The sequence below is a fragment of the Ochlerotatus camptorhynchus genome, unplaced genomic scaffold, assembly GCF_037179485.1.
Source record: "Ochlerotatus camptorhynchus isolate MF236.1 unplaced genomic scaffold, CSIRO-AGI_Acam_v1.1 ptg000429l, whole genome shotgun sequence".
Lineage (NCBI taxonomy): Eukaryota > Metazoa > Arthropoda > Insecta > Diptera > Culicidae > Ochlerotatus > Ochlerotatus camptorhynchus.
Window position 1 is genome coordinate 968,652 of NW_027040915.1, and position 288,358 is coordinate 1,257,009.

A 288,358-nucleotide genomic window follows, 5' to 3' on the forward strand; every position below is an offset into this window, starting at 1 on the left:
TTTAATGGGGGTGAGCTTCAGGGTTGTAGCTGGCTGGATGCTTTATTTAAGTATGCATATTTTGCAGATGTCTCCAGAAACGTCGTGCTCGGTAGAAACGAACCTTAAAAATATGTTGCAATGATAGACTGAATCAATTCATGGATAACAAGTTGAATTCTTGGGGACGGCCCCGGTATAGTAGATAGTAGCCATACCTCTTACGCCAAAGACACGAGTTCAACCGACATCTTAAAATTCCGGGGATTCTGGAAACTTTTTGGAGCGGTTGAAAAGAACCTACAAAACCGTAATGCATCGAATACCAGACGGTTCGTTAATCTGGACATTTGATTAATCCTTAAATATGACGTCTACTTTGCAACATCATAAATATGTGTGATGATTCAGATCGATACTTAAAGACTTTTCAAAAATTTACGTGCTATTTTGAGCACATTAGGCAGAATTATTCAACTTTTAAAAATGTTCGGATTTGTGGACTAAGTGTCTGGATTTGGATTCATTATGGTAATCTACCAGAGACAGTCTATAGATACTTCCGGGACAAGCCAGTAGGACTTCTGAGCGAGCTCGGAAGTTGCTTTCCGGGGCAAATCATAAGAATTGTTCAGTGTCAGTCAAAAGAAACTTCCAGAACAAGTCTGGAAAAACCTGATGTCTACAGGAGGGAGCCTAAAGCACTTCTGGGGAAAACCGGAATAAGCTTCCAGAAGAAGTTGCAGGAAACTTCCGGTGGATGTAAATAGAAAATTAAAGGGTCAGGTGAACCTTCCAGAGGAAGTCAAAACAAAAATCCTAATAAAACTGAAATAGGCTTCCGCGGAACGATGGAGCAAAGTTGCGGAGGAAATCACAAAAAAAGTCAAATCAAAATTCCGGATGTATACTTAAGACACGTTCAAGGGAATACAGAGAAAAAAAAATAAAAGGTTGTATCCAAGACACGACCGTAGATTTGGCGTAAGAATACGTACTCGATATCAATATTCGCTGACTGTGTTAGGGAAAGCGCTTTTTGCAGGCAATCGGTGATAAATTTGATCACCAAAGCAAACACCAATGTAAATTTCAATAGTGACCTATTGAAAAATAAGTGTTCATTTAAACAGATTTGTAGAAACATTTCGAATCGATTGGCTCGTTTAGAATTACAATCCATCCGCTATTGACAGAGTTATAAGTCGTAAAAACCTGACCACTTTTCGTAACGTGGTCGATTTTGGTTTCTTGAAATTGCATCCCCAATACGTTGCCGAAAGACGGAATCCTACGTAAAAAAAAAACATTCAATCTAAGTTGAAATCATTTTCCAGAGGATTTTTAAAAACTTCCGGGGGCTGTTTGAAGATTTTTTTAAAGGAAATCAGAAGATGCTTTTCCTTTGCAATGCTTCCTATCTGCAATGATATATTTTTTTATCGACTTTCTCTTTTTAGAACCACTACTATGCAAACATATTTTCTGCTACTTTTGGCACATAATAAGATAAAAGGGATTCATATCTAGTGCCCATACTGTTAATCAGAGCATGGAGTATTTTGCAGCTGAGTTATTAACAAATTACTCGATGAAGAGAATCGATCAATGAAGCTAGGACCTTTTTAAATATTCAGCGATGAATGTTTATGGCTACTTTATCGAATTTGCGTCATTTTTTTTTTTCGTGTTGGGAGCCATTTTGATGCGTCTTTAACCCTCTATTTTCCCGTATATGAGGCCATTTTTAAGCTTTTAAGGTAATTTTGACGTTCTTAAGGTAAAAGTAGACGTTATAATTTTCCAAAAACTCAAAAGTAGTGTTTCGTTCAAAACCAAAGACGTTCATGAAAATGTGTTTCTTGCATTCTACTTGTCTACGGTACACAGTGACAGTGTTTTGGTTTTGAACACAAAAACTGCTTCTGAATTTCCAAAAACTAATGACGTCCTATTTCCCCTTAAAGCCATTTTGTCGATTCTGGGTATTTCTGGGTATTTTTGTGTGTTTTGTCTGTCTGTCTGTCTGTCTGTCTGTCTGTCTGTCTGTCTGTCTGTCTGTCTGTCTGTCTGTCTGTCTGTCTGTCTGTCTGTCTGTCTGTCTGTCTGTCTGTCTGTCTGTCTGTCTGTCTGTCTGTCTGTCTGTCTGTCTGTCTGTCTGTCTGTCTGTCTGTCTGTCTGTCTGTCTGTCTGTCTGTCTGTCTGTCTGTCTGTCTGTCTGTCTGTCTGTCTGTCTGTCTGTCTGTCTGTCTGTCTGTCTGTCTGTCTGTCTGTCTGTCTGTCTGTCTGTCTGTCTGTCTGTCTGTCTGTCTGTCTGTCTGTCTGTCTGTCTGTCTGTCTGTCTGTCTGTCTGTCTGTCTGTCTGTCTGTCTGTCTGTCTGTCTGTCTGTCTGTCTGTCTGTCTGTCTGTCTGTCTGTCTGTCTGTCTGTCTGTCTGTCTGTCTGTCTGTCTGTCTGTCTGTCTGTCTGTCTGTCTGTCTGTCTGTCTGTCTGTCTGTCTGTCTGTCTGTCTGTCTGTCTGTCTGTCTGTCTGTCTGTCTGTCTGTCTGTCTGTCTGTCTGTCTGTCTGTCTGTCTGTCTGTCTGTCTGTCTGTCTGTCTGTCTGTCTGTCTGTCTGTCTGTCTGTCTGTCTGTCTGTCTGTCTGTCTGTCTGTCTGTCTGTCTGTCTGTCTGTCTGTCTGTCTGTCTGTCTGTCTGTCTGTCTGTCTGTCTGTCTGTCTGTCTGTCTGTCTGTCTGTCTGTCTGTCTGTCTGTCTGTCTGTCTGTCTGTCTGTCTGTCTGTCTGTCTGTCTGTCTGGAAAATCATATGATCTTAAAAATCATATGAGTATTTTGAAAGAGATTCAATTCAGTTTGCCAATATTATAGAATGGAGATTTTATGACAAACACACTGATATTCAATTATTTAATGTATTTAATACAACACGCGCCGACTAGGAGGGCCGTTGATTCGTCCTGGGTCCATAACATTGTACACAGATAGCACAAAACAGAATAATAGGGTAGGAGCTGGAATAACATGTCCAGAGCTGGTAAATATCACGGCCGTCATGTGACGATGAGAAAACAGGTCCTCTCACTATCACGAGACGAAACTACCTATCATTAGCTTTCTTGTCACTTTTCATTTCTAACTGATTTAAATGAATTTAAGCAAACAACAGTATGTAATCGGTAGAGTGAATATATTATTAAGATTTCCTTGGTACAAGTAACTTTAATAGCATTAAATGAGCTAGTAATTACAATGATCACAACACTGTCACGTTATGCGATGACAGAAAATTCGATGAGATTTTGAAGAAAATCTCTATCATCGTTTTCTCATCCAATGATAGTGACAGAAGTATCTCTGTAAATATCGCGTGAGATCTTTCATTGAAAATGACATTTGTGAGCCCTGAACAGGTCCTGGAATCAACTGTTTTGTAGCAATAGTGAATGGCCAACAGTATTCCAAGCAGAGTTATTTGCGATTCTAGAATGATAGAAATTTACTTAAAAAGGAATAATAGGAATTCAAATATATGCATTTTTTCGGATAGTCAAGCAGCATTGAATGCCCTTAAATCGATGATCTACACTTCAAAGTTAGTGTGGGAATGCTATAATCAGCTTCAGAAATTATCCTGTCGTAACAAGGTAAATCTATATTGGGTTCCTGGTCATTGCGGCATCGAAGGAAATGAAAAAAAAAAAACTGACCACTTAGCAAAGCTTGGCTCATCCCAGCAGTGTATTCATCCAGAACCATTAATTGGTCTATCGCTTTCTAATCTGAAAATGGAATTTAAGAACTGGGTAAAAATCAAGGTAAAATCCAGTTAGGTTAACAACTCAGCAGCCCGGCAATCTAAACGATTCATTGAGTCCAACGCTTTGCATACGCAAAGGTTACTTAATCTTTACAAAAAAGATTTAAGCACCTACACTGGGTTAATAACAGGACATTGTCCTGGTAAACACCATTTAAAAAAATATTGGAATGGTTAGTGATGATAGATGTCGCTTGTGTAATTTGGAGAGTGAAAGCTCTGAACATTTAGGGTGTGATTGCGTTGCACTATTCAATAAACGATGCAGATATCTCGATATAGGACTCACTGTACCAGGAGAAATCTGGACTAGTATGCCCAATAAAGTAGTAAACATCATTCGAAGTGCAATTCCGTGTTGGGATGAAGCCGATAATCAATGGTGAAGATCACTCTACTAATAGGCAAACAGCAAATAGAGGATACACCACAATAGATCAAAGCCTTGGTTACAGTGGTAAATGTCCATGACACAGAAAAATTCCTAAATAACCCATAAAATATTGTCTACTCTCAACAGCTTGCAATTACCATGGGAGCAATATCGATCATTTATGGAATATAGCTTTGATCCAAACATTCCTTTGCAAACCAAAGATGATGTTAATTATGCTCTTGATTATCTGACTACTTCTATAGTTGAAGCAAGAGCTGCCTCAGTACCGAAATGCGAGGTTAAATTCGATTCAATTATAACAGACGATGATCTTCAGCTCTTGATCCGTCTGAAAAATGTCCGTAGGAGGCAACATCAAAGAACATGCAATCCTTCCATGAAAATTATCTGGCGGGATTTGCAAAAACAAATTAAAAAAGTAGAAGGGTTTGTGCCTAGGGGCACGAACGGAAGCTTGACGTAGGACCGCTAGTGGACGGAATTAATGTGAAGAGCATTTAGTTCTTTTAGTTACCAAATTTGTAGTAATTTTTTTCAAAGAAAAAGTTGATTAAGAGAATCATTAAAAATCACTTGCACCCCTGCTTCCAAGTTTGGTTACAAGATTACAACTCTGGAGAGCATTTTGTGTGGTCGTTGGGGGCTTGTGGTTCTGAATATGGACAAACAAGCACAGATAAATTCTATTCCAACTCTTTACTGATGTAAGCTTGATGGCCCTGAAAAGGGCCGTTTTATTGAAGAGGACATCCATGGCCACTTACGCTTGGCGTGTTTAGTGTAGGTGACAGCATCACGGACCTCATTTTCCAGGAAGACCTTCAGCACACCTCGTAGATCAGACTGGAGATACGTTTGACACCACCACGGCGAGCCAGACGACCGATGGCGGTTATCTCGAAGAACTTTGCGAAGCGAAAATGAGCTAATGCCATAGAGCAGCGCTCTTTTATATCTTTTCAGGTTAAAGCAGAATGATGTGCAACCAAGTGGTATAAAAACTACAAAGACTCCTCCCATTATGAGTAGTTTTCTATCAAGTAGCGACACTGGCTCTTTTCCTTTTGCGTACACGGCGAATGAGAACGACCCAAATTTGAGTTTAGTTCACTCATAATCGCCAAAAGCGCAGGAACTCAGTGATGAGTAAATTTGTCTCATGGTTTCCTGTGGAAAACCTAAAAAATCTGCCAGAAAATGAGGAAATTGATGAAAATTTTATTCAGTCTCGGAGTAGTACCAATAGACTGTGTGAATCCAATCTTTATTTTTCTCAAATTCGGCAATTTTTCGTTTGAAAATCCTGGAAAAAACCTGGGAAAACATGAGGCAAATTTACTCATCGCTGAGTTCCTGCACTTTATTTCTAATTTCTGAGATAGCTAAACTCAAATTTGGGTCGATCTCATTCGCCGTGATATCACCTTGAAAGATATCGGCGCCGGTGGTTAGCGTGATTACCTATCGCCCCAGCAGGCCTGGGTCCAATATCGGTTGGCGCCACCGGCATGTTCTAAGGCATAACATCTCTGATCACGCCTTCCTTCGGGAATTAAAGCCGTTGGTCCCGGTAGAGTTGATGGGTCTATTGGTAGGGTCCAGGTGCGGGAGCTGCCTCCCTGGCATCGGTAGCATTGGAGCTCAGTACGGAAAACAAATCTCGCGTCACTTTTCAATAGGTCCTATCTACATTGATCGATTCTCTTCATCGACACTCTCTTTCGTAAATAACTCGGCTTCACAAATGTTTCCTGCCGTCTTCGTCGAATTAGATGCTAGATTGTTGCTTCTTCCATCGAAAATATCTGGCCGTGGCGATTCAAAGTTGATCAAGGTTGATCAAAATAATTCGTACCCCTGCTTCCAGTTTGATTACATGAGCATTTTGTGTTATCGTTGGTTCTGAATATAGACAAACAGGCAGATGAATTCTATTCCTACTCTTTACTGTAATAAGCTTGGTGGCCCTGAAAAGAGCCGTTTTGTTGCCAAAGTTGGTGATGATTTAACCTCCGAAACCAAACAGAGTGCGTCTCTGTCACTTCAAAACGTAAATGACATCCATGGCCGCTTACGCTTGGCGTGTTTAGTGTAGGTGACTCATTTTTCAGGAACACCTTCAGCACACCTCGTAAATCAGACCGGAGATACGTCAGACACCGCCACGGCGAGCCAGACGACGGATGGTGGTTATCTCGAAGAATTTGTGTTTGGTTCTGAATATGGCGATGAGTGTGCAAAATATTACGCAATTCCATCCTCCCTATTCGCACGCGCCCGAGGATCGGAGGCGAATGCCACTTCGACTTGTTTCTTCTACTTACTACTCTCTGACGACTGTGCTGGGGAAGCAGCATATGCATGTTGGTAATTGGTGGATTTGTTAGTTAATTCGACGCTTTTGGACAATGCTGGACATTTGCCAGTTTTTCAATAGTTTCTCGTTGAAAATCAATGCTTCCGAATATTGTTATCGATGCGTAGCCATATTTTTGATCAATTGGTGATAAAATTATTGAAATCGAACCCTGGGCAGCTGAGTTATAAACCTTCAAAATCTTTCTTAATTTGTTACAGTTTCCATTTTCGGTTTTCACAAAGTGTACCCCCATATAGAAATCAAAGACGTAGTCCTACGTCAAAAGCGATCCTCTGCTCTAAGCAGGGGTTGAAACTGTTGACGTTTTAACTACACTCGCTTCGTTGTCGTGCGTGACAGTCTGTTTGTATTCGTAATCTCATGCTCTACCGTCTTCTCTCTTACACAACACAAACGGTAGAACAACATTCGAGCAAAAAGAAAATAATCAATAGTTATAGTCATAGTTATTCATATGACATGTGTGATTTCGTTCTAATTCCTCAATTTGGTGTAAGCGAAACCATTTCTTATCAGAAATGCTATTACTAGGACATCGTTGCTTGCTATTTTCAGAATTCACACAAGCACAACATCAGCAGCTCTTATTATGAGAAAAACTAAAATACATACATTCGGGACGGTCTTCGGCGAAAATGTCGTATGACAGAGACTGTCATATGACATTTTAGTTTGTTACTGTTATTTGATATCTTGTTTTGCAAGTGTCGGAAGCTAAGGCAGTCGATTATCACAGAAAATGTGTCGACTACGGTGATCGTTTACAAGACTGGCTCTGAGGAACGAAACTTTTGAAAATAATGTTTCTAAATTAAACCCAAATTCCAAACCCTTTTGGAAACTCACAAATTTTTTGAAAACCCCTAAATAGCCTATTCCAGCGCTTAAATCAGGTGGTCAAATTTTGATCACAAATTCGGAAAAATCTCAGAACCTTGCTAAGCAATTCGAGAGTTTTCTTAATTTCAGTTTGGGTCTTACTAGTCCTATTGAGAATCAGGTTGCTAGAGATTATCATAATATTTTCTCTTGGGGACTGATTTTGACGAAGTAAAATCTATAACTAAAGGGTTTAAAAATATGAAAGCTCCAGTTGATGACGGAATTTTCTAAATCCTCATCAAAAAACTCCCAGAGGTAAAATTTTTTAACAGATGTTTCCATTTTAAATGGAAAAATGCAAAAGTTGTTCCAATTTTGAAGCCGGATAAAAATCCGGCTGAAACTTCTAGCTACCGTCCGATAAGTTTGCTTGCTTCAATAAGTAGACTTTTTGAAAAGATACTTTTGAAAAAAAAAATGATGCTTCACATCAATACGAACTCAATTTTTGCAGATGAGCAGTTTGGATTTCACCATGGGAATTCAACTACTCATCACCTTTAAAGAGCTACAAATTTAGTTCGTTCAAAGAAATCTGAAAGCTGTTTAACTAGAATAGCTCTTCTAGACATAGAAAAAGCATTCGACAGTGTTTGTCATGAAGGTTTGATTGCCAAATTGATATAGTTTAATTAACCACTTCACACCACCAACTATGAAATTATTCCAAATTATTTAATTGACAGAACTCTGCAGGCAAATTATCGAAATTCCAAATCTGAACGACTATCTGTTTGAGCAGAAGTTCCTCATGGTAGTATTCTTGGGCCTATATTGTGTAACATTTTCACTTCGGACCTCCCTCATTCATTTGCCTCAGGGTTGCCACAAATCTTTGTTCGCTGATGACACAGGCATTTCCGCTAAAGGAAGAAATCTTCGTGTTATTTGAAGAAGACTGCAGAAAAGTTTAGATATTTTCTCTTCTTGTTTACAAAAATGGAAGATTTCTCCCAACGCTTCCAAAACTCAACTTATATTATTTCCAAATAAGCCTATAGCTTCCTTTTAGAAGCCTAGTAGTAGTCATATAGTCATTAATGAACGGAGTTCCTATTTTCTGATCAAACCAAATTAAAAATCTTGGATTAATTTTTAAAGATCACATAAAGGGCATTCAAGCCAAATGTAACAAATATTTAAAATGATTGTATCCTCTTGTAAACAGGTAATCCAATCTTTGCCTGCCGAATAAACTTCTAATATTTAAACAAGTTTATAGACCGGTCATGCTTTACGCTGTGCCAATATGGTCTAGTTGTTGCACTACCAGGAAAAAAGCACTTCAAAAGATTCAGAACAAAATTCATAACATGATTTTAAAGTTGCCTCCCTAGTACGGTACTACCGAGGTACATAGAATTTAAAACAAATGTGCAACAAAATAAATAATAATCTCTGGCAAAAATCGTTGCAATCCTCAATTATTTACGTGAATTCCTTAATTTACATTGAAATTTAGGTAAATTTAAAATGTTGTACCCAGTAAGTCAGTGATTATAACTAATACTTCACCCCTGTTGCAGTAACCCCTGTGACACCGTAACCTCCACTGCCGTGACCAAGTTCTCCACTACGAATCCGAATCTCTGCCAACTTTTTTGCATACCAGATAGAAATAAAAACAGAGAGCAACAACATCCAACCATTGCGGACATGGATTCTGAAGACCTACTTCGTCGCAGATGAACGATATCGGCACGGTGAGTAAAACAATCGATGGTGGAAAGGGACAAAAAAAACGTAACAAACACTATTATGTGAATCTATTCGTTCAGCTACTGAAGCAACACATCAGCAACCTTGACAAGTGCCATGTAGCAGCAGCAGCAACATTCACGCTCACGATCGGGTTTGAATTTACCTAGCAGGTGAGTTTACTAAAACACTTCATTGGTTAACTGAATACGACGTTCGGACTTACTAATGTCCGCCTGCAGCTCTATGCAGATCACCAGAGCATGTAGAGACAAAGATTACTATGCGCCATCAAGCATGGCTAGGGCTCAACTACCTGTATGGTCTATGATCATTTTAACTGCAACTGCACGTGAGAAACAAACCTGAAGCGACAGCTCTGGAATGCGTGGTCAACAGGTGTAATGCGATCCAATGGCTGGCTAATAGATGTTGATGTCTCCGAGATGATCATATGGGTATTGGATTTCACTTCCCAGTTACGGCCAAAACACCCTCGATATTTGATCGGAATGCATTTGATTACTGGATATGATCAAACAACGTATTTCCCTGTGATCATTCATATAACCCGTAAGGTTTAAAAATACCACAAGAACAACCCAACACCCGACTGGTGTTGGTCACATACTTGACACGGTCGTGCTGCAGCCTTCTTCCTCATTGCGTTCGACGGCAACTACGTCGCACACCAAGAAGGCGGCAGTGAACATCGACTAGATGATCGCAGAATCATCACAGATCGAACGAAGGTGAAGGCGGTGAAGCATTCGAGCAGCCGTATCACCTGCCATGAACGCGGTGCACCTATTCTGCAAAAGCAACCAAACCACATATCTTCAATGCAGTGCAGCAGCCAGCAGCGCCACACAATGTTGGCCGTTTGGAGATCCACATTGGGACCAGTTGCTGTGGCTGCGCGGGATGACGTAAAAACCGTGTATCGACAGAAAAGGAGATCGGTCATATGCATGATATTTTTTGCTCGGCTCTCTCGCAGTTACTTTCGATTTCATTTGGCGGCGTCGGAGACGCTTATTTGTTGAGGTGAGTAACAGAAAAAAATGGATATATGTAATTCAGATAAAGAAAAAAATGAAACGGAATGTATGCCAACCATTTTGGCTGATGATATGAATGGAATCTGAGGGGTGTGTGTGTGGAACGTAAATTGATGGTTTACTGACCAACATTATGCGTCTCTAATGAGTACATTTCATACGCGATGAAAAATTGCTTGGCACTGTGCGCTCCTGTTAAGTATGATGGATCATTTTGGGGGTAGTGAATATTTGAATGCCCTAAATGGAAGGGATAAAAAGGTTTGTGATATCATAAGTTCTTTTTTTGTGAAGGGTCCAATGCTAAAATAGCATAGCGGACGCACCTTCCCCACAAATGACGAAGGTTGAATTGAGGAATTTCACGTCGAACAGTGGATGGTCACGCTGTAAGAGGGAGAGGGGGGTAAGCAAATGTGTTACAAGCAATACAGCCGGGGTTGCAATCCGTTTGAAATAATATATTGCTCATGCCAAGAATTTTTAGACTACTGTGGCAGTGTTGGTTAAAATCAAGATCAGAAAATCAAAATCAGCAATCTTTCAAGATCAATATCACCAAAAATCACAAGCACCAATATCACAAGCCATCATCAACAGGAAAATCACACGTGATCTTTGACCAATATCAGCCGTGATTTTCGATTCCCAAAATCAACCAGTATCAAAATCAACCAAGATCAAAATCATCGAAAATCATAAGATTAGAAAATATGTGAAATTCTAAAGTTTGGGCAGTTCCGAAATTAAAGTCAACATTCCGGATGAAATTAAAATGGTGGATTTCAACCCTAGATGGCTCCCACAAATCCAAAATGGCTAACCAAAATCCAATATGGCGGCCCCTGAACAGGGAATATGCATCTAAACCCATGCAATATGGGTATCTACGGAATGGGCTCGATGAAAGGAAGTGGAAAAATGGCATACGCCACCATTTTTCAATTCAAGATGGCGGACCAAATTCCAATATGGTATCTGCGGAATGACCTTGATGATGGGAAGTGGAAAATTGACATCCGCCGCCATTTTGGAATCCACGAATGCGAACCAAAATCCAATATGGTAGCCCCCGGACAGGGAATATGCATCTAAATCCATGCAATATGAGTATCTGCGAAATGGGCTCGATGAGTTGTAGTGGAAAATTGACATCTGCCGCCATTTTGAATTTTAAGATGGCAGACCAAAATCCAATAGTGCGGCATCTGGATAGGGAATATGCATCTAAACCCATGCAATATGGGTATCTACGGAATGGGCTCGATGAGTGGAAGTGGAAAATTGGCATCCGTCGCCATTTTGGAATCCAAGATGGCAGACCAAAATCCAATATGGTGGCTCTCGGACAGGGAATATGCATCTAAATCCATGCAATATGGGTATCTGCGAAAAGGGCTCGATGGGTGGAAGTGGAAAATCGACATCCGCTGCCATTTTGGAATTCAAGATGGCGGACCCAAATGCAATATGGCGGCCCCCGGACAGGGAATATTCTTCTAAACCTATGCAATATGCGTATCTATGGAATGGGCTCGATGAATGGAAGTGGAAAGTTGACATCCGCCGCCTTTTTGGAATCCAAGATGGCAGACCAAAATCCAATATGGCGGCCTCTGGATAGAGAATATGCATCTAAACCCATGCAATATGGGTACCTACGGAATGGGCTCGATGAGTGGAAGTGGAAAATTGGCATCCGCCACCATCTTGGAATCCAAGATGGCAGACCAAAATCCAATATGGTGGCTCTCGGACAGGGAATATGCATCTAAATCCATGCAATATGGGTATCTGCGAAAAGGGCTCGATGGGTGGAAGTGGAAAATCGACATCCGCTGCCATTTTGGAATTCAAGATGGCGGACCCAAATGCAATATGGCGGCCCCCGGACAGGGAATATTCTTCTAAACCTATGCAATATGCGTATCTATGGAATGGGCTCGATGAATGGAAGTGGAAAATTGGCATCCGCCACCATCTTGGAATCCAAGATGGCAGACCAAAATCCAATATGGTGGCCCCCGGACAGGGAATATGCATCTAAATCCATGCAATATGGGTATCTGCGGAATGAGCTCGATGAGGGGAAGTGGAAAATTGACATTCGCTGCCATTTTGGAATCCAAGATGGCAGACCAAAATCCAATATGCCGGCCTCTGGATAGGGAATATGCATCTAAACCCATACAATATGGGTATCTAGGGAATGGGCTCGATGAGTGGAAGTGGAAAACTTACAGCCTTCGGCATTTTTGACTGATGGATTTTATGAGGACACGTGAGGAATTTTACTTTCATGTTTTATTTAGTTGTTATGTTGCGTTATGGTTGCGATTAAAAAGAGATAAAAGATTCAATATTTAAGTGCAGGGTTGGATTACAGTTCAAAGTATGCATTTAAAATTTATATGTTTGACTCAGCATCAACGCTACCTCAGGGATCAGGTCAGGATTTAATTTAAGGGCCATTAGGTCTTGAATTCGCTTGTCACCTAAACGTTGGTGGTGGTCAATTAGAACAAGCTTTAATGCACTGAACGCCCCTTCTACCGTGACTTGAGTTCATGGAGCTGACAGCACTATCATCGCCAGACGGTACATTTCTGGCCTCCGGAGTTTTTCACCTGCCCAATATTTTATGACATCAAATCGCTCGGATAGGTTTACTTGATATCGGTGTCGACGACGTCAATGGCACACAATTGAAGCTTGGATGCTTGAACGTTGCTGGAGTGATGATCGGGGTTTTTTGGCGGAATCCAAGCTCTTTGATTAGCTGATAAAATTTTGTCGTTTTCTGATCTCAGTTGGGGAAGTTCGACATTGGATGAGTCCTTTTGAAAAAAAAAACATTAAAATATGCCTCCAGAAAATCGTTTTCACAGTTTGAGTTTTCTGTGAGTATTTAAACATCCTTTGATACATTTTTCATGAGGTTTTCAAGTCTTTCCCAGACTTTAAGCAGGTACCGCCGAAATATATATAAAGAGGATACTTAATGAAATGAAGCATATTAAAAAAATATATTGCGTACTTGCACTTTCACTTTGTCTCTTGCTGGAATGCGATTCGATCCCAGATCCATATAAAGATACGCTTCAAACTGCAGTGTGCTCGTCAGCTTGTTAAGGCAGGTGTTCATATTTTGCAGTAATTTTAATGCAAGAGTGTTGTTCTTCATGACACTCAGGTAGGCCTGGCACATAATTTATTCGGTGAAAAACTCTGATAATGGAACATGTTCCTGTTGAAGACTGATAGTTAAATAAAAACTTGGTGCCCTGGATCGCAGAACTTTTCAACAAAGGCCCAATGGCCCGGATGTCAATTTTCCACTTCCCCTCATCGAGCTCATTCCGTAGATACTCATATTGCATGGGTTAAATGCATATTCCTAGTCCGAGGGCCGCCATATTGGATTTTTATCCACCATATTGGATTCCAAAATGGCGGTGGATGTCAATTTTTCGCTTCTCCTCATCGAGCTCATTCCGTAGATACCCATATTGCATGGGTTAAATGCATATTCCCTGTCCGTGGGCCACCATATTGGATTTTGGTCCTCCATCATGGATTCCAAAATGGCGGTGGATGCCAATTTTCCACTTCCACTCATTGAGCCCATTCCGTAGATACCCATATTGCATGGGTTTAGATGCATATTCCCTACCCAGAGGCCGCCATATTGGATTATGGTCTGCCATCTTGGATTCCAAAATGGCGGCGGATATCAATTTTCCACTTCCCCTCATCGAGCTCATACCGTAGATACCCATATTGATGAATATTCCCTGTCCGGGGCGGCCATATTGGATTTTGGTTCGCCATCTTGAATTCCAAAATGGCGGTGGATGTCGGATATTTACTTTGACTGTAATTCCAATCTATTGATTTTCCGTTTGGTTTCTGTGACCGCAAAATCAGCTAAGGTTAAAATCAGCCTTGATTTTCTGCTGTGTGATTTTGCTACTCTCAAGATCAGCTAAGATAAAATCCGCCGTGATTTTCTGTTTTTGATTTTGCTGATCTCAAGATCAGCAGTGATTTTCGACCGTTCCTGATTTTGGAGTTTCTTGATTTTTTCCATCACTGATGTAGGATTACCCTGAACTTGGAATCTTGGAATTGAAGTTGTCATTTCAGTAGTAGAATAATTATAATTATACAATGATATTGTGTTTACGAATATGTTCAAAATTTCAATACTTCCAATTTTTCTAATTTGCAATGCTTGCTGGTATTGGTGCATTTCAAATTTGGGTGTGGTTTGAACGGGTTTGGATTCAGTATCAACGGAAAATCATTAACTTTTACCTAAACAATTTAACTTTTTTAGTATGAATTTATTCCTTTAAAACATACATACATAAGTCAAATCTCAAAATTGAGAAATATTTTCAAAAACCACTACCGTGATGATTATGTTTTACGATTTTAGTCTACTTGGAAGTGTCTGTAGCGTCAGTTCTGGATTCTTTTTTTTTATCATGCGTTTATTTATTCATGCTCATTTGCCGTAGCGTTGCGGATATTTATTGTTTGGATCTCAAAGTAACTTAAAACTAACGTTAGTGAAGCGGGGGCCGATTACTTGCGGCTATCTCGAGGTTATGAGTAACAAATTGTAACAAATGGATGGCAAGGTTTGGAGAGCAATGTGCTCTTGATCTCGATTAAGCGACATACTGATGAAAAAGACAGACATGGAGGTATACCGATAAGGAGCTAACAACTTGGGAGAACATTTCAGAAAAGTTAGCATTTTTTAAAGCTTTCATATGAACAGTAGTTAAAAAGTCTCGAAAATGTACTTATTCAAGTTTCTATCCGTTTTTTTTTTCATTGTTTTACAATTATTTGTGATTTTTTTCAGTGTGTATTTTTCCTAAAAAGGCTAACTCATTTTCTAAAATTTGTTTCATAACTCATTTTGATTGGATGAACCGTTTTCGTGCTATGATTTATTGAAAAATATCGAGCCAAAAAATAGGCGAGAGTCAAAAGGGCCGAATTCCATCACAAACTTGTATTGTCCCTAGTGACCAATATGCCAAGTTTCATGGAATTCGGAGAGAGAAAAAAATAAAATGGACTCGTAAGTTGGCGTGGAGCTGTATATAAGTACATATATAAGAAACAACCATTTTCCATGTTCATATCAGGGAGCTGTGACGTGTTTGAAGCGATTTTTGCGATACAAGAACAATGTATCACAATTTTTCTTATATAACGAAAACCACTACAAACACGTAACAACCCCCTAGACTTAACATGAAATGGAGATTGGTGGCAGGTTTGATGAATTTAGGAATTGATGTAATAAATTGTCTTGGATCTGATTATTATTCCTGTGAGCTATAGTTCGATTATCATCGGTTCATAAGTTTTTTTATTGCTCCTTATGAGATTTATGGGATCACGACGATTCATGGATAAATATAAACAAATAAATAAACGCCATCAGTTCTAGTTCACGGACATCGAACCATACGCGAATTGATAATTGGCAAACTAAGTGTACGGTCAAATTTTTGCTGTAGATCAAAATCATTTCCTGACTTTATTCTCTGTGTCTTATTAATTTGAGAATCAAATCCAACCTTATCCATATTAATCATTTGGCATAACAAATTGTTCAGTATATTGAAAGAAAAAATCTTATTTTGCTAATTAAATCCCCAAACGTTTCTGCACAAAAACTGATTTGCCACGGTGCGATCCAAGCTGCAGGATACCTACCTCATGCAGCAAAATGATCAGAGAATTCTTATAATCATACTCGTCCTAGCAGCAGTGGATTGCCGAGCAACGACAAAAAAATAAGACATTCCATTAGGGGATGGATTAATCAATGCTTCTTTCTTGAACCAGTTCTAAATGTCATCGAAGACTGTTGAACCCCATCCGGGCAATGTCCAACCATGCGGTGGTGTTGTTGTTATATCTTGTTATTTTCGTCTTCAGAAAGAACCCCAAGTTGATATGTGATCGTTAAGCAGATCATTGAGCGCTTCCTTTGTGTCTGATACTTTGGAGCGGAAATCGACCGCTTGGTTGGGATCATTTTGACTAATAGTATGGGAAACAGTCGGGAATTCGAAAATTAATCGGTCAGTGCCTGTGTTACTGATATCAGCAAATTATAGACACAAAGAATGTTTTCCTTTAACGAACTGGGTACGTTGCCCTTTAAAAATAATTCAAAACTAAACAGCGATACCAAAATTTTAATTATCCTGGCGATCAAGTTACTGTGAACCGGGGTGATTTTGACCAATGGTCCCTCTCAAAACTATATGTTTCTCTAAGCCCTCCTTCAATAACCTACTTTTCGACTATTATCAATATCACTGTGCAGGGCTGGTAAAATGTAGAAAATAGAGACCAAATAGTGACTATAAAGCAATTAAAAAGTTAGCAATAGTGACCATTTTTGATCGGTTAAACTCACATCGTAAGCATTTTTCAAGCTTATTTAAAATAAATGGTTGAAGGATGCCAAAAATGTGTTATCGAAAAGCCGCTATTAATTGAAAATGAATAGCAAGAGCACTGTCCAATTCTTACCTCCCTTTCCTCACCGTATATATTGCAGTTTCAGCGAGAATAGGTCAACGCAAATGACAGCCACAGCATGCTATAGCCATAGGCGTAGCCAGAGGGGGTAGGGGGCAACTTCCCTCCCTTAAACTCAGCAACACAAAGGCTTTCGGTGAAATGGCATTCGGCCAAATTTTCCAAAGTAAATTTTATTTCGCCCCTCCATAGCTCGAAGCCTGGCTACACCCTTGGCTATAGCTGATAATCTGACGGCCAATGTTAATTTTCCTCTGAATTGGCAATATAAACTTCTGTAATCCAAGAAAAAAAGCATAGCTACTTAGATGGTAACACAAAGGGTGCATACGTGCCCAGTGCTTGATTAGAGCCGAAAGCAGTGCCTAAGCTGTGCCGAATGAGCCAAAATCTGCCAATCAAGGCATCTATATCCCATGAGTTGGCAACCCTGATTTTATTATTACTTTTGTGATTGTTTATGTTTACATCGGTTTTTAGGTGGAAAAATGCTCAGGAAATGCTTATCAGAATTCATAATTCGCATCGTGAAGACGACCCAAGTGACATGACGACAGTCTCTCGAACCTTGGAGATTTGCTGAAAGATTGCGAAGGCAATGCGTCAACCGAAAATAGTTGCACAGGGAACATCATGGCAAACGCCCCGAGGAAGTCCGCAAAGCAGCTGAAAAGGGGTGGAAGAAGGTGTTACGAAGTTTACCCAATCAAACCAGTGGATATGTTCCATGCCTAAATATACGGGCAATTGGTCTTCGAGCACTAGCATAAGAAGCACTTTAAGGAGTATTTGGATTCGTCGAACACCGAGAAGCATTTCGATTTTGCTGGTTTTAAATATATAATTTATTTTGATAAGGTAACCTAAAGCCCTGCCAATTATCGGTACGCTTTCAATCAGAAGCCTATCTCAGACTTTGTTTGATTTAGAATGAAAATTGGAAATTTGGGCGTATCAAGCCATTGTTATTGTTGATTGTGATGAAAATCAGAGTCTTCTTCAGATTTCCTGCCAAATCATCAGCTTACTAAAAAACTTGTCCGCAAAAACAAATTTACATTTCGTGGGAACATCTCCTCATAGCCTCATAGCCTAGTCAGTAAAGGCACGGTATAACCAAGCCGGAGGCGGCGGGTTAGATTCCCGGTCCGGTCGAGGGAATCTTTCGGGTTGGAAATTTTATCGTCTTCCCTGGGCATAGAGTATCATTGTGCTTGCCACACAATATACAAATTCATGCATTGGTATTGGCATCGAAAGCTCTCAATTAATAACTGTAGAAGTGCATTTAGAACACTAAGTTGAGAGCACGCAATAAGCTAATATGCGCTAAGCAATAAGCTTGAAATCCCGGAAGTTGTTTAAAGTCCAATTTGGTCATACAGCTTTCGGGCCCGCGTAATGTTTTGCTTTACGGTCCGGTTCGGTTGCTTAATAGCCCGATATTTGAAGAAACCTTCCCGTATGCGTACATTCCGAATTGTACTGTCCGAAAGTCATCTTTGAAAGCCTTCATAACGTTCTGACGAAGTTTCCGGTCCACAAAACCGCTTCGACGCCTTGATTGCACCTTCCGGGAAACATAAAAACGTTCCTTGAAACGTTTCTGCACTGCACAGACGGTGGTTTTGGGCATTTTCAACTCCTTTGTGATTAGTAACCGAGCATGTCGGGTTTTCATATCTTGTATGCAGAATTCAAGAAAATATAAACATTATTTAACATGTTTGCACAGGATTTCAAGAGCAAGACCTTGTAAACATATGTATGTCAAAACAGCGGTGCCGGTGGTGTAGTGGTAAGCGTGATTACCTCTCACCCCAGCTGGCCTGGGTTCAATCAAAGTCGGCACCGCCGGGATGTTCTGAGGCATAACATCTCTGATCACACCTTCCTTCGGAAGGGAAGTAAAGCCGTTGGTCCCCGGTTCATGAGTTGATGGGTCGATAGGTAGGGTCCAGGTGTGGGAGCTGCCTTCCTGGCGTCGGTAGCATTGGTGCTCAGCACGGAAAACAAGATCGACGGAAAACAAATCAAGGAAAAAAAATGTATGCCAAAATAATGCAGAACCAACCACTAGCAGCCCTGTACCGGACAAAAATAAGCGTAAAGATTCTAAATTGGCAAAGCTTTAGCACAAAAAAGTAAGAGGTTGAATCCACAACCGTTGATATTACGTAGGAATACGTGATCCGTACCAACATTTGGTGACTGTGTTAGGGAAACCATTTTTTTCCATCACGGAAACGCCTCGTTTCCTGATGAAAATCGCATTTTTGTGGTTTATTCAATAGAAAATTGATTGGAGGAATATCTTGCAAAAATTTTACAATCGCGAGATATTCGCGATCAATCATGTAAATTAGAGATTTTTGTACATTTGTGTAATTTTCAAAAGTGACCTATTGAAAATTGATAAAATGCTCATATTAAAAGAATTAAAGAAAAATTTCAAACCGATTGGCTTGTTTAGAATTAACATCCATCCGCTATTGACAGAGTTATAAGTAGTCAAAACTTGAACACTTTTCGTAACGCGGTCGATTTTAATTTTATTTATATTGCCCCCCAATACGTTGCCGAAAGACGTAATCCTATGTCAAAAAAGCAGGAATAAAGTCCTTCCGTAACCTTAATGAGCAGATATTTTTTAAATTTATCTATACTACAGAAAATAATTATTTCTTATTAAATTTGCTATATAACGAATCTGTCCTGGCATTTCAAACGCTACCCCCTGGAATGATAGTTTGGGGGTTAAAAACGTCCTGCCAAGATTTTAAATAATTTGGTTCACGGGAACACCTTCCTCAAAAGGCTTGAAGATTGTATGGGAAAAATCGACAAAATGTATGGGGAAACGAGCCAACAATTGCGGCCCTAGATGTTGACGCATTTTTGTGGTTTATTCAATAGATAATTGATTGGAGGAATATCTTGCAAAAATTTTCCAATCACGAGATATTCGCGATCAATCATATAAATTAGAGATTTTTCGCTTTTCTCTGGCGTCCTGGAGAAAACCTCAAAGTGTTTCTGATTAATTGACAAGATCATGTGGTATTCGGTCAGAGCGAGAATTTGTATGTACCATTTCAATACTGTTACGCATGTGACCAAAAACATTTGATTGCTGGGTACATTATCAAAGAGCTATAGGGGTGATGCGGCTGGCAGCAAGTTCAATGAAAATAGACTCTTAAACAACAATAATTAATGGTGGTCCTGAAAAGAACCGTTTTTTCGTGATGGTTGAGTAATGCTGAGCTATTAGGGTGTTCAACACGGATGAGGCTGCCGAGCTGTACGTAGTTTGGAAGAGAGTGACGCGCTTGGCATAGACTGCCTACAGCGACTCACGAAGAGCTACTGAATCCGATCAGTAGCGGCGCGGCTTCTTCCTCATTCTTCGGTGAATTGACGCTCATGCGGGTTGCTGCTCGCTGCTGCCTATGACGACCGACCGGAAACCACCACACATCGTGATTGAATAAGCACCGTTCGGTGAGACCGGATGGAATTCGATTTTGAAATCTGTGTTATGGAAAGCACTTTTTGCAGGCAATCGGGTATAATTTTGATCACTATTGCAACAGTTAGACATTTGTATTATTTTTAAAAGTGACCTATTGAAAATTGATAAAATGTTCATTTTAGCAGATTTATAGAAAAATTTCCAACCGATTGTTTAGAATTAACATCCATCTGCTATTGACAGAGTTATAAGTAGTTAAAACCTGACCACTTTTCGTAACGCGGTCGATTTTTTTATATTGCACCCCCAATATGTTGCCGAAAGATGTAATCCTTTTTGACGTAGGATTACGTCTTTCGGCAACATAAAGTCCTCCCGTAACCTTAAATGAGCAGTTATTTTTAAATTGTATCTATTCTACAGAAAATAATTATTTCTTATTAAATTTGCTATATACCGAATCTGTTCATCTTTATCCCTTCATAAATCTTCTTAATAACAGAATATTCTTACCAGTTATCTACTAGGGTGCCCATTACGGTGTTTGAAAATAGGTCAATCCTGGCATTTCAAATGCTACCCCCTGGAATGGTAGTTTGGTGGGTTAAAAACATCCTGCAAGATTTTAAGTAATCTGGTTCACGGGAACACCTTCCTCAAAAGGCTTGAAGATTGTGTGGAAAAAATCGGCAAAATGTATGGGGAAACGACCCACTTACACATTTGCGGCCGAAGTTGTGTTGTAGATGTACAAAATGTTGAACCTTTGGAGTATTGAGGATAACTTTGCTCACGACCGGATATCAATCCGACTAAACCTCGAAAAGTTATTAGCGTTTGAAATGAACACCACCTGCCTTACTTGAGGGTGAGGACCACCATCATACGCTTTTTACAATAATTTGTGATTTTTTTTCAATGTGTTCAAAGTGTTTTTATGTTACTTCATATGCGAAGTTTGCGATTTTCAGAGTTGATTGGAAATGCTTTCTAACATGAAGCTTTAAGGGTGATACGATACGCCACGCTTTTTTTGCTTTTTTTTTCTCTCGTTTCTATGTGTCAGTGAAATGATTATCATTGATGCTGTAGGGGTGTGGGTGTACATCATGCACTGTTGCAACTACCGTAAACATAGCTGCTAGAGTTCGTTATTAATAGGTCGAATGTCTATTTATCGTCCATTATTGACACCATTACTATATTTCTATTCAATTATATTCAATCTGCCAAAATTAACGATCTACCACCTCCCAAGGACATCCCTTTTTATACAGAAAAATATCATACGCCTAGCCACTAAGGCCAACCAAGTCAAGTAATCATAGTAGTTGATTAATTCAAAGCCACACTTTGTACACTTTGGTTACACACGACCGGTCCAAAAATGATTCCAGTACTCAAACCTCCAGGTACATGGTAAGAAAAAAGTACCCAAAAGTAAGTTATTTACACATTTCGCCACTTTATTACAGGAAGCCAAAAGTAGGTAAAGTGAGTCAAAGTAGCTTTCATTCACTTGTGTTCAAATCTTATGGAATTGAAAATTCGCTTTCTACCCAAAAGTAAGTCAGTTGTACCCAAGAGTAGGTGAGTATGATCGTGATTATACTCAAAGTAAAAAGTAGGTAAATGTGAACTGGCCGCTAGGTACGTTTTTTCTTATCGTATATGTTTATGTTTTTGCATCATTCTTTTCCCGCCTTTTTAATATCAGCTGATGGCTTCAACCAGTGCAACCAGAATGACGAATAGGTACGCTATAGAAGATTTGTAGGTTTATTTACTTCCATTTCTTTTCTGGAAAAAACAAAATAAGGTATTGTTTTAATATTTATTAGTGATGGTTTCTAAATTGAACACAGCTGAAGAACCTTCAAAAGCAATAAAAACATTGTTTTTAAACACTTTGTTTCAATTTAATTGACAACACTGGTTACGATGATAGATGATTTGTACACACACTTTCTTAATGTGGTGTGTAGAAAAAAGGTAAACAAAACAATTTCAGCTTACAAAATTATTCGCGGTTCGTGTTATTAACGATGCAAATGATATTATTGAAGTAAATATCATCTTTAAAAGTGAATTAAATTGAAAGTGCTTGTAGAAGCACGTGTCGTAATTGTTTTAAGTATGGTTCTGAAAAGTGGAAGCTAGTGAAAACAGTTATTTAAATTACATGCCCAGAATAGAACAAAATCGACTGATCGTACTTTTTCCTGCAAATATTGCGAATGCGTGAATGAACTGGTAATATTTTGGTGAGAAAGTGTACAAACATGTATCCAGATCTTATTCATACAATTTTGGCCCATTTTTTAAGGTATGTAATTAGTAATTTACTATTTTGTAGGAAGATGTCTTTCGTACGCATATCAAAACACGTTTAATTCATGATTGTGGGGACAGCCATTGTTACATAACGTGCCGTATCACCTTAGTATGATAATTTATTAGCTAGAGAATGCTCTTAGAAGAGGGTGGGTAGATAGTTCCGTTAGAGTACGGCAGTATGAAAATTGCATAGAAGTTGAAATGAGTGAAGGGCCATTAAAACGACAGTGCAAGTCAAACGCACACTCTTTGCCTAACCCGTAAGATGTACGCAGAGATTTGAAGTATGTCTTCAAATCTATAGGCAAAGAAGTGTGCGTCTCAAATACTGCGTGCGGATGTGGAATAGTTCTAGCGACATGTTCATCACTACCTAATGGAGTGCTTACACTTATGCTATTTCACTAGCGCTAATGAGCGAGCTGCTAGTAAAAAGCTCACTAGCATAATGTGAACAGAGCATCAGCGTCTACCAGCATGAAATTTCAGGAGAAACTGAAATTCGTGCTAGTTGGGCGTACACTAGCGCGAGTAAATCCGCACAGATGTAAATACCCCATAAAGCCCCAGTGTGCGTTTGACTTGCACTGTCGCGTTACTCATTTTCAACCTCTATTCAATTTTTATACTGCCGCACTTTAACAGAACTATCTACCAACCCTCTTCTAAGATCATTCTCTAGCTAATAAGTTATCACACTAAAAGCTTCTTGTTAGATAGCATTTCCAATTAACTCTGTCCGGCATAGGAAATGCAGAGTGATGAATGTGGCATTGGGAGTAGGTCTTGTGGAAATCACCGTTTCCACTGAGGTTGTTGGAAAGGCGAGTGTGGCCAGATTTTGGCCAGGAGAGGACAATTTGGGAGCGATGGTCTGCTGGACCCCCCATTTGCCCGAGTCTCCTTTGATTTTCCTGATGAAGAGGTCGCGAAAGTAAATCCACTTGTTGAGGTCTGGGCCAGGAACTTTACGCGTGTATAGTCACATATGTCTACCGGAGACTATCGTTACAAGAGAGTTATGCACAGCTCATGCAATTTGCTTTGTTTACCAACCGAGGGGAGACTACGATGTGTTTTCGCCAGACCTAGGCTCGAACCATTCGTACGAAAACAGTCTTCGAATGCTTGAATGATTTGGTCTAATGAAAACTGGTCAATTGAAATCGCTTATGGCCTGTTTACATATACGCTGGTTCACAAGCGCAACCAACGCAACCAAGCTCAAGGGTTGCATCTGTGCTGGTGTCCTAGCGCTGGTGTACTAGAACTGTACTAAAAAGTAGCCAGCATACTGTAAACAGGGCGTCAGCATCTACCAGAGATTTCAGGAGCAACTTAAATTCATGCTAGTTGGTTGCGCTGGTTGTGCTAGTGAACCAGCGTATATGTAAACAGGCCATTATGGGGTGTTTATATCTATGCTGGTGTGCTAGAACTAGTGTACTAAAACTGTGCTAAAAAGTGGGCAGCATAATGTAAACAGGTTTATATAAGAATGAAATTTCAGGAGTAACAGTAATTCGTGCTAATTGGTTCAGCTTATATGTAAACACCCCATTATGGGGTGAAATTTTGGATTTCACTACGGAAAGGGACTACGTTCATTCAAGGTTGAGAAAGCACCAAACCGCTATAAACGGCAGAATAGGACAGCTAGAACGCGGGCCCGTAAGCTGTACACACAAATGTTGACAAAATCACACTGCTGTATCATGGACGATGAAACATACGTAAAAGTGGACTTCAAACAAATTCCGGAGAACCAGTATGTGATTGTCAAAGACAAGTTCGATGTTTCAGAGTCCCTCAGGAAACAGCAAGTGTCGAAGTTTCCCAAGAAATTCATGCTTTGGCACACAGAAAAAAAAATCTGAATTTTAACTATCGCGTCAAATCTCCCTTCGTTTAATTTTGAGCTATGCTTGGCATAAACAGCGAAATCTTTGATAAGCTTGCATACAATATTGCTAATTTATGCGATATTTTGCTTAAATTTACACGAAATATCGCGTTAATTTTATGTGCGCTTTGTCTCGCAGAAATTTACAATAATTTTTCGAACGGTGCAGGCGATTTGTTCCTGCGGATAACGGAACAAGCCTTTCGTAACAACAAAGGGAAACAGTCCTATTGTTGCGGTACGTTAGCAGCGTAACAGGCATGTTGTTGTGTATGGAGATCTCCATACACAACAATAGGCTTCTAACGCTGCTAACGTAGCTTAACAATAGGGCTGTTTCTCCTACAACAACTACAGTCTACATGAATGAGTGCCTGAAGAAACGACTGCCTGCGTTTCTCAAATCACACAAAGTTCCTACAATTTTTTGACCGGTTCTAGCCTCTTGTCAAGGACGTTCTGGAGATATACAAGACGAATGGGAATAATTTCGTACCAAAGGATCTCAATCCCCCAAACACACCGGAAATGCTGCCGATCGAAAACTGGGCTATAATAAAGCACGAGCTCCGTAAGCATCCGAAAGTTGTCACTGCTCCGTAGAAATGTTGAAATCATGGTTGAAAGCAGATAAAACTGTCGTTCAACCGTTGTACAAACCCTAATGGGGGGAATTAAGATGAAAGTTCGGGCATTTGGATTTGGTGAAGAAATAGAGTCAGATAAAGATACGCAAACCAAGCTTATATATGTATAGAATATCAATCCCTGAACATTTCATGACAATCGGTTGAGACACTTATTTTTGGCGAGTACTTATAAGTGATGCATTTTAACTGTGGACTCCCTTTACTTGATCGAATTACCCCAAGTTTGGTTAGTCAGCATTATCAACCCGCACATATGTAAACAGGCCATTAACAACAGTTGTTCAGTTACTGATGGCTAGAGAAAGAAGTAGGGAACTAGATCAAAGAATATTATGCCAGATATAAGGATCCAAGGAACAGAACTTATCAAGGAGGTGAATGAGACGGGAAAAGAAACTCAAGAGCTCCCTATTAAATAATTTAATTATTAATATGAGTATTCACCAGAATATTATCTATATACAATAATTTACAGCAAAAATGCATTAGTTTTGTTAGCACCAATAATCAGTTACAATCCAAACTCAATTGTTAAAGTTAGTATTGTTAGTCAAACATGAACTGCACTTATCCAAATTTTTAACACAACAAGAAAACACAGTACTTACCCTCCTTCGGAACGATACAAACCAATCAGTGGCAGAAGGCAAGACTTTCTCAGCAAAAGATCATCTACACTGAATAATTAAATTGTCTTTTTATTCGTACAAAAATAAACGTCCTACAAAAAAAGGTGTAATAATACAATACATCTCTACACTAACATCGGTAACGACGAATAAGTTTCAGCTGTAGTTGTATGTTAGCATCCATCGTGTCGAGTATTCTCTTGGTTTCATAGGTTAAAGTACTCTCTTTCCCTCGTGTCGTTGTATGTGTTAGCACGCGTCTACTTGTTTTGACTAATGTTGAAATTGGCAGCTTCGCGAACTTAGTAATATCCTAATTGATTCTAATTCTGAAAAAGAGGAAAACGACACAGGTGGTGAGATGTTAGGGTTAAGAATTGAGGTTGTAGCTATTGGGTACCCTAAAAATGACTCTGGCTAGACCTGAACGGCTATAACCATCGCGCTGGCGACAGCTAGCCGTATGCGCTATTACGTGTTAAGAATGGTTGTGAATGACACGCTGAATTCACCCGGATGCTGCCCGGAGATGTAGACCTTCGATATGGACGCGCTGGATGGAGGTATCGACGTTGGAGGTGGCGTTGAAACAATTGGCAGAACTGGTTCGGCAGCTGCAGCTGAGAGCAGTTGGTTTCGCCGTTCACGTTCTTCTAGAAGCGGCAACAGAAGGCTCAGTTTGCTCTGGAAGTCATCCGTAGACGGCTGAATGCGAATCGTGGAGGTTGTAGGAATCGTAAGGGTCTCGGTGAGGAACGACGTTATGACTGTGGGGGTTACGTCAGTTTCGTACACGGTGGTGAGGATTTCACGACCTTGGAATGTTATAGGAAGGACAATGGATTTCGTTGCGGTGACTGTGGTGACAATTTCCTTCACGTGAGTTTTGTACTCAGTAACTGTGGTTACTACGAGCTGATATCGGTTCGGATCTGGAATGAACTCCGTAGGTCGAGGTGCCAAATTGGGTTCTCCCACTCCGAGATTCCCAAGCAGAAGCTGCGACAGAAGGATATTGGCCAGGGGAGCATTTGAAAGGATAGCACTGTTCTGGTTGTTGCTGTTGCCTTTAGTCTGAATGAAAGGGTTCGCTTCGTAGATGGTAGTCGAAATAGTGGCAGTGTAAGCTGTCTGACGACCTCGGAATGTGTTGGAAGAAACTGATATGGTAGTGGTCGGAGTGGAACTTAGAATAAACTTGGTGATTTCAAACTGTCCATCTCGATTGAAGGAGGTAATTTCTTTGTTGAGCACATGAACGGGCAATCCGTTGGGTCCTTGAGTTAACGAGAAGCACGAAGTACAGATCTCTTCAATGCTAGTGGTAGTAGTTTTAATCAAGCTGATCTCCGTCTTGGAGTTCGTAACCAGCGACACAGTGGTATCAGTTGGTAAATAGAAAGTGACGGTCAACGCTGGGGTACTCGGCTGTAGGCTAGTGCTCCCCAAGCTAACAGTTTTCTTCCGCCAATCGGAGGCAGTCGTGTGACCAAAGCGATTACCACGGAAGTCTTCGTCCTTGTAGGTACGGCTGCTTACTCCACGTCTGGCAGTGCCACGAGATGGCGCTTTGTTATTTCCTCCGTATGCGGATAGGGTAAATGTCGGTCTTCTCGTGTTAGCATTGTAGTTTGGTTTGTATGCCAGCGATTTTAAGGTGTTTCGATTCCTTGAACGCGCCGCCGTATTTCTCGTCAACGTACTTTGGCTACCAACGGTTCTCGGACGACTTGGTTTGATTTCATTTATCGAGCTCTTGCTTTTAGATTGCTGTCGATATTCAGCATAATTATCTCTCAAATTTTTCGCCTGCCTCGGTGGAGTAGTGGTAGTAGTATAATCGTAATAATCATCCGAGTAGTAATATCTTGAATCGATCCGATTCGTAATTGACGGCTCACGTTGAGTGGTTCTCCTCCGGTTGGTTCGACTATTAATTGCCTGTCGCTTCTGTCTAGTTTTGGTGGGTCGTATTTCACCGGCCAGGGAGTTTTCGTCGCCCTTTTTGTTGGCTTCAGCCAGCAGCCGTAGCTCGTTAGTAATCTCACTAATAACGCTCACCTCCGGATCATCGGAATCATTATCGAGAGCCGACTTGCCAAGCAATGATCCGTAGTCCGCTAGAAGAGAGAAAGAGACAACGGATAGAGAAAAAGAATAGAATTAGGCTAGAGGCGACCACCAGAGAGGGGAAAATGGGGAAAAGACTAATGGGTACAGTGTGTTAAGGCAAAACTGGGTCAGTGGGTGATGTTGGATAGTTTTAGTTACAGTACTCTGATACTGCGAAAGTGCTATCAGGGAAATAAATCATGCAAATCTGTACAAGGGTCAGTGTTACTGGTTTGTTCCGTGTAGTAGTGTGTTAAGTGTACAGCCTAAAATATACAAATTTGTCTATATATACAAAATATACACTATGGTACAAAATGGAGATGTCCTTCTCCACAGGCAGGCAGAATCATATGATATCATCGCTTCTACTTCAAGTCTGCAGGGGTCGCACTATGATTAATGAACCCGACATCACTGTCAGGGATTGGAATTATGGTCATTTTTCTCCCATACCTGCTATGCGTTCGTTGATTCATCACGACGACGTCTTCACTTGTGAAAAGGTTAAAATCATAAACTCAAATTAATTATACCAGATCGTAAATTGTACAGCCGTTCGTAACTGGAGCTGAGAGCGAGCAACATACACGGGTTCTTCGATGGGAAAATTTATGAGCATGGGGTTGAAACGGAAACCGATTTCGAGGGTGAATTTGAAATCACAAAGATGTTGATCTGATATCGATGGGGAAGGATTTCATGGAAGCGATGGTTGAAATATACAGTTACGGATTGAGCATGAATTGAAACAATGATCTACTAGTGTTCCTTATTTAAAACCGGGTGATTGTAAAATAGGTCATCCATATACTACGTAGACAGTTGGTGAGTGCTAACGATATAAACATATGCTGGGGGGATCTGATATATCTGAACTTAGTTTACGTCCGAGGGGGGCGTCATATTTAAATCGCAATTCTGGATGCTCGAAAAATCCCACACTAGCGAATTAATCTACGAAAAAATCGGCATTTCTCGTATCTACTTGCATCGTGGATCTTCTTTTTGCATGAAATCATCAGAATCGTCATCAATTTGCTAAACACAGCAAAACAAAATCTTTCCTGCATCGTAGATAGAGTCACTCCCCGTCGTTTACGTCTAGTTTTCGGACAGCCCCAAAGTTGAAGTGAGTGATAGAGTTACAAATTTGTCATAAGCAAGGGGCATCGTTGCGTGGTTAGTTTCAGGGAAATCTGATCATGTTGAAATATAAAATCGGAAAAAAATCTGGAATACTCAGAAATATGTATGGTATGTGAGGGTATGTGAGAACGGTGGATGTAACTCTTTTCAACACAAATTTCTAGAATTTCTTGCTATAAAAAAATTGTTTTTCGGAATTATGAAATCATGAGATGTTATAAAGGTTATTTGTACTTGAAGGTTAGAAGAAGTTTTCGTGAAGTATGTATTTGACACATAAAACCTGTCAATGTTGCTTTCAGCGCTGTCACAATCAGCAATTTTTCGATTCGTGAGCGCTCACTCTGAGTGAACCCTCAGGAATCATAAGATCGCTGATTATGACGCTCTGAAAGAAATATTGACAGGTTTTATGAATCAAACACACATTTTTCAACCTCTTACTTGCAAGTACAACATATCATTATATTTATCTAATGATTTCATTATTCCGAAAAACCATTTTTTTTATAGCAAGAGAGTGGAAGCAACCCTGATTTCTAGTGTCAAATTTACCTGAAGATGAATGATACATTGCTACTGCTTGCATTGTATACATTAAAATGATTATTGTTTTCATCAGCGGCTCTAGGAAACTCTTTTAACTAAGCTGTCACTTTTAACTACACGCTATACTAAAACTACCCAAATTTGGGTAGAATCCTCCCAGATCGGTCAAAACTGAACCTACTCAAAAATGGGTAAACTATGTTGGCCGTGAAAAGTTGACAAATGGACAACATTGACATGAATCCGATCGACTTTGTTCATTTGTCAACTTGTCACTCCCAACATAGTTTACCCATTTTTGGGTAGGTTTAGTTTTGACCAATCTGGGTTGATTCTACCCAAATTAGGGTAGTTTTGGAATAGCGTGTAGAGAGTAAAGTTACACGCCCTCAGAGATGCCAGCTTTTTTCAGAAGTTTGCGAAAAATGTCTGTGAATTTCAGATATGTGTGTAATTAATCATTTTGTTCGACCATTTTCCACAGAGATGGCGCTGTTCCGCTGGTAGGAAGTCATAAAAATCCCCGTATATAAATTGAGAGAAGTGGGAATAATTCGCTTTTGGTGCATATTCGGGTCAAAAAAAGTGAACGACAACCTAAAGAATTAAGTCATGGGCTTTGTCGTTCAGTTTTTTCCCAGAAATTAATGCTAAACAAGCTACAATTTCTCCATACAATTTTATCTGCTTTACTACCAGTCCCCAGAGACAGGCTTGGCTTTTACTCGCACGTGTACCTAGGAAGTGTATGTGTTGACCCACACTTCGAGAAGAAAACACGATGCACGCGGAGAAAAATTTCGTTGCTCGCCGTGCACGAACGCTCTAACGGAGAGCAGGAGCATTCCCTATCGTGCACGAACGTAAAACGAAGAGAGAGAGTGTAACCGTTCACGAATTTTCGTTGAGGTTTTCGTAAAACTCAGTGGCTTAAGCGCCACTCTCAATTAGGAGAGACCACTGGTCATGTTCGAATTTTGCCCGATTTATGAGACCTTATCTCAGAGAACCTCTTGAACGGTTTCCGATTACTAATGGCACAACTAGCTTTTTTTTTCCTGTAGAACCGCAGATATTATCGGAACGAAAGAATTACTCTGACTTACCCAGAACATGAACGAAACGGAAAGAGAAAGAAGGAATTCTTACTCAACTGAGCGGTAATCGAAGGAAAAACTGAACGTAAGATAGCGAGTGTCTTTTATTCCAGGGGGAAAAAAACATTCTAAAGCATAAAAAACTAATCTTCAATTTTCATTAAACACTATTATTGAGTTCGTTTATTCGGGTTGGACTTCTGGATGAGTGTACGGAAAAAGAGCAAATCATGGCCAGGGTTGCTTCCACTCACTTGCTATAAAAAAAATATTTTTCGGAATTATGCAATCATTAGATGTTATAATGATATGTTGTATTTGTAAGTAACAAGAAGAGGGTGTAAAGTATGTGTTTGATTTATAAAACCTGCCAATTTCGCTTTCGGAGCGTCACAATCAGCGATCTTGTGATTCGTGAGCGTTCACTCAGAGTGAGCGCTCACGAGTCGTAAAATCGCTGATTGTGACGCACTGAAAGCAATATTGACAGATTTTATGTGTCAAATATATACTTCATGACCTTTTCTTGTAACTTACAAGTACTAATTAGCATTATACTATTTCATGATTTCATAATTCCGAAAAACATTTTTTTATAGCAAGTGAGTGGAAGTAACCCTGATCATGGCCATGAATAAAAACGTGCTCTAACATACCTGTGCAGGTTTTTCGACGCGAAGAACGACGGCTCGATGATGGCTGACGGTGGGGACTCGACGACTCGATGATGGCGACGGAAGGCGACCTTCCAGTTAGCGTGGCGATGGCGGCGAGGCGTGATGGCGCCGCACATGAGCTGCAGTATGGCGAGCAGCGATGTAGGTGACCCGTGCGCAGTATGGCCGAACTAGAGTTGCGGAGAGAGTGGCGGCTGCCTTCCGATTTAATACGTCGAGAGCTGAGCATCGACCGTAGTCGTGCTTTCCCGGGAGATTCGCCCCTCAGAGAAAAGAGGGCCAACTTACCGCCGCACGGCTTCGCGTACTAAGCTTCCGCTATGACCGCCCGGGATGGAATGAAACCCACCCTTCTCCTTGGATTGAATCCGGACCGTAGTACGCTCTTGGCTACGCACTCAAACGGTCCGCGCTCTCAGAAAGAATGGTCCACAAGGGGTTGTAGCGGAAAAGCGACCTCGTCGACGGTTGATTTGCGACCGTCGGAAAAGTTTCGCTCCGTGGAATAGCGAACTTCACTCTTCTCCGTTTGGCTACCTTTGAACAGGCGGGCCTTCGCTTGGCGCACGAGTCTGATGGTGCGTTTCACACGGACGACGGAATAGATGCCACTTAACAGGACCCCTTGTCCGGCCTTGCGATAGCCGAACTGAAGATAAAAATCCAGCGCGTACAAAATTCACTGAAACAAAACGAACAGACTACGCGGAATTTAAAACTACCTTAGCTACACTTTTAAGGCAATTCTAAATGCACAAACGACTTTTAACGAGAACTTAATTGGCGCACTTCTGTTCACCAGCCGATTCGAAAGCGAAATGGCCGAGTCAGAGTACCTTTCGCGGGGAAGAAAGTTCCTAACGACATTCTTCTTTATAAATTAAGGTTGTCTTTTAAAAAACGATTCTTTTATTCAAAAATTGCGCCAAACTAATCGAATGGCAAAGTATTTCATCGCGCCTTCCGAAAGCATGTGCAATAAAAGCTACTATCTATAAAGATGAGCTTTTTATAGCAAAAGGTTTATCCAGGACACCTAACCATAAATAACGCGTAACTTCGATATGAAACGCACGAAATATTTCGCTACTGAATGATATCTAAATGAAAATTTAAATAATGAAATGAATTTTATTTTAAATTTAGTTGAACTTAATCGATAAAATATTTACAGAAAGAAAAAAAAACAAAAAACCGCACAGCGTTACAAGAGAGAGACACGGAGGAGAACAGTGTACGATCCTGGCAGTACGATTAGGGGTCTTGGATTTCCGAAATCATTTGTCGTAGTCAGTTCATATCGAATAGCGTATCCGTAAGCTGTGGTTAAAACCATCATTGCCCCTGGACGAAGATGTGGTTGCATGGTGGAACAAGAACCGAAAAATTGATCCTGAAATGGCTATGCTTGCAGAGACAGTGTTGCAGATACCTCGCACGCAAGTGTCTGTCGAACGCGCTTTTAACAGCCTTGGTCAAATAATGACCAAACATCGAACTAAATTGGGATCGGCCACGTTTGAAAAGATACTATTTGTTAGAGCAAATGGTAATTTTATTGATAATATTTACTTTAACTATAAGGTTTAAGGTATGTTACTTCATTAACGAAATTTTCAGTCGGAAACAGATTTGTCTCTTACAACTGGTTCTTAATGTTTTGTATTTTCAGACAGTAGAAGCGATACAAAACACTTTAAAAAATCAAGATTGTAGGATTTCAAGATTTTTAAAATACTCAAATTCTTTAGAAAGCAAACTTTAGTCATTTATCATGATTCTAAACATTGAACAAACTCCTTCTAAACTATGAATTTGCTCAATGGAGGTTTACGTAAATCCGCACTGAGACCATAATACAGAAATTATACAGATTTTTGGTCAGTCAGATAGAGATTAAAAAGATTTTTTACGATGAAAATACAGATTTAAATCTGAAAAGATGAGGCAACTGGACAGTGCACAAAGCACAGGGAATGCGCCAGCTGTTATGAGGTAAAGAAAATGCGCAACGCAATCACTTCAGCGAGCGTGCTCTTGCTCTGGTAAAAAAAGCCGAGTGTAGCCAAGTGTAAAACTTCGGGATTTCTCATTTGCCGAAGTGTATGCGATGTACAATCGGTGCGCTTGAACGTCTGGTGTAGAGTAAGCCGACCTACGGTGCGCGCACCATTTTGTTGGATGCGATGCACGTAGCAGATACACTTTTCTCTTTACTCACACCGAGGAGAGAACCAAGCCTGCCCAGAGAGCCAAAAAAATTCAAATTTGAGAGAGAAATTTTCTCTCACGAGCTCAATCTCTCAACATGCCAGGTATTTTGTGACACTCAATTTGTCATTTCCCTTTCACAGATTACAAAATAGAGTGCCTGCTTTAACATTTGAAGTCCCTTACTTTATGCCTCGCCCCATACATAAAATTTGGCGGGAAATTCTGTGAGGGGTGAGCTGTTTTGTGTGCAGAATGTGTAAAAAAGGAGGGACTTCGAATAATAATCTAAATGTATATATAGAGGTACCAGACATGTTTTGCACTGCAGTGTCCTCTGTGAACAATTATAGGAAAACAGATTGTGTCTAGTTTCCTATAGATGTCACCGCAAACAACAGCTGTGACATCTGATGGAACATGAATGCAGAAGCTTGACAAAATGATCAATTGGGCCTGCGTAAAGTTAGCAGAAGATTTGCATGTGACGGGAGGGGGGGGGGGTCATGTTCGCGCAAAAAAAAGACATGTTTTAAACGAATGGAACCTAATTGGAGTTAGAAATGTATCCATTTACGCCGTATACGTTAAAAGCAATTAATAAAAAGATAAATTACGATTACACGACAAATGAGGTTGACTCAAAGTTGCGATTAGTCCACTCATATACTCGAAAACGTAGACTGAGTAAAACTTTCCTAGCTTCTACAGTAATTTGTTTTCTAATATGAGCAACATCTCGATGTACACATCAAATTAATATAGGGTAAATGGCTCTAATGTTGGCCTATGGATCTAAGATTGGGCCCATCGCTAAAAATCTGCTATTTATCAATTTTATCTAGATGATTGCGTCATTGGGACGGTCCTTGTGAATATTTTTGGTCGCTATTGAAAATTTAGTCGATTGCTGAATTTATATATGGGCCCAAATTAGGGGCATTTAGGCTGACATTACTTTTTCCCCTACTTTAAATTTTTCGTCGATTTTTGTCATATTCGAAAACATTTATGAGGCTCGGGAAAATTTTACTCAGTCTATAAGTAAACTACGTTTTCTAGAGTTTGAGTAATTTAAACTTAAATTTGAGTCGATATTTTATGCCATGTAGTGTGGAAATCCGTTAGTTACTTAGTACTGGTTCTTTTGCACGCCAGCAGCGGGAGAACGAACACATCTGAGAGATTCAACTTTGCACCACCTAAATATGGATAAATCGACAATCAAAACAGCAATTCATAAACTTATTAATACGATTTTAAACAATTTGTGCTCCAAAATTGTTGCTAAATCAGGGTTACTGGAACGATTCAGATAGGAAGGAATATCAAAATAAAGATCATCGAGAAATGGAGAGTACTATACAACGAAGCCAAGTACGATGAATTACTGTTGTAACGATTTTACAAAAACAGTTTTAAAATAAGATGTAGGGGAAGTGGATGTTATGTCGGCCTAATTGCCCCTTATTTGAGCCCATACATAAATTCAGCAATCGAGTAAATTTTCAATAGCGACAAAAATATCCATTAATACCATCCCAATGACGTGTTCATCTAGATAAAATTGATAAATAGCAGATTTTTAGCGATGGGCCCAATCTTAGATCCATAGGCCAACATTAGAGCCATTTCCCATATCAAGCAACACATTCATTACATTTTGCAAAATAATTACACACCTGGGGAGAAAAACTTGGCTAAATAAATTTGCTGATACCAACCTTTTTGCCTTTGTCGTACCCAAGGTGTACCGAAAGGCTATGATATCACTTGAAAAACACACATCTCACCGGGATCGGAAAATGTTTCTGTATGTGTGTATATATGTATGTATGTATATAAGTTCGTATGAGTGTAACTCACTCAATTTTCGCAGAGCTGGCTGAACCAATTTGATTGAAACAAGTTCCAGAAGATGTGTTTCAAATCCTCGTAGATCACTATTGATTTTTCTCCCGATCGGAATTATGGTTCCGAGGATATAAACAAAAATGTGAATTCCAGATTCCACTGAGGAATTCGCAAAAGATTGATATAGGGAAATTTACGTATTCTCGGCAACCTAAGCAGCGACCTTCTTTCTATAGCCTTTTTCTCTGTGGAACGCACACATATGCAGTATTGGGTTGTTTACAATCTTTTGCTGCCAGCTGCTCTAACAATTTCAGACGAAAGAATTGTCAAAAACTGTTTTGAAACGCTTTTACAAAGCTCCAATCTTCTCTAGTGAGAGCGAGTATTGTCGGCAACCAGTTTTTCTTCGGCAACCGTTCCATTTGAACTGCATGTAAATCTGCTGTTCTATTATCGGCAACTCGAAATCAGCTACAATTTGTAGTGCGTGTGTTTCATTTCAAGAAAACCCTGCTAGATTGCTTTTTCTCAGTGGTAAAAATATAGCCAAATTGAAGCTGAAATCATAAAGAATAGTTTGCATGCATTCAGCGATGTGTTTTCGTAAGAAAATCCAGTGAAAATAGTGTTTCAATTTGGGTTGCCGAAAATAGTCTGTCATGCTGAAGCCGTCATTTCCCCTACCAAAATCTCATCATGCGACACTTCAAATCACATTAGAATTTTACTAAAAGATCAATGGTGGACATATTCAGACCTAATGATCACCTGATTCTTTGAAAAAGTTCGTTATGGGGTCTCTTCTCGGGTTCTCTTTGATTTTTTTCGACTTTTTCCACATTTTTACGACTCTTATTCCTGAACAAAACGGCGAAAATGGCTGCATTGTTCAGCACTAAAACCATCTAAAACTGCATCCGGGGGTGGGGGGTGGGGAGAGGTAGCTCATCGATTCTTCCGGTTCGCCTCCTAGCATCGTGCTATAAGGTACCAGGCGATAACCAGGGTTGTTGATCGATAGCTCGATGACGTCTTTTCGTTGGCGTCTGCAATGGGAAATTATCATAGCAGGCGTTGACGATGGGACGTTGTCGAGTTGTTCAATAGCAACTATCATGGTAACTCACCGATTACCTGTCGATCTGCCAAATTTGGAAAGACGTCTGCATTGAATTGTCTCATATAATAATATTCCGCCCACTATATCACAAGAAATTGCGAGTAGCTGAGTGGAATGGAGATAAGTTAAGCATTGGGTACAGGACCAAGTCTCCCCTGGGTGCTGTCAAAAGATGAGCGCAATAGAATCATCAAGTTGCCATAAGGCACGGAATGAGACTATTGCATGGCTGGGTAGTCAAAGTCTTCCATTCGTTAGTCATTTCAGGTGGATTAGAACAGGTTTAGGTTTAGGGTGGGCGTTGGACAGATTTGGATTTTTCAGATGTAATCCTGGATAGGACCCTGTCATTGAACGTCGCGTGAAAGTGGAACTTAATGAAGGCCTAAGTACTTTTTCGTAGTTTTTAGTTTTCGGATTTGAAAGATCGTCGGCTACAGTGGCCTGCTTACTGAGCAGAAAAACGCGGTCCCAGGTCCTTACATATCAAAGAGATTTATGGTAAAATCGCTTGTGTATCGTGTATTTTGCGAAACTCGTTGTTGTCGTTGGTTCCGGGTTTGAATGGATACACAAATTTGAGCAACGGTATTATGTGATATGAGGGGCTCGATGGCCTTAGAGCAACCGTTTTTGCTTACTGAGCAGAACATCATGAGTCTAATCTCAGGCCCATCCACATTCAAGATTCGTCAATCGTTTTACATGGTAATAACAGCAACTCGGTGATTAAAAAGGTGCTCGTCTGCCTAGTGGCAAACGTTTTTGCTTACTGAGCAGAAGACCGTCGGTTTAGTCCCAAGTTCCTTTGCGTTATATGATCGTTAGGACATCAATTCAGCTTATCGTTTACCAAAACGAACCCTGCTGCAAACCCAACCCTCTTATCCAACATCCCAGTGATTCCTCGTGGAAGTGCAGAGGTGTTCTCGGCTTCCATCAAAGCGAGTGTCATGTCAACACAATCCTTCCCATTCCTTTCTTGACCTGTGCTCGGGCGCGGCCGGCGCTGGTATTGCCTAATTTAAGATCACCAGTTTTTACACATTGAGGATGATTGCTAGTCCCAAGCATCGTCTATTGGTTCTCTGTGTAATTACAGCTGATCTGGCAGTAACAGAGTAGCAACCGTGGGCGGTCAATCAAGCTCAAGCTCAAGCTCAAGCTCAAGCTAAAACTGCATCCGGGGGCGGGTGTTCTCGAATGAAAAGATGTAATAGTCTGTCCGTTTCATTCACTCTTTGAGTGACAGTGACTATAGATAGTCAAGTTATAGACCAGTAAACGTGAGTTGACATATCCAAACAAACCGTCAAATCGTATGGAAAATGTTCCAGATCACTAATAGAACATCCATTCTGACCGCATTTCTCCTTCCGTTCGATGCTCAGAGTTTCGTAGTAACATTTAATCACACGAATCACCGTTGACTGTACGATTCCGAGTTGATTTCCGATGTCCCGATGAGAGAGTTGAGGATTTTCCAAGCGCTTGCGCAAAATCAATTTGCGAAGCTGCTTTTCGGGTGACGCCATTTTTTCCAACTTTCGAAAAACCAACAGCGATAAAAATACAGTTTAAACAATACACTCTAAACTACTTTTACCCAAATTTTCAAGACAAAATACCCAATGGGTAATTTTCTACAGCGCATTTTCCGTGATGCAATTTGCCATTACGCGAAATCAACGGTTGCGATAATGTAACATTCGTTCCAAAGGACATGAATCCTGCTAATTGGTGTTTTAAAGGTATTTAGGCAAATGCATATTCGTAATCTGCATTACACCAAAACTCAAAATTTCATCAATTTTGGTACACTGAAACTGAAATTTTAAATAAGTACGATGACATTTGCAAACAACAGCAACAATCAATACGAAACTACCGATTTTAAATTGGCTCACTACTTGACTAGCCTATTGGTCCCAAGCAAACGTTTAACGTACCCCAGTCTAGTCGAAATTCTACTACTGTACAATGTTTGTTTTGATTCGCTATGAAAATTTGACAGACAAAATGAGGGGTTAGTGGATTTTCCTATGTTTCGAGGGGAGAATCGATTAGCTTGGGATCGAAGATAGTATCAGAGCTGAGCCAAAAAGTTGAGCACGTTATTCGGGACCTTGTAGTCTTAGAGTTACCTCTATGTTATTAGCGCCCCTCGGTGTCACTTTGTATGGGAGTGAGCTGTCAGTTTGTCAGTTTAGTGTCAAACAGTGAAGTTATTATTTTGCTTAAAATCTTGATTTAAAAATCGAGATTAAAGTGTGTGGGTTCGAAAAAAATATCGCTGTGCTCAGAAAACGAAGCTTTTTCAGATGATACATAAAAACTGCAGGAAACATGTCTCCGCAGTAGAAACCATTCAACAGTTTGAAAAGGATTGGGAGAAAGCGTCCCAACTTGTCGCCAAGAAGTCTGTGCTGAATCTTATGAAGAAAGTTCGCAAAATGGTGCGCAAGCTAGCATACAATCGATAGATAGCAAATATCGAGAACCCTGATCTTTTGTGCTAATCTAATCTTAAGATTCAATTTACTTTGATGCTTTTTGGAAAATTTCAAAAGCAGTTTTTTCCGACGCATTATTTCAGATTGCAAAAAGCTCGCACTATTCGATTCCTTTTGATATTTTACACAAAGCGCGAGCTTTTTGCAATCTAAAATAATGCGTCGAAAAAAACTGCCTTTGAATTTTTGAAAAAAAGCATCACAGTAAATTGAACCTTAATATGTAAAAACAAATAAAATTTCCAACACTTGTGAATTATTTTCACTGAAAACTGGGTGCGTTCATACTTTCTGGAGCAGTCTTTATTTTCTTTAAAAATCTAATAGGGTAGAGAACTACTTCGGCCTAATCGCCCATTTTGGGCCTATCGAGGAGAAAACTTCAAATAAATCCATGATTTCAGAGTTAACAAGTCAATTATGCGTTTGGTACGATACTTTAGTTAATGAGCTACCGAACGAAGTCAATGAGAACGCGTTGTATGAAAGTTTGCACCCATTATTCCCAAAAACAAAAGAAGCGCTCTGACCGAATCAATTTTTATCTTCATCCGATAGGCCGAAGTGATTTAATGGGCTTTTCAATTGCGTTTCAATGCGTTAGGCTGAGTTTAAAATCCGTAGGCCGAGTATGGCGTCAAGAAGCAGTGTTGGACTTTTGACAATATCTCAACGATTGGTTTCTCGTTTTCAAATCTTATGGTACGTACGCAAAGGTAAATAAATTTGGAAGCCATCAGTAGAAATAACATTCCGATCCAGATTAAGAAAGACAAAGTGCGGGTTATGCTTAATAGGCCGGAAATGGGGTATTTAACCCTACCAACCGAAGTAACACAACTCAGTGTCTTTTCAAATGTTGCCGATACAACAAGCAGCAGCAGCTGTTCTCTCGGTGTGGATCACGAGTTCGAAATAAAAAGCTTACTAGTATAGTCGAAACCGTAGATAGAACACGAAAAAAAAAAAAGACAAAAAACCATTACATCGACTGCAAGGTCGACTTCTAACATTCGCTGCAATGTTAATGAACAGAGGATGATAGGAAATGGAACTAACATCCATTGTAATAAATTTTTGGTTTGCATGTATAAATACAGTGAAGGTACATATGTCACCAGTGGGAGGCAACATTCATGATAATGGGGAAATACGGAAATCCTGAGCTGGGCCTTGACATGCACACTGGTGTGCGCGGTGTGTATATAGATGTGAAGAAGAAGATTCCCTCATCGCACCATTTCCTCAATCGGAAATGTAACATAGTTTATGAGGAAATCAAAACATGTGCTTTTTAAGCAAGATGGAAGGGTATTGGATGAATTCCTCCCCCAAGGTTAAGGTCCGGAAGCAAGAAAAGAAACAACCGAAAGAAGGACAAAAACAAGACGTAGAACAATAACAACAAGACGAAGAAAAGAGTGGTAGTAGTACCTAAGCGGGTGTGGTGGCAGCGAGTACTTCGATGGACGACAATGACAAAGAACCAGAGGGAGATGTCGAAATGCTTGAGAAATTGGAAGGCCGATGAAAGCAAGCAATGTCCAAACACAACAGCTTCCGTTTTCAAACATCGGAATCACGAGTATTATTTATACAAACTTGAAATTGTATACTGTACGGAGAAGCAACAAAAAGCGTGCGAAGATGGGGCCAAGCGGCTGATGCTCTGGAAGAAAAAAACGTTTGAAAGAGGCAGGGAGTTGCATCGGCGGCCTACCAGGAAAAATAATAAGATCTCATAAATATTGTTTCTCATGAATATTATATTTAATATGAAATTATTCACTGTTTCTCGGCTCCATAGAGTCCTTTTTGACATTTGAGTCTTCGTAAATAAATTATTTGAAAAAAAAGTAACATAGCTTGATCATAGCATTATTTGAATAGCTTTAATGGCAGCAGTCTATAGCACTGGAAGCATACATTGATCCAGTTATTACTAATCAAATGATTATTTGCCATTTCAAGTTCTATGGAAGTTAATTAGCACTGACTAACGACTCCATACCCATTGCGTAACGACATTTATTTTTTTATGGCTGAATATTTTATATGCGATTCCATTCAGATACGGCACTTACACACCTCTACAGATAGATCGAGGCAAGCCCAATCCAGCAACAGGATGATCTCGAGTCCCATTCATCAGGATAATTTGTGATACAAAATTAACTTCATGCTGTTTCATTATTTAAATGGAAATACGAAATTGGTTCACACTCACCGCCATGTCCACCTGCCACCTCCCTAGCCGTCACCGGCCGGATGTTTGCCTGTTGTCGATATTCATGGCATACAATTTTAATGCCCACCCTTGCGTATCCTTTCAATTTAATCAAACGAATTTAATTCATTTGCTGACAAACAAAAAGGGAACCGATGCAACATTATCGCGACCCGGCAAACTATCCACTGCCAGCCACCGCACAGGTAATCTAATCCAATCGAACTAAGGATCAATATGCGACGGTAGTAGCGGTTTCAATCGACTGAAGGGCAGTGTTTACCCTATAGGGTAGGTGAGCCAGTAGTGGAAAAACTAAGACAATTTATTAATTATAAAATAAATAAACGATTTACATATTATTTTTATGCGTCAATCTATAGCTTTCAATCTTTATTTTGCTAGAAAAATATTACATTGTAAATAAATTGTATTCCTTTTTCGAAAACTCGCCCTCCACTAATAGGAACACGTTTCCACACCCCATAGGACTAATTCAACACAAACAATTAGCTCCAAGGGATGTATGAAGGTACACAGTTGGTGTCAATTTTGCCATCCGAAAGCTGATTCAATTTTAAACCGTTATTGTCTTTATTGACACCTACCCGAACATGGTGGTACACACCCGACTGGACCGAGAGAGTGAGGTCAATGAGGTGTCCATTCTGTGCATAAATTGTTCTCGGTGCTAGCAATGCGTGACATTTTCGAAAGTGTCGATATTCTCATTAAATAAATAGGTCGAGACCGTTTTTGATTGTCCGTCCGTAAGCAAACCGTTGGAGCCGTAATTGAGTACGGTCCCGGCCGGTGTGAGCGGGAACGAACACTGCGACGAGACGGTGATAATAAAGTGATAAAAACGTTGACATTTTATGCATCATCTACGCCTGCTTCCGCTTTGGCTAAATTATTTGATGTAGAACACTTCATTCCAAACCCAGGCTGGGAGTGGGTCCTGTCCTGGCTACCAACGACCAACGACCGGTAGCAGTCGGTAGCGGAGTTCGTTGCCGGTGGAGATGGGCGACGATCCGGATATGAACGAGCCTGCAGGCGACAGAGACAAATTGTTTGATTTCTCCTCTGCCGTGTTTGCGCTTTGCGAGAGCAAGCACTTATTGGCAGGGGGAGCCAAATCGCGAGAAAAATTGTGAAACATTACAGGGGTTAATTTGGAGGGATTTTAAATGGGTTTTCGAAATCGAGAAATGAAGGAATGACATGCTAAATCTGTGATAAATCATTGCATATACAAATTTTACAGCCGGCGCCGGTGGTATAGTGGTAAACGTGACTGCTTTTTCACCCCAATGGGTCTGAGTTCAATCCCAGCCGAGGTCGGTGGGATTTTTTTGAGGCATAAAAATCTCTGGTCACGTCTTCCTTCGGAGGGGAAGTAAAGCCGTTGGTCCAATGTGTGTTGAATGGGTGCGATATCCTACGCAGGTGTGGAAGCTGCCTTCCTGCACATTCGATTGCCGTCAATGGAAGGCAATCGATGTCCGTCGGTGATTGGCACTAGATTGCGGAACAGAGACCGACGTTAAATATAGAAAAGAAACAAATTTTACAATGTACACATTCTAAACAATTCTGCAAAATTAGCGTAAACGCCATCAGTAAAGTAATGCATTGAAACCGGACACTAAGTGCACAAATCCGAACAATTTAAATAGTTGATCAACATCTTCTTCTTCTTCTTCTTCTTCTTCTTTGCATTTCAAACTTACTGCTTATCGAATATTAGCTCATTGCGTGCTCTCAACTTAGTGTTCTAGATGCACTTCCACAGTTATTAATTGAGAGCTTTCGATGCCTGTACCATTTTTGCATTAGTATAATTGTGTGGCAAGTACAATCACAACTCTGTGCCCAGGGAAGTCGAGAAATTTTCAAACCCACCCGAAAAATTCCTAGACCGGACCGGGGATCGAACCCAGCCATTTCCAACGTGGCCTTGCTTTGTAGCTGCGCCTTTACCGACTGAGCTAAAGGAGGATGCTTACCAAAATATCACGTACGTTTTATTATGGCCTTTTTTATTGTTGGGGGGAGTTGAAGCACTGCGTCTATTATTTGAACTTTTGTGATACATCTGTTTACTGTTTATATCATGCAAGCTGACCACCATTTAATAGGCACGTCAACTCTCAGTCAGGTATGATATTGTTTATGAAACCAACTACCTTTCCAGGATTAGCAGACCAAATTCCACTAGGTGGTAAGATAACACTACCAAAAATTTAGATCTACACCTTTGTAATGCACCACAATTGCAGAGCAGATGTTCTGAGATTTTACGTTCTATGCGGCAGATATCGCTCTGAGCCCGATCAATGTTCTTCAAATGATATCTTTTCGGATCAGACAGTGCCCAGTTCCTAGGCCAGTGTACATACTAAAAGCTCGTTTATTAAGCTCCAAGAGCTTTCTGGTATGTGTTACATTTAGAGTTTTAAATTTTTTCGACTGGTTACACTTCGTGACGGCCATCCAGTTGGCTATTACCCTTTGTTCTTCCCAGCGTTTGAGTTCCATTTTAACCTTACAGTTTGATATTCTACAGTATGGTTCTGGGCCAATAAACTGTGAATTGGAACCTAATTTTGGCGAGATCCTCTGCCCTTTCATTCCCTTCAATGCCACAGTGTCCAGGAACCCAATACAAGTCTACTGAGTTCTGTTGGCACAGCTGCCACAACAAGCGAATACAGCTATCCCCCGAAGAACGCGTTACTCACTGAGTTGCACTAACCGGTTTTTCTCGGCGGGGTTTCAACCAGTCGTTATGATTTTTTACATGTGAGTAGACGCCAATGGAGAACTAGTCACTCGCAGAAAATCAGAGCACTTGGTTGAAAACCCACCGAGACAAAGCGGTGGGTAGAACTCAGTGGGTAACGCGTTCTTCGGGGGAAAGCTGTACATTCCGAGGGGGGCGACTCTGTGTTTTGCTGTGGTTAGCTGCACGCACGCTAAGTAGATAGAAAGAAGATTGATGGCAATTCTGAAGATTTCCTGCCCAAATATGATGCGCGATGCAAGTAGATGCGAGAAATGAAAAACAGATTGTTCAAAGATTTATTCGCTAGTGTGAGATTTGTTGAAGATCTAGAATTGAGATTTTGATGTGTCGCCCCCCTCGGTACATTTCCAGCCAATCTTTGATGTACATTTCTGGATCAACAATATAAAAGGGCCCATCAGCATTTGTAAACAAACCGTTCCAAAGCCCTTTACTCACAAAGCGAAGGACACCCACGCAAACCAACACCATCATCGGATAGGGGAAACTTCTACCTACACGATGATGGTGTTGGTTTATGTGGGCGGCCTTCGATTTGTGAGGAATGGGTTTTGGAACGGTTTGTTTACAAATGCTGATGGGCCCTTTTCTATTGTTGATCCAGATTTGTAAGCAGGCAGCGTTTTTAGTGCTGCTTGACTGGCAGACAAATACAAGTCCATCTATATTTTCTCCTTAAGCACACACTTACACATTCAAGTATGGCCATGATTTCCGAAACAAACACTGTTGGACAATGTCCCATCGCCACTGAAAATCGCCATCTGTGCAAAATATGATTGAGCCTTGATGAACGCTAGGACCACCAAGTTCCCAATCCGAACTAAACGTTTCACATACGTTGAAGGGAGTGTCATAGTTGTCCTCTGGTTTCATCCAGTCTCCATTAATACTCATCACTTCTTGGAAGTATTGTAAAATGTTTAGGTGATCAACCAGATCACCTGGCATGTCTTTTTTTTAAACTTGTTAAGCCTAAGAGCACTTCTTCTCGCTTCTAGTTGCACGTATTCAAGCAAGGGCAGAAGATTGAGGATTGCATCTAACGCTTTTGATGGGGTGCTCCGCATCGCACCCGTTATAACTGGGTAAAGCAGGTGCATAAGAACACTTGTTAATGGTTGTCGGGCTCAGCCAGACGATCGGCGCCTTGTGATATCTGTGCATCTAAACTCCGATTGTTACCTCCACGCGGTGCTCGCTGGGGTTGATGGCTATGATGCATTGTAGCCAGAAACGCGAACAAGAACGGGGAGTCTAAAGGTTTTGAGTGTGTGCAGGATGGGACCTAGTCACGTCTTAGACCCATCTGATTACCGTGCTCAGCCTTTCTGGCGGCAGTCATTTGTCTACCGGACTTTAAATAATTGTAGATAGTAGATTTCGTGTGGCTTGGGTTTGTTCAGGATGAATGTATTCTATCGGTAAAGTGCATGGACCTACTTCTAGCGTTCACGTTTAAAGCTACGGAGCGATTCGGAGTGGCACATGGAACCCCCCGTCTCAAGTTTTACGTTCAGTGTGACAGGGGTGAGGCACTGTCCTATTTTTTTCCCCAAGGGTTTATTTAGGGATACGACTCCAGCGGATTCGGCCCGAGAGGGTCTATCCCGTACGAAATAATTGATATATGAATAAAAATACAAACTATAGTGAGGGTCGAACCCTGACGAAAAATAAACGTATCCGGACGACTGTTCTCCTTATGGAGGAGGTCGATGGAGGAGAGAAGGTAACGTGGAACCATCTCGATGTAGCTTCAACGGTTCAGCGTTCTGCGGGGCAAACTGTTGAGGCCTACACAGATCGGGGCGGTTCGCGTTAATTTTTGGAAGTCAGTAATCCTGCAGATGCAGAAGCAGATCACTGCACTATGTAGTGGCTTCAAGGTTCGGGTGGATGCACACCCGACATTGAATATAGTTCGTTGTGTGGTATCTAGTGTGGATATGATCAACGAATCGGAGCAGGACCTGAAAGAACATTTCGCTACACAAGGTGTAGTGGATGTTCACAGAATCTGTAAGGGTAGCGGTGAGGGTAAAGTCAACACCTCATCTGTGGTGTTGACTTGCGAAGGGACCAGCTTTCCTGGAACGGTTAAGTTTGGTCTATTACGTATTAGAACCCGAGCGTACCATGCCTTGCCTTTGCAGTGTTACAACTGCTATGGGTATGGGCATGGTCGTGCAGGGGGCAAGCACAAAATCAGGTGCAGGGTTTGTTCTGGGATCCACTCGGTTGCTGAGAAATTTAAAGCAAAAGCCTTCTGCTTTAATTGTCGAGGCAATCATCAGCCAACTAACCGTAGGTGCTCTATCTACGTGAAGGAAGCTGATATACTGCCTATTAAGACCAACCTTGGTTTCTCCTTTGGGGATGCTAAGAAGGTCTATAACGAGGAGAAAAGTGGGAAGTCCTATGCTGATGTTGTATCCGGAAAGGATCTTCAGGTGTTAGATTTACCAAAAAAAAGGAAGAATAAGAAGAAGGCTAAGCAGGGAGCCAAGAAATCTGCTCCTTACACGGTAAGAAAAAAGTACCCAAAAGTAAGTTCTTTTCACTCATCTCGGCACTATAGTGCAGGAACCCAACAGTAGGTAAAGCGGGCCAAAGTAGTTTTCATTTACTTGTGTGCAATTCGTATGGAATTTTCCACTCGCTTTCTATCCAATAGTAAGTTAGTTGTACCCAAAAGTAGGTAAATATGATTATACTCAACGTTGGGTTCCCACACTTTACTATCCCTGTTGGGTGGTTTTGCTCCTCCGTTTTTGACAACATAAGAAGGAGAAAAGGAGACAAACTAGTCAAAAGTAGGTAAAAGTGAACTGGCCGTTGGGTACTTTTTTCTTACCGTGTAGGGCAAAGGGACGGATGGAGCCTCGTCTGCTAAGAGCACCCGCACCAACGCGTTGCTAAAGCTATTTTAGCAACCTCCACCATAACGCAGCAAAAGTACCGGGGGTTGCTATTCAAGTGCGGGAAATAACAATCTGCCCCTCGGTGAAAAGCGGGTTGACAACTATAGCAGTGCGATAGCAACCGACCCAAACGTTGCTATCTGTGAAATGTCAGTTTTGTTTTTCATTTGAAAATTGTTAAAAATTATATATGAGTGAATTTGGATCTGGGACAAAAACTGTGGACCCAAGGGAGAGCAAAGCGGTCCTCTGGAAGACTCGGAACATGCGTAAATATGGGAAATTAGTAAAAATTAATCTAGATTGTTTTAATCAACTTGTTCTGATGTTGCACGAATAAATTTTAATTTGAAACCAGTGTTTGAACTCTGCTGGCCACGGACCGATCTTTCGGGAGATCCAGAACATGCGTAAAAGTGATAAATTTGTAAAATAATATCCAAGAGCTCCACGTTTATTTTTTTTTTAAATCACGTATTCTGCAGCTACATGTATGAATTAGGATCTAGGACTACCACATGCAATCAGGTAACGGAGTGGTTCTCTGGAAGATCTTGACCATCCACAAAAGTAGTCAATTCGCATAAAAGATCCTAGAGCTCCATGATTTTTATTTAAATCTATAGAAAAACAGATCTAATTGACAAAGATAACTCTCACATCACTTTAAACTACATATGTATGTTAAAGGCTTTTAATATTAAATTTTAAAATACGAACAATACGAACAGTAACAAAATTACCGGATGAAACCCCTAATTGGAACTGCCCGTACACTTAATTTTTTTCGCCGAGATTCCAACAGCCGAGTAGTTCTGCAAATTATTTTGCCGAGATTCAGTAAATCAATTGCCGAGACTCAGCTAACAAATAACATTTGCTGAGATATATCAGCTAACAAACAGATATTTTGCAGAGATATCAGCAAAATTAAATGCCGAGGTAATCGGCTGTTGGACATTTTACCGAGCTAGATTAAGTGTGTAAGATCTCTGAGCTTCCATTAAGTTCTGCAGACTTTCTTTAAGTTTCTTAGTATCTTTTTTTTTAATTTCCCGCAATTTTAGTGATGTTAATTGAATTACTGTTTCTTTATCTTCCTTGAGGTTCCCACAATTTTCCTGAAGTTTTGAAAACTTCATTGAAGCTCATGGTGCTTCGTCAAAAATCTCTCATTCTCCCTGAACTTTTTTGGACTTCCCTGAGATTTTGAATCTTTCCTGATGTTCACTAATTTTCAATTGTACCGGAAATTTTAATCATATTCATAAAATTCCATGAAGACCTCACATTGTTTCTGAAGTATTGCAAAATTCGTGGAATTCTTAGAATATCCCATAATTCCTTTGAATTTCTTGAATGATCCTGCTATTTTCCTTAAGTGATTGAAAATCATCTGCGAAGTTCCGAGATCTTCCCAAAAATATATTCAAACTACCAAAAAATCTATGTACTTCTCCGAAGGTCTCTAGACGTCCTTGAATATTTCTGAACATTTTAAAAGATCTCGTGATTTTCATGAACATAATCTGATTGTCGCTGAGGTTCCTGCAATTTTTGCAGTTCTTTAAACTGCAATGAAAACAATGGAAATGGAACTCATTTAAAATCATCTCACATTTTCCTGATGTTCATATAACATCTCTTATGTTTCTGAAATTAAAAAAAATATCTTGGTACTTGGATGAAGTTTCGGAAATTCCCCGAGTTTTTCGGTACGTCTGAAACATTGCCTCAACTTCCTTGAAATTAATTTAACTGCCCTTAGTTTCTCTGATCTGTTATTCTGTTCTCGAAGCATTCCTGAAGTTCTCTCAATTCTATTGAAGTTCTTGGTACTACCCTGAACTAAATAGAACTGTCCTGAAAACCTTTAAAGTTAATTGAAGTTCCCGAAGTAATTCAGTTTATTTATTAAGTTTTCTGAACTTCAATTTTCGAATGTTCTTAAAAAAAATTATCGAAGTTTATGGAATAGACCGGAATTCATCGGAACTTACCCTTACAAATTTTTAAACTTCCCTCAATGTCTGAACATTCCTGAATTTCTATAAGTACCGTTAATATCTCTGAAATTCCCTAAAGCTCTATGGCCTCAACTTGGAATGTCAATTTTCCTCAAGTTATCTTCACATTTCCACATCTCGAAAATTATTTTGACTTTTCTAAAGTTCTCTGGGTATACCTGAATTTGTTGGATTTTCTTAAAAGTTCCTGCAGTTTCCTGAAGCTGAAATTCTCAGTATTTCTTTTCATTCCTCAGACGCTCCCGTAGATCTCTAATGTTTCCTTCCGGAACTTCCCTAATGTTCTCACTATTCTCCTGATGATGTTCCTGCAATTATCCAGGAATAAGTGGAACTGCCCAGAAGATCTTTAAATTTCGAGCTTCTGCGTAGCTTTCTTATTTTTTTAAGTTCATTCCCTGAAGTTTTTTGGACTATCCTTAAATTGTCGGAACTTTTTGGTGGTTCCCTCTATGTTACTAAAATAAATGGAACTGCCATAAAGTTCTCGAAATAGCCTGAAGTTCAAGGAACGTCCCTGAAGCTCTCACAGTTTCGATATACATGGAACTGCCCTACAATTTTCAGAACTTACCCGGAGTTCACGTAACTTACCCATAGGTCTTTAAGTTTAACTGATGTTTTGGCCACTACAGTAAATTTATTGTAACTATCCTGAAGCTCTTGATCTTCACTGAAGTAAATTTTCCTGAAATCTATTAGATTGCCCTGGATGTTTCAGATCTTCCGAAGGACCGTTTCTTGAGTGCCTGAATCTGTAGTTGGATCTTAACCTTCAATCTTCAGTCTTCATGGTTAGGTATATCAATATTTTCGAAAAAAGAAACAATCACGAAGCTCTGTGATCAATTTTAGCTCGAAGCTCGACGAAGCTACCGGTGCGAAAGTCGAAAATTTACAATCGTGATAACAACGACCGGTGCGTAAACTAGTTGCTAACTAAAATAGCAACGGCTAAAGTTCTCAAACTAGTAGCCCGAAAAACAACGCACCGGTGCGGGTGCTCAAAGGAGTCCAAGACCGGCAACAAGAGGGCTACCCAGTACAAAAATACTGGGGTTGGTGCTAGCCCACCTGCCGGTCTTGTTAATAAGGCCACGAGTACAAGAACTACTGCTAGGGAGGGTGACGTGCTAACCCAAGAGGTTGGCACTGATCCTTTGCCTGAGCCGAAACACCTTCCGTTAAGGATAAACAGCTCCTGCAAAATTTGGTGCAAATTCTCCGCAAAGAGGTCGCCCAAGGCTAGGGTAAAATCAAACTACTCAAGGAGTCGAAAAAACGACTTAAGTTAGAATGTGCTTCCCTTGTGGGGCAACTCGAGAGAGTAGGCGATAGCCTCGATTCCGAGGAAAGCGAGGTGTCTGCTCCTATGACCAGGAGAGAAAACAACCCGCTGGCCTCGAGGATACTCGTGGTCTTAAGAGCCGGAAAAAAGGAGAAAACGTAGCACCTTCTCCCTCTGACGACTCGGTATCGGAGCGCGAAAGCGATGCTGTTACTGATACTTAATAATCACCATGTCTGATGAAAGTGATGCTGCAATGGAATGTCCATGGGTTGCGATCAAAGTTATCTGAGATCCAACTCTTGACAAGGAAACTGAACCCTTGTGTCATTGCTCTCCAAGAGACGATGACCAAGGTTACAGATCTATCCCCAAACTCTCTCGGTGATAGATATAAGTGGTATATTAAGCCTCTCATTAATGCTGGATATGGATTGGCTATCAGCGAAGATAATATATCAAGAAGACTGGCAACTCTTTCATTTTCTCGTACGACCACTATGAGGCAGGTACAATCGCGTCATCTGCCGTTTAAATGTAAATGCTTCGAACGAATTTGATAGCAAAGATTACATCCTCAGCAGAAAGGTTTGTGTATTTGCTCATTTGTCTATGCGTTGCTTCCACCTTTGCTCAAGTGCAGCGCTACTGTATCTGTCGTTTGGATTCTGGCAAAGTTGCCAGTCTTTTTGATATGATGTCTTCGCTATCAGAGAAGATATACTCCATAAGGTAGTGCAGTTGGACTGTGAACTGGAGGCCACCGCGGTCACCATTCAGTGTCCCTATAAGTTGACTATTGTCAGCTTATACATGGCTCCGAAGGACAGGCAATGAGGTTAACGTCATCGGCAAACTGCAAGAGCTCATCTCGCAGCTGCCTGTTCCTTATGTGATTGTGGGCGATTTAAATGCGCATCACCCTCTCATAGGGATCGCATAAGGAAGACTTTCGTGGCGTACGGTTGTATCATCAGCTACTGGACACGTTAGGTTGTTCAGTGCTGAACGATGGCAGACCGACTTGGTTTAATCCCACTACTGGGGTTGAGTCCGTGATCGGTCTGACCATAGCCTCTTGGGATACAGCCAGCCAGTTTATAAGGCACTTTGACGATGACTTACACGGAAGTGATCATTTTCCTATTTCGCTATCACAGGCTGTACACCTCCCGTCTACTGTCTGCTGGTGGTAAGAATAGACCGGAAAGGATTATCAAGTTAAATGGAGATTACACGAATGATCCAGGATTGATCGCTGAGACCTTTGCAGATCAATTTGCCAAGGTGTCGGCAAACAGCAATCACAGCGATGAATTCATGCGGGTTAAGTCATTGGATGAGGAGGAGTACCGCTATTCCCACGACAGGCAACATAGTCTTGACAAATACTATAACAGGGCGCTCGACATCAAAGAGCTCTACTGGGCCCTACGCCGCGGGATTGGTAAGGCTGTGGGCCCGGACGATATTGGTTATCTCTTACTCAGGAGATTACCTCTTATGGACCGATTAGCTCTTCTAGACACGATGAATTAGGTATGGAAATCTGGCCAGATACCTGATGAGTGGAAAGAAGAGTTGGTTATACCGATTCACAAACCTGGGAAGGATAGAACCCTAACAGATGGTTATCGCCCGATAACCCTGCTGACCTGCATGGGAAAGACACTCAAGCGGATGGTTAATCGTCGTCTGTCAACAAAGCTTAAGAGACATGGACGGATCCATCCACAGCAACACGCATTCCGATGCGGATATGGATAGGAGACGTTCTTCTCTGCGCTCGATCATTTATTGGACAAGGCCTCGTTCGAAGATATGCATGTAGATGTTGTCTCCCTCGATTTGTCCAAGGTATATGATATGACATGGAAGCTTCCTATCTTGGCTTTCCTCAAGCAATGGAACTTCCAAGGATGAATGCTTAACTATGTAGAGAATTTTCTACAGAATCGTTGGTTCCGAGTTTTGAATGCTGGCCCAACCTCAAGTCCGAGGTTGCTGGAGAATGGCATCCCGCAAGGGTCTGTCATATCGGTTACACTGTTTCTCATTGCGATGAACTCAGTGTTTGAATGCATTCCCGGAGAAGTACGCATCATTGTGTACGCTATTACCCTTATCGTATTTGGTAAAAACTGTAGGGGGGTTAGGCGTTAAATGCAGTATGCAGTGCAGTCTGTCGTTGACTAGGCAGAAGTCCAAACTGAATCACGTCTGCTTTGGTCATCATCACAGCCCGAGTCTGCCATTCGTTAGCATCGGCGAGCATGCGGTCAAGGCTGTGCGCGAGTTGAAACTGTTTGGTGTGACTATCGGTAACAAACTCCGATTTGTTAAGCATGCCAAGCAGGGTGCCTTCCATTCAATTTGACTAAAAAAATGTTTTATGAAATTATGGAATAATAAGATATTATGATGATATTTTGTATGTGTAAGTAATAAGAAATAATGGTATAGTTTGTGTTTCACACATCAAAACTGCAAATTTAGCTTTGACAGAGTCACAATGAGCGTTTTTCTGATCGCCTCTTCGCGAAGAGTGAAGAGCGAAGAGTGGGTGAGATAAATTACAAAATCGCTTATTGCGACTTTCATGTAGCAAAATTGGCAGGTATTATGTGTCAAACACAAACTTAACAATATTTTCTTGTTGTTTACATAATCAAAATATTTACATAATATCTTATTATTCCATAATTTCTTAAAACATTTTTTAGTCAAAATGAATGGAAGGCACCCTGATGCCAAGTTAGTGAAGGATAATGTCAACAGTAAGTTGAATATTCTTCGGACCTTGAATGGTCGCTTCTCTGAAGCTTCTCGTTGTACATTGACCAAGGTTGCCAATACCCTACTTTACATCCTTTATGGAGCGGAGTTGTGGAGGGCGGTGTTTTCTTGCTCAGGATTCTAGAACCTCCGTACAATGAGGTTTTCGCCAATAGCTTCTCTATTGGTGGGGAATGGTAAGGTACCTTTGATTAACATTGTTACCGAGGATCTGGCCATTAAGGCGATGAGATCGATTGAAAGGGATCCCATCCTCATGGTTGTGAGGGCGAGAGGATGGTTGAACGACTTGACGGGAGTAGATTCTCCCTCTTTGTGTCAGTGTGTTAGGCTGTGGCAACGGGCTTGTAATGCTACTACCTCGAAAGTTGACTGGAGGGTTAAAGCTATGTGTGGGACAGGGGCTAGCTCTGCTGTGGCGAAAGCTGCATACAGGGAGGTTGCTGCTTCATACGAGGGAAGGCCTTTGCTTTTTACGGATGGTTCATTAATCGAAGAGGAAGTTGGTTATGGGGTATCTGGGGAGGTTAGTAGCCGCTGCTGCCGGTTATCTGGTCTCTGTGGTATCTTCTCAGCTGAGGCCTATGCTCTCTTACAGGCTTGTAGGTTGACAAATGGTTCTCGGACTGTTGTATTTTCTGATTCAGCGAGTTGTCTGTCTGCCCTTGAGCATGGGTAGGTTGAGCACCCATGGTTGTTGGAGGTACAGTAGTATGCTAACATAACCTTTGTATGGGTACCTGGACACGCAGGTATACCAGGGAATGAGGTTGCTAACCAGGGTTGTCTTGCTCAGCTAGAGGTCACTTCGGTGCCCTATAGGGACGCTATCGCTGGGTGAAGCAGATCTCACGATCTGCATGGGATGTATCCTGGCATGACAACCGTGATGCATTCCTTCACAAGATCAAAAATACACACAAGAGTGGAAAGATGTACCCGACCCTCGAGATCAGAAAGTTCTGACTCGGCTTAGGATTGGTCGTACACGGCTCACTCATGAACCCCGATTTAGCGGCAGTGTGGCCTACTACCAGGGATGCGGACCGGTTTTAGATGTTAATCATCTATTAGTAGAGTGCCGGGCACGTGCACAACAGAGGGAAGATCTGGGTGTTGTAGGATCAATACGTGAAGTATTGTACAACGACCGAAGTACAGAACTTACTGTACTGAACTTTGTACGAGCGGTGGACTTAAAGGGTGATACGGTCAAAATTTGGTCAAGGGAAAACGCGTGTAAATCGGTGAAATCGTTTATTTAAAAAATCAAATTAAATTTCTTTTTCAAGTTCAATTAGTATAAAATTCAGGAAAAATATTCAGTTAGGCTTCCGCTTTTCCAAATCCGAATTGCCGGGCCTTACGCTTGACCCCTGCCATCAGATTTTGTACAGTCACCTTGTCCACCTTCTTCGCCGCAGAAAGCCAGTTTGCCTTGAACTGCTGCTCGCCCTTAGCAGTTTTTTTGGTTTTCTTTAGGTTCCGCTTGACAATAGCCCAGTATTTCTCAATTGGGCGGAGCTCTGGCGTGTTGGGAGGGTTCTTGTCCTGACGTTGTTGGCGGCGTACCACTCCATGGCCTTTTTACCGTAATGGCAAGATGCCAAATCCGGCCAAAACAGTACGGAACAACCGTGTTTCTTCAGGAAAGGCAGCAGACGTTTATTCAAACACTCTTTCACGTAAATTTCTTGGTTGACAGTCCCGGAAGCTATAAAAATGCTGCTTTTCAAGCCACAGGTACAGATGGCTTGCCAAACCAGATATTTCTTTGCGAACTTTGACAGTTTCATGTGCTTGAAAACATCTGCTACCTTTCCCCTTCCTTTTGCCGTATAAAACTCCTGTCCCGGAAGCTGCTTGTAGTCGGCTTTGACGTAGGTTTCGTCGTCCATTACCACGCAGTCAAACTTCGTCAGCATCGTCGTGTACAGCCTCCGGGATCGCGCTTTGGCCGTCGTATTTTGTTTATCATCGCGATTTGGAGTCACTACCTTCTTGTAAGTCGATAGTCCGGCTCGTTTTTTGGCTCGATGCACGGTTGTAGACGATACACCCAGCTTATTTGCGGCATCTCGGAGAGAGAGGTTAGGGTTTCGCTTGAAACTACCGGCAACTCTCTTTGTCGTCTCAGCGGCTTCCGGTTTTCGATTTCCCCTCGATCCAGACTTCCTGGCTGTCGACAAACGTTCCCCAAACACTTTAATTACATTTGTAACGGTTGATTTGGCAACTTTTAGCGATTTTGCCAACTTTGCGTGCGAGTAGCTCGGATTTTCGCGATGCGCGAGCAAAATTTTGATACGCTGCTCTTCTTGCTTGGACGGCATTTTGACAACTGAAGAGTGAATTCCAAAATCAAAATAGGAGCAACATTCTACACACACACACCTTCAAAATGAGGGGTGTTCAGGTTTTTTAAATGCAAAATTGAAAGAAATACGTCAAGTTGATATTGACCAAATTTTGACCGTATCACCCTTTACTCAAATAACCAACGGCCCTCGCGTAGTGGTTAACATCCATACCTCTCACTCCAAAGCCACTAGTTCTAATCTTGTCCTCGAAAAAAGCAAGTATTAAAGTAATTATACAAATAATAATTTAAAAAAAATAAAATGGTCCCTCAGAAATTCATTACAATTTTCAGTAGTTAATAATTACATTTGATTGAAACTATTTTATACTGCATAGCACTGCATGCTGCTCACGTTTTTGAAAGATTGTGGAGTTTGAAAATCATCCGTTTTCCGAGGGTGGACTTATTTTTTCCGATGTTTTCAAGTACATTTCACATAAGATTTAATATGGCATCTACAATACGCCATTTTAAGAGAACAATTTTAATAATTTTGAATATTGAATAGGATTTTTATATGATCTCATCATCATGATAACATCTCTGATCACGCCTTCCTTCGGATGGGAAGTAAAGCCGTTGGTCCCCGGTTCATTAGTTGATGGGTCGATAGGTAGGGTCCAGGTGTGGGAGCTGCCTTCCTGGCACGTCGGTAGCATTGGTGCTCAGCGCGGAAATAAAGATCGACGGAAAAAAACAAAACCAAAGGAAAAATCATGATATTGCTTTCTTTGTAACGTAGGAAAACGTTTTGGAAATTTTTGAGTTCGGATGTAGAATTTCATGGAAAATAATTTAAAATAATTGATGTGGACAAAACAGAATGTTTAATCTAGATTATCAGCGGCAAATTGTTTAACAAAATCAACTTGCTCTGATGGTTTCAGCAAATCAAATCAACGTTTTCTCGGATTTTCCAAGCGGTTGGTCACTCAGCACAGTGTGCCAAAAACAGAGCTAGTAAATATCACGGCTGTCATGTGACGATGAGAAAACAGGTCCTCTCACTATCACGAGACGAAACTACCTATCATTAGCTTTATTGCATTTTCAATGATCAAGCACTCATTCGAATAATTCTTATATGGTTTTGACATCAACATTGCTAACTGATTTATATGAATTTCAGCAAACAACCGTATGTAATCGGTAGAGTGAATATATTATTAAGATTTCTTCGGTACAAGTAAGTTTAATAGCATTAAATGAGCTAGGAATTACGATAATCACAACGATTTTGGCAAAATTCAACTGTGACGAATTGATTTCCTGTGTCATCCATTCCGTATCCAGTAGTTTCTAGATGGTGATTCAAGTTTTGAGATACTAGTCCAACAGCGGAAGCAACACGTACTCCAATTCTTCACTGATTTCGTGCGGAATGATCAGTTTGGACTGCAGGATTTCCTCAACGTCCACGAATGGGTTCTCGAAGAACATCAACACGTATAGTGTCACGCCAAGAGCCCGCATTTTCAGTTCTGGGCCGGAGTAGCGGTTGCCTGTGTTATGCGTACTGCAGAACTCCATAGAAGGTAGAAAAATTATGGAAATTGTGATCGATGATAACGTTCTCGTCTTTGATGTCCCGGTGCAGAATGTTCAAAGAGTGCAGGAAAGCAAACGCATTAGCAATCTGTCGAAGGATCCAACAGCTTCTCCGTCATCACGGGTCTTCGATCGATAAACTCGAACAGATCCATCCCGGAGCCGTGGATTTCCATCACAACCTGGAAGAACTTGACGTTCTCGAACCAATCGAACATGTTGATAATGTTCGGATGCTTCATGTTCGTCAACAGATACACTTCCATCGGAATGTCCCACTTCTCATAGGTCTTAATCATAAACTACGGCACGAGCTTCTCCATCAGTATGAACTTCGATATCACCAGCAACCTATCCAAGATCCGGTAGTTCAGCTTCACATACCCGTACGCGCCCTTCCCGATGTGCGATTTGCTGTATTCTCTCTCCGTGGATCAAACATTCATAGCACTGTGACATACCGGAGATGGAACTAGGCCGATCCGAGTCCTGCGCAGTCAAGCTGTTCAACGTCAAAATCAGATTATGATGCTTATCTTCTGTCTGCAGGGAAATGTTTGATTCGAAATGGTGTACAGTATGTCGATCACGTTGCCATCGTAGTGAATGGGTTCCTCGCGGTATTTCCCATCCGAATAGCCCGACCTGCGTGGTCCACACGGAATCGGAAGCGTTCCAACGGTCGAATTTCGTTTTTGTTGATCTGGCGTTGATGTGACCATTGTCTTCGACAGCTCATACGGTTTGACATACCGGGGAGTTGTGACCGTCGGAGAAGCACGCAGTGGAGCCGAATAGCCCTCACTGGAGGAGTTCTTCATAAAGGCTGAATTGATGTCCTCCGATGAGTAGAGTTTTTCCTTAGAACGAGTTTCAGAATAATTGTTTTTGATACTAAACAGATTAAAGTATTCGTTAACAGGTGTTAGAAGGTCACAATTGACAATTTTCAGGTAATCTTCCAATGCGGGAAGTTTGGTTCTACCGTAACCGGGGCACCTGCCGAGGCGACAGATTTCAACTGGCCGAATTGTAAAGGTTGACGTAATTTCGGTTGTTCTCGCTGTTGCTTCCCCGGTAGCGCATATTCTCCGGTACGGAACCGACGATGATCGAACTGTATAGGCCACTGGATTCATTTGGTTCAGGGACCAGGTTGATCGATTTTTCAGCGACGGTGGAAATCACCTGCTCAATTACTCCATTGCCCTCGGCTGGTTGGTTAAAACCACTTTTAGATGCTGTTGGATTCTCACGTTGGATTCCCCAATAAAAGAATTAACAGTATTCTCTACCGGCGTCGGTCACAATCGGCATGAAAATTGTTTCCAGTTCCATGTTTTAGTTTCGATCGCTGTACTTCCGATATTCCTATACGCTCGCTTTCGGTTTGAAACATTACAGCAAGCAAAACAAAACATTTAATCATATCGTCCGGCCATTTTCAACAGAGATGGCGCTTTTCCGCTGGTAGGAAGTGGGAATAATTCGCTTTCGGTGCATATTCAGGTCAAAAAATGAGTAACAACCTAAAGAAATTAGTAAGGGACTTTGTCGTTCAGTTTTTTTTTTTTTTGGGAAATTATTGTTAAACAAGCTACAATTAAATAAAAATGATTTTTCCCCTTACAGTTTTACCTGGTTTACTACCAGTCTCCAGAGAGCCAAAAAATTCAAATTTGAGAGAGGAAATTTGCTCCCACGACCTCAATCTCTCAACATGCCTTGTATTTTTATGACACTCGATTTGTGATTTCCCTTGCACAGATTACAAAATAGAGTACCTGACACTGCAAAACATGGCTAGTACCTCTATATATGCAGTTAGATTAACATTCTGAGTCCCTCCTTTTTACATATTCTGCACAAAAGATAATTTCTGCCCCGCCCCATTCGTAGAAATCGTCGGGAAATTCTGTGAGGGGTGATCAGTTACAGTTCTGCTGTTTGGATCACCATATTTTTCGCTTCATAGTAACTAATTTCAAACTAAAAAAATTGTCAAATAATTTACTATGATGTTTCAACTATTTACATGGGAATTGCACTTCGTAACTTCAACTGCCATTTTCCCAATGCCTAGTTTTCCCATATGGTACTGATATGGTATTATAGACAGTATAGGCCTTACATAGCTAAGCTTAAGACATCGAATTTTTTAGACAAATCCTCCAAGAGTTATTAACTATGACCAGCTAAATTGCGGATCTGACCCACTGTACTATGGTTACATGGCTACGATAGACAGGACCCATCAAGTGAAAGCAATCGCACGCATCGTCAAGCGCAGCGGCATCACCCCTCATCCATAGCGTCGCCGACGACGACGATGAGAATTCTAGCTCACCCTGCTCGTTGCCACCGGCATAGCATATTAAATTGAAAATTTTATTAATCATTAAAAATAGTTAATCAAATAAAAACGTCCTTGACATTTTAGGTGCTCATCAACGGTACATCACAACACCGGCTCGTCGTCATCGTCCGGCGTCCGGCGTCGACTACGTCGCGTCGCAGCCATCTTGGGCATCATCATTTCGATGTTATCGTATTAGAGCAATCTGGAAGGGACGGAGGCCGGGATGATGGGATGAGACATCGTTCTGCCAGAGCTCCATGAAAAGTTGCCCCCCGAAGAGCAGATGCATCCTTCTGCCGGAGCAGGATCCGAGTTTATTAAGATATTCTGATAATATTCATTATGATTGCTTTCAATTATAATTCTTCCTTCAATCAAACCTTAATGAGAGGCAGTAAAGCAGGTATTTACCCAGTCAGACAAATTCAGAAATCATCTATGACGACCTCACACGTGCTGTAACAACTGCTGGTGCTTTGCGTAGTATCAATACCAAGCACCAGGAACTAGTTTGGGTCTATTTATGTTACTCTACACTGAAACGAGTGCAAATTGATGGAAATTTACGGACAGACGTCTGTTGAGATAACCTGCTTGCTAGAGCAACATAGATTCCACGCGAACGCGATTGCGACAGATTAAGGAGGGAAGGGTGCCGGCTACATATTAATGAACGGTGACATTCCAGGGAAGTCAGTTGAATGGCACGTCGTCCGTACTCTCTTAGGTTATGGTGATCTGGTTGATGGGCTAGTTGTTCGAACTGTTTGTTGGGCGTGAGAATGGCGAGATCCCAGTGTAGGTATGGCTTGTCATGTTCAAATAGAGAAGATCGAACAGGAAGACAAACTAGTAGGTAGATGATAATGGTCACGGTGAGCGTGCGTTGAAGTTCAAGGTCGCTGGAAAACAGTTTATTACTGAAACTGGACCGGTTGTTGGCTAGTGGATGGTCGATTCGGTTTCCATTGAATAAGTCAACGTACCTTCATGGGAGACTACTGGTGAAGATGAATGAACAAGTGCGGAAATGCTCACTTTTACGTCCCTTTGTTTTTAGCGTAGAAGTATAAACGCCCAATTAGGCCAATTAAGCACTTAACAGGTGGTTTTTTCATGCCTGTCTTGCGTTGAAGACGGAGTTAACTAGTTTTATAAGCGCCTTTTAATTTGTCGTAATTGTAACGAAATTATTCTTCCTATCATTTTGGCTTTCGAACGCTTTTTATGCGAGCGTTTTTCCGGCTCTCGACTCAATGTTTTTGAAAAAATTCCTCAGTTTTTAATAGTAATACCATGCCTTAACTGACAAGGCTATCTGAGGCCTCTGATCAGTGCTGATACAAATCATTTGTTCTACACTCAACTAAGCTGAAAATAAAGACAACCTTCACAGATAGACCAACTAAGGCTGTGTTCCATTTGGTGAATTTTCATTTAAATTTGACAGATGGAAAATTTTCAAATAAATCTGCTATTTTACCAGACTTATTTATGACAGACCAGGAATCAATTATGACAAACACCTTCTCGAAAATCTGACGGTTAACAACAAAGGGAAACAACATTATAATTTATTTTCGAAGTGTCAAATGTGAGTGAACATTCACCAAATGGAACACAGCCTAACTGGATGAATTTTAATTTTGACATGTCAATATTATTTTGATTAAGGCAACCTTTTAGTATCAAAGTCAACATTTGTGTTTGTACTTTCATGGCTGGATCTTCATTATCGCCTGTGATGTTGTAAATATTAATATTCGTCTTCATATTGGTGGGGATGGTTTTGAGGATCAATTGCAAAAAAAAATATTTTCATTTACGCAAATATAGCGCAGTAGAACGTGTTGTGCTAGCTGGATAGAAAATAATTGCCTTCTGCTGAATAGATAATTATAGGGTTAACTACCCCATTTCCGGCCTTTTAAGCACTACTTGCACTTAATCTTTCTTAATCTTGCGTAGTTTAGCACCAAACGGAATGCTATTATTATTGATGGCTTTCAAATGTATTTACCTTTCCGTACGTACCGTAATATTTTATATATAGAATCAAATTGTTGAGATATTGTTTAAAGTCTAACACTGCTTCTTGACGCCAAACTCGGCCTATGGATTCTAAACTCGGCCTTACGTATTGAAACGCAATTGAAACGCCAATGAATTAACTTCGGCCTATCGGATGAAGATAAAGATTGATTCGGTCAGGCTGCTTCATTTGCTTTTATAATTTACCTGTTAACGCCGAAATCATGGATTTATTTGATGTTTTCTGCTAGATAGGCCCAAAATGGGCGCTTAGGCTGAAGTAGTTCTCTACCATATCGAGGTTTTAGACTCTGGAGTCGACAATATTCAAATTGATCATTTTAAAAACAATCGCAATTCATCTACACTGGATTGAAGCGCTACTCCGTCTTGCATGCGATGGTAAATTATAAAAACAGACACTGCCCCTGGTAGTTATAATCCCGCTTATGGATTCATGACATCTGTGGATTTACCTCTAGTCATGAATCTAATAGGGTGTCCCAAAAAGTAAACAGTTTATCATTGGAAAACAACGTTATTTTAATGAAAAATTTTATTTCATGCTCTCTATAGTATTCTCATTCAATTGGATGAAATAATCCGCAGTTCCCCTAATCGTATGGCAAAACAGTTTCGATTGACCGGGCCTCCGGACAATTCATCTCTTTTGGCACGTACTGCACTTGGTTTGCTTTGTACCAAGCTACCATGTCTTTCGGATAGTGCATTGACACCAAATCGGACCAAAATAGTACTGGGCCATCATGTTGACGGATTATGGGCCGCAGACGCTGATTCAAATACCCTCCAACGTAAATGTCAGTGTTCACTGTCTCCTTCGGCACAAATAGCTTTGACAACATGCCACATTCACATACCGCGGCCTTCTTACCAAATTTTTCGGTAAAAATTTACTTATCGGCATTGTTAACTTCCTGACCGTCACGGTATCCCGGAATTGACCTGTAGTCAAATTTGACGTAGGTTTCATTGTCCATGATAACACACGCCAATTTTCCACACAGCAGACTATGATATATTTAGCGGCGCCGGTGGTGTAGTGGTAAGCGTGATTGCCTCTCACCCCAGCAGGCCTGGGTTCAATCCCAGTCGGCACCGCCGGGATGTTCTGAGGCATAACCTCTCTGATCACGCCTTCCTTCGGTTCATGAGTTGATGGGTCGATAGGTAGGGTCCAGGTGTGGGAGCTGCCTCCCTGGCGTCGGTAGCATTGGTGCTCAGCACGGAAAACAAATCAAGGAAAAAAAAGACTATCATATAGCTTCCGAGCCCTCGGTTTGACGGATGCGGCTTGTTTCTGGCTCCGTTTTGTCTTCTACTGCGTTTTCAGCCCTTTTCTTGCCTTGGCAAGTTGGACGTTACTCTTCGATGTTCTCAGTTTTTTGGCCAAATCTCGAATAGAGGCACTTATCTTATTGACGAAAGCTTGGTTGATATTCCGGTCCACTTTTCGGTCCAACGATTCTGGTTTACGGCTGAACTTTTCAAGTGACACAGTAGGATGTGTCTAATAAAAAAATAACCATACACGAACGATAACCCAAATGATTTAACTATTCCACAAATTGTTTGGATGATACCCCGAACACGTCGTTAAGCAAATTCCCCACAACATTTTTATTAGGGCAGTCATGTACTCCACGGAATCACGTTTGAAACCGTTCGAACACCCGCAAAATTTAAAGTCATTGTAAGAAAACCAATTATGGGTTAGTGATCGCATGCTAGATATCAAGAGTAACCCAATAATTTCACAACCAATTTTTGATTTTTAAACGGATTTGGAAAGCAAAACGTCATAATGTTTTTTTTTTAATATATTCATATTTATGAAGATTTTACTGATTTTTTTCTAATTAAATATGATACAAACAAAAAGCACTTATTCATTTCATTCCTTTATTAAACGTCAGTCTCTGTTCAGCAATCTAGTGCCAATCACCAACGGACATCGATTGCCATCCATTGACGGCAATCGAATGTGCAGGAAGGCAGCTTCCTGCGTAGGATATCGCACTCATTCAACACACATGGGCCGGGACCAACGGCTTTACTTCCCTTCCGAAGGAAGACGTGACCAGAGATGTTTATGCCTCAGAAAAATCCTATCGACCTCGGCTGGGATTGAACCCAGACCCATTGGGGTGTTAGAAAGCAGTCACGCTTACCACTACACCACCGGCGCCGGCTAAATAGCACTTATCAATTTTTAGAAACCATAAGGGCGACCAAAGCATGACCCTTCACCCTCGTTTTCTATGCATTCCTGAGGCTTTTTCCAAATTTGAGTGAAATCAGTCTATATTTGCCTATTTCAGGGTATTTTTTCCCAGTTGATGTTCAAAATTTATTTAAAAAATACCATTTCCAAAGCTTTGCGACTAGGTGGCGTTACAAATGTCCCAAACATCACTAAACCCAATACAATAAAGGCAGACTAAAAGTAAATTGGTACGCCCCTCGCGAGCCGCTAGAACGCCTCTAGCGTTGGGAATCGAAAATCTTTGACAGTGGTTTGTTTACACTTCCATTGAGAACAACTGGTGTATGTTTGATCAAAGTAGTCGATCGCGTTAAGAAATAACGTCAAATCGATCTCTAAAGAAGAAAATATATTGTGCACAATCACCTGGAACCAGAGTGATCCATTTCCTGGCTAAAGTGCTGAAGATGCCGAAAACAACAGTTTGACGAGTGCTCAAAATCTGCAAGAAAAACCCTGAATGTGGAAAGGAATCGGCGGTCCTACGAAAAAACTGGAACCAGGGATCGCTAGCTGCGCAGCAACGTGTTGAGGTGCGTTAAAGCCAACCCTGGTCTTTCGATCCGAGATGTGGCCAGAAGGAACAACGCCAACTTTAAAACGGTGCGGAACATCCTTGCCAGGGAGGGATACAAGTCGTACAAAGCCAGTAAACATCCGAACCGGTACATGAAGTAGAATTCCGTGGCCAAAAAGCGTGCAAGGCTCTTGTACGACCATGTTTTGACGAAACACAAGTGCTGCCCTTTGATCGATCAAGAAACATACGTCACACTCGATTTTAAGCAGCTAAAAAGGTCAAAAGTTTTACATCGCTACTAAACGTGGGGATGTGCCGGGAAGATTCAAGTTCGTGTTTGCCGACAAGTTCGTGAAAAAGGCCATGATTTGGCAAGCGATTTGCAGTTGTGGCCTAAAAACGGAACCATTTGTCGCATCCTCGACGATTACATCCCAAGTTTACATAGAACAATGCCGGAAAAAGCGTGTATTGCCGTTCATCCGCAAGCATAGGTGAAAAGTCATCTTTTGGCCCGATTTGGCCAGCTGCCACTACTCCAAGGTGGTTCTGGAGTGGTATGCTGCCAACAAGATCGATTTTGTCCCCAAGCTAATGAATCCTCCGAATTTCCCGGAGTTTCGACCAATCGAAAAATACAGGGCAATTTCAAAGCAGCGACTTCGAAGAAGCGGCGGGGCAGTCAAGGACATCCAGCAAACATGGGCAAAAAGGAAGAAATACGCTGATTTCGTGTCCGTTTCTACTGTACGTGCGCTGATGGGCTCCATCAAGAGGAAGGGTCGAGATTTCGTTCGAACTAGAGAAATGTAACCATCTAATGCTGTTACTTTGAAATTTAAATAAAAGTACTGTAAAGTAACTTTTAATGGACTATTTAAACTTATTTAATCGCGGTCTTTTTGTGCGTACCAATTTACTTTTAGTCAGCCTTTAACACTCAGAATACGGTGTGTAAATACTTTACGCCGACTACAAAGCCTCCGAAAAACGTGTAACAGCAAGTTTGTCATGACATAACTTAGCCATTTATTGATGAATTTCAAAAATTGTGGTACCTCTAGAGTTCCTAGGCTCTGCAAATTATTTTATTTGCAGAAAGATTGAAAATAGGGTCGTCTACTTTTTTCAAAAGTGAAAAGAGTCGTTACACGTTTTTTGAGGTGTGTTTATGGGTTTTGCAAATGGCTTAAGATCCATAATTTAGATTAATAGGCACAAATGCTCAAATGCACACCCCTCACTATCCCTCTCCAAAGGAGGATTTTGGTAAAGAGAGATGATAAAACCGATTTGTATGTTCCTAAAGTTGTCCTAGCTCGCTAGGACTCTATATGAAATTTTCACTCTAAACGAAACTATCAATTCTACTTTTTAGTCTATTATTTGAAATTGGCATCTTCTAGAGTTCTACGGTTTTTTCGAAAGCATTTGAAACTGTGATATAATAAAGAATTTGGGGTGATGACATAAACATGGATCCGGATGCCAGAGGACCAACGGCTTGGCTTCACTTTCTTTTACCGAAGGACGGCGTCGTGATCAGAGATTTTATGCTTCAGAAAATCCCGATGGCGCCGACTGGTATTGAACCCAGGCCAATAGGAGTGAGATGCTGTCACGCTTACCGTTGCCGTTAACACGATCCGAGTTGAAAGATATAAGCATTTTATTGAATCGATGTTTGACTGATTTTTATTTTTTTTTCTTTATTTTCTTTTTAATCAGAGACTTTTAGTCAGACATTGCTTCAATAGAATGCTAATAACTTTTCAAGATCAAGTCCGATCATCTTCCGGTCTTATACAAAGTTGTTGAGCATATAATTTCCTATGAATGATGCTTGGATCGTAACGTTTGCAACGCCACCCAGCAACAAAACTTTGAAAATTGAAAAACACATTTATACAATCCATTAAATTTGTCGAACCTCTTAACGGAATCCCTTTTATGAAGAGCTTTGAGTTGGTTGGTTTATTTCCTTTAAATTCCGTTATAATTGCTTAGCTTTTGACCGATACGCGTATTTCGACAGCTACTTGCAGACTTCATCAGTGCCAAGTACTCAACACCACTGAAGAATCCATTTTTTATCTACGAGTTATATACTAATCAATAGGTACTAAAAATCAGCAGGTATCCACAGCTATGTCAAAATTTACCTAACTAGGTACCTAAATTCAGTCTCCAACAGGTAGAGGCATGCTACGATGTGTTGTTTTTGGTAGTATGCTAAAGAGTCTCGAGTATCCGTTTCCTTGATCTTTATTAAGCAATGTTGATGCATTATGTTTAAATATTTCTAAACTTTCAGCTACGTCTAGTTTCCAAGGCGAAGATACAGTCCGCAGGATATTAATGTTATCTTTTGTCAAATTGTGCCCCTTTGTAACGATATGTTCTGCAACCTTGGATTTAAATTCATAATGAAGTCCTTTATTCATCTCTTTGTTAGCCTTTTTACCTCTGCGATGTGTTCCTTAAACCTTGTTTCCAAAGTCCTTTTCGTCTGACTGATGTAGATTTTATTGCAATCTGAACTAGAGATTTTGTAGACTCCTGCTTTCCCTATGACATTTATTGAATCTTCTGTTGATCCTAACAGTGACTTCAGCTGATTTGTCCTGCTGCTGAATACTAAATCGAGGCCAAAACTTCTAAACTTCGAAATCAATTGTTTGGTAACGTTTTTGTCGGAATTCACCGCTACCCGTTTTAAACCCTCAGTTACTGGTGTAGGAGTTGTCGAAATACACCTTAAATGATCCCTTGTTATTTTATCGATTACTGCTTGAATTGTTTTTTCTTGATACCGATTAAGTTTAGCGATTTCAAAAATGTGAGCTATTTCCTTTGATTTGCCTGTATCGCTAAGAGGAAGAGTTTGCATCCTGTGAACCATGTGGTGAAAAGCGACCATTTTGTGTTGATGGGAATGGTTTGAAGTGCTTGGTATTACTCTCTTTGTGTTTGTTGGTTTCCTATAGATTTCAAAATTGAACGAAGACGTTTCCCTGATGATGAGAAGATCTAAGAAGGGGAGTTTGTCGTCTCTCTCTTCTTCGTGAGTAAATTTGATGTCCTTGTGAACGTTGCTTATGGTCTACAAAGTTTTTGATAAATCTTCTTTTTTGACAATGCTAAAGATGTCATCCACGTGCCTATACCAGCATTTGGGCAACAAATTCCTATCCTCCAGAGTATTTTCTAGGTTAGCCATGAACAATTCACATAAAAATGGAGAAAGCGGATTGCCCATAGGAGTGCCTTTAGTTTGTTTATAAAAATTTCCTCTGAAAATGAAATAATTTTCCTCCATACAAAGACGAGTAAGCTTGAGATATGACCGAACTTTGATTTTCCAAGTAGAATCCTCACGTTTTACACCAACCCACTCAAAGCTCTTCATAAAGGGATTCCGTTAAGAGGTTTGACAAATTTAAAGGATTGATCGTGGCTTCCAAGCTTTCAGAACCTAATAGGTACATATCACCAAAGAAATCCATCGTAGGTTTTAGGAAAGACATATCATTTCTTAAGAAATGCCGAAAATTAAATCTAACACCTATCAGTCATAAGATTAAGGTTAAGACACCAACTCCCTTAAAAGTAGTTCGTAAGATGGAGTCAGAATTTATAAAAGCAAGCATTCAGAGTCTCTACTCAAAGTTGAAAACATAGTCATTGGAATGTTATTCCCTGCATTTGAAATTGGCCAAAGAATTCACAACTGAATTTCCACTGTTTTTGACTAAAGTAAAAGTATTGAACGACTGCGAGGAAAAAAGGAAAAGAAAGTTACATAGCAACAAACTGAGGTCACTACAATACTATTTGAGGTACACAACACAACAGAGAGACCAGAAATCACACAGCTTGTGGTTCAATCCGTCGAAGGTTTTGTGGTAAATCGCTCGACGCAGCAGTTCTCAGAAGAACAATTGACACTTCTCAACAAGGGATTAGGATATGCGATCTCCTCAAAACTTGACGTGGAAGAGACCATCGTTGACATGGATACTGCAATCACTCACACACTTCCTATTCAATTACGCGAGACTGCCAGGAATATTATTTCAGAGACAATACAAAACGGAAAGGGACATTCACTTAGTAAAACCGAAAAAGAGGAAATTCGAATTCTCAAAGAACTAAAAACAAAGCTGGTATTCTATACAAAAGCGGACAAAGGTAATGCAGTAGTGATTTTGGACAAAGAGGACTATGACAATCGGATGACGGAAAAATTACTAATGGCCCATACAGACAGTTCTCGCGTCACTTTTCAAATAGACCAATGTAACATATCCACCATTTTGAGAAAATCGAAGTTGAAGTTCGACAGATTATTATTTTAACTGTTTAAAAACAATACATTTTGCAATACTATTTTTAATGTAGTCAGTGTATAATAACGTTGAAAATTCAGAAGAAACGATAAAATCACAATTTTACTTTGAATGTCATGCTACAACATAGAAAAGACCACATAGGACGTTTTGACAAGTCGAGTTGTACATCGGACATGTTACATTGGACGATTTTTCTCAATGACATAATCAATGAGTGTTACATTGGACGTTTTGTTTACATGATACTAGATTCCCTTTCACAGATTTCAGAGTATAGTATCTAACTTTAGATTGGCCCCGCCTTTGGAAAATGAGCACCAATCATGTTAGGCAGTCCGAATGACCGAAGTAACAATCAAGTAACCATCATTTCAAACTGTACATTGGACAATTTTTGATCAATAATTTTCTTAAATCAATGAAAGTAAATTTGGATGGGTGTTTTTGTATCACATACAATGATAGAAGAGCAATAGCTTGTATCGCTTAACTCGATTTGTTTACATTTGTTACATTGGTCTATTTGAAAAGTGAAGCGAGAGTTGAGGATTGACTCCCTCCCATCTATGTTTAAACATGTGGATAAAACGTTGAAAGAGTGCAAGGCGTTTATTGGCAACACTACGAATCAATTGAAAGTTTCAAACCCTGTTCTACCTAGGATCAAAGGTTTACAACCAGGAAACGAAATGAGGGATTATCTCGGCTGAAGGATCCCCCACTCATAAGCTTGCCAAATGGCTATTAAAGGAATTTCAAAATATGCCTAAACCATTTTCCACTCGCTCAGTTAACAGCACACAGGAATTCACAAGTCAGCTCCAGGCATCAGGAGAGATTTGGAAAGATTAAGTCATGGTTTCATTTGATGTCACAGCACTTTTTCCGAGTGTACCAGTAAAGGAAGCCATCAGCCTTTAAGAGGACTGGCTTCTGAAGCAACGTGGGGATTCTACTTGGAAAAGCAAAGTTCGGTCATATCTCAAGCTTACTCGTCTTTGTATGGAGGAAACCGATTTAAGAATGTTAGTGCACAAACAAACATTTGGTGACGAAAAATCGGAGGTACATGAAAGTTGATTAATCTGCAACTTCAGATACGGCGTGCACCGTATTAATTAAATCATCATCATTTATCTCATAAGAGCATCAGAATATTTATAATGGTTTTCCTTGAATAGTGTTGGCTGATATACAAAAAAAACTAAATGATAATCCATTGACAGCGCTTAACCTACATGAATTGCATCCTGGAAACCATCGATTTCAAAACACTTCCATTTACTCTACCATAATTGACGGCTATCAGTTTTACGAAATCACTTAACCAATGCGTAACCCAGCCCTTCATTTTTACAACGCTGCACCAAAGGTTACCCATTTGCCTCTAGCGCCAATTAAGCTCGAGTTCCGCCTCTTTTCATCGGTGGTGCCATTGCAAAATTTACTCACCATTCATGCTCACCTAGTTGCAGGGATATACGGTTGGAAGTCAAGCAAATCATGCAAGGGTTCAGAAATGATTGCAGTGCACACGCGTGTAGAATTATGCTAATTTAGCGTGAAACTAAGGTGGAAACCAGACAATAACAACAACAACAACTACTACTACTACAATGACGACGACGGTGACCGCAACAAAACGCCACCCAGCGTAGACCGGTAAGAAATGTCCGAAGGAAAAGATGCTCGAATTAATATCTCGATATAAACGTCCACTGCATCGACGGACACCCGCTGCGGTCGATGCATATTATTGGCATTGTTCGTTCAGGGTAGGTAAAAAGCGAACCACGCACTTGCAGGGTAATTCACTATGTGCGAGTACGACTTGATTGGTGGATGAACTTTCGTAATGAAAAAAGTGGTCTGTGCGCGGGGCATTGAAGTTGAGTTGTTGGTAAGAAATAATGGTCGTGAATTGTACCTGCCCAGCTGCCTAAAGGTCAGGTGTAATGTTTATGGATGATTCGATCGAAGCGGTGATGGGGAAGAAGCGATCAAATTTGGGTGGCATTACTGAGACTGGAATGTCCTTGAGCTGCATTCCATGCACGATGCATCCAACTATATAACTCAATTGCATTCAAGTGATTTGCGCTTATTTGGTTACCTGAAAGCTGTAAACTCATAAAAATGGAACCTGTTCATTAGTAGTAATTTCTAATTCAAACAAAAGTTACAAAATGCACACATATCGTCGCCAATCGGCCGTCAAATTGCGCTTTTCATGTCCAAAAATAACAAATTTCACGCACGGAAAATCGTCAACCAACCATGAAATTCCCACGCCTCTAACGAATTCCCACTTTAGTCATCGCCGTCGTCGGTAGCCATGACTAATTGCAATCACCAAACCTAATAACCACCAACGAATGAACGATCGAACGAACGAACGAACGAAGCGTGGTTGTGCAATCGACAGATTTATGTTTTTCTGCGCAAATCGATGCGAGCATAATCCGCGTGGTGCTTATTACTGGGGGGATCAATCTACATATTTAGATCTGTTGGCAATGCTGTGCACGGAAAATGACTCTCTTTGAAATATCATTAGAAAAAAAAACACGCTCGCATTTAAATATATGCAATGAACCGTAAAAGGTTCCGTGAGTCAGCTACCGGTGTTGTGCAGGGGAAAGTGTTTCTGAAGGGTGGTGTGGGGGGAGAACAGATAAGTACATGATGGGGCCAAGGTACATCAGTCCGAGACACTAGGCCGTACACTCTTGAAGGCAATATTTTTGATCTTGATGCATCAAGGAAAATAAAAGACGGCCAAAGTGATGTTCTCTTAGGTCGGTGTAAATTATTCATTGGTACGTACCTGAGAGCTGCGATGCTGTGGAAGAAAAGGAAGAGATGATGAAATTTTAGAATTGGGCTTAATTAGATTTGTTGCTTCAGGATATTGCCAAGTGGCGGAACGTAAATCGGAATGAACCATCTCAAGCATTTTTAAGACCATGGTAAGCAAAATTTTAGATGATTTATACGTTGCAACCAAACCAAAGCGTGGATTATGCAAGATTAGTGCTCCCATTACAAAGTTTAAGCAGCTGGTTTTAAGAAACGGCTGACCCTATGGATGGAGGAAAATGATACCCTTGCACGGCAGTTGAGAAATTGATAGCATCATAATTGATTAGCGCTGCCAACCAGGAAGACGTTTGTCGGCATATTTATGTTGCTTCAATTACATTAATTTAATAAACTCAAAAGTGTCTACCCGGCACGCCATCGGTTCGCTTGTTGGTCAATGGTTCAAGCAGCAGAGGTCGAACGAGTTCCCCATTAAAGCGTCCCATCGCATCGATCGGTTGCTGGCAGCTGCCAGACCTCCAACCGCTGTTCGAACGATGCCAATCACAACAATCGACCGGAGAAATGCTACATAATATCCACTAGCATCGAGGGATTACATCTCTTCCTGAATCGAGGTGCCCAAGAAGGAGGAAAAATGTCTCAATAGATTTTTCTAAACCACCACCGACCGACATCGTCGTTAGCTTCGCCTGTGTGTGTCGGAGCTTTCATCAATCAATCAACTTGATCGAAGAAGAAAACAGTGATAGGTTTACTGAAATGGAAATGCTTTATCCACTAAAATGATCACACACGGTTATTGAATTTCCTATGCAATTGAAGTGGATTACGTTCGGTTGGGTTTTATGTTCAACCCGTAATAGAGGCAACAATTATTCTATCATTATTTATCTCAATTATCGAGGGAAATATTACCGGTTCTTAGTTCATACAATACTGCATCCAATTCCAAACTGCGCTGTTTCACATGGAAAAATATAGAGCTACTAATTTTTTTTGTGCATCAAAACATTCTCTGTCAGGATTTGACTTCTTAGTAATGACTTAGCAAAGTAATGTATGGAAAACCATTGACTCCCGAATTTTCCAAACCGACCATCAGGTTTGCAATTTCTCATTAGAGCTAAAAATATTGATAATTATGAGATGTTATAACGATATCTTTTATTTGTAGATGCAGGAAGAAGAGGTACAGGACAGGTAGACCCTGCTAATGTAAGTAATACTAACCCTCCAAAAATCTCTTCACTTCCTCAACAGAATGCGACTGAAATTTTGGTGTATTGCCAAAATTGCAACCGCATGAAAAGCGCAGCTAAATTGAAAGAAATTCTCCAGAACATTCTATCTTCTTCTTTTCAAATAATTCTTGGAACTGAAACAAGCTGGGACAAAAGCGTCAGTAGCGATGAAATTTTTGAATAATTTTAATATATTCCGGCACGACACGAATTTTCAACTCAGTAATAAAAAGTCGGATGGTGGAGTGCTCATTGCCATCGATGCTGACTTTACTTCTGAAGAAATCATAACAAATAAGCACAAGGAATTCGAAAATGTCTGGGTCAAAGCACTTATTGCCGGTGAAAAACACATTTTTTCTGGTGTATTTTCCACCTAAACATGCCCAAAAGCAGTCTTTTGAACTATTTTTTTTTTCAAATTGTTGAAATTATAATGTCAAATATGGAACCAGAAGTAAAACTGCATATGTCTGACGACTTTAATCAACAAAACACAGACTTTATTACAGACATTCTAAATGAATCATTTTTACTCCCAGTCGTAGACGTAGACGTAGACGAAACATTACAATTATTATTCGACAAAATATCGAAATAAAAATATGGTCTTAATCAAATTAACCATGTAAAAAATCAACAAAACTCATATTTAGACCTTTTATTTACAAATTGCACTGAAGACTTCTGTGTGTATACATCATTAGAACCTTTATGGAAAAATGAAGTGTTTCACACAGCAATTGTATACTCTGGGAATACGAGGAAGTGCCGGAATACCATAAAGCAAATTACGAAGAAGCCAAACGTAGACTATTTACAATAAATTGGCAAAATTTAATAAGTATTGAAGGAAATGTCGATACTGAAGTAGAAAAATTTCACTCAATTCTGCAAAGCCTAATTTTAGAAACTGTACCAACCAGTGTTGGAAAAGTTCGTGATATTTCACGAAGTTCACCAAGAGAAAAGTTCGCGAGTCATAGTGAGTTTTCGCGAACTTTTCCATCACTGGTACCAACAACAAAAAAAAGAATACGAACGCAAAACAATAAACTACCCGCATGGTTCAATCCTCAACTGAAAAATTTGAAGAATAAAAAACAGAAAGCTCATAAACTATACAAAAAATAAAAAAATAAACTGAAACCAATTTGCGAAACTATCACAACTTATGCAAACAATTAAATACAGCCATCAACTCTGCATATGAGGACTATAATCGCAAAGTCGAAAATGAAGTCAAGTCATGTCCTAAGAACTTTTTTAATTATGTAAACACGAAATTAAAAAGTAGCAATTTTCCTTTGCGAATGAATTTGGATGCAAATGTAGGTGAGAATTCTTCTGAATTTTGCAATCTCTTTTCAAATTTCTTCCAAGAAGTATACACCACATTTTTCGAAGAAGATCGTGACCATGATTTCTTTGCATTCATTCCTGAAATTTCTAAAAATATCTCTATCAACCAACTTTCTCAACATGAAGTCCTCAATGCACTAAAAAACTTAAACGCGTCGAAAGGGTCTGGACCTGACGGCATCGCACCGATATTTTTGAAAAACCTTTCTGAAGATCTCGCATTTCCTCTAGAGTGTATTTCCAACATGTCTCTGAATAATGGAAAATTCCCTGAAATTTAGAAATCATCTTAGGTTAAATAGGTACCAATTTTCAAATCAGGTTCAAAATCAGGCATTCGAAATTATCGTGGAATTGCTATTATTTCTTGCATTTCAAAACTTTTTGAATCAATAGTAAACAGCAATGTTTTTCAGCAGGTGAAAAATCTAATTACAAGTAAACAGCACGGCTTTTTTAAAGGTCGCTCAACTACCTCTAATCTTCTAGAATATGTATCTTTCATTCTTAAAGCGTTGGACAATGGCAAGCACGGTGAAGTGCTATAAACCAACTTCAGTAAAGAATTTGACCGCATCGACATACCATTATTAATCCTCAAATTGCAGAAAATAGGAATGAAGCCTGGACTTTTAAATTGGCTTCAATCATACCTAACACATCGTAAGCAAATAGTCCGCTTTCAAAATAAACTTTCAGAACCAATTTCAGTCACCTCTGGGGTACCACAGGGTTCTCATTTAGGCCCACTTCAGTTTTTATAAATAAAACTGCTTGTATATGCAGACGAAATGAAGCTTTTTAGGGAAATAAGTAATTCTAGCGATGCAGAAGAATTCCAGAATGAAATCAATATATTCCATACCTGGTGTAGTAAAAGTCTACTTAAACTGAACGTAAAAAAATGTACCGCAATAGCATTTAGCAGAAAAATTTAAACACCGCATATTGAAATATCATTAGGCAACCAAATAGTAGAAAAATGCAATATTGTAAGAGATATAGGTGTAATCCAAGACTCCAAACTAACTTTTATAGAACAGTATAATACTATCATTAGTAAAGCAAACAGAATGCTAGGCTTCATTAAAAGGTTCAGTCATAATTTCGAAGACCCATACACTATTAAGCTATTATATAAGGCCAATTCTGGAATACTGCAACCTAGTGTGGAATCCATACATTTCCATACACGAAGAATGCATAGAATCTGTCCAAAAACAATTCCTTTTATATACTTCACGTAAATTGAATTGGACTGCATTTCCATTACCATCTTATGAAGCGTGATGCATGCTCATCAACATACAAACACTTGCAATGCTTTTCTTCATCAACGACATTATTTCAATGCGCATAGATTCGGCAGAAATTCTCGGAAAATTAAACTTTTACACACCTTGTCGATATCTTAGAACACGGAATTTATTTTCTGAATAATGGTACAGAACAAACTATGCAGAAAATAGCCTAATCAATGGAATGATGCGCTTGTATAATTTGCATTGCGGAACTATTGACATCACTATATCCAAGCAGCAAATAAAAACTAAGCTAAAACAGAATAGAATCAATGCATAGTATTGTAAGTAAACATTGTAATAATCATTGTAAGTAGCCTAAACAAAATAAATATTTATTCCGCTTAAAGTTAAGTTCTTTAGTGGAGATGACACTGATGAAGTTGTAGTCGGAATACGTATCTGTTATGGTCATTAAGTGGAACTTAATGGAAATAATCTTTTTAGCTGTTTCATTTATAAAATTGACAGGTTTTATGTGTTAAACACTAAATTAACCTTCTCTTCATGCATCTTACATATGAAAATTATTAGTGGCACCGGTGGTGTAGGGGTAAGCGTGACTTCCTCTCACTTCGAAGGCCTAGGTTCAATCCCACCCAAGTAACAATTTAACAGCCTTTTAGCTTTCACTCTGATAAGTAATCTTTTTAGTTTAAATACAGCATTTAGCAGTGCAAAACATTATTGATCACTAGTTCAGCTGAATGCGGTTTAAAAAAAACTTTTAAAGTCTGACGAGAAAATGAAAGGGTCTGGTTTTAACAATGAATTTAATGCAGCACTTTATCTCTTTATAAAACTATTCGGTAAATCAATTCGTATTTGTTTAATTGATGTCATGACAAAATTCTCCATAAAGGTGTTTTATCACTATAAAAGCAATTATAAAACCGTTCGGTTTCAAACGGGATCAAAAAGCATACATTGATGCGTTTTGGTGTCAATGAACTGTTTACAAATAAAACTAAAGAGATTGAGACAGAAAAAAATATAATCGAGTGGTGCTTTCAAACACAGAGTCACAAGGAAATGCCAAATGATAATCGAGTAATAATTCTAGCAATACTGTCGACGGAAGAGAAAAGGAATCCAATTCCAGAGCTTTCTGCGGTTTACGAAGCACTGGAAACCGTCAAATTAGACGCTTAAAATTCATGGGAATACACAGCATATTTGCAATGGCAGCCTTCTCCAGAAGTAACGTTGCGATGATGATCCGAATAGCATCAGTGCCAAACTGGGACTGCAGAAAACTGCTGACAGGAAACTTATCCGGAAGAAGGAAAAATTTTCGGGAACGATTGAGCTTCCACCTGTTTCAAGTTACGTAGACTCACTTCCTGAGTAACTGTTTCCAATAAATGAATTGCCCTTATCAAGGATGTCACGCAACTTGTTGATCCAACGCTGGAGTAGAACATCGTTGCAATGATCGTACAAATAAACCATCGAAAAATAAACAAAGATTTGACGTTTAACTTTTTCCAGGCAACTTTGCCACCATTAATGCCGTCATAAAACTAAACGGAATAGGATCAAGCAAAATGGCTTCAGTTAAAAACAATTCAATCTGCAAATTATCTTCATAATAGCCGCATTAAAATGTTTTGCAGTTAGTTTTTTGTTAGCGATTTCATGAAACCAAAACAGCTTTTTCACAAATGGCTTATGGAAAATTAATGTTCATGCCATCGCCATATTGTTATTATTCCATTCGTTTTTTTACAATCTTCGTTTTTCAAGATGTTTTTCCTTTAAAATAACTTTATTCTCATCATTTCATCAATGAGCAGTAATAGAAATTACGAAAATCATCAAATATTCCTAAGGGGCGACCCCGGCGTAGTGGTTAACATCCAAACCTCTCACGCCAAAGTCACGAATTCAAATCTCATCCCCGGACAAGTCACGACTGACCCAAGAGTGTTAAAGTGACTATAATAAAAAAAAACATCAAATTGTCTCGGCTGTGAGCAATGATTAACGTAACATACAACTATATTTTGTTTCCTAAATTAAAAAATAATTAGTCAAATCAACGTTTTCCGAGAGCGGACTTACTTTTTTTAGATTTTCCGAAGCACATTGCACGTTAGATTTAATCTTTCACCTAAAAATAGACCACAATATGAGTTTCGATCATTTTAGTAATTCTTTCACTTTAATGATGAGGAAATTTATGAGGATTTTTGACAGATTCAATTTTGAGCAATGAATTTGGCAGATCGGACGATATTTATGTATCCCTTTTTATCTTGATTGATGCTTTATTTTTAGTGCGCTTAGCAAGCGTCAAATGCAAATGGCACAAGTATTGGTGCTAAATGGCTTTTATTGTACTTTTAATAAGGATTTAAAATGGTTCTCAATGCATTCGTCATAAACCTTTTTGCAGCAAGTCATTCTTGAAATGTATCGATAATGCACTCTTTAGAACCTTCTCCAGGGTGGGCCAACTAGACAGATTCTAGTCGTAATGAGGTTTTGGTGAATGTAATAAAAGCAAAGCTTTCTTGACCAGGGTTTTATGAATGTTGTTTTATAGAAACCTTGTAGTACTTCATAAAACGTTAAATGTTACTTGGGCCAGTAGGCACCGTCGGGATTTTTCCGAGGCATAACATCTCTGATCATGACTTCCTTCGGAAGGGAAGTAAAGCCTTTGGTCCCCGGTCCATGAGTTGATGGATCCATAGGTATGGTTCAGGTTTGGGAGCTGCCTCCCTGGTGTCAGTAACATTGTACACAGAACGGAAAACAAGATCGACGGAAAACAAATGTAGGAAAAAATATATTATTTTAATATCTCATACCTTCATAGTTTCGAGAAGTAGCATTTACAAGCATGCCGACCATAACAATATGTTTGTAACCTCGAAAAAAGACCTTTTGTAAAATTTGAGTTCAATTAGACATGATTTAAGGGTCATACCACTGCGTCCTAGCAAGAAGTAAGGTCGACTTGTTTCGCGCTCCGTTGTTTTGGAAGTTTTCTCGGTATTCGCTTGATATAAATTATCAGTTTTTTCTCACTACGTGACTCCTGGCATAGTTCCCGGTAAATTGATCGAAAAGTGAGTTTTTTTTAAGTAGAAAGTGTCATTTTCGGAACGATTAATCCGTGCTATTGGTAATTCGCAAACCAATTTGGGCATCATCGTTGCGTGGTCACGCATACGCGCTCACGCATACCCGCTTACGTATCATCATCATCGAGTGTGAGCACCCGTTTCTACATCTACATCGTTCATCAATCATCGTGCGCCTGTGTGCGCTGAGTACCGAGCCTCGATCAAGTGCACCACAACGAAGGTCATCCACGCAGCGCGTCTCTTCCAGCCATCTGTGTAAACGCCTACACATATAACGCTCGGTGGTAGTAGTATAGGATTATCAGATAAGTTTTTGTTTTTTTCTTGTTTCTTTTCCTCCCCCATTAGTTAAATTTTCATTTTGTATTTCTGTGTTTGTAGTGTTTTCTGTGTATTGTGTCTCGGCGTTCAGTGGGAGAGCGTTTCGCGCTCCCACTAGTTGAACAAAATGGATGTTTTGTCAGAAGACGACATGGATGACCATTCATCTAAGAAAAATGATGATGTCATCCATGGTTCGTCGTCTCAGTCTGACAATGGGCAGGCTGAGAAAAGCTCCAGATTGCGGGCCTACCCGAATGACTCGACTGGCCCATGGGTTGTCTATTTTCAGCCCAAAAACAAACCCTTGAATGTTGTTCAGATATCTGATGATCTGACAAAGCGATTCTCTGCCGTGACCGAAATAACGAAGGTTAGGCACAACAAACTTCGTGTGACCGTCACTAACCTGAAACAGGCCAATGAAATTGCTGTTTCCCAGTTTTTCACACTGGAATATAGGGTGTACATTCCAGCCTCTGATGTGGAGATCGAAGGCGTGGTCACTGAGGCGAGCCTGAACCCCGAGATACTGGAGAAGCAAGCGGTTGGCCGATTCAAGAACCCCTTGCTTCCTCCGGTAAAGATACTGGCCGTTCATAGAATGAAGTCAGTATCGCTCAGCGAGGGTAAAAAGAGTTTTACCCCCACAGACTCGTTTCGGGTGACCTTTTCTGGATCTGCCCTTCCTCAATACATCGAGCTGGGAAAACTTCGTCTTCCTGTGCGGTTGTTTGTACCTCGGGTCATGAACTGCCAGAATTGTAAGCGGTTGGGACATACGGCCTCCCACTGCGGCAACAAGGCACGCTGCTCCACATGCGGGGAGAAGCATGAGGATGGCGCCTGCGCAGCTACTGCACCAAAATGCGTGTACTGCAATGGAACTCCTCCTCATGCTCTCTCGTCGTGCCCGGCGTACAAACAGCTCGGGGACAAAATGAAACGCTCCCTTAAGGAACGTTCCAGGCGGTCTTTTGCAGAAATGCTTAAGACAGCCAAGCCATCGACCAACGAAACAAATCCCTTCGCTCTTTTGTCAGACGACGAGTCTGGCTCTGACTTGGCTGAGGAGGGAGTTTCTTTCAGTTTTCCGGAAGGTTCTGCCCGGAAACGAAAACGCATCCGTTCGCGGAAAGATCAAGAACCCCAAATCAGCTTGCCCAAATCAAGGAGTGGTGGAAAAAAGGAGACTTCTACTCCTCCTGGATTCCGCAGAACTGATTATACCCAGGATTTTCCACCTCTTCCGGGGACATCCAAAACCCCTGATGCCCCAATTTTCAGAACACAAGCCCCTTCTTCATCTGGGTTGTTCTCATTTGATAAAATTGTGGACAGTATCCTCAATTACCTCGATATTTCTGATCCTCTGAAAAGCATTGTCCTCACATTGCTTCCCACTGTGAAATCCTTCTTGAAGCAATTGACTTCAAAATGGCCCCTTCTTGCAGCTATCATCTCCTTCGATGGATAATTTTCCAAACGAGGTCGGGGATTTGATCACTGTTCTACAGTGGAATTGTCGAAGTCTTATTCCGAAATTAGATTCGTTCAAGTATTTAGTCCATAACAATAATTGCGATGCATTTGCCCTCTGTGAAACATGGCTCTCTTCAGAAATTGATCTCCCTTTTTTTGATTTTAACATTATTCGATTGGATCGTGAGGATTCACGTGGAGGAGGGGTACTTTTGGGGATCAAAAAGTGCCATTCCTTCTATAGAGTGAATCTTCCCGAATTCCCCGGTATTGAAGTTGTCGCATGTCAGGCTACCATTAAAGGTAAGAGCCTTTGTATTGCTTCTGTATATATTGCTCCTAGAGTCTCTGTTAATCGCAAACAACTTTTCGACATATGTGCGGTACTTCCCGCTCCATGGTTGATCATGGGAGATTTTAACTCCCACGGTACAGGCTGGGGGGAGCTGTACGATGATAACCGTTCTACTTTGATTTATGATCTCTGCGACAACTTCAACATGACAATACTTAACAATGGAGAAGTAACACGTTTGGCTGGTCCATCCTCGAATGGTAGCAGATTAGACCTCACCTTTTGCTCTAATTCACTATCGTTGGATTGCACTTGGCATGTAATCCAGGATCCGCACGGTAGTGATCATCTGCCGATCCAAATTTCGATTGCCAGTGGGTTCAACTCGTCAGAATCCGTTAACGTCGCGTATGATCTAACCCGTAACATTGATTGGACTAAGTTCCAATCCGCGATAGACGATACAGTATCGTCAGTGGAAGAGCTTCCGCCGTTGGAGGAATATAATTTCCTCTCTAATCTCATCGTCGACAGCGCACTTCAAGCTCAAACACGACCGGTGCCGCGATCGTCTATTCGTAAGAAAACACCATCGCTCTGGTGAGATCAACAATGCACGGAGGTTTACCGTAAAAAGTCCGACGCGTTTAAACTTTTTCGGAAACGCGGAACACGCGAGCATTTCGACGCATACACATCTCTTGAACGCGAACTCAAGGCCAAAAAACGGGGTTACTGGCGGCAGTTTGTAGACGGATTGTCGCGCGAAACGTCTATGAATACGCTTTGGAGTACGGCGCGAAGAATGCGTAACCGGTCTACTAACAACGAAAGCGAGGAATGCTCGGATCAATGGATTCTTAAATTCGCGCGAAAAGTGTGTCCGGATTCCGTGCCGTCGCAGTTGATTCCTCGCGAAACCGCGAATTCGGTGACGAAATCAGTCACCCTTTTTCAATGGTCGAACTTTCACTCGCTCTCCTTTCGTGTGGCAATTCTGCCCCGGGATCTGATAGAATCAAGTTCAACTTGCTGAAAAACCTCCCAGACGTCGCTAAGAGGCGCATGTTGAACTTGTACAATCAGTTCTTGGAGCTCAATATTGTTCCCGACGATTGGAGACGAGTAAGGGTGATAGCCATTAAAAAGCCTGATAAACCCGCGTCGGATCACAATTCGTATCGGCCCATCGCGATGCTGTCGTGTATTCGGAAATTGATGGAGAAAATGATCCTTTTTCGCCTCGACAAATGGGTTGAGACGAACCACCTTCTTTCAGATACTCAATTTGGTTTCCGTAGGGGTAAGGGAACGAACGACTGTCTCGCGTTGCTTTCCTCGGAAATTCAGTTAGCTTTTGCTAAGAAAGAGCAAATGGCTTCTGTGTTCTTAGATATCAAGGGGGCTTTTGATTCAGTATCCGTTGAAGTTCTTTCAGAGAAACTCCACGCTTGTGGATTGTCTCCATTAATGAATAATTTTTTGTACAATTTGCTGTCAGAAAAACATATGAGCTTTTCTCATGGAAACTCTACAGCTTTTCGATTTAGCTACATGAGTCTCCCCCAAGGCTCATGTTTAAGCCCCCTTTTGTACAATTTCTACGTTAGAGAAATTGACAATTGTCTTAGTGACAATTGCACGTTGAGACAACTTGCAGATGATGGCGTAGTGTCTATCACAGGGCCAAAAGAGGTTGACCTGCAAGGACCCTTACAGGATACCTTGGACAATTTGTCTACTTGGGCTATTCAGCTAGGTATCGAATTCTCCACGAAGAAAACTGAGTTGGTCGTTTTTTCTAGGAAGCATAGCCAGCACAACCGAAGCTTCAACTTTTGGGTAAACCGATCACTCATTCCATGTCTTTTAAATATCTCGGGGTCTGGTTCGATTCCAAATGCACCTGGAGATCCCACATTGAGTATCTGAGACGAAAATGCCAACTAAGGATCAATTTCCTTCGATCAATTACCGGAACGTGGTGGGGAGCCCATCCATAAGATCTTCTGACGTTGTACCGGACAACGATTTTATCGGTCTTAGAGTACGGTAGTTTTTGCTTCCAGTCGGCAGCTAAAACGCACATCATCAAGCTGGAACGGATCCAGTATCGTTGTCTTCGTATCGCGTTAGGATGCATGCACTCGACTCATACTATGAGTCTCGAAGTGCTGGCGGGCATGTTGCCACTATCCGTCCGTTTTTCAGAGTTATCTCTGAGGCTCCTCACCCGTTGCGAAGTAATGAACCCACTGGTGATCGAAAATTTTGAGAAGCTTCTGGAGCTAAATCCTCAAACATGTTTTATGACTTTGTACTACCTATATTTAACACAGGATGTCAGCCCTTCAAGAAATATTCCCAATCGTGTAGTCTTCTCCGATTTCGGCAATTCAGTTAATTTTGATTTATCTATGACGCAGGAAATCCGTGGAATTCCAGAGCATCATCGTACTATGATTTCTCCGTCATTATACGCTGCAAAGTTTGGCCATATTGATTCTGCAAGAACGTTTTTCACAGATGGATCTCTAATAGAGGAGTCCGCTGGTTTTGGTGTATTTAGTGAATTTCATAGCGCCTCTCGAAAACTTGAAGCTCCTTGTTCTGTGTATGTGGCTGAACTGGCAGCAATTCACTACACTTTGGAAACTATTGCTTCACGTCTTCCAGCCCACTACTTTATTTTTACGGATAGTCTCAGTTCTGTCGAGGCTATCCGTTCCATTAGGCCGGTAAAGCACTTCTCGTATTTTCTCTTGAAAATACGAGAACTGCTTAGTACTTTATCCGTGCGCTCTTTCATCATCACCTTCGCGTGGGTCCCTTCGCATTGCTCAATTTTGGGCAATGAGAAGGCGGATTCACTTGCGAGGGTGGGCGCTATGGAAGGCGACATTTATGATCGACAGATCGCCTATAGTGAATTTTTCTCTATTTATCGTCAGCAGTCGCTCGTTAGCTGGCAACATCAATGGAGTGAAGGGAGCTTGGGACGATGGCTACATTCAATTATCCCTAAGGTGTCGAAGTTTGCATGGTTCAAAGGGTTGGACTTGAGTCGAGACTTCATACGCGTGATGTCTCGTCTCATGTCCAATCACTATTGTCTAAACGCTCACTTGTTCCGTGTGGGGTTGGGAGACAGCAATCTCTGTGAATGTGGACAAGGTTACCAGGACGCTGATCACATCCTTTGGTCTTGTGCGGAGTATCGTGGAGTCAGATCACATTTTTATGATTCCCTTCGGGCTCGAGGTAGACAACCTAATGTTCCAGTTCGGGATATTTTGGCTAGACGCGATCTGGAGTTTATGAAACTCATATATGTTTACTTTAAGGATATTAACCTTAGATTGTAAGTTTGATTAACCTTGTGTTTAGTTTGTATTTTGTACGTGTGGGGGTTTTTTTTTTTTCAATGTTTGTTTTCAAGATGAATCGAAATAATTTCATGCTTTAGGATTAATTAAATAGTTGTATCGTAAACCACATTTCAAACCTCCTTCTTCCCTTTTCCCATCCAAAAAATTGTAAATCTCCACTAACCTCGAGACAACCGCGAGTACTCGGTCCAGTTCCTTTAACTTTAAATTTAAGACAGTAATAATGTATAACGCAAAGGATAAATCGGCTCTGTAAAGTTTATTCGATTGAGCCTGTACAAATAAAGTAATTATAAAAAAAAAAATGATTTAAGGGTGACTCAAAATAGACAAAGTTTGAGTTTTTTTATTCAAACCAAAAATTCACCCAATTTTGGTTTTTGAAAAACAAAGTTTAATGCAAAATGATTTGAAAATGCTTGAAACATTGAGATTGGTGCTATCAAGAAAAAAAAATATAAATAAATTTTTTAGTGAATAAATGCAGGTATATAATTCCTTTAACTGTACGGTTGTGCGCACATATTGAAAAATGAACGTCTCATATTACAACACATGGCTTCCGATTCCGGAACTATTAAGCAACCTTGACCGGACAGACCCGTTTACTGCATTTGCAGTTTATTTTTTTCATTTCACACTTCAGGAGAAAGACACTCCATTGCAGTGAACACTAGACTCAATCCACACTGGAAATCTCGTTTTGCACAGAAGTTACAGTTACAGGAACCGGCAATTTTTTTCTATTCATCATGCGATGAGGCATCGATTTTTCAACACCTTCCCCCAGCGGTCGTTATATTGCATGAACGTGCCCAATGCTCTGTAAAGTGAGGTGTGGGCGCGTCGTGTGTGGGTTTTCCTCGACAAGAGGAGAAGAGGTGACTAAGGTTCAACCATTTCATATGGTTTAGTTAAAAAGCCCGAAGACATGCACCGCACGGGTGTTGTAATTCGAAAAGTGAAAGTAATCATCTCGTGTTGTAGGCTAGAAACGGTACATGTACCAAGTTCAGCGGACATTGATTACCTCTGTTGCTGGCACAGGGAGGAGGATGTTAGATAATAGTCATGAATGTTTGGATTATACACAGGAATTGCATGCTGGTGATGTAGGGCAATTGATTACCCCTTCATCACTTGTCGATCGAGGTTGAACTGGTAATTAGCACAATTAAAATAGACATACCGTCCGTGGAATGTGCGAATAAAGTTGGAGCTACCTTTAAGCATTTGGATTAGCATTTATCAAGTAGTGCCTACAGGTGGTGAAAGTCCTAGCCTGGTGTAACAGCAATGTTAACTTTACAGTATGATTAATCACTCTCTTTGCTTAGATATAATTAACACAACGTCAAACAATCTTTGAGAAATTATGCGTGATTATTTGCTTATGCATGTTGGATTGTTAGTTGAACACTCACATACAAATCATAAAGCAAGCTCTACTTAAAAGTGTCACGGGAAGGACGAGGGGTTTTTTCATAGGATAAATTTGATAATTGCCAAATTCCAGATATTTTTTGGTTTCAGTTCATGTAGACGAAACTGGAATTAAAACCACGAATATTTGCTCGCTACACACCGATCCCGTCAGGATAACTGTTAGTGGTGCGCTTTACAGATTCGCCAATTAGTTGTGGTGTGGAGCTGAGTAACCGAAATATTCAATTATGCTCTAGATCATCCAAATTCAACCAATAATGACCTTAAATGGATGCTATACACAGGTAAGCAATGACCCCACAAATTATATTTTTTGCAACTTAGGGCTGACATATGGCTGATTTTTATATTAGTCGTAAATCAGTCATATATAGCAAACAAATGTAGCAAGCTTTTCCAATACTTGAGTTCCCTTCAAATGCGTATAAATGGAACATAACAGTTCATAACAGTAACCTAACTCTTCATGATCAACAACTAAACGATTGCTACGGTCGGTAACGACAAGAATCACTTAAGCTTCATTTGATGATTCAGAATCTCATTTTTCGCAGCATAGTACATCACATCTTAGTGCACCTATTAGACAGATTAAACTCTAAGAACTGTTGAGTTTTTTTGCAAAATTCTATATTTTTTTCACTTAATCATTTATTTCAATCTACCTTCCGATTAACCATTAAAATATCCTCAAAATTCGGTACAGATTCTGCTGAGAATAACCTGAATAATTTGCCTAGAATTATCTTGGAAATCTCTTTATTCTCTTATACTACAATATTCTATTATACTACATTAGATTAAATTAATGGTTGCAGCGAAAGGTACCCAACAAAACAAAAATTATCTTGAAATGTCCAAGAAATCTATAATTCCCATTAATATTCCTTTAATTCTTAATATGTAAATTCCTTCAAATTCTCTTTTCAAAATTGCCGTGATATTGTCCTCAACATTCTTTCTTAAAATTCCTTCAACTGATTCGATCCCACGGGGTCATGTATGACCTTTACACAAAATCAACTGTCAACAATTACCGTTTAAAAATTAGCATATGGGTCATTCCACGCCAAATGTCCGTAGCAAGTGATATTGACTTCATCCGATTTGGACTAAATTTAAAGGAGACACTTATTTCACTTATTTTACGTATTCTCGTCAATCTAAGCAGTGTCCGGACTTCTATTAGCAATTTCTCAGCGTCACACACATATATGACGGGTTTGTTTATTGGCATTTATCTGCTGCTTGCTGTTCTATCAATTCGATTGGGTTCGATTCCCGGTCCGGTCTAGGAATTTTTCGGGTTGGAAAATTTCTCGACTTCCCTGGGCATAGAAGTATGATTGGACTTGCCACACAATCATATCAATGCAAAAATGGTACAGGCATCGAAAGCTCTCAATTAATAACTGTGGAAGTGCATCTAGAACATTAAGTTGAGAGCACGCAATAAGCTAATATGCGATATGCAATAAGCTTGAAATGCGAAGAAGAAGAAGAAGAAGAAGAAGAAGAAGAGATTCAAGAGCATAATTAACTCATCTTTGGTTTGGTGATGCATGGTATTTATATCCTGGTTTAAGCCTGGTACGCAGCTGAAATATAGGTAGCCGCTTCTAGTTATCCTATCATTTTAGGCACCGAAACAAGGTGGGATGCCAGCTTAAATAGTAGAGAAGTTTTCGGAGATCGCTTTAATGTGTTTAGGGATGATCGTAACAAAATTTTATCTGATGGAGGTGTATTAATCGCAGTGTGTACCGACTATGAATCGGAAAAGATTGAATCAAGCAAATGTAAGGAGTTTGATCATGTTTGGGTCAAATGTTTGATTGGAAATCAAATTCATATCTTTGCGACAGTGTATTTTCCTCCTGAAAGTGCCAAAAAAGAATCATATGATTTGTTTTTTAGTATTGCTGATACTATTATTTCTTAATGTGAGCCTGAAGCAAATGTTCATATTTACGGTGACTTTAATCAACGAGCAGCAAATTTTATTGTTGACGACGAAAATGATTTTGATACCGATTGTTGGAGACAACGAAACGCTCCATTCTTTATTTGACAAAAGCGCAGAGTTTGGACTTTATCAAGTCAATCATGTCAGAAATCATAACAATTGTTATTTAGATTTATTATTTACGAATATGACCGATGATTTCTGCGTGATTGAGGCTCCTGCACCTCTATGGAAAAATGAAATATTTCATGCTGCAATCGAATTCTCCGTATTTATACACGATAACACCACAATGTTGGATGGCGATTTTTTGGAAACCTATTTTGACTTTAGACATGCAAACTATGAGCTTATCAAAAACAATTTAAATTCTATTGACTGGCAAAGTTTTATTAGAAATTCGAGCCCAGAGTAGGCTGTAGATATGTTCTATGAAATTGTATACGATATATTAGAAACGACAGTACCGAAAAAATCAAAGAAATCTAAAACTCCAGCATGGTACAATAGGCAAATAAATAATCTCAAAAATAGAAAACAAAAGGCTCATAAAGCCTATAAAAAAAGAACAAAATAATAGTAACCTCGCAATTTACTTGAACACATGCGATCATTTGAACTGTGAAATAAAAAACGCATACGAACGGTATAACACTCAGGTTGAAGACAACATTAAATCAGACCCAAGATCATTTTTTAACTTTGTTAGAGACAAACAGAAGTCAAATAATTATCCTTCGAAAATTTACCTAGACAGCAAAACAGGAAAAACGACTAGCGAGATCAGTAACTTATTCGCTTAGTTTTTTCAGGATATTTACACAAGTCATGATGACCAAGACCGGGATTACCAGTATTTCTCATACTGAGCTAATGAGAGATATTGTAGTTAATAATGATACCCTCAACGAAATCTTACATTCTCTAAATACATTGGATGCATCAAAGGGTGCAGGCCCAGATGGATTGCCACCAGTATTCTTGAAATCAGTATCGCAGGAGATAGTAAAGCCATTGTTCTGGCTGTTCATCTCTTCTCTCGAATCCAGTTTTCTACCGTCAATTTGGAAGGAATCATATTTGATTCCAATTTTCAAAAGTGGAAAAAAAAAATCAGACGCAAAAAATTACCGTGGAGTTGCTATATTGTCCTGCATTCCTAAACTCTTTGAATCTATAATAAATCAAAGTGTTTTTGCACAAGTTAATCATTTAATTACAGGAAAACAGCATGGTTTTGTTAAAGGACGTTCAACGACTACTAATCTGTTGAATTTTGTAACATTTTCTATTAATGCAATGGATAAGGGACATTATGTTGAGGCACTATATACTGACTTCAGTAAGGCGTTTGATAGAGTTGATATCCCTCTTTTGCTATTCAAATTATCTAAGTTAGGTTTTAGTCAACATTTATTAAATTGGATTCAGTCATACTGGACCGGTAGGACACAAAGAGTTAGATTTGAAGGAGATTTGTCGGCAGTAGTCAATGTAACATCTGGTGTGCCACAAGGTTCCCATCTTGGACCATTACTGTTTATTCTATTTGTTAATGATGTAGAGCACATATTGAATATTCTGAATGTATCAATGTATGCAGACGACATGTAGCTTTTCCTGGAAATTCGTCAAACGTCTGATCTGTAGTATTTCAACAAGAAATTGATAACTTTTATACTTGGTGCTCAAAAAGTTTATTAAAGCTTAATGTGAAGAAATGTAATTCCATTTCATTTACAAAAAATAAAATTACAATAAGACAAAACAGAGTTGAAAGGTGCAATCAAGTTAGAGATTTAGGTGTTATACTAAATTCAAAATTAAACTTTGTTGAACATTATAATAACATTATCTACAAGGCAAGCAACATGCTAGGGTTTATTAAAAGGTTTAGCTTTCATTTCAATGATCCATACACAATCAAAACATTATATGTTGCACATGTTAGGCACCTCCTTGAGTACTGTAGTATAGTCTGGGCTCCATATCAAGATACTCATATAAACCGCATTGAATCAGTTCAAAAACAGTTTCTATTATTTGTTCTAATAAAGTTAGGCTGGACGAGTTTACCCTAACCATCTTATGAGTCTCGATGTATGTTGATCAATTTGGATGCCCTTGAAAATCGAAGGCAGTTTGCAATGATAGCTTTTATAAACGATGTTGTGGCACAAAGAGTGAAGGCCACAGAGATTTTAGAAAATCTAAATGTTTATGCTCCCACTCGTTTCTTAAGAAACAGAAATATGTTTTATATTCACCATCAAAGAACAAACTATGCCAGGAACGCGCCTTTAAATAGAATGATGTCTTGTTATAATAAACATTATGAAACAATTGATTTGACAATGAACAAAAATGCTCTTAAAAAACGTTTCTTTTCGAGGTAAGTCAGAGATTGAAAATTAAAAGAGATGTTAAGTGTTTTTGTAAATTAAGCTGGTCTACATTTGATTGACGACGAATAAATAAAAGTATCGTCTAATTTTAAAATTAACAATTATCAGTTTTTAAATTGTTAAATTGCATCCAACACATCATTTTTACAACAAACGTCAAAATTACTTAACGGAATAATTGATCAGACCATTATTCCGCAAGGAAAGTAAAATTGCATTCAGAATGCGCTTCCTTCATGTCGATCACGATACTAATGTAATCGATCTTTCCTTTACCGATTTCTTTTGAACTGCGTACAGGGTCAAGAAATGCTAAGGAATAGTAATTTCTTTAGTATTCCATGTCCTATCTCGTAGCACGTAAAAACGTCATTACTTTTCAGCTGCGTACCAGTCTTTACGTCGGATTGATTTACTGCACAATTAATTACGCTAAAGGCTGACTAAAAGTAAATTGTAAATTGGTACGCCCCTCGCACGTCGCTAGTGTTGGGAATCTCTTTGACAGTGGTTTGTTTGCACTTCTATTGATAACAACCTGGTGCAAGTTTGATCAAAGTAGTCGATCGCGTTCAGAAATAACGTCAAATGGAACTCGAAATAAGAAAAAATATTGTGCACAAACACCTGCAAAATCCAGAGTGATCCGGTTCTAAGCTAGCTAAAGTGCTGAAGATGCCAAAAACAACAGTTTGTCAAGTGCTCAAAACCTACAAGAAAACCCTGAGTGTGGAAAGGAATCAGCGGACCTACGAAAAAACTGGAACCAGGGATCTTCAGCTGCGCAGAAAGGTGTGGAGGTGCGTTAAAGCCAACCCCAACTTTCAAACAGTGCTGAACATCCTTGACAGGGAAGGATACAAAACGTACAAAGCCAGTAAACATTCGAACCGGCACATAAAGCAGAATTCCGTGGCCAAAAAGCGTGCAAGGTTCGATTTTAAGCAGCTTAAAGGTCAAAAGTGCTACATCCCGACTGGACGTGGAGATGTGCCGGGAAGCTTCAAGTTCGTATTTGCCGACAAGTTCGCGATGACGACCATGATTTGGCAAGCGATTTGCAGTTGTGGCCATCATCAAAGAGAACCTGAAAAAGCGTGCATTGCCGTTCATCCCCAAGCATAGGGGCAAAGTCATATTTTGTCCCAATTTGGTGGTTCTGTAGTGGTATGCTGCCAACAAGATCGATTGTGTCTCCAAGCTAATAAATTTTAAACTAATGAATGAATTTTGCCCGCAACCAATCGAAAAATACTGAGCAATTTCAAAGCAGCGACTTCGAAGAAGCGGCGGGGCAGTTAAGGACATCCAGCAAATGCGGGCAAAATGGAAGAAGTGCGCTGATTCCGTGTCCGTTTCCACTGTGCGGGCGCTGATGGGTTCCATCAAGAGGAAGGTTCGAGATTTCGTTCGAACTGGAGAAATGCAACCATCTAATGCTGTAACTTTGAAGTTATAATAAAAGTACTGTAAAGCAACCATTAATGGACTTTTTAAACTTATTGAATCACCAATTACAGGACTTTTTGTGCGTACCACTTTACTTTTAGTCAGCCTTTAAAAGCATGCAATCAAGCTTTAGGAATAAATGTATTAAAACTTCTACGAATTAACACTGTCTAGATTTGCATACAGAGTGTCTTCTCATTTTGCTGAATAAAATTCAATGCGTTTTCCTGAACCTTAACGCAGGTTTATAATAATAAAGCTATCTTTAAATACGTTAAAAATTTAATATTTTTTGAAAAATAAACAACAACGGCAAATAACGTAATCGTTTTAAAGGCATGACAATCATTTTTAAAGAAACAACTTTTCAATCAAACCCATAAAATGTTGAAGATTAACATTTATTTAATTTTAGTAAGTCGAAGATCACAAAATATGCAATGTCCTGAAGCTTCAAGACATTAAAAATTATCAAAGTGCCATAATTATGGAAATAAAAATTATTTATTTCAAGTTTGCATTTAACTTTATGGAAGATAAGAGAGATTCAGTGACGTTCTATCAGCTTCACATCAATTGTAGGAACTTTACAGAAGATCTGAGGAATGAAAGGGATAGCTAAAAAATTGTTTAGCACCAAACGGAATGCTATTATAACTGATAGCTTCCAAATTTATTTACCTATCCGTACGTACTGTAATATTTGATAAAAATAAACCAATCGTTGAGGTATTGTAAAAAGTCTAACATTGCTTCTTGACGTAAAACTCGGCATACAGATTCTAAACTCGGCCTAACGCATTGAAACTCCATTGAAACGCCAATGAATTCACTTCGGCCTATCGGATGAAGATAAAAATTGTTTCGGTCGGAGCGCTTCTTTTGTTTTTCGGGAATTATGGGTGCAAACTTTCATATCACGCGTTTTTATTGACTTCGTTCAGTAGCTTATTAACTAAAGTATCATACCAAAAGCATAATTGACTTGTTAACTCTGATATCATGGATTTATTTGAAGTTTTCTGCTCGGTAGGCCCAAAATGGGTGATTAGGCCGAAGTAGTTCTCTACCCTATAACGATCTTTGGTGATTTTTAGAGATCTTAAGGGCTATTTTCGTAACTGCAAGAGGAAAGCTCAGACTTTTGTAGGGATTTAAACATCTTAAAGCGTGAGGTAAGATAAATTCAGGACAGCTCTATTTTCTTCAGAAAAAAAAATACGAACCCTGTTCCTGTTCTGACAATTTGAGACAAGTATAGAGATTTTCATAGACCTGATGAATACTTCAGAGAAGTTATGAAAACGTGTAACGTTGTGCGTTTTTTCTTGTAATATTTTATCGATTAAGTTCAATTTAATTTAAATAAAAATATTTTTTCATTTACATTCCGTTCAGTAGTGAAATATTTCAAGCGTGTCATAAAATGCTATGTCGAGGCTACGCGTTATTTTAAGATAAGGTGTCTTGGATAGAACTTTTGCTATATTTTGCTATAAAAAGCTCATCGTTATAGATAGTTACTTTTATTGAGCATGCTTTCTGGGAGGCACCCTGAAATACTTCACCATTCGATTAGTTTGGCGCAGTGTTTGAATAAAGGAATCGTTTTTGAAAGACGACCTTAATTTCCAAAGAAAAATTACGTAAGCAACATCCTTCCTCGCGAAAGGTACTCTGATTTGTTTCATTTCACCTTTGAATCGGCTGGTGAACAGAAGTGCACGAGTTTACAGTTGTTATCAACTTACGTTTCATTTAAAGTTGTTTAAGCTTTACGATAGAAGTGAACGGAAGTCCGTAAAATTCGCATACGCGTAGTCTGTTCAGTTATGTTTTAATTAGTGAATTTGTACAAAAAGCTTGACCAAATCCAGGCTGGGCAGGGGCACGTAGCAAATAAACAGAAGGACTGGGACACACTGGCTGGAAATTGTTTGGAAAGGAGGGGATGGTCACATCAAACTCTAACATCAGACAAACAAAGGAATTCGTAGATCGCTTGCATGTAGGGAAGATCACGGGTTCCCAAAACATATCTTACTTCACGGAAGCATTGTCTACCTCGGGCCACAAGGGTATCCAACAGTCGTGCTCTGGAGGCGTCATTACCCGGGCAATACCAAACTGCGTGATCGATGTCATCATAACCGGTTCTGCACCTAAATATATTGCTGTCAACGAGGTTTATTCTGTAGAGATGTGCGTCTAGCGAGTAGTGGTTGGATATAAGTCTTGACATCACGCGAATAAAGCCCCGACTTACAGCCAGACCTTTGAACCACGCTCTCGAAGAAACATTTGAAATACTGGAATGTAACCACCGCCCAAGAGAATTACTTGTCCAATCGTTTTGTCAACTTAAAAGAGAACTCTGACGTACTAATGGGAAAAATTCATCATGTTTTTTTTTTTTTTTTCCTTTGGTTTGTTTTTTCCGTCGATCTTGTTTTCCGTGCTGAGCACCAATGCTACCGACGTGCCAGGAAGGCAGCTCCCACACCTGGACCCTACCTATCGACCCATCAACTCATGAACCGGGGACCAACAGCTTTACTTCCCATCCGAAGGAAGGCGTGATCAGAGATGTTATGCCTCAGAACATCCCGGCGGCGCCGACTGGGATTGAACCCAGGCCTGCTGGGGTGAGAGGTAATCACGCTTACCACTACACCACCAGCGCCGTTAAAAATTCATCATGTGAAATTCTTCAATCATAAATCTCCCCTTGTTGTGCGCCCACCTTTGCGAGAGAGTCTGCCTTCTCATTGCCTGGGATTGAGCAATGTGAGGGGACCCATACAATATGATCTTTCGACCAGCAAACTCATCTGCTCCCTTACCTTTGAAAGGAAATAAGATGAGTGCCTACCTTGTTTCATCGACCGAATAGCCTCAATCGAACTGAAACTATTCGAGAAGATGAAGTAATGGTCTATGGGCATATCGGAAATCATTCCCAATGCGAAGTTGATTGCTGCTAGCTCAGCAACATAAACGGAACATGGTTCCTGAAGTTTCCGAAAGGCGGTTGAGTATTCATTGAAGACGCCAGAGCCAGTGGATACATCAATGCGTGATTCATCAATGAAAAATCTTCTATTGTAATTGACTTGTTGGTGCTTTTCACCAAAAATACGGGGAATTGAGATAGGTCAAAGTTGATCTGGAACTCCTTGAACAGCCTGTTTCATGGAGAGATCATAGTCAATGGGGGAGCTGTAGTTAGTAAAGCATACACGAGGGGGGTTATAGCATGGAAGCAAATATATTATATTAACAATATGATCCACTCTTTCGCTTAGCTGGCGAACCGATTTTTTAGCGATGAAAGCACCTCTGTGGCCAAAAAGGCTACCAATGTATTTGTCTATCGTCACGAGAGGTAAACCAAATGAAAATTTGCTTAATATTTCAAATGAATGTATTTCAGCATTTTATTTTATTCGATGACAACAGTGACATGTTAGACAAATTTTAAAGTACATAATACACAATGTAATTAATGAAAATAATTTGACTCTTACTTTTGTAATAAGTGCTATATTCACACCCCTCGATTGTAATTGAATGATTATTGCTGACCTTTTTCAACGCTAGATGGTGCGTGAAGCAATATTTTGCGGGTCGCCATTGCAACATTTGAAAAGGGGAGGAATGGATCATATTGTTTTTTTTTTTTTTTTTTTGTTAATTACTTTATTTGTACAGGCTCATTCGAATAAACTTTACAGAGCCAAGTTATCATTTTCTTTATACATTATAAATGTCTTAAATCTAAAATTAAAGGATTGGAACCGATTACTCGCGGTCTTCTCGAGGTTAGTGGATGACAATTGTTTGGATCGGGAGAGGGAAAAGGAGATTTGGAATATGATTTATGATTCAAAAATTTCACTATTTCTAAAACAAATACTTAATCCTATCGACGTTATATCAATTCTGTAATTATACAATTATTACAGAAACAAATCTACAAAAAAAAATACACACACACATACAAAACACAAACTAAACACAAGGTTAATCAAACCTACAATCTATGGTTAATATTCTTCAAGAAAACATATATGAGTTGGAACATTAGGTTGTCTACCTCGAGCCCGAAGGGAATCGTACAACTCGGATCTGACTCCACGGTGCTCAGCACATGACCAAATAATGTGATCTGCGTCCTGGTAACCTTGTCCACATTCACAGAGATTACTGTCCCCCAGCCCAACACGGAACAAGTGAGCGTTTAAAGAGTAGTGATTGGACATGAGGCGAGACATCATACGAATGAAGTCTCGACCCACATCCAACCCCTTGAACCAAGGACACTTCGACACCTTAGGGATGATTGAATATAACCATCGTCCCGAACTCCCTTCACTCCATTTATTTTGCCAGCTGGCGAGGGACTGTTGACGATAAATGAAGAAAAATTCGTCGTAGGCGATTTGTCGATCGTAAATATCGCCTTCCATAGCGCCCACCTTTGCAAGCGAGTCCGCCTTCTCATTGCCCGGAATCGAGCAATGAGATGGGACCCATGCAAAGGTGATGACAAAAGATCTTAAAGATAAAGCACTTAGAAGCTCTCGTATTTTCATGAGAAAATACGAGGAGTGCTTTACCGGCCTCATGGAGCGAATAGCCTCGACAGAACTGAGACTATCCGTAAAAATAAAATAATGATCTGGTGCAAGTGAGGCGATCGTTTCTAGCGTACAATGTATTGCCGCCAGCTCAGCAACATATACGGAACAAGGAGCTTGAAGCATTCGAGAGGCGCTATGAAATTCGTTATAAATACCAAAACCAGCGGACGCCTCTATTAGTGATCCATCTGTGAAGAACGATCTTGCGGAATCAACTTGGCCAAACTTTGCAGCGAAAATTGACGGAGCAATCATGGAACGATGATGCTCTGGGATTCCGCGAATCTCTTGCGTCATTGATAAATCAAAATGAACAGAACTGTCGAAGTCGGAGAAGCAAACACGATAGGGATTATGCTGCGAAGGGCTGACATCCTGTGTTATGTACACGTAGTACAATGACATAAAACGAGTTTGAGGGTTTAGCTCAAGAAGCTTCTCAAAGTTTGCAATCACCAGTGGGTTCATAATTTCACAACGGGTGAGGAGCCTGAGGGATAATTCCGAAAACCGATCAGAGAGTGGCAACATGTCCGCTAACACTTCGAGACTCATCGTATGAGTCGAGTGCATGCATCCTAACGCGATACGAAGACAGCGATACTGGATCCGTTCCAGTTTGATGATGTGCGTTTTAGCCGCCGACTGGAAGCAAAAACTACCGTACTCTAAAACCGATAAAATCGTTGTCCGGTACAACGTTAGAAGATCTTGCGGATGGGCTCCCCACCACGTTCCGGTAATTGTTCGGAGAAAATTGATCCTTAGTTGGCATTTCCGCTTCAGATACTCAATGTGGGATCTCCAGGTGCATTTTGAATCGAACCAGACCCCAAGATATTTGAAGGACATAGAATGAGTGATCGGTTTACCCAAAAGTTGAAGCTTTGGTTGTGCTGGGCTATGCTTCCTAGAAAAAACGACCAACTCAGTTTTCTCCGTGGAGAATTCGATACCTAGCTGGATAGCCCAAGTAGACAAATTGTCTAAGGTATCCTGTAAGGGTCCTTGCAGGTCGGCCTCTCTGGGTCCTGTCATAGACACTACTCCGTCATCTGCAAGTTGTCTCAACGTGCAGTTGTCCCTTAGACAATTGTCAATTTCCCTGACGTAGAAATTATACAGAAGGGGGCTTAAACATGAGCCCTGGGGGAGACCCATGTAGCTAAATCGTGAAGCTGTAGAGTTTCCATGAGAAAAGCTCATATGTTTCTCTGACAGCAAATTGTACAAAAAGTTATTAATTAATGGAGAAAGGCCACAAGCGTGGAGTTTGTCTGAAAGGACTTCAACCGATACTGAATCAAAAGCCCCCTTAATATCCAAGAAGACAGAAGCCATTTGCTCTTTATTAGCAAAAGCCAACTGAATTTCAGTGGAAAGCAACGCGAGACAGTCGTTCGTTCCCTTGCCCCTACGGAAACCAAATTGAGTATCTGAGAGTAGGTGGTTCAACTCAACCCATTTGTCCAGGCGAAAAAGGATCATTTTCTCCAACAATTTTCGAATACACGATAACATCGCAATGGGACGATACGAATTGTGATCTGACGCGGGTTTTCCAGGCTTTTTAATGGCTATAACTCTCACCCGCCTCCAATCATCCGGAACAATATTAAGCTCCAGGAACTGACCAAACAAGTTCAACATGCGCCTCTTAGCGACGTCTGGGAGGTTCTTCAACAAGTTGAACTTGATTCTATCAGCCCCCGGAGCCGAATTGCCACACGAAAGGAGCGCGAGTGAGAGCTCCAGCATTGAAAAAGGCTGGCTGATCTCGTCTACCGAATTCGTCGTTTCGCGAGGAATCATCTGTGCCGGCACAGAATCAGGACATACTTTTCGCGCGAACTTGAGAATCCAACTATCGGAGTACTCCTCGCTCTCGTTGTTTGAAGACCGGTTACGCATCCTTCGCGCCGCATTCCAAAGCGTATTCATCGACGTTTCGCGCGATAATCCGTCCACGAATTGCCGCCAGAATCCGCGTTTCTTGGCTTTGATGAGGCTCTTGAGTTCGCGTTCAAGAGCCGAGTACGCTTCGAAATGTACGGGTGTTCCACGTTTCCGGAAAAGCTTAAACGCGTCGGACTTTTTACGATAAACCTCAGTGCATTGCTGGTCCCACCAAGGGGAAGGAGGTTTCCTACGGAAAGACGTTCCTGGAACCGGCCGAGTTTGAGCTTGGAGCGCGCTGTCCAAGATCAGATTGGAGAGGAAGTTATATTCCTCCAACGGTGGAAGCCCTTCTACCGACGTTAGGGCATCTTCTATCACATTCTTGAACTTTGTCCAATCGATATTACGGGTAAGATCGTACGCGACGTTAACGGGTTCCGACGGATTGAACCCACTGGCAACTGAAACTTTGATCGGCAAGTGATCACTACCGTGGGGATCTTGGATCACATTCCACGTGCAATCCAACGATAATGAGTTAGAGCAAAGTGTGAGGTCTAATCTACTTCCATTCGAGGATGGGTCTGCCAAACGTGTTACTTCTCCATTGTTAAGAATTGTCATATTAAAGCTGTCGCAGAGGTCATATATCAAAGTAGAACGGTTGTCATCATACAGTTCCCCCCAGCCTGTACCGTGGGAATTCAAATCTCCCATAATCAACCGTGGAGCAGGAAGTACCGAACAGATATCTGAAAGTTGTTTGCGATTAACAACGGCTCTAGGAGGAATATAAACAGAAGCAATACAAAGGCTCTTACCTTTAATAATAGCCTGACATGCGACAACTTCAATACCTGTAAATTGTGGAAGATTCACTCTATAGAAGGAATGGCACTTTTTGATCCCCAAAAGTACCCCTCCTCCACGCGAATCCTCACGATCCAGTCGAATAATGTTAAAATCATAAAAAGGAAGATCGATATCTGAAGAGAGCCAAGTTTCACAAACAGCAAATGCATCACAATCATTATTGTGAATTAAAAACTTAAAAGAATCTAATTTAGGAATGAGACTTCGACAATTCCACTGTAGAACAGTGATCAAATCCCCGACCTCGTTTGGAAAATTATCCATCGAAGGAAATGATTGCTGCAATGAGGGGCCACTTCAATGTCAATTGCTTCAAGAGGGTCTTCACAGAAGGAAGCATTGCCAGAACAATGCTTTTGAGAGGATCAGAAATATTGAGGTACTTGAGAATATCGTCCACAATTTTATCAAATGAGAACAACCCGGATGAAGTAGGGGCTTCTGTTCTTAAAAATGGGCCATCAGGGGTTTTTGATGTCCCCGGGAGAGATGGAAAGTTCTGGTTATAGTCAGTTCTGCGGAAACCAGGAGGAGTTGAAACTTCCTTTTTTCCATCACTCCTTGATTTGGGCAAGCTGATTTGGGGTTCCTTATCTGCAACTTTCCGCGAACGGATGCGTTTTCGTTTCCGTGCAGAACCTTCCGGAAAACTGAAAGAAACTCCCTCCTCAGCCAAGTCAGAGTCAGACTCGTCATCAGACAAAACAGCAAAGGGATTTTTGTCGTTGGTTGATGGTGTGGCTGTTTTTAGCATTGCTGCAAAAGACTGCCTGGAACGCTCCTTAAGAGAGCGTTCTAGTTTCTCCCCGCGTTGTTTGTACGCCGGGCACGATGAGAGACCATGAGGAGTTCCCTTACAGTACACGCATTTTGGTGCAGTGACTGTGCAGGCGCCATCCTCGTGCTTCTCCCCGCATTTGGAACAGCGTGCCTTGCTGCCACAGTGAGAGGCCGTATGTCCCAACTGTTTGCAATTTTGGCAGTTCATGACCCGAGGAACAAACAAACGCACAGGTAGCCGAAGTTTTCCCAACTCGATGTAGTGAGGAAGGGCTGAACCAGAAAAGGTCACCCGAAACGAGTCTGTGGGGGTAAAGCTCTTTTTACCCTCGCTGAAAGATACTGAGTTCAGCTTCTGGACTTCCAGTATCTCAACCGTGGGAAGCAAGGGGTTCTTGAAACGGCCAACCGCTTGCTTCGCCAAGATCTCGGGGGTCAGACTCGCTTCGGTCACCACACCTTCGATCTCCACATTACGAGCTGGGATGTACACTCTATACTCGAGTGTAAAGAGCTGGGAGGCAGCAATCTCGTTAGCTTGTTTCAGGTTAGAGACGACAACGCGAAGTTTATTGTACCTCACCTTCGAGATTTCGGTCACGGCCGAGAACCGCTTCGTCAGATCATTAGTAATTTGCATTACATTCAAAGGTTTCTTTTTGGGCTGAAAGTAAACAACCCATGGGCCAGTCGAGTCTTCTGGGTAGGCTCGCGATCGGGGGCTTATCTGTCCCTGTCCATTACCAGACTGAGATGACGAAGCAGGGATGGCATCATCTGATTTCTGGGATGACAGACGTTTTCGACCCTTCTTGCTATCGCGTGGCAAAGTGGTGTCATCTTCCGACAAAACGTCCATTTCGTCTTCTGACAAAATGTCCATTTTGCCGTACTAGTGGGAGCGAAAAACGCTCTACCACTGCAACGATAATCAAAATTACTCGGACACAATACACGAGAAAAAAAAAATACAAACACAGAAACACAAACTTAAAATTTAACTGATGGGAGAAAGAAAGAAAGAAGAAAATAAACTTATCTGATAATCCTATACTACTACCACCGAGCGTTTACACAGCAGCAGCGGAGCGACGCGCAGCTTTGATGATCTTCGATCCGCGTGTGCGGGCGGTCTTCGTTGGTGTGTGCTTGTATGAAGCTCGGCACTCAGCTGAACACACGATGATGGATGAGCGGTTTAAATGCGGAGGCAGATGCTGACACTCGATGACGATGATCCGTGTGCACAGGTATGCGTGACCACGCACGGATGGTGCGCAAAATGGTTGGCGAATTGGCAATCGCAAAAACAATTTTCCTTCCGATGATGCCGAAAACACACTTTCTTCTCAGAAAAAAAACTCACTTTTTGATAAATTTATCGGGAATTATGCCAGGAATCACTAAGCGAGAAAAAACTGATTATTTACGTCAGATAATAGCGAGAAAACTTCCAAATTAACGGAGCGCGAAACAAGTCGACCGTACTTCTTGCTAGGACGCAGTGGATCATATTGTTAATATGATATGTTTGATGAAAGGCTAACATCCGATGGCATATAACTAAGATAGATTCGCACGAATCTAGACTGGATGCTCAATTCGAGCATTTCTTCGAAGTTTTCAATCACAAGGTTGTTACTGACACTACATTTAATCAATATTCTTAATGAGAGCTCCCAGAAACGGTTCTGCAGAGGTTTTACGCCCGCTAGGACCTCTAGGCTCATATTGTGTGTTGAATGCATACAGTCAAGGGCAATACGTAAACAATGATATTGAATACGTTCCAATTTGATTAGATGGCTTTTTCTTGCCGAGAGGAAGCAAAAAGAGCCATTTTCAAGAACTGAAAGAATAGTCGTTTTATATAGTTTAATGAGATCTTCCGGGTGAGCACCCCACCATGTCCCGGAAATGGATCGTAGAAAGTTGATCCTTTGTTGACACTTTTGTTTCAAATACGTAATGTGGGTACCCCAAGTGCATTTTGAATCAAACCAGACTCCAAGGTATTTGAAGGTTAAATATTGGGTAATGTCTCTGCCCAAAAGATTTAGACGCAGTTGGGCTGGAAACCGCTTCCTTGTAAACACTACCAATTCAGTTTTTTGCGGTGAAAACTTGATCCCTAAATTTCTTGCCCAAAAAGACAGATTATTTAGGATATTTTGCAATGGTCATTGCAAGATTTTCGCTCGTGGACCTCTCAGGGAAACCACGCCATTTTCTGCAAGCTGTCTAAGCATGCATCGATTATCTAAGCAGTTATCAATATCTTTGACATAAATAAGATATATAGAAATTATAAAGTAAGGGACTTAAACATGAACCTTGGGGTAAGCCCATGTAGCTAATTCTAGAAGTTGTCAGTTGACCTAGATTTAAGGTTATTTGTTTTTCTGACAGCAAATTATTCGATAAATTGTTTAAAATACCGGGTAATCCACTACTGTGCAAATTGTCAAAACGCTATATCATTCAACAAAGTATTCTAAAAAATAAGATTTGTCAACATCTATAAAATATTTGGTCATTTCTTATGTCACTCTGAATTAGGTATTACCAGATGCGGACCGCAATGCTACTGAATACTTTTTAATCGACACTAATCAATCAATTTAAATGTCATTTCCTGCCAATAATAAGGTACTCAAAGCACCAAAATAAACAATACATATAAAACACCACAAATCGGATCTTAATTTGGCCTCGATCTCGTTCCAACTGGCAGTGACCTCCTGTGTCATGCTATGAGCATGAGAATAAAGCAATTTACGTGAGAACGTTTGTCGACGTCATCTGAGACAATACATCTTAGGTTTCATATGCTACTATTGCTGACATGCAGCTACCCTGACGGGTGCTAGCCAAGAAAACAATTTTTCCATGTCCAGCAGCGACAGTCAAATTGAGTTAAATTACACGGTAGGTACCGGATCGTGCCATCTACGCTGAAGTCCAATAATTTCGTTAGGCATGCATGTAAAGTATAAACAAAACAACTACATGCCATATAGGTAAAGGAATGCCCATCAAGCGAGGCGATCTTTCAAGGTGCTCAAAACCACAGACCGTAGGCTAGTTCAATAATGCAATCGATCGGCGATCAAGCGCGATTGGTCGTGAGTATTCCGACGATTGCAAGGTGATCGTTGACCTTGGCCGCCGCTGTGAAATCGATTGGCAGGAATGCGAAAGTAGTTGATTTGTGTGGGAGGATATTGGTCAGCTTTATTGAAATTAGGTATTGAAGGTTTGTCCATTATTCTAAAATCGGAAGAACCACATGCCCATTGCATAAACAGTAAGTCGTCATTTATAGTATGTTTATTATTCCACTCTAAAATCAATGCCACACCAAACATTACAGTCTCCCATAATATATACATTAGTAGCAACTAAACCGAACCAAGCACCAACTAATTCAATACCCACACCACAAACCACCACCGAGTCAACCGACCTCCAAGTGACTTGAAATTCTAATGTAGATCAATCGTTTCTCTGATGGCCAAACATATGCAATCAACAACTCTGTAACTCAACAAAATAATTACCTCTCTGCCGGTAGGATTTGTCCCGATAGAACGAATCGACGTGTTCCGATTCGCCCGATTGCAGCGATTCAATGTCAATGTGATCATTATCCAACGGGCCCCCCAGGTCGCCATACTGATCCAAATCCCCCTCGCCATCAGCATATTCCTCGTCGTCCTGCTGGTGTCGCTGCTGACCGGATTCCTCATCTCCGTCGTTGTATTCACTGAGCAAACTATACCGACTGCCGGCGGTACCTTTGAGCAATGAACTTCCCGTGCCACTCATAGTGGCATTCTGCTGGCGAACGTCCCGCACCGAACCGGGCGGGAGCGATTTCGGGAGGATCTCGTCCACCGATGGCACGTGAATCTGAGGCTTACGCTCGGGATGCAACCGTCGCTCGAGGTAGCGCTGCAGGATTTTCTGAGTTATCAGATTCTGGCGCTGAATTTCGAGCACTTGGGGATCCACATCTAAAAACGGTATGATTCCGTGTGAATGAATAGAATTATGGAATCCGGAAATGGGGGGAGAGAGAGAAAGAAGAAAATTTATGTAGCTTAATTTTGTATTTCAGTCACTTGAGGTGGATCGAACAGTAGTTAATAAGCGAAATTGTAAGCTCATGTCGGTTCTAACAAAGCGTTTTTGAGTATAAAGCGAATTACGGTAAGTGCTAGTGACATTCCAATTTGAACAATACAGCTTTATATTCAATCAAATTAACATTTAAGATTCCTTAGTCAAAGTTAATGATCAGGATCGCAAGATAAGTTTCTTAAGAGCATCGAACTTACTTCTAGTAAATTTGAACGGAAACAAATCCTTAAAACTCCCGAAGTAAATTGGCTATAATTCCATATCAGTCCCATATAGAAAAATGTATGCTTTGAGAAAATTGCAGCTGAAGACCCGAAGTGCAATACCCATGTAAATATTTAAAAAAGCATAGTTAATTTTTATTTATTTTTTTCAATTTAAAATCAATCGCTTTTATGTTTTATGATATCAGCAAAAAATATGGCAAATTAAAAAAGCAGAACTGTAACTTCACATCTGGACGATTTAATTTAAGAATGAGACTGATATGGGACTATTTACTTTGCTTGATAGGACAACCTAAATTGATGTTGTTTTCACGTTTTTCATGATCAACGACCGTAGTTTTATTACGTAATATGAAAGTAGATGCCAATTGATAGATGATAACGTTGTTATCTTAAAATTGGCGAAAATCCATATAAGACAGATATGCATTTATAGGCAATTATAATTCATGACACCTCTAGACTGACTCTAGGGCTTCTAAAATTGACCCGTGTAGTTTGTATATTCCGTATGATTTCCGAAGTGAACTCAATCTCAGCAGTATCGGTTGCCTCAAGAGAAATTCGTAGCCCAGACAAATAGAAGTCGTATAACAATGCACAGATAGAATCATAAAATACTACAGATTTAGTCCAAATTGCACATAAGAATGAATTAAATCACATAATGTTTAAGTTTCGTCATATATGGTGCAAACCTTTTATCTACATCCGATGTGTCATTTTTGCATCGTATAAGAGTATAAAATAAATCGGATAAACCCGTAAGACATGTCAAACATTATTTGTTATTACAGATTAAGTAGTATATTAGATCACATTGAATAGTTCTAGGAATAGCCTTTCGAGATCGCTGAAATAGAAAAAAAAGCAGGCAAAATCATCAAGATTCAGGGAATTCTTAAAATTTTGGATTTTTTTATTTGCTTCGTAAAAAAACCTCGATATTTGGGATTTTCTTCGTGAAACAAGGTTTTTGAAAATATTGTCAAATACCCCCACAATATTGGTATTTTTATAATCGGAGTGACATGTAGGAGCCTGAAATCTATGTCTGACGCCATTTTTAAATCCAAGATGGCGGCATCCGGTTACAGAACAACTGGGAAATACTGTCATTATGGCCCCACACGGGCTGGAAATTGATGTCTGGCGCCATTTTGAAATTCAAAATGGCACCTTCCAGTTTAAAAAAAAATAAGAAAAATACTGCTAAATACCTGAATGGGTTTTTTTAAGGTGAGTGACGTGTAGGGACCGGATATCGATGTCTGAAATACTGTCAAATATCCCACAATACGGGTATTTTTGGAATCGGGGTAACTTTTAGGGACCGGAAATCGATGTCTGATGTCATTTTTAAATTCAATATGGCGGTTTACGGTAGCATAAAAACTGAAAAATACTGTTTAATAACTCCAATATGGGTATTTTTGGAATCGTTTGTAGTGTAGGAACCGGAAATTGATATCTGGTGCCAATTTTTAATCTAAGATGGCGGCATCCGGTTACAGAAATGGGAAAACAGTAAAATACCCCACTATATGGGAATTTTGAAATCGGGGAAACGTATAAGAACTGAAAACCTATGTATGAACCCATTTTGAAATTCAAGATGGTGACTTCCGGTTACATAAAAACCAAAAAATACTGTTAAATAACTCACAATATGGGTACTTTTGGAATCGACGTAATGTTTTAGAACCGAATATCAATGTTTGACGCCATTTTGAAATCATTGATAGCGACTTCCGGTTACAGAAAAACAGAAAAATACTGTCACATACTCAACAAAATGGATTTTTTGAAATCAGGGTGACGTATAAGAGCTGGAATTCCATGTCTGATGCCATTTTTAAATCCAATATGGCTGCTTCCGCCTAGAGAAAAACTGGGAAATACTGTCAAATAACCCACAATACGGGTATTTTTATAATCTGTCATCCAGCCACCATCTTGGATCAAAATGGTGTCAGACATCGATTTCCGGTCCCTATACGTTACCTTGATTCCAAAAATAATTATATTGTGGGGTATTTGACAGAATTTCCAAGGTTTCTCTAACCGGAAGCGGCCATCTTGGATTTCAAAATGACTTCAGGCATTGATTTCGGATCCCTACACGTCACGTCGATTCCAAAAATACGCGTAATGTGGGGTATTTGACAGAATTTCCAAGGTTTTCCGTAGCCAGAAGCCGCCATCTTGGATTTAAAAATGGTGACAGACATAAAGTTCCGGTCCCAACACGTTAATCCGATTTCAGATACAACCATATTGTGGGGTATTTGACATAATTTCTAAGTTTTTATGTAACCGTAAGCCGCCATCTTGGATTTCAAAATGGCGTCAGATATCAATTTTCGGTTCCTACACGTGACTCCGATTTCAATAATACCCATATTGTGGGGTATTTCAGAGTATTTCCCAGATTTCCAAAATCGCAAAAAAAAACTCGTTAAATGGAATTTACTTCATAAAAAAAACCTCGTTATTTGGGATTTACTTCGTAAAAAGAAGGACGTAAATTAAATATTGCGTTAAAAAAGACTTCGTAAACGGAGGTTTCAGTGTAGAAGACCCGAGACTTTGGAATATTTTGAAAGTTTTTAGAATTTTAATTGTTTTCAAAAGTATTCACCTTCGAAGAATTTTCAAGAGAAGCATAATTCCAACGGAATTTCGAAAATAATCCCATAAGAATTGGAAAACCAGCAAATGTGTATACGTAAGAGTTACACTACCATAATACTGTTGTTAATTAAAATCACAAGAATGGAAAAAAAAAACCTAAGGAAATCTAAAACATTATTCCAAAGCATTCTGTTCAGATTTTTATAGAAATTCGAAGAAGAATTCCAAGGGAACAGAATTCTAATGATGGTTAAACAAATAAGAATGACTGGATGAGAATCTAATAACATGGAATTTTTCAAAGCAATTATGAATAACAATTTAAGAAAATCTTTAGGAGTATTCCTAGGGATTTTTTATTTTGAAAACAATTCAAATAGTGTTCTAAAAAAAAGCATCGAAATTCTGAAGGAAAATTCAAGGAATTTGAGAGAGAATTACAAAAAATATCTGAGATCATGTCCAAGGTAAATTCTGAGAAGAATTTCAAAGAAATTTGGAACAATACATAATATAGACAGAGGAGAATTCTACGGACATTTTGTGGAAAATTCTGAAGAAAGTTCAGAAGTTCAGGGTAAACACAGTTATGAAGAGAATTTCAGGAGAATTTTTAAAGAGTGAAAAATGAAATTCTAGGGAATATACCATGATAATATTATAAATGGATATTATTTGATTTTGTGTGGGAATGAACAAACATTTATTTGCAGAGAATCATTTTTTTCTATGGTAGTGGAACAGACTTGGTTAGTGGAGTGCTTTGTGCTGTAACAAGCCCCTAATAGTTTTTGTGGTGCTATTCTGAAATGTTATGATAAGCCATCGCAGTCTTCACGAAACATAGACGGCGTTGAGCTTGAGTTTCAATTTCTTCAGTGCACTTGTCATTTAACGCGCGTGTTATCTTTCGAAATCAGGCGTACTCTGCACATCAAACGTGATACTTCGTACCTACACGCAAGTGTGAACATTGAGGCTTGCTATGTTGCAACAGAAAGGGCAGACGAAATCGATGAACGCTTCTCATACGCCTTTAGCCTACACACGGGAACAAATCAAAAATCCGAAATGAGATAAATGACTCATGATTTCATGAACATAGCGTATTTTCATGTTATGAAAATACACCATGAATAATATTCATGATATCATGAGCTATGTTTGCGTAACGCACCCATGATTCCGGAAATCATGAATCATCCGAGTTAAAATCATGAACTAAATTCATGACTTTAACTTTTAGTTTTTAAACCAAAACATGTAAAAAAATAAAATAAATCATCAAACTGGATTCGAACCAAGAACCTTACGATCACTAAACCCAAACTTTGACCACTAGACTTTCAATACTTGTATCAGAAGGAAGGCAAAAGGCGTATAAGAGATACCTATGTAGTGCAGTGAACACGGTTTTTCAGGTAACGCTTGAAGCGGTCATGATTCCGCTGCATTATGAAATCATGAATTTCCATAACGAAATCATGAATCATTGTTATGATTTCAAGGGTTGGCAAGTTTTTTGATTTCATGATTTTTTGTTCATGATAATGGAATCGGATTTTTTCCCGTGCACATCTTTCAGAGTAATAACAGACGAGAGGTGAACATGCCAGTCTGATACACTTAAAGTTCATGGTTCGAGTTTATTCCGTTTTATAATTCTTTTTAATATCATTCATTCTTTCCAACGCCAAAGCCAGTGTTCTGCACTTGAATACGAAAAAATGCTTTTTAAACGCTGAAGCAAACGATGTACGGACATAAACGTTGATGAGGTGTGTGTACAAACTTAGATTTTTTGCCGAGATGGATACCACCGAGCAGCTCGGCAATCCATTTTGCGGGATCTCAGTTAAAAAATTGCCGAGATTCAGTTAACAAACGGGAATTTTGCAGAGGTCTCGGCTAGCAAACATTAATTTTACTGAGATCTCAGTAAAAAATAAGTGCCGAGCCTGCTCGGTGGTGCTAATCTCGGAAAAAAATCTAAGTGCGTGTGGGTGAATGCTTATGTAATGCACATCAGTGACGTTGGTGAAGTGGTTGAGACTAAGGTACTGATGCATGGTCAATATCGGTGTCATTTTTTGATTTTGTTACTAAGGAATCCGATTTTGACTGACGAACGGGCGTGCCTTTAGAAGGTGCTCTAACTCTTCGAATGGACATTTAAATTAAAATCGGTTCCTTGCTATGAAAACAAGAATGACCGTATCAAAACCGAATGCTTCATCATTTCTCAATAGTAATGGAGTAAAATATGCAGAGCGAACAAAAAGTACGGAGGGGCCTTAAATGATAAGTATGGAAAGATGTGTGATATAAGAGGGGCGTTAACAATTTAAAAATATTGTGCACGACATGTTTGAAACGTCCTCTATACCTCCACTTCTTTTTTTCAAGGTTTAGTAGAAAATTATTTATTGAATTATTTAATGAACCAAATTACCAAATTCATATAACTGTGAAACACAACATCAAATAACCAGTAGGATAATTATTTATGGGATTTATTGAAATTTACTTACGGCAGCGGATAGCACATGATAGCTTCACAAAACAGCCGCTTCCGAGGTTCTTACCAGCAATAACTTCAATAGCACCTTGAAGACGGTTCAATCGTGAAAATGGTTCTATTTCTAGAGCTCACTGAATTTGTGAGTTTTTTTGCGATTCCCAGCTTGAGTTACAACTTAAAGCCAAATTTATTGTTTTCTTTGGACCTCAAACAAATGTTGAGTGTCATAGTCTGCTTAGTTTGAAATCTAGCAATTTTTCGTAGACTCTTATCTCAATAAACTTAACCACTTAACGTGGACAGGGTTAAATATTTCACGAACCGCTGAAACGTTTCACTTATACGAAAGCTGAAGCTCTCCACTTTATTTCGTTGTACAGAACGTTTACAACCTCTCATACCTCTCACACCAGCAGGCCTGGGTTCAATACCAGTCGGCGCCGCCGGGATGTTCTGAGGCATAACATCTCTGATCACGCCTTCCTTCGGATGGGAAGTAAAGCCGTTGGTCCCCGGTTCATGAGTTGATGGGTCGATAGGTAGGGTCCAGGTGTGGGAGCTGCCTTCCTGGCACGTCGGTAGCATTGGTGCTCAGCACGGAAAACAAGATCGACGGAAAAAACAAACCAAAGGAAAAAAAAAATAATATTTACATTCTTGTTCAGTTTGTTAAAATGACGTCGAATCAAGTGGAAGTTCGCAATCGCATTTTGTACGAACGGCAGCAAAATTCAACGTTGTTGGTACGCGATCTCGCCAAATAGCTAAAACTGCCTAAGAGTACCGTGTTCAGTGTGTCAGCAAATTATTTGACCAGCGCTTAACTGTGGATCGGAAGGTTGGAAGCGGGACAAATCGAAAAGTATGGTCTCCCAGGGTGCCTTCCATTCATTTTGACTAAAAAAATGTTTTAAGAATATATGGAATAATAAGACATTATGAAAATATTTTGATTATGTAAACAACAAGAAAAGATTGTTAAGTTTGTGTTTGACACATAAAACCTGCCAATTTTGCTACATGAGAGTCGCAATAAGCGATTTTGTAATTTATCTCACCCACTCTTCGCTCTTCACTCTTCGCGAAGAGGCGATCAGAAAAACGCTCATTGTGACTCTGTCAAAGCTAAATTTGCAGGTTTGATGTGTGAAACACAAACTTTACAATCTTTTCTTATTAGTTACATACACAAAATATCATCATATCATCCTATTATTCTATAATTTCATAAAACATTTTTTTTAGTCAAAATGAATGGAAGGCACCCTGCCTCGACAAATGGACCAGAAGGTGGTAACCATTATTGAGAAACATCCAAACCTTTCAGTTTGTATGTGGCTCACAAAGTTGGAAAATTAAAATCATATTAGGGGCTGTCCATAAACTACGTAGACAGTTTAGGGGGGGGTTGACAATTATCCACGGTCCATACAAATTTTAATTTTTTTGTTTGGGCGATTGTCTACGCAGGGGAAGGGGGGGTCAAGAATCCCAAAAAACTGTCTACGTAGTTTATGAACAGGCCCTTAACAAAAAGTGAGGCAGAGGCATGGGCGTACAAAGTGGAAAAGGTGCCCAATTGTAATGATAAGCTAAATTTCACTACATAAAGTCGTACTAAGGAGTTTTTCTCATAATGAACGACCAAAATACGTGCTCAAAGATTTTCAACAGCTCCCGGGTTTGGAATTTTATACTGCAATGCAAAGGAATGCCGTTGCCAAGTGTTTTCGGACAAAGAAGCTTTCGAAGTTCCCCTAAAAGTATTTGGTTTGGCAGGCCATATGTAGTTGTGGCCGGAAATCCAAAAGTTTCATCTCTACCGGCACTTTTAACAAAGATGTGTACGAGAAATAATGTTTGCAGATGCGTTTGCGACCATTCATCAGAAGCCACGACACTCCAGCTCTGTTTTGGCCTGATTTAGCCTCTTGTCTCTATGCAAAATCCGTCCTGGAATGGTATAATGCACAAGAGGTCAAATACGTGCCAAAAACAGCCAATCCGCCGTACTCTGCAGAATTTCGCCCAATAGAAAGGTACTGGGCTCTGACTAAGTGGTCTACAATTGATTGACGAAATGTAATAAATAAATTCGAAACAAAGAGGATCAAAGGTACCCCGTTTTACGGTACCAAAATAAAGAATTTCCAAATATTTGAAATCAGAGAAATTTTTAAATTTTCCATAGTCATGAGTTTCTATTCCAAGTAGGAATTCTGCAATCATTTAGCATCCACTCTGATTTATGATGGTTTTATAATGGCAATGAATAATCCATTTAGTTTAAATACAGCATTTCTCAGTGTAAAACGTTCCTGCTTAGTAGTTCACCTTTTCGCTGTGCTAAAAACCTTTTACAGTCTGGCGAGAAGTCAAAAACTGTCTTATTTTAAAATTAAATTTAAAGAAGTTCTCAATCCCACCACAAAACTGTTTTATAAATCAATCATAAACAGAAATAGCTATTTTTTATTAATGTCTTGATAAAATACTCTATAAACCTGTTCTATCATTACAAAAGCAATCATAAAACCATTCGGTTTTAAATGAGAGTAAAATGCATATATTGTTGCCTTTAAGGCTTTTAAAAGTGTATCATAAAATCTCCTCTGTTTACAAATTGAAATTTAAGGGTGGATCCTCATTGTGAATAAAAACCAAATTTATGACAAGGATATCTCGAAGGATAAACGAAGTTGAAGGAAAAAATCAAGCGATGCTAACGACCGAAGGGAAGTCGATTTCAGTAAAATTTAATTCTTTAGAAGAACCAGTACGTCCGGCGGAACTGGTACCATCAACGACTGAGCATCTGGTGGAGAAGAGTGAAGTGAGCGTGTTCCTCAAATTCATAAAATATTGCCAAAACAGTCTGAAAACAGACCAGCCTTCTCCAGACCATGCGAATAGATGAAGATCGGACTAACTTGTGTCAGTACCGATAGCAAACCACTGAAACTGTCAGTTAGCGGACACTAGTTGGTTTCCGATCCATAGCTGCGATTTTATTCGGCAAAAGGGTCATCACTTGGAAAAAATTCATTCAACCGTACATTCCTGCATCATTTGATAGTGCACTTCCAGAACCATCCGGAAGAAGGGGATCTTTTCGGAAATGATCGAGGTTACAGCTGTGCAAAATGTTATGAACACTTTCTGAGTAACTGCTTCCAAGCTATCGGGAGAGAATCGCCTTTGAGAACGCTGAATTGCACAGCGCAACTATCGAAAGATAAACAAACTTTGACGTTTAACATTTTGTAGGAAACATTGCCGCCATAAATGCTGCCATAAATCTGAACGGGTTAGGATCATGCAAAATGGCTTAAGATAAATACAATTCAGTCTAGATGTTTTCTTCATGAAAGCTATTTCAAAACCTTATGAATTTGTTAAGGATTTCTTGAAAGCAAAATAACTTTTTCACAAATGGCCCATGAAAATCAACTTTTATGCCTCCGCCATATTATAATTATGTTGTTTGTTTTTTTACAATCTTCTATTTTCAATCTATATTTCCTTGGCTTTAATTTTATTTCAGTTAATTTAGCAATGAGAAAATATTTAGAATGGAAAATCTTTAGAAACAAAAATCTCGGCTTAGCTTAATGATCTATGTAGCATTTTCAACCAACTCTGAAAGTCGTGAATTTCGATCACGTACAAAATAACAACACACTTTGATTGAATGTTATTTCTAATCCCCATAGCTCTACTTTCAATTGCCATAGAGCTGATTGGGAGCAATATCGAACATTTATCGAATATAACTTGGATGCAAACATTCCTTTGCAAACTTTGATCTTAATAATGCTCTTGCATCTCTGACTACTTCTACAGTTGAAGCAAGAGCTGCCTCAGTACCAAAATGCGAGGTTAAATTTGATTCAATTATAATGGACGACAATTGTCAGCTCTTAATCCGTCTGAAAAATGTCCGTAGGTGGTAGAGGAGGACAAAACAGCTCACCTGGCTGAGCGGATCAGACCCGTTCAGTTCTCTAAGGGGAGTCGATTCTTTCGAACAACTCTTCAGGTCACATTTAAATTATAGAAATGTTGACACAAATGCAAAAACGTAAAGAACTACACCTTTATCACAAGAGATGATACACCTTTTCTCATGCTATGCAATCCAGTCTACATCTAGAGTTTATAGCTAATGTTAATTCTCCAGCAAAATTTATCTCACTATTCTTGGCTTCAGCTCCAGATCATCAGCTCAGATCCGGATCCGGCTGAATCGTGAAGAATCAAGAGCGAAAAAGATTCAAAGAGCTGGACGGGTCTCAGAGCAGGACGGATCCGACAGGTGGACGAGTCCGAGAGCTGGCATCATAAACAGCTCCCAGTGAATCTTTGGAAATTGCAGCTATTGTTGCCTCTACTATTGTATGTGCTCCTGACATCGTCGACTTCACGATCTCAAAGAGACACGGGTCTGAGAGGTGCTGCTACTGTACCTTTCGACCAATGGCAGTAGATTGATGGTAAGCTCCCATCTAGAGTTATGTACTTTAACTCCCAGATAACTATACAATTTTCACACCGCCGTACTCTAACGGAACTATCAAGCCTATACTTTCATTCCCTCATCAATCGTATAAAATGGCCACTTTAAGTCTGTTATCTGACGCTTAGCATCTTCAACTATTGAGAAACTTGCTTAGCATTTCGAGAATTCCGATAATTTCAGTTTGGGTCTTACTAGTCCTATTGAGAATCAAGTTGCTCGGAACTATCTGAATATTTTCTCTCGGAAGATATTTTTGATGATTCCTGGGGGACTGATTTGGACGAAGTAAGATCTATAACTAAAAATCATAATATGGAAGCTCCAGGTGATGATGGAATTTTCTACATCCTCATCAAAAAGCATCCAGAGAGTACCTATTCTTTCTTGTTAAAATTAGTTAACAGATGTTGCCATTTCCTGATAAATGGAAAATGCAAAAGTTGTTCCAATTTTGAAGCCGGATAAAAATGCAGCTGAAGCTTCTAGCTACCGTCCAATAAGTTTGCTTTCATCGAAAAGCAATCTTTTCGAAAGGATAATTTTTGAATAAAATGATGCTTCACATCAATACGAACAAAATGTGTGCAGATTAGCAGTTTGGATTTCGCCATGGGCATTCAACTCCTAAGAGCTACCAATTTAATTCGTTCAAACAAATCTGAAGGCCACTCAACTGGAGTTGCTCTTCTAGACATAGAAAAAGCATTCGACAGTGTTTGGCATGAAGGTTTGATTGCTAAATTGAAAAAGTTTAATTTTCCACTTTATATTATGAAATTAGTTCAAAATTATTTAACTGACAGAACTTTGCAGGTAAATTATCAAAATTCCAAATCTGAACGACCTCCTGTTAGAACTGGACTTCCTCAGGGTAGCATGCTTGGGCCTATATTGAATAATATTTTCACTTCTGACCTCCCTGATTTGCCTCAGGGTTGCCACAAATCTTTGTTCGCTGATGACACAGGCATTTCCGCTAAAGGAAGAAATCTTCGTGTTATTTGAAGCAGACTGCAGAAAAGTTAAGATATGTCCTCTTCTTATTTACAAAAAATGGAAGATTTCTCCCAAGGCTTCCAAAACTCAACGTATTGTGAATTTGGTCAAACCAAGTGAAATATCTTGGATTCGCACTTGACCAAAAATTAACTTTTGTATCCTCTTATAAACAGGAAATCCAAACTATGCCTAAAGTATATAATTCTAATATTTAAACTTGTTTTTAGACCAGCCATGCTTTAGGCACAGCTTTTCCGTAATATCTCACATTTTTGCAGTTCGTGTACATTGAAAAGAACATAAGACTGGAAGCGATTGGCTCCAAGGTCAATGTCCAAGTCCAACGGAAATGGATTCTCCATTCTGTGTAGATTCGGCATTTTCGTCCGTTTAGTATCAAATAAGCAGGTAAGCAATGGTAAATGTTATTGGAAAAATTAAAGCGCTCATCAATCCTAGCTGTGTAACAAAAATTATGGGAAAAAAATCACGTCGTAAAACAAATGTTAACGACTTAATTCCATCGTGGGGTGGCCTAATAAAGTCGACTGCTTGTTTTTTGACAGATTCAATATTTCATAACATATAGATTGATTCAAACGGCTATTGCATTGATTCACCCACCAACTGGCTGGTGTGAATGTGCCATCACATCACCATGACTGATGGAGGGAATCCATAAAAACATACTAAATTGGCTTATGATTTATGATCCATGTTTGATGATGTGTGGAAGCTTTCGTGCAGTAATCAAATGCTAAAAAGACTCGTAAATGTAGATTGTGCTCTAGACAGCAGTTTAATCAGAATATCGAACAAAGAACACTGAATTTAAAGTTGTTGAGGTGTTCTTACCGCTGAATTTTCGTCTATCAACTAGCATTTTGAAATCACAAATCAAAATGTCACATCAATTAAAACGGAAAACTAGCTTACTGACTTAATTAACATAAACTTGAATTAAAATATCATGGAGCTTAGATTGTTTGAATGTTAAAAAGCAATTGATTAAGTGGATCGCTTTAATTTATATTCATCATAGGAAATTTCTTATTTCACTAACCCCTTGAGATAATAAACTGAAATACTCACCCGAATTTGCCCATGTGGACCAACACTCTAACAAACAGAAATAAAGCGTTTCGATAATTAACCAAACATGGATGAGAAAATGTATAATCTGTATCTCTTTCCAATGGCTGTCTGGGCGGTATGGTGTGTGGAATAATACGTAACCGATCCAACCTTGCAAACGTCGCCAAACTATGGGCCAGCTATTAAAATTTCACGTCAAAATCGAAAAAGTTTTCCAAACCAATTGGCATTCTTCATAGTTTTGGACTACGTTTCCGAAATTTTAAACATGGTGATATAATGTAAGATGTTTGCCAAACATAATGAAAAACATTTCATAATTTTGTCACCAATTTTGTTGTCTTTGTTCTCCAAATAACTCGGAAACAGCAGGCTGTGGAACTTTCTCGTTTTCAGAAAAGTTGCTTATTTTATTAAGATAAACAATGTCAGAGTAAAAATTTGGATTTTATCGCCATCTAAGCGGATGAGTTGCGAACTACCTGTTTGAGCTAATAGATAGTTTCCGTTATAGCGAGAAACTTCTTCAAAAGTACCAATCCTCGAAAATGTTTCGTTTAAGAGGTATTGCGTTCGTCGCCTAAATTGAATTTCTGGCCCACTGTGCATCGTCAAGACACCAACAACAGGTGGAGGCCTGGCTTGGTTTCGATTCGTTCGTGAGACGTTACGGAAACGCGCCGCATCAATCGATCTCGATAGGTTATCGTTGGTATTAAACCTGCTAATGAATAGGCACGCCTCTTGGGAGGGTGGATCTGCTGTAGAAAGTTTCTCTTTCAATCACGATCGATATGCAGATGACAATTGGAAAACGGTATGGAATCTGCATAGCCATATCAAACCTATAGGCGATCCCAAGACTTTAAAAAACGATTTGGGAATCAATCGATTATTTCGGAGCATTCAAATGGTAAATTATGAGGAATTTTCCGCTGCTAATGCGGTTGTTTATGACGAACTGGAATGGATGGATGCCTGCCTAGCTGGGTCATCAGGTTCAATCAACAAATAATTGCGTCACTTGATATTAGGTAAATCTCACGAGCTCCATTGATGAGTTTGTTCGCAACAAAATTGTACCCCCAGAATCAGTATCATAAACATTAATAAGGATCCAGATTTGTTGTTAGTAAGCACTACACAAGCGTATCGAGAAGCTATTGATCAATTTGGAAGTGAGTGGAAGCCAAACTGCTTAGTAGCACAACAAACCATTCGAAACAAAGGCAATCGACCGTTTTGCTACTCACCGTAGTTATGATTGCTCTTGAAACCTGTAACGAAAATGAACAACTTAATAATAGATAAACAATCTCTTGAAATGGGAATCATCACTTCACATGGTGCCAAAGTATTACATTTGGAGAGTCGTTGTTGGTGGTTGCGAAAAGTGTGTAGTGCCGGTCGTCGTGTGATGGTTGCTTTTTGTGTCGTACTGCTTGATATAATTGATCTGAACAGGTATGTAGTTGATGCATTGTTGAGAGTTCTCGTTTTGTTTACACTAATCCCTCCGTCTATGTGATGGGTGGTGGGTGGTATCGTCCATCCACAGCCATTTTTCAGCTGTCCTTCAAACAATTGAGCTGATTTGCTGTAGATGACTAGTTTATGGTTGACACTAATCACATACAAACTTACAACTCTTAGAATGTTCGTAAATATTTTAATACGCAAATTATTGACATTCCTGTTTTATACACACTAAGATTTTGTTTTCGTGTTCGGTAAAACTTTGACCTTCATTTTAAAGTCAATAGCCTTTGAAAATAATTTCAAAACATGTTCAACCTTGTTGAAATGATCAAATCTTGTCATTTTAGTGGAGATTTAGTTTCAAAGTAGCTGAAAAGCAATTGAATTGAATTGCATAAATTTTACCGAACAGTTAAGCTGTTCAGATTTCGGTAAAAATTACCGAAGTCGGCGATAATTTCTAAGTGTGTAGATTACTGTAAAGCTCTACAGTTTTTGATGGTAAAACATCCTAGAATTTCTGGTAACAAATAGCATCTGGTCAGTAAAGCATGGCCCACTTAGTAATGGAACAAACTATTTTGCTTATTAGCGCGCTCCTAGTGGACGTTTTTGGAAGCTTTTGACGTCTGTTTGTTGACAACAACAATAACAATAACAGTGTATTTTTTCAGTTCATAAAACGCTCGCACTGGAAGCTGCACATTCGATTGCCGTAAATGTTGATTTTTAAAGTAGTTAATGGTTTGCTGCCTCGATATTTGTGTGATCGAATTGAAAGAGGAAGTGACTTTCATAGGTATAATACCAGAAACTCGGTTGAAATAAGAACACCACATTTCTTGACTTGTGCTTCACAAAACTCATTATATTTAAGGGAATAAATGTTTTCAATTCGATGCCTAGACATATCAAACGTTCAGCAACACCTACAGAATTTAAAAGACACTACATTTCACACGTTAAAACTGTCTTTTGAATAGTTATCCAGTGATTTTTTATGAATTGACAAATTATGCATCTTGACGAAGTTATCTATAACGGGTTATTGCCCATGGATGGATGGATAGCTGTCATAATGACTTTTTAATAATTATTGTAGCACTGTAAAAACTATTTTTGTTCACCACGATAGTGATGATGGATTTTTAATATTTGATTTAATAGTAGTAGATTAATTAAAAAAAGTTGTCGACAAAGGTTTGAGCCTCGTGCGCGTATTGCGATTATAGAGGACTGAATTTAACATTTGATAAAAAAAATGCAATTTTGAAGCTTATTTGGAAGATACCTTGAGTAAGTAGTAAGTTTTCTGGCTAATGTTGGAGGTTCGTGAGCATTCCTGACATTGCTGAAAATTATGATAGCATCAGACTGCTGGGTTGCTAGTGTAATAGGATACTTTGTTGATTGTTCATTAACTCTTGATTGCTGGTAATACTTATGAATATTTTAGGTGGTCAAAAAGGCGAACTAAGAGGTAGACGCCTGAGCTTTTCCACATTTATATCGCTGTGAGGCAACTGTAAACTCTGGAGGGAATTTATATCTGTAACTGTATCCAGATTTTGTGACAAGCAATGCATTAGGTATAGGAAAAACGTCACGAGGGGGGGGGGTGGTAATTTTTTGTTCGATTTAGCGTGACATAATGAATGCATGGGCCCTAATCTGACGACGAATTCAACCATATGAAAATCATTCGAAATTCGATTGAATATTGTTGAAGAGCTCGAGCAATGCAATAATTACTCGAAGTATTGCGGATGTTTTGGTTCAAAGACCGACGTTGAATAAAGGAAAGAAAAAGAAGAAAAATAATAAGAAGAAGAAGTACTAAAATTATAAGAAGAAGAAGTAGAAGTAGAAGTAGAAGTAGAAGTAGAAGTAGAAGTAGAAGTAGAAGTAGAAGTAGAAGTGGAAGTAGAAGTAGAAGTAGAAGTAGAAGTAGAAGTAGAAGTAGAAGTAGAAGTAGAAGTAGAAGTAGAAGTAGAGGTAGAAGTAGAAGTAGAAGTAGAAGTAGAGGTAGAAGTAGAAGTTGAAGTAGAAGTAGAAGTAGAAGTAGAAGTAGAAGTAGAAGTAGAAGTAGAAGTAGAAGTAGAAGTAGAAGTAGAAGTAGAAGTAGAAGTAGAAGTAGAAGTAGAAGTAGAAGTAGAAGTAAAAGTAGAAGTAAGTAGTAGTAGTAGTAGTAGTTCTGGGGTAAGGTCAACGCCCTCAGTGGCAAGCGCCGTACGGCCACACTGCATATACAGGTAAACGGCGCTGCAGTCTCCGACTATTTCGCTGACCTCTCTGCGATTTCCAAGTACGAGGCGACCTTTCAACGGCTAGCAAACCCATCGACTTCGTCCGTAAGCAGTTTTCGAGTTTCTCCGGACACGAACAACCTGAGGATCAACCACGATTTCACCTGGCAGGAGCTTCAGTTCGCGCTTAGTAGAAGCAACGGGAAATCAGCCGGCCCAAACGAGATCAGCTACCCGCTGCTCAAGAACCTGCCTATCCCGGTTAAAGTAAAAATGCTGGAACTCTTCAATCAGCTTTGGCAGACAGACTCGTATCCATAGCATTGGAGGGAGAGCTTGGTTGTCCCCATCCCCAAAGCAAACAAGCCGACACGGAATGTGGTGAAGTTCCGACCCATTGCGCTCACCTGCTGCATGGCAAAGGTTTTCGAGCGGATGGTCAACGACTGAAGCAGTTTCTCGAGTCTGGCGGCTTTCTAGACCATCGCCAACACGCATTCTTGCAAGGCTACGGTACATCTACGTATTTTGCGACGCTAGGAGAGCTCCTCAAGGATGCCAAGGATAATGGTCTCCATACAGAGTTGGTTTCCCTGGACATTGCGAAAGCCTTCAACCGTACATGGAACGCCCGCGGTACTGAAGCAACTCGTCAGCTGGGGACTTAGCGGCCATATCATCCATTTCGTCCAAAATTTCCTGACTGGCAGATCCTTCCGAGTCTCGGTAGGTAATACCAAATCCCGCACTTCAGCGAGGAAACCTGCGTTCCCCAAGGTTCAGTGATCGCTGTCACTTTGTTCCTGGTAGCCATGAACAGTGTCTTCGAGCGGTTACCAGCGAACATCTACATTTGCGTGTACGCAGACGACGTGCTAATCGTAGCCACAGGTCAAACTCCGGGACGAACGAGGATTAGAGCCCAAGCAGAGGTTTCCGCCGTAGCTAGATGGGCCGCTTCGAAAGGTTTTCAGCTGTCTGCTGGAAAGAACGCTAGGTGCCACGTTTGCCAGTACCGACATCGGGTCTGCGGACCTTCCATAAAGATCAAGCTATCCCATTGAAGAAAACTGTGAAACTGCTGGGGGTTGTCATTGACCGGTCGCTGAGTTTTGAACAGCACCTCCAAGGGGTTAAGGCCAGCTGTCGCAGCAGGATCAACCTCATCCGGACAATATCCCGTTCCCACCGGTCCAAGAACAGAGAAGTACGTTTCCGTGTTGCCCGGACCATCGTAGACAGCCGGCTGATGTATGGACTGAAGCTGACATGCATCGCTACCGAAAAGGCAATACAAATACTCGCTCCGGTGTACAATAGCTTCATCTCCGGTCTCCTACCCTCGACGCCAGCCGATGCCAGATGTGTCGAAGCCGGCACTCTCCCTTTCCGGTACCGCATCTACGCAGCTATTGCCAACAAAGCCACTCCATTTTCAGCAAATACCGCCGGAAACGACAGAATCTGCCGCCTCAGCGAGGGGGACAGAGTTCTCCGTACAATCGCCAACGCAGAGCTCCCCCCAGTAGCCAAGATTCACTGGTACGGAGAGTTGACAATCTCCCGCACCAAACATCGACAGCCCGATAAAGGAGAAGTTCAGAGCCGGGGACAATTCCGTAGCCCTTAGGAGATCGGTACCTAAACTACATGCATCGTTACACGGACGGGTCAAGATCTAGAGCTGGAGTCGGAATGGGAATCGCTGGTGACATTCCCCCAACGAGTAGAAGCCCCCCAAAACAATGTTCGGTGTTCTCGGCAGAAGCAGCGGCTATTCTTCTTGCCGCCACGGTTCCTGCGGATCGCCCAATCCTGATCCTGTCGGACTCCCACAGTGTTATTCAGGCCCTTTCGTCGGAGGTCCCGGTCCACCCCTAGATCCAGGGCATCTTGAAGGTTGCACCACCAAACACTACATACGCATGGATTCCCGGACACTGCGGGATCCCAGGGAACATCGAAGCGGACAACATAGCCGGGTCAGGTCCTCGGTACTCGCACAAGGTACCGTTGCAAGACGTGAAGAGATGGATCACTTGCACAGTGCGGACAGCGTGGGCAACGGAATGGTCCAGTGCCAGACTTCCGTTTATTAGAAAAATTAAAGGTGACACGGAAAGTGGACGGACCTTGCAAACCTGCGAGAGGATTTTTTTTTCCAGACTCCGGACAGGACACTCCCTAATCTCACGGGATTTCAGGAAGACCTGTGAATTCTGCCAAATTCCTTCGACGGTGGAGCACGTGTTATGCGTATGTCCACAATTCGAGTACCTTCGTTGCCTCCACGGTCTGCCTGCCAGCGGGACACGCTAGCAGACGTTCCCTCAACTCAAGCAGCTGTACTGCACTTTTTGAAGGCGGCGAAGCTCTACTTCAGGATTTAGCACCATCGATTCTTTCGGCCGTTCGGACATCCCCACTGGACGGGGCCCCCAAGGACCTCCTAAAGTGGACCTATGTTTTGTTATTGGTTTTTTTTTTTTTGTTCATTTTATAATTTGTTCTTCTTTTTTTGTATCCTTTATTCTGTCTTTTTCGTATGCTGTTTACTGTGTTATTGTACTAGCTGTTTATATGTTTTAGCTAAGTAGATTATCAAAGGTTGAAGTAGCATGATACTCGAGCAATGTGGCTGGGGGACCTCTTTCTAAGGCTTGCCACCCTTTACGAAGATGAACTAGCCTACGGCTAAAAATCTCCTAAATAAAGGAAGAAGAAGAAAACCGTTGCTAGAACCCTTGCTTGAAAGCTGTATGACAACCTGCTGACCAAGTCCAGTGGGTGTATACTTATGGATAATGAAACCTGTGTAAAGGCTGACTTCTAACAACCTCCAGGACCAAAATGTTACAAGGCGAAGGCTCGAGAAGGTGTCCTTGGCCGATTCAGGCAGAGAATTTGTAGCTGCGGCCAGAAGAATTCTGCCCTTCATCCAGTCACATGATGGTCCAGTGACATTTTGGCCAGATACTGCGAGTTGTCACTACAGCCGGGAAGTAGAACAATGGTAAAATGACAACGGAGTTCATTTTGTTCCGATTACCCTCAATCCACCCAATTGTTCCCAGTTCAGGGTAATTATGAAGAGGAAACTGAAAGTAAAAGGTACTGTCATCAAAACGGCAGCTCAGATGAAAAATTGGTGGGATACAATCCCCAAAACAGTAGACGAGACCCTTCTGCGCCGCTTAATGTGTCGTATTGAGGGACAAGTTCGAATATTCATTTGAAACCGCGATGAATAATTCGCTTCGTATTTTTTTTTTCTTAAATATAAGGAATAGGTAGTTGAGCGAAACCCGTTTTCAAATCCGAAATAGACCCAAATGGTGTTGTTCCTTTACTAAGTGGGCCATGCTTTAGATAGAAGTTGGCTTCAGTATAATTTCAAATTCATTTCTAAAGAAATCAGAACCAATGCCTCAGTTGCACAAATCTTCTAGGTAGCTGGGAATCCCAAGGATGCATCTAATATATCTTTTTAAATAAATATATCCTATAGCAATTGATCATAATCTGAGCAGCCTCTTCGATTTTACGCAATGCCCGTCCAAGCAGAGCTTCTCCCCTAGCAACATTCCACTAATTTACGTTAGCATTTAATTCTGATGGAAATCAACTTCATATTAATTCCTCACGAGTTAAGAATGTTGCAAAAGTTCACTAGTTCACGCGGCTGCCAAACTGATGCTGCACATGCCTACCCACCTACCCGCACCCATCTCATAATAGGCCCCTCACGCTGATTGAGCGACTATCGTGCTGCGAAAACAACATGTTGCTAGAATTACTGTTGCAGTAAGTAAGTACCTACTGTTAAACCGGTAAAAACTATTAGCAAGGGGCTAATTTGAGCGGAGGTTACAGTCAACGCGATCCTATAGGCAACTTTATTTGAAAAGGCCGGTGGCTGCGGCGTCGCTGCTGCTGTCTACCATCAGGCACCATCACATTACTCATGGTTTCCAGTGGTAGGTAATTTGGTGAAGAGGTGTCCGATGCGATGGTTGGAAGACGAAACACAAAGGCAGCAGCAACTAAAATTGATGCGGCTAGTTAGGTAAATAATGTTTTTCACACGTGAATTTATTAACCGTACGTAAGTACTTTACCCAAGCATATGAACAGTTCCCATCTGTTTTGAGCAGTGCGAGGGAGGCGTGTTGAAGTCGGTCAAATGGATAATTGACTTTGATGGGGGGTTTGTATGAAATGAATTGAGGTAGATGTGGGTCTTTTTACCATTGTGGCAACAAAAACTGGCAAATGTAAAGGAACTGGGGGTACAGTGAACATAGGTTGTAAATGGCTTTTAATAAACGGCTAAAAAATCATCAAAATTCTATACGATAGATACAGTATAGATAAAAGCTGGAACATCGATTGGATGATTTGTGTGTTAAATAGATTGATACTTTGTAGAAAAAGGTCTTTGAAAGGTCAGCTATTTATTAAATCCCAAAATGCGTTTGAAACGAAATATTTCGTAGATTGCAAACTGGCAACTGTCATCTACTTCAACGTTCTTATTCTGATTGCTTAAGTAAAACTATTTGGAAGAAATTGAGGGACATGACATGACTTTTGAGTGAAAGTCTTTGGATGGTGGAAATGGTAGAAATAAGCAGAAAGTTGGGACTGATCTTACAGACGACGACCATGATGACCTCCCTTCCGAAAATTTGAATCCTATAGGATAAGTGTAATATGCGACCAATCGAATAGTGTGCCAAGGCACGCAAAGTGGACCATGCACTAAGCTCAGCAGCTTGCATTTCTTAGCGACGTCCAACATATCGGTGTAAGGCGAAGCCTCGCACAGTGGGACGAAATCAAAATAGGGGGACATGGTTATTTGCGATGAAACTATTGAGTGAGAAATGGCTTCTAAAATGTTTCTTCAATTTTAAAATACTTTATTGCACTGGTGAAATTTTTTTGCTAAAGGGGGCTATACACTAAGATAAAAAAATAACTTTTTTATGTCTTGTTAAAATTGATGATCGTCTATGGTATTTGTAGATGAAGTCATTCTAACAAACTTTGTCCAAGACGTCAATTTTTCATCTCTCAAGACGAAGCTATAGGGTGAAAATGAAGTACAAATGGTAGTACCTCCTTAAAACCCGTTTTTTACAATAACTTTTTAGTTTGAATTTTCCAATTTTTTTATATTCTCAAAAGTTGTAAGTGCTCTAAAACTGCACACTGCTGCAAAAAAAACAAAAACAAACCAAACAGATGTTTAAGGATTTATGTCCCTATTATTTTTTTTTAATTTTCTAAAAAGTACCTCAATGTCTTGTTACGTGTTGCTGTTTTATGACCATTTTTAAAAATGTTTGCATTGAAGTGGGTTTACCACTGCTCTTTTTTATTTTTAGGCTTTTTCTGGTCCCAACAGCTCTCCAAAATTTGAACGAATTTGGTTATAATCTCGATTTGTGGGAGAATTTCAAATTTGGTATGGGAAAACGGAACGATCCTATTCATTTGCTTACCAAAATTCCAAATATTGATTTTTCACTAAAACTCGGACTTAGATTGAGAATACTATACCAAACAACTTTGTCGAAGCTGTAACCCACTATAATGTACATACTTGGTCATGAAATCAGCAAAACGTACCAAAACATTGTGGTACTTTACTAGAAAATTCATTAGGCATCTTCTTGGATCCCCCTATGAATTGTATATGTAGCAGTTGGGTATAAGTTGCTAAAAGAAATTACGTTGAGTTTAGCTGCTAATACCTGCTAACCTGCAATATACACCCCTTTAAAGTTAGTGTTGGAAAAAGTGCATTTCTAGATCACTTGCAGCTTTGTAGAACATTGAAAATTAAAAAAAATCAAACTAAAAAGTTATGGTTAAAAACGGTTTTAAGGGGGTACTACCGTTTGTATTCCATTTTCACCCTATACCTTCGTTCACTTGAGAGATAGCAAATAGGCGTCTTGAACAAAGTTTCTTAAAATGACTTCATCTACAATGTTTCCATAGATGTTCATCAATTTCAATAAGACATAAAAAAGTTAATTTATTTTTCTAAGTATATACCCCCCTTAATCAAGAATGTTCACTACTCAATTAAAGTACTCAGAAAACACTCAATATTTTCGTCGCAAATAGCCATGTCCCACTATTTTTGATTTCGTCCCACTGGCACTGTGCCTCGACGACACGAGAAATGGTTTCCTTACCAAATAGACTGGTGGGACCGTGAGTCCTGGACTCCTTCCTTGATGGTTTTGCGATTGAGCCATACGGCAAGGATGTTTTGAACAACATTCATCTGACAAATTATCACCATAAACTACGACTACAATTAAAGAAAAGCGAGAACTTTTCAATCGAGTTACAAAGCGGGATATGATTCTCCAAGCTCGTGCAATTCTTCAACAGTCGTAAAAGTGTGAACCATAGGTGCCTGAACTCAAAGGTCTGCAGCAGTCGGGATAAGGAGGAAGATTTCACAAGTCACAAGTCGTCTTAGCCACCCTTGGAGCCCCTGGTCTATTTTTTATTGTGGGGCCCCCTAAATCTCTTAAAAAGTGTGAATGATCCTTAAAAAATATCAATATGATCCATAATTTATGTAAAATTTAGCAACACAATTGTAAAAATGTACCGCTAAATTTCGAAAGAATGAGCATTGAAATTGCACGAATAACTCATACACATATTGCAAATGATCCATAAAACATTCAGCTATGAACCATAGAATCCATAGAAAATCAAGCTTGCGCACTTAAAAATATAGGCACGATCCATAAATTAGACATAAGCGAAATGTATGTAATGTCGGCTTAAGTGTCCCTAATTTGGACCCATATATAAATTCAGCAATCGACTAAATTTTCAATAGCAACCAAAAATATCCATTGGTACTGTCCCAATGACGCGTACATCTAGACAAAATTGATAAATAGCAGATTTTTAGCGATGGGCCCAATCTTAGATCCATAGGCCAACATTAGAGCCATTTCTCCTGTATTGTTCACGTTTTGGACACCATTTTTTTTTTAAATTTGAACCATTATCCTTGGAAAATTGCCCATTACGGCGTAGCTACTCTGGTTTTCTGTTTTCCCCTTGTTTTTTTTTTGTCAGAAGAACGGAGCGATAGGCGAGCATCTAGAATAAGCATCGGAAAATTGGTAATGTTTGAAAAATCATTACTCAGCAATTTATCAATAGATTTTTTTTTTTTTTTGGTTTGTTTTTTCCGTCGATCTTGTTTTCCGTGCTGAGCACCAATGCTACCGACGTGCCAGGAAGGTAGCTCCCACACCTGGACCCTACCTATCGACCCATCAACTCATGAACCGGGGACCAACGGCTTTACTTCCCATCCGAAGGAAGGCGTGATCAGAGATGTTATGCCTCAGAACATCCCGGCGGCGCCGACTGGGATTGAACCCAGGCCTGCTGGGATGAGAGGTAATCACGCTTACCACTACACCACCGGTGCCGTTATTTATCAATAGATTTTGAACCTATTAATACTCAATAAATCTTTAAAGTCTTAAGTTTGAAGTAGCGCCCATAGATTTGAAATTCGTCAATAAATAGCTGAGCTATGATTTTTCAAACATTCCAAGTTTTCCGTTACACATTTGACCAGAGGCATCGTGTTCAGAGTGTTAAGAAGATTAATATGGAAACTTTTTATGGAAGCTAATTCTAGACGCTAACCCGTCGCTTCGCACTTCTAACTAAAAAAAAACAGTTATGTCAATAAATCTAAGTAGCTAGGTAGTAATGGAACATCTTTTCAAGGTTTATGGAAAAAAAATCAAAAAGTTAGTGTCCAAAACATGAACAGTATACGTCTAATTTATGGATCATGCCTATATTTTTAAGAGCGCAAACTTGATTTTCTACACGCAGAAAAATTGATTTTTGTTTCAGGGCCTAATGTATTTTGTTATTGATTCAAGGATATTGTATCACTATTTCAACAAAACATATTTTTGAATCAACAAAATGGTTTTTAGAATCAACAAACAGATTATTGACTCTACAACCGGTTTGTTGATTCAAAAATATTTTTCTTTGAATTAACCGAATAATATATTTGAAACAACATCAAAAATATATTAGGCCCTGAGTCAAAATATATCCATTTGAATTTAAAAATAATTTCTCTACGTGTATGGATCACTTTCATTAGTTTAAGGTTCATTGCTGAATGTTTTATGGATCATTTGCAATATGTGTATGGGTACTTCTTACAATTTCAATGCGACGCCAGTGAGACAGCTCCCGCACCTGGACCCTACCTATTGACCCATCGAAACATGAACCGGGGACCAAATGCGTGATCAGAGATGATATGCCTCATAACATCCTGGCGGCGCCGACTGGGATAGAACCCAGGCCTGCTGGGTGAGAGGCAATCATACGCTTACCACTACACCACCGGAGCCGCCTTTCAATGATAACTAAATCAGTTATTTTTGTGATATCCAAGGAGTATTTTTTCCTTATATTTTTTGTTATGTTGGCTGTTTATTCAACTACAATCAGGGCTGTCATCTGATCACTCAATGCGCGCAATGTACTGATTTTCGGAAATAAACAAAGTGAGAATCAAGCAAATACAAAGTTGGCTTGTTTTTCACCCTGCACAAGTGTAAAGCAGCGGAGAAGAGAACACAGACGACGCATTTCGCGCCAAATCGAATCGAAGCTGGCAACACCCTCTCAGATTTCAATGAAAATTTCTGGATGTGTAGACTTTGACTAAATAAGCACTTGTGCATACTCAGTTTATATATTATGGAAAAATTACAACTCCTAAAAAAATGTGTTGTATGGATGACTTTTAGGAAATTTTCCAAGTTTTATTAAATTGAGACTTACACTGAAAAAAAAAGATTTTTTAAATTTAAAGTGGATAAAAAAAATGGCCATGTTTGATTTGGATCAAACTCTGCTTTAATAAAGGTAATTATGTTTACTACCATCCGTCCATACATCGCGAGATGGGCACTTTTAAGGAAAAAAAGTTTTTCTTACAAAAAGTTTTTCATGTCTGAACTGTTTTTTTTTAACGTACCATTTCCACACAAAACTAAACCAGTGAAGCTCAAAATCATCTCAGAACCCAATGAAGCTCAATTTGTGATTCAATTTTGTCTAATCAGCAACTAATCACTTGGATTAATCGAGAATTTCATTTGAAAAGGGCTTATATCATTAGAAAATAATAAAATTGTTTATATTGTCTACTATTGAGGCAAAATCCGATACTTCTATAGCAACTTAGCATTTTTAGCTAAAATTATCCATAAAGAAATAGATATGAATAAAATTTAAATTGAGATCTTCTTCCGTATCATCAACGATTTGGGAGGTCAACTTATCGCGTCATAATTCTATATGCCCTTCTGTTATTTATACCTAAACCATTAACATTATATACCTACCACTTCATTCTACATATGAGGACTATAAAACTAAGGTTGATTTCATACAAGCAGCACTCAATCTGATATCGAAAGTTGTGAAGACAAATTGTAGTAAAATTATTATCATGGACCAAAGTAGTAAATTAAGGCTCAATTGAAATGTTGTGCAAATATAAAAAAATCCAAGATGCAACCGAAATAAGTTACGGGCCAACGACCACCGTCAACGATGGTAGAAAAAATACATTCTATGGGATATGACCACAAAATTGATGAAACGATGAGCATTACTGAGTCATGCCATAGCGTGGTATCTCATAATAGAAGTCCAATTATGAAAAAAAAAGCCGATTGGTTGGAAATGAAGTAAATATCCAACCGGAAAAAAGGTATGCTTATTAAGAAGATGAACCAACATTTTTTGACTTGATGGGAAAAAAACGAAAAAATAGCATGTTAAAAAATAGGTTTCAAACATTGAAAATATATAAATAAATGATATATGAAAAATCTTGCCTTTTTTCTCTCACATATTATCAGGTTTTGCCTCAGTAGTAGACAACAGAATAAGGGAATGATATTTGTTGACAAGGTCTACATGTCCAGAAAGTTTTATTGAACTCTGAGAGGGTGCTGCCAATCACGAATATGATTTGACGAGAAATGCATCACGAGCATTTCATTTTCATATGAAATTCTCGATTAATAAAAGTGAACTTAAGTGCTGATTGAGCTTCACTGGTTTAGTTTTGCCAGTTAGTTAGTTTTGCCAGTTTTGTGTAAAAATAGCAAATTAAAAAAAAATCAGTTCAGACATCAAAAAGTTTTTGATAAAAAAAAAATCCTTAAAAGTGCCCATTTCGTAATGTATGGACGGCTGGTAGTAAACATAATTACCTATCTTAAGACAAAGTTTCATCCAAATCAATCATGGTCATTTTTTTAAATCGACTTCAAATTTTTAAAATCGATTTTTTTTCCAATGTAGGTCTCTAATGGAATTTTTTCAGTATTTTTTTTTTCGATAATTCGGACAATTTCCTAAAAGTCATCCATAAAACACATTTTTGAAGGATTTGTCATTTTTCAATAGTATTTTTTTGAAAAAAAAATCGGTAGAAAAATTTTGGTCCTTCTCAAAGGTTAGTCTAGATCAATTTTGGAAAAACTGAGTATGCAAAAGTGCTTATTTAGTCATAGTCTAAACATCCAGAAAGTTTCATTGAAATATGAGAGGGGTTGCCAGCTCCGAATAAGATTTGGCGCGAAATGCGTCAGACACACCCCCAGAAATAACGAAAGCTCAATGTGTAGCCATCGATCCCACGGCTCCGACGCAAAGAGCGCCACTCAGTGTAGGGATGTAAAATGGAAACACAGCAAAAAGACAAAGTTCTTCTTTGTTATGCCCTTCTTCATCTCATAAGCATGCAGTCGTGGTAAGCAAAGTCTGCAAAGAATTCAAAGAAGTCATTAGCGCTACCCTTCACTATGCCCTGGCTCACAATCCACGGGCTGGCACTTTTCGGGGGAACTCCACTATCACACACCCGACGATGCTGGGGATGATACGTCCAGCTGACGCACGCCAAAAAAGAACCGCAATCTCCCAAATTTCTCCGGAAAATCAACGGACGGGGCAAAAACGCGTCGTACTCCTTTCGTGGATTGTAGGGTAATTGATTCTGGTTGGACCTATCCAAAAACTGATGATGGTTGGACCTATTTTGTCAATCGCTAGTTTAGTCAATCTTCGCTAATTTTTTTATTTTCAAAGATACTTTACTATCATAAAAAACTCTTTTTCCTCAAAACAATTGTGTTTTCAAAACAGTTCACTTTTCACGCATTAGCTCGTCATCATGCCTTACTTTCAAACATACAAAAAAGGAATATTTTTACATTTATTTTTATTTTCATGCAGTAAAATACTGCTTTAAGGTGTAAACAACACGTTAGTATGCCATTTATCCATTGGTTTCACTAAAATGTTTGAATAATTGACGAAATTCGAAAAGCTAAATATGATTATGGTTGGACCTACGCATGATGATGGTTGGACATATGTGTTTCCTAAGACGGCCGCTAGGTGCGCTTCGGTTTGTCTACAACCTTCATGCGCAGCTGATTTGAAATTCGATTTCGTTTTGGCCGAGTGATCAGTTTCTTCGATTGAAAAAAATGGCGAAAGAAAAGAGTTAAACGGTCGAAAATCTTCAAGAGACTGTTCTTTTAGTAAGAAATAAATCACTTACCGCGTATCAGGCACAGAAAAGGTACAATATTCCGAAAACAACACTTCACGCAAAAATTAAGCGAAGCCACGGCAAGAAATATGGAAGGTAAATAGTGTTGACTGTTGATTTGGAGAACCAGCTAGGGGATTGGGTTTGTATGTGCGCTGCTTCTGGCAGTCTCAAGACGACCAAAAAGATCTTGGAAGCTGCTAAAGACCTTGCGTCACTAGTTGGGCGTAAATTTAAAGGAGGAATTCCATCGTCCGATTGGCTGAAAGGGTAACCACCGATTTCCGAACTACCATGAAAGCGCCGAAAGAATCTGTTAATATGAATTTACATTAAGCACTTCTCATACACCTTCTCATTAACTTCAAATAAAATGTTGACAAACTAAACATTGCTAACTGAAACTTATTTCCGAAAAAAAAAACTATAAAACCTTAATTCCGGTTATCCAGCTGATATTCTGTCATTTTAAGTCCCTAGATTCTCCGGGGGCACCCAGAACATGCCCGAAAGTGGCCAATGTGGTCCAAGGCACTCAATTTTGTTATTGATCTTGTTATCGAATTTCGAAGTAATGTGAAGTGTCGCATGATATGTTTTATTCCTTCCATGTCAAAATTAGGTCCATGTTCCATACACCCTGGAACTTGTGACGGCCATATCTCCGGAACCAGTTGACCGATTCCAAAAATATTCGATAGCTTTCAATGGGACCACAATACCCATAGTTTGACGTTAAAAAATTTCCAAATCGGGTCAATGATTTCCGAGAAAATGATCCATGATGAATAGCTAATGCGTGGAAAGTGAACTTTTTTAAAAACGAAATTAAACTCAAATTTCTTGATTTTTTTAAATAGCAAATTCATAAAAACTGTATAAAAAGTGTTTTTTTTTATGATACCAATAAGCTCTAAGCAAAGTTTTTGAACAAATATGAGCTAAACTAGCATTTGCAAAAACAGGTCCAAACATCATCATTTTTTAGGTCCAACCAACATCATAATTCTTTGCTGAATTAAAACGTTTTATAAAATCATTTGTTCCTAATATTTAACGTTTTATGTTATTATTAGAAACAAGAAAGGTAGATCTTTCTCCTAATCACGCATTTTTTATAATTATATGTTGAATTCATAAAAAAAATACGACATGAAGGTTGACGTCGTGTGAAACCGGCCTAAATAGGTCCAACCATCATCAGTTACCCTAACTTCCCTCTCTACTGACAATCACAGACAATAACAAAATCGCAATCGTTCTCCTGCAACCGCGCTCGACTGATATGCTGATTTATGCTTTCACCTTATTTTGCAGCGGAAAGAGAAACGGGACCTAACTTCATTACAAACGCGAAACAATTTAAAACGATTTTTTTTCCTACATTCTAGAAAACCTAAAGTGGGCAATACATTCAATATTGACATCAATACATTCAATATTGACGTCAATACATCTGTATTGACAATATTTCTGTATTCACATCATTAATATTAATGTCAATCATTCCCCTTCGCGTCAATAAATTGATACGTGTGGGGTTCGCTTTACATAACTATTTGTATAAAATTAAAGACAAAAACTACTATTAAAAGTATATATTAAAACAACAGTGGTATGTTTCATGAGCGTGCGACCAAAATAAAATTAAATCTCTATTACTTTTTCGAAGGAACGTATCAGCTTTTGTAAACAATGCATTTAATCGTCGATTTGTAACTGGTAGCTTGCAGACGCTTTCTAACATCACTACAGTTAGGGGAAAATTTCCCCTATCTGATGGTAGGTTAGCATGCGTGGGCGAGTTACCAGTTACGAGAAATCGACGATCTAATGCATTGTTTACAAAAGCTGATACGTCCCTTCGAAAAAGTAATCGAGCAATCATGACATACAAGGCACACACTCATGGCAAACACGTTAAAAAGGGTGGTTAATAATTGTCACCCTTGACGAGGGTTATAAGTTCCCACCATAAAACATTCAACACTATTCTGATTTTTGTTGTGCGAATGTTGAACCATCGAAACCGCTGAATTAAAATACTGAAGAAAAAAAAAATCCCCTCTAAAGGGTTAACGATAATGATCTTACATGGTAAGTCGAATGGTAATTCAGAAATATTTAATTAAATTTATACCATGATTGGCTCTTTCATTCTAAATTACCCTACCGAAGATACTTTCCTCTTTATTAATTCAGGAGCAATCACATTTAGCTGTAAATTCAACCCTGTCTTAATTTAATTAAATCAATATAAGCGCAACCACGGCTGCGTTGAATCACCAGTTAATCGACCTTGCGAATACACACTTTTCAAAATTGCCGCCGTTCAAAAGCCGAAAGAAAAAGGGGAGATCCGTGAAAGTAACCCACCATTAAAAGCTATTTATCCCCGATCGGCTTTATTTTTTTTTTTCGTTGAACAAAGAGGCAAAAACGACGGACGCTGCGGAAATTCCTGAACTGCCATAACTCAATCACGACTCGTCACCGTTGGCGATTCACCACTTGACCTTTTCCGGAACGCATCTCACCCGCCATCACTAGCAGCACAAGAGACTGAGTGCGTCACATCTAATCGACGAATTAACTTTCGGCTCTATTTGAATTAGGTATCGTGTACCGGCTGCTTGATCGCACTACGTCTGTTGAGACTGAAACGACAAAAATATCCGAATATCCAAAACTCGATCGCTGAAGGTCGTCCAGGTTGGAGAATGTTGACTCGCTGCATGCAACGTGTTTCTGGACATAACAAAGAGATGAGAAAAAACTACCCCTACAAAGTCACTGAGCTGGGATGGGATCACATTTTGCGATGATTAGTGGTGGTGGTAGTGGACTCATTCGAAGCGAAAACAAAAAAAAAACTGGTCCAGTATCAAGAATCAACTTTCACCGTAGGTGTCAAGAAAAAAACAACTGTAGGTACGTGAGGAATGGTTCGGCTTCTGTTCGAAACGAGATCGTAGTCGCATCGTTTTTTTTTTTCACTGGAACCTGTCTCACTCAACTTTTAAGCAACCGGGTTTCTATATTGCTGGTTGCCAAAGTCATGTGTACCTTCGTCACAACCCGGAATTGCGAATATATAAGAAACTAGTTGCAAGGAACGACAGCCTTTCCGACAGCCTTCCCGGAGAAGAAGTACCGACCAACCAGCATAGCTTTCATGCTTTCGGCAAAGATTTCTTTTAAATTGATTTTTGTATACCACCACACTCCTTGCTACATTTATCCAGCTAACCAGCACCACCGATGCGGAAGTGCAACAATAGTTTTATGAATTTGCAATAATCTTTTTTCAAGACCTTCACTATGCGGCTCATAAAGGTCTTGCTAGAGAGAAAAGACCGCCACCATCAAAGCCACCGTGTACTTCTGATCGGCCCTGTCTGCGACGGCCAGCTGTGCCCGTGCGGTGGAGGCAGTTGACTTCCAGTCAATTGGAGCAGTATTATTAATAGTGCACTCTCGTTACTTTCCCGGGTCCCATGTACTGAGGTTCAGTGAAAGGAATAAATACCAGTGAAAAAAAAAACTTTCGGTGCTGACTTGCTTTTGTTTTCCGAACCGGTGAAGGGTTAATTTTCCATTACTTTAATTGGGATTGAAACGGGCCTTGATCGCTACTAAGCTATCTACCCTAAGGCTATTGCCTTTGACTAGTTGACTTTATTCATGAATGGAGTTTGGTGGAACTAAGTAAAACAATGGTGATTTTAAAAGACCTGTCAAGGATGCAACCGGTTTCCATTCAGCTAGTGATCTAGCAGTATATTCTAAAATCAACCAAATTTAAATTAACTCTCACGTAGCATGTGAGGCGGTCAGATAGCCGATTCGATTCAAGGATTTTTCGGGTAAGACAATTTCACGAATGCTCTTATGAAGAAGGATGATGAGGTTAATGGGGTGTTTACATCTGTGTGGATTTACTCGTGCTAGTGTACTCGACAACTAGCATGAATTTCAGTTGCTCCTGAAATTTCATGCTGGTAGACGCTGATGCTCTTATGCTAGTGAGCTTTTTTGCTAGCAGCTAGCTCATTAGCGCTAGTGAAATAGCATAAGTGTAAACACCCCATAAGGAAGACGTCATTACTCCTCTCTCAGTTCATGGCCATCAAGAGAGGCCGAACGTCATGAATGTTCCTGACAGTACTGCAAATGTAATGGTAATTGGGTTATTCATTCCAGCACAAATTAAATGTCACCGATTTCAACCATGTTTTGCCAAAATTCTCATTTTGGTATTCTGAGAAATCACCTTTTTCGATTTTCCTTTAAAGTACTGGCTGCCTAAGATCGAGAGTGCAGTTTAGAACCCCTTCGTAAACGGCACTCTGCCTCCCGGACGATTATACGTATGTAATTGGCGGTTTTCTCGCTTTCCGGGAAGTTTTAGAATCGAGAAAGAAAACGTGTTTCATCATGTTTGCAACATCAGAAGAGATGTCGCTGTTGGCTGTCCCAGCGGACAGCACGCGCCCTTTTAAAATACACAGCCCTGCCCCCACCGTGCCGGCGGCACTGATGCAAGGTGACAGCGGAGCTGTCCGTCAACGATCGTACATAGCGTATGTAGGAAGAAGATTAAAACAACAAGATCCAAATGGTTGCACACGCGATTATAACCGTTCTTAAAGTTAGTGATCAAATCTATCCTTAATTCTTTACCTAAATCTAAACTATCTACTATTGAATTCAGGTAATTTAAATTGAATAATTATTTACAAAAGAACTAAATGATATATCCTGAATAGTGCTAAAATCTGCTAACATATGTAACATAAGTCCTGGGAATACTTTCAGGTGTTTATTTGACGGCATGAACAAACACACATATGTCAACCAATGCACTTGTCACGCTTATCTATACTACTACTGAACTGTCAAACTAAAATTGCGCAGTAGTTTCCATTTAAAATGTCGTATAAGTTGGATTTATGTGCACAAGTCGCCAACCTTTTTGGCCGGCTCAGTACAAGTGATTAGAATATCGTGTTCATTCAAGTTCGAATCAAGCAAAATTTAAAAGAAATCGTCAAAGACACCGTCCAAACCCTGATTCAACAATTTCGCTGCACACTGCGAAAAATCGAAGATAATGGTCCATTGAGTGTACTGTAAATGCATTTTTCAACAGTTTGTAAATAGAATAAAATACCCTGAAGAAGATTTTAAAATTAAATTGTTTGATTTCAAATGGCATGCTTTTGATTTTTTTCCCAGGACTTATGTTACATGTGTTATTAACCATTTCTACGAGCTACACCTAACCTACATTCCTAAAACTAAAACGAACTCGGTAAGAACAAGTGAATTATGTACAAGCTTCGAAATCCTAAAGGAACTTATTACAGCATATTCCATCTCTACCTCCTATGACCCATCCGGAACTACACTAGGGGAATTAAACGTAAGTCACACAGAACTTATTATAAACCACTACTACATGCACACTCGTATTTACGCTACCAATTATGTTATTCACTATGCTAACAATCTTGTACTTCTATATATACATCCAACCAAACAGGATTTTAAAAATCTCCCAATAAAGAGCCGTGTAACACATATTGCTCTGGAGGTTATTAAACCGGAAGAATCACCCCTGCAGTCAGTCGGAACTAATTTCGACAGTCGCTATCTACGTTGTTTGATTTTTTTTTCTCCCGGACCAGAAATTTGTGACATCACGAGTGATAATTTTTAAATTCAGTTTATTTACGCGCTGTAAGGTGCGTGAAAGAGCTGGGCACGGTCTATTTTTGCAAACAATTAAGTGTTTTCGACCGAAAATGATATCGATTGTAGTCGCTGTCGTAATCGCCGTCAAAGTCGCCGTAAGCAGTACCGTTAGTATATTTAAAATTAAACATCAGCCGCTGAAACTATATGAGTTATCGCGTATTTCTGTTGTCCATTACATACCAAGTGAAATTCGAGAACGTAATTTCATTTGAATAGCTTGTTTGACCAGGGCATGAACAATGCGTAAAGAGCTAATCGAAACATTGAACGTCGCGTGAAAGTGAAAGTGGAACTTAATCAATGCCTAAGTATTCTTTCGTAGCTTTTAGTTTTCGAATTGGAAAGATCGTCGGTTGCAGTGGCTTGCTTACTGTGCAGAAAAACGCGGTCCCAGGATTTTTCATATTAAAAATGTATGGTAAGATCGCTTGCTTATCGTGTATTTTGTAAAACTTTTCGTCGTCGTCGGTGCTGGGTTTGAATAGTTATAACAACTTGAGTAACGGTATAATGTGATATTAGGGGCTCGGTGGCTTTAGAGCAACCGTTTTTGCTTACTAAGCATAACATAATTAGTCTAATCTCAAGCCCATCCAAATTCAAGATTATACGATCGTTTTATTTGTTAACATGACTGCATGGTAATAACAGCAACTCGATGATTAAAAAGTAACCGTCTGCCTAATGGCAAACGTTTATGCTTAAGGGCCACCCACAATAGTCCGTCACCGTCACTGTCAGCGTCAACGCATCCGTCATGTACTAAAATTCTGACGGACGCATTGACACAGCGCTTGCGCACAATCATGCGTCACGCGTTGCGTTTTGACAGCAGCATAATCTCGTTTTAATCATTTGTTTTGGTAGAAGATTTAGTATTTAAAAAAAAGTCCGAATATTCTGAATTTGGGAGGCGATTGGTGAATGGCGAGTTGGATTTGCCAGCACCAGGCAAGTTGCCAGGCTCAAATGAAGTGATGCCGTATTTCATTGTTGGGGATGCAGCATTTCCTCTTAAGAATAACTTGCTCTGGCCATATCCAGGTGTTGACCTACCTCCAATTCAAGGCAACTTCAGTGGCAAGGTGGAGGATTTTGAAGAACACGTTAGTAATGCTTTCAGGCTCGGTTGACAAAATTGTGAAAGCTTGTGTCATTTTGCACAACTCTGTAAAGAGGAATTCAGCGAATGATACCTGCCCGCCATGCTTCGTAGATTGTATTGATGGTGATGGGAACGTCAGTGAATCTGGTGAATGGCGTACATTATAGTAGTTGATCCTCTGAGATGTATTAACTCAGCGGCCCTTCAGAGAGGCAACAATGCGACACGATCTGCATACGCTAACCGAAATGTGTTGGCCAAACATGTATTCACACAATATTGTTAAAGGATGTATAAAACATTGCAATAGTTTAAATTTTCTACAAAGCTATTTCACTAGTTGTAATTTATTGAAAAATTTTACTGAAATTTGTTTGGGAATCGGGGTTGGCCCTTCTTACACACTTCTATTATACACAAAATACACCTCTGATTACGCTGATGTGAAGAAAAAGCAACATGACGCTGCGTCAATTTTGAAAATTTTCACAGCGTCAGCGTTTTAGTACTGGCGCGCAGTAAGCGCAACGCATCTTTTTGGGTTGCTAAACTGACAGGCCTATTCTGCGCGGCGTGTGAGGTGAGGTGACACGCTCTCACTTGTGAAGTGACAATTGTCACCTCGGGTGAGGTGACTCTCCGTGCAAATCAAATGGAGAGTCACCTCACCCGAGGTGACAACTGTCACTTCACCATCACTTCACTGTCACTTCACCTCACACGCCGCGCAGAATAGCCCTGAAATGGAGAGTCACCTCACCCGAGGTGACAATTGTCACTTCACCATCACTTCACTGTCACTTCACCTCACACGCCGCGCAGAATAGCCCTGATTGCCAAATTTGAGATCACCAGTTTTTACACATTGAGGATGATTGCTAGTCCCAAGCATCGTCTATTGGTTCTCTGTGTAATTACAGCTGGTCTGGTGATAACAGAGTAGCAATCGTGGGCGGTCAATCATGTTCATGCTGCAAAAAGTACTGGCTGCCTAAGATCCTTCTGCTTGGGGCAGGAAATCATCCTCCTTCTTACAAAAGAAACACACAGGGCTATTCTGCGCGGCGTGTGAGGTGAAGTGACAGTGAAGTGATGGTGAAGTGACAATTATCACCTCGGGTGAGGTGACTCTCCATTTAATTTGCACGGAGAGTCACCTCACCCGAGGTGACAATTGTCACTTCACAAGTGAGAGCGAGTCACCTCACCTCACACGCCGCGCAGAATAGGCCTGACAAATTGTTGTTCCCTTGATAGAATATGTTCCCCTTTCGATTGAGGAAATGTAGGGAGTTGAGAATCTCTTTTTTAACATCCATATATAGGGAGTTATTCCGAGAGTCGAAGTGACTTTTTTCACTAGTGAAGTGAGAAAAGTCATGTCGTGGTGACGTGACTCTCCATTTGATTTGCACAGAGAGTCACGTCACCACAACGTGACTTTTCTCACTTCACTAGTGACAAAAGTCACTTCGACTCTCGGAATAACCCCTATAGACCCCGCACGCTGGTCAGCATATCAAGACCCAAGGCAGCTGGTAATTTTTCTTAAACTACACGTCTCACTTCACCGTGATGGTTATTCTGAGAGTCGAAGTGACTTTTGTCACTAGTGAAGTGAGAAAAGTCACGTCGTGGTGACGTGACTCTCCATTTGATTTGCACAGAGAGTCACGTCACCACGACGTGACTTTTCTCACTTCACTAGTGACAAATGTCACTTCGACTCTCGGAATAACCCCCCGTATTTCCCTAGCACCAATGCTAGATCGCTATCCAAGACTTATGGTGGGAGGTCGTACACTCTCACGTACTGAACGGTGCGTACCTCGGCTGACTTCCCATCGGCATAATGTAAAATTAATTGTTCACAGTTGTGTAGCAAACAAATCTTTTTATTTGAAGCTAATGAACATAGATTTTTCCTCCGTTTCCGATATGTAGCGATCATCTGATTGGTATCCACGTCCAACGATTTCACAAAATTCCCAATTTCTTCCATAGGTGGTTTCCACGAGCTATGTGGGAAGATAAATCTGATCGTCAGTTTTATTTCCACTGGCATCTCCAGTTGTTTGCTTCGAGCGGCAACGGCAACGGGTAACGGCAAAAGCGAACGAACTTCAAACAATGACCAAGCACTGCAACAATGAATTGCAATCAACAAACAAACTATCGCCTGACTCGCACCGAAAAAAAAACACACTACTGCTGTCTCGACAGCGACACAAGCGAACTCCACTAGAACTTCTTAAAAGCTACACCTGTCTTGAAGTTCTTCCGAAGCTTTAAAACAAAACTCTGATGCTCACGGTTCGTCCCTTGAAATCATTAAATTTTTATGAACTTCTGTGGACTTCCTAAAGTTCCCTAAATTTCCTTAACAATCATGTGTCATCTTTTAAGTTTCCGATTTTTTCTGGAATTCAAGGAATGTCCTGTATTCCAAACAATTTCCATGAAGTTCTAAAAACTTATTTAATCTTAAATTCCCAGAAATTAATGGAACTTCACCAAAGCTCTTGAAATTCCAATTCTCCTGAGTTCTCTGAACTTCTATGAAGTTCCCAAAAAAAAATCTGAAGTTTTTTAAACATTTCTGAAGTTTTTTTAAGCTTCTTGAAAATCTGGGAACTTCTTGAAATTTCCCACTATTTTTCTGAAATTGCAAATCTAAATGATCTTCCGTAACGTTCCGTCAATTTTCAAACAGCCCTGAAGCTTACGGTACTTCGTTTAAAATGTTTTAGCATGTTTATAAAGTTCTCAGAATTTCTCTAAAGTATTCTGATCTTTCATGAAAGAGCATCAAAAATGAAAAAAAAATCATCATTTTAAATTTTCCCCAACAGTTTTCGATATGCGTAGAAAGAAACATCGGGCTGGTCCGAAAAAATGTTTAACGGAAGCCAGAAGATAATCCAAGCAGAATACAAATGCTTTTGTTGGAAAAAATCGGGATTTTTTTTAAGAAACTTGCAAGGAAAGTCTGGAGGAAAAGACAATTAAAAAAAAGCCAGAAAGAGTTTTTGGGGGATTTAGAGTCATAGAAGAAGTTGTGATAATCTTCCAAGGAAAGCGAAAAGAGACTTCCAAGAAAAGCCAGCTAAAACTTCCCTGGAACTCGGAAGACAATCACAGAGGAAGCCAGAAGTGCCTTGGATAAAGCATCCAGTTTAAGTTGAGATAAACCTTCGGGCATGTCTGGGGAAAGTTTCAGAGGAAGTGTCTCATCGACCTTATTCGCCGCAGAACGCCAGTTAGATTTAAACTGCTGCTCGTTTTCCATGGATTTATTAGTTTTTTTTTAGATGCCGTTTGACCAAGGCCCAATACCGTTCAATAGGGCGGAGTTCTGGGCTGTTGGGAGGGTTGTGGTCTTTGGGTACCACAACCACGTTATTTGCATCGTTCCACCCAATTGCATTTTTCCCATAGTGGCAGCTCGCCAATTCCGGCCAGAACAGCACTGGTCTAATATGTTGCTTTAGGAATGGTAGCAGCCGCTTTTCCAGGCACTCCTTGACGTAGATCTCTTGATTGATGGTTCCCGAAGTAATGGAAATGCCGCTTTTTAGACCACACGTGCATAAGGCCTACCAGATGAAATATTTTTTCGGGAACTTCGATAGTTTGATGATTTTGTAAATTTCAGCAACCTTCCATTTTCCGGGACCGCTGCTTTGCCGGCGTGTTTTGTTTGTAATCTCCGTTCGCCACCTTCAGCTTCTTAAACGTCGAAAACCCGGTTCGTTTCTTGGCCAGCTGCACAGTAGTATGGGAGACATTGAGAGGTTAGGATTTCGCTTATATTCGCCGCCACCTTCTTCGTCGCCACTGCCACGTCCGGATTACGATTTCCGACGCTTCCTGGCAGTCGACAGACGCTCCCCGAACACTTTTAAAACGTTTGTCACGGTCGATTTGGCCACATCCAGCAATTTTGCCAACGTGGCGTGTGAGAACGTCGGATTCTCTTGCTGTGTGAGCAAAATTTTGACACGCTGCTTGCATGGACGTCATTTTGAAAACTGGAGAGAAAACGGTGAAAACTCATCATAGCAACCATTGTTTATACAGTCAACTTCCAAATGCAGCATTTCATGTTTTTTATGCAGTTTAAACAGAAATACACCAATTTGAAGTTGACCAATTTTTGCATTCCAGACTTTACTTAGGCGTTAATAGGGGAAATGGATGTAATGTCGGCCTAAATGCCCCTAATTTGGGCCCATACATAAATTCAGCAATCGACTAAATTTTCAATAGCGACCAAAAATATCCATTAGTACCGTCTCAATGACGCGTTCATCTAGATAAAATCGATAAACAGCATATTTTTAGCAATGGGATCCATAGGCCAACATTAGAGCCATTTTCCCTACGTCAAGCTTTTTAGCAATAGCCCTCTTTATTAATTAGGATATTATTCACGATTGGCCTTGCTTTGGTTCTGTAAGTCAGCATAGTTTAAAATTTTAGAAACTTTGATAACCTTAAGAGTCAAGTTTCAAAAACATGTAAAATTTTCAAAATCTTGAAAATTTATTATATGCAGACATTATTGCTTCGATCTTGTTGCAGAGTTCATTTTTCAAAGCTAATTTCAGCTTAAGCTTGAACGTTTTAACGCTACGCGTCAAATTCACTAATATACTTATTAACCACTGATTAGCCCCGTAACGTGGGTAGATCACCTTTTCGTGGTACGTTACGGGATGTAAGATCTACCACCGAATCTTAGTCTTGACTACTTCAAACTAGGGGCACAGGATTTTTCAGTAATCAAAGGAACACATCTTAGTCCTTGTTACTTTTTATGCCTTGTTGATAGTGATAAGTCCTCGGGTTGCCTGTACCGAGGATGATCTTGAAACAAGGAAAAAATGAGTTAGTTAATCTTCATCTATGTGATTCCTAATCTTCTATTCATTGTTCTCTAGTTTGAAGTGGTTAAGACTAGGGTTCTGATGCATGGTCATTATCGGTGTCATTGCTTATTTTTATTGCTAAGGAATCCCATTTCGACTGACAAAGGGGCGCGCCTTTGGAGGGTGTTTCAACACTCCGAAGGGTATAAATAGCGGAACCTTTCAGTTAGAATCGATTCCATGCGATGAAGGCAAGAATGACAACTGTATCAACACCGAATACTTCATCATTTCTCAATAGTGATGGAGTAATACGACATGCACTAAACTAAGGACACGGGCTATACTACAATAGATCAAATTACTGGTCGCAGTAGTGTTATGTCCCGAACAAAGGAAAAAAAAAAAACACTGATTAAAACCTAGTAAAAAATTACCGACCCCAGTAAAATAATCTCTCAGCGTGTAGGTGCTCCAGCTTCTACAGTAATAGCAACCGGTGGAAACTAACGATTTTAAATTGGCTCACTACTTGACTAGCCTATTGGTCCCAAGCAAATCGATTAAAATACCCTATTCTAGTATAAATTCTAGTACTACACTATGTTTGTTTTGATTCGCCATGAAAGTTTGACAGATAAAATAAGGGGTTCGTGGAATTTCTTATGTTTCGAGGGGTGCATCAATTAGCTTGGGACCTAAGAGAGTACCAGAGCACTGTGGAGAGAAGGGTGGCCATTAATTAAAAAAAAATACCATTTTTAATTTCACATATTGATATGCCAATTGAGAGTACATACTCTAGTTAAGAAAAGCTGAAAATATTTCAACTTAATATATTGACTAACGGAAGATACATGCTACCAAAGTTGAAACAAGCGGAAAATCATAGAAATCTAGCGTATTTTTAATCTTATGATTCCCATATGTTATACAGTAGTGTAAAATTATTTAAACATAAAATTTTAAAGCTTGAACTCTAAGCTTTCCATTGGGGTTATCTACATTACAAATCGAACAAATTTTTGGATAGTCACATGAAAAAAATACTAAAAAATTACGATTTTTCAAAACTAAATCATGTCGCAATAAAAAAGTCCACCTCGGTTCGCTCAACTGTTCATAAGAGAATAAAGTACAATCCTAGTGCTAACTTTCAGCGAAGGTTATATCTGCACTTACTTGCTCTATCTCGAGAACGCACCAATTGAAAATTTTGTGTTTTCATTCATCAAACACCGGATGGATTACAAATAAGTCGATTATGCACTCTAGCGCTCATTTTTGATATGAGGTAACATCATGATAATCATCAGTTCAACGTTTCAACTTTTGGCTAGGGTATACGTCCCTAACCTCGGTCTAATATGCAGCCATCGATTACGTTTTTAATCATAACTCATCAATGAATTTACCTGCAAACGATATTCTACTGCTAAATGGTATGCTTAGATATGCTTATCATGTCGTTTGCTATCAGAAACCACGAAAAGTTGAAAAACTTACTTTTTTTAAGACAATAACTCACGAGGGAAATGTATGTAATATGGGTCTATTGTCCCCAAATTGGGTCTATTTATGGATGCAACTTCGTCCTATCTTGTTTGATCCTCAAAAAAACGCTCTTGGTAACGTTTTCTGATGTATTTTTTTTTATCACTATCACTGTTAACTTAATGCTCTTCATTCCTCAAAACATTTCTTAGAGAAAATTTTACGAAAACTACATTAAATCACTCAATTTAAAAATTAAAAATTAAAAATTTCGCTTATCGTCTTTTGACCGCAGAATATCTAAATCAGAACATTGTGATGTTCATTATACAGGTTTGGCAGAAAAAATCTCCCTTCCTGTTCGTTCCTTATCATCCAAATGCAAAACAACATTGTTGACGTTACTCTTATTGCTATATGCTGTCAAATGAATTTCATGGGCCATAGTTAGGAACATAGAAAAGAAATGTGTCCCTAAAGTTGGGTCCATGTTTTACTTGTGAAAACGTTGTTAAACAATTAAAATAAACATAAAATATTCAAACAGCAACTGTAAGTTTTACGTCTAGTGTGTATTATCAGGTAATTCCAATCAATAAATGCCATAATCAGGCCATTTGATGATCGTCAGTCAACCTTCCCATCTTAACCTTATAAGTCATGGCGGCTAAAAACTCCGAACATTGTGATATTCTCAACCAGTTTTATTACTTACGAGAGCTGAAAATGTATTGAAATGTTGTGATATAAATTGATTTGTGTGTGGTACACATTTATCAACCATCAGTGATCAATATTTTCCTTATTTTTTGTGTAATATTCCTTAATTAATTATTTATTTGCGTGATAGGCCGAATGAAAGGACTAGACCCACATTACATACCGTAACCCTATATAAAATGCTATCGCACACATCAAGGGGAACAAAAAAATAGTTTTAAAGACCGACATATTTTTGGCCACCTATTTGTATGGGACCTTCCCATAGTGCAGAGCTAAGCCAAAAAGTTAAGCACGTTTCTTCGGGACCTTCTGGTCTTAGAGTTACCTTTATAGTTATAACATGCTATAATAATTATCGACAAGAAAAATGTCATCAAGATAGGCTTATGGCATGTTATAACTGCTAAGTATGGCCACCGCTTCTCTTACCAACCTTATTTGTTATGATATATATCTAAGTGTAGTTACAGTGTTGTTGCCTTAGTAGTTCAGTATTTTAAAAGAATTTTCTATACCTCAGTGTCAGTACAAAATTTTTAAGAAAGCTACAAAAATCTACAATACAAAACTGTGATGTGTTGTGCTACGACATATTTGGTTGAATATACAGATTCAGTGACCCAAACAATACTTACTAAGACACTTGCTTTAAGACACCACTAAAGGTAATAACTGTTCATTTTTTTTTGTAATCATGCCACGATGTATTGGCAATGCAGACTTACCATGCAGACTTGCTACAGTCACAAAACATTTAGCCATCCGGTGCTCTCAAACAAATGTTTACACAACTGTTGCAGATTTGTTCGAAACTTGTTTAACTACCCAAAGGATTACAAACCATTAAGGATAATTGGAATCAAAAAATGGCCATTGTCTTGGCTGATTTTTCAGTGCACGGCCATTTGTGGATTCTATAAATTTTGTCAACAACAACAACAATCTTGTCCAAAGTCGCAACTCTGTCACACTTTGTTGCAATATTTTGACATACAACTACTGCCGTGACAAATGTGTACATTATTAGTAACTTAAATTTAGCAATTAGTGCTTGTTATTTTTTCATCTATCTCAATCAAAAAAATCATTGGCAAAAACTTATTTTGCAACTGATCTTTCCTTAATTGCCTTATTGTATAACAAATCTCCGTGCAGTAGGAGTTCAACGTTACCTAGCATATCATGGGTCACCAAACACGCGTGTTCGATTCTGTCAACTGTAAAAAGAAAACAATGTCCCACCACCATATGCGTGTTCGACTTGATATCTTGATCGGCAATTTGCATGATCTTCGGATCACCTCGCTGATCACCCAATTTCGTTGGCCCGTCTGTCAGTTGAATCGAACATGCATGCACACACACACCCATAGCTGATTACGGTGCGTGAAGATCATTGTGTCGATTGTTCCTTCAAATGTTACTTGCCTCAAACGCAAACCTCTACACTTTCCGTCATCCATTGCATAGGACCTCGGATCCCATCTGCAAGTGATAAACACAAAACTTGTTTCTCGACGCCATTCAAGATTGAATTTCAATAGATCTAATTTCAGCTTCGGATGTACCCTACCATTGTTGAAGATGTTGTTTTGCCTGTCGGTTGGCTGATATTTCACAATTGCCCTCGGCGATCTGCTCGTTTTGCCACGGTGGAATACGGACATCGAATTGCCGACGACGACGCGACAACGACGACGGTGGCAGAGTGGCATGTTGTTTGTGATCATTAAGTTGGTTGGTAGTCCGATTGTTTCGAAACCAGTAGGTTCAAGTGTTGAAGGTCTTGTTGTACCAATTAAACGGCAAAGGTGACAATGCTGCTCAAGTGGTAGAAATTAAATTGAATATTAGAAAAGCTACCAGACTGCATAAAATGGTATTTTCATTTGTGAAATGCATTCAAAATTCTTCTGAATATCGTTTTCCCATCTAAACTAACATCTTAAGATGCATGAAATCAAATATGCAGAACGACTGGTTCTTTGATCGCGTTGCATAAACTGTAGACAAGAAGGAGTAATACGATCGTTATTGCGCCCCATTTCCGTATTGGGTTCAGTACAAACCCCCTATAATTAGCATTTCAGCAATACATTACAATGTTTTGACGTTCGTTTAGTGCGCACCACTTTAATGATCTCCTTGTAAAACTAACCAAAGGCAAGCAATGCTGTCGATGTCGATACTGGCTGCCAGTGCCCATTAATATCGGTTCTTGCCAACCGTAGACGACACCGTTGTTGGTGGTTTTACATCATCGGTTATCCAGTTTTGGAGATGTGTCTTACTTTCTTTTCTCGAAGGTTTACAACGTCCCGATTGGTCGTCCTGTTTGACTACATATCTCCCTTCTTGCCGTCGAAACTGAGATGGCGCTAATCCACAAGCATGGCGTCCTCGTAGCAGGTATGAAAGCTTACGTTTGGCATGCTCAGTATGAAATGATCTACAAGGCTGCTTATCGAATGAGAGTGAAAAATATGATCACGACACGACACCAGCGATCGCTATCGGTAGCAGGATTGCACATTGAAATCAGCAGCCAGGTCTGTGTGGTGGTGGTGTTTCGATTGGAGCTAAAAAAAAATCAAACTTGTTTATTTTCACCTTAGACGCGTGGTGAATTCACTGCACAAGGCGATGAATATCATACACATTTGCATTTGAGCATTTCCAGGCCAAATAGCAAAAAATAAAATTCAGACTCGACCTTCTCCGATTGGTATGAAACTTTACATAATTGTTTGCTATGGTTGATGATTCGCATTTGAGCTAAAATTCGCAGATAACTTCAAAATGACCTATTCTAGATTTTTACACAAATTCGAAAACGTAACTTCCAATCGAAAATATGACTCGTTGGAAACAATAAAGGCAGTTCAGGAAAAATGAAGTCGGTAAAAAAATTCAAGATATTGGAAAGAAATCCCAAAAATTGTTTAAAGCTTGAATAATAAAACACGATTCATCGACATTTTTTTTAGTATTTTTCAGTAAAAAGCTTATACCTTCTGAGAAAATAGCATGAAAGACACTTAAAAATTAACAAAAATCTTAGAAATTCTTTTGATTATTTTTTTTTGTTTGAACATTTTTGTGTGAATTTTTTCACAAAAATCGATTTTAAAAGCTTAAAAATGGATTGCTGGGCTAAATTTGAACATTTAACCAAGGTTGTTTTTGTTTATTTTTAAGTGTCCAACTTATACATTTTTCAGGAGATAGTATTGGACATTTGCTTTTTAATGAACATTATTCAAAAAACATTGATGGTCATTTTTTGTTACTTTAGTTTAATAAACTTTTTGGGATCTTTTAAGAAAGATACTTGACATTTTTTACCGTGTATATTTTCCTGAGAAACAAATATTTTTTCTACAACATTGAAGTCATTTTGCGTGGAACTGCTCATTTGCATTATTTTTTTTTTTGTTCAAAAATGAAAGTTTTTAAATGTTTCTCTTTCACTGAAGTTCCATCCATTTTTTCTATGTTAAATTCCACAAGAATTATGCAAGTTGCTTTATTATAAAGGTACAAAAATCAACAACTTCTACAGCCAAATGTTTCTTATGCTGAAAACTTAAATTAGACAACGGACAAGTCACAACACCTAAAACAGTTAAAATTACACAATAAAAAAATAAAAATAAACGACTCCCAGTAGATCAGTAGTTTACGAAACATAACGCGACGGTTCGTAGAGTTCTCTGTATGAGTACAACTAAAAATCCTTGACTCCAACCAGAAAGTCAGCACAGGCAAAACACTGAAGAAGTCTGCACATTGTAGACTAAATACGCGTATCTGGCAAGGATAAGTAATTAAGCAAAAAGACAACATATCAAGCAGACTTGAATGTGCGGCGCCGATGGTGTAGTGGTAAACGTGTGAAGTGCAGCGCTAATTGTAGCTGTCGCTTGGATTCTTGCAAAATTGCCAGTCTTCTTAATATGATGTCATCGAAATAAGGTAGTGAAATAAAATGAAAATTCCCAATCCTTCTCTCTTTTATTATATTCCAAGTCATACTTCTTAAACCATTTTTTGCACCCAATCTTATCTAAATCCCAGAATCTTAAGTAGTTTTCCAAGCCGGCGGTCTTAAATAATTTTTTTAACGTAGGACTACGTCTTTAATTTCTATACTGAGCGTCACATTAAAAAAAAAATCAAAATTCAGACATGTAATTAAAAATCCCAAACACGGACGAAACGATAGAGCGCAAATCGAACACACGACACATCACATGAGCGAACTCACCGCTCGGTTGACCACTCACCATTTCAGCAATGAATGGAAGAGAGGAGAAACGTAGCGGTAATAAAAACGCTTGCCAAATCGTTTTCTTCGTCAGACTCTCTGCTTGACCATCAAGCTGTACAGTCCGATTTTCTTTTCGCTCGCTCTCTCCAGTCGTTCGGTGTTTTGGTCGTGGTACCCGTCGCGAGTTTTCGCTTTGGCTAGCAACGTGTCGTCAGTTCTCAGTCGCTAAATCGGCGGTAGTGGAGCAACAATTGAATGCCTCCACTCACCCGTTGAAGAAACAAAAGGTGATGGGTCGCCAAAGTTTGGATGCAACCGCATCCGTTAAAGATGCCCCGAAAAGGCCTCACAAGAAAGCTGGTGCCAGCAACCACACGGAAAGGTTGCTTCAGAGTAATCCGTTCTCGGCACTCCCCGAAGAAGCAGATTTAGATCCAGTTGAGAAACGGGAAAAAGTGCCCCCACTGTTCACCTCGACGAAGGAACTCGCGTTGCTCAGGAATGAGCTGACTAAAATCAAATCCATCCGCTGTTCAAGCTGTGCAGCACGGGGATCAAAATCTTGTGCTCGACGCTAGTGGATTACAACGATGTTGGCAGGTCGATGAAACAAGGTAGGCACTCATCTTATTTCCTTTCAAAGGTAAGGGAGCAGATGTGTGTGCTGGTCGAAAGATCATATATGATTACCTTTGTATGGGTCCCCTCACATTGCTCAATCCCAGGCAATGAGAAGGCGGACTCTCTCGCAAAGGTGGGCGCACAGGAAGGCGAATTGTATGACAGGCAAATTTCACACGATGAATTTTACCATTTAGTGCGTCAGAGTACCTTTTCGAGTTGGCAAACCGATTGGGACACTGGAAATCTTGGACGGTGGTTACATTCAATTATTCCTAATGTTTCTTCGAGAGCGTGGTTTAAAGGCTTGGGCTTAAGTCGTGACTTCATTCGCGTGATGAGTAGACTTATGTCCAACCACTACTCGCTAGATGCTCATCTCAATAGAATAAACCTCGTGGACAGCAACATCTGTCGGTGTGGAAACGGTTACGATGACATCGAACACGCAGTTTGGCAATGTACGGATAATGACACCGCCAGAGAGCGACTTTTGAATACCCTCGAGGCCCAAGGAAGACAACCCTATGTTCCTATCAGAGACGTGTTGGCAACCCGTGATCTCTGCTATATGCAGTCCGTTTATGTTTTTCTTCAAATGTCTAGTATAAGAATTTAATTCCTTTTGTCTTTTGTCTCTCTTTATTAGTTTTTGTTTGTCTTGTCCCCCCGTCTCGATGAGTCTCATCGTCGTCCACTGGTCACCCACCATAGCCGGTCGAACTCCGGACGAAGCTAGAACAGCACTACCGTTCATACTGGCGACAACGCTCTGATTGAGACAACGAAACCCTACCCCAAGCTCCTCCCCTGATCCTATCCTTCGAAAATGTACCCTTCTAACCTCGAGTAAGCCACGAGTAATCGGCCCAACTCCTACTAGACATAGAATTAAGTGAATTTTGTTACACACAGTGAACAATGAATTATCGGCTCCGTAAAGCTAACGCGATTGAGCCTTCCAAATAAACGAACTAGATAAAAAAAAAAAAACGATGTTGGCACTTTTCTTCAGCTGAACCGGTTTGAGTTCTACACTCACGACGTCCCTGGAAGAAAACCTTTGAAATTTGTGATCCGTGGTGTTCCAAATCTCCCTGTTGCGGAGATTAAAGCGGAATTGGAGAACCTTCATTTGGAACCAACCGATATTTTTCCCATTGCGAGACGTGATGAAACCAGTGCATTCCGGGACCAGTTGTACCCGGTGCACTTCGATAAGGACTCCACCAGTGTGGCTGCTCTGCGGCAGATTCACGCGCTGTTCAACATCGTGATTCAGTGGGAGCAGTATCGCTCTCGGCACCGTGACATGACACAGTGCACTAATTGTCTGGCATTTGGGCACGGTACGAAGAATTGTCACAAGAAGGCTCGTTGTGGCAAATGTGCTGGGGCTCACAATACTACCGCCTGTAAGAAGGTAGAAGAAGCTGAACCTAAGTGCGTGAACTGTGATTCCAACCATCTGGGCAGCGATAGGAGATGTCCCAAGCAAGCGGCCTTCATCCAGATCCGACAACAGGCTTCCACGAGGAACCAACCTGGTCGACACCGCAATAATTGTGCTCCTATTGTCAACATGGACACGTTTCCAGTACTTCAGGCTCGTCGTATGGTCCCGAACCTAGCACCGCTTCCATTAAACCAGCGCCCCCCGTTGCGGATCCAACATCAGATCAAGCGGGTCCCAGCCACCGTTCAGTTCAGCATCGCCTCACTGCCGCTGCGGCCCAGCCGAGAAATGGCTCTACTGCCGCTGGATTATCGTACGCCCGTGCTGTGTCAGGTGAGTCAGAAGACAATTCTCCACTCACAAGTGACGAACTAGTGATCCTCGTAACTGAAGTGATCACAATCTTGCGCACAACCAATACACTACCTGACCAGCTACGTGCAGTTATGTCCCTCGTGCAAAAGTATGGACCGTGAAGCCATCAAAATAGTTAACTGGATCGCTTGCTCGCTCAAGAGCAAAATCATTGAATTCGTTGATTTCCTCTATGAACATAGCATTGACATCGCCGTCTTCACCGAAACATACCTGAAGCCCGAGATAAATGTTCACCTCTCCGATTTTCGGCTCGTAAGGCTAGCCCGGACCGTCGCATTAAGGAGAAATATTGGCAGTCGACTGCTACCGAGTTTCCAGCTTAAGATGATCGAAGCGGTGGGTGTGGAAGTCTCCACTACTGTCGGCCCCATTACCATCATTGTGGCCTACCCTAGTAGCACGCTTGTCACAAATTGGTTGTAAAAACTTCTTAGCCGTTAACAAGTTGCTGCAACTTTTTGTGACGGAAATGTGCTACTCGGAAACTGTCCCAAACAAGTCACAATCAGGGACGGGTCGGAAGCAGACCTGCGGAGAGACATCATCAGACTAAAACGCTGGCCAGACTGAGCAGTTATAACATGTTATAACGGTTGTCAAATAATTGCAACACAGAAACCACCATCAAGATAGCGCTATAACATTTTATAACTCTGTAGTCTGAACGTACTATAACTCGACGCCGTAATAAGTACATCATCGCTGGCGACCTGAACGCTAAACACCAGGCTTGAGGCAACAGTCAACGCAACCAAAACGGCACAATCCTGAATGACGACCTGCAAGAGGCTCACTACACCATAATAGCGCCGGATTCTCCCACCCGCTGTCGTACACTCCACCATCGACAATCGACATCTTCATCAGCAACATGGGAGACAACATCTCGCTACCTGTGACCCATCAGGATCTGAGTTCGGACCGATGGTGGCCGATGTGGGCTCATCCGTCAACCGATTCCAAGCTTCCTGACGCAACTACCATCGCATCATCTGGGATCAGTTCCAACACTGTGTCGACTCCACTGTCGACTACGGTGTCCTTCCGGAGACACCCGAAGACGTTGGCCGGTGTCTGCGTTCCATCGAGGAGGCGATATCCCGGGCCAGGGAACAACGCATGCCAGTATCCAGACAGGTGAGGAATACTTTGAACCTTGATAGGATTACAAAAAATCTCATTAGAGTTGAAACTCTTATGGCCCCGGAACCACTTAGTCCCAGAAGGGAACCAGCCTAAGCCCCGAGCTGATGGTCTTAAGGCAGCTCCTGGGGTGGGCACTCAAGGCCTCTTTTGGTTCCGGGTCCCAGGGCGTTTTTGCGTGGCGAAGCTTTTGGATTGTGGGGAATTCCTAACCAACTATAAAAGTAGAATTTACCTTACATTTATTTGCTATGCAAACCAATATGATGAGCTTGGCATTGTCTAGATGGTGGCGGCCAGTTAGTGACAGCCGGATGTTGACGGCCAGATGGCGGCGGCCCAATACCGTATGGTAGCAGCCGAAGGGAAGCACCCCTATGGTGGTAGCCCGATGGCGACGGCTCGATGGCGGTGGCTCGATGGTGGCGGCTTGATGGCGGCAGCAGGATAGAAGCAGTCTGAAGGCAGTGGCCTGATTGCGATAGCCAGCTGGATCACTGATGGCGATGGCCAGATAGTGGTTGTCTGATGGCGGTGGCCGGTTAGCGGTGGCTGGTTAGCGGTGGCCTGATAACGGTGGCCTGATGGTGGTGGCCTGCGGACAATGATTTGATTGATTTCTCGTCGTTCCGTTATGAGACCAACGATGATCATCTTTCTGCACTGCCGCGAACCTCGTGCTTCGCATTTCACTTCTACTACCGTCTCTACCATTTTTCCACCAAACGTCTGCCCAGAGGCATCGCTACACACCGACTCCTCCAAACTCTCTATCCTCCTCACCATCCACCCATAGTCGCACTCTCACCACTCAGCTCTTACCACATTTCCGTTCCAATTACTGCAGCTGACTTCACTCGTCACCCACAATGATTATCGATGCTACCGTTCGCAATTTAAATTGGAAGTTTGCTAAACAAATGGTGCCCTACGTTCCCACACAAAATAAAAATACAAAATGTTACCATTTAGGATGGTAACAGAGTACGTAACTCCATTCGAAGGCAATGCCCTTCTTGAAATAACGTCAAGATCAGAGTTGGGCCCGGATCAGCTCAAATTTCATATGCTGGGGCATATACGTGTATAGGCCTAATAGAGTGGGCCTCTCGTGGCCATCTTTAAAATCATCATTATTATGCAGATTTCAAACTATTCCACGGCTACCGTATGCGTGATAATGTTTGCACCATTGAGTAATGTCAAAATTAAAAAAATTCTCAAAAATTTCGTTTTCGAGTTTTTTTTTAATTATTCAAAGGGGGGATGTTTCTCAGAGTCTTAAACTATGTTAATCATCGAACGAGTTTCCACTTGCTGCAATTACGGCCTCCACACGCTTTCGGAATGCACGGCAGGTTCTAATAATGTAGTCTGGATCCATTTCTCTCCAGGTACGGGTCAATGTTTGTCTGAGGCTTGCTGTACTCGGGTGGCGTTTAGAACAGGCCTTGGCCTTCATGGCGCGCCATATTGAGTAATCCAGCGGATTAAGATCGGGGCTGGATGGCGGCCACATATTCTTCGGCCAGAACGGAAGATGTTCCTGCAACCACTTCTGAGTGCGGTTCGAGGTGTGGCACGGAGCCCCATCTTGTTGAAATACAACAGTTGGCTTCGGACCGTACTGTTCTTTGATCCATGGAAGAACATACTTACTTAAAATCCCGATGTAGACCTCCGTGTTGACCTTGTCGCCTTCTGGAATGAACACCGGGTCAATTTTTTTGCCATCGGAGCCAATAATCCAAACACCATAACGCTAGCAGGATGCTTGATCAGATACACGTTCTTGTGCTCGTCGGCCACGTCTTTTACCAGAAAAGAACTAATATACCGGTCGGTTCTGGAATTTGATACGGGATCGACGGTGAACATGCTCTCGTCAATGAACAGGAATTCCGGATTTTTTCGCTTAAGGAAGTTCAAGATTTTCTTGGATCGTTCGAATTTTGTTGCACCCAATCTTATCTAAATCCCAGAATCTTAAGTAGTTTTCCAAGACGGCGATCTTAAATATTTTTTTGACGTAGGACTACGTCTTTAATTTCTATACTGGGCGTCACATTCAGACATGTAATGAAAAATCCCAAACACGGACGTAACGATAGAGCGCAAATCGAACACACGACACATTGCGCATACTCACATGAGCGAGCTCGGTTGACCACTCACCATTTCACCAATGAATGGAAGAGAGGAGAAAAGCAGCGGTAATAAAAATGCTTGCCAAATCGTTTTCTTCGTCCGTAATAGAATACGGGATGCCAATCTGGGAGAGTTGCGCCAAATGTCATCACCTTAAGCTCCAAAGAATCCAGAACAAGATCCTTATGATGGTCCTAAACAGTCCCCCGTGGACTAGAAATTCTGAGATCCACTTCCTGGCTGGAATTCAGACATTAGAAGAACGGAGAGTATTCATCCTGGACAGGTTCAGAGACACCTGCACAGATAAAAATTCTGAATTTTAATAGTGGTGTAAACATTCATTCACGTAAACTTGTATTTCATTTCACGCAACCGAGCAACTTGTAAACAATTTTGTTTCCAACAATGGGCTTTTGTATACAATATTTGCTACATTACATGAAATGTCTCAGAACTTTACATGATATATAATGTAAACTTTTATGAGATGTGACGCTCCATTTATGTGCATCATACTCAACAGAAATTTACACTACTTTTTCGATCTGTGTGTATGAGATCAAATCATCAGATCATACGTGATCTAGTACGTTAGGTTAAGTTATGCTCGTAGTTAAGTAGGTTTTATCTTTTATAATTCAAACAAAACACTCCCCCAAAGGGGTATTCTGTAAACTAGTTGAAAAACGCAAATATTAAATTAGCACAGATAAAAATTCTGAATTTTAATTGTGATGTAAACATTCATTCACGTAAACTTGTATTTCATCTCACGCAACCGAGCAACTTGTAAACAATGTTGTTTACAACAATGGGCTTTTGTATACAATATTTGCTACATTGCATGAAATGTGTCAGAACTTTACATGATATATAATGTAAACATATGTGATATGTGACGCTCCATTTATGTGCATTATATTGAACAGAAATTCACACTACTTTTTCGAACTGTGTAGAATATCAAATTAAACAAAGATGAAGAGTCAGGTCAATTAAAATGTTAAATCAATAATGTACTATCACAATCAACAGAAATAAACATAATTTTACTACTTTACGTTTTCTTCGTCATTTGTCATTTACTTTCGAGCAACGGACGGATAAGCCGTATGAGTGGAACAGCACGCATCGAACCAATACGAAGACGACGACGATTGTACCGACCGGAGGAAAGGCTTCCCGCAATAGGCAGCATGATTGGGCCGCCGTCATCCGGTCGGCATCTACTTACACTGGTATGAAAGAGCCAAGTAGCGCTAGTTGTTCTTTCACAACAATCCATTTCAATGAGCACGTCTTGTTCTGGTGTGAATGCTGCCATATACTTGCAACTAGGAACGCTCTAACAAAAAATACTCCAAAAGCCTGTAATTCAGTGAACGTGATCAGTTGTAATTCCATTAGCTGTGGGGACAGTCGTCACAACTAATTTGAAAGACCTAGAAAATGGACGCGGACATCGGAGAGAAGCATTACCAATGGCAATGACATCCTTCGAACGTTACACAGCTGAGTTTGACTACAATGATCACCTGCGTAATGCTACTGCCAGGAAAGCCAACTGAACACGCTGTCTCTGGAGATACACAAGTCCACCAGTTTGTTCGCTTCGATCCAAAATGGCAGTTTCATTTGTGACGGAGATGGTCACCACAAATTTGGTAGAACCCTGAAGGACGTGGCTCTCTGAGCTTCACCATCTTACGGACGTTCCATTGCAGTCGTACCGTTAGGCTCACTACAACATCGATCACCTGCAATATTTCAACCGCTGAGCAATGGTGTAAGCACGCCATCCCGAAAGTACCAGCATGTAAATCTCATGGATCCCAAATGGCCTTTTGCAGGGCCAATATATTTCTACGCCATAGAATTTATTTAAGATCTCTAGATGGTGGGTAAAACAGGTTCACAAAATTGAAATATTTTTTACTCATGGAAAGAAATAATAACAAAGAATCATCAATCAGTGCCAATAGCAGTGTTCGGAAATTCACTATCAGCTTTGGGTCATTGAGTCTCCGTGAGAGAATAAACTTGCGTAAAGCATCCAGAGCTAAACCTTCCCGCAGACGTCAATTGGTAGCACGTTTATGCATTTCGTGTTAGTTCTCCATCCACTGAAGCAAATTCAACAGCAATATCAACAAATACAAAATGTTGAGTTGACAACCTGATCCTAGTGCCAGCGGGGGACTCTGAACAGAGCTGTGCACGATGGTCCCCCGGCGAGACAGGGGGTTGGGGCAGGCTCAACAAGCTGCCCTGGAAAAAAAAACATAAAGTTGCAAATACTGAAGAAAGAAATACGGATCGGAACAATCGGCACAGACCTACGCGACGAAATAAGGACTACGATTGGAAACTCGGAACATGGAACTGCAAATCGCTCGGCTTCCCGAGCTGCGATAGGTTAATCTATGACGAACTTCAACCACGCAACTTCGAAGTCGTAGCACTGCACGAAGTTTGAAGTAGTAGTTTGAAGTAGTCAAGACTATACTGAGGCAAATAGACCTAAGAATTTCATAAGGCTCGACTTATGAACAACATATATGACTTTCATAAGCGTGACTTATGAATGATTTTCGGGTAACATGAGCAGGGCGTCACAATATCAGCTTCAATCGGCCAAATCGATGCGACGAAGAGACTGCTGGCTTTCTTTTTCTGGTAACGTCGAACAGCTTCGCAGCATTCTAGAACCTCAGTAAGCGTGCACAAACAAATGTTCAATCGCTTGTCTCTCTTTCTCCCGTCGCTCCATTGGTCTTCCTTTCAAGCTTCGGTGAAACGGATGAGCGAAAGAGCGCTCGACTTTGATAGTTTTCTCTTTCATGAAACACATCAACAGAGGTTTCATGACGTATATGACGGAAAATGAAATAACACATTTAAAGCATTTCTCACGTGAAAACACTTGAAGATTACACGTAATATTTTTAATTTATCTTCCATCCATATATTTATCTAAAAAATATGATCGAAAACGGAACATAACGCATTTTAAACAAATTAAAAGAGCGGTGATAGAGTGTTCGTGAAAGGGATTGAAGGCCATAATGAGGTTTCGTTTAACTAGAAAATCGACGTTAGTTACATTGAAAGCGATGAGCAAAGCAACGACGAGAAGTTCCACAGCCAGCCTTTCCTTCTAAGGCCGACAACATAGTAGAAGCGATTCGAAGCGATTCGATTCGTTGGCAATAAGCGGAGCGCTTGCGTGAAAGCACCCTCTATGAGCGTTCTATGGGAATCGCCCAAACCAGCCATAGTGAAAGCGATGCGAAGAGGTGTAAAGCGTTCAGCAAAGCGACAGAGCTGTTCGTGTTGTGTTTTGACGCCTTCGAACGCAAGTGGACTGATTCTAGTGAGGAAAAATGGACACCGAAATCGATTCGGAAAATCTGATTGCTCTCGTTTTTACGAGAAAAGCGCTGTGGGACAAAACATTGAAACAGTACCGGAACCGGTTGATGGTCGATAAGCTTTGGCGACAAGTTTCCTGTGAGCTGGGAGGAGAGGCAACAAGTAAGTGTAAATAGTGATTTATTTCATAATTAATATAATGTTTTTATTTACTTTACAGCGGATGCAGTGAAGAAAAGATGGAAAAAATCTCCGGTCCTCGTTTGCGAAAGAGATGAAGAAGATTCCGGAAGGAAGATCTGGTGACGCAGGATCATCGAACTATGGAACATATACATCCTGCTTGAGGAAGCGAAATATTCCTCATCGGATGAATCCATGCTGAATAACAAATTTGAACAAATATTTTGCACTGCGCGCGCGACTGTAATGTTTTCAAAAACGCTTTCACTATGTCATAGGTTGCTTCGCTTGCCGCTGCATTTCGCTTTGCCAATTGCTATCGCATCGAATCGCTTCGAATCGCTTCTACTATGTTGTCGGCCTAAGCGTCCTGCTTTTTTATTTTTGTTTCTTGCTGATAGTCTAGCTAGGCGTTATAGAAATGAAGCGTCGAACACGTATGTATGAGAGAAACAAAACACGAGTTCATTTTAGAGCTTCGAAATTGTAGAGCCCTGAACATGAGGTAGCTCTTATACGCCTTAAACCATTTCATTTTCACAATCGTTGAAAGATGAGTGGTCAACCCACAGGCCCCCTAATCTCAACGTCTATTTTCCGGTTCCAGTCTACTCCGATTTAGTATTTTTTTGTCAACATTATTTTTCATACGGCAAATCAATTTTTCACACTCATTTCTTATGGCTAAAATTCATAAGTGTTTCTTTTGGAATTCTTACGTACTTTTGCCTGCGTGTAGGAATCCACGAAAAGGTAATCTACCCACGTTACGGGGCATCATATCAGATAAACAACTTATAGATTAAATATTGCATATGTTTTGATTATAAGTAGCATATTACATTTACGAAAAAAATGCCCATTACCGGTATTAAATTCTCCATTACCGAAAACCGGTTTTCAAACAAACACCCGGTAAATGACAACCCTACACCTACCTGATTGTAAGGACGTGGCCAGTGCCGTTCCTTTATTATTTGGAATAACTGACAATTTTACAGAGAGAATGCACGAACACACCCAGTCAGTCATTCAATTGATTAATTGTGCAATTTCACTAGTTCGGATCAATCACGGAGTAGCATAACTTTTTTTTAGTTAGCACTTTAGCACTTTTGGGTCATTCGTGACTTGTCCGGTTGTGAGATTTGAACTCGTTACTTTGGCGTGACAGGTATGGATGCTAACCAATACGCCGGGGTCGCCCCTGTAGCAAACAATGACGTGTGCAGTCAATCTAAACTAAGTTAAGCTAAGCTTCTCTCATTCAATTTAAGTGTAATTAAATTATTACGAAATAACAAAAAAAATGCTTTTATGCTAAATAAGCTTTTGCAACCTTGCTCTGAAACTTTCATACATCCTCTATGCTGGCAATGCTTTCTTCACGATTCAAAATTTCTAATTTAGACTAATATAAACATTTTATTACCTTTCCTACATACAATTTGCAAAACTATCTGACAACATCTGTTGCCAACACTGCCCACTTAAGATTAATTTTATTGCAAAAATACACAGTGTTAAAAGATGTCTCCACTCATGATAATAAACATGTATTACCATCAGAGTGAAAGTAAGCCACACCTCCCAGCAACTGCAGTGGTCGAGCTGGGAGACTGCATTACCGCTCTTCTTCTTTTTTTTTAAATTTACATTGCAATTATTTGGGAAGCGTTACTCCTCCTTTCCATTCCAATTTAAAGGTTATGCATAAAATGAGGTCGAATGAAAGTAACATTACGTAACATTCTAGCATGAATCCCAACCGATGCATTCGGTCAACTTTCCCCCCAAATACGTAACCTCTAACCACAGAATAGAAAGCTACATCCTAAATCAAGAAGAATCGTTCATGCACCCCACTAGCTGCCGGCTCTTGCAACCTTCTACATTCGGAAACGAAAGATTCAAACGCACCGACGGCGGCGAAGACGACAACGACGCCGCCACCTGATGCAGTGGTGGCGCCGGCGTCACATTGAAATTACGCTTTCATGGTGCACGCAAATGATCGAAACCGCGGCCCGGCCAAGGTTAGCGCCCGTGGAAAATTGCCGCTCTCGGGTCAATCCATCGAACGGAAGAAAGTTTGCTTTCCTGCTTTGCGGAGCCAAACCGAATCGTGCTTCTCATAGAAGCTAGTTCAGTGGATTAAATCTTCGACGTGACGTCACAGACGTGACGTCGCTCTCGATTGATTGGTTCGCTGTCGCGTGGACCAGCACCAGACACCTAAAAGAGATAAACCCGTATGGAACGCAGTCAACACAAGATTATGTAAACACATAATCGGCTTGACCTGGAATTCGAATACTAGGTATAGGTTGCAGTTGATCGGTTGGTCGCCTGTATGCATCTGTGGTGTGTCGCGAATATGCATCGATATGCATGCAGTGGTCGTGGTGCACGAGGTCCTTACAAATACAGTCAGCTGCTGTCTTGTCCAGAGTGGGGTCCAGTTGAAATATCACTAGCTCTTCTGACTACTTTTATTTCTCAGAACCCGAAGGACAACTGGGTCAATGTTGGGAAATTCCTGTTGTGTTAGTCAACTATGTGTCGTCCGGCGCAAGGATCGTGTGTTATGGTTTACTACCGCACCGTCAATGTCTATTTTGGTATTGGTGCTTGTGCTTAGCTAAATACTAGTTGCAAGTTGTTACATAACATGTGACACCAACTGTTCAGACTTAAATAGTTTTCTGTAACGAATAATAGGGTTGTTGCTTACTCACCTTTCTCTTTGAAGCTGAGGCTGCCTGGCTTCTGGGTTGTTGTTATGGAAATGCACAGCAGTAGAACTAGTAGACGTACCATTTTGTCGCAGTGTATGTGCGTGTGGCTAAATATGTTAACGGTGACTTTTTTTGATTTTTGCGTAACTTTTCTTCTTCGAATACAACTTGATGCTGTTGGCAAAGTTGTCACCCAACCATATGCATCTATTCACTTTTTTAACACAGCACTTTTCACACTTGATTTACGATCAATTTGAACCTTTCGCTTTTAAGCAAGAAGAAAATAAATCAATAATCACTGCGTTGGCCAAGTCTCAGAGTTTCCTTCCACTCGACGTTGGTCTCACTTGGCACAGGAAATACACGCGAATATCGATCGTAATCAAATTAACACGCTAAAAGTTAGATCATCCAATGAAAACCACATAGAAAGGTAACATATACACTTGAAGACCAGTAAACATGCGCTACAGGTCCAAGAGGCCTCGTGTCCGGTTTTCAATGTCGACTGGGAATCCTGCCAGGATTGCAACGTATTCACGGATGTTACACGCTCTTCAGTACGACGCGAACTCTGCAGTCAAATTGAATGTCGTTGCAAAAATTACGCGCGCGCATCCAACTTCTTCTCGCCTAAACCCAGACTACGGGGATCAGAAGAAATCCGACCTGATCAAGCGCCCGAACGAGATGGAGGGACCCACAGAGAGAGAGACAGAGAGCAATCGAAAGAGCACATGCGGGCCACTACTCAGATCTCGAGGCTGGGCGACGCGCGACGCGGGCTGAATGGACGCCTATACGACCACTACTATGATAATTAATATTTTTAGCTCTTGTTTTCTTGTCTTTTTTTTCTGTCTTGGAAGCAGCAGCATTTGGTATTCACAAAGCCACTGTGGGTGCTGATCTTAGTTGACCAGCCGGTACGGTGACGGTTGAAAGTTTAAGAACACGTGTTAAGTGATATTTACGTTAGTTTAACCGGGATGGGGCATCAGCATTTGGGTGGTTCAATTTGAAAAAAAAAATCATTAGAGATACCTCCAAGATTGAAGGTCTAAATTTTAAATTATGATGGGATAATCTTGATATAAAATTATATTGGTCTATATTTTATCTAGTGGAAACGGCTTGAATTTCAAATTATTATTAAGATACGTAAGTAAAGGTGACAATGGACCAAAAAATAAAAAAAAATCGTTCCCTACATTCACATTTTAGCAAGGAAAACAATTTTGACCATGCAACTTTATTCATCAATCATATATTTAGGACTGTAATGGAAATGGATGGTTGAAATTGATGTCTCATTTCACTCAAATACAATAAAAAATAGACCAATGTAAAACCACAAACGAAGTGACAGACGGAGCGGCTCGAAGACTTTGGTGACGAACCTGCTATTGCAATTTTTCAGTGTACCACATGGCAACACTACTACTAGATTGTACTAGCATTTTCACCAAATATACTAGAATGTTTTGGTTCTGTCTCTTTCAGTCTACGCAAAACTGAAATGCAAACAAAAATTATAAAATGATATACTCTTGCACACTGTTACAGATTATTGCACACAAAATCAACTTTGTTCAAATCAAAACAAATATACTAGCCCATCTGGTGGCTGATGGCACAAGCTTCTAAGAAAATTCCAATACAGCGAACCACATTATTTTAATTGATTTCTTCGTCAGTTAGTCGTCTGTCACTTCGTTTGTGGTAAAACCTTATTTGGGGTGACATTCTGCCCCTAATCTTATAGTCGACGTAGCCACCAACAGCATCACTGGTGGGAAAACGCGTTTTTGTTGTATGCAGCCGAAAAGCAATATTTTGTAACAATTTCATTCAAATAATCTGTCCACTTGGTAAAGATTAACGGTCAGAAGTGGACCGCTGGGCTTTTATGATTTATTGCTTAATTATTTCATCTCAAAAACGCATACACCAGGTTATGCGAACAAACATACGTTCTGCTGAAGGTTTATTCGCATAGCTTGGCGTAAAAACCAGGTTACTGTGTTTGAAGTATACTATACTATAGTATCAACATTCACGGTCACGTTGACAGATTTTCTCCGAAGCTCGTTAGATTCAGTGATAGTGAAAAGGAATTCAATTTGGAAGAATTAAAATGTCCGGAAGAGGTGCCCTGGATTTACTGCTGACCTATGGTAGTTCCGACTCGGAAGATGAGTTTGATCCGGATCTGCCGACTGCGATTACCGGAGGAGAAACGTGACTATTGGATAAATTTGCCAGAGACTGAATCAGGTGAAGATGTTTAGAATGGCGGTGTTGATTTAATCGATGTAAACTTGGACTTAAATATATCATATGTTGAACTGAATATAACGTTGTTGTGATTTCATAAATATGAAGAAAAATTTTCAAAGAAAATAATTTGCAAATCGTTCAATACTTCAGAACAGGTCAATACAAAAATTATCATATTTGAAGAGTGAAAGCGCCTCGAACGCTATAAGAAAAGGTTCAGTACGTTAAACGGCTTGATGGCGTGTTTGACGAACCACGTACAAAGCTAGTGTGTATGCTGAATATTGAGAATGCAAAAGCGTGTAAAAGCAGCTTGAATGATATGGGTTCAAGTGTACATGTGACAAATAGCAGGATTTTTATATTTGAAATATTGCAACCTGTATGGAGGGACGTCATTTTTGCATTGAAACGGCACTTACGCCAAATCGTTTTCTCAATATTACTCACATGTTTCTGAACAAAAAAAATGAGTTTGCATGTGGAGTTTGTGTATTATATGGTTAAGAATGCGTAGAAACAAAAAAGTGGATTTTGGTCATTGTGGCTCCTACGTCAACTATGCAAACATGGGCAGCATTGGAGTAAACATGAATTTGATTAAAATATCTTTAAATATGTAAATGTAACGTAGCTATTAGTAGTACACTAGATTATGATCACAATGGCTAAAGATCGCGTGTAACCCTCGTCTAAAGTGTGTTCAAACTTTTGTTTGCCTGTGGACATTTTTAAAAACTTGTTTTTGCTGTTTCTGCACAGATAAAAATTCTGAATTTCAATTGTGATGTAAACATTCATTCACGTAGACTTGTATTTCATTTCACGCAACCGAGCAGCTTGCAAACAATGTTGTTTACAAAGATGGGCTTTTGTATACAATATTTGCTACATTGCATGAAATGTGTCAGAATTTTACATGATATATAATGTAAACGTATATGATATGTGACGCTCCATTTATGTGCATCATATTGAATAGAAATTTACACTACTTTTTCGAACTATGTGTATGGCACTTCCCAACAAATAATTTAGAGTCACAAATAAGCATATATCAGTGTACAATGCAGAACAAGTTGTCGAATTATGTGATGAAAAAACCTCATTGAGATTTATAGATCCACATTTATTCCACTGTTTGCTCTGATCTGATTAATTAACTTATTAAAAGCTGTAAAAGTGTTAAATGTCCTTCCAATTCAACGCCAGAAGTTTGATCTAATAACAAACTGAATAAGTGTAATTTGCACATACATTGACGCTTCAATTCGACTGTTTTCAATTGGTCTCATGTAAAACAACGATGAATGAATTAATCATTCCCACAGGGCCTTTAATTAGCTAGAGTTGCGATCGGGAGTGCGAAACGAAAATCAATTATTTTATCCATGTGTTTCACTTATACATTTTCGCCAAAACATCAGCCTTATCATTCCATAAGACAAACCACATAGGTCCTATAATAATGCATAAAAGGTATGTGTGACCAGGGATGGAAAATCATGTACATGCATTTCGTGCATTCATTTACATTCATTTGCCTCTAACTTGTATCATCAACAGAATACCGTAAGATGATGTATGAAGCATTTGTAGCTTTTGATGTTAACTACAACTTTTGTTAATATCTAAAATCTGAATCTCCTATGCATGACGAAATAGAGCTGGCAGAACATGTTATTGTTTTTCCGTGAATGCAATTTACATTCACTGAAAAACAATGGTGGGTTCTTATCGCTCTGATTCATCATGCATAAGAGATACAGATTTTAATTGTTTGCAAAAGATGTAGCTAATATCAAACCCTACAAAAGCTTCAAACATTATTTTACGTAATTCTGTTGATGAAAAAAGTTAGAGGCAAATGAATGTAAATGAATGCATGAAATGAATGTAAATGATTTTCCATCCCTGTGTGTGACCGCTTGTACATTTCATTTGACACATGATCTTCATAAACTTTTTGCAAGGCGTCTGCTTATTAGTTGACTTATACGTTTTATGAATAATCAGCAATAGAAATTTGCCAAAATGTATAAGGAGATTTCTATCCGTGTAGGTATTCACTTTCAAGCAAGCTTTTATTGATTATTGAGCTGCCCATATGATGAATTCTAGGATAGCTCAGATGACAAGACAAGCTCTTGGTGATCGGAAGGTCCATGGTTCGAATCCCATTCAACGACATGTATATTAGACTGCCAATGAATGTATGGGAAAAATTTGACCATCAAATTTCGCTAACAAACCATATACAAAATGTTTATTGCCTCGAAAAATGACCCTATGCAAAATTTGAGCTCAATCGGACATGATTAAGGGGTGGCGCAAACGCGTCAAAGTTTGACTTTTTTCACTCTCGAAAATCTCCCATGAAATTTCGGAAATCGAAATATTTTTTAAATGCCAAATGTCTTAAAAATGCATGAAACGTCAAGATTTGGTGTTATCTCGAAAAAAATTTTTTTTTTCGAAAATCGACTTTCTGGCAATGGGGATTACTAAGCTTCCCCTCTCTGATAAACCACTGCATGAGAGAACCAAAGATCTAGTCTAGCAGTGATAGTATCACACTTGTTACTCCTTTAATTGAGAGCCGCGTCGTAGTACGCTTACGTATAGGCACTGACGTTGGGTGTGATACTGGCGGGTTTTGCCGCAAATCGCTCTTATTTTATTTATTTTTACGCAGATAGATTTATTTGGGTTTGCAAGGGAATTATACTATTGAAATATTTCAGAAAGTGCCCAACGGTGCTCCTTCTATTTGCGTGACAAGCTTTCATTGTTGTTTTCATTGAAGTATTACTCAGGAAACAATGTTAAACATCATTTTTGTACATGGTATTGTAGCTAATCTTATATGTGCTTCATTTTGATTTGGGATAAGTGTTTGAACTATGGCTCGAGATTTCCACTGTGGTGTGCTTCTATTGTGACATACCCATATGTATTTTTGTGGTGCGACATAGTGGAAACGTGAGAGCGTAATTGGCGCATATACCCTATATAATTTAAAAATCAGCTAGGAAACTAACTTCAAAATGAAGCATTTTAGTCACATGAAGGTGTTACCTAGATCGAACTAAGATATAATAAATAGGTATAGGTCAAAATCAAAAGTACTTGAAATACGTTTAATTTTAGATTACAAGCACAAGTGCAGGTACTTAATAAAGCATGGGTTATGGTTGATTAGGTGAATTAGAGCTTTTAATAATTTCACTAATGAGATATCATAATCATCAAATGAACTTAAATAAGAAACTTCAGAAAGTCTAATGACATTAAGTAGATTAACAAAAGAATTAGGATGCGGGGGGTCCGCTTAGGGAGGTAACTAACCTTTAAAGTTGTAGAATAAAACTTCTTATTTAGTCTTGAACTTTAAAAAGAAAACGCAGGCAGACCAATAGCAATTAGCAGATTAACAAGGAGAAGAATAGTTTAGGAAATAAGTAAAAGTAGAGGTATGTGACAATTAATAGTGTTTAAACTTTTGGAGGTATTGTATTCCCCTGAGTTTGTTGTACTCGATTACTATATAATTCTCTCAATACGCGAAATCTGTTATATATGCGGTTAAAGCATTTGAGTTAACTTATTTCTTAGCGTTCAAGTACTTACATTTGTAAACAGCAGTCAATGTTAATCTAAGAACTAAACCATATGTAAATCGATCTTTCCTTATGTGGTATTGATGCATGTTTAACTTTTCGCGGCTGTCGGAATCAACGCGCCTACGTCTACGAAGCTTACGCAGAAGTGATTCGCAATGCGGTATAGCTCACCAAAAGTTTTTTTTTTTGAGCTTCTGTAGTATAGAATTTGTTCGGTACGGTCGCGAAATCTTGAAATGATTGATACGTGCGGTAAAATAACTAAATTGAAACAATGCTCAACAGTAAAATAAGTAGAATATTTAGGGAGGAAACCAAAATTAATCAACTTGCCAACATAGGCTATCACATTTATTTTGGTGGCACTCTTTAAATGATAATAAGCCTTTTTTTCTCGCTTTGGTTGTCTCGCACGGCTTTCGGAATTCGCGCGATTTTCGTAACTTTTATAATTTAGATATTTCATTCGAAACGGATTTACTTATTCAATCGGTTTACTACGCGGATACCTACGCGGATAAGATAGAAGCAAAATTTATTCAAATGGGTCAAGTCTTGAAAATTAAACTGTCACGCAGCTCCAGCTTGATACCCAAAAAAAAATTTCACCACTGTACTGACATCGACAGCTATGTTTAAATTTCTTATCACAAATCAAATCATGAAAAGCTTTAACAGAGGCATCAGTTATTTCAATATTATATCCAAACATTGTCATGAACATTTTAGCGATTCAAAGCCATTAATTGGATTGGAAGGCTTTTTTTAATATTCTACACACTTAATTTTTTTCGCCGGCCTAGCCAAATAAAGTGGTAAGAATCTAACAGCCAAGCTTTCGGCAAAGATCGGCAATCCAACTTTTTCTCAACCGACAAATTTTGACGTCTTTCCGAAAAAATATTTACAGTTTCTCGGCAAATCTAAATGCAAAATTTCAGCAAACATTCTTTTTGTGAAATTTCGGCAATTTTGATTGTGTTTTTGGTGTCAAATAAGAAAAATATATTGAATTTACTATTTTTTTTCCTCTGTTCGGGACCTAACACTACCAACAATCAATACGAAACTAACGATTTTAAATTGGCTCACTACTTGACTAGCCTATTGGTCCCAAGCAAACGATTAACGTACCCTATTCTAGTTGAAATTCTATTACTACACTATGTTTGTTTTGATTCGCTATGAAAGTTTGACAGATAACATCAGGGGTGTGTGGATTCATGCAGAACATGCAGGGGTGAGTGAAATAGCTTGGGACTGCTTGGGACCGTTGTTCTGGTACTGAGTGAGCCAAAAATAATAATGATTTTCTTCGGGACCCAGTGGTCTTAGAGTTACCTCTATGACACTACTGCGACCAGTAAATTAATCTATTGTAGTATATCCCGTGTCCTTAGTTTAGTGCATGTCGTATTACTCCATCACTATTGAGAAATGATGAAGTATTCGATTTTTTTACAGTTGCCACTCTTGCATTTATCGCAAGGATCCGACACTAATTGAAAGGTCCCGCTATTTATACCCTTCGGAGTGTTGAAACACCCTCCAAAGGCGCGCCCCTTTTATCAGTCAAAATTGGATTCCTTAGCAACAAAATTAAGGTATGACACCGATAATGACCATGCATCAGAACCCTAGTCTTAACAACTTCAAACTAGGGAACAACGAATAGAAGATTAGGAATCACATAGATGAAGACAACTAACTCATTTTTTTCCTTTTTTCAAGATCATCCTTGGTAGACAAAGCCGAGTCTTGTCACTATCAACAAGGCATAAAAAGTAACAAGGACTAAGATGTGTTTCTTGGATTACTGAAAAATCCTGTTCCCCTAGTTTGAAGTAGTCAGGACTAGGAATCGGTGGTAGATCTTACATCCCGTAACGTACCACGAAAAGGTGATCTACCCACGTTACGGGGCAATTTACTATAGTTCAATTTGTGTTTATAATTTATTACACCTATTTATTGAAGATGCGCGTTTATTTCTTCAACTACTTAGTTCCAACATTCTTGGTATGTGTCTCCGTTTGTAGAAAAGGCAAAAATACTGTTTCTGACCATAATATTACATCCAAGAGGATGTAATGTCGAAAATCTCATGTAATTTTTGTGGCCACAACAATAAACAAATGCAGTAAATGTATCGTAATGCCAGTTCATGCACTGAATTAATGATAATGTTGTCTTTTTTGACATGTAATATTACACCATATTTTCGGAGTGCAGTTTCGAACCCCTTCGGATGCGATTGTGTTTTCAGTTTGCTCTCTGTTTTGTGCGTGCATCCGCTTACATCCGGCTGCATTTCCTGGATTAGCGCTGCTATTCTGTCTCCCGGACGGTTATACGTGTGTGTAATTGGTAATTTTCTCGCTTTCCGAGAAGTTTTGGAATCGCGAAAGAAAACGTGATTCATCATGTTTGCAAGCATCATCACAGATGTCGCTATTTGCGTTGTTTGATTTTTTCGCTCTCTTGGATGTAATATTAAAATTTATTTTTTTCTGTGTAATATACGTCAATCCTCTTCCAATCAATTTTCAACTAACACGCGCACAGTATGGCAATTTATGTTCTGTCAGCCATTTTTACGTGTTTTCGGCAAATTGAGAATATAAAGTGAGGCTTTCATGTTGACATATATTTTAATTATCCTCGGCAAAGCCAAATAAGACTACCGTACACACTTAGAAATACCTAATCTTACACGTGACGGAAGACATCTTTGACAAAAAGGATAAAACGCAAACAAACATATTCTGTAAAATTAAGTGCTCCGAGACTGAAAAGTTCAAAAGTACGTTTGATTGAGCTGTATTTCACGTCTATTATGTCAAAATTCACGCTCGTATATGTCAGTCTCAGAGCACCTAAATTTACATCAATTTTTCTAGGTGTGTAGGTTTCGTTAATTTACTTTGCCGAACACGGCAGTGCAAAAGTTATCAATTTTATCAGTGATTATTTTTGAAGAGGCTGGGTAAATAATTGTTATTACCGAAATTCGCCGAAAAACACATCCGAGCTTCAGCAAAATATTTATTTTTAACGGAATTTTGGCAAATTATTGATTTACTGAAGTGAAACGGTAATACATTTCACCGAGAACAGATTTTAGTTTCAAGTGTGTAAGGCGTTTCAGGACTGTTTTATTGATTTAACGTTTTAATAAGTTCATTTTTGCAAATCTAATACTATTCTCAAGTCCATTTTGACGTGTTTATGGTGATTTAAGTGATTTCAAGGTTGTTTTAGCAATTTTCAATTATTTTTGGCGCATTTAAAAGCCAATTTTATGAATGTAATTTGGTAGCGTATTTTAACCTCTTAGAGCATTTTTAAAGATTTCAAGAACCATTTTAACACCTTTGAAACCTTATTAAGCCTTTTTGCTGTATTAAGTGTTATTTTGAGGGGTTTCCGGTTGGTTTGACGTATAAAAGCTATTTTTGCGCTTTTAATCATTTTGGTGTGATTAACCTTTTGTTTGCACTTTGACAGAATCGAACTTTTTTAATCGTAAATGAATTTGTATAATTATTTCATGATAAGGTGTGTCCTCATAAAATCTGTAATTAGAGATTAAACATACCCCTAAATACTTGAAAAATTATCTTTTGCAGTAAATTTCAAATAGTAATTTCTCATGCTTGTGCATCATGATTTAGATATATTTGGCAGCACTGGATAGCTTATACTGTTAGGTGTAAGATTTAAACAAACAATGTTGAGTAAACGTAAAGATGTCGAAACAAGAGAGCAATCTGTCAGCCGTTGTCGCTTTGTTGCGCGCCGGAGTATGCATGAAAGAAATAATTCGGTCGGTAAATGTGTCTGAAAGAACAGTGTATAATATTAAAAAAGGCTTGGGAAAGTGATAAGACGGAGCACCTGCTCATACTGCTAATAAAGCACAGAAATGGCTTACGGAAAATATTTCGTAAATTTGGGAGGAAGAAATTTGGCCCCCAAGCAGTCCCGATATCAATGTTGGATTATTTTGTATAGGGCGTCGTCCAACGGGATACCAATAGAACCCCTCACACCACACTTAAGTCGCTAAAAGCTAAAATCAAGGCAGTGATGATATCTATGGATCGAAACATTTTAAAACGTGCATACTGCAGTTTCCGGAAGCGTCTAACTACAGTCGTCGAAAGGGAAGGCAATTTTTTTTGAATAAATTTACTTACAACTTCCATATGTTGCGAAAGAAAATAAATCGCACAAAATTCATAGCTAGAATAACTAACTGGTGTATTTTTTCTCAAATATGCCATTTACTGCAAAAATTCGTCACGCACCCTGTATTTTCTTGAAAACTTACGTTGTCAATTTTACCCAAAATTCAGCGATTTTACATTGAATTTTTGTAATTTCAAATGATTCGTAAAGTAGATTTAGTACACTCAAAGTTAAAACTATTTTAAAAAATTGGATCTTGTATTCCTGAACATCATAGCTGATGGAAGCAGGGTTGCTGCCACTGACTTGCTATAATTTTTTTTCTCGGAGTTATGGAGTAATTGGATATTTTATTCTCGTAAGTTAAGTGGTTGTAAAGTTTGTAGTCAACCCATAAAACCTTTAACTATATTAATGTTTGTATTACTTCTGCGCGAAGTTACCGATTTTACATAGTTGAAGATGCCAAGCTTCAAATAACAGTCTTAAAGTGGTCATTTTATACGGCAGATGAGGAGGTATAGAGGTTGATAGTTCCGTTAGAGTACGGCAGTGCTAAAATTGTATGGCGGGCGATGAGTGACCATGGACCAAGTAGAGTGGAGACTTCTTTGGATAGCAGAGGCCATCAAGGCATTAGTAAGGTAAGGTAAGGACAAAACGTTGAATGATAAGAAGGGGGAAAAAAGGATGAATGGACAAAATGTCGAATGTATAAATGGTCGAATTTACAAAAGGTCAATGTGGATAATAGGTCAAAATGGACAAAAGGTCGTCAAATATGTGGCAGACTCTCGAATATGTTTCCTCCTTTAAAGGGGAAGTTCTCATTCAAAATTTGGAAAAAATCGATTTTTTGTTTTTGCATTTTTTTTTAACTGTAGCAGCAACCAGATTTAAATAAAATGCTCCATTTGCAAAATAAAAGCATTTTAAGATTGCACTCGTATGCCTCCCTGTGGAAAATTTTCAAACTACCATCACTCTCATAGTTCTTCTATTCTCCACGAGTGCCAACTTTGATTTGCCAATTTTTTAATTGATTTCTTCACCAGTTAGTCGTCTGTCACTTCGTTTGTGGTATAAGTGTCTACTATATTGTGTTGAAAGGGTTTTTCGATCCGCGCACAAGAAAAGTTTCTACAGGCTATTGTTGGAAGGGCGCCATGGGACGCTTTTTTCATTGGAGGAATGACCTATAAAATCTACAAGTTCTTTGTATTCACTATTTATTCTGAAGCCTTAATGATGAAAGGAGTTTGAGATCGTTCAATTTTCTCAAAGGTCATATCTCCAATAAATTTAGTTCACTTTTAAGCCTCATTAATCGTGTTGTGTTTCAGATCGATCCTGAGGTACCAGGCTGTACGCAGTTTGACAATTCTAGGCGTACACAACCTTGCTCAAAACGTGACCACTGGCGCCATTTTGTTTTTTTTCGCCTTGTAAAAATTTGTATATAAAGACAAAGTTCTAAGCTTTTTGAATTTCGCGTCCTTCTATGTTTTTGGCCCCCAAAAAAATGACAAACTTTGCTTTCTTTTTGCCCATTTGAATGAAAACCTCTCCTTAAATCATAAGCAGTTATTTGGAAAATTAAGATAACAAATAGTTACTGTGCGTGTCATGGAAACTTAAGAGACAAACAACTGCCTTTTCTAGAATATATTTCTTTTTTAATCATGAGCAGTTTTTTGGGAGTATTTTGTTCAAGCTCCTTTTAACTCTAAGCGAAATATTTTGTCAATTTTCATGTAGGTTTTTTAAACTTATGTCCACTTCGACTTATTGTCCATTTTAGCCTTTTGTCTATTCGATCTTTTGTCCATTTCAACCTTTTGTCCATTCGACCTTTTACATGCTAGCTATTTCCAATCAACCCTTTCCAATGGAAATTTTTCCCGTTCGACCATTTATGCCCCTTTAAGTTCAATTCGATCTTTTATCTTTTGACCTTTTGTCTTTCGATCTTTTGTCTTTCGATCTTTTGTCTTTCGACCTTTTGTCTTTCAAGCTATTGTCTTTCGACTTTTTGTCTTTCAATCTTCTGTCTTTCGACCTTTTATCTTTTGACTTTTTGTCTTTAGACCTTTTGTCGTTCGACCTTTTGTCGTTTGACCTTTTGTCGTTCGACCTTTTGTCTTTCGATCTTTTGTTTTTCGACCTTTTATCTTTCGACTTGTTGTCTTTTGACCTTTTGTCGTTCGACCTTTTGTCTTTCGAGCTTTTCTCATAGCTTCCTACCAGAGATACCGTGATTTCCCTAAAGTTAAAAGTGTTGACGTGTTACCACGATCACGTTGATAACATGATATTTAACCAGCCCAACCTGGTCTATACAAGGTGTGGAATTGTAGGCTTGAATGTATTGGTGTACTTCGTTTTTCACTCGGCTTTCATTCCGTTTCGCATGATTCGTTTCTTTCGTTCACTCAATCACCCTAGTAGTGACGTCATCACGTTTGTTTCGATCGGTACTTGCATAGGATTATAGAATTTATATATTTTACCAAAATTTATGAATGGTCTGTCAGTAAATAATTGTTGAGATAATTTACTGATTATTGAATGATCACATTGTATACCATGAAAAAGCAGCCTGTTTGTGAGTTTTTGCCTGTTTTGAAGTAATGAGTTTAAAAAAAAACAATCACCAGCTGATATTTTTCTTTATAAAAGAAAACAATCAAGCAAAATCATTTTGCAAAATAGCAAGGATTTGTTTTACTTCTTATTTCGCTAATTTGCTTTCGAGTGTTATGACGTCGTCACCATAGTCTCCCGCAAAGTTTACATTTTTCCCTCTACCAACACACACGTCAGGGCTAGATCTACAGACCTTTTATGGGGCTGTTCATAAACTACGTAGATAGTTTAGGGGGGGGGGGGGGGTGACAATTATCCATGGCCCATACAAATTTAAAAACATTTGTATGGACAATTGTCTACGCAGGGGGAGGGGGGGTCAATAATCCCAAAAAACTGTCTACGTATCCTGATGAATGTGGGCGTCTTAGTGGAATACCTGTTAAATGAGAAAGAGAAGGATTAGTATTTTCCATTTAATTCCACTACTTTATTTGCTTATCCTTGACAGATACGCGTATTTCGTCTACAATGTGCAGACTTCTTCAGTGTCTTGTACTAATACTCGACTCCGAGTCGAGTCGAGTATTAGTACAAGACACTGAAGAAGTCTGCACATTGTAGGCGAAATACGCGTATCTGTCAAGGATAAGCAAATAAAGTAGTGGAATTAAATGGAAAATACAAATCCTTCTCTTTCTCTGTCTATGTAGTTTATGAACAGGCCCTATAGACCCGATTGGTACACTGAAACAAATCGACATGTGGGGTTTATTGGATCCATCTTATAACATTGCAATGTCAGGAGGTTTGTTCATTCTATGTGATTATTGATAGATTCCATTGGATTATCAGTTAAACTGCAACTGCGATATGGAATGCTTTCTATCGAAAATTTAAACACACACTTACTACATGGCATTCCTATGCTTTGAACGTGGTTAGCGATGGGTAAGATGTATATGAATATTGTCCGATATATTTTAATATTCCCGTAGAAGTTTCTTCCAACTTTTCCATAAAATTTTCATCCATAATACTCCGTAAGTTATTTTCCGATTCCTACCAGAAAGTTATTTCGACTTCCCTAAAAATGTTCTTCCGTCGTCTCCCACCAGTTTGTTTTTTAACTTCCCCGGGACTTCAGGGATGCGTCCAGAGTGTTATTGCGGTTCCATTAGCTTCAAGAAAATTACAGGAACTTTTAAGAAGATCTGAAACTTCAGAAAATTCGAGAATTTAGGATAAGTTTAAAGATCTGTAAGGGAAAGTTCCAATAAATTAAAAACAGATTCATTAAATTCTGTTAAAACTCGAGAACCCGGGAATTTCAAGAAAGTTCAGAGGACTCCAATGAATCTAAGGAAACATCAGCAATAGTTTGGCAACTTAACAAGTCCAAAGACATTCAGGGAAATTTAATGGTTTTCGCAGGGTGCCTTCCATTCATTTTGGCTAAAAAAATTGTTTTATTAAATTATGGAATAATAAGAATTTATGATTATATTTTGTATGTGTAAGTAACAAGAAAAGATTGTAAAGTTTGTGTTTGACACATAAAACCTGAAAATTTAGCTTTGACAGAGTCAAAATGAGCGATTTTCTGATCGCCTCTTCGCGAAGAGTGGGTGAGATAAATGACAAAATCGCTTATTGTGACTCACATGTAGCAAAATTGGCTGGTATTATGTGTCAAACACAAACTTCAAAATATTTTCTTGATGTTTACACAAACAAAATATTATGATTATATCTTATTGTTCCATAATTTCATAAAACATTTTTAAACAAGTTTAATTTGGGACAGTTTCATTTGTATCAGGATAATTAAGAAAGATTTAGGGAAGCTATGAGAACAATCTTCAAAAAAGTTCTGAGAGGTTCAGGATAATCGGGAAGATCAGTGAACTTCAATGTTGATATTGCATTAATTTCAAGGAAATTGTGAGGTTACTTCAGAAGTTCTGAAGTCTTTAAGATAGTCCACCCAAGTAGCAATTTTGGTTTTATGAGGGTTCTGTAGACCACCATTTAGACTTCTAGAATTCTTTAAAACCTCGAAAAAACTTGCAATGTTACTTGGGCAGAGACCTTGAAAGAAGAGATTTTCTGGTAGTTTCATTTTGTTTTTGTCTTCAACTTTCATTTCATCTGCTGTTTTAAGACTGCCATCATTACTTGTGAAATGGAGATTACACGCATGTAACGTATTGGCCTGTATCGTACACACTTAGATTTGTTTGCCGAGATTGGCACCACCGAGCAGGCTTGGCATTTATTTTTACTGAGATCTCAACTAAATTTATGTTTGTTAGCTGAGATCTCGGCACAATTCCCGTCTGTTAACTGAATCTCGGTAAATTTTTCACTGAGATCCAGCAAAACAGTTTGCGGTGCTGCTCGCTGGTGCCCATCTCGGTAACCAAAATCTAAGTGTTTATTGATTTGTCCGTATTTGCAACTTTCATGCATACATCAGCGAAACAAAGCCGGACAAAGACTTATCACTCTGGTACTATAATGTTTGCAAATTTAAATACAGCCCTATGCTTTGTGTAAACAAATATGAATCAACTTAATTGACGTTAAATTTATTTAATTACAGCGTTCGCTATTTGATCAATGTTTGTTTGAACACAGATAAAGTATAAACAAATGTTAAAAAAAATTATTCATGTTTGTACATGTTTGGAACCTAATTTTGAACGGGATAGAAACTGAATTTAGAAATATGGAAACTTAATTCACTTAACGCTTTTGAATAGCCCCTAATTTCAAAACTTGAAATTAGAGATTTGTTTATTTTAGCATAATTATGAAATTATTGATTAAATTATTAAAAAAAAAAATTCGTAGTTCTACGTCAATAATGCGATCGTGCTTGGGACACAACCCTTAATTATTTGTTTTCTTTTTATTCTCACTACCACACTCTTACACAGTGCCTCAATACAACCGCCCATAATAGTCTCTATAACCAATCAATAGTCTTCTCCAGCTGCATATATATTGAATTGAGTGCATATGTAAGAATAAATTGTCAAAATCCTACGAATTTACACGCTGCATTCGTGTTCGTGTGGAAAACTCAATAGTCAACTGACAACAACAAACGAAAACACGTGGAATTGATGTATGTATGCGAAATATATGTAAATTAACAACTTCTACTATTACTACTACTACTACTACTACTACTACTACTACTACTACTATTACTATACAGTAATACACAAACAGTTTCTCACATAAGCATTTCCACCCATTTCCACATGAAAGATTAAATCAGATACGTCCTTTTGAAAATTCATCCTTGATTTAGTCATTACCGTTTAATAACTACTACAACTTTCGCAGCAAACAATTTAGCTGGTTCAAAGCTGAGTAAGCCTAATTTTAGCAGCATAGGTAATTTATTTTGGTATAAGCTGTTCTACAGACAATTATAGTTAATCGCTTATCGTTGTCAGATACGCAAAATTCATCTGTCTAATTTCAAATACTAATTCTCGAGTTTTAGTACTAGACACTGCAGAAGTCTGCACTTCGTAGATTAAGTGCACGTATCTTTCGAGGAAAAGCTATTAAACTAGCGGAATCAACTGGTAATTTCATTACTAACTCTTCTCTCCTTTTTACTTCAAATATATTCCACTGCAGACACCAACCATTCACTGCCACATGTCCAACGAAACAACGTGTTCCAGCAACTTTCAACCGTCAGTGTAACTCCGGCATTCATGTATACTAAGAGCCCGTGTAGTAGCCACAAGCTGGCGGTCAATCATGTATGGACCCACAATCGAGATCCAATCAAGCACTCGATTCACTAGTAGCACGAAACACATGAGAAAACGAGAATGTAAGTCCGGCCACAATCGTCGTCGTCGTCGTCGTCGCCTTTGCCTCGTCTTCGGTCCGTAGCGTGGTCTTTGTGGCCGACGTCACCGTCGTCGTTGTCGCATTGCACAATATTCACAATCCAAGATCCAGTCGAAGGCGACACCAAGCAGCGGCCAGTCGCTACACGAGATCAAACCCCCTAGAAATACGAGCCGCGGCAACAACAACAACAACAACAACACAGCACACAAATAGTCACAGTGCGAAAGATCGCGGCCACGCGCGCGCCCCGAGAGCTTATTTCTTCTCCTATACGCCACCTGGTATGAGTGTCCAGTCCAGCCCCGGGAGAGCCGAATCGCGATGCTGTGCTAAAGAAGGTCGAAATAAGACTGCGGAGGCTGAAATCAATTCACTTTCGATTTTGAATAAAAGACAAAGTCTGAGCTGTCGGCCGTTCCATTCCGTGCATCTCGGGCCCAGCCATGCGGTTGCTGCGGACTTGTTTCACTCTCGAGCTCAAGATGGGAAATATGTGCACATGTACCGATCTCCACAGATGGAGATGTGAGGCAGCAACTTTACCGGCGTGGTGTGGCGGCAGCATCGTCGGTGGTGATGGTTATGGAGCTTGCAAGCTCTTAGAAGGAATATGTAGGTTAGGGTGGGTCAACTTAACCCACTGCTCTTTAGAGCTGTATTGAGGTCCCTAACAACTGTGCCAATTTTGAACGAATTTGATTGCGATTTGGATTTGCGGGAGAAATTTAAACTTAGGAAAATAGATAGGAAACGGAACAAGACTGTTCAGTAGTGACTGCTCATTTTTTACCAAACATCTAGCATTGTTAATTTGGAGAAGTGAGATTTTATTTACGAGAAATCGACGGCTAAAGCCATTGTTTACGAAAGCGATAACGCCACTTTGAAATGTTGGCACTGAATTGATTCGACTTCTATTCCATTTCCCATACATTAATTTTAATTTTACCCGTAGACCTTTTTCAAAAATTTAAGACTCGTCCTACTCCGATTTGCATGAAACTTTGCATAGTTACGTGTTATGGGCAATAAATGACATGTTTGCAAAAATTGGACCATTTTGGATCATGAATTTTTTTAATGGCGTCTTTGACAATTTTCAATAAATTGTAGCACTAAAACGTCACTTCTGATCGAAATGACGTCCGAGACAAAGTTGTTTAGAAAAGTTAAGTAGTTCTGGAAAAAATATATACATGGTAATACCCGAGGAGGACGACTCTATCTACGCTGCAGGAAAGATTGTGTTGTGCTGTGGCTAGCTGACCGCACGCTGAGTAGATAGAAAGAAGATTGATGACGATGCTGAAGATTTCCTGCAAAAAGGTGATACGCGATGCAAGTAAATGCGAGAAATGCAAGAAGATTTTTCGAAGATTGATTCGCTAGTGTGAGATTTTTTGTGCATCCAAAATTGAGATTTAGATGTGTCGCCCCCTCGGTAATACCATAGAGGTAACTCTAAGACTAGAAGGTCCCGAAGAAACGTGCTGAACTGTTTGGCTCAGCTCTGGTACTGTCTTAGGTCCCAAGCTAAACGATTCACCCTTCGAAACATAGGAATATCCACTAACCCCTCATTTTATCTGTCAAACTTTCATAGCGAATCAAAACAAACATTGTGTAGTACTAGAATTTTGGCTAGAATGGGGTACGTTAATCGTTTGCTTGGATCCAATAGGCTAGTCAAGTAGTGAGCCAATTTAAAATCGTTAGTTTCGTATTGATTGTTGGTAATACCACAAACAAACAGACATAACACTCGCAGGTTGTTCATCGAGCAAGCATTTAACGGTCAATTTAAAAGTATCGTAGTTGGTAGTACCGGCACCTGTGGCGCGCATAGGTCATTTCCCTTGAGTTTGACGTTTACACACTACCGCCATCTGTTCAGCGTACTACCCACCACAGTGTAATCAAAACAGATGGCGGTAATGTTTTAGCGACGATGTTTTACAGTTTGAAATATTCAATGTGTTATGTCTGTTTGTCTGCGGTAATTTCATAGAGGTAATACTGAGTAAAAATTCAAAAAAGTGTTAAAAACTGAAATATTTCGAAAAATATATCTTAAATATTTATAATTTATATTTTAAATAAATCTTATGAAAAATGCAAACTTTGGGAGTTTTTTAAAAGCATGAACAATTTAAGATTGACAAAAATGTAGAATATCAACTTTTGGTCATATTTTTAAACTTCTTCTTAACTGGCTCTTTTATGTAATTTTTGCACTTTCATTTTCATTTGAGAATTCCTAATATTTTGTTTCCTATAATTGGGAAACCCAAAAATTCATCAATCCCGAGTTTTACAGAGTTGCGATGATCGTTCTGCCAAGTTCAGCTACACAGGTGTCAGTTGAACGTGGATTTAGTGCACTGAAGCTTATGTTACCTGAGCGCAGGATGAACCTTACAGCAGGATCCGTCTAGAATTCTCTCCTGCTTAAACTCAATCCAGACCTTCTCCCTAAGATTTCTCTGTTGATGAGTGAGGAAGATGACTTAAACTGATGACTTATGCTGCTTTAATTATGGTTCTATTTTTTTTTTTTTTTTTTTTGATGAATAATCTATTTATTTATTTATTTCGTATTGTTTTACTTACATACTATGGATTATTTCTATAATGTTTAAGTTTGGTTTTAATTTCTTATTTTGACATAGTGATGCTAATGACTTCACAGTGTAGATTATACTGTCGCATCATTCGATTGAAGGGGCAATTTTTTGCGTAATTTGTTCTGTGTGATTTTTCTGAGAATAATTTTCGTGTTCTTAGATGCCGACAGGGTGTGTAGAAGTTTAATTGTGAAAGTATTTCTGATGATTCTATGCCATGATGAAGAAAAGCATTGCAAATTCGCGGCGTTCTTTGAGTGTTTGTAAGTTGATGAGCATACAGCGTGCTTCATATGATGGAAGAGGAAATGCGGTCCAATTCAATTTCCGAAGGGCATATAAATATGTTGAATATAAATAAATCTTTCGGACTGGCTGGAATTATTATTATTTTTTAAAAGGTTGCTTCCCTAGTTAAGTTAGAAGTTTTATCATGGTTTGAAAGCATTCTACAAGTCTAAATCATGGTCTACAAAACCCTCATCAAGGTAGGGAAATATTTGTTGGTGATAGTGAGCTCTTATTCGCTAGAAATAAGTGATTGAAAACATTGTTTGCAAAAGTATTTTCGCTCCATTTAGGGTAGGTGTACCTATTGCTGTGGTATCGAAGTTGTGCCGGAATGGTGAGGAATACACCGATAAGATTATGTTTCATCGGTAGCTCTCCTAAAATAAAACATATTTGCATATTTCAGATTGACGTATAAAAGTTTGTAACGGGTGTTCAATAAAAAATGAGAATGATTTCAGTGCTGACCAGGCCCCCTTCTCAAATATTCATTGACGGTTTTTGAAGAATAAACATTATGTTTTTAATAAAAAATACTGAAATCGTAGAAATTTTTTTTTCCAGCTATACGATTAAAAAAAATTTCATTTTTTTATTAAACACCCGTTATGTACATTACGTAACATTATTCCTGACGAAATCAATTTATAAGAATACGAATGAATAGCAAATGTAATAGGAAAAGTGAGAGTGGGTTTTTGTCCCTACAGATCCTCAAATTAGCCCTATCTTAATTGCCAATTCATTATTTTCTAAATTTATATCGATACAAGTTTGGAACAAATTTGTTACCATTGCCTACACACTTAGAAATAACCATTTTTACACAAAAACGTAATCCATATTGGACGTGAATCGTGGAACGTAAACAAACATTCCATGTAAAATTAGGTGTTTTAAAGCTACTCGGCGAAGAGAACGTTTGATTTAATTGATTATTTCGTTTCTTTCAGCTGATTCCTACGTCAAAAGAGCCGCTTACATGAGTCGGTCTCAGGGAACCGAAATTTAAACAACTTTTTCGTAGTGTGTACGCAATTGAATTCATGAAAATTTATTTCAAATTTGATTTGACCCTACGACCAAACATTGAAGCTTTAGTACCATAACTAGCACACTTACCCTGTTTTGTTATCAAAGCAGTTTCTTAAGCATACAGTATGTCTTGATATCGCGAAATTAACGATTTCCATATTTTACGTCTCGCAGGTGTCTCAGATAACCTCGTCAGTAAAGGCACGTTATAAGCAAGCCGGAGGCAGCGGGTTCGGTCGAAGGAATCTTTCGAGTTGAAAATTTTCTCGACTTCGCTAGAGTATCATTGTGCTTGTGGTTTGCATAGAAAGCTCTCAATTAATAACTGTGGAAGTGCATCTAAAACAGTATGTTGAGAGTTCGCAATGCGCTCCCTACAAATGCGTAAACATTCTAAAAGACGGATACGAAGTGCACCTAGAAAACTATGTTACGGACCGAAAAAAAACTTGTTAAATAAGCGTAAACAGCTACAAGCATAGAAGAATAGCATTTGCGAGTTGACTTCTATTCCATTCTACACACAAATTCTTAAATGCAATCTTACATTCATATGGATTCAGAAATTTGATTCACGAATGATTTTTTAGAAAGCAATCCTACGACTCAAATGATTCCTAATGAATATGTGCATAGACGAGTGCACGGATGGATTTGAGTTCACTCACTCGACAAAAAGTGACACAACAGCGGGGCCCTGTTTACTAAAAATGCACACATGAATAATATTCGCGTAACATTTGAAACGGGTCTATCAACTTTTATAGAAAAAATTTATTAAGCCTTTTTCGCGCGAACCGAATACGCCCATGCAAACTAACAACACCAGCGGGTAGGGGAAATTCTCCCCTTCCCGACAGTGCTCTGGGTTTTCATGGGCGTACTTCGGTTCTCGTGAAAAGGACCTAGCAAATTATTTACAAAAGTTGATAGGCTATTTTCAAATGTTACGCGAGCATTATTCATGTGTTCATTTTTAGTAAACAGGGCCTCGCTGTTGTGCCAAAAAAAATTTCAGTAGATGAACTAAAGTTCACCCCTGCACAGATCTATGGACGAGTGCACCGATGGATTTGAGCTCACTCACTCGAGAAAAAGTAACACAAGCTGCGGGCAATGTTTACTAATCATGAACACTAAATGTTCATTGCTCATTATTCATGAACATTTAGTGTTCATGATTAGTAAACATTGCCCGCAGCTTGTGTCACTTTTTCTCGAGTGAGTGAACTCAAATCCATCGGTGCAATCGTCCATAGCGTATGTCATTCAGTCGCTTCATTTGCTGATTCATGAATTCATCGAAACAATCCACATGAAAATCATTCATAAAACAATCTACAGAGTTCATTGGGAGAGTTTTTATGCGACTGGGAATGATCGAAACAGAAACGTCAAAGCAAAGCATACAGTCGGCAAGAAGAATGCAAGTGAATTAAATTTTCCATCCTTGCCTATAAAGAAATTACATAAAAAGCGCACTAGCAAAAAGTTCAAATATTTTTCTTATACAACGACTTTTGTCAATTTTCAAGTGTCCATGGTTTAAAATATTTCAAACGTCTTAACAAAATAAAAAAAATTAAGATATGCTTTTTAAAATATTTGATTTTCAAGCCTTTTTTTAATTTGAACTCAAAATTATTTTAAAAAATACCGTGTATATTTTCTACTTTATTTTTCATATAACTTTGTCTCAGACGTCATTTCGATCAGAATTGACGTTTTCGTGCTTCAATTCATTGAAAATTTACAAAGACGCAATTTTGAAACAAATTACAATATCCTGAATGGCCGATTTTTAGCAAAAATGTGAATGATTGCCCATAACACACAATTTAAGGGTGTCCCAGAAAGTATTAGCAAAGCTTATTATTGGAGTAAAACAACGTTATGTTAATGAACTCAAATGTTTATTCTATGAACTCAATTTTTTATTTTCTTTCAATTGGATAAAAATAATCCGCAGCTCCTTTAATCGTTTGCCAAGAAGCGAACTTTTGATCTGACGCTGCCCGTGAGCTTCAGCTCAGTTTCTTTGGCGATAATTTTTGCCACTTTTGTTCAGTCTTTTTTTTTAATTCTTTGATTGAATTCGCTGCCTTAAAGTGTTTCCGCAGGTATCCTCTGGAAAGGGCCCAACAAGTTTTGATTGACCGGGCCTCCGAACAATTCGGAAGATTAATCTCTTTTGGTACGTATTGCACATTGTTTGCTTTGTACTTTGCTTTTGAGTAGTGCATTGAAACCAAATCGGACCAAAATAGTACTGGGCCATCATGTTGACGGATTATGGACCGCAGTCGTCGATTCAAACTCACATATTGGTTGCCAAACCATGGCCTTTATCACCAAATGTTTCGGTAAAAATTGACTTATCGCCATCTTCAACTTCCCGACCATCACGGGTAGTGTAGAATTGGTCTCCTGGAAGCGCCTTGCAGTAAAATTTGACGTATGTTTCATCGTCCATGATAACACACGTCAATTTTCCACACACCAGGCTATCATATAGCTTTCGAGCCCTCGGTTTGACGGAACATTTTGAGACTAGATGAGACTCACCCTAGAGGCTCAACGAAGACTCCCGGATAACTAGCTCAGTAGTATGAGACCCCTGAACTGTATCACAGGGCCGGCATGCTACTGGGTAATTCGGAGGGGCTACGCGGAATAAAGTGTGCAGAAACTGTGGGATTTCTAATATCAGCAGTTCCATTTCAAATGACGAATTTTTTTTTTAATATTTTGATCGATTTTTTCTACGATTATGTTGAAACTTTACATACTTGGTTCCCTAGTTTTGTACACGACTAACACTTGAAAAGGGCTTATGCAAAAATGATACGGATCAATAGAAAAACATATATCTTGCGAACGATTTGTTTGATTGAGATGGTGTCTTCGAAGAAGTTGCGGACAAATATTGTGCCTTTCAAGAAAAAAAAAATTCAATGTGTCCTCGAAGGTAACTTCTTCAATGAACTTCCGAATGGTGGTTTGGCCTGCTCCGATACTTACTTCCTCCTTTATCGCCAACTTCCTAACTGATAGGTTGGGAATAGTGCACCATTTGTGCACGATCTGTTTATGTTTTTGCGGGGAAATGCCTCGCATTTTGATGATATTGTAAAAAAAAAGTGCACTTCACGCAAACAAACATGTTGAGCAATAAGTAAACAACAAACACATCAATGGTCAACTGCTAAACTTCATCGGGGTAGAAATGGTGGGGAGTTGAATGTTTGCTTATTCTTTCTGGGACACCCTATATGCAAGGTTTCGTCATTTGGCGTGGAACTGCTGTAAAATTCTCCCAACCAAATTCGTTCAAATTGGAGACCTCAATACAAATCGAAAGAGCAGTGAGAAACAGGGGATTGTGATCCAGCATACAAACTTGACCCACCCTAATGTAGGTAGTTAGGTACACGGTTAGAAAAAAGTACCCAAAATTAAGTTCTTTTCACTCATCTAGGCACTATAGTGCAGGAACCCAAAAGTAGGTAAAGCGGGTCAAAGTAATTTTCATTTACTTGTGTGCAGTTCGTATGGAATTTTCCACTGGCTTTTTAACCAAAAGTAAGTTAGTTGTACCCAACAGTAGGTAAATATGATTATACTCAACGTTGGGTTCCCACACTTTACTACCCCTGTTGGGTGGTTTTGCTACTCCGTTTTTGACAACATTAGAAGGAGAAAAGGAGACAAACTAGTCAATAGTAGGTAAAAGTGAACTTTCCGTTGGGTACTTTTTTCTTACCGTGTAGGTACCCTGAAAGTGTTGGTTCACTTTCGATCTCGTATTCGTACATCGCTAGTTTGACTGATGCGAAATGGATTCGCTCACATGGTATGGCTAGTGGTGCCAGTTAATATTGAGAATGAGATAGGTGATCTGATTTTGCATATCAGGAAAACTGTGAGAACTTCTGGGACGTTCCTAGAACTTCGGGTTAGTTTCGATAATTTTATGGCAGTTCCATTAATTTCAGTACACTCAAAAAATTCCACACGTTATCATCATGTGTCCGACAGAGAGCAATTGGTAACAGTACCTATTAACAAACAAAAATGCAAAAATCTTTACACCTATGTTTTTTTTTAAATTGTTTGCATTTTTTTACAAATCCGGAGAACTTTGAGATTAGGGCGTAATTACTTTTGTAAACAAACACTTCATTTGACGATGTCTCGTGAATTCAAGTTCATTCTATAAAACTAACAACACAAACAGGTAGATGAATGATTCCTTTATCATTTGGTATAGTTTGTTCGCGAGATTGTGTTTTTATTCGCGAGAAATCAGCGATGGCGTGTTTGTTTACAAAGGCAATTACGCCCAAATCCTAAAGTTCTTCGGAAATGTTGTGTAGATAACAGATTACATATATTGAGGATATTTCTACTATACATAGATATGGCGAAGTAGCACTCCACACCACTTGACGAGCTTCCAAGGCACCTCTTTTGGCAACACTGGTCTTATCGGTATGCTAAAAAGAAGACCAGATCACGATCGCACATTCCACGCAATGATGGAACGGATTTAAGTCTGCTGTTTTCAGTCGGAATCATGCTGATACCTTTGTTTCTTATCATATGCATGCACAACGGAAAGAGCATTCCGTGGAAGCTTGTTTTTTTCACACTGCATTTGCGTACACCTTCGTGGCGTGTCAGCAATAGGTTTTTTTTTTTAGTCGCACTACTTTATTTCCAGTAAACTTGTACGAAACAACAAAACCGGTACCGAAGCGATACTAATTTTATAATCGTATCTAGGCAGCTTCCCAGAAAGGTCTGCACTGAGAATGAACATGATGTCGAAAGGTAGGTGTAAGCATACGCAGCCCTCAGTCCACTGCGATGCTCTCAACGGATTGCACTTATTGCACTGGAGCTGTTCGGACGGCAATAGCCATCGTGTACTCACCTACTTTGAGATGTTCTGCAACTCGTCAAGTACATCGTCTTATTTATTGCACTAGAAGAAGGGATGTTTGTTGATTTGTTTTTTTCTATGGCTAAGATACTTCTGATGAAATTGTATAAACTTAAGTAGATCAGTTTATGCAACCAGTAGGCATGGCATTTTCAATATTATATGCGAACGTGTTGAACTTAAAATGCGAAAAAGGGCATTGACTTCAAAACACCCAATTTATTCACCTACATTAAGACCTGCTCATTTTAACAGAAATGTTCGGGATGCACCGGGTCAACCGTGCTTACTGTTCGTCATGTTAATTTGAACTTCTGTGCAAATTTTCAGCAAAATCGGTGATGATTTAGAGGTGTAATTTACAGCTTTTAATATTTGTATCTCGAGATTGAAATAACGAAAACTGCTGTAACAACTTTCATCGCGAAGCTTAATGTGTTATCGACCAACTTTGTGACTAGAGATTGACTAATAGGATGGGTCATCATGATCATTTTTTCAGAACAATATTTTTTTGGTTCCATTTGGGGTCCCAAACAACTGTGCAAAATTTGGGGACGATTGGTTGTAACCCGGCTTTTTGCATTGCATTTGAATTTTGTATGGAAATTAGTATGGAAAAACCTACTTTTTTGCATCTTTATTACTAGGGACCACAATTTTGCCAGTATTCAAATACGTTAAAATATAGCCCAGGAAGTGCCTAACAATTTTGCTCAAGAATGTATTGTGCTAGAATGCCCCTAAAAAAAGTTATAGCTGTTCAAAGATCAATGTTTCGAATTAAATGCCAAAAATCCCTTTTTCTGCCAACACACACTGCCGGTGTACCAATGAAAGTCAGACTCCAAATTCGAGGTTAATTAATGTATCGTTTTGGTATGTGCAGATGAAATATTCAAAATAAATAGATCTATCTCATATGCATAGTCGGAGGGGGAATGGGGGGGGGGTCACTAATATCAATAAAAGTAAAGTTTCAAACTGAAATAACTTCTGAGTTTCTTATATTATCGATTTGGTATGTTCAGATGAAATATTCAAAAACAATTTTTCAATTTCATAGGCATATTAAGAGATGAGGGGGTGCTAACTATACCACCGCCCCCCTCACTCATATAAAGGCTTCAAACTGCAATAGCTTCGGTGTTTCTGATCTGGTCAAGTTTGTATGTTCAGATGTATTCAAAAACATGTGCTCCATTTAATAGGCGTAGTTAGATATCGGGGGGCTTAATGTATGCTTTCCAGCCCTCAATTATATCAATTAAAGTAAAGATAAAGACTAAAATAACTTCGGAGTTTCCCATCTCTCGAGTTGTTCGGATGGGTTATTCAAAAACATTTGCTTAATCTCATAAAAGCAGTTGTAAAGCGAGTACTACCATTCTCTTCCCTACTCTTTTGCTGCAATATACAATGTCAGATATATTCACACAAATGTCGTGGATTGTAATGATTATATTTCATTTTAATATATTCTACGATTTCTCAGGGTACTCTTTTCGATGCAATTCTATCCCTTGAAGCAAATATTGCTGTTGAACTAGGTCTTGGGTGAATTTCTTGAAACGTCACAAATTAGCTTCACCCCTCATTCAGCAATATTGTTGTCAACCATCAAGGAAGCAACTCGTTGTATCGCATTGAAATAATCTGTATTATTACTCCACTCGTTTGCCGGGTTTTGCATGAAGCCGGTCGAAATTTCGAAAAGGAATCAGCATTGTTAGAAGTGACGTTGGGCTTGGGAGCCCAACTGAAACTTAGCCCACTTAAAGTTAGCCCAACAAGCGAAATCCGACTGTACCTGTGTCGGAGACAAAATTGGAGAAGACAGTTTCCGTTTTCTACTGTTTTTGGTTCTCGACGTACGACTACTTCTATGTTTTCTATATGTGGATAGTCCGAATGGCAGTTTAATGTTTCAAATAAAAGCTTTGTATAGAAATTTAAAATTTCCCACCTGCTAATGATTCAAACAACATCTCCTCACTAACAAATGAACCGACAAGTGGATATTAAATATTTACACTACAACAATTTTCGTTTTAAAAACTACATACAGTAAGCCCTTCCCCCCTCGCCAACCCCCGCTTTCTAACAACGCTTATGAGATTGAGCAAATGTTTTTGAATAATTCATCCTGAACATACCGAATCGATAGAATAAGAAACTCCGAAGTTATTTCAAACTGAAACTATTGATATGAGTAATTACCACCACCACCACCACCCTCACCAACTACACATATGAGATAGAGCAATTTGTTTTTAAATAATTCATCTGAACATACCAAATCGGTAAGATAAGAAACTCTGATATTATGTCAGTTTGGAATCTGACTTCCATTGGTACACCGGCAGTGTTGGCAGAAAAAAGGATTTTTGGTGTTTAATTCAAACCATAAATATTTGAATAGCTATAACTTTTTTTAGATACATTCTAGCACAGTACTTTCTTTGGCAAAGTTGTTAGGCACTTCCTGTACTATATTTGTACTTACTTAGTTGTACGGTTCATGCAAAGTTGTGGTATCTAGGGATAAAAATGCAAAAAAGTTGATTTTCCCATACTAATTTCCATACAAATTTCAAACGCAATGCGGAATGCCGAATTACAACTAATCGTCCTCAAATTTTGCACAGTTGTTTAGGACTCCAAATGGAACCAAAAAAGGGTTGTTCTCGATTGGTGGTAAAGTTTGCGTTTTTTCATATAACGATGACCCACTCTAATATATATATTGAATAAATGCTGTATTACAGTGTACAATGCTGAATAAAACGAGTTTTCAAATTATGTGCTGAAAAAAGCTCATTGAGATCGATAGATGCCGATAGATATCCACTATTTGTTGTGTTCTGATTAATTTTATTATTAAAAGCTGTATAAACGTTGACTGTCTTCCCAATTTAACGCCAGATATTTGAACTAATAACAAACTGAATTAGTGTAATTACACACAGATAAAAATTCTGAATTTTAATAGTTTCATTCACGTAAACTTGTATTTCATTATACGCAATCGAGCAACTTAAAAAAACAATGTTGTTTCCAATAATGGGCTCTTGTATACAATATTTGCTACATTGCATGAAATGTCTCAGAACTTTACATGATATATAATGTAAACTTATATAATATGTGACGCTCCATTTATGTGCATCATACTCAACAGAAATTTACACTACTTTTTCGAACTGTGCATGAACGCTTTAATCCGGCTATTTTCAATTGATTTATTAACATACTTTATTAGTCGTCTAATAAATGTTTTGTAGCACCATTATTAGATTTCATTGCATTGCTTTACAATATTGCTGAATAAAGGTGGATACAGTCAGCATAATAGCTCTTATACCACTATGCGCCCATGTTTTAATCGCATGCCTTGTTAATGCGTTATAAACGACGTATTAGATTCATTATTCCACAACACTGGTTCAGTCTAATAACAAGAAGAAATTAGTAGAGTAGTGGTTTCCGTTTCAGTTTTCCAAGTAGAAGGTCGTGAGTTCAATCCCAAGTTTAACCCTTTTTTATTTATGTTCTACGCCTAATTAATTTAAATAGTATTCATCGATCACATGACTCACAACAATGAATGCATTGATCTAGTTTCATTTTCATTTTCATTTTGCAGCGTTTGGTGGGGCAATGGGAGCGCAAGTCAATCCAAAGCCAAGGATAAAGGAAGGGTAATGGCTGAATATAGTCTATGCGGACCACTTGAACGCCATGGGAAAAGGAAGGGATTGATTAGGTCGGTTATTGGGGGGTTTTGAGGAAATGACACATAGTATTAGATTTGTGTTGCAAAATGTAAAGAAACCGAAAATCCATCTCCCACTGATTCAACCTTTCACATATATACCAAATTGATATTTTAAAGCAACCATCAAAATAAACAGACAATATATGAAAAGGCTAGTTGCCTCCCCCGCATCCTAACACCTCTTTCAATTTACTTAATGTCATTAGGCTGTCTAAATTTTCGTTTGATGATTATGATATCTCATTAGCCTAATTTAATAAATAATTGAAATCTCTAATCCACCCAATCAACCATAACCTGCACTTGTGCATGCTATCCAAAATTTAACATGTTTCAAGTTGTTTTTGACTTTGACCTATATTAATTATATATCAGTTCGTCCCAGGTGACACCTTGAAGCAGTGTTGTGAAAATATCAAAAGATCTAATCTCACCAATGTGCATAATCTCATTTGAGTATCGTAAACCAAAAACTCAACACGCAAACAACAGCCGATGATATTACAAGCTGTGATACGGTTGCTATGATATCATGCTAACAAAACTCCCCGGCTACAAGTCTCACCAAACTGTGTTGAGTTTGAGCTTCAAGATTTTTGCTGTACATCCGAACACGAAACGAAACTTCCATCACTGCTGGCAGCAGTAACTTCGTGTCTGCCATCTGTGAAGCGTAAAGAAAGATAGCAAACTATGCTTTCTCTTTCTAAGAAAACGATGTGCAAAGGAATCATTTTTGTGGTAAGTCAACTCGTGGCTGCAATTTTACATGTTCTGAATAGTCTCGCAATATCAATGAGCTTGTAAAAACAATATCATGCTTGATATTTTGTTCCAATATCATGCGTGATATTGGGAGCCCTTGAGAGCGAAACAAAATCATTTGAGTGAGGATTATGCCATCACTGCCTTGAAGTGACTAAAATGCTTCACTTTGAAGTTAGTTTCCTAGCTGATTTTTAACTTACATAGGGTATATGCTCCAACTACGCTCACACGTCTCCACTATGTCACACCACAAAAATACGTATGGGTATGTCACAATAGAAGCACGCCACAGTGGAAATCCCGAGCCACAGTTCTAACACTTATCCTAAATTAAAATGAAGCACATATAAGATTAGTTACAATACCATGTACACAAATGGTGTTTAACATTGTTCCCTGAGTAATACTTCAATGAAAACAACAATGAAAGCCCGTCACGCAAGTAGAAGGACCACCGCTGGGCACCCTATAAAATACCTCAATAGTACAACCATAGAGGTAACTCTAAGACAAGTAGGTCCCGAAGAAACGTGCTCAACTTTTTGGCTCACCTCTGGTACTATCTTCGGTCCCAAGCTTGTCGAATCACCCCTCGAAACATAGGAAAAACCAATAACCCCTCATTTTATCTGTCAAACTTTCATAGCGAATCAAAACAAACATTGCGTAGTACTAGAATTTCGACTAGAATAGGGTACGTTAATCGTTTGCTTGGGACCAATAGGCTACTAAAGTGGTGAGCCAATTTAAAATCGTTAGTTTCGTATTGATTGTTGGTACAACTCCCGTAAAAACCCATCTGTGTAAAAATAAATAAAATAAGAGTGATTTGCGGCTTTTTAAAAAAAAAGGTGTAACAGGTGTGATGATATCACTTCAGACTAGAACTTTGGTTCTCTCATGCAATGGTTCATCAGAGAGGGGAAGCTCAGTAATCCTCATCGCATGTTCATGACGCTATTCTGCCACGGCATGAGCCAACGATGCCGGACCCAAGCCAACCGTCTCCAACGCTTCAATATGAAGCATAATATTAGGCCTGCCCACCAACGTCCAGGTTAAAAACTAGCCAAGGGGAGGGCTTCATAATAACCCGGAGCAGTTCAATTGAATATCCTATACTACAGAAAAATAAGATTAAATACAATTAGATTGGTCTCACCCGATATTCTTGAAATACTTGACGTTTTGTATGAAACATTGCCATTTCCAGACTTCGTGTTGTTAGTTTTCTTGAAGGTCTTGTGCCTAATGCTTGATTTGTCTTTTGCTTCGTATTTCTAAGAATTGACTCTATAAATAGATAAAAAAAAAAACAAACATAACGCTTCCCGCCCACAAGCTGTAGACTGAGTGCAGAATCTTTGTGATGATACTTTCCGAACGTGCAAATCCATAGAAATAAATCCGATTCAATAAAGGATTGATTTCCACTGCGACTAAATCCATCATTCCTACTAAAATATCAAATGCTGTGCTTAATCATTTATTATTAGTACAGAGCAACAAACAATGTACGGTGATGATTAATCTGTTAATATGCATTTATAAGCGGGTTCAAATGCACTTTTGGTAAGCATCAACACTGATCTTCCGTTGCTTCCGCTCACTTGCTATAAAAACATATTTTTCAGAATTATGCAATCATTAGATGATATAATAAAATGCTGTACTTGTAAGTAACAAGAAGAGGGTTTAAAGTATGTGTTTGACTCATAAAACCTGCCAATTTTGTTTTCAGAGCGTCACAATAAGCGATCTTATGATTCGTGAGCGTTCACTCAGAGTGAGCACTCACAAGTCGTAAAATTGCTGATTGTAACGCACTGAAAGCAATATTGACAGATGTTATGTGTCAAACACATACTTCTCGTCCTCATCTTGTAACTTACAAGTACTAATTATCAATATACCATCTCATGATTTCATAATTTCGAAAAACATTTTTTTATAGCAAGTGAGTGGAATTATCCCTGCCTCAAGGTTTTGCCAAATCCCAGGGAACAATGAATGCATTGATCTAGTTTAAAATCAAGTCCGCATCGTGCTCTCTTGCCGTGCGGATCTATTTGCTTTTTGCTTAAGAAAGTGTTACTACTACCTAAAGCTACAACAAATTTAAACAGCACTTTTCAGTGCTCAACCTGTAAAAAATTTCTACCTTGTTCAACTCTTATTCCTCTTCGATCCTTGTTTGGACCCTACCCGAGGTAATCCTTCTTGGATATCGATTTGGAAAATTCCTCTTCGATCCTTCAGATTCTTATAGTAATCTGCTTGGAAGTCGATTTGGATAAAAATTTACTGCCGCCATGGCGCCTAAACGCAAAAGAAAGGGGCAAACTCTTGACCCCCCTTCTGATGAAATTAATTTGAGTAATCAATTTGATTTGCTCACGGATGATGAGAATGATCCATCATCCAAGAAAAATTCTAGTAAACTTTCCCGGCTTAATGCCAAGAAGGAAAAGATTCCCCCTATTGTGATAACCACTACCGATTTCCATGCTCTTCGCATGGAACTTTTGAATTTCGTGAAAGTTAAGTTTTCACTACAAATTGGACGTCGGGGTGAATGCCGTGTATTGGCTGAAACCTTGGACGGATTTAAATGTCTTCTCAAGTATCTTACTGAGAAGAAGCACAAATTTTTTACTTACGACACCAAAACTGAACGTGTGTTCAAGGTTGTCTTGAAAGGACTGCCCAGTGGTGAATCCCTGGATCAGATCAAAGATGAACTGGCAAAATTACTTGGAGTTGTGCCACTCCAAGTAATTAAAATGAAAATGAAATCCCGTCCTGGCGATTCGCGCAACGGGATTTCTAATGATTTTTATTTAGTTCACTTCAAGTCTAGTGAACTAAACAACCTTAAGGCCTTAGAAAAAGCTAGCCTTATGCTCCATGTCCGAGTGAAGTGGGAACACTTCAGGAAGACTGGAGGAAATTTCCAAAACCTCACCCAGTGCCGTAAGTGCCAGGGATGGGGTCACGGAACTAAAAATTGCTACATGCCAGCTAAATGCATGAATTGTGGTGATTCCTCTCACGCAAAGGACGACTGTCCTGTGAAGGAAGATCCTAAGAAATTTAAATGTTCAAATTGTGGTGAAAACCACAAATCCAATTTTTGGGAATGTAAGACTCGCAAAGCGATCCTACAATCTCGTTCTAACCGTCAGGTAGGAAACGCTCCACGTTTCCAACCAGGTACAAATTCCTCTGCTGTTAACAACGGTCAGCGAGGAACAAATTCTACATTCGTACCTGAAGGTACAAATATCACCCCTGCTTCAAATTTTTCATCTGTACCTACTCCCCTCGCTGCTAACAATGTTCAGCGAGTTAATGGAGCTACCTATGCTGCTATTGCAGCGGGTAGAAATCAAAATACTAACCAACGTTCTAACGGAAATTTTGACAATTTTGACTTAGGAAGCATTACTGCCCCCAAAATGGAATTTTTACAGAATTCATTAATTGACATGATTTCTGATATGCTTAAATCTAACTCCATGTTTGATGCTATTCAAACTGGAGTAAAATTTGCAAATAATATTGTCATGACTTTAAAATTCAGTAATGGATTTTAAAGCATTAAATATTGTAAATTGGAATGCTCGATCTCTTAAAGATAATGAAGACGAGCTATTTAACTTTTTGAGAGTTCATAACGTGCATATTGCCGTTATAACTGAAACGTTCCTTAAACCTGCCCATAAGGTTAAGAAGGACGCAAATTACTTGATTTATAGAAATGATCGTCTTGATGGACCCTGTGGTGGCGTTGCCATCATTATTCATAGACGAATCAAACATAAAATTCTTTCTTCATTTGAAACCAAAGTTTTTGAAACTTTGGGAGTTTCTGTTGAAACAAAATTTGGACAACTTACGTTTATAGCTGCCTATTTGCCATTCCAATGCGTAGGCCAGCAAAAGAATTTTCTCAAGGGTGACCTCCAGAAACTTACCCGTCATAGGTCTAAATTCTTCATTATTGGTGATTTTAATGCAAAACACCGCTCATGGAATAATGCTCAAAGCAATTCCAATGGTAATATTCTGTTTGATGATTGTTCTGCAGGTTATTACACTATTCAATATCCAAACAGCACAACATGCTTTTCTTCTGCAAGAAATCCCTCCACTATTGATTGGGTCTTAACTGATTCATGTCAACTTTGTAGCCAATTGGTTACCCATGCTGACTTCGGTTCTGATCACCTTCCAGTAACTTTTGAAATATCCCAAGAAATAATTTGTAATCCCAACAGCTCTACTTTCAATTACCATAGAGCTGATTGGGAGCAGTATCGAACATTTATGGAATATAACTTCGATCCAAACATTCCTTTGCAAACCAAAGATGAAATTAATTATACTCTTGAATCTCTGACTACTTCTATAGTTGAAGCAAGAGCTGCCTCAGTACCAAAATGCGAGGTTAAATTCGATTCAATTATAATAGACGATGATCTTCAGCTCTTGATCCGTCTTAAAAATGTCCGTAGGAGGCAATATCAAAGAACACGCGATCCTGCCATGAAAGTTATCTGGCGGGATTTGCAAAAACAAATTAAAAAGCGATTCTCTGCCCTGAGGAACAAAACTTTTGAAAATAATATTTCTAAATTAGACTCGAGTTCCAAACCCTTTTGGAAACTCACAAAAATTTTGAAAAAAACCTCAAAAGCCTATTCCAGCGCTTAAAGAAGGTGGTAAAATTTTGATCACAAATTTGGAAAAAGCTCAGAAACTTGCTAAGCAATTCGAGAGTTCCCATAATTTCAGTTTGGGTCTTACTAGTCCTATTGAGAATCAGGTTGCTCGGGATTTTCTGAATATTTTCTCTCGGGAAAATATTTTTGATGATTCCTGGGGGACTGATTTGGACGAAGTAAGGTCTATAACTAAAAAGTTTCAAAATATGAAAGCTCCAGGTGATGATGGAATTTTCTATATCCTCATCAAAAAACTCCCAGAGAGTACCTTGTCTTTCTTGGTAAAATTATTTAACAGATGTTTCCATTTGGCATACTTTCCTGATAAATGGAAAAATGCAAAAGTTGTTCCAATTTTGAAGCCGGATAAAAATCCAGCTGAAGCTTCTAGCTACCGTCCAATAAGTTTGCTTTCTTCAATAAGTAAACTTTTTGAAAAAATAATTTTGAATAGAATGATGCTTCACATCAATACGAACTCAATTTTTGCAGATGAGCAGTTTGGATTTCGCCATGGGCATTCAACTACTCATCAACTCTTAAGAGTTACCAATTTAATTCGTTCAAACAAATCGGAAGGCCACTCAACTGGAGTTGCTCTTCTAGACATAGAAAAAGCATTCGACAGTGTTTGGCATGAAGGTTTGATTGCTAAATTGAAAAAGTTTAATTTTCCACTTTATATTATGAAATTAGTTCAAAATTATTTAACTGACAGAACTCTTCAAGTAAATTATCAAAATTCCAAATCTAATCGACTACCTGTTAGGGCAGGAGTTCCTCAGGGTAGCATTCTTGGGCCTATATTGTATAACATGTTCACTTCGGACCTCCCTGATTTGCCTCAGGGTTGCCACAAATCTTTGTTCGCTGATGACACAGGCATTTCCGCTAAAGGAAGAAGTCTTCGTGTTATTTGCAGCAGACTGCAGAAAAGTTTAGATATTTTCTCTTCTTATTTACAAAAATGGAAGATTTCTCCCAACGCTTCCAAAACTCAACTTATAATATTTCCACATAAGCCTAGAGCTTCGTTTTTGAAACCTAGTAGTAGTCACATAGTCACTATGAACGGAGTTCCAATTTCCTGGTCAAACCAAGTGAAATATCTTGGATTAATACTTGACCAAAAATTAACTTTTAAAGATCACATTGAGGGCATTCAAGCCAAATGTAACAAATATATAAAATGTTTGTATCCTCTTATAAACAGGAAATCCAAACTTTGCCTGACGAATAAACTTCTAATATTTAAACAAGTTTTTAGACCGGCCATGCTTTACGCTGTGCCAATATGGTCTAGTTGCTGCACTACCAGGAAAAAAGCACTTCAAAGGATTCAGAACAAAATTCTGAAAATGATTTTGAAGTTGCCTCCCTGGTACAGTACAACCGAAGTACATAGAATTTCGAATGTTGAGACTTTAGCACAAATGTCCAACAAAATAATTAATAATTTCAGGCAAAAATCGTTGCAATCCTCAATTGCAACGATTAATTCCCTTTATACTTAGATAAGATTTAGTTTTAGTTTTTAGTTTTAAGATATCAATTGTTATACTGACATGCAGGTTAAAAACCCTGTTTAAAATACTGAATTGCCAAGACATGAACAATGTAAAAACACTTAGATATATATCATAACAATTAAGGCTGGTACGTTACTGCAGTAACTGGAGCACATAGGTTAAAATGAAATGTAATTTATTTTGAATTTGGAACAAATAAAGAGTTGGTTGGAAATGCTAACATGAAGCTTTAGTGTGATGATTTATTAGCTAGAGAATGATCTTTAGAGCAATGCTCTCGCGACGTGGGGCTTTAGGTAGTGATGAAAACGTCGCTAGAACTATTCCACAGCCGCAGTCAGTTTATGAGCAACAAGAGGGACGCACATTTTTGCCTGTGGACTTGGAGACATACTTCAAGTCCCCGCGTACATCGTACGGGCTAGGCAAAAATGTGCGTCTATCTTGAAAACTGTCGCTTTAATGGCCCTTCGCTCATTTTCAACTTCTATTCAATTTTCATACTGCCGTACTCTAACGGAACTATCCACCTACACTCTTCTAAAGATCATTCTCTAGCTAATAAATCATCACACTAAAGCTTCATGTTAGCATTTCCAACCAACTCTGAAAATCGTTAACTTCGCGTATGAAGTAACATAAAAAACACTTTGAATGTAACAAATAAAGAGTTAAAAAAAAAAAAAAAAAATCTAGTTTAAAAAATAACCGAGCATCTTTTTCTTGGAATTGGAGAGGTGAAGAGGTAACATTGGTCTCATGTAAAACAACGATGAATGAATTAATCATTTCCACAGTGCCTTGAAGGAGCAACGACATGTATATGTATGTATTTTTATTTCCTTGGCTTGTTTTCCGTCGATCTTGTTTTCCGTGCAGAGCACCAATGCTACCGACGCCAGGGAGGCAGCTCCCACACCTGGACCCTACCTATCGACCCATCAACCCATGCACCGGGGACCAACGGCTTTACTTCCCTTACCTCTCACCCCAGCAGGCCTGGGTTCAATCCCAGTCGGCACCCCCGGGATGTTCTGAGGCATAACATCTCTGATCACGCCTTCCTTCGGAATGGAAGTAAAGCCGTTGATTCCCGGTCCATGAATTGATAGGTTGCTAGGTAGGGTCCAGGTGTGGGAGCTGCCTCCCTAGCGTCGGTAGCATTGGTGCTCAGCACGGAAAACAAGATCGACGGCAAACAAATCAAGAAATAAAATGGCACGAATGTGCCACTGTCGCTGTGATAATTAAAATTATCACCGATTGCCTGTGAAAAGTGATTTCCCTAACACAGATTTCAAAGTTGCACCAATTCAATCACCACAGCGTGGTGAGTGGTGGAGTTCTCCAGTACACAACTAAAGGCCCCCCGCATGCAGATTGCTACCAAGGCTGGGCTCAACCGCTGATCGGATTCAGTTTCAATCACAGTGTGTGGTGGTGTCCGGCATCAGCAGCAGTGGTTTTGGAGCGTGGCGTTGAACATTGCTCTCCAGTACACAACGCAAGCAGTGAGCTGTAGCGCACATGAACATCCATAGAAGGTGGAAGAAGCCGCAACGCCATTGATCCTAATCAGTAGCTCTTCGTGAGTCGCTGTGCGCCATCTTTGCCAAGCGCGTCACCCTTATTCCAAACAACATACAGCTCACCAGCCTCATTTGTGTTTAACATCCTAATAGCTCAGCATTTCTCAACCATCACGACAAAACGGTCCACGGTTCCATAGAAAGAGGAAGAAGCTGCACCGCTATTGATCGGAATCAGTTGTTCTTCGTGAGTTGCTGTGGGCCTTTGTCAAGTGCGTCATACTAAAGAGAGAACCATGCTCAAATTCATATTCCTATACAAAACACAAGCTCCTGCTGCAGTTAACAAATAAGATTTATTATAAAAGACCACGTAGTTCTACGTCACCATTGCGTACAACCAACGGGTGGAAACTAATGATTTTAAATTGGCTCACTACTTGACTAGCCTATTGGTTCTAAGCAAATCGATTTACGTACCCCATTCTAGTCGAAATTCTAGTACTACATATGTTTGTTCTGATTCGCTATGAAAGTTTGACAGATAAAATGAGGGGTTTGTGGATTTTCCTATGTTTCGAGGGGTGCATCGATTAGCTTGGGACCGAAGATAGTACCAGAGCTGAGCAAAAAAGTTTAGCACGTTTCTTAGGGACCTTTTGGTCTTAGAGTTACCTCTATGGTACAACCCCATAAGGCTGTCTCTTGTAGTTTTATGTTATTTTATTTTGTCTCTTTTCAGCCACATCGTTGAATCGTAACCTTCTCTTCTTCTTATTTAATGTATCCGTACAGAAGGCCGAATCACAAAAGGCCGAAGCACAAAAGGCCGAAACACAAAAGGCCGAAAATGTTCTAAGATACCACAAAAGGCCGAAAATCGAAAAGGCCGAAAGCCTTAAAGGCCGAAAACCAAAATGGCCAAAAATTGATCAAAAACTGAATTTATTGAAAACCGCATCCAAACAATCTGTTAATGTTATTGCACTTTATGTTTCGTTTCAGAATTAATAGAAATATCAATTTAATTTAAACCCCTAGACATGCTGTTCACAATGGCTGTGAAAAAGATGCAGCGTCTTGGAATAGTTTTTAATCCCCGAAAAATTATAATTTTTTTTTTCATTCATTTCTTTCAAAAAAATGTTGCTTAAGTCCTTTTTTGTTTTGACGACAACAAAAGAGCAACACTGTCAACAAAGTTTACATCGGTGATATCGTCACTTTTCAAGCATATTTCTTTGATCTTTTCCAGATGGTTTCGTGATCCTTGTTGAAAGTCGCCTTGCAATATGCGCAGAATCCGTCCTTCAATTGCCTGCTGCTCGGTTCGCAATTCCAGGATTATTCTGGTAATTGATAAATGGTTGCATCCAACAACCTCTGTCCAGTGCCTATGCCAAGCTTCGAGTGAATTGGTCTAAAGGCAGTTGCTCCTTCACCACTTTGTGATTCGACCAGAGGGCAGGATGAAACATCGGCCTATTGTTGCTGTTTCGTCCTGAAACGTATGTAACATTGAAATATTCAAGGAAACCAGCTAGTTTTACCGGTATATTGGCCTAGATGCACTCGAATGCTCCTGCAATTCTTGAAAACGGTAGAAATGATAGTGCTTAAAAAACAAAAACGTTAATCTGCATTCACCCAGCGATTACTTAATACTAACCTGTAGGCGTTTAATAGCCATGTATACATCCATATCATTGGAATACATAGTTTTCAGTCCCCGGAAGTTCAGCTGTTTGATTAAATTTTGTGCAAAGTGAAAGTAGCACAAATAACATTCTGCATCCGGAAAGATATCCTTCATTACATTAATAACTGCTTTCTCAAAATCAGAGATGATGAACTTCGGACGTAGTTCAATCTGTGCTTCCTGACATACTTCCAGTAATGCTTCAAATGCGCATGTGTAAATCTCTTGTGTTTTGTTTTTCAGAAGCATAAATACAAGGGGTACAACCAACAATCAATACGAAACTAACGATTTTAAATTGGCTCACTACTTGACTAGCCTATTGGTCCCAAGCAAATCGATTAACGTACCCCATTCTAGTCAAAATTCTAGTACTACACAATGTTTGTTTTGATTTGCTAGGAAAGTTTGACAGATAAAATGAGGGGTGATTGGATTTTCCTATGTTTCGAGGGGTGAATCGATTAGCTTGGGACCGAAGAGAGTACCAGAGCTGAGCCAAAAAGTTGATCACGTTTCTTCGCGACCTTCTGGTCTTAGAGTTACCTCTATGGTACAACCATAGAAGTAACTCTAAGACCACTGGGTCCCGAAGAAAATCATTATTATTTTTGGCTCACTCAGTACCAGAACAACGGTCCCAAGCAGTCCCAAGCTATTTCACTCACCCCTGCATGTTCTGCATGAATCCACACACCCCTGATGTTATCTGTCAAACTTTCATAGCGAATCAAAACAAACATAGTGTAGTAATAGAATTTCAACTAGAATAGGGTACGTTAATCGTTTGCTTGGGACCAATAGGCTACTAAAGTGGTGAGCCAATTTAAAATCGTTAGTTTCGTATTGATTGTTGGTACAACTGCGTCATGATTCTGATATGGAATGGATCCGTTGATAGAGTACATTTGTGTGAATTCCAGAGGAACGGTTGCGAATGTACCATCAACCAGCCAAAACCGGGAGGCAACCAAGCGCTGAAGGTTTGGTAAGGTTGTAAAAATCATAATATGTGTACTTTCGATGCGGATGTATTTATGCAAGAAAAGCTGACCATCCAGCGTTTTCTTAAGTTCCTCTGGAACGATAAATTCACCATCCTGTTCAATCACACGTAGTCCACCACCACTTGCTTGCCTTTGCCTCAGAATCAACAATTTTTGCGATTTGTTTGATGCTCGGATTTGCGTATTGGGTAGAAACTTCACGGATTATTTTCGAAGGAACTTCCTTCGGTTCTAGAGCTTTCCGGTTAAGTTCAGCTTTGTAATTTTTCTCCATCCCGTCCAAAGGGTTAACTTCATGATTATGCACTTCCTTATGCACAACTAAAATGTGGACGCCATTTTGTAATCTTGTAATCGCACGGCTTTTGCAGGCCTCGTCACTGTTTTTGGCATGTTTTCTGGTGGCACAGTCCCATAATGTTTTGATAAACAAACTATAACCATCAGTTAATAAAAAAGAATTACCTCCTTGTTTACGTTGTACAGAAATCCATTGACTCCATTGCTTTCCTTTTTGGGAAATAACCACTTTCACTACTGGCACAACTTCTTCATCGGAAAACCCATTGAACTCTTCTTCAATCGCACTCATTTTCTTTCTAACACCAACCCAAATTTCGATCAAATCAAAGAAACGTGATGTTTTCGACAGTGATGCAAAATATCATGACACTCACGTGACACTCGTCTTCGCATCAACCGACTATCGCTGACAGATCGTTTTGTCACGCAGTGAGAGTTAGAGCCATGGCAAACAACAATCACCAGTAATGGTCGCTGCTCACAAGCAAAACGTCACACTTGCTGCTGATGATGAAAAACACAACGAAAATAGTGAAGACTTCTGCAGTACGATCATGAGAAAAAGCGAAATGACAAAAGAAAATTAAAACAATGCCTACGCATTCCAAGTTCGTCTCGACAGGCGCGACTGTGTGAGTTACAAACAAAGCAGGCAACATGAAACGGAAGCTGTTGGGCTCACTCACCAACACACTCACATAAGCAAGCAAAGCAGCAACTGCTTCAAAACGAGCACAGATGAGTGTCGTGATTGTCGGGAATGACCAGGGGCCTTATTACGGGTGTCACTACACGGTGATAAGCAAGTGATACTCAGAATAAGAGCCGTGATTACCGTACAAATCAAATGGGAATCACTTCACCGTGACGACAAGTGACAACTTTTCACCGTGATGTGACATCCGTAATAAGCCCCCAGATCGGTGATGGATCACAACAGAAGACGACATTCACTAGTTGCTTTTTACTTCTTTCGTCAACTTGATAGATGGTCATGGAGAGAGCTTCGACGAGCACATTGATAGGAATGTACAAAGCGTTACTACCATCAGCTGATTGGCGATCGTGATTGTGATAGGTCGCAACTCTGGTTTTCGATTCAAAATCCTCGCAGCCAAAGTAAAAAAAAAAAAAAATGAAAAGCACCGAGCGGAAGCAATCATGCCCTATCGCTTTTTCTCTCATTCAGATTCTGTAGCTTTTCTGCTCGCCCAACTGAGTCACCTCGTTGAATAGTCCGCATTCACAAAAAAACGAATCCATCTTGCCATTAAATCGTCGTTACACACTCAAACAAACATAAACATAAAACTACCGAAATTTTAAGTTTTTTTTTTTAATTCATTACGGAAATCGAATGGCTATTAAGTAGCTTCCATTATATTTTAAATCGACGATGCAGAATAATAATTATTGTAAATTAATTTAAAAATGAAATTTAATTTATTAAAAACAAATTAACAAAAGGCCGGAAAAACTCGGAAAACCGACAAAGTGAACCGGTGCGAGCGCGTGCGCCGGTCCACTTTGTCGCTTTTCCGAGTTTTTCCGGCCTTTTGTGTTTTCGGCCTTTTGTAGTACTCCCGAAATTAGTGGGACCGTTTGAGCCTGCTAGTAGAAGAAAGCGACATGCTAACGCTTAGACTTAATAGGTTCTCACTCGGCTTAAAAATGCAGATCAGTGGGTAGTTGCCTGACACGGTGCGAGCTGAGCAATGACTATGTAAGATTAGATCAGATTTGGCCACATTAGATATTATCTACAAAAATATTAGGTGCACCACTAAGTTCCCGCTTTGACACATTAGTGATTGTGTATTTGTGTCATATAGTTTTGGTTGTATAAAAATGTCTGATTTTGAGCCAAATAATGGTCATTTTCGGGAAGTATTGATTTTCTTCTTTCATTCGATGTTGACGACCGTCCGTTTTTTAACTAAGGTCCAACTACCCGAGGAAAGTCAGTTAACAAAATGAAAGCAAATCGATATTAAAGTTTGCAGTTCCTATCATAATGAAAACTCATTTTGATTTCAATTGTCTCGACATAAGTCTGATATCATATTGTGCTTTCATTATGCAGTCAAGACTTTTTAAATGAAAGCAACTTAACTTGAAGTTTTGCTGTTAACGTCTTGTTTAAAATTTAATTAAGGTTGAACTAACGATTATCGTTTATTTGTTTTGTTTAACATATTTTAGGTCATTCATGACTTGCCCGGGGTGAGATTTGAGCTCAATTCTTTCAGCGTGAGAAGCATGGATACTAACCATTTACGCCACGCCCGTATTCAGTTAAACATTATGAATGCAAAATCAGTAATCAAATTGATTTAATTGAAAGCAAGATTAGTTTTCCGTTTGATTCAACAGTGTAAAATTTTGCTTTCATTCAACCAAAATGAGATAAGAGACGAACCAAACTAAGGCTGAAAGTCTCTATAATAAAGACAAAAAAAAAAAAAAAACCAAAATGAGATCAACTAGAGTATTCAAAATAAGTTACATCATAACAGCAAATTTTGATTTCAATTTGATCTCCAGCTTTGCTCGGGTATGGCCCCACCTTACTGTATTCCATTGTTTGTAACGCTTGTTGTTGTAGTTGCTGCAAAGAGGTGTCTTATTGACAGAAACATATGTCAAAACCACAACAGGCATATCATTCTGCTGCACGCCCACTTGCCGTTATTACATAGATGAAATCGTTTCCGTGATTTTACACTAAGCAAGGAGTTTCTCATTTTCCCTATTCGATTCGAAAATGTACCATATCGCCAACTTTATTCAACGATGTGACGTTACACGCTTCAGTAACTTAGTTAGGCAACCGATTCTTGATCAAATTCTCTATCTTCTTTATCCTACCTTTGTCCATCAGGGAATCTCCCAAGGCGATAATACTGGACCCTGCGCCACTAATGGCCGTCGCTGCCATTGCCGCTGCCTGTTGCGATTGACTTATCGGGGCATCGCCTCCTCCTCCGCTTGACGCCTTCGCCGAGTTCCCATCGCCTGGTCCCGCCGACTGCTGCGGACACGATCGCTTGTAAAGCTCCACCAACTGTTGCTGTTCGATCTTCTTGACACTCTTCATCTCCAAAATCTTGTGGAACTCGACCACGTTGCTCTCCGGTAGGAGTTTCAGATATTGTTCGATGTAGAGCGTGGACGGATAGATCGGTTGCATCACTACCTTGATGATCATTTCCGCTTTGGCCATGCCCTTGACTACCACTTTGGTATAACTGGCCGGTGGTTTCCGCTGCACTTGGGATCCGATCGAAGGTAGATCCATGAGGACCGTTTTCAAGCTGTGTGTGTCCAGGAGAAGCTGCTCGCAGCCGAGGATGTTACCACCCGGATTACTGGAGGGATTGTTTGCTCCTTCAGATAAGCTCGAACCGGAAGCACTATTCACCATCGAGGAGGAAGATCCTGAACCGGCGGTCGTCGGACGCAGTCTGTACAACGTGTTGATGTACTTCGGAATGAACGAATTGACGAACTTGAGACAGAATTGCGTGTAGTACTTTCGACTGGAGGCCAGATTGTCCCGTATCACTGGAACCGACAGCTTTAGGTTGGTTACAATCTGGTTGACGAATCCGCTCTGATCGCCAACGTTGCTAATGTTGTGCCAGGAAATTTTTGTCATCATATTCAAGGACTGCTCGCAACCGGTGTCCAAATCCTGAACCAACAGTTGGATGCAGTTGGAGATGATTCGATGGAAGACGTCTTTTTCGTCGGAGAGATCCACCCGACTAACGTAGCTCTTTTCAATCTTCTCTTTGAGCTTGTCTTCAAGCTGTTGAACGGTTTCCAGACAATATTCGGCCGTCGCCAGAACGTAGCAAATCTTCCGGGTATCGTCCATACTAAACCTAAAGGGAAAGCAAGTGGACATTATCCGTAACAATTCACAGTCAACATGCGTTCCTCAACAAACCTGGGTGCCTCGCCTTCCTTCAGGAAGTTGTGAATAACCTGCCCGGCTGCCGTGGAGAGATTCTGCAGATCTTTTGTCAACAGGGACATGCTATTGCTGATCGAAGTCGCCGAGCTGCTCTGCTGCAATTTTGGTATTCTCGCTTCCAGAATTTTGCTGGAATATTCCCGTAAGTACCTTTTGAAAATGAGCGTCAAATCGTACATGGGCTTTTCGTTGCTCAGCTGAGTGCATTGGACCATGCATTTCTTGTAGAATACAAACAACTCGGCGCAACTGAAATTAAAAAAGCATATACAAATCTCTCCAGCAAACAAACCCTTAATTTCATTATTGCAACATACTTCGGAAACACGGAAGCATTCCCATCCTTGGGCAGCAACTGCTGTTGGTTTTGCTGAGAAAACTGATCGATCAGCTCCGCCAAACTCCGATCGATACTGTCCGTGTAGATGTCCAAATAAGGCTTAAAGCACACCCCGATCAAATCCATGAACGATGGCTTCTCGTTGGCCGCAACTTCCACCGGTTTTGTCTCTCCCAGGGTCGTTCCATTGAATCGCTTATCTAGCAGCTGCTCGAAGGCGGTAGTCTTTTGAATGGCAAACAGCAACAACTTAACGTCAATTTCAGTCCTCCGGCGGCCCATAATTTTGGTCAGTTCCTCCCGAGTGATCGTACAGAATTGTACCGTAATTCGCTCGGAGATCTCCCAATCGAGCGGGAAAATGCTTCCATACTTCTCTTCGAAATCCAACAAATGACGCTTCAGCCACGCGTAACGCTTGTCAATCTTATCCAACCAGGCAATGTCCTGGTTTTCGTGAAACAACTGAACGTACTCCTGCAGCTGTAAATCTAAAATTATACCAAAATTAATAGCCAGTCCCATCTTCCAAGCCCAACCCTTCTAATCGTTACTCACTAATGTACCACTTCAATATATTCTTCTTCACGGGCTTATCCAACACGGAAGCCACCTGACAGGCATCCTTGAGCTGCGTCATGGTCATTCGATTCCCAGCGTGCTGACCACCCGGGGCGGGAGCAAAGAAGTTCTTAAAATCCTCCGTAATCTGCGTGGCCAGTTCGGTTTGGATTTGCTGTACCTGCGACGACAGTGTCTGGATCTGCGGAATCTCCGAGTACTGCTGAAAGTGCTGATTCACTTCGATAATGGCCTGAAGTGGATTCAATACCTCGCCATACTGGCGTCGTTCCGCCAATCGTTTCAAATTCTCCACACCACCCACCAGCATATGCAGATGGTTCAGTGTCGTTATTGCGTACGTCAAATTATTCTTCGCCGAATCCAGTTGCTTGATGTCCCTAGTAATCTCCTTAACCATATCCTCGGTCTTCTCCGCCCTCGACTTAATGTCCGTGATCAGAGCAAACAGCTGGGTAATCGATTGCTGCGCTTCCTTCAACGCAGCCCTCCCATTCTCCCCGGTGTTCACCTGTCCTCGCACCACACTTCTTATATTGTCGTCAATCAGGCTGATGTCGTATTCCATTTTTGCAATAACATCGTCAATATTGGACAGCGACTGCTCGTTCGGAAACAGCTGGTTCACGTAATCCGTGGGATCAAAGTCGGGATGGTCCAGGGGATCGGAGCTCTGCAAAACCTGTTCGATCGCCTGCTGCACCTCCTCCGATAGGACGATTTTATTGATGTAGTCCTTCTTGGTGTCCGGTTCTTCCTCGGCGGTGCTCATTCTAGCCGTGGTTCCGCGATTTTCACTATTTTTATGCACAAAAATTCACAGCGATTATAAAATTGCATTCAAAAACAACAGAATGGAAAAACTTTCACACGTCGTCAGCAAAACAAATCGCTGTCAAAATCCGGGAAAATCAAACTCTCTTCATTTACCACAGACAAACAGACAACCAGCAATTTTTTAAAAGCTAAAGCATTCCCGTAAAAAAAATCCAATAAAAATACAATGATTTTCATTGTCATTGTAACAATGATATTTACTGTCAAAATATTGGACATTTTTGTGCATTACCATAAAATCACAACGAAATTCACGGTTCACAACAATGAAAAACATGGTATTTGAGAAATTTACAGTAAAAAAGGAGGGTTGTTAAGCATCTTAACAATAAAAAAAGTGATTTTTCTGGAACAAATTTGATCTCATCACACTAATTTTCATTGTTGGAGCCGAGGTTGGAGCATTGTATTGTTAAAAATCGAAATTATTTTTTTCTCCCGTACAATAATTTAACAATAAATTTTAATGTACACGAAATTCAACAGTAAAAATCATTGTAATTTCGTTGTTTTATCATATATTTTTTTGGGTTGTATCAGGCATAACATTTGATAACGGCAGCTTACCGCCGCAATGTTCCATCTTCTTTGCTGAAGCTGCTGCCATCTTCATCGCTGCTACAACGCTCTTCAACCGACCGATCCTGGTCCTCACGGATTCGCACAGCGTCATACAAGCTCTGACATCCGAGGCCCCGACTCATCCCTGGGTACAGGCGACGATGAAGTCCGCACCACCAAACACGATATTCTGCTGGGTTCCGGGGCACTGCGGAATACCAGGTTACTCTGAAGCCTCGTCCGAAGCTGACTTTCTGGCTGGGGCAGGACCATCTGCCCCCCGCTATACTAACGAAGTACCGTTACACGATGTCAAGTGCTGGATCGTGAGCAAAGTACGGGAAGCTTGGGACGCAAAGTGGGCTCAAAACCACTCACTCTTCATCAGACGGATCAAAGGGACGACGAGGAAATGGACAGAACAGTTGAACCAGCGGGATCAGAAGATAGCGTCGCGTTTGAGAACCAGTCACACCAAGATCTCGCACAATTTTGGTGGAACGCCGTTCCACAGGACTTGCGTCGGTTGTAGAACTCCAGCCTCAATCGAGCACATGCTATGCGTATGCCCTCAGTATCAGAACCTGCGGGAATTCCACGGGCTTCCAAATAGCATACGTGACATGCTGGGTGATGATCCCTCCACACTGGCAGCAGTAATGCGTTTTAAAGGATGCTGCATTGTATTTTAAAGTTTAGTCTTTTTTTAATTCCTTTCGACTGTTGGGACATCTCTGCCTGGTGGGGCCCTCCCGGTTTCCCCGGTGTGGAGCTCTGTCTTATTCAGATTTTAATGTTGTGTCTTTAATATGTTGTGTAAATGTACGATCGAACCAGGAACCAATTTTCGGATGAAGTAAACACTGTAATAACTACTATGTTGGGGGTCCTCCTGCTGAGGCCCCACCATTCATGGACGAGATGAACTAGCCTACGGCTAAAAATCTCAAAAATAAAGTCTAAAAAAAAATTTAAGGGTTTCCAACTACGGTTTTTGCCGAGAGGGGCGACACATCTAAATCTCAATTTTGGATGCTCAAAAAATCTCACACTAGCGAATCAATCTTCGAAAAATCTTCTTGCATTTCTCGCATTTACTTGCATCGCGTATCACCTTTTTGCAGGAAATCTTCAGAATCGTCATCAATCTTCTTTCTATCTACTCAGCGTGCGGTCAGCTAGCCACAGCACAACACAATCTTTCCTGCAGCGTAGATAGAGTCGTCCCCCTCGGAAATAATGATGTAATAGCAAAAAGTAGATACAATATTACCACAGACAATCAGACGTAACTCTTCATTGTGTATCTTCGTTCTCGCATTTAACGGTTGATTTGAATATTATCAGTTCCGCGAACTACTCGTCGCAGCGCTGGAATCGGATCACTTTGACGTTTCTATACATTCTATAGAAGTTTTATGCAATATTGTTTGCGAGTTAGCGAGCAAGCTTGTTTTCCACGAGAAACCCGAGAGATGTCGTAACTGTGGTCCTATGTTTTGAGATACTATGTTTTCAAGAAAAACTTTTTCAAAGAGTTACGTCTGTTTGTCTGTGATATTACATCAATGGATGTAATTTTGTTCGCAAAATCGATGTACATCGTACAATGTGATTTTACACAACCGATGGATTGACCTGGTTGCAGCAGTTTCGATGTAATATTCAACAACTTTTTTTGCTGTGTAGAAATTTGTTATCTAGATAAAAATAATTTGCCCGGAATAGATTAGACACGAACCAACTCATAAATTTAGTATGTGTGTTCGTGACTAGGATACACATTTTTCGCGAACATGGCGGCAGATGTCAGTTTTGAGCTTTGATCAGAAATTTGAAGATACTTTGTATGATCATTCATGTCAGTTTATCATTGCTTACACTACACCGGTGTAGTGTATCAAAAACAAAAACGACATTAGTGTCCTCTTTTATGGTCCCTTTCATCACATAACATATGTGGAACTTGATAATAAAAAAAATCAACCCCATTTCAGCAATTTCAAGTGGTATAGAAAGACATCAATCTGTCAAATTGATTATACCAGCAGTTTCTTCTTCTTTCCTTTATTTAACGTCAGTCTCTGTTCCACAATCTAGTGCCAATCACCGACGGAAATCGATTGCCATCCATTGACGGCAATCGAATATGCAAGAATACCAGCAGTTTCGATTTAATATTCAACAATTTTTTTTTTTGCTGTATAGATGAATCGAAAATACTCAAGTTGACAGCCCCTCGGTTCATATGTATACACATAAAATTCATATGTAACCGCACATACTATTCGTTTGACTCATAAATTTAATGTGTACTTCTGAGTGGATTCTATTTATGTGTAAACACATGAAAATCATGTGGAATTTTATATAGAAATTCTCCGATAAAAATGTGTCGAATTTTATGAGTGTATGTGAGTCTTTTACGTTGCGGCAATGATGCTTGTTTTTTTACTTCCTGCGTTCCGTTTTTTTGCTTTCACCGAAGGATTTTTATTTTCATTCTGCCTGTATCCACTACACAGAAGAAAAAAAGTTCGATCTATCGGTTGTGTAATATAACGTTGTACAATTTACATCGATTTTGCGAACAAAATTACCTCGAAAATTACATCCATTGATGTAATATTGTATCTGCTTTTTGCTATTACATCATTATTTCATACATCAGCTTGAATTACATTGATCGATATTACATATTGTTTTGCTGTGTACACAGAGGCATCAACCATCGTTTCAAACGAGTTTTGACTTACTGCCGTTATACGCATAAGAATCACACTGTGCATAAGGATTGTATAGAAAATGGGACAGTTATGCGTATAACGTTATGTTATGTTACCGGGAGCGCCCATAGGGCCCATCTCGGGGCCCACCAAACGACGTATTATAACCATAGAGGTAACTCTAAGACCAGAAGGTCCCGAAGTAACGAGCTCAACTTTTTGGCTCAGCTCTGGTACCCTCTTCGGTCCCAAGTTAATCGATTCACCCCTCGAAAATCCACTAACCCCTCATTTTATCTGTCAAACTTTCATAGCGAATCAAAACAAACATTGTGTAGTAGTAGAATTTCAACTACAATGGGGTACGTTAAATGTTTGCTTGGGACCAATAGGCTAGTCAAGTAGTGAGCCAATTTAAAATCGTTAGTTTCGTATTGATTGTTGTTATAACTTTTGGCACAAAAACCAGTAATTTTCAACATATACACTTGCGGTGCGAATGGTAACAAAAATTTGCATTGATTTTTGGGCCACCCTAGTGTGCAGCTGTCAAACCCCGGGAAAATAATTCGCTGAAGGGGCCATACAGCGTCACTCAAACGTTGTTCAACCATCCAGAATCAAAACAGAAAATGAAGCAAAACAAAAACATGCGATCTTTGCATTCGCCTGGTTCCTCTTTACACGTTCGCCGGGTTACGTACCGTGCTAGAAAATGTTTCAGTTTTTAAACTCCGAAAATGGCATTAAATTAGCAAAAAACTTTAAATATATAATATTGTTGAGTCCTCTGAAGAACCCCATCAGAGGTTGCAGTACAAAACGAGGTAATTACGAATCTAAATTCCTGTTCAAAGTTAATTGTAATTTTTGTACGCTTCAACAGTTCTGGAACCGGCTTATAAACCGGCACAGGTTGAAGCTAACAACCGTCGGAAAGTTGTTGAAAAGCCGACAGGAGGTGTTGACGAAGGAAGGAAATTCAGCTTGCTGCTTCCCCCGCCGAATGTAACGGGGGAGCTCCATTTGGGCCATGCGTTGACTTGTGCCCTGCAGGATGTTCTGGTGCGATGGAAGGAGAAACAGGGTTGTGTGGGGTTGTGGATTCCGGGGATGGATCATGCTGGCATAGCAACACAGGTGGTGGTGGAAAAGAAGCTGCAGAAGGAACGGAAGTTGAGCAGGCATGATTTGGGAAGGGAGCAGTTCTTGCGGGAAATATGGGCGTGGAAAGAGGTGAATGGGGAAAGCATTCGGGGAGATTTGAAGGGTATGGGAAGTCGGATGGATTGGGATAGAGAGTACTTTACCATGGATGAACGGCAGACGAGGGCGCTAAAGGAAGCGTTCGTAAGGTTGTTCGATGGGGGTTTGATTTACAGGGATAAATCGTTGGTAAATTGGTCGTGTTCGTTGGAATCGGCGATTTCGGATATTGAGGTAGAGAATGTGGAGATTAGTGGGCCGACTCCGGTGGACGTTCCCGGTTATAGTGGGAAGGTAACGTTTGGAGAAATGGTCGATATAGCATATAAGGTGCAAGATTCCAAAGAGGAGATCGTGATTTCGACGACCAGGCCGGAAACGCTGCTCGGAGATGTGGCGGTGGCTGTGAATCCGAACGATGGACGTTATGGCCATTTGAAGAACAATCGGACGATGCTTTGGCATCCAGTAAGAAAGGAGGAGATTCCATTGATTTTCGATGAAAGTGTAGATCCTGAATTCGGAACGGGAGCGGTGAAAATTACTCCTGCTCACGATCGATACGATTACGATATGGCGAAGAAGCATCGACTGCCGCTTGTGGAAGTTATTGACAGCAAAGGAACGATTTTGGAGGATTTTGGACCATTTTCTAAACTTCCACGATACGAAGCTCGTACGAAAATGATGCATTATCTGGCAAACATTTCGCTATTGAGGGGTACTAAGCCACACTCTATGATCTTGCCTGTTTGTTCCCGCTCGAAGGATGTGATCGAGTTCCTACTGAGGCCACAGTGGTTCGTTCGATGCGAGAAAATGGCTAGACGAGCTGTCGAAGCAGTTCACTGTGGACAACTTAAAATCGTTCCGAACAACTTCGAAAAGGACTGGTTCCGTTGGTTGGAGAATTGCCACGATTGGTGCATTTCTCGGCAACTTTGGTGGGGTCATCGGATACCTGCGTATGAGGTGAAGTGTGGTTCAAATACCACCTGGATCGCAGCGAGATCCATGGAGGAAGCCCAGCAGAAGGCTCAATTATTGCTGAAGTCCAAAGATTTTGAAATCATCCAAGATCCAGATGTGTTGGACACTTGGTTCTCTTCATCGCTGCTTCCGTTTTCCGCCTTGGGATGGCCTGACGATTCCGACGATCGAAAGCGATTCTACCCGTTGGATTTGATGGAAACCGGTCACGATATCCTGTTCTTCTGGGTTGCACGAATGGTGATGTTGGGACAGGAATTGACAGGACAGCTTCCGTTCAGGGAGATTTTACTGCACGGAATCATATGTGACGAAAATGGTAGGAAAATGTCCAAAAGCTTGGGCAATGTAATAAAGCCGAATCAGGTGGTGCAAGGCATCTCGCTTGAGAAACTGAATCGAGAAGCGGAAGCGTCACATAGGTCGGGAATTCTTTCGCCTTCGGAGCTGAAGAAATCCATTGCTGGCCAGAGGAAAATGTTCCCTAACGGAATTCCGGAGTGCGGAACGGATGCCCTTCGTTTTACGCTGTGCTCGAGCAATATAAAGAATCACTTCATCAACTTTAACGTCCAGGAGTGCTACACGAACAAGTTGTTCTTCAACAAGATCTGGCAGGCAACACGCTACACATTAGGATGTGCAGAGAAGTTCGATCCGAAAGGGAAACAGCTTAGCAAAGATTCTCTAACGGAAATGGATCGATGGATCCTCAGTCGGCTTAGCAATACTATCGCAAGCTTCAGAAGCGCCCTGGAGTCATACAACTTTCATCTAGCAACTGCAGCTCTGAAGACGTTCTTCTATAGCAACTTCTGCGATGTCTACTTGGAAACGACCAAAGTGCTCATGAAAGAAGAGCACTACTCAATAGCCACCAATCACTGCCTAGTCTTGCAACAGTGCCTCGCCCTGGGTCTGTACCACCTGGAAGTATTCACCCCTTATCTAGTCGCCGAATTGCAACCTCACCTTCCTTCTCCAGACCTCAGCTTCTCACCAGAAGATTGGATTGACGCCACTCTGGAATCGGACATCGATCAACTGCTGGAAATCTGCCAAAGTGTCCGCCAAACAAAAAGTGAATCCCCCATCCCGATCGCTCGGAAGCACAACCCCGTTGTCCACATCCTGTCCAAGTCGGATCAATTGAGCTCGCTTCTCCAACGGCAGGCGGAAAACATCCGCCAGTTAACCCTCTGCAATGGAGTTGTTCTGCACCGGAATGAAGATGCATTCAACGCCGGGAAATTTACTGCCAAATCAACTGCAAGTCACGTGTGTTCGTTTGGAGTTGTAACGAATTTGCAGCCGCAACAGAAGCAAGCCGATATGGGAAATAGTAAAAAGCTTGTCAAGTTCGAGATGGAGCTGGAGCGGCTTTTAGGTACGGTGAACAACGAAGGCTACCGGAAGTCGGCCAGCGAAGCGGTGCAGAGGAAGCATGCCGAGAGGGTAATTTGAAGCATAACCATTAGGGTGGTTCAAAATTTCGATTTTGCTTCACCAAGCTGAAACAATTCTCAATCAGGTTCTGATCAATCTCCCAAAAAATTTAGTTGATTTGGATGTGAACTCATACTGCATTGGTCCTGGTTTACATGAAAATTACTATGGGAAATATGATCTTTTTGTTCACATCGTCCTAGCCCTTCGCCATAATGATTTTATCAGCTTTGCTTTGCAACCACTTTCTTATTGGACTGCAAGGATTTCAAAGCCGATGACTTTCTGATATGATTATCGACTGCTTTCAGGGCAACACTGCATCTTGCACTTATGACATAGTAGCCTGGATGTTTTGCCTTATTATTTGCGCCAAGCAGTCCATATAGTTGCCTGCTGAGCAGTTTATGAAGCATGTCAGAAAAACATCATCGTAATCAATTGATCACTAATTATCCTGACGTTCAATTGAAATGTGGTCTCTGATAAAATTTCACATTAGAACAGATAGCAAACTTTCCATTGCAGCGAGGGGATAGAATGATGAGAACAAAGACATCACTTCTCCCATAGTCATTCCCAATATGAGTTCGCAGCTCAAATTAAGAGGAGAATTGGCAGAACCTGATTTGAAACGGATCGAGCTTGGTGGAGCAAATTCAATATTTTATATCACCCCAATGGCCCATAGGTTATTTGAAAGGCTAACTTAACCATGGGTTTTTTTTAGATTAAACAACTGAGGGTACAAATCGAAGACATGCGAAAGATAGTGATTTAGAGTTAGAATGTCTGAACAGAGGTAAGTGAGAATATTGGATTGTTAAATTATTGAATGTTCATGATTGTGTTGAGCTTGCTCTCTAAAGCTATTCGAAATTGCCTTGACCTGATACAGGGAATCCAAAAATCGTATCTTCCGATGTAGTACGACGATAGAAAACACTAGTGAACGAAATCATGATCAGTGCACAACTAAGATCATGGATTATCATGTTTGTTACACATGATGATCAGCAACAAACATGATAATCCACTGATATGATAACAATCACTGTGTAATATATCTCGAAATTCCGACTCTCTAGGAAGCCGCTCTCTGACGCAAAGTTCATTACAGCCTTTCGAATGGAGGTCAGATTAGTTTAGCTTGAAAGTCTCTATAATAAACAGGGTGGCCAGCAAACCGGGAATACCGGGAAATATCCGGGAATTTGAAAAGTAACCGGGAAAACCGGGAAAAACCCGGCAATTCGGTGAAAGAACCGGGAAAAATAAATTAACAAATTTTAACACCAGAATTTCAGAATAAACCATTAAAACAGAGAAATCCTTTACCAAATGAATGTCTTGCTCTATTTGCTGCAAAATTTTCTTCAGTTTCCCGTCTTATTGTTTTAAGAATTTAATCACTCAGCAATATTGCAAATTTATATTTGTCGTTTCAATTTTAGATGTAAAGTGCTTGGTCCTTAAAAGAAAATATTGAAGATGCTGGACTTTGGAAACAAAAATTTGTAAAAACCGAAACTGAATTATTCTTTTGCAGGGTTTATTTTTTTCGTTGTTCTAGATGCTCACGATATGAATTCCAAAATTAACTTAGAAATTCTGCTCTGAATTATTTTTAAATTGTTCTGAAATAAGCCAGAAAACACCCCGCGTAATAAATACCAGTGAATTCTTTTTGGAATTTCCTTGCAACCCCTTCTAATAATTTAATTGGAATCCTTCTTAAAATTCGCCTTTTTAATAGAAACTAAACGATCGATTCAACCTCTGGTGGTGAATAGGAGAACGTCAAAAAGAGTTGTGAGCAGAAATATTTGTCGTAAGGCATAGGAAGTGGAACACTTTTTTACTTTTCCTGATAAATTGATTCATCTGAGATGCTCCAAAACTTGATTTACAGTTTGAAAATTCAATTCTGTATCGTTTTTGCAAGGATTCTGCAAGTGTCCAAGAATATGTTTGGTGAGAAAAATGGAAAATTATAAAAGTGCCTTAGTGGTTATTATATTCTGGATTTGTATGTGAATAGTTCAAGTGCAAATCAGTTCAGATCTGTGAAAAATCGTAAAAAATGGCAATTACTGATGGAAATTGGCAAAATGTTGAATGAAAAATGCTCTAATTTGCGTTGTGAAAAATCCTCATTCTGATGTAAACAAATGGTTTGGCTGACGTTTCCTCTCGAATTCGCTTGGTGCACTCTACATTGGTAGTGCATTAAGAAGGCCTATTCTCTTGAGCCTATCTGGAGATTTCGATTCCTTTGAAAATCTTTTAACACTATTCTAAACAGCAGAACTCTTTCGAAATTTTTATTTAGAAACCCTTGGGAGTATTTTAAAGAATTTATTTCTAATTATCAGCAATTTTTTGCAATCAATTTTGTTGGAGTTCTGTGATGAATCTTTCGCTCTAGGGTTGAAATTATTGCCAGAACACTTTTAGAACTCTGTTTCTTGTTGAATTCTGATCATAATTCTCTTGGAATACTTCTAAAAATTTATCTGTCATTTTTCTCACGATCCCTATACAAATCTCACCAGAAACACGTAGAAATTTTCCGCAAAGTTTTGTTTTTCACAACTCCTTTTTAAATCTTCTAAAATTACCTATAAATTTAATTTAGAACATGCATTTTTCTCCACAGAAATCCCTCCAAACTCATCTAAACATTTCTAAGGATTTCATGTCAGAATAATTCTGGTATTCTGCTCAGAACTTCTCCTTCGAAAGCTCTTTAGAGGCGAACCAGCCTCAGGCTGAAAGCCTTCTTAATAAAGATAAATCAATCAATCAATCCTTCGAAAGCTGTGTGGGAATCCATCTCAATATTTGTTTGAAATCAACACTTTGAATTCTTTTAAATTTTACTAAAAACTTCAGGGTTTGTCCACTAGATTCTATAGATTGTTCTGTAATTTGTTATAACCCATTTCAAATCTGTGATCTTGATTTTTTTTTCAAAATCTCACATAATAATTATTTTTTTTTTCAAATCTTGCATCACGAAAGTTATTATTAATCACAGATTTTGAAAAGAAAAAAGTTCTAATTTTAGACTCTACACAAATTTAAAGCCCCACGTTCTTGGGAATCTTCTTAAATCACATTTATCCTTTCAGTAAATTCCTTTCAGCACGTTCTTAAAAATGCGTTCAATTTCGTTTTTTGCTGAATAGGGCTTTTGATCTAATTTCCGTCCTACTAAGCACATCCCGCACTTTCTCTCTCTTTTTTAAAAGGGTTTGAACAAAACATGAAGTGTTTTCATTAAAGATAACTTCTAAAGAGTCAAACAATGTTGAGATATTATTAAAAATCTAACACTGTTTCTTGATTCCAAAATCGTCCTACGAGTTTCAATTCCGTCCTAACGCATTGAAACGCCATTAGATTTTCTTCGTCCTACGGATGATGGTAGAAAAAGTGGAGTCGCTAGAAGCGCTTCTTTTGTTTTGAGAACAATGAGTGTAAATATTCATACAATGCTTTTTTTTTTTAATACTTTATTATAGAGATTTTTAGCCATAGGCTAGTTCATCTCTTATTCATACAATGCGCTGTAATAGGCTTCATGTTGTGGCTTACGAACTAACGGATCGGAACAAACGTATTATTGATTTGTGCACGGTGAAATCATTGATATTATTGATGATTTCTGCTCGATAGAACGGAAATGGGCGATTACGACGAAGTAGCGCTGTTCCCTATTAACAACCGGGAATTTTTTAAGATTTAAACCGGGAAAACCGGGGAAAAACCGGGAATTTCAAAATGAAAATTCACTAGCCATCCTGAATAAAGCTAAACTAAACTAACCAGATTAGTTAAGAATTATACTACCTTCGAAGCAGTTGTTCAGATAGCCAAAATCTTTCAAATGATCATTAGATTAGTTCAGAATTCTGCCACTATACGGCGCTAGTTGTTGTATCTCAATATCCTGACCAGCTAGGAAGTTGCTTGCTTGCGAAAAGTAGTCAAAACTTTTCGAATGGTGAGTAGATTAGTGTACATATTAAATTTAAAAGTTTACTATATATAGTGATCCTGACTATCCATGAAATTGCTGCCCTTTGGAAAACCGTTCAAATTGTGAGTATATTTTAGAACTCTGTGACTACTTGGTATCGTAGACACACTTGTACCGTTCGACCCAGCTGTCCCGTATCTCATTTAGTACATAAAGCGCATCCTAATGATTCACCACCCATAACACAACCAATCATAGCAATAAGGCAAACACAAATTATGTAACACAAAAAATCTGGATTTTCGACCCTCTCTCCCTCTTATATAACAATTAGTAGCACTTGAAAATACTCCCCCCCCCCCTAAAATTACGTTACGCGAACTAACAAGATTGAATAAAAAATTTCAACAGCAAATATGCCATTTAGAATTTAGAACAGTTTTATCTCAAAATCCCTTAGAATTGCATAGACATTTTCCTCAGAATTTCCTTGAAATGCTTCTCAACATGCTCTTGAGGATGATATGTATCTTGGAATTCTGTTGAACTTTTCTTTAGAATTCCCTTGGACATTTTTTTTTCAGAATCTCCTAGAAAAATACTTAGAGATTCTTTGGAATTATGTTCAAAATTCTTATACATTCTTTCAGAAATTCTCTTGAAACTATCATCAAAATTGCTTCAAATTCCGCAAAGAATTTTTAAACTATTCTTCTTATTCTGCGCGGCGCCTGAGATGAGGTGACAATTCTCACATGACTTCTCTCACTCGATTCCGATAGTCGACTCGGGTGACGTGAGAGGTTTATTTCTAGGTGAGTGGCAAAGTGAACTACTAGGCCTATTCTGCGCGGCGTGTGAGGTGAGGTGACAGTTAGGCCTATTCTGCGCGGCGTGTGAGGTGAGGTGACAGTGAAGTGATGGTGAAGTGACAATTGTCACCTCGGGTGAGGTGAGTCTCCATGCAAATCAAATGGAGAGTCACCTCACCCGATGAAGAGAATCGATCATCGCGTATACGCCCTTATGCATGCTCACTGTCGAATTGTCACTTCATTAGTGACAGCTAGTCATCTCACCTCACACGCCGCGCAGAATAGGCCTAGGTGTTCATTTAGAGAACTGTCAATTCATCTATGATTTTCGCAAAGGGTGGATGCATTCCATAATTGTTTTGTATATCGGCTTTTATATTGTTGATTACTGCATTTGCCTGGAGGAACTGGATTCCATGCTGTCTGCCGCTTGTGAACGTCCGGGTGCCACTCGCAATCACATGCATAAAGAAGCTGAATGAATGTCACTTAGGCCTATTCTGCGCAGCGTGTGAGGTGAGGTGACACGCTGTCACTTGTGAAGTGACAAATGTCACCTCGGGTGAGGTGACTCTCCGTGCAAATCAAATGGAGAGTCACCTCACCCGAGGTGACAATTGTCACTTCACCATCACTTCACTGTCACCTTACCTCACACGCCGCGCAGAATAGGCCCAGGAGAGTAACCTCACCCGAAGTGACAATTGTCACTTCACTAGTGACAGCAAGTCACCTCACCTCACACGCCACGCAGAATAGGCCTAACTAGCTCGAGTGGATCCATTGGCAATACAAGACTATGCTAGTGTGATCCCGTCAATTTGGGTAAACAGAACCAGCGAAACTGTCAGAAAATCCCAGATCCCACAGCATGTATACATCCTCCCAATAGTTTTGTGCTCAACGTTGGGAGAATATAAAAAAAATGATTTTCTTAGACAGAAATCAGCAAGCAAAAATACTGCGGTTGATTTTACAAGCTATGATATCGCAGCTTTGAATATCACGCTAACAAAACTGACCAGCTGCAAATATCAACAAACTCTTGTGAGGTTGAGCTGACAGCATTCATTTCGTAAAACAGCAAAAAGTTATCTTCCATTTAATTCCACTAAATTAATCTGTGATGTTGACTTTTTTACCTAGGGGATGAGTACTTAGGGGTTAGATTTTGATAAGCTCTTTAGTCGGAATGCCCTCCCCTTGGCTAGTTTTTGCACCTTGTTGCTGGTGGGCGGGCTTAATTTCATACTTTTTAGTGGAGTGTTGGAGACGGTAGGTTTATGGCCGGCGTTGCTGGCTCATGCCGCGATAGAATGGCGCCATGGGCAGGCAATGGAGATTACTAAGCTTCCCCTCTCTGATAAACCACTGCATGAGAGAACCAAAGATCTACAGGGCTATTCTGCGCGGCGTGTGAGGTGAAGTGACAGTGAAGTGATGGTGAAGTGACAATTGTCACCTCGGGTGAGGTGACTCTCCATTTGATTTGCACGGAGAGTCACCTCACCCGAGGTGACAATTGTCACCACACAAGTGAGAGCGTGTCACCTCACCTCACACGCCGCGCAGAATAGGCCTGCTAGTCTAGCAGTAATAGTATCACACTTGTTACTCCTTTAATTGAGAGCCGCGTTGTAGTACGCTTACGTATAGGCACTGACGTTGGGTGTGATACTGGCGGGGTTTGCCGCAAATCACTCTTATTTTATTCATTTTAACGAAGATAGATTTATTTGGGTTTGCAAGGGAATTATACTATTGAAATATTTCAGAAAGTGCCCAACGGTGCTCCTTCTATTTGCGTGACAAGATTTCATTGTTGTTTTCATTTAGGTATTACTCAGGGAACAATGTTAAATACTAGTTGAAGATGCTAATTTCAAATAACAGACTGTAGTGGTAATTTTTATACGATAGATGGAGTAGATGAAAGCATAGAGTTGATAGTTCCGTTAGAGTACGGCAGTGTGAAGATTGTATATAGATATTAGAATAGCGAACTAGGACAACTTTTTAGGAAGGTACAAATCGGTTTTTTCATCTCTCTTTACCAAACTCCCCCTTTGGAGAGGGATGGTGAGGGGTGTCCCCCCCCCCCGCCACCACTGGCAAAAAGAGATGAAAACCGACCCGTTCAAGCACCAACTGTGTGTTTGAAACAGTTCTACCGATTTTTACCGCACTTTAATTTTAAAAAATGTCACTATTGGTCAATACTATTGTATAAAATACCCACTACCAGCCCTGCATATTGTAGAGGAATTGTGCTGACAAAATTTTATTATTATCTCTAAAGGGTTATTTTTGAACGCCTTTTTTGTTTAATGTATGTAGAGTTTTTTTTTTAATAACCGGGAAAAACCGGGAATTGAAAAATGGAATTTGAATGGACACCCTGCGATTTGTTTTCCGTCTATCTTGTTTTCCGTGCTGAGCACCAATGCTACCGACGCCAGGAAGGCAGCTCCCACACCTGGACCCTACCTATCGACCCATCAACTCATGAACCGGGGACCAACGGCTTTACTTCCCTTCCGAAGGAAGGCGTGATCAAAGATGTTATGCCTCAGAACATCCCGGCGGCGCCGACTGGGATTGAACCCAGGCCTGCTGGGGTGAGAGGTAATCACGCTTACCACTACACCACCGGCGCCGCTAACCAGCTTGATTGTAGTCGCCAAATACGAAAGCGGGAGAGCAGGGACTTAATTGAGAAGAAATTGAGCCTAACGACTCCACATGCTCACGGATGATTGTGCAGTCGTTTTTGCGGTCGTGGGGCAGGTAGATTGCGCCTACACTAAGATTGCTTTGTGGAAGTTCTACGACAATCCACAGCTGTTCCAGTTGACTGGAAATGGGTGACGTACTTACGTAGCTGGCTAGTCTCGTTGATACGGCAATCAGGACTCTGCCACCGCGCAATTTTTGACTGTTTAGGGGAGACCGGTCAGTTCTGAAGACGGAATAGAGTGACCCGAAGAGTTGCGATGAGTAAATTCGGTCGTCCAGCCACGTTTCCGTCAGCACAATCAAATCATATTCGGCCTCTCCAACAGCCAGGAAAAACGAGTCGATTTTAGTCCTCAGCCCACGCACGTTTTGGTAGTAGGTCCGGAGACCATTCGAGGAGCAATCACGGGAGCTGGAAATCGAAAGGACATCAGGTACCGAAAGCTCGGAATCGCAATCACACTCGCCTGAGGTTGCAGGCTGGAAGCCCCCGATGCCATCACCGACCACAGGACCGGGACGATGAAGATGGTGGATGTTTGCAGCAAGCGCGACTGGGTCGGGAGGTTCGGAAGCTTCCTCAGTGCCTGTTTTAGGGTGTCCCGGATCCGAGGAAAAGTAGGTGGCGGCATAAACCTGCTGGCAGTTGGCAGGACGGATGCATAGACATGATGTGGCTAGTGTGGCGGCCGCAGAGCCGGAAACACAGCTAGAAGTTGAAGCGGTATCAGGCAAAAGAGAGGCTGAATCGTCAGTATACTTGCCAGTAGTAGCTGGTTGGAAGACCCCCGACCCACATCTACACTCAGGACCGAGACGACTATGCTAAGCGCTGGCTGGAATAAGCGCGACTGAGGCAGAGAAATCGGGCGCTTCCACAGTGCTATCCACGATACGTCTCGGTGGTGGTCTAGAAGCAGTAGAGGTAGCAGCATTGTTCTTGGAGATCGTGGAAACATCGTGCATAGCGGGTTTGAAGACCCCATCTCCAATCCCACACACAGGGTCAGGACGACTGGTAAACGAAGGCGGGAAAAGCTCGACTGTGGTGGGGGGGATTAGGGGCTTCCATGGAGTTAACATCGTTGCATCCCAGAGTTGTTAGAAACCGGTATCAACAGAAAATCGGAAACTGCTGGATTGGAATCCGGCAGAACGTCGGGGCAGAGTCAAACAAAACTGCTTACGGCAGTGAAGTGAATGGGTAAGGGATTGACATTTCTCTACGAAATTTCTCGTGAAACTGATCGAAAACAATGATAAAATAATAAAATGTTATCATAAAACCATACTTTTGTGAGTACACTATATTTGTTCTATTACAAGTTTATCTCTCTTTTTTAATACATCGATTAATAAACGTAAATGGTGTGTACATGACATGTCGCGCGATAGATTGGCGAGTGTTGTGTGTATACAAAAATGTTTGAACATAAGCAATTATCACGGTTGTGTTTACATCAGGTTATTTTCGTACTAGGTATTTTTTTCTTAAATATCCATTTAAATGTTACTTTCGTAATCTCCCGATGTGCTGCAGCCATTCTGGGTCAATGTTTACTTACATCCGTGGTTACTCCTTTTCCTATATATTTAATTTACACAAACTAGCGAAAATGTGGTTACTTTCACTTACCGTGTGGTGGTAACACTGTATAATAGTTAAATGCCGTTACAACGGAAATATTATTACCCTAATTTAAAGTACAGGATAGTTTTCATTGTATTTAAAGTAGGTGGATCGTTTGGAAATTAAATGTACAAAACATAGGATTTAATGCCTTCCTCGTTAAAATCCTCTAGCTAAAAGTGTTAACACAAAATATACATCGTAACAAAATCAGATGAAATGTTCAATTCAGTTCCCACTCCTGCTAAGTAGGAGTGATATCGCTAAGCGCATAGTTAACAAATAAAATTAAGGTAATAAAATTTAGTTATTTCATCGTAAGTAGGAAAGTTATCGCTCGCGTCTTTGCAGTATATCGAACAGAACATCCTGAGCATCGTGTTCGCCTTGGTCGCTATCGTCCGAAACGTAGTTCCGATTGTTGACCACTAGGTGGTCCGAATCTTCTGCATCTCGATTGTCGTTCACCAGCAGGGGCCGATGTTGGCCACCGGCGACATTGCTGAAGCGTGCCATAGGAGTCAGGTCGAATTTGGGGTTGTACTTGGGCGATAGTCCATTTTTGCTGACAACCGTTCCGGACTCATCTTCGTCGTCATCGTAGGTGGGGGATGTTTCGTTCGAGTGTTGCTCTTCGGTGTAGGTCCAAAATTTGTGCACGACGTGGCAGCAGATGCCTCCGAGGCACATCACCAAACCGAGAACATTGATCAAGCTGAGCTGGTCACCGTACAATTCCACTGCCAAGACCAGCTGGCAGATTTCCTGTGCGTGGGAGGAAGAAGAAAAGAACGTTGTTATCGTTGAGCAGCTGCATTGCTGGAGATCGTCGACTCAACTGTGGGCGAGTGGGCGTAGACCCTTTTCCTCGAATAACATTTCCCTGAAATATGTTATTTTCAAGATAGTACTGCAGTTTGCTTAGTTATTGAATGTTAATTTACGTAATTTCTCTTCTTTCGTATTATTAAAGTTATGGACTGGATGTGGTCTAAATTAAGGAAATCTGCTCACTTTCCGGTATTTCTATGCCCCCCGTAGGAATCGTCTTGGAACAGTTACCAAACCACACATGCTGAAAGTCTCTAATAAAGTCATAATAATAATACAAACAGTTGCAACAACGGAAAACCGCAGAGTTAAACTTACTACCATTTGTTTTTATAGGTTGCTACGTGACAAAACATTATTAAAATTAAAATTTAAAAATGTCCGATTTTGCGACATCATCTGCACAAATTTTTCAATTTAGATGGTATATTGGTTGATTGAACACTCTTTTGTCCTCCATAAGATTTTAACATTGAAACGCAAGTAGAACAAAGTTCAGACATACCTTGAAAATCCCTGCCACCGACAGCGTCAAACTGGAGGTACTGCACAGCACCAGGAACTCGCTCACTTCCATGGCGAACGCGATGAATGCCCCCACCGAAATTCGCAGCCACATGTTCATTACGATCGAACTGTCCGTCTGGAGCAGACTGTCGAAACCATCCACTATGCGTTTGCCTGAAAGTAAAACTGGGTGTAGAAAACCGATAAATGGCGAACACCCTTTTTGACCTAACCTTCAAATCCGATCGTAAACGGGAGTACAGCCGCTATCATCCACGGTTGCATGTGAAAGATCATATCGATCGGGTTGTGCAGGCCCAGTTTGGACTTTTGCATGATGAGTTGGGCAAACGACCAGCGGATGCCACTGGATAGCGATGCAAACAGGAGAAACGAGAATCCCAGCGCATCAAAGTGGGTCGATTTGTACGTGAACAGGAACAACCCACCGGAGATCATCACCACAATGGCCGCCAGGGACCAGCTCTGGAAAAGCAATCGCATATGAAAGGAAGATGTCATTTGGCGACTCAAATCGGACCAGCTCTTACCTTCTTTTCCAATTTCAGCAAAATGGCAAATATCAGAATAAATATGATCGTTGTAGATTTGGTCATTGTATACCTGAAAGAGGTTATTTAAAATTGAGTCTAGTTCCATTGGGAAACTTCACATCAAACTTACAGGGAAATTTGGACCAACTCCAGTCCCCAGTTAGAGAATCCGATGTCGATTCCACTGGCCAACCCGGTGGGCAGAATTTTCCTAACCGAAGTTCTCCAGTCCAGCAGGATTCGATTCTTCTTGGTAGCGCACCGGAGCATGGCTCGCACTATCGCGGACAAGACTAGTTTGATGCAGAGATGATACAGGACCACCGATAGGGGGAACTTCAATTCTTGCAGCAGCAATCGCTGATAGAACGTGAGCCCGATCGAAAGCGTGAAGTAGCACAGAATCAAGATCAACGTGATAATGATTGTGTTGGTGAAGCTCTTCCGTCTCCCGGTTCCGCCCGATCCACGATTGGCCACTACGTACTGGTGGTTCTTGGATCCTCCCATGCCATGATGATGCACTTGAGTCTCACCTTCCAGTTCGATTTCCTCGTTCTGGGGATCGTGATCGATTGTTTGCTTGACTCGTGCATACTTGATGTTGGTCATAGTAGTTTGTGTGGATTAAGTAGCTTAAGGGGTGAGTAGATCTAAGTGATATGGTTTTCGTGTAATTGGTCGTTTTGCGTTCACTGGGAGTGGGACTTGAGAGGTTTCAATCGGATGACAGGAATGTATGATTGGCGACTCGCTCTAGCAGCTACCTCTGGTGGGATTCATACCTGCAATCGTTGCCGATGTTCTAAAAAGAAACGATTCAATTACGGTTAACTGTTGAAAAATACACAATTCGTTGATTTTGAAAAGCGAATAATTGACCTGAATTTCTCGAAGATCGTATGTCTAATAGTTATTTTGAATGAAGTGCAAGTAATTCGATTTTGCAAAGTAAATCAAATATATAACTGAATTTACTATTGGAAGGTGAGACAGGATGGGTCATCTACTTGATTTATTAATCGTTAGGTTATCAACATCAACAGGCTCAAAGGGGGTTGTATTGAACCTGTTGATGTTGACAAACAAATAAATTAAAAAATGTACTAGCTGACCCATCTTGCCCTACTTCACGAAAATAACACATTAAATTGTATTGCAAAGGCATGGCTCAATCACTCAGTCAATCGCTTCGAGGTTCAAACTTAATGGATTAGAGTGAAAATTGCCCAAAGCATATGTTTATTAGAAGAACAAAAAATAACATTTTCGCACAATTTCAACCATCACTACTACTTAGCAGCTTTTATCATAATCGCAGCCAGAAAATATTGCAACGCTTATCACTGAGGTGTTATTATCGTAGCACTGCTGATATGAATAGCAAATATCTAGTAGGTAGTTATTATTCGGCTAAACACAAGTGGTGATGTGTTAATTTTGTCCCTTATTTTGCTCTTATCGTTATAATATACATAGCTACATATTATGGATGTTGTTGAAGCATATCACCCAACCAGCTACAACGTCAAAAGTCCTTTGTATGTTTTTTTCTCTCCCTAAAATTCATTTCAATTTGCTAAATGTCAAGGGGCATCATCCGATCAGAAACTGGAGCACTTTTCTTCGAACTATTTTGGCCGTTTCGCAACTAATTTCCTATTATTTCACTGAGCACTTACATCAGGATTTGAATCGCTTTATCAAACCAACAACACGCAAACTTACCGAATGCTTATTCTAATCTATTTTTCTCCACTCTGCTGCCACGAATGTCACTCTTCTCCATATGGTTGCACACAATTTTCGAAAAAGTGGCGACGAGGATCACTGGTAGCTATTATGCTTCGGATGTCAACTTCTACTCCGGCTTACGTCCGGAGCGGTCGATTTAGTTTTCTGCTCATAAAATATCTTTTCCGAGTAACAAGACCACTTTTGTTTTTCTCATCGCGGTTCCTGCAATTCCAGACCGATTACCTAGTGTTGAACACTTTTACTATCATTCATTGCTTGTAATTTTCGCTCATGATGACGTTTAACTTGCGTGTTTGCGTGTTCGCTTTGTGCTTGTGGTACTTCACAAGCCTCTGCTGGAAAAGATTGACGCAAATGTGCAACCAATCCGGTGAAAGAAACTGGAATGAAAGGTTCAAAAGTATGATAACATCGATTCAGTTAGCAGTGTGCTTTCCTTATAAAAAAAAATTAAGGGTTGTGTCCAAAGCACGACTGCATTGTTGACGTAGAACTACGAGTTTATTTTTGCTGCTCCATTCAATAATATAAATATATTATTCATTAATAACAAAACAAATTGTATAGAAACTTAACTCCAAAATGAAAAAAAAAATGTTATTTTTTTTTTTTTTGAAATTAGGCGGGTGTTAAATAAATCTTAAAATTAGGATTTAGTTCCTTAATTATTCATAATTAGGTTGCAAACATGTTCCCTCAACTTTCGGAAACTTACTAATGTCAGTCATAGCAAAAACAACTTTAGAAATCAAAGTGCACCTGACATCACAAATCTTTATGTTGCAGAACTATGACAGACAAGTGGCTTTCAACATATGGAGAAATTTCTAAAAGTCGTAGGTTACTCAGTGCATGAGAAATTTCTGCACACGAATGAATAAAAGTGGCTCACTCTTTGAACAAGATTCGTTCTCAGTGAATACTGCTTTAGCAAGCTTTTTGACTCAAATAACACTAGCGCTGAGTTACAATACAACATAGAATGTTGTGCAAATTGCACACTGAGCTTGAACATCCAATAGGCTCCTTATGCATTCTGAATCACTTTTTTCTGCTCCGTCCGATACAAAAGACAGCAGTGCTCTCTAAATACGCCCATCTGTGAGAATGTTCAGCACGACGGCAGAGAGAGAGAGAAGGATAAAATCCACCTTTATTAACCTCTGAATTGTTCCTGCTTGCTGCTTACCACGCAGTCCGATGCGGAATTGAGCAGAGGTAGGTACTTTGACTTTACAGGGTGCGTGACGAATTTTTGCAGTAAATTTCAAATAGTAATTTCTCATGCTTGTGCATCATGATTTAGATATATTTGGCAGCACTGGATAGCTTATACTGTTAGGTGTAAGATTTAAACAAACATTGTTGAGTAAACGTAAAGATGTCGAAACAAGAGAGCAATCTGTCAGCCGTTGTCGCTTTGTTGCGCGCCGGAGTATGCATGAAAGGAATAATTCGGTCGGTAAATGTGTCTGAAAGAACAGTGTATAATATTAAAAAAGGCTTGGGAAAGTGATAAGACGGAGCACCTGCTCATACTGCTAATAAAGCACAGAAATGGCTTACGGAAAATATTTCGTAAATTTGGGAGGAAGAAATTTGGCCCCCAAGCAGTCCCGATATCAATCCGTTGGATTATTTTGTATAGGGCGTCGTCCAACGGGATACCAATAGAACTTAAGTCGCTAAAAGCTAAAATCAAGGCAGTGATGACATCTATGGATCGAAACATTTTAAAACGTGCATACTGCAGTTTCCGGAAGCGTCTAACTACAGTCGTCGAAAGGGAAGGCAATTTTTTTGAATAAATTTACTTACAACTTCCATATGTTGCGAAAGAAAATAAATCGCACAAAATTCATTGCTAGAATAACTAACTGGTGTATTTTTTTTGACGTTGGATAACGTCTTTCGGCAACATACGGGGGTACAAAATTGAAAACAGTCATTTTGGATGAGTTACGAAAAATTAAAAGATTTTGAACGATAATAACTCAACCGTCTCTCGATAGATTTACAAGATAATGGCATCAATCGATTGGAAATATTTCTAGCAATTTGCTGAATGTTTCAAAACTAATGATTTCATTCTGTAAACTATTGAAAAATGGTAAGAAGTAAACCATTGTCTAAAGATGGTGAAAATCGATTGATTTTTTTTATATTCTTATACTTTTTCCAACCGAGACATCAGATGCAAGTATCTGACACCTCTGATATTTTCTGTTCTACTATATAAGCGTCCAACAAGGTCGCCCGTTCCATCATTGTCTATCCGATCGTCGACCCAGCAGCAGAGCAGCAGAGCAGCAGTACCAGAGCAGCGGAAGCAGAGCAACGGCAGCAGAGCAGCGGCAGCAGAGCCTGGGGGCGAAAGGGCAACTACGCCGAGTGCGCTGGTGCCTGTGCTTCGGTATACTGGGCCGCCGTCATGGAATGCCCAGCTGCTGCAGTTCTCAGTCGGTCGTATTCACCGTCTTCTCCGCAAGGGCAACTACGCCGAGCGCGTTGGAAAAATTGCCCTTTTCAGGGCCAAAACATTATTAAGAAAGAGTTTAACGATTAATTTTCTAATTGCGAAGCCATATTTTATCTCGAAAAATAGTTTTAAAATTCTTAACAACGAGAATCTTGAAAACATAATAAAATTTACTTAGAAAGTACCATATGTTATTTTCTAGTGGATTGGGCAAAGACCTTTTCACTTTGATGCTACATGAAAATAAAGTGAAATTCATTTCCAAATCATATACCGGACCCGGCTGTGTTTGTTTTCCAAATCTCGAAAACAAACCCCCGCACACGTTCTATTTCGTTACTTCTAGACTAACATTTGAAAGGGGCGGAAGAGCCAAAATGTAAACAAACCATATTTTGGCACATATAGAGAGAACAGTTCACTCGATAAACACGAAAAAGTAGAAGAAAATATCACTTCATATCATCAAAAACGTTTCTTCTTACATGGCGTATTTCCAACTTTCAACTCGATGATGCAACTGGTTGTTACGCCTTGCACCAGAACAACGAATTATATTGTTTTAATATGCCAAACGTATTGATTCTGTAGTACCTAGTCACGCCCGATTAATTTAAAACGCATCCGATTGATATTTCAAGTGTAAAAAACGAACAAAAAGAAGACCAAAAAAATTTCCGGGCGTAATTCCACTCTCACAAAATTTACGAACGAAGAACCAAGGCGGAACAACAAACAACAAATCCCGATGGTGTACTTCCACGGCGTATCACCAGTGTTGGCAGTTCAAAGTGTGGAAGATCTGGGGGTAACAACATGTATGAAATTATCAGAGCGTATGATGTTTTCTTCTCAATTTCACGACAAAGAAAACTTTTTTTGAGTTTTTAGTTATGCATGATGATAGATTACACTATTAACTATATGTCAAGCTTATAAAATCATCCAGAAAATGGAAAGTCGTGAAACAGGATTAATTTTTAGGTCACCAAAATTCGGAAGCGATTTTCTCGATATGGTTTTTTTGGAGTTCCGCCCTTTCCAAATGTTAGTCTAGACTTAATCTAGACTAGAACGGAACGAAAGGTCACTTCAACTCTTTTGAATTATTGTGGTGGCCCTGAAAAGGGCCGGTTTTGTTAAGATACGACGAGCCAGCTGGATGTCCTTCGGCATGATAGTGACGCGCTTGGCGTCGATGGCACACAGATTGGTATCCTCGAACAGACAGACCAATATCGCTAGCTTACTGCAGAGCCATAACAGCTGAGCTCTGGAAGCGCAGATCGGTCTTGAAGTCCTGGGCAATTTCACGGCAACGTTGGAAAGGCAACTTTCGGATCGGCAGTTCGGTGGATTTCTGATAGCGACGGATCTCACGCAAGGCGACGGTTCCTGGCCGGTAGCGATGGGGCTTCTTTACTCCTCCGGTGGCTGGAGCGCTCTTGCGAGCGGCCTTCGTTGCCAACTGCTTGCGAGTAGCCTTTCCTCCAGTGGACTTGCGGGCGGTCTGCTGAGCTGGTTGTGATGCGTATGCAATGAAAGCACACTGTGGAATAAAATTAAAATTTTTTTTTTCAGTTAGTTTAAATGATCTTTATTTTAGTTTAACTTGGACGATTACCATATAAATTTTTACTAAGTGATTTAATTGCTTTCTTCATCTTTAGGTATGGGCAAAATTTAAAATTTGTTTTACAGGATTAGTCCTAGACTTAGTACACGGTCGACCACCTTGGTGGGATTGGTTTGTTTTGTTTTTAGAATTTGAAGAGAAACTACTTAATACTACTATTTACAGCTTAAAACTAACCTACTCTACTATATACACTTAACCTACTATGTACAAATTGCTTATTAAAGCATGTTCAGAAAGATTACATTTTTGAATAAATTTAGTTGTCATATCATCAATTTTGGAATCTACTTTGGGAATTTCTGCCTCTTGATGGAGGTCTGCTATTCTTGTGTCGAATGGACGATCTAGGATCATCCTCAACACTCTATTCTGTGCAACCTGGATTTTGTTCCTGTGGGTCTGAGCGCACGATTCCCACACCGGGGCGGCATAGAAGATCGCGGGGGCTATGATCTGTTTGTAAACAGCCAGTTTGTTTTGCCTTGAGAGGCGGGATCTGCGGCAAATGAGCGGATACAAACACCTAACCAAGGCGGAGCACTTAACTAGGGTTTTCTCTATGTGCGAGCGGAACAGGAGCTTCTCATCGAACAACATCCCGAGATAAGTAACATCAGTGGACCACTCGACCCTTGTACCATCCATTATTACGGTACAGGAGGGAGACGGTTTAAGTTTTAATGATTGTCTGTGAAGGAACATGATCGCTTGGGTTTTCGAGGCGTTGATTTTGATTTTCCACGTGGTGGCATAATCAGTAAAGGTGTCAAGGCATCGTTGGAGCTTGTTCGTAATTTCACGAGGCATCCTACCCTTGACGGCTATCGCGGTGTCATCTGCAAACAGAAAGAACACGCAACCGTCTCCTAGAGGAGGGATGTCCGACGTGTAGATGCTGTAAAGCAGTGGTCCCAGCAGACTCCCTTGCGGAACACCTGCTGGGATCGGAAACTGTCCCGAAAGGGAACTATTCAACGACACCCTGAACGACCTTTGCTGGAGATAGTTACGGGTGATTTTCACAAGGTATGGTGGAAAGTTGGAGTTACAAAGCTTGTATATAAGTCCGTCGTGCCAGACATTGTCAAACGCCTTTTCGACGTCTAACAAGGCCATGGCTGTGGACTTGGATACAGCTTTGTTACTCCGGATGTTATTCATCACCCGCACTAGCTGATGATTGGTGGAATGCCCCTTACGGAACCCGAACTGTTCCGGAAGAAGAATGTCATGTTCCTCCACAAACTTGTTTAGTCGGCTGAGGATCAATTTTTCGAACAGCTTGCTCAGCGCTGAGAGCAGGCTAATCGGTCTGTAGCTTGACGGTAGTGAAGGGTCTTTCCCAGGTTTGCGGATCGGGATGATTTTTGCCACCTTCCAGATGCTTGGAAAGTAGTGCAGCTCCAAGCATCTGTTGAAGGTGGCAGCTAGCAGCGAGTGCACCCTCGGGCTGAGATTTTTCAACGCTAGGTTGAATATTCCGTCAAACCCGGGAGCCTTCATGTTCTTACTGTATTTCAGCGCTGAGCAAATTTGTTCCTCTGTAATCCGTTCTTCTGGAGGGACGGCACAAGGGGAGGCATCTAACGTCAGGACGCACTGCGCAACCTGGTTCTCGAGTGGACTTGGGATTTTAGAGCCAAGCAAATGCGACTGGGCAATGTGCTCCCCAATCGCATTGGCCTTCTCTTCGTTGGTGATAAGCCGTTCGTCATTGACTCTAAGTGGTGGAATGGGCTTGGGGTGAGACTTCAGCACCTTGGCAACCTTCCAGAATGGTCTGGAACGGTCGTCCAGGTTCTGAACGAGCCACCCGAAACTCTCGTTCCGGATTGAGACCATTCTGGAAGCGATCTGCCGATTCAGATCGACCATTTCGTATTTACGCTGCAGATCCCCAGTCCGCTGAAACTGGCGTCTACGAACATTTCTGAGCCGAATCAAGAGTTTGGTGTGGGAATCAATTGCTTGAAACTTACCCCTCACAGGAACTCGTCGAACGCACTCTTCGTCAGCCACGGATATGGCTTGATGGAGACCCTCCAGGGCCCGGTCGATGTCCTCCACTGTGTCGAGCGGTGGGTTGTCGTCGATGTGGCGGTCGACCACGCGTCGAAACTGGACCCAGTTGACTCGATGGTAGTCCTTCCGCTGGCACGGTGCAGGGGCCACGTTGTAGCCCAGCTCGGTCAGCACCGGTTGGTGGTCCGAACTCAGGTCGTTGATGGCAACCGGCTTGGCTAATCTGGTGTTTGCCAAGAACAGGTCCAGCGTCGATGGGTTGCCCGTCGGTGATGTGAAGGTTGGTTCGTCCGGAAACCAGACGGAATAGAGACCATGCTGGGAATGGTCGAATAGCAGGCGGCCGTTCTGGTTCTGCTGGTAGTTCCGCCAGGCCTCGTGCCGGGCGTTCAGGTCCCCTCCGATTACGAAGCGGGCATTGGTGCGGGTTATGATGGCAAGGTCGTTCTTGAACTGCTGTGCTGTACCATTGCTAACGGTACATTGCCGGGGACAGTAGGCGGCGATGAACCGGATGTTTCCGGTCGATGTTTCCACCTCTACGCCGACGGCCTCGATGATGGAAGTGCGGTAGTGGGGTAGGGTGCAGTACTTGATGCCTTTCTTGATGATGACCGCGACACCGCCCCCCCTGGAGCTGGTGCGATCAAGCCGGACAGTGCTGTGGTCGGGCAGCCAGAAGCTGTCACCGGTCTTGAGGTGGGTCTCGGTGAGGAGGCCCACGTCGATGTCGTGCTTGCGGAGGAAGTCTGCAAGCTCAATGTTTTTCGCCCCTACGGAGCGAGCGTTCCAGTTGGCGATCTTTATGGGTTCACGGTCCATAATTAGCGACGAAGGAGATGATAGCTTGGAGCTGTTGTGTTCTTGTTGCGCAGGTGCGCTTGATGATGATGGCCTGGGCCAACAGTGTGACGATCTCATCCGTTGACAGCGGAGAATCGTCTGTAGCTTCACCGGTTGTACCGGCCAATCCCGGAGCAGGGGGATCCGTCGATGGGCCGGAGGCTTGACTGGGTACTGCAGCGGCAGCCGACTGGGCAGCAGCCAACTGTTGGTTGAGCGGGAGCGGCGCCAACACTGGAATTGACCGTGGTTGGACCGGTGATAACGGAGGAAAGTTCTGCGCGTTGTTTTCCGGGACCTTCTTGCGACCGGGCTGGTTGTTGGACGAGGCCTTCTTCCGGATCTCGGCGTATTCGGCCCGCTTCGGACAGGCCTTACTCGTGGCCTTGTGGGCAGCACCGCAGTTGGCGCATGTGGGAGCGGCTTCCTCGATGCTGTCGCAGTCGTCGATCTTGTGGTTTTTGCCGCATTTGATGCAGCGGCTGGCCATGCGGCAGTTCCTGGTGCCGTGCCCGAACAATAGGCAGTTCGAGCACTGAGTGACGCCACGGTGGGTTGGCTTATACCGCTCCCACTTCACTACGATGTGGAACAGTGTGCGTGTCGTATGGAGATCCTTCACGGTTGTGGAGTTCTTCTGCAGATGGACCAAGTAGAGCTGGTCACGATACTTGATGGCCTTGCTGCGGGTCATCTTGTGGATTTCGACCGGCTTGAGGCCGTTCGCCTTAATCTCGTCCATTAAGGTGGTGGTGTCCATGTCGTGGAGCCCGCGCAGCACCACTTTCAGCGGCTTGGTGGCCTCGACGTCGTGGGAGAAGTACTCCAGCTTCATCCTGTCCAAGAGGGCCTGGACTGCGTTGTAGTGATTTTCAGCCGAGACCATCAGTTTGTAGCCTTCCGTGCACCGTTGAATGGTGCAGCGAAGGCCCTGCTTAATGTAGAAATCCAGCTGCTCCCATAGCCCGGGAGGGAAGCCCTTCACATAGAAGGGTGGCAACTTAACTTTTTTAGGCACCGTCTCAGGGTCCGACTGCGGCTGGGCTCCGTTCTGCAGGGCGGAGAACGGATTGTTGCTCAGCAGCTTTTTTGCTGCCGATGCGGTGGCGCTGATGTCTTCAGGTCTGGGTCGTTTAGTTCCGGGAGGCCCCGGCTGCGGGTCCGCAACGCCTGTCGGGACGGGCAATGGGGTTTTCTTCTGCTTCTTCTGAGCTGGCTCGGTGGTCGCGCCGTCTCCTGGGAGAGTCTGTTTTCCCGGTAAGCCGGCACTCGCGTTACCGCGCGATGTCTTACCCATGGCTGGGTCAGCGAGAGCGTCACTATACAACGCGGAGCTAATTCGACTTGCGAACGAACGAACGAAACTAGAGAGAATTCAAATCGACTGAACTGCTCAACAGTCTGGCAGCGAAATCTCCATAAAATTAAAAATCACTTCCATTCTGTTTTATAACATGCGTTTGCTGTGTTCAACCAATCAGAAACGATGAAAGAACAAGAACACAACAACTAACCAAAAGAATTTAACCCTCAAGTAGGTATAAAACAGCCAAAATTTGGAATTTTTGTTCACTTTTGTTTCAAACTTCATCGACGTTACAATTGTCATATTAGAAAATGACTGGACGCGGCAAGGGTGGAAAAGGACTTGGCAAAGGAGGAGCCAAGCGTCACCGAAAAGTGTTGCGTGACAACATCCAGGGCATCACTAAACCTGCAATCCGTCGTTTGGCTCGTCGTGGTGGAGTTAAGAGAATTTCCGGTCTCATTTACGAAGAAACCAGAGGAGTGCTGAAGGTATTTCTGGAAAACGTTATTCGTGACGCCGTTACTTACACCGAACATGCGAAGAGGAAGACTGTCACCCCCATGGATGTCGTTTACGCTCTGAAGCGGCAGGGACGTATTCTGTACGGATTCGGGGGTTAATTTAGTATCATCGACTCAGAACCAAAAAATCGGCCCTTTTCAGGGCCACCATATAAATTTAAAAGGTGTTTTAGAATTGACGTCATTCGATGAACTGTTACATTCAAGTAATTTTTCCCCGGTATATGACCACAATTTTAATAGGGCATCACGGCCACCCAAATTTGAGTTAAGTTAGCTTGTTTTAAGTGCAGGAACTCAGCAATGAGAAAATGTTTCATGTTTGTCCAGGATAAACTTACTGAGAAAAGTAAATATTGGACACACATTCATTGGTACTACTCCTACTTAGAGTAAAATAATTTCATTTTCCGGCTGATTTTTGAGATTTTCCACAGGAAACCATGAGCCAATATTACTCATCGCTGGGTTCCTTAACTATTGGCTACTAAAATTTAGGTCGTGCTTATCGCAGGGTTGTCATTGTCAAAACTCAAAATAGTAAACCTATAACACTCTTGTAACTTACAACTTCTACTGTTTATTTTTGATAGAATAAAAGGAAACAACGATTCAGTCCAATGGAAATGGAAAGCTTCATAAAATTTCCAACATAGAAATACAAATTGATTGTGGTACCTAAAAAAGAGTTATTAAGGAATATTCCTTCAACACATAACAGATGTTTTTTTTTTCTTTGTGGTTGTCTTTACAGACGGCTAAGACCATAGTTTGGTCCATCTCGCCTATAACAGACGTTATCCAACGCCAACCCTGCGGTCGTATCTAGTATACAACCCTTCCAACTTTTTTCTTCTCAAATATGCCATTTACTGCAAAAATTCGTCACACACCCTGTAAATGATCTTTATTTCTTGAGTTTGTGTGGTTCACATGTACAAATTTTCAAGTGACACAGTTACGTCTTTTTAACTACAGCAGCGCTGTTTTATAACTTTTCAGGTTCAAGCAGAACGATGTGCTACCGAGTGATACTCGATTATCACGACTGGGTTTGGGGAAACGTTTATTTCATGAAAACAGAAATAGCATTATCGTTAGCTAAATTTTCAAAACTTGTTATGAATTGGAAAAGTATTTAATTCAGCAGAGTTGTAGAGTTATTTCCTATCGATTGGTATATTTGGATTTTAATTTAATCTATAAATGACAAAGCTACAAACTTTCAAAACCTTACACTTTTTCGCCACATATTTTTTTTATTTGCTCCCCAGTATAGTCAACAAAGACGTAGTTCTACTAGCGGCATCCCACTTTAAACTTTGAATTTCTAACGATGTACTTATAAATTTCTAGCTGATATCTTAGATACCTATAAATACTTAAAAATACTTAAGAAATACCTAGTACTAGTCCCTGGTTGCTAGACAAATTACTGATGTTTGTTTACTCAATGTCAGTGATTTTATGTGTCAGGTTGGATTTTGTGCATTGCGAGCGTTATAGTATTTAGTGAATGAATCATACAAAAGAAGAGATTTACAACTTCAGAACAAAGGTCAATTATGAGTTTCCGTCTATGAGAATGTGTCTTTTTTCTGACATAAGAGAAAATTTAAACAAAAATCTGCTTTCCAGCTGCACCGATTCTCAACCTGAAGTACCCGTCTCTCTTATTTAAGTAGCTATATTTGAGATAGTATTTGAGCAAACACACTTTTCTGAACAAGTTTCATTATGATATTCACTCCTATTCCCTATTTGGATCGAAATAGATTTGTCATAAGTATTTTTATTGAAAATTTGTTTCGATCAAAATAAGGGTAGATAGGTGATACATAAATCCCAAGTAACAAGTTCGGTTTTATAGGGGTTATCTAGACCATGATTTAGATTTGTAGCATGCGTTAAAACCTCCATAAAATTTTCAATGTTACTTGGGATAGATAGAAATAGATAAGTGACTAAATTGAATCCTTTGATCAAATTCAGTATAAGGCAAACATGTGAAAGATGACAGTGAGCCAAATGTAAACCAAAGTCATGGTTTATTTAATATATATTTGTGTATTTTATTTGTCAAAGCTCATTTGCATAAGCTTCAAAAAAGCCGAAGTTCAATTTTAGATTAACAGAGTTTTCTTAAACCTAATGTTACTGGACCGAAGGCCGATTACTCAAACAATTGGGTAAACAGGTGGAAGTTCTCGGGGTTTCACTGAAGTCTGCAGGTCTGCATAATTGACATCGTGCCGTTTCCGAATTGACTCTGTCATCGTCCTCATGTCTTCTTCTAATTGTGATATAGATTCAGACTTCAAGAGCGCTATGGTTAGGCTACATGAAAATGATAGTACGTCCAGCAGCTTTTTCACCAAAGCCCCGTTGAATGATGTCTGCAAATAAAATATTTAATATAAAATGAGTAGTAGTAGTAGTAAATTAAATTATAATCAAACCCTCAAAATACCTATTTTATCCTATCAGTATGAATCAGTAACTCTTCGGTACACAATTTGCAAAATTCACGCGTGATGTTTGACATCGACATGAAAAACAATTTCACTAGAAACCGATGTTATAGTCAAGACTTACTATGATCAAAATAACGTCATGATAAAAATATTTGAAAATACTTAAAAATACTTAAGAGAGATTAAACAATACTTAATGAGTATTGGAGCTAAAGTTTAGAGTGGGATGCCCCTAGTAGTTCTATGTCAAAAAATCAGAAATTTAATATAAATTATCATTACACTATAATATGATCGGTTATTCGTTTAAACAACAGGAGCACATATCGTGGTAGGGGTAAACAATAGTTGCAATTTCCAAACCTACGACTGGATGCCTTCCTTCAAATAACAACTGAAGTGCGGTAAAAAATCGGTAGAACTGTTTCAAACACACCGTTGGTACTTGAGCGGGTCGGTTTTCATCTCTTTTTGCCAGTGGTTGCGGGGACACACACCCCTCACCATAAGAGAGATGAAAAAACCGATTTGTACCTTCCTTAAAAGTTGTCCTAGCTCGCTATTCTAAAATCTATATGCAATCTTCACACTGCCGTACTCTAACGGAACTATCAACTCTATGCTTTCATCTACTCCATCTATCGTATAAAAATTACCACTACAGTCTGTTATTTGAAATTAGCATCTTCAACTATAAACAAATACCGCCAATATGCGCCATTTTTTCCGGTTAACGACTGTACAATACGTATCAATGGTATATGTACTGTAGGGTAAGTTGGGGCAAGATGAGGCAACTAGTACATTTATTAATTTATTTGTTTGTCAATATCAACAGCTTCAATGCAACCTCAATCAGTGCTGTGAGGTCCAGAGCCGACCAGAGCGGTCTCATGTTCTCGTACGTGATAATTTGATTAACCTTTGCGTGCCTGACGTCTATATTTGCATAGATTCTAGCATAGATTTCATCATTCTATTAGCTCTAAAAACATAATTTCTCAATCTTTTTCTACACAAGTTGCATTTTCTCGGGAATCTATTCAAGTTTGAGAACCCGTCAGAAAAAAAGCAATCAATACATGGTTTTAGAGTTATTCCGGTTTCCGTTGGGGTCACCCTGGTTCGAAATTCGGCTTTGCTGATCCTGGTCCGACATCCCTCAGGGTTGCACCTGCATCACAATGTTACGCCAATTCACTCGGTCCGTGGCTGCTTGTCTCCAATTTCTTGACCGTCCCACACTTCCAAGATTCTGCTCCACTTGATCTAACCACCTTGCTCGCTGTGCTCCTCTTCGTCTTGTACCAGCCGGATTCGAGGCAAACACCATTTTTGCGGGATTTTTGTCCGGCATTCTTAAAACGTGTCCCGCCCATCGTACCCGTCCAGCTTACGTAACTTTTTGGATACAGGGTTCGCCATAGAGTTGCGCCAGCTCGTGGTTCATCTTTCGCCTCCATACACCGTTCTCACATACCCCGCCAAAGATGGTCCTAATCATTCGTCGTTCGAAAACACCCAGTGCTTGCAGGTCCTCCTCGAGCATCGTCCACGTCTCGTGCCCGTAGAGAGCTACCGACTCAGGGTCTTGTAGAGTCCGTAGTAAGCACGACTTCCGGCAATAATACGCCGACGAATTTCTCTGCTGGAGTTGTTATCCGACGTCACCAATGATCCGAGGTACACAACTTCATCTACCACCTCGAACTCATCTCCGTCACGCTTCTGCCAATGCGAGCCCTATCCCACTCGGTTCCTCCAGCTAACAGATACTTTGTCTTCGACGTACTCACCTTTAATCCATCCTTCTCTGCTTCACGTTTCAGCCTGGTGTACTGCTCCGCCACGGCCTGAAACGTTCTTCCGACAATGTCCACGTCGTCATCGAAGCAGATGAACTGGCTGGACTTATTGAAGATCGTGCCCCGCATGTTAAAGCCCGCACGTTTCATAACACCGAAGACTACAAATCAAGAAGACTGGCAACTCTGCCAAAAATCAGGAGACAGTAACGGCAACGCCTCTTCTGAACAAAAGTGGAACCTATATATGATGGTGTGTGTTAATTCACAAGTGCATTCACACACATAGGTAGAAATAATTAGATGTCAATTATTGGTTTTGTTGTGATTGTCGTAAACAGTGAAACGTTTCTTTCTTTGCTTTATGCTGGCAACGAGTTAAAAATCCTGCTGAAATTGAACGTAAGTAAATTTGTTTTGACTACCATTCATACTGGCGGCAACGCTCTGATGAGACAACGAAACCACAGACAAACAGACATAACACATTGAATATTTGCAACTGTAAAACATCGTCGTTAAAATATTACCGCCACCTGTTGAGTACACTGTGGTGGGCACTACACTGAACAGATAGCGGTATTGTGTAAACGTCAAACGCAAGGGAATTGATAATGCGTGCCACAGGTATCAGGCGGTACTATCAACTGCGATACTTTTAAATTGTCCGTTAAATGCTTGTTCGATGAATAACTTGCGAGTGTTATGTCTGTTTGTCTGTGACGAAACCTTACCCCCAAGCTCCTCCCCTGATCCTAACGCTATTGAGCCTTCCAAATAAACATACTAATTAAAAAAAATTGCTATCTCAGAATTATCTTCCTCCTTTCCTAAGTGATGCATTTATGAGCATTCGTATGGTGCATTAGTAAAATGCATGCCCGTTCCGCGTGGCTCTGGCACCTGGCCACAACGGGGGGAGTTGAGTTGTGACGCTCGGCAACTTGGCACAGTACTCGCTGACCATTTGAATGTCACTGGCCAATCCGACATTGTTGTTATCATTCTCTGGAACGGGTTGTCCGATTCCAAGAACTGTAAAAGCATACAAAGGATCACTATCCGGTGGATTCATGTTCTGACAACATCTAAAATGGAAATATACACAGTTTGGGATTGTAGTCCTTCAACCTTTCAATTTCATTTTCTCCAACATTAGATCCTGCTACGCCTTCCGTTGGATCGTGATGTAGCTACCGGATCTTTCCTTTTTTTCAATCCTTTAATTTTCAGCAGCTTTCGAATGACGGCAGTTCACTCAACGGAGGTGGAAGCCGCCAATTCCTTATAGTGGAAATGACGGCTTCGGCATGACAGACTATTTTCGGCAACCCAAATTGAAACACTATTTTCACTGGATTTTCTTGCGAAAACACTTCGCTGAATGCATGCAAACGATTCTTTATGCTTTCAGCTTCAATTTTACTATATTTTTACCACTGAGAAAAAGCAATCTAGCAGGGTTTTTTGAAATGAAACACACGCACTACAAATTGTAGCTGATTTCGAGTTGCCGATAATAGAACAGCAGATTTACATGCAGTTCAAATGGAACGGTTGCCGACAATACTCGCTCTCACTAGAGAAGATTGGAGCTTTGTAAAAGTGTTTCAAAACTGTTTTTGACAATTCTTTCGACTGAAATTGTTAGAGCAGCTGGCAGCAAAAGATTGTAAACAAACCAATACTGCATATGTGTGCGTTCCATAGAGAAAAAGGCTATAGAAAGAAGGTCGTTGCTTAGGTTGCCGAGAATACGTAAATTCCCCTATTTGATTGCTTTCAACAGGCAAAATAAACAATATTTCGGTTCATGGTACACAAGTAAAAGTTACTTTCACTAGGTATCGATCCGAGTTTCCATCCTCTACTTGATCCACCATGACAAGTTTTTCGGTTTGGAGTGAAATTTTGTAGAGCAAAACAAAAACAAGAACGAGTACCGTGTTATGATTATTCGTTTCGGTGACATTAGGTCACACATACAGCAACTGTTAATGAGTAGTCTCACTAACACTTGTGCTTTAAAGTTCCACCTTTGATTGTCAGAGGCGCTGTTATCAGTGATTTTTGACGTTTGTATGGGAGAAGGGAACAGTTGCCAGTCTTCTTGATTTGTAGTCTTCGGTTATTATCAATTTAGCTTCGACCTTTTAGTGAATGGGATAGGCTTGCCCAGCTGGCCGATGAAATTAAACAACTTTTGTGGATTGGATCACGACAAACAATGGTTCTCATACAGGTATACATTAATACAGTTGCTAATCGATTTTTTTCGGATTCTATATTATGGACTGAAAATAATTAGTAAACTCTAGAAAAAAAAGTGTTCAACCATATGTTTGAAAGAGTCGTCCCTTCAAAATTCTATGATTCATTGGGAGACAAAATCAACCTATAAAAATTCTATCTACGAAGAATGATTTTTGAATGAACACAGTACTCATCACAGGCAAAAAGCATAGACCTGCTGTGAATAACCCCTCGCAAATACACTACCTCGAGTAAACTCATACCCAATCGTATGATTATCATTACGATCAAAAAAGAAGCTTGAACAAACACAACAGAAAAGCAAACACAAAAGTGAATGGGGACACAATTCAACGTAAATCAAATCTGGTTTCGATTTGACCTTCAGTTTAGCGGTAGATTGTTGATGGTCCTGTTGCATTCACTAGCTTATAATGTAATTCTTCATCAAACTATATCGTAGTGAAAGTAGGTACAGAATTACTTCCATCCACCATGGCTGAAGAACAGCCAGCAGAAGACTATTCCAACTACTTCAAGGCGTCCAATCTTCAATCAGAGGTAAAGCCAGCTGGATGTAACACCCACCCAGAATAATCGAAATCATGTTTCCCTTCTAGATCCTACCCATCGGCACCAGTATCGAAGAGATGCTACTCCGGATGGAGGAGTTTGAAAACATTCTGGAACTGGTCAAAGAGGAATCGTCGCTAGCCGTCCAGCAGAACATTCCCAGGATAGCGGCAATGAAGCCGGAGTTTGATAGCCTGTGCGACCGGTTGGATGCGCTAGAGCGTTTCGTTGCGATGGTGTCGAAAAATCTGGACGTGGTGGAACGGCAGGTTCAGATTGCGGAGGAAGAATTGGACATTCCGGACAAGACGATCAACGTGCTGCTGAAGTCACTGAACATTTTCGGGAAGCCAAAGCCTACGGAGAAGCAGACCAATAGGAATGCCAATGGGATGTACGATCCACCGGCGATTTTCAAAACAGATAATTACTTCGGTGGGGTAAAGGATTCCGAGGGTAGTTCCGGGGTGGATAAATCTGAAGTGGCCAAAAAGTGATGCTGTTTGTTAATGATATTGAGATGGACAATAAATTTATATTTTGTAATAAACTGTGCTTGTTTGAAAGGGCGGGTCATCGCATGTATAAGACGTTGCCAAGATTTTTGAATACTTAATTTACCTTTATTCGGCTACGTTATGCCCAAATGTGCCGACTCGATGTGCTTAACTAAATCACAGAGCACACCTCACATTCTACCGCATCATTGCCGCGTTTCACCTCGTTAGCTCCTCAGTTGAAGCGTCCTGTGCATGGCTTCGTGCTACGTGTTTTGCAAGGTTGGTAATATTTCTGTACACCGCATCACAGTGCAAACAATTGTAAGGCCGCTCGCTAGTGTGAACCAAATGATGTTTCCGAAGGGAGGTTCGATTACGGAAGTGTTTACCGCACAGCTTGCACATTGTGCCGGGAAGCTTCTGGTGAACGTAACGATCGTGATCCAAAAGGTCATAGTTCGTTTTGTACGCTTTGTCACACTTCAAACATGGGAAGCTCCTTTTGGTAGGCTTCTTCTTTACATGAATTTGATGACTTGCTCCATGTTGGCGATTTTCGTGACTCAACAGGCTGTAATTGTATTTGAAACCCATTGTACAGTAGCAACATCTCAGTGGTCGGTTAGAATGATCGTGGAATCCCAAGTGCCAATTGTAGGAAGTTATGATTTTGAATGATTTGTCGCACTCGGAACACTTATAAGGCGCTCCATTACAGTGCTGCTGCGTTAAATGAGCCACCAGGTCTTCAGGAGTGTCTAGAAGTGTATCACAGACGTGGCACTTTTTGCTGAGGTACTCTCGGTAGCTGACTTTTTCCTGGGTAACTTTTGGTTTTCGGCGAGGTGGACCACGCTTACTGTGAGTATTTGCGGGAAAGTTGAACTGTTTGACGATTGGTTTAAAGGATCTACTCAGATGAATTTCCTCTTTCGTTACCTTCTTAGGAGAAGCTTTCGACACTTCCTCCATCGTGTAATCATGGATAAGTGTCACAATGCGTTCATCTGTGATGCGCTCTGGCTCCTGCTCTATCGATGCTTGCACAATTTCAACTTCTTCCTTCATGCATTCAATTTCGAAACTGATCGTGTTATATTCAAGAGGTTCCGTAGCTTCCTCTACCGTAGCTCTATCCGGCACTAGCGCTTCATCTACCGGTTTGAAAATGCTATTCCTGGTGGCAATTTCCAAAGCTTTGTATTCCTTTTCACTTTTCTTGCTGCTCTTCATCCACTTATCGACCACTTGCATCTTTGCTTCACATTCCTCGCAAATGTCCTTCAGAATATAATCTTCAGCCAAATTAATTTTTAATGCATAATTCACCAAATCAACCAACTCTTCATTCTCCAAAACTTCCTTGTCGGAAACCATCTTCTTCCGTTCATCGAATCGCAGGCAGAATCGGCAACTTCCTACCTCTACCGTCCTCCCACTCCTAGGGAACAAAAAAAAAATGAGCCCTCCGATTCCACACCAACCAAAACTTGTATCACTCACCTATGCAGGAAGCGGTACGGTTCCCAGTAGCCATGAGTTTCCGTCTGATTGTCGCCAAAGTGCCACGAGCAAAGAGCACCGCAGTGGTACGTCGGGATGCGAAGTCCGGTGCCGGCTTCAATGGCTCGCTTCCAGCGACTCTGTAGCAAAAGGTTCTGTGGGAAGGAGATCACCCGTTTGGCCCATCCTATACAGCTGGGGACGGCACACTGCATCTTGGAGTGGAAACTGTATGTGGAAGAAACACGGACACTTGAAACGATTGAAACTGATTTGAGATGTTTCAGTAGGTTGGTAGAAAAACAGGAGAAAACGTTTTTGTTTATGTGGAAATTTGACAACCGTTGTTTTTTCATGTTTGGATAGATCAGTGCACGGTCCCCAACCTCACTTTTTGCTCCCTATCATTTTGCTTCTGAGTAAAAGAGATAGCAACGAATGGGAGCCAAAACAAACCACCCAAAACTGTCAAAACTTACGGGTGAGAGAAGAGTGCGGCAAATCTTCACGGCGAATGAGAACGACTCAAATTTGAGTTTAGTTCACTCATAATCGCCAAAAGTGCAGGAACTCAGCGATGAGTTAATTTGCCTCATGTTTTCCCAGGATTTTCCAGGGAAAAATTCCCGAATTTGAGAAAAGTAAAGATTGGATTCACTCAGTCTATTGGTACTACTCCGAGATTGAATAAAATTTTCGTCAATTTCCTCATTTTCCGGCAGATTTTTTAGGTTTTCCACAGGAAACCATGAGACAAATTTAACTCATCGCTGCGTTCCTGCACTTTTAGCGATTATGAGTGAACTAAACTCAAATTTGAGTCGTTCTCATTCGCCGTGTTCGTGAACTGATCAATTCGACAGTGAGCATGCATAAAGGCCTATACGGGATGATCGATTCTCTTCATCGATTTTCTCTTTGCATTGCTACAGCTAAGCGAAACAATTTTCTAGAATTTGTTCAATGCAGAGTAGTAAAAGGTTGTATTGGCTATCAAAAGCAACAGCAAACGCACCGAGAAACGTTAAATCTAGCGAGTTATTAACAAAAGAGAAAATCGACGAAGAGAATCGATCATCGCGTATAGGCCCTTATGCATGCTCACTGTCGAATTGCAACTTTTGTTAGCCTGATTAGAGCATCTCCACCAGGTGGTGCACGTTTTCGTTTATGCGGTGTACACTGAGCGAAACCATCCGCAATACTTCGACTGCTTATTGTACTGCTCGAGCCCTTTAACAATGCTGTCGAATTTCTTATGATCTCCTTATGGTTGAATTCGTCGTCAACTGATGACTGTCCTCCAAATAAAGGATGATATTTATTTGAAAATTGTCTGTTAAACATACACAGCAAAAAAAGTTGTTGAATATTACATCGAAACTACTGCAACCAGGTCAATCCATCGGTTGTGTAATATCACATTGTACGATGTACATCGATTTTGCGAACAAAATTACATCCATTGATGTAATATTGTATCTGCGTTTTGCTATTACATCATTATTTCATACATCAGCTTGAATTACGTTGATCGATATTACATTTTTTTGCTGTGTACAGGGCTCAGAGGACAACAACTTAAGGATAGGATGACTTGCAAATGCTTTACATTTTCATTGTGAATTGCCATTAACAGCCAATTATCATGGATACCAAAATTACTTATTGGTAGAGGAATCTTCCTCCACCACGAAATAGGCAATCTACGGTTTCCACGGTTTACTAATGTTCGTACCACCCCTGATAGCGATGGCTATGCTTCCACCTCGTTTGTCTGCTCAGAGCAGCAAATCAGTGCCAACATTTCAAAGGGGCGTAGTTGCATTTGTAAACAATGGTTTTAGTCGTCGATTTCTCGTGAATGAAAGCTCACTCATAAAAATTAATGACACCAGCAGGTAGAGAAATGTTTCCTGTACCAGCTAGCATTGGTAATTTGGAAGGGTGGGCTTTTATTTGCGAGAAATCGACGGCTAAAGCCATTGTTTACAAAAGCAATTACGCCCCTTTGAAATGTTGGCACTGAAATGACGTTCGATAGAATTATTTACATCAACGTTTTGAATGATTTGCGTTAAAGGGCTGAACCAATACCAAATGCATTTCAATTTAAGATGACTATCATTCTGCAGAGAGCATTACGCATTCCAACTAAAAGCCCTATCCCTTTTCATAACAATTTTCATCCTGTATTCGAGAGGAAAATCATCTGATTTCAAAATAACCGTCATCCGGTTGCAGCTATCATTCAAAAAGGCGATTTCGATGTTTCGATTTGAATGGTCTGAGGTTTCATTCGAACAGAGGACGGTGGTTTGGTACAGTATAGTCAATCAATACGAAACTAACGATTTTAAATTGGCTAACTACTTGACTAGCCTATTGGTCCCAAGCAAATCGATTAACGTACCCCATTCTAGTAAAAATTCTAGTACTACACAATGTTTGTTTTGATCCGCTATGAAAGTTTGAAAGGTAAAATGAGGGGTAAGTGGATTTTCCTATGTTTCGAGGGGTGAATCGATTAGCTTGGGACCGAAGATAGTACCAGAGCTGAGCCAAAAAGTTGAGCACGTTTCTTCGGGACCTACTAGTCTTATAGTTATCTCTATGATATAGTCAACTGTAGCACTAATTATTTTAAATTGGCTCACTACTTGACTAGCCTATTGGTCCCAAGCAAACGATTAACGTGCCCCATTCTAGTCGAAATTCTAGTACTACGCAATGTTTGTTTTGATTAAAATGAAAGTTTGACAGATAAAATTAGGGGTAAGTGGTTTTTCCTATGTTTCGAGGGGTGAATCGATTAGCTTGGGACCGAAGATAGTACCAGAGCTGAGCCAAAAAGTTGAGCACGTTTCTTCGGGATCTTCTGGTCTTAAAGTTACCTCTATGACTGTAGTGTGTACACTGATACAAAATCCATTGGCAAAAATATTATATTGCTGGTTTAAATCGAGTGAACCGAGGAGTGAACTACCCCTTGTCGCAACGACAATATACAGTCAATGGATTTTCAAATCTAAATAGATTAAAAGTTACACTAAATCACAACTCTCCTGACCGACGCATAGCTGTCATCATTCTCTGCTTGAACGTCGAGTTGTTCTAAATTTTCTAGTTTGTTCCAAACATTCGCAGTTTAGACTAGAAGGTCCCGAAATAACGTGCTCAACTTTTTGGCTCAGCTCTGGTACTCTCTTCGGTCCCAAGCTAATCGATTCACCCCTCGAAACATAGGAAAAACCAATAACCCCTCATTTTATCTGTCAAACTTTCATAGCGAATCAAAACAAACATTGCGTAGTACTAGAATTTCGACTAGAATAGGGTACGTTAATCGTTTGCTTGGGACCAATAGGCTACTAAAGTGGTGAGCCAATTTAAAATCGTTAGTTTCGTATTGATTGTTGGTTTAATCGCGTCGTCAGTAGTGTCGGTCGCTTCGTGTGATGGGAAGACAGCGTTCCCAGAGCAGGCTCTGAGAGAAAACGGAGAAGAAGAACAGCGATGAGGGTAGCTTGAGTGTACCTATTTCGAATAGGTACGCTACTCTTTCCACCGATGTAGGGAATACCACCTCAGCCACGGTGAAGCGGTCTAAGAAGAGGAAGAAAAATCAGGCCCAGTCCGATGGTGCGAGTGGACGGGGCGATACCACCGCGACGAACGTCAACGTCATTGGTGATCTCAGCAACGCCGTCGACACTGCTGCCAGCCCGAGTGCAGCAAAAATGAAGCTTCCTCCACTGGTGGTGAAGCAAGTGCCACTCAACACGCTGATTGGCGATCTCTTATCGCTGGGCGTTGCAGCTGAGTTTAAGCTCGGCAGGATCGGCATCAAGGTGATGCTCCGAACGAAAGCGGAGTACGAGGTGGCCTTTGAAATATCTGAAGGATTCCAAGGCGGAATTCTTCACGCACGACATCCCCGGTGAGAAGCCCTTCAAGGTAGTCATCAGAAGTCTACCAAACTTCGACCCCAAGATGGTCGAAGCTGAAATCAAAAACCGGTACAAGCTAGCCCTAATCGCTGTCTTCCGAATGACAAGGAGAGACGACAACGTGAAGACGTACCCGGATTGTCTTTTCCTGGTGCACTTCCAGAAAGGGACGGTGACGCTCAATGCTCTGCAAGCCATCCGATCGATCTACTCCATCATCGTACGGTGGGAGCCATACCAACAATCAATACGAAACTAACGATTTTAAATTGGCTCACCACTTTAGTAGCCTATTGGTCCCAAGCAAACGATTAACGTACCCTATTCTAGTTGAAATTCTATTACTACACTATGTTTGTTTTGATTCGCTATGAAAGTTTAACAGATAACATCAGGGGTGTGTGGATTCATGCAGAACATGCAGGGGTGAGTGAAATAGCTTGGGACTGCTTGGGACTGTTGTTCTGGTACTGAGTGAGCCAAAAATAATAATGATTTTCTTCGGGACCCAGTGGTCTTAGAGTTACCTCTATGGCCATACCGTGGTGGTCGTCGTGACGTAACTCAGTGCCAAAGGTGCCTCAATTTTGGACACGGTACCCGCAACTGCAACATCAAGCCACGCTGCAGCAACTGCGCTCACGAACACGCCACTTCTGACTGCTCTGCGGATGGAGCCGTGGCGTTAAAATGCGCCAACTGTGATGGTGCACATCGAGGTTCCGACAGACAGTGCTCCAAACGCGAGGACTTCAAACGCATCCGAACGCAGCCCAGACAACCAGAAGTCGTACATTTCAAGTTTTATGAAATACTACAAAGCAACTTCAAAACAACATTCATAAAACCCTGGTCAAGGCTATTTTGTCATTAATGCATCCACCAAAACCTCATTAAGACTAGAATATGTCTAGTTGGCCCACCCTGGAGAAGGTTCTGAAGAGTGTATTCTCAAAACTCTTCAGGATTGATTTACTGCAAAAGATTGTATGACGAACGCTACAATAAAAGCTATTTAGCAACAATAAAAACCCTTTCAGAGCCATTTCCCCTAGCCGCATGCTGAATCCACTAGGAAAGCATCAATCAAGATAGAAAAGGATTTATGAATCCGATCTTATCAAAATAATTAAAATAGAAACTGATGGTATAAAAATCTTGTTGACTATCCAAATTTATTACAATAGTTCTCATTAAGTGGGCTAGTTTTAAGTGCCATATTAAATTTTATGTAAAATTTACGTGAAAACATCGAAAAAATTAGGTCCACCCTCGTAAAACGTCGATTTGACTAATTATTTAACATTGAAAAATAAAATATATTCTTCAGACCGAGCTTGGCCGAAATTTTTTTTTTTATTATTTTCGCATTTAAATGTTACATCTAGTTATATCTAAGGAAATATAGATTGAAAATCGAAGCTTGTAAAAAACAAGCAAACTAATTATAACATGGCGGTGGCATAAAAGTTGATTTTCAAGGGTCATTTGTGAAAAAGTTGTTTTGCTGTCAAGAATTCCTTAACAAATTAATAAGGTTTTAAAATGGCTTTTATGAAGAAAATTTGCAGGCTGAATTGTATTTATCTAAAGCCATTTCGCTTGATCCTAACCCGTTCAGATTTCCTTGTCATAAATTTGGCATTTATTAACTATGAGGAACCATCTTGTAAGCTGAATTTGTAATCAAAGTAATTGGTGAGTTAGTGATGTTTTTAAAAAGGCTAAATAGTAACAACAAATGCTTTTTTCTCTAATGCAAGACCTAATTGTTTAGTGGTTGCTTTTATAATGATAGAACACGTTTATAAAGTATTTTATCATGACATTAATAAACAATTGCTAATGACGTTTATGCTTGAATTACAGAACAGTTTTAAGGAGGGATTGATTACTGTTTTAAATTTATTTTTAAAACAAGACAGTTTCTGACTTTCTTGCCAGACTATAAAAGGTTTTTAAAACAGCAAAAAGCTGAATTACTAAGCAGGAATGTATTACACTTTGAAATGCCATATTTAAACTAAATGGATTGTTCATTTCCGTTATAAAACCATCATAAATCAGAATGGATGCTAAATGGTTACTGAATTGTTACTTGGGGTATAACAATGTACAGACAGTATCGTAAATTGCTACAGTTTAAGTCAAAAGCGCATATAAGAATGGCATGCATCGCATTATGTTTAAGTTAAATCGTATAGAATGCAAATTTCCGACCCATATGCGATGACTCATATTTCCGTCGTACTGTATCACAAATTAAATCGGATTACATCGTAAGACTTTTCAAAATGAATTTGTTATTACAGATTAAATCGTATATTATGTTAAATCAACTCGTTTAAAATTAAATTAAAATATGCACGTATATGGCCTCCACTTTTGTACGTATAAGCCATTTATTTGCATTCTGTACGAATTTTTTGTTTGTATATATATTTGTATATCACGAAAACAATTTTGAATATACGTGCATTCTGGTTGTCTGGGAGGCGTCAAGCAACAATCAACCAGGACGCAAGAAGGACAAAATCCCAGCATTCAGGACGGAGGATTTCCCGCCTCTTCGTGCTCCCCAGCAAAGGCAAGCGAATTCACGGGTGCAACCCGCCCCCCCCCCTCAAGAAGTTTCCGGTGATTCTGCTGGCCAAAGCTCTCCATCTCCCCCTGGATTCTGGAGACAACCAACAGCGCAAAACAACAACCCGATCTGTTCTCAGCCGATGAACTGATGGAAATTTTCGTCAACATGTCCGGTGCTCTTCGTAAGTGCCGCAATAAGCCCGAACAGATCCAAGTGCTCGGTAAGTTCATCATCCAGTATGGAGTCTAAACCACTAACTATCGTCACCTGGAATGCTTGCTCGAGTTGCTCTGGTGAGCAAAAGAGATTGAGCTTGCCGACTTCCTCCGCAAGCACAGCATCGACGTGGGCCTTCTAACCGAGACCCATCTAAAGTCCGGCGACAGCTTCTGGTTGCCTGACAACAACATTATTCGGCTTGATCGCACCAGCTCCATGGGGGGGTTGTTGCGGTCGTCGTCAAGAAAGGAATAAAATACCACACTCTGTCTCATATCCGCATGTCTATCATCGAGGCCCTTGGTGTGGAGGTGGATACGTCCAGTTCATCGTCGTCTACTGCCCTCGACAGTGTGCCACCAGCAGTGGACTAGCGGCTAAATTCAAGAAGGATCTGTCCACCATCTCCCGTACCGGCTGGCTGAACTGGGTTACAACGTGGCCTCTGCTTCAAGTCTGCACAAGGACTACCACCAACAATCAATACGAAACTAACGATTTTAATTTGGCTCACTACTTGACTAGCCTATTGGTCCTAAGCAAACGATTAACGTACCCCATCCTAGTCGAAATTCTAGTACTACGCAATGTTTGTTTTGATACGCTATGAAAGTTTGACAGATAAAATGAGGGGTTATTGGTTTTTCCTATGTTTCGAGGGGTGAATCGATTAGCTTGGGACCGAAGAGAGTACCAGAGCTGAGCCAAAAAGTTGAGCACGTTATTTCGGGACCTTCTAGTTTTAGAGTTACCTCTATGCTACCACGGCGTAAACTGGGCCCAGTTTGGACGCGTGGTAGACAGGCACATTATCGACAACCCACCGCTTGACTCCGTGGAGGACATCGACCGAGCGTTGGAGGGACTCCACCAAGCCATAACCGTGTCTGACGAGGCGTGCGTCCGACGAGTTCCTGTGAGGCGTAAGTTTATTGCCATTGATACCCACACCCAACTCTTGATTCGCCTGAGAAATGTTCATAGACGCCAGTTTCATAGAACTGGACATCTGGGCAAAAAACGTGAAATGGCCGATCTGAACAGGCAGATTGCTTCCAGAATAAACTCACTCCGAAATGAAAGTTTCGGGCGTCTTGTCCAGAATCTGGACGACCGCTCCAGACTTTTCTGGAGGGTAGCCAAGGTCCTGGAAACTCATCCCAAACCCAATCCACCTCTCAGAGTCGAAAATGATGACGATTGGCTTCTAATCACCCCACAGGTGAAAGCAAATGCGATCGGCGATCATGTCGCTTCATCGCATTTGCTTGGCTCGAATATCCAAAGTCCGCTCGAAGATCAGGTTGCGCAATGCGTTCAAAACCTAGATGCCTCCCCTTGTGTCGTGCCTCCGGCGGATATGATTACATATGATTACGCTATCTTCAACAGATGCTTGGAACTGCACTACTTTCCAAGCATCTGAAAAGTAGCTAAAATCATACCAATCCGCAAACCCGGTAAGGATCCAACATTGCCTTGAAGCTACAGACCAATCAGCCTCCTTTCAGCGCGGAGCAAATGGTTCGAGAAACTCATTCTCAATCGTTTGCTCAAGTTTGTCGAGGAAAATAACATTCTCCTACCGGAACAGTTCGGGTTCAGGAAGGGGCACTCCACCAATCACCAGCTAGTACGAAGTAACAAAGTAGCTAGTACGAAGTAACAAAGCTGTATCCAAGTCCACAACCATGGCCTTGTTAGTCGTTGAAAAGGCGTTTGACAATGTTTGGCATGACGGACTTGTATGCAAGCTTTGTAACTTCAACTTTCCTTTACATCTGGTTAAAATCACCCGTAACTACCTCCAGCAAAGGTTGTTTAAGGTATCGTTGAATGGTTTTTCAGACACGTTTTCCTTCCCAGCAGAAGTCCCGCAAGGCAGTCTGCTGGGCCCCTTGCTTTACAACATCTACACTTTCGACATTCCTCCCCTCGGAGAGGGTTGCGTGTTTGTCCTGTTCGCAGATGATACCGCAATAGCCGTCAAAGGAAGGATGCCCTAAGAGGAAGAGGTGACAATTGGCTTGTTCCTCTTTTATTTCTATCTCTACCTCTATCTTTATCTATCTCTATCTCTATCTTACGCACATGAAATCGACTAATCAGGAGCTGGTTCACGTTTGACAGAAAAGTGGTTCATTTTCGCCCCCGTATTGTCACCTCTTCTCTTAGATCAAACCTATAGACTTCTCTGACGTTTGTGAAATGCACAAGTATTAGCAACAATCAATACGAAACTAACGATTTTAAATTGGCTCACCACTTTAGTAGCCTATTGGTCCCAAGCAAACGATTAACGTACCCTATTCTAGTTGAAATTCTATTACTACACTATGTTTGTTTTGATTCGCTATGAAAGTTTGACAGATAACCACCCCTATTCTGTATTTCGTTTCGAACGAAATTCTCATACAAAAAAAATATTTTTTTGTATGAGAATTTCGTTCGAAACGAAATACAGAATAGGGGTGAACATCAGGGGTGTGTGGATTCATGCAGAACATGCAGGGGTGAGTGAAATAGCTTGGGACTGCTTGGGACCGTTGTTCTGGTACTGAGTGAGCCAAAAATAATAATGATTTTCTTCGGGACCCAGTGGTCTTAGAGTTACCTCTATGGTATTAGTGCATAACTTGGGGGTAAATTATATGTATTAGTGCAAGAAAACCTATGAATTCACCCAAAGTTCCGCACTAATACTTGTGCAATTCATAAACGTCAGAGAAGTCTATTCTTACAAAAGTGGAGGCCATATACGTGCAAATTTTAGTTTCTTTTTAAACGAGTTGATTTGACATTATATACGATTCAATCTGTAATAACAAATTCAATTTGAAAAGCCTTAAGGCCCAAGCGCAATGACAGCGAAAGCGGAACGGCAGCGGCAGCGGAAAAGCCCGATCTGAGTAATCCTTCTTGTCGGATTGAAAACTAGTTAGAATCAAGTCGACTTCGGTTACGCATTTTGATGTAATTTGTGACAACTGTCAAACTATCCGTTTCCGTTCCGCTTCCGCCCACATTGCGTTGGGGCCTTTACGATGTAATCCGATTTAATTTGTGATACAGTTCGATGGAAAAATGATTCATCGCATATAAATCGGAAATTTGCATTCTAATCGATTTAACTTCAACATAAATAATGCGATATATGTCATACTTATATGCGATGTTAACTTAAACTCTAGTTATTTACGATTCGGTATCTGGGATGGGTTTTGGGCTTTTCATCAAAGTTGTGCATTTTATTGTTTTGAGAAATTTTTCAAAAAAATTTAAGTTCCACGACTTTGCTGAAGTCCGCAAACTTCTATTTTGCGAAATAAAAATGTTTGTATCGCTGAGCCATCTCTGCGGCCAAAACTTGTACCATTTTTACCACCAAAATGTAGTTCGAATTAATCCAAGAAACTTCACTGAAGACGTCAACTCAATTGGATGCAATACCAGAGCGTTATTATTATTTTACTGTTAGATTTAATTCCTGTCCCACTGTGTAATGGCTACTAAAAGACGTTGGAAAATAAATGGTCTATCTGGGTCTTTGAAATCTACAAATATCAATTTGGAGAAGTTGCAGGTTCTGGATAAATTATGGACATAACTTGTTAAAGATCTTAGTTATATTTATTTGATAATCATGATATTTACAGATGAGTTCATTTTTTTTAAAACAAACCAGGGTTTTAAATACACTTTATTTTTATAGCTATACCTAGTTAATATAACATTCAGTTTTTCTCAATTTGGGACTGTGATATTCCACTTCACCATGTATGCTAAGCAAATGCGCCAATTTTTGATTTTAATACTTTATTGCATCCAAGTTCACACTCAGCCGGAATCATTTTTGTTTTCTGTTTTGCTTCACTTTAATATTACTTGTTGATATTAGTTTTACAATAACAGTTACTTGTTTCTTGTGGTTTTTGTTCTCCAACAACAGAATCGTCTTACACACATGGTTGTTTTTTCTTCTTGTTTCCACGTAGTTTTTTTTTTAATTTCTTCAATTTTTACGTTTCTTACCATCTATAACATTTAGGTTTTCTTGTTTTGTTTTTCTGTTTCACCATTTAATATTTTATATTTAGTCGATTTCTTCGTCATTTTTTGCTTCTATATTTGATATTGATTTTGCTTCTTTTATTTTCTCTCTCTCTCTGTTTCGCATTCTCGGCTTGGACTACTATGCTGTTATTTTTTGCATTTGCTTCCATCTACGCGGTCTATTGGTATTTACTTAGTTCCAACCTGCTACGATATTACGCGCTCTACAGTGGTAGTTAGTAGTTGTTAATTCGAACCTTTCTTGGATATTCGCCCAGCAGATCCACCAATTTCACAGGGAAACGAATACAATCAATCAGTGGTGCCAGACCGGCTGGCAAAATTGGATTCACGCTCCACGTCTACAACATGTCTGCTTTTGTGTCTGTGTCCCATTTCGGTTCCGCCCAGACCAGTTTAATTGTGTAAAGTTTAATAATTTACTCTTATAGTGGTTGGTTTTTTTTCTTCTTAGCTCATCATTGCTGTTTTCTCCTCAACTTTGCCTTGTTCCTCTTCTTCTTTATCAATAGTAAAAAGGTTGTTGTGTAAAGTTTTTTTTTGGAAAAATCATAGCAAGTAAAGTCGTCAATGACCATGTTTTAGAGATGATTGTATAAGAGTGTGTTTGTTTTGCTTGTTCTTTTACCTTGTTTAAACATTGTTCCTATAGAATTAGTTTGGAAAAAAGTTGTTGCTTTTTGTTTTTTTTTTATTAGGTTGCTTAGTTTTTTTGTTACTTGCTTCTCCAATAATACGCATCGTAAGAATAATGTCGAAAGTCTTTTTTCTTTTGCCTTTTCATCTAATTTTTAAGTAGTGTTGTTTTATCTCTGCTTGATACATGTTTATGTCTATTGTTTTTTTTTTTACTGTTGTCACTCTAGAAACGGGATTTGTTTACTTTTTTCTTCTGTGTTTCTCTTTAATCTATTCTACACCCACAACTATTTGTTTTTGTTTTCTGCTGTATTTGAGTTGATTTCTGTATCGATTAGTTTCGTCTTTGCCGTCAGATAACTTTAACATTAGTACTTTGCTTCTGAAATTCAGTTACACCGATTACACAGTTTGGTAGGTATTTTCCCCTTTTCTACGGTAAATTTGACTTAACTAGTTTAGTTAATTTTTTTTTTGAAAATTCTTCTAGTCTAAAATAAAACCTAATTCATCCAATATGTTTTCTTTTCTTCTTCTAATAACAATTAAAAAATCGTTCTGGTTTTGTTTCCCTTTTTGCTTGCACGCTAATGATTACTAACTTATCTTGTATCGTTTAAACATTCGAAAAGAAAAAGTTCCACTCCTCCTCGCTATCAACAGTGGTATAAGACCTCTCAAAAAGATACGAAATAAAATTTCAATGTGTACAACATCTTCGAATATATAGTTTGTTTACATATTTGACGTTTGTTCACTACTTGTTTTTAATTTTTGTTTGCTTTGTTTTTGTTTTGATTTCAGTTCGGTTTCTTTTTATACGACGTTTATTATTCTCCTAAATATCGATTTCTCGTCCACAGTGAACCATTTAGTATATTTTTTGCTTCTTTTGCCTCTACTAATATAACTTGACGACAATCACGGTTGTTTGTTTTTTTTTTTCGGATCAGGTTTACGGATGGGGAGGGTCCTACGTTTGTTTACCTTTTCGGTTTTATTTTCTCAAGAGAGAGATAGTTTCTTCTTTTTTTTTTTTTTTTGAAAATTGGATTCCCATTGAGCAAGTTTGATTCGAGTTTTTCCTATGCGCTATTGTGTTTGTATTTATTGTTTGTTACCATTTAGTTGTGTGTGTGTGTGTGTGTGTGTTTGTTAGTTTGGTATGTTAGTGAAACGTAGTTGTTTGTTTATCCCTAGTAATCAAAACTAGATCTAGTGTTAATCAAGATGTAAAAAAGTGGGCAATATTGTTTCTTGTGCAAATACATGTAGGTCCTCCCGAAGGAGGTGGTCAAAGAGCCTTCCAAAACAGTGTTCTTGTTTGTGTGGAACTATGGGTGTAAAGTTAGTGCACCATTATCATTGTGGGTTTGTCAACGTTACCTGCTACTACCTATCTTCTTCTTCTGCAGTTGTGTTAGTATGGAATACGGTTCTATATGTTTATTACTATTGAGTTGTAGAAATACCTGTGAGATTGGTTCGCTAGGGCGCGCTACTTGCTATTGGGTTATAGTTTCAGCGTGGAAAACAAAATCTAATTTCGAGTGTGAAATGAAACTCTATATACCAACTAAAATAAATAAAATGGTTAATTAGCATTTCCTATCGTTTGTAAGTTCAAACATAACTTTTACTTAGCAAAATCAATATTACAAGTTGCATTAATCCAGTAATACACTATTTTCCGACGACATTGTTTCAAACTCTGTCAAATACTTGTATTGTTATGGTTGTGGTGGTAGTAACCAACTATTTTGAAGGGGGTTCAAGCTTTTACTTATTTCCTGTACTAATAAATATTCATATTTGTATAGTAGGTTCTAAAGACTGGAACCAGCCAGATTCTTTTTGCTTCTTCTCTTTTCTACCTTGTGGCCATAATCTACATCTACATGTAACGTGTGTTAGTTTATTGGTGTAGGTGTGTGTATGTGTGGATGTCATTTGCAGCTGACATTTCGTGTTTGTTTTAACGTGGGACTTATTCGACTCGGATAAGTGTATTCACCGAGTGAGCCTGAATAAATCAATGCTTTGAAGAACTAATATGTTAAACGATTTCTGATATCTAGAAAAAAAATTCAAAATGTCCTATTTGCTTTCGATAACCATGTCTATGCAAAGATATTTCGGGCTATTTTTGCTATACAGTTTGAAAAAAGAAATTATTCTCTAGCGCCCAAAATGACAAACACATCAGGAAATGTGTCAGTAGTTGAGTTAAATATTAACAAAAAGAAAATCGATGAAGAGAATCGATCTATCAGGAAAAAACTTTTTGAAATGTTTATCGAGATATGACACCTCGCGTAACATTTGAAGTAAAAGTTGTAACTCCCCATACACGCGCGCCGAGGTACGCCCACATAAACCAACAACATCATCGAGTAAGGGAAATTATGGTAGTGGTATTGGTTTGCCAGGGCGTTATTTAGGTTTACGTGGAAAGGGCCTTGCAAGTTTTGTTGACAAAAGCTTTTGTGCCGTTTACAAATGTTACGCCTGATATGATGACACTTATCATTCAAACGTGAACTTGTTGGAGGTTGGACTTGGTTTTGCAGAGGTTATGCACGCTATTTCAAAACTAACAAAATTTGGGCAAAATTCAGTCAGACTTGTCATAACGGAATGCACCCAAAAATGGGTGGACTAAGTTGAGAGTGATGAGTTGACAAATGAACAACATCGATCAGATTCACACGGTAAGAAAAAGTACCCAAAATTGAGTTCCTTTCACTCATCACGTGGCTTCCGTGGGGCTAGGTAAAATTAAGTTAAAGAAGAAAACTCAATTTTGGGTAATCCTGATCATGAATCCACGTTGACCAAGTTGACAAAAAAAAAATAATAAGACGGAGCAGACTGGAACCGAACCACTGACGTTGAGATTACTGGGCCCGTGTGTTGACCACTCGTCTATCAATGCTTGTGAAAATGAAATGGTAAAGGCGCATAAGAGTAACCTCAATGAAAATAAAGTTATATTTGAGTTCATTTATCATTACTCAATAGTTGATTAAATTTTAACCAACGCCGCTTTTCTGATTCACTCAACGGCGGACCTCAAATGATAGAACCCAACGTTGAGTTTTTTAACTTAATTTTGAGTATTTTTTTCTTACCGTGCAGGCTGTGAACCATTTGTTGAGTTAAATTTAACTCGTGGTTAAAAGTGACACTTCGAAAGTTATTTTCCTTGTTCGAAAATCCCCGTGCTGACGATCGACCGGTTTTCGAGCCACGGTTGTCAAAATTTAACTTCTTGTCTGTCAGAAATAACCATGCTCGAATAGCAGGGTTAATCGAAAACTTTTCATCTGTCAAATTTTAACCAAAAGTTAAAAAAAATCGCCAAATGGTTCAGAGCCTCAGAACGATGTTGTCAATGTGCCAATTTGTCCTTAAGGCTGTGAACCATTTGCCGAGTTAAATTTAACTCGTAGTTAAAAGTGACATTTCGAAAGTTATTTTCTATGTTCAAAAATCCCCGTGCTGTCGATCGACCGGTTTTCGACCCACGGTTGTCAAAATTTAACTTCTTGTCTGTCAGAAATAACCATGCTCGGATAGCAGGGTTCATCGATAACTTTCCATCTGTCAAATTTTAACCAAAAGTTAAAAAAATTCGCCAAATGGTTCAGAGCCTAAATTAAACTGTAATGCAATAAAGGAAGTGTATCTTAAAGGCTGACTTGATCCAGCCACGAATGAAGAAAAACCAAATTTGATTCCGATACTCAGAGGTTGCCATGATCAAGAGAATGTTGTTATGTCAAAATTCAAATACATGCAGGTAGGGTAAACGCTCCTATAGTAGCGGTACGTTAGAAGCGTTAGGTTCCTATAGTTGTGTATGGAGACTCAATACACAACTATAGGAACCTAACGCTTCTAACGTACCGCAACTATAGGAGCGTTTACCCTAGTTGGTCTATCTGTTAAGGCCCAAACGCGGAAGCGGAACGGAAACGGAAAATTTGACTGTTGTAACAAATGTCATCAAGATGCCTAACCGAAGTCGGTTTGGTCATAGAGGTAACTCTAAGACTCGCTCTAAGACCACTGGGTCCCGAAGAAAATCATTATTATTTTTGGCTCACTCAGTACCAGAACAACGGTCCCAAGCAGTCCCAAGCTATTTCACTCACCCCTGCATGTTCTGCATGAATCCACACACCCCTGATGTTATCTGTCAAACTTAAATAGCGAATCAAAACAAACATAGTGTAGTAATAGAATTTCAACTAGAATAGGGTACGTTAATCGTTTGCTTGGGACCAATAGGCTACTAAAGTGGTGAGCCAATTTAAAATCGTTAGTTTCGTATTGATTGTTGGTTTGGTTCTAACTAGTGTTCAATCCGACAAGTAGCCTTACTCAGATCGATTGCTTCTGCTGCCGTTCCACATCCGCTGTCATTGTGCTTGGGCCTTTAAGGTTGTCTTCATTTTCAGCTATGTTGAGTGTGGAATAAATTATTTTGATCAGCACTGCACTTAAGTATTAAAGAAACATTGTTTAATCATTAATGAGTTAAGCCACTTTTCTTCAAAATGGGTCTTTTTTTTTTACTCATTAATGAGTACTTTCAAGTTAGCGTGTACAGAAAAATGACGATGATTGTGAAAAGGTGCGAAGAAATACATGAAATTCAGCACTGAAAAGCAATTTTCATTCGCAAGATTCGCACAGATATAGCAACAATCAATACGAAACTAACGATTTTAAATTGGCCCACTACTTGACTAGCCTATTTGTCCCAAGCAAACGATTAACGTAGCCCATTCTAGTCGAAATTCTAGTAGTACGCAATATTTGTTTTGAGTCGCTATGAACGTTTGACAGATAAAATGAGGGGTTAGTGGATTTTCCTATGTTTCGAGGGGTGAATCGATTAGATTGGGACCGAAGAGAGTACCAGAGCTGAGCCAAAAAGTTGAGCACGTTTCTTCGGGACCTTCTAGTCTTAGAGTTACCTCTATGGATATAGTTTGCAACAACCATTGAAACATGCAAGAAAACTCTTTTCCAGGCAAACTGGCATACTACATCGACTTTATAGATTAATTTTCAATCGAAATTATCATTTTATTTCATGATGCTGTCAATTAGAGAGGGCCTAGTATAAGAGAGGAGCGGTCTGGTCTATTTTGAGCCAAACGAACTGTCAAAGCCAGAGCCAATCGAGCAGCGCCTATCTTGATTACATTGGCATTGTTGCTAGAAATCGTTGAAATAGGTTGCCAAGGTAGTTTGTTTTGAATCCGCTCCTCTCTTATACTAGACCCTTTGTACTGTCAATGCTATATCGAAGGCAACAAAAGTAAACAAAAGAGATATTCATCAATTTTCCAGGATAAAAGAGATTTAATCATTTTGGATTCATTTTCAATCGATTTTCGTGGATTTATAAATTTTATCTTATGGGAGGTGATTATAGGGTGTCCAAGAAATTATAGGCACATTTTCAACTTGCCGTTATTTCTACCCCGATTAAGTTTATCAGCTGTCCATCGATGTGCGTTGTTGTTTACGTATTGCTCAACAAGTTTCTGAGCGCAAAGTGCAGAAAAGAGCAAACAGATCGTGTAAAAATGGTGTGCACTATTCCCAACCTATCAGTAAGGAAGTATGCGAAAATTGAGGAAGTTAGTATCGGAGCAGGCCAAACCGCCATCCGGAAGTTCGGTGAACAAGCTTCCTTCGAGTAAACATCGAAATCTGCCGTAAACCGGGACCGGTGGACCGAAAAGTGAACCAGAAGATCACCAAGCTTTCGTCAGTAAGAAAAGGGCCTCTGTTTGAGATTTGGCCAAAAAACTGAGAACATCGAAGAGTACGGTCCAGCGTGCTAAGGCAAGAAACGGGCTGAAAACGTTCAAGAGTTCAAGAAGGAGAAGAAGCCAAAACGGAGTCAGAAACAAGTCGCATCCGTCATATTCGGAAGCTATATGATAGCATGCTGTGTGGAAAATTGACGATGAAACATACGTCAAATTTGACTACAAGACGCTTCCGGGAAACCAATACTATACAGTCCGTGATGGTGATATGTGAGTGTGGCTAGTTGTCAAAGCCATTTGTGAAGAAGGAGACGATGAACACTGAAATTTACGTTCGGAAGTGTTTGAATCGGCGTCCGCGGTCCATGATCCGTCAACATGATGGCCACGCACTTAGAAAAACTTATGTAAATTTAGATGCTTTGAGAATGACATATACGAGCGTAAATTTTGACATAAATTTGAGTCATAACAGACGCAAAATATAGCTTAATCAAACGTACTTTTCGTCGAGCAACGAACTTTTCAGTTTCGGAGCACTTAATATTACACGACATGTTTGTTTACGTCTCATTTTTTATGTCAAAGATGGATTCCGTCACTTGTAAAATTAGTCAATTCTACACACTTAAATTTTTTCGCCGAGATTCCAACAGCCAAGTAGTTCTGCAATTTAGTTTGCTGAGGTTCAGTAAAATAATTGCCGAGACTCAGCTAACAAACCCTAATAAAAAATAACCATAAACGAACGATAACCCTAATCATTGAACTATTCCACAAATGGTTTGGATGATATCCAGAACACGTCGTTAAGCAAATTAACCATACAATTTTTATTAGGGAATATCATTTTGCTGCGATATCAGCTAACAAACATATATTTTGCAGGTATATCGCAAAAGTAAATGCCGAGGTAATCGGCTGTTGGAGATTTTACCGAGCCAGATTAAGTGTGTAAGTGTAAATTACAATTTTGGGCCGATTTGGTGTCAATGCACTACTCGAAAGACACGGTAGCTTGGTACAAAGCAAACAATGCGCAACCAATCCTCTGCCAAGAAGGAGGGTTGCTGAAACCACCACCATTTGTGGTGTCAGCACTGTAGCCTACAGTTTTTATGCTATGTTTATATGTGTATTGACGAAATGTATGCGTTAAAAATCTTATGTGAATGATCATTAAAGAAACTAGAATTTTTCATGATTAGCTTGCCTAATTTTAAAGTTAATATGATAAATATTTAATTCCTACATGTACGCACTTGTTGAACATGTATCACTATTATTTTGCCACGCAACAAAACAAACATCAATGTGAACGGAGCATAATTTCTCAATGTTTGCATCAGCTGTCTTAGATTGGCAGATAATCGAGCCAAAGAACCAACAACTTTGGCTTCAAGCAAAATGTAGTTGGTTGACGTTTCTGCCACCGGAGTGTGCGCAACACGTGCCAAAAGAGATGAATCTTTCTAGTTGTCCAGAGGCCCGGTCAATCGAAACTTGTTGGGCCCTTTCCAAGAGATATCTACGGAAACACTTTAAGGCAGCGAATTCAATCGAAGAATTTAAAAAAAAAACTGGACAAAAGTGGCCAAAATTATCGCCAAAGAAAATGTGCTGAAGCTCATGGGCAGCATCAGATCAAAAGTTCGCTCCTTGGCATATTATTAAAGGAACTGCGGATTATTTTCGTCCAATTGAAAAAGAATACTATAGTTACATATATATGTAATAAAAATGTAAGTTAATTAACAAACCGTTGTTTTATTCCAATGATAAACTGTGCTTAAACTTTCTGGGACACCCTATATGTGTGTTTTTATCATATAAGGCTGTCAACGAAACAGTTGCGATCAGCTGACTTTTTTGTTTGCCAAGAACTTTTGACAGATCACAGTAGAACTGGCAGTTTATTCTCATATGAATTTCTACTTTGTTTATATTTACATTGCAGCACCATAAACACTAGATCACTCACACACTCTAGATTTCCAGCTGTCAGTGCCACTGAGAAACGTCTCTTTGATCACCTTTTTACAGTCGAATTTCGCTCGTTGGGCCGAGGGGGACGACTCTATCTACGATGCAGAAAAGATTGTGTTTTGCTGTGGCTAGCTGCACGCACGCTGAGTAGATAGAAGGAATATTTATGTCGATTTTGAAGATTTCGTGCAAAAAGATGAAGCACGATGCAAGAAGATGTGAGAAATGAAAGATGATTTTTCGAAGGTTGATTCGATAGTGTGAGATTTTTTGAGCATCTAGAATTGAGATTTAGATGTGTCGCCCCCCTCGCGTTGGGCTATCTTTAAGTGGGCTACGTTTTAGTTGGGCTCCCGTTAGATGGGCTGTAGCCTACCGAGCCTACCTAAATCGAAGTCAAACGTCATTTCTGACAGTGGTGATTAATTTTCGAGAAGCTCATGGATAAACAACTATCCAATTGCTATGGGTTTAGCCCAACGAGCGAAAGTTGATTGTATTGCATATTGCAACCATCTCTTCATTGCCTTAACCGAGATTGCATTTTAAGGCTGGATTTAATGCTATTCTTCGCACCTTTTCACAATCATCATCATTTTTCAGTAGTGACATCTGGCAGCAATTTTTGCGGCAATTCATCAGTACAGAAGTGCAGATCATTAAATTATAAAAAGATACAGAATTAAATATGGTAAGTCTGCTTGTACGTATAGATCAAGTCAGTTTGTATAAATCTAGTGCTCAGAATAATAAGGACCTACAGTTATAAGTTGAGTGAACAAATTTTCGGAAATTTCTACATTTAGGGGAAATGTCTCTAATGTTGGCCAATGGATCTAAGATTGGGCCCATCGCTAAAAATCTGCTATTTATCAATTTTATCTAGATGAACGCGTCATTGGGACGGTACTTATGGATATTTTTGGTTGCTATTGAAAATTTAGTCGATTGCTGAATTTATGTATGGGCCCAAATTAGGGACACTTAGGCCGACATTACCTGCATTTCCCCTAGTAGTGTGAAAAGCCGTATTGAGTAGCCAGGCATCAGCAAACGTACCGACAAATATTAATCCAGCTGAGTTATTAACGAAAGATAAAATCAATGTAGAGAATCTACCATTGAAATTCTGGCGTCACTTTTCAAATAGACCAATCTGCATTGATCAATTCTCTGCCTACTCTGTCATATTCTTATCGTCCAATACGCTCAATAATACTATCTTTTAACAGATTATGTAGAAAATTTAGCCCGTTATAAGAATGCAGCCAAGTTATTAACGAAAGAGAGAGTCAATGAAGAGAATCAATCAATGTAGATTGGTATATTTGAAAAGTGTCGCGATAGTTAGGCCCTTAGGATTCTGAACGTTTGAAATATCTTAAATAACTTTTTCTCACGATTCTGCCAATAAAAAAAAGATAATTCCGTTTTTTTTAAGTCAGTTCTGGGAAACGGCCTTTCCAACTAATTGCAGCAATAAATCACTCCCCCACTTATAACCTACTAACAAGACAAGAAATCCTCCAACAAGTTCACCTTCCTTTAACCAGAGCCAATCCTCCAACCAAGAAAAACTTTTTCACATTTTCCAACTGAACCGAAAAGAGTTTGCATTCCATTTATCATCAGAGCAGCTAGTTACAGCAAAAAGTGCACTCTAGCAGAAGCTGCAGTGTGCAGTTTTAAAATTTCCTCTAGTGGGCACTCTTTACAAATAAAAAAAAATGAATAGTTTTGGAAAAGTATTCACCGCCGTAGCTACACACTCAATTCCGCTGTCACTTAAGTCGTGGGTTGCTATGCACGGTCACAAAAAAAAAAAACTCGGTAAATGGAGGGATACATACCTGCATCGCTACTTCAAGATGAGGCCTCCTTAGTCAACCAAAAAAATGCGGAAAGTTTAACTGTTTTGATTCTTTTTCGCTTGTTGTAGTTGGGTATATTTCTGTGCACCGAACTTAAATGGGCAAGAAAAGTAAGCTTCTCTCTTTTTTCAAGACCGCGAAAAGTATGGTGCGTTAAAAAAATATTTTTTTTTCCGGTGTGCCTGATAAACCACGTTTCACTGCACTGTTTTTGTGTGTCTTGATGCTTCCTGTATCATTATATTCGGTATGTAAATGTTTCTCTTTTTTTTTGGTTTTTTTTCTCGACGGGTTCCTCTCTGCTACGGGTTGGGAAAGTGTATACATTCACTCATTTTGTGTTCTATTTTTTTACGATTTTGCTGCTTTTCTGCCTGTCTATGTGTTATGCAATATATGCGCTGTGATTTAGCTTGAATTATGTTCCGGATCCGAAGTGTAGTTTTTTTCGAGTTGCGATTTGTTGGAGCGTAAACTGAAAAAAGTTTTTCAAATTTGCTTGCTCTCACCCTTTTGCCTCTGACTGCATGTTCGTTGGTTTACACTAATCATACAATATTTGATTTTTTTTTGTCATTGCCCGTACTAAAATGTTTTTTTAGAAAGGATAATGCGTCTCCATTGAAGCAACGTTTCCACGGAAGATTTTGATCAATTTCTTAAGTTTGAGCTTCAGTCGTCTAAAAGATATACCTACTTGTTTTGCCGATCAATGTTACACGTTACTGCAATGCATTTAAATGTTTGGTACAATGAGTAAAAACCGCGAAAAATAAGCTCTCTTTCACACGTTTTGTAATTCGTCTTTCGTGTTACTCTCTAAATAATTCGACTAAAATAATCAACAAGGTGAATTTCGAATGCTGTTTAATTTTCTCCATGAAAGATCTCTTTTTACTGAAGATCAATGGAAGCTTAATTATCCCAACTATAATTTGTTGTTGCACATTTAACAGATAATCTGTAAGTATGTATTAATTGTGACGCTTTTGGGATATTTAAAAAGCCTTTCCATAGTTTACCGAAGTATCTGAAATAAACGACTCCAGAAAATGGTGAACTTTCATGAGAAAATCTTCAAATCCACAATTTCTGATCCTACATTTCCATAAGGGTGAGATTTGCTCAGTAAATCCGCCGGTTTTTATAATGATGATGATGCACGTTTCAAGCAAAACCGAAAAACTATTTCAACCCATCCTCCAGGGTGGCGGTCGGTAGCGGCTGCCCTCATCTTCAGCCTCAATGCTTAGTGACGTAAAGTTCCTGCAAGAAAAAAAAATGGAAAGGAAAACAATCTTGTAGAAAAATGTTAGCAAGAAAAAACTGCAACGTTTTAATTAGCTCTAGGTTTCTCGGTCAAAGTCATTAGGTACTCTCGTTAGTTTCATCCGCAAGGATCCGTTTCCACGGCTTTCGGAAGAGCTCTCGTTCGTAGCAGCGAACGAAAAGATTGTGTGAAATCGATAGTTGTAGGATGCCCTTTTTATATCTTGGTTCGATAATTGAGTTAAGAAGATGAAAACTTTCGTGAGCCTATCTTGTCACATCCCGTAGCCCATGAAAAAATAAAACTCTTTTCAGTTGCATACCAGACTTTAACCTGACTTATATATTTTTTGCCGAAGGCTAGTTCATCTCTTAATTTCATCACATAAAGGCTGACTAAAAGTAAATTGGTACGCCCCTCGCGCGCCGCTAGCACGTCTCTAGTGTTGGGAATCGAAAATCTTTGACAGTGGTTTATTTACAACTTCTATAGAAAACAACTGGTGCATGTTTGATCAAAGTAGTCGATCGCGTTCAGAAATAACGTGAAATGGAATTCGAAAGAAGAAAAAATATTGTGCACAAACACCTGGAAAATTCGGAGTGGTCCAGTTCCAAGCAGGCTAAAGTGCTGAAGATGCCGAAAACAACAGTTTGTCGATTGCTCAAAACCTACAAGAAAACCCTGAGTGTGGAAAGGAATTAGCGAACCTACGAAAAAACTGCAACCAGGAGTCGTCAGCTGCGCAGCAAGGTGTTGAGGCGCGTTAAAGCCAACCCCGGCCTTTCGATCCGAGATGTGGCCAGAAGGTACAACGTTAACATTCAAACGATGCGGAACATCCTTACCAGGGAAGGATACAAGTCGAAAAGCCAGTACACTCTGAACCGGCACATGAAGCAGAATTCTGTGGCCAAAAAGCGTGCAAGCGTGCACTTGAACGACCGTGTTTTGACGAAACACAAGGGCTGCACTTTGATTGATGACGAAAAATACTTCAAACTCGATTCCCGGTCAAAAGTTTTACATCGCGACTGGACGTGGGAATGTGCCGGGAAGATTCAACTTCAGGTTTGCCGACAAGTTCGCGGAGAAAGCCATGATTTGGCAAATGATTTGCAGTTGTGGCCTGAAAACGGAACCATTCGTCACATCCTCGACGATGACATCCCAAGTTCACATCGAAGAATGCCTGAAAAAGCGTGTATTGCCAATCATCCGCAAGCATAGGGAAAAGGTCATCTCAAGGCTCTAGAGTGGAATGCTGCCAACAATATATATATTTTGTTCCCAAGCTAATGCCTCCGAATTGCCCGGAATTTCGACCAATCGAAAAATACTGGGCAATTTCAAAGCAGCGACTTCGACTAAGCGGCGGGGCAGTGAAGGACATCCAGCAAATGCGGGCAAAATGGAAGAATGCGCTGGTTCGAGATTTCGTTTGAACTGGAGAAATGTAACTATCTAATGCAGTAGCTTTGAAGTTTTAATAAAAGTACTGTAAAGCAACCATTAACTGACATAACCCCAATGCTGCAAAATGCGTGTCGATGCATGTTGACATGGCTGGTTCTCAGCAATGCAATGACCAATCGTTGTGGTTCAGCCATCATTCAAAAGGTATGGCTATCTACTTTCGTTTGGAATAGGTAGACATTCAATTGGACCTTTGGTTGGCCAGCCGGAACGGAAAAAACCCGGAAAAGTCCCGAGCAAAATGCGTGTCGATTCATGTTGACATGACTGGTTCTCGGCAATTTGGTCACCACATCTTAAGATTGAGCCACTACTTGAAAGGTATGACTATCTATTTTCAACCGGAACAGACAAGGAACCGATTGAAGTTATGGAGAGGATACCGTTTTCAGGCCACTGTGTTTCAAAATCGATATGGTGATGGTATATTTCCTCTATGCTCATGATTGTATGCAATTTAGAAAAAATCGCAGATCTCTAGGTCTACTTTCAGGAATTGACCATTTTCCCGGTGAATCCGAATTTACACAGAGCCACCTTTCACGGGTTTTATCGTTCCGATTAGCCACCCACAACTCCAATCGGTTCCTTGTCTGTTCCGCTTGAAAGTAGATAGTCATACCTTACAAGTACTGATTTATTCTTAAGATTTTTTTTTTTTTATAATTACTTTATTTGTACAGGCTCAATCGAATAAACTTTACAGAGCCGAGTTATCCTTTGCGTTATACATTATTACTGTCTTAAATTTAAAGTTAAAGGAACTGGACCGAGTACTCGCGGTTGTCTCGAGGTTAGTGGAGATTTACAATTTTTTGGATGGGAAAAAGGGAAGAAGGAGGTTTGAAATGTGGTTTACGATACAACTATTTAATTAATCCTAAAGCATGAAATTATTTCTATTCATCTTGGAAACAAACATTGAAAAAAAAAACCCCACACGTACAAAATACAAACTAAACACAAGGTTAATCAAACTTACAATCTAAGGTTAATATCCTTAAAGTAAACATATATGAGTTTCATAAACTCCAGATCGCGTCTAGCCAAAATATCCCGAACTGGAACATTAGGTTGTCTACCTCGAGCCCGAAGGGAATCATAAAAATGTGACCTGACTCCACGATACTCCGCACAAGACCAAAGGATGTGATCAGCGTCCTGGTAACCTTGTCCACATTCACAGAGATTGCTGTCTCCCAACCCCACACGGAACAAGTGAGCGTTTAGACAATAGTGATTGGACATGAGACGAGACATCACGCGTATGAAGTCTCGACTCAAGTCCAACCCTTTGAACCATGCAAACTTCGACACCTTAGGGATAATTGAATGTAGCCATCGTCCCAAGCTCCCTTCACTCCATTGATGTTGCCAGCTAACGAGCGACTGCTGACGATAAATAGAGAAAAATTCACTATAGGCGATCTGTCGATCATAAATGTCGCCTTCCATAGCGCCCACCTTCGCAAGTGAATCCGCCTTCTCATTGCCCAAAATTGAGCAATGCGAAGGGACCCACGCGAAGGTGATGATGAAAGAGCGCACGGATAAAGTACTAAGCAGTTCTCGTATTTTCAAGAGAAAATACGAGAAGTGCTTTACCGGCCTAATGGAACGGATAGCCTCGACAGAACTGAGACTATCCGTAAAAATAAAGTAGTGGTCTGGAAGAAGTGAAGCAATTGTTTCCAAAGTGTAGTGAATTGCTGCCAGTTCAGCCACATACACAGAACAAGGAGCTTCAAGTTTTCGAGAGGCGCTATGAAATTCATTAAATACACCAAAACCAGCGGACTCCTCTATTAGAGATCCATCTGTGAAAAACGTTCTTGCAGAATCAACATGGCCAAACTTTGCAGCGTATAATGACGGAGCAATCATAGGACGATGATGCTCTGGAATTCCGCGGATTTCCTGCGTCATAGATAAATCAAAATTCACTGAATTGCCGAAATCGGAGAATATTACACGATTGGGAATATTTCTTGAAGGGCTGACATCCTGTGTTAAATATAGGTAGTACAAAGTCATAAAACATGTTTGAGGATTTAGCTCCAGAAGCTTCTCAAAATTTTCGATCACCAGTGGGTTCATTACTTCGCAACGGGTGAGGAGCCTCAGAGATAACTCTGAAAAACGGACGGATAGTGGCAACATGCCCGCCAGCACTTCGAGACTCATAGTATGAGTCGAGTGCATGCATCCTAACGCGATACGAAGACAACGATACTGGATCCGTTCCAGCTTGATGATGTGGGTTTTAGCTGCCGACTGAAAACAAAAACTACCATATTCTAGAACCGATAAAATCGTTGTCCGGTACAACGTCAGAAGATCTTGTGGATGGGCTCCCCACCACGTTCCGGTAATTGATCGAAGGAAATTGATCCTTAGTTGGCATTTTCGTCTCAGATACTCAATGTGGGATCTCCAGGTGCATTTGGAATCGAACCAGACCCCGAGATATTTAAAAGACATGGAATGAGTGACCGGTTTACCCAAAAGTTGAAGCTTCGGTTGTGCTGGGCTATGCTTCCTAGAAAAAACGACCAACTCAGTTTTCTCCGTGGAGAATTCGATACCCAGCTGAATAGCCCAAGTAGACAAATTGTCCAAGGTATCCTGTAAGGGTCCTTGCAGGTCAACCTCTTTTGGCCCTGTGATAGACACTACGCCGTCATCTGCAAGTTGTCTCAACGTGCAATTGTCATTAAGACAATTGTCAATTTCTCTAACGTAGAAATTGTACAAAAGGGGGCTTAAACATGAGCCTTGGGGGAGACCCATGTAGCTAAATCGAAAAGCTGTAGAGTTTCCATGAGAAAAGCTCATATGTTTTTCTGACAGCAAATTGTACAAAAAATTATTCATTAATGGAGACAATCCACAAGCGTGGAGTTTCTCTGAAAGAACTTCAACGGATACTGAATCAAAAGCCCCCTTGATATCCAAGAACACAGAAGCCATTTGCTCTTTCTTAGCAAAAGCCAACTGAATTTCCGAGGAAAGCAACGCGAGACAGTCGTTCGTTCCCTTACCCCTACGGAAACCAAATTGAGTATCTGAAAGAAGGTGGTTCGTCTCAACCCATTTGTCGAGGCGAAAAAGGATCATTTTCTCCATCAATTTCCGAATACACGACAGCATCGCGATGGGCCGATACGAATTGTGATCCGACGCGGGTTTATCAGGCTTTTTAATGGCTATCACCCTCACTCGTCTCCAATCGTCGGGAACAATATTGAGCTCCAAGAGCTGATTGTACAAGTTCAACATGCGCCTCTTAGCGACGTCTGGGAGGTTTTTCAGCAAGTTGAACTTGATTCTATCAGATCCCGGGGCAGAATTGCCACACGAAAGGAGAGCGAGTGAAAGTTCCACCATTGAAAAAGGCTGACTGATTTCGTCTAGCGAATTCGCGGTTTCGCGAGGAATCAACTGCGACGGCACGGAATCCGGACACACTTTTCGCGCGAATTTAAGAATCCATTGATCCGAGCATTCCTCGCTTTCGTTGTTAGTAGACCGGTTTCCGGACCGGATTCTGACGAGTTGAACCCACTGGCAATCGAAATTTTGATCGGCAGATGATCACTACCGTGCGGATCCTGGATTACATGCCAAGTGCAATCCAACGATAGTGAATTAGAGCAAAAGGTGAGGTCTAATCTGCTACCATTCGAGGATGGACCAGCCAAACGTGTTACTTCTCCATTGTTAAGTATTGTCATGTTGAAGTTGTCGCAGAGATCATAAATCAAAGTAGAACGGTTATCATCGTACAGCTCCCCCCAGCCTGTACCGTGGGAGTTAAAATCTCCCATGATCAACCATGGAGCGGGAAGTACCGCACATATGTCGAAAAGTTGTTTGCGATTAACAGAGACTCTAGGAGCAATATATACAGAAGCAATACAAAGGCTCTTACCTTTAATGGTAGCCTGACATGCGACAACTTCAATACCGGGGAATTCGGGAAGATTCACTCTATAGAAGGAATGGCACTTTTTGATCCCCAAAAGTACCCCTCCTCCACGTGAATCCTCACGATCCAATCGAATAATGTTAAAATCATAAAAAGGGAGATCAATTTCTGAAGAGAGCCATGTTTCACAGAGGGCAAATGCATCGCAATTATTGTTATGGACTAAATACTTGAACGAATCTAATTTCGGGATAAGACTTCGACAATTCCACTGTAGAACAGTGATCAAATCCCCGACCTCGTTTGGAAAATTATCCATCGAAGGAGATGATAGCTGCAAGAAGGGGCCATTTTGAAGTCAATTGCTTCAAGAAGGATTTCACAGTGGGAAGCAATGTGAGGACAATGCTTTTCAGAGGATCAGAAATGTTGAGGTATTTGAGAATACCGTCCACAATGTCATCAAATGAGAACAACCCAGATGAAGAAGGGGTTTCTGTTCTTAAAATTGGGGCATCAGGGGTTTTGGATGTCCCCGGAAGAGGTGGAAAATCCTGGGTATAGTCAGTTCTGCGGAATCCAGGAGGAGTAGAAGTCTCCTTTTTTCCACCACTCCTTGATTTGGGCAAGCTGATTTGGGGTTCTTTATTTGCAACAATCCGCGAACGGATGCGCTTTCGTTTCCGTGCAGAACCTTCCGGAAAACTGAAAGAAGTTCCCTCCTCAGCCAAGTCAGAGTCAGTCTCGTCATCTGACAAAAGAGAAAAGGGATTTTTGTCATTGGTCGATGGCGTGGCTGTCTTAAGCATTTCTGCAAAAGACCGCCTGGAACGTTCCTTAAGGGAGCGTTTCATTTTGTCCCCGAGTTGTTTGTACGCCGGGCACGACGAGAGAGCATGAAGAGGAGTTCCGTTGCAGTACACGCATTTTGGTGCAGTAGCTGCGCAGGCGCCATCCTCATGCTTCTCCCCGCATGTGGAGCAGCGTGCCTTGTTGCCGCAGTGGGAGGCCGTATGTCCCAACCGCTTACAATTCTGGCAGTTCATGACCCGAGGTACAAACAACCGCACAGGAAGACGAAGTTTTCCCAGCTCGATGTATTGAGGAAGGGCAGATCCAGAAAAGGTCACCCGAAACGAGTCTGTGGGGGTAAAACTCTTTTTACCCTCGCTGAGCGATACTGACTTCATTCTATGAACGGCCAGTATCTTTACCGGAGGAAGCAAGGGGTTCTTGAATCGGCCAACCGCTTGCTTCTACAGTATCTCGGGGTTCAGGCTCGCCTCAGTGACCACGCCTTCGATCTCCACATCAGAAGCTGGAATGTACACCCTATATTCCAGTGTGAAAAACTGGGAAACAGCAATTTCATTGGCCTGTTTCAGGTTAGCGACGGTCACACGAAGTTTGTTGTGCCTAACCTTCGTTATTTCGGTCACGGCAGAGAATCGCTTTGTCAGATCATCAGATATCTGAACAACATTCAAGGGTTTGTTTTTGGGCTGAAAATAGACAACCCATGGGCCAGTCGAGTCATTCGGGTAGGACCGCAATCTGGAGCTTTTCTCAGCCTGCCCATTGTCAGACTGAGACAACGAACCATGGATGACATCATCATTTTTCTTAGATGAATGGTCATCCATGTCGTCTTCTGACAAAACATCCATTTTGTTCAACTAGTGGGAGCGCAAAATGCTCTCCCACTGAACGCACAGACACAATACACAGAAAACACTACAAACACAGAAATACAAAATGAAAATTTAACTAATGGAGGAGGAAAAGAAACAAAAAAAAACAAAAACTTATCTGATAATTCTATACTTCTACCACCGAGCGTTATATGTGTAGGCGTTTACACAGATGGCTGGAAGAGACGCGCTGCGTGGATGACCTTCGTTGTGGTGCACTTGATCGAGGCTCGGTACTCAGCGCACACAGGCGCACGATGATTGATGAACGATGTAGATGTAGAAACGGGTGCTCACACTCGATGATGATGATACGTGCGCGGGTATGCGTAAGCGCGTATGCGTGACCACGCAACGATGATGCCCAAATTGGTTCGCGAATTTCCAATAGCACGGATTACTCTTTCCGAAAATGACACTTTCTACTAAAAAAAAACTCACTTTTCGATCAATTTACCGGGAACTATGCCAGGAGTCACTTAGTGAGAAAAAAACTGATAATTTATATCAAGCGAATACCGAGAAAACTTCCAAAACAACGGAGCGCGAAACAAGTCGACCGTACTTCTTGCTAGGACGCAGTGAGATGTTATTCTTAAGATGTGGTGACCAAATTGCCGAGAACCAGTCATGTCAACATGATCGATACGCATTTAGCTAGGGACTTTTCTGGTTTTTTTTTCCGTTCCGGCTGGCCAACCACAGGTCCAACTGGGATTCTTTCTATTCAAAATAAAATAAGATAGCCACATCTTTGGACTGGTGGCTGAATCATAACGATGGGTCATCGCATTGCTGAGAACCAGCCATGTCAACTATGAATCGACACGCATTTTGCAGCCTTGGTACTTTGAGGAAGTTTCGATGGCTTGGGATTATTTCAGTTAATAGACTTTTTAAACTTATTGAATCACGAATTACAGGTCTTTTAATGCGTACCAATGTACTTTTAGTCAGCCTTCATTATTGTTACATTCATTCTTACATAACTCGGAGCGTTTGGTACGGTATATCCACGCATCCTAAACCCGGAAAACATAACAATACAATTACCATAAAATAGAATACAATTACATCAAAATCTATTGCCAATAATCGATCTTATCGTACGTATATTGCACAAGAAATTTTAAAATGTTGTGATTACAATAGATTTACAATACGTCCCAAATAGTAAGAATTTTCAACAATAGAACAACAATACAGTTAATGATAAATTGCTCATCTTTGTTCGGGAAAAAGTGATTTTTCCTATGGTTAAGATACATAACAACCCCCTTGTTCTATTGTAGATTTACCCATTTACCATATATTTTATAGTGAACACAATACATTTTAAGGTTATTTTAACGTTGTGGACAATATGATTTATTGTAAATACAATTAATTCTATTGTATGATTCTTTTTTTACGGGAATGATTTATTTAAACTCGAATCATTTCATAGCTAGAGTAACATTTGAAATGGGCCTATGGCCAAAACATAAACAAACCAGAAAATGAATTTTAAATTTTTCCGCTACTATTCAATTTCTATTTAAGAAAATTGAAGTATTTTAGGCATTTATATTGTTCACAATAACAATAATAACTGAATCTCAGTATACAACATCCAAAATATGTGAAACCTTTCAAAAATATATGAAAATCGATAACAATTTAATTTAATAAATGAATAAGCCTTTTTTGCGAATCTTTCAATGGATAGGCCCTTTTCGTTAAGCCGTTATGCTTGTCATCAGTAATGGTACGCCCTTTGCTAAGCCTTTTCGTAACGTCAAATAAATTCAAAACAAATCATTGGCCCTGCCTCAAGCAAAAGGGCCTAGCTTTGGTTTGAAAATTTTCAATCATCGGCCCTTCTACGTCACTGGGCCTATCAATGAAATGAAAAAAATAAATGGTTGGCCGTTTTAGCGTGCCTATCTAGCATTTTACGAGCGCTTATGGCCGCCACAATCTGGCTGAGGTTTTGGTAGGGAACATATGAATTGACGTTTGGGTTGTGTCGTTTGACTGATAAACGTTCAAATTTGATCGTTTACACGTCAAACGACACAAGCCAAACTTCAAATCTTATGTTCCCTACCAGAAACTCAGCCAGATTGTGGCGGCCATAAGCGATCGTAAAATGTTGGATTAATAAATTGAAAAATTTCGTTGATCGGCCGTTCCTAAAATCGAGTTATTTTTAATGATTTTTCTCGATTATGCGGAACTTTCCTACACGATTAGTAGCTATCAATCGGTGCTAAAAAATAGTGTCAAAACCCGAATTGTTTACGTTTTGGACATAGGCCCATTTCAAATGTTAGGATCTCCTATGGGGCAAATTCAACGCAGTAAACCTGGCTGTTTTGATGTTTGTGTCATATTAAAGATATGCTGCAAACATCAATGTTGATAAGACAAATTATTAGGCGTTATATAATCTAATCATTTTCTCGTACTGGCTGCGTTTGTATTATATTAGATTAGATTAGATATCAAGAAATATATAAACGGAAAAAAATACACAATAGGGTAAACTGAAAGATAAATATGATGCACCCTAATGTACACGCAGATCTACGGAAATGATAAAGTTTTGCAAAAATTTGGATCCGTTGACAAAATCCACGGGTTTTGCTTTTTTTTCTAAGGAGTTATACGGATTTTTGTCATTTTCTGCGTAAAGATTACGATTAAGATTTTTACGGTTCAGATTAAAAACGGAAAGATTACCGGTATACGAAATTGGTGGAATGTAAAGTGGAATCGTTCATCGCTATTAATTAATCATTATCACTGGAAATAAACTAATCAATGAACTAACTAGTCAAGAAGATCCACAGATCACGCGCTGCATTTATCATTTCGCAAAACTCCCCCTAAGCTTTTTTAATTTTTTATATAACTCTTTCTAGAAATCTCTGAAGTTTCCTTCCATAATTTTTTTTTGAAATCCACTTTAATTTTTCTTGAAACTATCGTAGTACCCTTTGAGTTCTTCTCGTAATTTACATTGAATCATACAGCATAATTCTCTTGAAATTTAGCTCCGAACTTAATGGAGGTACTCATTCACATTGGACCTGAATCCCCATCACAATCGTCATGAAATTCTCCTCGGAACTACCAACCGGTAGAAAATAACGATTTTAAATTGGCTCACTACTTGACTAGCCTATTGGTCCCCAGCAAATCAAGTTTGACAGATTAAATGAGGGGTTAGTGGATTTTCCAATGTTTTGAGGGGTGCATCGATTAGCTTGGGACCGAAGATAGTACCAGACCTGAGCCAAAAAGTTGAGCACGTTTCTTCGGGACCTGCTGGTCTTAGAGTTACCTTTATGGAACTACCTTAAGTTGTACTCAGGTAATCATTCCTTAAAATTCCAGTTAAAACTCCCTTAGAGTTCTTCATAGCTACCGTGGAATTGTTCTCATCAATTTTACTTGTTTATAAGAAACTTATAGGATACTGAGAGGCAAGCACATATCATTGGTAAAAGACGTGTGTGTGTGTGAGAAAATTTGCGAAAAAATCTAAGGGCACATGTTCTACATAACACATGTTGGTAATTTCGCTAGTCAGTCTAGTCTAAGTCAAGGGGTAATCAACTCTGCACACTGTGCCGAAACACAGCAGGGCACACTTTTCGGTACGTAGGGTATGTATGACACAAACAACATTATATAACACGGCAGCACTGTTGAGTTTTGCCAATCGTACTTATTACTATGTTACTGCTTTGTTTACTTCAGATATTGAATAAAAAATTGAAAAGAGTTCTATCGACATTTGACTTTCGATCCCGCCCCTGGCGAACCATTGTCCAGGCCGAATAATCTCGGAGAATTCGAGCACCACACACGGGACGCTCTGTATTATGTTGTATACTTATGCAAACAATTGTTCCCATATTGCGCGCGATAATCAGGGATTGGAGGCTTATATGTGGGAGTTTCTCCAGATAAGATCCAAACCGAACTTACTTACAAAAAAGAGCAGGATTTCTATAGTTAATTAAAAAAAACTTACTTAACTAAATATATGCAGTCCATGTAAGAAAAAAAGAAAAACTTGAATTCAACGCTAAGAAATTGCTTGACGGTAAAACCAACCGATGGAAACTAACGATTTTAAATTGGCTCACTGCTTGACTAGCCTATTGGTTCCAAGCAAATCGATTAAAGTACCCCATTTTAGTCGAAATTTTAGTACTACACAATGTTTGTTTTGCTTTGCTTGGGACCGAAGAGAGTACCAGAGATGAGCCAAAAAATTGAGCTCTTTTCTTCGGGACTTTTTAGTCTCATAGCTACCTTTATGGTAAATCCATTAACAGAAGAGGTAGAGTAGGTAGAATTAGCTATTAAGGTCACATTGTGAGAAGAGAGAATAATCATCCCATCAGAATAGTATTTAATATGAATTCCAAAGGAAAAACTAGCTTCACTTGAATAAATGCACTAAATCAGGACTTAAGTAGGTTTCAAAGTATAAACCACAACAAATGGGTGCTTTTGGCAGAAGAAAGGGAAAAACATAAAGCTCAAGTTGAAGAGATCTATAAAGGAAAAAATAGCGAAATTTCAGACGGAGAGTCTTCAGAGGATAAAAGCATAAATGAAAGGATATATAAACACTAGAAAATAAGAATGCTATTATTCAGGGATGCTATGTGTTTCTTTTATCTGTTTCATGATACATTTTGAGTTAAATTTCTGGTAAAGAATAACTGGTAAGAATAATAGCAACGCACTTAATGGGAGCTTGTGAGATGCACGCTCAAAATACTTTATCAAATACCTTTTTAATTGCTTAAGTACTTATATTAAAGAAAACAAGCTCTGTGTGCATTTCATTTAAAAAATGTGGTTTGGATCGGTAAATTGCTTCATCATAAAGGTAAGTATTTATTTTTTTATTTTTTTTGTTTACTACTGGGTTCGGAAGAGTTCACCAGGGTACCCGATTGAAGCGAAATGGATGGGGAGAGTGGCAATGCAACTCCTTGTTTTTAACATATCGTGAATAGAGGGCGGGCTCTTTTCCCCACTCACTGGGACATCCTCCTGCTGAATGGCCTGTTTTTCGACCGGTTGTATGATCGCTGTTTGAAGGAGATTCTCATTTATTCCGTGGATGCACGTGGGCGATGTTGCCTACGGATTCACCCAAACCGTTTTTGGCCCTTCATACAATGACAGGTTAAGTGCAATTAGAGGTTATTATACTTGATCAAGTCGAACAGCGAAGATAGTCCACAGTCTACCGATAATTGTCTTGCTACAATGAGTGGTAGATCCAAAACGAACCAAACTAGAAGGACGACGAAACCGGAACAACTTTATCCAAGGGATTGAATATTCAATCTAGGCCATTTGCGAGTGGTCGGATAAATGAATAATGATTATAAGTATTAATGATTTTTTTAAGTTGACACGCGTTTTAAATTTTAAATTCTTTAGAAAATCAAAATGCAAAGCAACATCTGCTGATTGATACGTTCGGAACCTGGTATTGTGGAATTATCAATATTTCAATTCTATTTCAAAAACAGTTCAATATCAGACACGGCCTGTTTGTTGAAAATGCCTCTAAAAAGTAATCTTTCATTACTGGTGACACAATTTGGCAAAATTCAAGGTACTTTTCCAAAGCACTAAACATAAATGGCTAGTCTTCAAACAAAACTGGAAGGAATGCTTTTTTATAACTAGCTTCCATCTTATCACAATAAGTTAAATATTTAAATCCGGCAAACACAAGCCGAATCCAAATACTTCTCGATGTTCGACAATTCCATATATGAACAATATATACTTATATAATAGCGCGTATTCTGCTGGTGCTCGAAGGTCGAACACTTGTCCTTGTGGGGATGGAAGATATCCACTGGTAGGCATGGAAAATCATTTACATTCATTTCATGCATTCATTTACATTCATTTGCCTCTAACTTTTTTCATCAACAGCATTCCGCAAAATGATGTTCAGAGCTTTAGTAGGTTTTGTTATTAGCTACAACTTTTGCCCATAACTCAAATCTGTATCTTGGCTTCTGTTCGCTCTGGTTCGTCATGCATAAGAAATACGGATTTGAGTTGTTAACAAAAGTTGTAGGTAATAGCAAAACTTACAAAAGTTCCATACAGGAATTCTGTCGATGAAAAAAGTTAGGGGCAAATGAATGTAAACGAATGCACGAAATGAATGCAAATGATTTTCCATGCCTGTCCACTGGTTTAATTCCCCGCTGAACAAACACCGTCACGGCCTTTTTAAGTCTCTTTTCAGCTGCTTTGCGAATATCCTCGGCGCGTTTGGCTTCACAATCCCTGTGCAACTCTTTTCGGTTGATAAGCTTCATGCGTCTATGGTTTTGCGGTCTTCCAGAAAATCGCCAAGGTTCGGAAGAATGTTATCACATCATTTGGAAGGCCTTGCAAAATCGGAGACAAAAGGCATTGTTTCGATTGAGTTCGTAGTTCTGAAGGAATATAGTACTTAAATCAGCACTACTTAAACTGAAATAAATTGGAGTTTCGGCTATGCAGTCTGTCGAGTTCAAATCGTAGTTTTTTAACTGCCCAACGTTTCAGCAGTTTTTGGCAGCCTTTCTCGGGGGACATTAATTCTACCGTAATTAAATTACCCCTGAGGAAGGCTGCCAAAATCCGCCGAAACGCTGGGCAGTTAAAAAAAACTACGGTTTGAACTCGACAGACTGCCCGAGCAAAGTCCCGCTTCAAAATGACAGCAAATTTAAATCAAGTTTTGATATCAACATCAAACTGAAATCATAATTTGATTTCAGTTTACGCAATTGACAAATTTGATATAAAATTTTGTTTTCATTTTGCTGTACATTTGCTCTTCAAATAAATGTTGTTACGGGTTTGTTTTCATTGCCTTAGCATAACATCAAATGGAATACTTGTTTTGTTATCAACAGGAAAAAATGATATCAACCTTTGTAATCATTATCAGCGAAATCACACCATCAAATTTAGATTTCAGTTTGATCTCAGACTTTGCTCGGGAGCATAGCCGAAACTCCAATTAATCAATTACAAATAGTCGTAAAATTAACACAAAAAATTGAATTTTTCTGAGAGTAACCGATGTAAACATAAACAAGCACAAAAGTAATTATAAATTCTGAGTTGCCAAACTCATGGGATATTGACGCCTTGATTGACAGCTTTCGGCTCATTCGTCACAGCGTAGGCCCCGCTCTCGGTACAGTTAAGGTATGCATAGTTGAATACCCATTCCAAGTTCATTGACAATTTTTCTAGGTCCAGTATCATATTTTTTTTCATTAAGAAGGCGATGTCATCGGAGGTTTTGTAATACATACATCTGCAGCTGGAGTCACTTTCTGGTCCATACTGTCCCGCAAAGATTCAAAATATCGATGAGTTTTCATTTACCAGGATCTTCTAAAATACAGGATCTCCGGAGTACTGTAAAACGAGGTGAAATTGATCAACTTACGTACTTACTTAAGTACCCTGGGCATGAAAATTTCTACCGATGGGTGCCAAACGATGCAAATGAATGTGTCCAACTGTGCTTTTGGCACACTGTGCGGAGTGACCAACCCCTTGGAGAATTTGATTTTATGAATCGAACCCATTGGATTACCATTACAATGATATTAAGCAATACTGATGGTGTTATTAGGCATATTATTTAAAAATATGCAGCTTAAACTAATGATGGTCTAAAAAAAAAACACTACAAAGAATAAAGATTCAAACAAACTGCCTCGACAACCTATGCCTACGTTGTTTTATTATGATTCCAACATCTTAGATACAACAAAGTCAAACCAATCAATAAGCTACATTCAAGCGATCAGCGCAAGCTATGATTGTTGTGTCATCAATTTCTACTGAAATGATTGCAGGTATTCATTGCCAAAGCAAACTCCTTTCCTGCAACTTCATTTATGTATATGCTAAAGTACTCGGTGCTACAATAACGGAATTTAATAAACTCAGATTGCATGCTGAGTGGCGAATGCAAAAACATAAAAAAATAAAGAAACGACAATCATCAGAGATGAAGTTTCCGTTTTTGAGTAGCTTTTGAATCGTAAACGAAACCGGGAGCGGAGCATGGAATGGAATGGAATCGGAAGCACTGAACAGTGCGAAAAAGAAAACATGGAATCCACTCAAGTGCTAAACCCGTTCATCGTCCATTCATCCATCCATCCATCCAATGGTGAATGAATGACGAATGGAACCATCCGAGTGCTTTTGTGTCCTTGACGACCGGGTGTAGTTCGTCCAGGAAAAGCAATCCTCACAAAGACAGGAGTAGGCCAAGTTCGAGGGAAAATGGCATGCAAAAAATAAATGTATCCTCGAGTGATCTTCAAAGGGGTTAACATTTAACCTGCCTTTCAAGAAGGAAACTGCTGCTCTCTGATCAAAAGGATAAATTGAAATTATATTTCGTTCCCGGTATTTTCCGCAATCTGTTTTCGTGTTTTATTTTCCGACTCTCCAGCTGTGGGACTCTTGAATCGACTCTTCTGACGATTCTGACGTTTGAACGTTCGTTTGCAGGAATAATCATCAATTTTGGTTTACATCCTCACGGGAGTATTCCTAGCCTGGCTGGCTGGGTTCGGAGGAAGTCATGATAATGCAAATTTGAAACGAAACTTCTGTGCAAATGATGCTCGTTATCTTGTCTGATTGAATTAATGAGTGGGAGTGTAGCATTGAATTAATCGCTTCAATTACCGTTGATTAGCTAATTCTCCCGAGAAGTAAATTTATGTACGTTCTCATACACACACCATTTTCTACATCGGTAGTTACAGGGACCGGATGAGCACTTGTACTACTGTCATGTCTTTTTTTTGCTTCCTAAATCCGCATAGAGTGGAAAGTTGGAAATGCTTAAAGCACACAACATTAAGGGCAAGCATAAGGTTCCAGTTGGAACGTTATAGCTACTTATGGTGAGAAGAAGAAGAAGAAGCAAAGAGAAGGAGCAAAGCTCTCGGAGAAGCTGTGTACATGGTTTGATAAGCCAGCAGCGTTCAATTATCTGAATTAGTTTCCTATCCTTTCGACAGCCCCAGCTTACCTCGTCGTTGTACGATCTACAGAGCATGGTAAAAGGTCCTTGAATATGGCATACCAGAGACCACGTAATGGAGCATAGGATTTATGCAGCACTTGACAACGAAGACGACGGTTGTCGTTGACAACCAAATGAAGCACATCCCGTTCTAACCTTACATACGACGAGTACCGGTGCGATGATACTGAGTGATGTAGCTACTGTTCTTCACCAAAACTAGAGAGAGGCACTGATCGGTGAAAAAGATATCACGCCAGGCGGTGGAAGTAATTAATTAATTAGCGTGCATTTATCCCTACACGAAGCGAGTGTAGCACCGAGTAGTGAGGATAGATTGAGATATAGCCTTCTACATTCTAGGTCATTGGTGCTGGATGCAGTCGCTATGGTAATTTGATGTGCATCGAGATTCTTTTCCTGGGATTTGAAAGATAATCTGAAGCTACCCAGAGTAGCTACAGCCATTTCGGACATTGCAAAAGAGTAGTCCTATTTGTAATAGGATTGGAAATGACTGTGCACCTGGGAGAAAGACATAGATAGTACATACGGAATTCAATTCTAGGTAGTCCATCTTGTCAAGAAAATGTTTGATTTTGAGCAAAATAGGTGTATATAATTTGGCACTCAAATTTAAATACTTTCAACGCATTTCTAGCTGGTAGCTTAAAGCTGCCTTTACTATGCAAACCAGATTCATCAACGCACCATAAACGGAATTTTTAACTTTAACATAATTCGGGCCACACAGCTCCGGCTCTCGACGAACGTCAATGTTTTGTTCGAGAGCATAATATTACGTTCAGACTATAGCTCATATCACATAATATAGATTATCTTCACGGTAAGAAAAAAAGTTCCCGAAAGTAAGTTCTTTTCGCTCATCTCGGCAGAAATCCAAAAGTAGGTTAAGCGGGTCAAAATAGTTTTTGTTTACTTGTGATTAATTCGTATGGAATTTACCACTAGCTTTCTACCCAAAAGTAAGTTAGTTGTACCCAAAGGAGGTAAATATCATTATACTCAACGCTGGGTTCCCACACTTTACTACACCCATTGGATGGTTTTGCTATTCCGTTTTTGACAACAAGAAGGATAAAATTAGACAAACTAGTCAAAAGTAGGTAAAAGTGAACGGCCAGGGTACTTTTTTCTTACCGTGTACGATTTCCGGTGAGAATTTGACATATGAGTGCTTATTGTAAAGTGTCGCTTTGTGCTTGCTAGTAACAAGTATGCTCGGTACAATCGTATTCTGTATGCTCGGTACATTGATCGAACGCAAAGGAACTTGCGTGTGCATCCGAAAAATTCTGATCGTTTGTTACCTACATCCATGTACTTTGATGAGCGTTCTGCTAGTTCAGCGTTTAGTAAATGTGAGCTATTTGCCGATCACTTCAAGAATGCCTTCTCGAATACATTGACCACGCAAACGCAGATCGACGCTGCCCTCAGTAATACTCCGTCGCACAGCTTTGAACTTGGAATTTTTCAAATCACCGAGGAGCACGTCCAAAATGCTCTACGTAAGTTAAAAAATTCGGTATCACCTGGTCCTGATGGGATTCCTTGAACCGTACTGAAAAAATGATCAAGTGCTCTGCTGAAACCATTAGTAAAACTATTCAACCTCTCGTTTCAAAGGAAAACATTTACTGCTGGATGGAAAACTTCATTCATGTCTCCGATTCACAAAAAGGGAGACAAATGTAATGTTGCCAACTACCGGGGAATTACTTCGTTGAGTGCCTGCTCTAAACTTTTTGAGATTAACGTTAAATATATTCTCTTTGAGGCTAGCAAGAACTACATATCCTGTTCTCAGTATGGATTCTTCCTGAAACGATCCAACACTACAAATCTCACACAGTTTACTTCACTCTGCATACGCTCGATGGACGCTGGTACGCAAGTAGATGCCGTGTACACAGATTTCAAAGCTGCATTCGACCGAGTGAACCATGAAAACTTGAGAAACTTGGACTTTCCTCCGACCTAGTAAAGTGGTTTAGATCGTACCTGACTGGAAGGTTTGTGAAAGTAAGGATCGGCTCTTCATATTCAGATGAATTTTTCATTCCTTCCGGCGTACCGCAAGGAACTAATCTAGGCCCGCTTCTCTTATTGTTATTCATAAATGATGTTTCATTTGTTTTGCCACGTGGACAGCGAATATTCTATGCAGATGACGTTAAGATATTTATGGTAATCACTTGTATTGACGACTGCTTGGAGCTGCAACGGTTATTGGATTTGTTTGAGGACTGGAGCAAAGCATCTTGATTTGTGTATAGCCAAATGCAATTCGATCTCATTTAGTAGAAAGCGTCAACCGTTATATTTCAACTACAAGCTATCTGGGCAAACTCTCGAACACATGGATCAGGTGAGGGAACTTGGTGTGATATTGGATCGTGAACTCACTTTCCGACCGCATTGTGAAGATGTGTTAGCAAAAACTAACAAGCAGCTCGGGTTCATCTTTAAGCTTGCTGATGGATTTCGCGATCCTCTCTGCCTGAAGTCCCTCTACCGTGCCCTAGTACGCTCTATTTTCGAATCTGCCGTAGTAGTATGGTGTCCATTGAATAGAAAGTGGATCGATCGCTTGTGCGCTTAGCCCTCCGACACTTACCCTGGCACGACGCACTGAATCTTCCTCCATATATGAACATCGCTGTATGCTGCTGGGAATTGATACCCTGGAACAAAGAAGATCGACTATGCAAGCTGTATTTGTGGCTAAGGTGTTGATCAACGATATCGACGCCCCAGATATTCTCGCTGAATTGAATATATATGTTCCAGAACGACCTTTGAGACGACGCAATTTCTTGCATTTAGCTAACCGTCACACTCGTTATGGACGACATGATCCAATCAGATTCATGTGACTTCGGTTTAACGAAATCGCCAGCAGATTTGACTTCAATAGTTCTGCCACCACTCTGCAACGCCAACTTAATTATAATCAACGATATTGAATCGAACAATAATGCAATTGGTGAGTATCTGTCCAATCATTAACTAGGAAAATGAATGTGCTATCTGTTGTTTTTTGGTTTGTTTGATTCGCCATCATCTACACGACATTGGTTCCTGCCATTTGACGAGTGACCTGTTTGCAGTTGCAAACTGAAAATTGTTTTATTGATTGATTCGTTTTAAGAACTTATTTATGTTTTATTTATAATCTGCCTTGTGAAAACGTTAATGTGTACTGTTTTGTGCACAGTGTTCACTCGGCTGTCGACAAAAGCAGGCCACTCTCGATGTGTGCTACGCGATCGTCTGTTTACTCGGCAGCAACCATTGTGTGGTCCTCCTCATTGTTCTTCATCAGCAGTTCTTTCGGTCGATGTGTCGTCGACTTTGGAAAGCAACCGTTTCGTGATGAGTGTGTGAGTGCTGACCACGTTTTGCGTCCATTGCTGCAATGGACGCGCTCTGACCCTCGTTGGCGTACAACAATTTGCCATACAATGAAACCACTGGAAGCGACTCCAGTTCTGATGGACGAGGCTTTTTGGATAGCGGAAGATAAAGTGTTTATTGTGTTGTACCTTTTGACTATAGCTTTAAGATGTATTGTATAGTGACCATGAATCCTCGGCTCTGTTAAGTTAATTCGGTTGAGCCTTATCAAATAAATTAATATACCACATACTGTTTTGTGAAAAGATATGGGGTTTTTACGCCTTTTTAAGTCAAATGTGCTATCTCAAAAAGGCTTTTCCCCATCGCATATTTCATTTAGACTTGAAGTCAGATGGAATTTATAGAATAAATAAATAAACTACGGGTAACTCCACTATTCGCATGACCATTACGAATAATTTTGTGCCAAAGAATAATTTTATTATACAACTCAAATGAAAGTCAGAAGCGTCATTTTTGAAGTCTCAGGATCTTGAAATGATTCTAAATTCTGGAATTTATATTTTTATGGGTCCTACATCATTTCATTTTTTGTTAGTCTGAATTTACTTGGAACTCTTCACAGGATATCTTCGTCCTTTTTTCAGAGTTCCCTTTGAATAACTCTAGAGTTCCATCATAATTCTTTTTTTAAATTCCAATAAAATAATCTTGATGATATCCATTCTTTTCAGCAGCATACTAGGAATTCTGAGAAAACTCTATTGATACGCATTATCTCTTGTAAACTCTTGAAAATCACTCTACAATTCCATAATTTCCTCAAACTGGTAATTATTCGCATAATTTTGTGTTCATTTTTCTTTATGAAATTCCGTTAGAATATAAATAGTTTTTTTTTTTTGGTACTCTCTTCAGAATGACCGTCACACGCTTCTCAGACTTATCTGATAATTTGCTGTGGAACTTCTTTGTCAGTAAGGTCAGAATTGTTTTGAAATCCTCCTCAGTACTTC

General features: G+C 39.9%; 8 protein-coding genes and 2 pseudogenes across 12 annotated transcripts in view; 3 read left to right on the forward strand and 7 right to left on the reverse strand.

Annotated features, from left to right (window-relative positions):
- Positions 1 to 25,840: 25,840 nt before the first annotated feature.
- On the reverse strand, positions 25,841 to 178,098 carry LOC135711284 (uncharacterized). Its single transcript, XM_065234089.1, has 7 exons — positions 178,021 to 178,098; positions 161,175 to 161,442; positions 116,770 to 116,793; positions 102,939 to 103,394; positions 71,433 to 71,447; positions 26,188 to 27,907; positions 25,841 to 26,116 (listed from the first exon to the last, which is right to left on the reverse strand). Exons 2-6 carry the CDS (start codon positions 161,254 to 161,256, stop codon positions 26,259 to 26,261), a joined length of 2,226 nt encoding a protein of 741 aa, XP_065090161.1. The 5' UTR covers positions 161,257 to 161,442; positions 178,021 to 178,098; the 3' UTR covers positions 25,841 to 26,116; positions 26,188 to 26,258.
- On the reverse strand, positions 31,787 to 58,394 carry LOC135711282 (calcium-dependent protein kinase 1-like; annotated as a pseudogene).
- Positions 178,099 to 200,118: 22,020 nt separating the features above from the next.
- LOC135711285 (uncharacterized) lies at positions 200,119 to 200,886 on the reverse strand (annotated as a pseudogene).
- Positions 200,887 to 204,756: 3,870 nt separating this feature from the next.
- Positions 204,757 to 207,707, reverse strand: Vps53 (vacuolar protein sorting 53). Its single transcript, XM_065234059.1, has 4 exons — positions 206,855 to 207,707; positions 206,274 to 206,787; positions 205,930 to 206,205; positions 204,757 to 205,864 (listed from the first exon to the last, which is right to left on the reverse strand). The coding sequence occupies exons 1-4, from the start codon at positions 207,648 to 207,650 to the stop codon at positions 204,796 to 204,798; spliced, it is 2,655 nt and encodes an 884-aa protein (XP_065090131.1). The 5' UTR covers positions 207,651 to 207,707; the 3' UTR covers positions 204,757 to 204,795.
- Positions 207,708 to 211,696: 3,989 nt separating this feature from the next.
- On the forward strand, positions 211,697 to 215,743 carry ValRS-m (Valyl-tRNA synthetase, mitochondrial). Its single transcript, XM_065234060.1, has 3 exons — positions 211,697 to 211,829; positions 211,889 to 214,653; positions 215,375 to 215,743. Exons 1-3 carry the CDS (start codon positions 211,718 to 211,720, stop codon positions 215,423 to 215,425), a joined length of 2,928 nt encoding a protein of 975 aa, XP_065090132.1. The 5' UTR covers positions 211,697 to 211,717; the 3' UTR covers positions 215,426 to 215,743.
- Positions 215,744 to 223,455: 7,712 nt separating this feature from the next.
- LOC135711264 (solute carrier family 35 member C2) lies at positions 223,456 to 227,714 on the reverse strand. Its single transcript, XM_065234061.1, has 6 exons — positions 227,431 to 227,714; positions 225,833 to 226,507; positions 225,700 to 225,772; positions 225,382 to 225,634; positions 225,147 to 225,322; positions 223,456 to 224,575 (listed from the first exon to the last, which is right to left on the reverse strand). Exons 2-6 carry the CDS (start codon positions 226,312 to 226,314, stop codon positions 224,141 to 224,143), a joined length of 1,419 nt encoding a protein of 472 aa, XP_065090133.1. The 5' UTR covers positions 226,315 to 226,507; positions 227,431 to 227,714; the 3' UTR covers positions 223,456 to 224,140.
- A 75-nt stretch (positions 227,715 to 227,789) lies between these two features.
- Positions 227,790 to 245,677, reverse strand: LOC135711274 (zinc finger protein 184-like). Of its 2 annotated transcripts, XR_010518463.1 has the most exons (3): positions 245,382 to 245,677; positions 244,000 to 245,319; positions 227,790 to 227,840 (listed from the first exon to the last, which is right to left on the reverse strand). XR_010518463.1 is itself a non-coding variant. In XM_065234080.1 (2 exons), the coding sequence occupies exons 1-2, from the start codon at positions 245,594 to 245,596 to the stop codon at positions 244,095 to 244,097; spliced, it is 1,440 nt and encodes a 479-aa protein (XP_065090152.1). In that variant the 5' UTR covers positions 245,597 to 245,677; the 3' UTR covers positions 243,988 to 244,094. The 2 variants fall into 2 exon arrangements, 1 of the variants encoding a protein (XP_065090152.1); XM_065234080.1 differs by lacking the exon at positions 227,790 to 227,840 and having other exon boundaries at positions 243,988 to 245,319.
- Positions 236,061 to 236,372, forward strand: LOC135711286 (histone H4-like). The gene has a single exon (XM_065234090.1). The coding sequence runs from the start codon at positions 236,061 to 236,063 to the stop codon at positions 236,370 to 236,372; it is 312 nt and encodes a 103-aa protein (XP_065090162.1).
- Positions 243,118 to 243,889, forward strand: LOC135711266 (uncharacterized). The gene is made up of 2 exons (XM_065234062.1): positions 243,118 to 243,366; positions 243,426 to 243,889. The coding sequence occupies exons 1-2, from the start codon at positions 243,301 to 243,303 to the stop codon at positions 243,873 to 243,875; spliced, it is 516 nt and encodes a 171-aa protein (XP_065090134.1). The 5' UTR covers positions 243,118 to 243,300; the 3' UTR covers positions 243,876 to 243,889.
- Positions 245,678 to 266,707: 21,030 nt separating the features above from the next.
- Positions 266,708 to 288,358, reverse strand: part of LOC135711271 (3',5'-cyclic-nucleotide phosphodiesterase regA-like) — a 648,988-nt gene continuing 627,337 nt past the window's right edge. For all 4 annotated transcript variants that reach the window (XM_065234072.1, XM_065234073.1, XM_065234071.1 and 1 more), the window contains one exon: positions 266,708 to 267,765. In XM_065234072.1, coding sequence (XP_065090144.1) covers positions 267,749 to 267,765 — 17 coding nt within the window. In that variant the 3' untranslated portion in view covers positions 266,708 to 267,748. The remainder of the gene's footprint in view (positions 267,766 to 288,358) is intronic.

What these genes read in the sequence shown, in the direction of transcription:
- LOC135711284 (XM_065234089.1), bottom strand. Translation starts at nt 161,256, where the DNA reads ATGGTACGTCTACTAGTTCTACTGCTGTGCATTTCCATAACAACAACC. An exon ending in CCTCAGCTTCAAAGAGAAAG is followed by an intron (nt 116,794 to 161,174) that starts GTGAGTAAGCAA and finishes TTTTCGTTACAG; the next exon opens with GTTTCAAGAGCAATCATAAC. An exon ending in CAAGAGCAATCATAACTACG is followed by an intron (nt 103,395 to 116,769) that starts GTGAGTAGCAAA and finishes TACCGTTTTTAG; the next exon opens with ATGTGGATCCCCAAGTGCTC.
- LOC135711274 (XM_065234080.1), bottom strand. Translation starts at nt 245,596, where the DNA reads ATGCAGTGTGCCGTCCCCAGCTGTATAGGATGGGCCAAACGGGTGATC. An exon ending in CCGTACCGCTTCCTGCATAG is followed by an intron (nt 245,320 to 245,381) that starts GTGAGTGATACA and finishes TTTGTTCCCTAG; the next exon opens with GAGTGGGAGGACGGTAGAGG.
- Vps53 (XM_065234059.1), bottom strand. Translation starts at nt 207,650, where the DNA reads ATGAGCACCGCCGAGGAAGAACCGGACACCAAGAAGGACTACATCAAT. An exon ending in TATATTGAAGTGGTACATTA is followed by an intron (nt 206,788 to 206,854) that starts GTGAGTAACGAT and finishes GTATAATTTTAG; the next exon opens with ATTTACAGCTGCAGGAGTAC. An exon ending in AAGGAAGGCGAGGCACCCAG is followed by an intron (nt 205,865 to 205,929) that starts GTTTGTTGAGGA and finishes CTTTCCCTTTAG; the next exon opens with GTTTAGTATGGACGATACCC.
- LOC135711266 (XM_065234062.1), top strand. Translation starts at nt 243,301, where the DNA reads ATGGCTGAAGAACAGCCAGCAGAAGACTATTCCAACTACTTCAAGGCG. An exon ending in CGTCCAATCTTCAATCAGAG is followed by an intron (nt 243,367 to 243,425) that starts GTAAAGCCAGCT and finishes TTTCCCTTCTAG; the next exon opens with ATCCTACCCATCGGCACCAG.
- LOC135711264 (XM_065234061.1), bottom strand. Translation starts at nt 226,314, where the DNA reads ATGACCAACATCAAGTATGCACGAGTCAAGCAAACAATCGATCACGAT. An exon ending in GAGTTGGTCCAAATTTCCCT is followed by an intron (nt 225,773 to 225,832) that starts GTAAGTTTGATG and finishes AACCTCTTTCAG; the next exon opens with GTATACAATGACCAAATCTA. An exon ending in CGGTGGCAGGGATTTTCAAG is followed by an intron (nt 224,576 to 225,146) that starts GTATGTCTGAAC and finishes TCCCACGCACAG; the next exon opens with GAAATCTGCCAGCTGGTCTT.
- LOC135711286 (XM_065234090.1), top strand. Translation starts at nt 236,061, where the DNA reads ATGACTGGACGCGGCAAGGGTGGAAAAGGACTTGGCAAAGGAGGAGCC.
- ValRS-m (XM_065234060.1), top strand. Translation starts at nt 211,718, where the DNA reads ATGTTTCAGTTTTTAAACTCCGAAAATGGCATTAAATTAGCAAAAAAC. An exon ending in AGGTTGCAGTACAAAACGAG is followed by an intron (nt 211,830 to 211,888) that starts GTAATTACGAAT and finishes ACGCTTCAACAG; the next exon opens with TTCTGGAACCGGCTTATAAA. An exon ending in AGAGGAAGCATGCCGAGAGG is followed by an intron (nt 214,654 to 215,374) that starts GTAATTTGAAGC and finishes GGTTTTTTTTAG; the next exon opens with ATTAAACAACTGAGGGTACA.